We start from the raw sequence: 253410 nt of genomic DNA, 5'->3' as shown, positions 1-253410 counted from the left end.
GGGCCATCCTCCACTGCACTCCCAGGCCATAGCAGAGAGGCTGGCCTGGAAGAGGGGCAACCGGGGACAGAATCCGGCACCCCGACTGGGACTAGAACCCAGTGTGCCGGCGCCGCTAGGTGGAAGATTAGCCTATTGAGCCACGGCGCCGGCTAATTTTTTTTAAAAAAGATTTATTTAGTTATTTGAAAGGCAGAGTTACAGAGAGGAAGAGGCGGGGGGGGGGAGGGAGAGAGAGGGAGAGAGAGGTCCTCCATTTGCTGATTCATTCCACAAAGGGCCAGGAACTTCTTCCAGGTCTCCCACGTGGGTGGCAGAGGCCAAGGACTTGAACCATCTTCTGCTGCTTTCCCAGGTGCATTAGCAGGGAGCTGGATCAAAAGTGGAGCAAACCAAGGCCGGCGCCGCGGCCTCACTAGGCTAATCCTCTGCCTTGCGGCGCCAGCACGCACCGGGTTCTAGTCCCGGTCGGGGGCCGGATTCTGTCCCGGTTGCCCCTCTTCCAGGCCAGCTCTCTGCTGTGGCCAGGGAGTGCAGTGGAGGATGGCCCAAGTGCTTGGGCCCTGCACCCCATGGGAGACCAGGGATAAGTACCTGGCTCCTGCCATCTGGATCAGCGGAGGATGAACCAACGGCAAAAGGAAGACCTTTCTCTCTGTCTCTCTCTCTCACTGTCCACTCTGCCTGTCAAAAAGAAAAAAAGAAAAAAGAAGTGGAGCAACCAGAACTCAAACCGACACCCATATGGGATGCCAGTGTCACAGGCAGTGGCCTACACTTAACTCACTATACCAAAGGGCCACTCTTAATGTTCTTTGTCTCAGTCCAGGCACCAGCGTGTTGAGTTCCTAAAACGTCATTGGCCTGTACACCTGTGATGGGTACTCCCTTCTGTATGTAAATTCAGAATGATCTCAATGAAAGGCTGGTTAAGACACATCCAGGGGCCGGCGCTGTGGTGTAGCAGGTAAAGCTGCTGCCTGCAGTGCTGGCATTCCGTATGGGTGCTGGTTCAAGTCCTGGCTGCTCCGCTTCCAATCCAGCTCTCTGCTATGGCCTGGGAAAGCAGTAGAAGATGGCCCAAGTCCTTGGACCCCTGTACCCACATGGGAGACCTGGAAGAAGCTCCTGGCTCCTGGCTTTGGATCAGCACAGCTCCGGCCGTTGAGGTCAATTGGGGCGTGAACCAGCGGATGGAGAGCCTCTCTCTCTGCCTTTCCTTCTCTCTCTGTGTAACTTTCAAATAAATAAATTAATTAATCTTTAAAAAAAAGACAAGACACATCCAGCGGAGCGATACCCGAATTGCAGAAGGACTGGCCTTTGCATGTGACTGCCTCAGCTCGGGAGCTCCTCAGGTTGTGTTTGTTTTTACAGGGCTCAGCAGGTAGCAGAAACAATTCCGCATGGAGCTTGGTAGATAACGTTTGAGATTTTCATTCCAGAGGAAGGCTCTGTGGTTCCCAGTGTGGTTTACACGGACTCCAAAGGCCATTGCCAAAGAGAAAGGGGTTCCACGGAGGCTCTGAGAGAGGGAAAACGAAGGAGGGAGCTTAGAACGTCCCAGGCGCTGCTTTGCCGGTACTTCCCTGTAGCCTGGGATTTCCGGTGCAGGTGCAAACAGGTCAACCCAGGGCTGGAGAGGCAGCGCTGACGAAGAGCCCCCAGCCTGTGCTGCTGACTCCCGAGAAAGCAGCCGCCTCAGCTGGCCCGCCACTGCTGCTTCCGTGGGCAGCCCAGTGAACTCCACATGAGACCACTCCCACCTGCGTCTCTGAATGCAAGGGGGACGGGGACGACGTCCCCACAGGCGCTGCCCTGTGCAGCTGGGCTGCAGTTAGTGAGAACACGCTAAGGCAGCCAGGTCACAGGAAGCCAAAGCTCGCTTCCTGGACTAAGAAGAAAATGTGAACAAATAGTTCTGGCGTTTCTTGGCTGGGTGTTGGGATGAAACCGACTGGGGAGGTGGGGGATAGATGACCAGAACTAGCCCCCCACCCCGGTCCCACCCCGATTCCTGATCCCAGGGACCTGGGAAGCCGAGAGTGACAAGGGGCTCCCTCTGCAACAGTCCCTTCTCTCTCTTGCTTGCGTGGGAGACTGTGGCTGCCTGCGACAGAGCCCGGGGACATCCTGTGTAAATGGGGGGGTGGGGACGGGCATGGAAGCCAGGGCGCTGAGTGTCCTCCCTGGGGAGACAGACCCTGGCCCTGACCGTGCTGGGCCGGCAGGAACAAGGTGACCCAGCAGGCCTGGCTGGGGGCCCGAGCGACGAGGGAAGCTGCCAGTGGGGAAGAGTTCAGCTTCTTCCAGTGTTACTTCACTGTCTGAACTCCTCCGGAATTTCACTGAAAGCCCAAGTATTTCAGCAAATGTTCTGTCCTCGTCCCTGGCACAGTCCCCTCTTCTTCCACGGGGGAGTCCGTCCCAGCGAGCCCGACGGATGCCGAAAGCCGGCCCGGGAGCGGGCGTGGTGCTTTCACGCTTTTGCCGTCTCAGCTACGCACCTAGCGCACGCTGGGGCTGCAAGTTTGGCGCTTGCAGGTGTGACAGCAAAGCTAGCATGAATTTCTTCTCCATCTTTCACAATGTCCCAATTTGAAGATGCATTCTCCCTGTAGATCTTAGCAACCACTGAGTACAATTTTATTTTCTTTCTATATTAAGACCTTTACCTTTTCACTTAAAGGTGGCACCTGAGGGTTTCACTAGGGCCAATGCAAATTGCCAGCAGCATTACCCTTGTGCTTTGGGGCCAGGACTCAGCAAAATGAGGGCTGCTTAACACGGGCACTGTGATCCTGGGACAGTCAGTCTGACGACAGAGGTGGCTGCTCAGTGACTCCTGGGTGGGCAGAATGTGCCGTGTGGATATGCTGGGCAAGAAATGGCCCCATCCCAAGTGGGATGGAGAAGGGCTTCATCACAGTACTCAGCACAGCTCACAGTTTAAAACATGAACTGGGGCTGGCTGGTGCCATAGCGGGTAAAGACGCTGTCTGCGGTGCTGGCATCCCGTATGGGCGCCCGTTCTTGTCCCGGCTGCTCCACCTCCAATCCAGCTCCCTGGTATGGCCTAGGAAAAGCAGTAGAAGATGGTCCAATTGTCTAGGCCCCTGCACTCCTGGCTCCTGGTTTTAGCCTGTCTCAGCCCTGGCTGTTGCAGCTACTTGGAGAGTGAACCAGTAGATGAAAGATCTCTCTCTCTCTCTTTCTCTCTCTCGCATCTCTGTGTGTGTGTCTTTCTCTCTCTTTGTAACTCTTTCAAATAAATGAATAAATCTTTTAAAAAAAAAAAAAACTGGGAGGGATGTAGGTGGGAGGGACGTTATGGGGGGGAAGCCATTGTAATCCATAAGCCGTACTTTGGAAATTTATATTCATTAAATAAAAGTTAAAAAAAACACTTATGAAATTATTTTTAGAATTTTCCATTTAAGACTTTTGGATTGCAGCTGATGGTAGGTAACTGAAACCCAGAGGTGCAAACCCACAGGTGAGGGAGGACTACTGTCCATGCTTCCTCAAAGGTACGGCTTTTCATGTGGTTCCAGGAGTCACAGGGTGATCTGCTCAGCTGTCTGCCTATCTCTGGTATCTGGCAGTGTCCCAGTCCTCCAGAGCCTCCATCCTGGCCCACGCCCCCACTTCCTCTGCCCCAGGGTCTGGCCAGGGCCTCCTGGCTGTCCTCTCTACATCTTTCTCTGCCAGCAGCCAGGGCGTGGCATACGTGGAAGCTGGGCTGCAGCCCTCCGCTGCTCCTGGCTCTCTCTCCATGCATACATTTCTCTGGCTTTGACATTTGCTTTTTAAGATGTATATCTTGGGGCCAGTGCTGTGGCATAGTGGATAAAGCCACCGCCTACAGTGCTGGCATCCCATATGGGCACCCATTTGAGACCTGGCTGCTCCACTGCTCCACTTCCAACCCAGCTCTCTGCTATGGACTGGGAAAGCAATAGAAGATGACCCAAGTGTTTGGGCCCCTGAACCCATGGGGGAGACCCAGAAGAAGCTCCTGGCTCCTGGCTTCGGATTAGCCCAGCTCTGGCTGTTGCAGCCATTTGAGGAGTGAACCAGTGGATGGAAGACCTTGCTTTCGTTCTCTCTGCTGTGCCTCTCTGGAACTCTGACTTTCAAATAAATCTTTTAAAAAAGTTATTAAATTTAAAAAAGACATTTATTTCTTTACTTGATTGGCAGAGTAACAGAGAGGAGAAACAGAGAGAGAATTCTTCCATCTGCTGGCTCACTCACCAAATGGCTGCAATGTTGGAGGTTGGTCCAGGCCGAAGTCCAGGAGCCTGGAAGCCCATCTGACTCTCACATGTGAGAGACCAGGGCCCAAACACCTGGGCCACCATCTGCTGCCTTCCCTGGACCTTGCTGACCCAGGGGAAAGTGCCCCACCCAGGGTTAGCCATGGCCTAGAGACAGAACCACCTTCCAAATACTGGCTGACCAGGCCGGTGTTTGGTCTCCCTGCACCCCCAGCCACATTCCCTCTGCCCTCATCACCCCTGGGCCAGAGGCACTGAAATCATGCATGCTGGCCAGTCCTCAGCCTGTTTACTCTGCGTTGCGTGTTCTGTGCTACGGAAGCTGCAACCAAGACTCCTGTCACGCGTTCCCTTGGCTGCTCCTGCCTGCTGATGACCCTGGGGCTGCCCCACACAGCCCTGCTGGGGTCTGTGAGTCTGCCCAAGGAAGCTTTCAGAGGCAGCCTACTTGAATAAGAGCAAAACCTCCACTGGACAGTACCATCCGAGGGCCAGCTGAGGGGGTCGCGCGGTCCAGACTCTGCTGCCCGTGTGGCAGCCTCTCGTCCCAGCTGGCTGCTGAGTCCTGGCCACGTGGCCAGCACAAGTGAGACACGCTGTGAGTGCGGAATAGACACCGGATCTGAGACTCAACAGAACGCAACTGTCTCATCTGTTAATTTTTATACTGTCCACATGTGGAACTAGCGATGACCGAGATTTGGGGGTTTAATAAAATACACTAAAATTAATTCTGTTTGTTCCTTTGCATGTTTTTAGCACAGCTCCTAGAGAGGTTAAAATGACCATGGCATTTCCATGGACCCCCGCTGCTCCGTCCTTGCCGGCTTCTGGCTCCGTGATCCTCCCTTTCATGCCTCGCTCCCTCTGTCCCTTGCACCCTCACACTGGCCTCCTTAGGGCTCCTTGCATGCACCAGGGGGGTCGCTGCCTTCACGCTTTTGTGTCTGGCTTGCCGTCTAGTTGGAACAAGCAAGGCCGCTGCCTCTCCTCCCTCTCCCCACCTTCACCACCTCTGAAATGTCCAGAGTGCTCCAATTCCTCTCCCTTGCCTGCTTTATCTTGTATGCTCTCTGCGCGCCTCTCGCCAGTTCTTTATTCATTTGTTTCTGCTCTGCCATTCCACCAGCTGGGATTTTTGCTTCTTTTGTCCTCCACCGGCTCCTCTGTGCCTAGGAAGAGCAGAGTTTCCCACATGGTCACACTCAAGAAACACCTGTGGAATGAGAACATCCAGCGTGCAGGCTTTAGCCTCGGGATGCTCTTTTCAAATGAGAGCAGTCAGGCTCACCCCACAGACAGCGGGGGCGGGGGGGCACAGTGCTCAAACACGTAAACAGCCTGTGGGGGTGGACAGAAGGGTCAGCTGGGGAGGCCTGGCCATGACCGAGAGGCGCCCAGACCTGCTCAGGCTGCAAAGTCAGACAGTGGAGGTGGGAGGGAGGCTGAGAGGGGAAGAGGGTCTGCCGGTTATAGTTCTACTATGACCTATTTGGAAGGCTATTCAGTGCGTACAAGCTGGAAAAGAAAACCATTTCGAGATCCATGTGTATGATATGAATCAAGCACACAGACATCTGTTGTCTACACAGGGGAGAGTCTGGAATCCATGTTAGCAGTGTGTCTGAGTGGGAAGATTTGGAGTTATTATTTCTGGTTGTTGCTTGCCTGTATTTGCAAATGTCTTCTACAGTGACTGCTTACGACTAGAGGTTTTGCTTTGTTTTAATCTCCCAGGTTGAGTGCATGAACAGGAGTACGCAGAAGGCAGCACAGTGTAAAGACTGAAGGTGCTTTACCAGGTGGAGCTCTTGCATAAGGTGGGGTCACAGTAGGTCAATGGCAAAGGCTGCAGGGGTGGGTCAGACTATGTCATAGGGGTTGGGGAGCACTTAGGGGCCCAGCAGCCTCTTTGGAAGAAGGAAGCAGGGTCCCCCTGTCTACCAGGCATCCAGTGCCTCATTCCAAGGGGGACAGAGTGAACTTGCAAATGACGTACTATGGGCAGAAAGGGAGTCTCAGCTCCCACTTGCCAGCTCCCACTTGTTGGTTGCTAGCTGTGCAACAGGTGATGGGCCAGCACTTGGCCATGCCTTCTCACCTAATTCCAAAGGTAACCTGCGATATGGGGGTGGCACTGTGGGAGAGGGAGATGGTCAGGTGGTACAGGAGCCTGCATTTGGGTCGAGAGGTTTTTTTTTTTTTTTAGATTTATTGATTTTATTTGAAAGGCACAGATAGAGAGAGAGCAAGAGAGAGAGAGAGAGAGAGAGATCTCATCCACTCATTCACTTACCAAATGGTTATAAAGACCAGGGCTGGGCCAGGCGAAAGCCAGGAGCCAGGAGCTTCATCTGGATCTCCCACATGGGTGGCAGGGGCCCAAGCACTTGGGCCCAAGCACTTCCAATACAGCACAGGGAGCTGTATTGGAAGTGGAGCAGCCGGGACTCGAACCAGCATTGCAGGTGGTGGCTTAACCCACTGTACAACCCACCGCATTGTCATTAACCATTCGTCTGTCAGTGGGCACTCAGGTTGTTTCCAAATCTTGGCTGCTGTGCACGTTGCAATGGATATGTGCAGGTGTCTCCTCACCATGCTGAGTTCGTATCTCGGGATCTAGACCCCGCCTTGGGACTGCTGGACCTGGTACCTACACTTGAATCTGATCTTCCTGCTTCCAACCCCCTACGACCTCTTCCCACCTCCTGTGTGAGCAGAGCTTCCTTCAGAGGGGGGGAGGCATATTCTCCCGGCAACAGGCACACGGCTGGACGCCATCCTGGCCAGACCTTTTCCCTTAATCAGGCGAGTCGCTGAGACAGGCCCTTGTCCCTGGAGAGCTGGTTGGGTTTTTCAGCAGTCCTAGGGGGCTGGGTGTGACAGTAGAGGCCACTCACGTTCCCACAGCAACCTGGACACATCCCAGCCGTGAAGGATGGGAAGGTTGCAGTCACGCAGTGAACGACAGTGGGCGGGCAGCCGGCCAGGCACAGGTCTCCCGCAGGGCACTGGGGACCTGCGGAATCCACATTTGGCTCAGCTGCAGCTGTAGAGAGTAGCAGCAAGCCTGGCAGGGCCTGTGCCTGGAGGCCCCCTCCCAGTCCGCCTTGCCAGCGACACCTCCTTTAGCCAGGAACCGTGTGCCTGCCAAGAACTCGCTGGAAAGAACGCTGATGCACATTTCAGAACATCCTGGGCCTCCGCGCCTGGCTGCCCAGGTGCTACCACCCCAGAGCTGCTGGAGGACTGGGTGCACTGACTGCGATGTCCCCACGCCCCCGGCCGGACCCCCGCAACGGAGACCTGGGACACACCACGGCTCCTGTAGCCGCAACTCACTTGTTAGTAACCTCAACAAACCAGAATACAACAGACTACTAGACTGGAAAGGGGAAAATTGATTTCTTTTCTTTTTTTTTTTTAAGTCTTATTTTATTCATTTGATAGGCAGAAAGAGAGAGAGAGAGATCTTCCATCTGCTGGTTTACTCCAAGGCCACAACAGCCAGGACTGGGTCAGGCTGAAGCTAGGAGCCTGGAACTCCATCTGGGTCTCCCACAAGAGTGGCAGGGGCCCAAGCACCTCGGCCATCTTTCTGCTGCTTTCCCAGGTGCATTAGCAGGAAATGGGGTGGGAAGCAGAGCATCCATGACACAAACTGGTGCTCCCACAGGGAATTCTGGAGATGCAAGTGTGGCTTAACCTGCTGTGCCACAAGGCCAGCCCAAGAAAACAGACTTCTACAGCGGGAATTTTAACATCACTCATTGGCATCTGATCCCTTCCCCACACCCACACTGAGAGGCACCTGTGTAAGGTGATGACTGTGTCAGTTAACTTGGTTGCAGTCATCGTGTGGCAATGTACGCATAAATCATCACACTGGACAGCTCACAGTGTTTAATTTTTATTTGTCAATGGAGCTAGAAAAAAAAAAAAACAAGATCAACTTTTAAAATTAGAAGAGTCACTCCCTGCAAGCGAATCAGATTGTCATGGAGAGTGCACCCTTCGCCCTTCTGTGGCACAGCCACCAAGTCTGGCTGTCCTGTGTCGTCGTTAATTTGATGCCACAGCCTGCAGCAAGGGATGCCCAGACATATGTATTTCTGGGGTGTCTGTGAGAGAGGAAGTTTCTGGACAGGGCTGGTGATCGGCGTGGTGGACTCAGCAAAGCAGATCTCCCTCTCCAACCGAGTGGGCTCCTCCAGTCCTCTGAGGCCTGAGCAGAGGAGGAAGGAGGACTTCCCTCCCGCCTCCTGCCTCCCTGCTTGAGCCAGGCCATCGCTCTCAGGTTCCCTGCCCTCTGACTGGGATTCACACCGAGGGTTCTCCTGCCTCTCTGGCCCTCAGACTAGCACTGGGATCGCACCAGCAGATCCCTGCTTCTCCAATTTGGGGATGGCAGATCTTGGGACTTCTCAACCTCCATAATAGTATGATCCAAGTCCTCCTAATACCACACACACACACACACACACACACACACGGAAAACGCATAGTGTGAAAAAACCATGCATGGATTTCAAACACTTTTTGCACCCACATAAACATCTTTTTAAAGATATAGCTATATTTTTAAATTGTATTTATTTATTTCATTTGAAAGGCTGATAGAGATGCTCATCTGCTGGGTCACTCCCCAGGGCTGGGCCAAGCTAAAGCTGGGAATCGGGAACTCAGTGTTTGTCTCCCACATGGATGGCGGGGACCCAAGGGCTTGAGCCAGCACCTTCTGCCTCCCAGGGAGCACATTAGCAGGAAGCACGAACTGAGGAGTGGAATCAGGACTCCAACCAAGCAGTATCATCATAGCTACATCAAGCACACATCTTTAATTCCATTTTTCCATGAACTTTTAAAAAAAGATTTATTTATTTATTTATTTATTTATTTATTAGAAAGGCAGAGTTACAGAAAGGCTGAGGTTGAGAGAGAGAGCGAGCGAGCGAGAGGTCTTCCATATGCTGGTTCACTCCCCAAATGGCTGCAACAGCCAGGGCTGATCTGTTCCAAAGCCAGGAGCCAGCAGTTTCTTCCGGGTCTCCCATGAGGGTGCAGGGGCCCAAGCGCTTGGGCCATTCTCCACTGCTTTCCCAGGCCATAGCAGAGAGCTGGATCGGAAAAGGAGCAGCTGGGACTTGAACCGGTGCCACATGGGATGCAGGCGCTGCAGGCAGTGGCTTTACCAGCTATGCTACAGCGCTGCCCCCCTCACCATGAACGTTTAAAATCCCTGCTAATCTCCCATTTGTTCTATTTCTCAGGAGAACCCTCATTAATAGATCTGTTTTTCCAGACAATGATAGATGAGAGGGGCCTGTGACCAGAGGGGATGCCTCTCCGGGCCCCTTCATTTTGACCTGTGTACCTGTCCCCTGACACCTAGGAGCACTGGCTATTAAGGACTTCTCATAACTATCCTTGGCAGAATGAGATCCAACTCACCTGGGGGTTCAAAGCATCCCCATTCGTAGCATGGGCAGGACACAGTGGTGCAAAAGCTTGGCTGCCTTGACTCAAGGCACAGCAACTCTGGGTGCAATTCACACTCCAGTGCTCCCAGTGCCATCAGCCCCACCTAAGATCGCACCTGGACTTGATGTTCCCTTGTGCAGCCTTTCTGCTGAGAGCACGCCCTTGATAGATTGTGCACCTTGGAATCATGGTCTCCAGCTCTGTATCTAGGAAGCTGGAGCTCGGAACTGAGAGGAGGTGTTGACGCACCTCTAGCAGATGGCACCACCATCCATGTTTCCAAGTTTCACGTTGGTCTCTCTTCCTCAAATTCTCCCTCCCCTCACACCAGACAGCAAATCAACCCCAGGGCCACAAGTCCAGTGCCGCACCTTGATCCTGTGCCCTTGTTCATCTGCATAGACGTTACCAGATTTTGGCCACACTGGTTCCCCATGGTCTCGATGTCACCTGCTACGGGGCTGTCTAGTCTCTCTCCTTTTGTCACCAGAGAGAGCAAATCAAACATCACCCCTGCTCCAATTTCTCAGTGACTTCCACTCCATGTAGAATGGAGCCTTACGTGATGGACAACACAAATATGGCCACGTCCCTGTTGACTTCCCCAGTGCCAGCTCCCTGCACCCCCAACCCCGCTCCCAGCAGCCTCATACCTTCACCCAACCTTGAAACCATCTTGGGTATGCACAAGTGCCTCTGATTCCCGGCCGTGCTCAGTCTGGAAGTGAGTCCCCGCTCCTTCCTGGGCAGCCTTCAAGATGTGCCTGGACATAATTTCCCAGCAAAAACTCCCTGGGGTCTCTGCGGGTGCTGTTTTACATCTCACCTCTTTTATCAGAACAACTGCTCGTGTTCTTGGCATCCCTAAGCCCACGAGGTCAGGAGTCTGCTCATGTCTGCTCATGGTTATAGATTGTGTCATCAGGAATTATGTGTGTGAACCATGAGCAAGCTGACAGCTGATGGCCTGACGTCCAGAACTCAGAAGGCACGGCCAGCCAGAGCTGCCTCGTGTGGGACAAAGAGCCCTGGTCACTTACGTCCATGACCCTGGAAGCATTCCTGCCTCCGATCCCAAGCAGTCTACCCTGACTTGGCGGAGAACTGAGCAGGTTCTCTGGGGAATGCAGATTTTAACAGGACGCATTCCAAATCCCTGCTCTGCTTTCTCTGGCTTCCTCAAACACGTGGGTAGGGCGCACCTGAGGCTGCTGGCTCCCTCTGTCCAGCCCTGCTCACGGCCTGCCCCTCGCTTTCCTCGGATGCCTCCCAGACCACACTGTGTAAAATCTCAGCTCCCGCCTCCCTCACCTGCTAGCACCCAACCACCATCTCGGCTTTGTCTACCTCCGACAGACTTCACGACACTCATGGGAATGCGGAGTTAAACATTAGGTTTACTTTGGTGGGGAAAATCTTGGAAATGCATGCACGGGCTTTTTCATAACACATATTTTCCGTGAACTTTCTCTTCAGATTCCTCATCCGCATGGATTTCAACATTTTGCACCAGAATAAACTTATTTTTCATTCCCTTTTTTTCCAAGAACTGTACAACAACCTGCACAAACTTGTCACATGCTGTCTCTTTCCTGTGGGATGGAAGCTCCAGCCTGACCCAGCGCTGCACCCCCGTTAGCCTCATAACTGGAACCCAGCAGACACACGCGATACCTCTTTGCTGAATGAGTTTATACAGTGGAAGCGGAGACATTTAGCTGAGGACATACAGGGCAGGGTCACGTAAATTTTCAGACTAGATTCAGCAAGCACACAGCCCAGAGCTCTGAAGCTGAGCTTGGCAAGCTGCCTTGGGGTCAGAGAGGGCTTGCTGAGAACAGAGCTACTTAATCCCGGTTTGCGCCCTTCGGCCTCTCTCAGTGAAACTATCTCCAAACTGGAAGAGGCGCCCGAGGTAAGTGATGGGATGAAGCAGCTCTGAATGCCCAAGAGGAAGGACAGACCACAGTCTTCCATTTCTCTCCCTCACGGTCCCTCCCCCCTCTCCTCCCAGGTCAGCCGAGAACCTAACCTCTGTGGCTTTGTGGTGGTCTCTTCCTGCAGGATCATTCAAGAGTCTTTGGATATGGTACCAACAAGAGCCCTGGATGCCACATGCAGTGCAGCGAGCTCCCGGAACACCAGGGAGAGGCTTACTGGGTTGTAGAGCACATGCGGGAATCTTTGAGAAATCACAGGGAAATAGGCAGATGGAAAAAAGTACTGCGGATATCAGAAGGCAGGCGAGCAAGGGAGAAGGTGGCAAAAACTCCAGCCTAGTGAATGTAGCCTTGCTCACTTGGGCCTGGGTTAGGACCACAGAGGGGGCTGGGTGTCCGACACAGCGGTTCAGATGCCACTTGTTATCCCTGTTTCTCATAGCACAGCGCCCACTCCGTTAGCATGCACCCTGAGAGAAAGCAGGTGAGAGCCAAGTACTTGGATCTCTGCCACCCATGTGGGACACCTAGACTAGGCTCCTGGCTCCTGGTTTTGGCTCAACCCTCACTGTTGTGAGCATTTGGGGAGTGAACCAGCAGATGGGAGATCTCTCTATGTCTTTCTCTGTCACTCTGCCTTTTAAAACGTATAAAATTGAATAAAATTTAAAAAAAAATAACACAAGAAGTTGATGGCACTATTGCTTTAAAAAATAACAAACCAATGTCATGTTATTATAGTGATCTTTTATGCATAAGAAAAGAGTGAGCAGTTCTGAGAAGTTAACTTGCATCTAATTAACCTCCAATCTCATTGCATTTCTTGATTGATTGAAATGCAGCATTTAAGTGCATACCTTGGGGCCAGTGCTGTGGCTTAGCAGATAAAGCTGGCCCTGCCTACAACATTGACATCCCATATGGGTGCCAGTTCCTGTCCCAGCTGATCCACTTCTGATCTAGCTCCTTGCTAATGGCTTGGGGGAAACAGCGGAAGACGGGCCACGTGAGAGACCTGGATGAAGCACCTGGCTCCTGGCTTTGGCCTGGCTCAGCCCTGGCGGTTGCAGCCATCTGGGGAGTGAACCGGAGGATGGACAATCTCTCTCTCTCTGTGTGTGTGTGTGTGTGTGTGTGTGTGTCTGTAACTCTTCCAAATAAATTTAAAACAATTTTTTAAAAAAAGAACATATCTTAACTGTGGCAAATGACTTCAAAGTCTCCTTGATACCCCTGTGGACAATCCATGGTGATGTTGGACAGAGTCAGCCACGCCTACTTCCTGTGCTGTGCTGGGCACTGGAACCACAAAGAGTGAGTAAAACATGGTCCTTGTCTTTGAGAAGCCCCACGTAGTGAAGAGACCGGCCAGGTCGAGAGGTAGTTATGATCCACGTTGCTCAATGCTGTCCTTGAGTTGTTCCAAAGGGGATGTGACAGTACAGCTAGGTGACTGGCTGGCTGATGACACCAGTGATTCACATCCTGGTGGAAGGCTGTCTCTGCTACAGTGCTACAGAGGTTGAGGACACTTCTACGTCCTACAAAGTCTTCTTCAGGACTTAGAAGAAGACATCAGAGCCAAGTTGATCAAATTTGCCAATGACCTCAACCTGTAGGGGAGTAGCTGAGACACTGGCCATGGCCAGGAATCAGAAAACCCTCCTTGACCAAGAAAAGCCTTGTCCTATGGCAAAGACCAAATTTGCTAAGGTGAAACGTAAAGCCACGGCTTGCATTCGGAAGCCACTCACAGAGAAGTCCCATGACAGTGTTCCAGAGGCTTTAGCCATGCACGGTTCAATATAAGCCACTCTTATGACAGGACTAGGAGGTGCTGGCACTGTCACGTAGTGGGTAAAGCCACTGCCTGCAGTGCCAGATCCCACATGGCCACTGGTTCGAGTCCCGGCTCCTCCACTTCTGATCCAGCTCTCTGCTATGGTCTGGGAAAGCAGTGGAAGATGGCCCAAGTCCTTGAGCTCCTGCACCCATATGAGAGACCCAGAAGAAGCTCCTGGCTCCTGGCTTCAGATCAACACAGCTCTGGCCGCTGCAGCTAATTGGGGAGTGAACCAGTGGATGGAAGACTTCTCTCTCTCTCTCTCTCTCTCTCTCTCTCTCTCTCTCTCTTTCTCTGCCTCTCCTTCTCTCTCTGTGTAACTCTGGACTTTCAAATAAATAAATAAATCTTTTAAAAAAAAAAGAAAGAAAGGACTGGGACAAGTCATGTGAGCCGATGGGGGACCGCCATAGTAATGTCGTGTCCAGGACCCGGAAGACTGGTGAAGCTGCTTCTGGGATCTCGTCCTGTAACTGAAGGTGCTCAGCCGGAGCAGGGAGAGTGCAGAGTCCTTGGAGTCCCCAGAGCCAGGACCTACTGCATCCTGGCAGCACAGGAGAACAGCCAAAGGAGATCTGGTCCTTGCCAGCCCTGCGCCCTTCCTCAGAACTGGGGACCATGCCGGCGACTGCCCCAGCCCCTAGAGCTCTGGACTGGGGCTCCAGGCTGCGCCCTGGCCAGCACCTCCCTCTCCCCTCACCCGAGGAGGAAAGTGTGGTTTCCTTTTGTTCCAGTCTTAGGTATCGCAAGGTCGCCCTAAAGTCATTTGGGACCTAATGCTGTGTCCTTTCTCCCTTCCAATCCCTCACTTTTTTATATTGAAATTTTTTAGTTGTTGTTTATTCAAGAGGTAGAGCAAGAAGAAAGAGAGCCCCTATCTTTTTTTTTCATTCCCCAAAATCCCAAGATGAAGCCAGGAGCCGGAACTCAAAGCAGGTCTCCCACATGGGTGAGAAGGACCCAGTTGCTTGAGGCCCCTGCTGCCTGCGGGGTCTGCATTGGTAGCAAGTTGTCCCAGGGTGTGCATGAGCAGGAACCTGGTGTCAAGAGGCAGGGCCGGAGATGGAAACCAGACCTTCAGTCTTGGTGCTGGGGTCCTAACCAGTACCTTAACCAAATGCTGACCCCATTTCTTATTTTTTTCTTGTTTGTTTTTTTTAAAGGCAGAATTACACACACACACACACACACACACACACAGATCTTCCACTCACTAGTTCACTCCCCCAAATGGCTGCAATGGCTGGAGCTGGGCAGGGCCTAAGCCAGAGTCTGGAACTCTGTCCAGGTCTCCCACATGACTGGCAGACTTGAGCCATCTTCCGTTGCTTGTCCAGGCACATTAGCAGGGAGCTGGATCAGAAGTGGAGCGGCTGGGACTTGAGCCCATGCTCATACAGGATGCCTGCGTTGCTGGTGGTGGCTTAACCTGCTGCACTACGACACCGGCCCATACAAGGTCCCCACTTCTGATGGGAAAGTTCAGTGCCACCTCTGTCAGGCACACTGCTGGACAAGCATGTGTTTTTGTACGCCTGTCCTTTTTGTCCTGTCTTAATTTCTGCTTCCCTTAGTTCTTGATGGCTACTGGACTCGATGTCCCAAGTCCTCATTTGATCTCAGAGTATTATTCTCCCTTCTGCCTCATCTCTGCTCCAACCAGTACCCTCAACATGTGCAAACTCATATGCATGCACACACACACATGCACGCACACACATGTACACACATTCATGCACACACATGCACACACACGCATGCACACACATGCAAGCATACACACACATGCGTGTACACGCTAGCATGTACACATGCATGCAAACACATGCATACACACAAGCATGCACACAGACACATGCATGCACACACACACACACACATTCTCTTGCCCTGGGTCGTTCTCGCAACCCCTCAAATCCAGAGTCCTTTGATCTCCTACGCCAAGGCTGAACCAGGGTAGGGGATAATAAACATTTTCCTGTGGCAGTTTTCAGCTCAGTAAGAGAAACAGTTGCTGTCAAAACTCTTCAGATGGGGGTCGGCATTTGTGGCGTGTAAAAATTCAGGACAGAGGCTAGGGATCTATTGGCAGCAAGCTGGCCAGATCTATCTGATTATTTATGGTTGGTCCTGGCATCGGATATCCACTGAACTAGATGATCTTTTCTCTGAAGTGAAAAAATCACATTGATGCTTTTCATAAAGGTGACGCCGAGAGGTCAAGCAGCTGCTTGAATGTAAGAGAGATGGAGAGGGCGTCTCAGAGCTCTTCTTGCTTCAACCCAAAGTCAGGATCGCACTCTCCCGTGGAACCAAGGCTGCTGCCTTGCTGTGGATCTTTCTGCTCAGGCTCAGCCACAAGGGGCAGTCCTCCCACCAGGCCTTTCCAAGGCTGCATTGCTGAGTGTTTCAGGGTGAAATCCCGGGGGCAGGGCCATGGCCTTGCCTTGTGAGCACACCCTTGGCCATGGCCTGCCTCTGCAGACATCTGGGGACAGCTGTGAACATCTGCTCCCCTCTGTGACCCAAGAGGCCCCGTGCTGTATCCATGGTGTTGGGCCAGGAGCCAGCACATGACCAGATGCCTGTGCGGCTGCTTGTGGGGGAGGCGAGGTCGTGCCTCCTCTGGGAGATCAAGCTGTCTTCCTCTGTCTCTGGCTTTATTTTCCTTCGCCTTAAAGAAAAATATTCATTCTGTCTTTATTTGAGAGAAACACACAGACTGACAGAGCGCCCATCTGCTGGTTCAGTCCCCAAATGCCCGCAATGGCCAGGGTCAGACCAGGCTAAAACAAGGATCTGGGGACTCAATCCAAGTCTCTCACATGGGTGGCAGGGAGACTATGAGGGCCATCACCTGCTGCCTCCCAGGTGGTGGGAACAGGAAGCAATAACAGGAAGTGGAATCGGGAGGGGAACTAGGACTTGAACCCAGTTCCTCCAATGTGGAATGAGGCGTCCCACCCTGCAGCTTAAATACGGGGCCAAATACTTGCCCCAAGAAAAAGCTTGAATTCCTATCACGGAGTACTTCAGATTAGCATCTCCCTGTATTTATATATGCAACACACAAATATATGCCAGCGCTTCAAAAGTTTGTGCAAAAATAGAATTTAAAAATAAGTTTATTTTTTCGAAAACTGTTTAGAAATCCATTCATAGCTTTTTCTATTTTTTTTAAAGATTTATTTTATTTATTTGAAAGAGTTACAGAGAGAGAGAGAGAGAGAGAGAGATGTCAGTCTTCCATCCATTGGTTCACTCCCCAAATGGCCACAACAGCCAGAGATGAGCTGATCTGAAGCCAGGAGCCAGGAGCTTCTTCCAAGTCTCCCACGTAGGTGCAGGGCCCAAGCACTTGGCCATCCTCCACTGCATTCCCAGGCACATTAGCAGGGAGCCGGATCGGAAGTGCAGCAGCCTTGGACTAGTACTTGAAGCAGTCCCTCGAAGCAGGGACTTGAACTGACACCCATATGGGATGCTGGCACTGCTGGCTGGGGCTTCACCCACTGCACCATAGCGCTGGCACCATAGCGTTTTCATAATAAGTATATTTCATGAACATTTTGAAGACCCCCCTCCTGTGTATGGATTTAAATTGTTTTGCACCAAAACAAGAATATCTTTCAATTCTATTTTCTATGATCTTTTTGAAGTGCCCTTTTTAAATTACACATACAAAATTATACATAACATATACGTATATCATCTGCCTGTCTACGCGTCCACCTGTAGCGCCTGACAGTGCTGTGGCAATTCTTAACCCTCCCGTCGGAGGCCTGTGCTTGCTTTTCCAGTATGTCACCTTGACAAAAATAACGTTTCCCCATCCAAAAAGAGGCCACAACAATCATCATTATCCAGGCAACTGGAGCCATTTTTCCTCCCAGTGTTACCTTTCATCTCATCACGCCTTGATGAGGTACAGATAAATACATGCAAATAGACTAGAACGCATTTCATTTTTTTTTTTTTTTTTTTTTTTTTTTTTTTGACAGGCAGAGTGGACAGTGAGAGAGAGAGACAGAGAGAAAGGTCTTCCTTTTGCCGTTGGTTCACCCTCCAATGGCCGCCGCTGCAGCCGGCGCACCGCGCTGATCCTGGCAGGAGCCAGGAGCCAGGTGCTTTTCCTGGTCTCCCATGGGGTGCAGGGCCCAAGCACCTGGGCCATCCTCCACTGCACTCCCTGGCCATAGCAGAGAGCTGGCCTGGAAGAGGGGCGACCGGGACAGAATCCGGCGCCCCAACCGGGACTAGAACCCGGTGTGCCGGCGCCGCAAGGTGGAGGATTAGCCTATTGAGCCACGGCGCCGGCCTAGAACGCATTTCATTAATGCTGGATTAACAGGGACAGCCTTCTGCTGAACAAGCCCAGGGCAGTTGTGGCAATAGCTGCAATAACCTACATGCTGGAACAGAAAGAGATCAGGCAGAGGCGGAAGCTTCCAAGAGCTTAGATGTCCCTGGAGCACGACATGGGAATGAACGTGCATTTAGGACTCCAAAATCCCACAACAGCTGCTCAGAAACACTGGTGCCCGTGAAAATCCACCCAGTGCAATCCAGGGTCTTGGTGGAATTCACGCATGAATTATGCAGGCCAAACAAGGACTTGCTGATATCAAAGCGGCACACCCAGGGAGGCAGGGGCTCTGCTGTGCTCTTGGAAAAGCGAAAACAGGTGCAGGGGCTTGCAGCCCGCCATCATGCCATCATGCCGTCCACAGGACACTGAGAGTGTGCCTCCCTTATGCACCGAGGAGCCCTGTGGGCCCAAGGGGCTCCCCTTGCCCACACAGTGCTGTGTCCTCTTCCCTCCCCTGCTTCCACCATAGGAGCAGCAGTGTCATGCGGACCTCTCAGTAGGACATCTGTCAAAGGCATCGCTGATAAACAGGGAGCGGGAAGAAGAGAAACCCTGTCCCAACCTGTCTTTGAGGCTCCCTGGCTGGTCTTCACAACCACTCCCTCAGCTCCCAGGAGCACCCAGCCCCCAGGGGGGCATCTCACCTCTTCAGGGGGAGTCGCCTTGCTGTTTGTCACTGCTTTCACAAGCCTCGCCTGTCAGTTGTACTGTGTGTCAGATAGTTAAGGAGAGCTTGGCACTTCCTGTCTGCAAATTAAGTGGGGAGACTTGGAGGAGGTTGGTGCGGGGACTGGGTCAGCCACGTGGTCCAATGGCAGGAGTCTCAGAAAAGCCTTTTCCTGAGATATTTTTCTCCACAGTCTGAGTTCCCACCATTGTGGTTATTTTTCCAACCAAATTTCTCCAGAAAGCTACTGCTGGACTGGAAAGAGTAAGTAATTAGCCCATTAACTCCATGAAGAGCTGTGTTGTTCCAGTTCTCCTGTAAGATTGGGGGCCAGCGCTGTGGTGAAGTGGGTAAAGCCAATGCTGCAGTGCCGGCATCTCATTATGGACGCTGGTTCAAGTCCCGGGTGCTCCACTTCCAATCCAGCTCTCTGCTACAGCCTGGGAAAGCAGTGGAGGATGGCCCAAGTCCTTGGGCCCCTGCACCCCTGTGGGAATACCCAGAGGAAGCTCTTGGCTCCTGGCTTCAGATCAGTGCAGCTCCGGCCATTGCAGCCATCTGGGAAGTGAACCAGTGGATGGAAGACCTCTCTCTCTCCCTGCCTCTCCTTCTCTATGTAACTCTGACTTTCAAATAAATAAAATAAATCTTAAAAAAAAAAGATTTCATCAGTAGATCCAACAGAGACCTAAGACAGGTAATTTTTGATGAGCGGGGTGGGGTTGGGGGGTAGCCCTGCACCTGTGCAGAACAAGGAGCCTGAGCAGGTAGCTGTGGGGAGCGGGGGGGGGGGGGGCATAGTAGAATCCATTAAAGTGGGCTGAGGGTTTCTGGAAGAAGCAATGCTTGCAGCAAGTGATGTCACAGAGGAAATGCTTGCAGAATCAGGCGAAAAAGCAGCACAAATCCTCTTTGAAAACCAAGTTGTTTGCATCACCAGAAATCATCTGTCAGTTGCCTGCTCAGGATCCACCCACAAGAGTACAGCACAGCGGATCCAACCTCTGGCTCCCCTGAAGCCGGCCATCTCAGAAAGACACAGGAGCAGGAGTGGAGAGCAGGGAAAACGTGGAAACACAAACAAGGGATAAACACACAGCATGGGCAGTTGTGAAACGTTCAGTAGGGAAATGACCCGCAGGCGAACCCCTCTGTCAATCCATCCTTCATTCAGGGGCTGGGAGAGCTGTCATCAGACAGACAGGAGGAGGGGAGCCTGCAGCACCGGGAAGCCAAAGAACGAGGCGCTCCTGGCACCAAGGGGAGGTAACCGGTGACCAACGGTGTCGGTGTACACTCGTTCAGTTTTGTCAGCGGGAGTTGATTTTTTTTTTATTTTACTTTTGGATTTTGCATGGATTCCTTTTGTAACAACAAGAGTACTAATGATCTTACAGAGGCAAAAAACTTTAAGACGCAAGCCTCTAAGAGGAGGGTACAAGGTTAGGAAGTCTAAGCAATGGCTGTAGAGCGCTGCTAGACTAGACGTTCCAACACGGAGAGTGGCAGCTCAACTGAGTGTGCAGCCAGGGAAGGCTTTGGGCAGTGATGGCTCAAGTAGTTGAGCCATCCACCTGAGAAACCCAGTTTCAGTTCCTGGCTCCTGGCTCCAGCTGTTGCAGGCATTTGGGAAGTAAACCAGCAGATGGGAGATTCTCTCTCTCCGCCCCCCCCCCCCTTGCAAATAGATAATTTTTTTAAGATTTATTTATTTGAAAGTCAGAGTTACACAGAGAGAGAAGGAGAGGCAGAGAGAGAGAGAGAGAGAGAGAGAGAGAGGTGTCTTCCATCTACTGGTTCACTCCCCAATTGGCTGCAACGGCTGGAGCTGGGCTGATCCGAAGCCAGGAGCCAGGAGCTTCTTCCAGGTCTCCCACATGGGTGCAGGGGCCCAAGGACTTGGGCCATCTTCTACTGCTTTCCCAGGCTGTAGCAGAGAGCTGGATTGGAAGTGGAGCAGCCGGGACCCGAACCGGCGCCCATATGTGATGTCAGCGCTTCAGGCCAGGACATTAACCTGCTGTGCCACAGCGCAGGCCCTGCAAATAGATAATATAAAGATAACAAAAGGTTAGCTTCGTGAATGTACAGTGGTGGAGGCCAGGGTGTCTAATCTGATAAAACACCCAACAATAAAAAGGGCTGGGGCAGACAGTTGTTACACGAAATACGTCTTAATAGAAAAGTGTTAAGAAATAAGGACTCTTCCCCTACAGACACAAAACACCACTAAATTGCAAGTTGTGCCAAGTAATGCAGCCTCAATTTACACGGCAGGGGTGGGGGTGGTGTGTGGCAGGTGCTGAGCATACCGGAACCTCCTCCTAAGCCTTCCCTCCCACTGTCCATCCTGGTCCAGAAATCAAGGAATTGGTGGGGGAGAGAGTGCGTGCTGCGGAAAGGGTTCAAATTAGAAGCATCTTAGAGAGGTGCCGCTGTGTGAATTCTCAGCAGTAAGGCTGCGGTAGTGCCTTATTGCACACAAACTCCTCTTCTCACAGCTGGGGAGGCAGGAGGTCCTAAAGCAGCAAGGTGTTCCTTCAGCAGGCCTCGCGGGAGGGTCACGGACGCACCTGCTCTGGGATCTCCAGGCTGCCTGCAACCACGTGCTCTGCCCCGTCCTCCACCTTCAAGCCAGCAGTGCAGCATCGCCAAGTCGCTCCTCATCCGGCCTCTATCCACCCTCGCATCTCCTTGCCTGGTTTCCCCGCCTCCTTCTCGCCTCAGTAAGGACCTCTTGAGATGACCCTGGGCCCGCCTGGTTCCTCTAGGATGAACTTCCCCGTCTCAAGGTCTTTCATCCTTTCTGTCACGGTTCAAGGGGAACCAGCAGTTTGGAGTGAACCAGTGATGGGAGAGATCTCTGCCTTGCTCTGCCTTTTGAATAAATATGTAAATAAATTTTCTTTTTTTTTTAACTTTTATTGAATGAATATAAATTTCCAAAGTACGGCTTATGGATTACAATGGCTTCCCCCCCATACCGTCCCTCCCAACTGCAACCCTCCCCTCTCCCACTCCCTCTCCCCTTCCATTCACATCAAGATTCATTTTCGATTCTCTTAATATACAGAAGATCAGTTTAGTATACATTAAGTAAAGATTTCAACAGTTTGCTCCCACACAGAAACATAAAGTGAAAAATAATGGATGATTTTTTAAATGATGATGAAATCAGATCAGACCTATTGTCATGTTTAATCCCAGTGAGAGTCAAGTTGGGAATTGATAATTTCTTTCTTTCTTTTTTTTTTTTTTCACAGAAGATCAGTTTAGTATACATTAAGTAAAGATTTCAACAGTTTGCACCCCCATAGAAACACAAAGTGAAATATACTGTTTGAGTACTCGTCATAGCATTAAATCTCAATGTACAGCACATTAAGGACAGAGATCCTACATGAGGAGTAAGTGCACAGTGACTGCCTTGCTCTGCCTTTTGAATAAATATGTAAATAAATTTTCAAAAAAAAAGATAAAGAAAGAGGTGACAAACTTCTCAAATCAGTTAAATGCCAATTCCATATGCCAGCATCAGAAAGAAATTAAATCAAAACTAAAAAAATATACTTGGGGAAAAAATCTTAGCCACTGTAGTGAGGTGTAATGAACACATAAAAAGCCACAGATACTTAGTGTCTACAACTTGCTGTGTCAGGAGACAAGCATAAACCTGTGAAGCCATCAAACCAGCATCACTGTTAACGCCACAAATGTAACTGTCACCTCCAAAACGTTCCTCCTGTCCCCTCCTCTCCCCCTTTTCTCTCCACTTGTGAATATAAGACCTATCCTTTCAGAAAATGCTAAAGGTAAAGCATAATCCAGTGTTGCCAGTCATAAAGCTAGGCTTGCTTATGGTTGAAACTTTGTACCCTTTGATCAATACCTCTCTGCTTCTCCCTTCCCCCAGGCCCCGGCAGCCCCCACTCCTTCCATGTCCACTTCCACTTCCCTGTGTTTAACTGTGCTACAGTCCACCTGCAAGTGAGGTCATACGGCATTCGTCTCTCGGTGCCTGCAGTATTTCCCTCTAGGTCTCTCCATGTTTTCCCAGTTGGCAGGATTTCCTTCTTTTTAAAGGCTGAATACTATTCCACTGTACGCAGATAGCATCTGTTCATCCGTTCATCTCTAAGTGGACATCTAGGTGGAGTCTGCTCTTGGCTACTGTGAAAAGTGCTGTGATAAACATGGGAGTACAGACAGCTCTTCAACATACTGACTTAAATTCCTCTGGATACGTGCCCAGAAGTGGGACTGCCGGATCAAAGGGTAATTCTGTTTTGGATTTTCTTGAGGATCTTCCATGTCGATTTCCATAGTGGCATCCATTTACCAACAGTGTACAAGAGCTCCCTGTTCTCCACACCCTCATCAACACTTGCTGTCCTCTTCTTTTTTTCTTTCTTTAAAAATAGGTACCCTGACATATGGGAGGTGTTATTTCGTTGTGGCTTTGATTTGCATTTTCCTGATGACTTGTAATATTGAGCACTTCTTTTCCTTGTAAAACCATGGACAGCAAAAGATCTCTCTCCCTTTGCTTAAAGGCAAAGCTTCCTAGGGGTGGGGTTGGGCTGCTTAGCACACTAACAGCCTGTAGTAGTTCTCTGCTTCTTTGCATACCTGTTGCACAATTAACTTGTAACCTCCTAATAGCTACTTTTGAAAAAAAAAAATCTCCTAAGCATTTCCAGGGTCCCTGATAAAACTGGACAGAACTGGCACACAGACTAACTCAGACCCACCAGAGAGCACCTTCTGATTGGCCATCAGGTTCAAGGCCACACCTCCACTCTACGCGCTGCCTGTAGAGAAGTGAGCTGTCAGGGTGCATGCTCAAAGGATTTTCCCCTCCCTTTCCTCTGCACCTCTTCCATTCTGTTGCTTTGCTTCACCCAGTTCCTCCCCAATTACCCTAACTCCATAAATTCCCAAACCTCTCTCTGTACACAGAGACTGACTGGGGCCTTGACCTGGCTTGTGCCTTTCTCCTACAGGTCTGTGGCACAAACAGATGTTCCCTTTCTGAGAAGGTGAATCCAGTGTCTTTATAACTAGTAGGGTACATGCGAGCAGGGAGCCCTATCCCATAACAGCTGTTGGCCGTTTGTATGTCTTCTTTGGAGAAATGCCTATTCAGGTCCCTTGTTCATTTTTAAATTAGGTCACTTGTTTACTTGCTATTGAGTTGCAGGAGTTCCTTATATTGTACATGTTGGATATGCATCCCTTGTCAGATCTATGGTGTGTAAATATTTTCTCCCATTCCAAGGTTGCCTTTTCACTTTGTTGATTGTTAGCTTTGCTGGGAAAAAGCTTTCTGGTTAGATATAGTCTGACTAGTCTCGCTTTGCTTTTGGTTGTCTTTGCTCTTGATGTCATTCCCCAGAAATCACTGCTCAGTTCAATGTCTATAAGCTTTCCCCTGTGTTTTCTCATTTTTATATACAAATATAGCATGTTTATAAATATGTAAATTTTATGCTGATAAATATATTTATATGATATTTAGAAGTATGATCTATTTATACATCAAATAAGAGGAAGACAATATAATTTATATGCAGCTAGAAAGTCACACCTTCATTAAGACATGGCATTTCTTTGGGTTGTAGGTCATGCCTTAGGACTTTTATCACTGCCTGTGTTAAGGCTTAGGGGGTTAGCCCATGAGTTTTACAAATCCTCCCAAACCTAATTCCCGAAAGAGCAGCTCAGCCATCTACAGTGAAAAGAATGGGACAGAAGGGTGCATCTGAGTGACTTCCCGCTATTGCAGACCCCGGAAGATAGCAGAGATGGCTCAAGTAATCGGGTCCGTGCTACTGCTGTGGGAGACAGGGATTGAGTTCTCAGTTCCCAGCCCTAGCCATCACAGACATTGGTGGTGATGGGGGGGGGGGGGGTGGAAGGAAGAGGATCCAGAAGTGGAACTTTAATCCCCGCCCCCCCAACCTCTACCTCTTACATTAAAAAAAAGAGTTTGAGCAAACACAGCCCCAAAATATAACATCCTCTTTGTTTTCCCACACTGGAGAAAATGAACCATCCACCAATCACAGGGAATCACTGGAGTGGGAAGCTATGATTTGAAACTTGGGGCTGGGGAGACTATAACCCTAAAATCATATTTGAAGATTACTTTCTCCAGTGAGATGTTTGCAATTTGCTCTTCCCTGATCCTCCTAGGATACATCCCTGGGCCTTTCAGAATATTTCTTGAATGGCAGAGAGAGTTCCAATAGAAGCACCTGCTATCCCCAGTGCATGTTACCTTCATCACAGGTTTTATTAGAGAGTTCTGGTCAGGTTCACACCCACAGGAGAAAAGAAAGTACAGGAAATGGTGGGAGGGAAAGAAAAAAGAGAAACGGCCAGAGAGGGCGGCTGTCTGGCCGCTCTGGGGCCAGGAAGCAGGCTGGGTGTGAAAAGCCTCTCTCTGTGATCCCTACTCTCACATCTCTGACAGGGTCGCTGGAAACAAAGGAATTTCACAGCCTTTCCGGGCTGACTGCAGGAGAGAGCTACCAGCTGGTTGCTACGCTTCAGGCAGAAGTCCCACAGGCTCCTTTGCAAATGTCAGGAATGTAGGACCTACTCCCAGACAAACATCCCAGGAGAGACATTCAAAGGGCAGCTGAGGACACTTGGTTCTATTCCCTTTGCATCAATAGCGTCTTTGACTAACACGCTTAGCCCTCTGCTGCTGAGATTGCCAGCGGGGGATTCTTTGCAACTCTATATGATACAGCCTTGGTCCCCAAAGAAAAACCTGCTTTTCTTTCCTTTGAGAATAAACAGCGTGGTCAGTGGACAAGGGAGGGATCCCAGTTCCCAAAGCTCTTGGACTCAAAGGTCGAGGCAGGGTGATCGTTTTTTTGATTGACGGCTTCAGTTAAGATTTTCCCTGCCTAGCTCAAGATCAACCTGGAAATAGGACATGCTATGAAAATCAGCTAGAATGACATGGCAAAGACAGGAATAATAGTCATACCAGAATCTAAAAGGTGAGGTGGGCAATGAGACTTTCTGAGCGTGCCCCTGGCACTGTCCCCAGGAAGGAGGTGGGGTAACACGGTGTCTGATCTGCTTGGCAGTCTTATTGAGAGTTAGTAACTTGGCATTCTGGTGAAGTGGTATGAACTAGTGGACCAGGATTTGAATAGATCTGGGTGGTAAGAAAATTCCTGAATCTACTTTTTAAAGCCAACCCAGCATTAAAAGTAATGGTCAGAAACACTGAGCTGTCACACGGTGCCAGGGACTGTACGAAGAGCTTCATGCGTGATCTCATTATTTGTACAGCACTAATATTTACACCACCACCATCATCCCCATTCTGTAGATAATGAACTTGAGGTATATGGAAGTTAAGCAACATGCCCAGGGACATTCATTGTCTCTCAAAGTTCTGTGTGTTAGCAGCCTGGCACTCAAAGTCTTATGCTAATGGTTAATGGATTACTGTTGATGGATTAAGGGTGGAGGCTTAATCCAATTGTGGTGTCTGAAGGTGGGGCCTTCAGGAAGTGATTGGGATGGATTATGGGATTAAGTTGCTGCTGAATCACAGTGGCCTTGTTAGGAGGGACACACGCACATTGTGGACAAGCATGCTCCCTCTCTTTCTGCTTCCTGGCACAACAGGTGCTCCTGCCCCTGTGCTCATTCCACCACGCTGTGCCTTCATCAGACGCCACACCGTGGGCAGCCCGGTCTTGAGCTACTAACTCTGGGCCAGAATAAACCTTGTTCTTTCTGATATTGGTTATAAGGATGAAAATCTGACTAATGCAGATGGCAGACATTAAGCAGTAGAGTAGGAATTCAAGCTTATTGTTTCCTTGGCTGCAAATCCCACTTATTCCATCACTGATGGAGACAGTTCAAGTGACGTGACCCTGGGGCTCAAAAGAGCAGGGTCTGAAAAAGAGCTCCATGGACCAGAGTTCAAAGCTCCATTCTGCCAATGAGTGATGAGCTCTTGCTTTTTCTGAGGATGGTTCCCTTGCCTGGCAAGTGAGGGTAGCTAATAGTATTTGCCCCATAGGTTATGGCAAGGATTGAGCAGAGCCCCCGGGAGCGCCTCTTCATGCAGTGTCACATCTGCAGAGCTCCTTGGAGCCTTGCAGCGGTGCTGAGATGGGAGGTGGAGACTCTACATCACCTAGGGTGGATCTGAGCACAGGAGGCTCTCCTAAACTCTTTCAAGAGAGTCTACAATTTCCCTCTAAGCTTGCACTCTTCTGTGGGTAACTCACCCATGTCACTATTTATCTGATTTAATCTTTTATTAAGATGGATATGATGATTCCCTTAATTTCCTGTGGCTGATACAGCAGACTTGGTGACCTTGAATAATACAAACTTATTTTCTGCTGGGTCTAGGGCCCAGAAGTAGGTCAAAATCAGTTCCCCTGGGCCACAGTAAAGGTGTTGGCGAGGCCAAGCTCCCTCTGCAGGCACCAGTGGATAGCTGTGCCTCAGGCAGAATGCTGCCGGCAAGGCTTGGCTTGGGGCCCCATCCCTCCAGCTTCTGCCTGTGTGGTCATGCTGTTTTCCTCTTGTATGTGCATCAAAACTCCCTGCACTCTTCTCTTACAGAGATACTTGTAATGCCATTTAGGGGCCACACAGATAATCCAAGATAATCTCCCCATCTCAAGAACCTTAACTTTATCATAGCTGAGATGACCCTCTTTCTAATAAGGTAGCATTTACAGGTCCCAGAGGGTAGGATCTGAGATCAAGGGCCATTATTCAGCCTGCTATGTTGAGGTCACCTACGTGCTGCTTTTGCTGGGATGGGATAAGAAGAAGGAAGGCCTGAAATACGAGGATATTTCAAAAAGTCCATGGCAAAATGGAATTAAAAGATTAGTTTATTTTGGTGCAACAACAACAAAAAAAAACCACCTTGAAATCCATGCATAGTTTTTTTCATAATAAATTGAAGCAACACCTTGACAATAGGGACTCCATTTTGGAGCACCTGAGACTCCGCCTTGAGAAAGCACCTTCCCCACCCTACTCCCCCAACCCCGCCATGAGACTCTGGTCTAAAACTAAGATCTAAAGCACTCAGACAATAGCAGTCCACTACATCACACTTGGCAACCTGCATCACACTTGGCAAAGCATAGAAACCCCCTAGCATAATTGCTTAAGCTTGGAAGTGGATAGGCTGCACCTGGGTCAAAGATAAAAATGTTATTTGTCTATGTCCTACATATTATTTAAGTCAATACCTGTATTAATGTCAAGATTATAATTGAAATTGTTAAGATTGCAACTAGTATTGTTAAGATTATAATTGATACTAGTTTCGCATAGGTTTTAGGTCAGCTTGACCCCGGTAATCATGCATTCCCCCTGATCCTAGCAACCATGTATTCCCCTCCCGATTTTGTGGTTTCTGCTTTTATAAACCCTGTTGCTTTGGGCTTCAGGGTCAAGAGTTCTTTAGGGCATGAGCCCCGCTCTCCACCGTTGGCAATAAAGGACTGTCAAATTTGATCAATGTGTGGTGTTTCTCTGTTTGCACTTGCTCAGGCACAACAACCTGGTTTTCATGAACCTTTTGAAGACCCCACATATATATGGGTTTCAAAATTTTTGCATCCAAATAAACTTACTTTGTAATTCCACTTTGCCACAGATGTTTTGAAGTGCCCCTGTAGGCAGCTAACAATATACCAGATGTTTGGGGTTACACAACCAAAACAGGGGATCCCACTTTTAAATCTGAGAAGTTTGAAGACAAATTAAAGAGAAAAGATAGCTCCAGGAGGATTCTGCCATAATCTGCAAACAAGGTGGGAGGAACTGAAGGCCACACTGAATTCACAAATACTGAGGGAAATCGCGCAAGAAGGAAAAGAACAATGAGTCTCAACGAGAACAAGGAAGGTGCAAGGGAAAGCAGGAAGCTAAACTTGGAGAGGTCAGATGTCAACTGTTCTGCAGGAGTGGAAATTAGAATAATTTTCGAGGATACACGTTGGGCACGAACTAGAAATAAAGGTTCCGCAGCAGGACAGTGAGCAGTGTGAGGGCAGATCCACTAGCGGACGTGGATCTCCGCGGTAGAAAGCCTTGATCATGAGATCAGATCATTCAGATTTGACTCAAAAAGCAACAGGGATCCCTGCAAGTTCTTGAGAGAGGAGGACTGGCATAACCCCGTGCAGGGTGGTCTGAGAGAGTCATCAGGGGGCTTCAGACACAATTCGAAGTCAGGTAGTGGGGTGAAGATGGAAACCATGGGAAGTAGAGAGGCTCAGAGACGATGTCAGAATAAAGGATAATCAGGCCTGGAAAGGTGACTGTGCATGCAGGGAGAGGAGGCAAGACACAAAGCCACGTTCTCCAGGAAGGGCGTATTCCCCCTCCAGATGCCCCCTTCGCCTTCCTAGCCTCTGGGAACTGCAGAAGCAATCTGTACCCTGTAACAACCCCAGGGCAGGCCAGCTTGCTGACACTTTTTTTTCCCCAATAAAGGAATATATTATGGTAGTCTTTTTACAGACTTTGTTTAATGTGCTAACTCTTAAAACAATAAAGAGTAGAAACAGATAGGAGTCCCAAGCTGTTTGACTCTAGAGTGCCTTTTTAAATTATTATTTTCTATAAGATTTTATTTAGTTATTTGAGAGGTTGAGTTACAGAGAGAGAGGCAGAGACAGAGAGAGAGGTCTTCCATCTGCTGGTTCACTCCCCAGATGTCCGCAATGGCCAGAGCTGTGACGATTCGAAGCCAGGAGCCAGGAGCTAGGAGCTTCCTCCAGGGCTCCCATGTGGGTACAGGGGTCCAAGGACTTGGGCCATCTTCTACTGCTTTCCCAGGCTGTAGCAGAGAGATGGATCGGAAGAGGAGCAGCTGGGACATGAACCAGTGCCCATACGGGATGCTAGCACTGCAGGTGGAGGCTCAGCCTACTATGCCACAGTGCTGGCCCCTAGAGTGTCTTTTTTTTCTTTTTTTAAAATTTGTTTGAAAGGTAGAGTTACAGGGGAAAGGAGGAGAGAGAGAGAGAGAGAGAGAGATCTTCTATCTGCTGGTACATTCCCTAGATGACAGTAATGGTGAGGGCTGGGCCAGGCTAAGCTGAAGCCAGGAGCCAGGAGCTTCTTCCTCGTCTTTCGTGTGGGTGCAGGGGCCCAAGCACTTGGGCCATCTTCCACTGCTTTCCCAGGCACATTAGCAAGGAGCTGGATCAGCAGTGAAGCAGTTGAGACTCAAACTGGCGCCCACAGGGGATGCCCGCACTGCAGACAGAGGCTTAACCCGCTCCGCCACAGCGTTGGTCCCTCTAGAGTGTCTTTGCACTACTTTATTCTCTTATTCAATTATCCATCCATCCATCCATTCATCCATTCAACTAGTAATTGAGAACTGCAGTGTTCTGTCACTGTTTAAGGGCTAGGGATATCATGGGAAAAGATAGTCTTTAACCTCAAGGAGTCTGCAGTTTGGTTAACAGACAGGCAAGCAACTCTTATTGAAGCTCACTGCTTTCTGCAAAGTGGGAGAGAGCATCACAGGAATGTAGCAAAAGGACCCCCAATGTGTGCTGCTAGAGCCAGTAAGAGCTCACAAGAAGGAAGGGCGTGGTGGTGCCTGAGACTGGAGGGACCAGGAGGAGTTGGCCAGGCACAAGTAGGGTGGAGTCCATCCAGGAAGACAGCCCGAGTGGCAGGTGGGAAGAGCTGGGTGAGTTCAGGAGAAGGGAGATCACTGAAAGCCAACCCCCAGGGGGCCAGGCATGGGGGGAGGGCAAGGGCCAGAGCCTGGGGTCCCTGAGACAGGAGCCAGGAGCCGGCCAGCTCCGTCCCTCAGGTCACCCCACTATGGAGGTCCTATTCGGACAGCAACGGATGTGCTCAGCTCTTGATGTCAATCCGGTTAAACATTTCTATTGGGAGACTTTTGGGGGACATCTATGTCCTTGGAAGAAAGCCTGCAAGTAAGCTCTTTGTCTTCCAAGGAACCACAAACAAGTGCTAATTCTACCAAGTGCTAAATGTCCTAGGAAACTGCTCTCCAGCCTCCCGGGCAGGACTTATTCCCAGGCTTGTCCCTCAATGGAGGTTCCTGTTCTTTCTCTAGGCATCAGCGAGACTACACTCCATGTGTGGCAAAGATCCCGAGCTCCCACGCTGAGTCGCCTCAAACCCCAAGATGGGCCCACACCACCAGAGCCTCTCATCTCTGTCGTCCTAAGCCACCAGCTGCGCTGTGGGCTTTGGGGTATCCTGGCACTCCCACGCCACACACCATGCTGTGCTTCCTTCTCCCCAATTTCTTGGTACTGCTCCTCTCCCTCATGCCCTGTCGTCATTCAGATCAATTATGCCATCATCTTCCACCTCTCCACCTCCTACCCTTACCAGAAATCTGGCCAATACCACAAACATCCCCTATCCTCTTGATCAAGTGAAGATCCCATTTCCCTCTTTTTTTAAAAAAAAAATTATTTATTTATTTAAAGAGATACACAGAGAGAGGAGAGGCAGAGAGAGGAGAGGCAGAGAGAGAGAGAGAGAGAGAGAGAGAGAGAGAGAGAGAGGGAGAGAAAGAGAGGTCTTCCATCCGATGGTTCATTCCCCAATTGGCCGCAATGGCCGGAGCTGCGCCAATCCGAAGCCAGGAGCCAGGAGCTTCTTCCGGGTCTCCCAGGTGGGTGCAGGGGCCCAAGACTTGGGCCATCTTCTACTGCTTTCCCAGGCCATAGCAGAGAGCTGGATTGGAAGAGGAGCAGCCCGGGTCTCGAACCGGTGCCCAAATGGAATGCCGGCGCTTCAGGCCAGGGCGTCAACCCACTGCACCACAGCACCGCCTCCCCACCCCCCCCCATTTCCCTGGATACCCAGGCATCTTTGAACCTGCAGCAGGCAGCGGCACCCTTGCTCCCTCGTCCTTGTTTTGGAGCCCAGTGTGTACAGGCTCCTCCGCGTTAGTCTAATCTAGCTTTGCTGAACATGTGGCTGACTCCTCAGACCTTCTGTTCCTGCTCTCCTCCACTCCCTGAAGACTTCGAGGCCTCCCTGGCAGTTCTCCTCTCTACCCACACCAGCCTCATGGAAACACCCACGGCAACATGGGCACCGCGACCGTCTCTCTCCTTCACTTAGGTTTCCATCCCCATGGCCATAGTCTGGATCTTGGCAGCACTGGAAACTCCCTTCCCTCTGAATTCCTACTGAAGCATCCTACTCTCGACCCTAACCTCCAGTCATCCTGCTCCTGTATCAAGGTGTCTGCTCCGCATGCCCATGGGGGCTACCTACACCTCTGATCTCTGTTTTCCCACATTCATTTTACCACCGCAGCTTAACTTTTTTTTTCATCCAGCCTAGTGCCTGAATCCCGTACTCCCTCCACCCTGTTGATAAATCTCTCAGTATCTCCATCACCTTGCCTCTCCACGACATCCTTCTATTAAGTTCACATCTTGGATCGATCCAACAACCTGTTCTCCTGTTGCCACACACAGACAGCTCAACTGTGGTGTAGATTTTAGACAGACAACACGAGAGACATATGCCATTCAACCTCTGGTGCCCTTGTCAATTCCCTATTAGTTCTGTTCTGGATACCTGGCAATGGCCATTTCAACTTCTAGGTCTTTCCTCAAACCAACAGAGAACTTAGTCTTCAGCTATGAGCCTCTCAGCTTCTTGGCCCCCTCCCAAACATCAAAATTATTTGTATCTGAATTGGCCTCTCTCTGCTTCCCACATTCCCAGGACACACAAGGTGTCCTTTTCCTATTTCCACTCTTCCTTTCTTCTTTGGGAATAAGACTTCCATTCACTGGGACATTCTGTAGTTTCAGCCTTTTGTACTCTACAAGCTTTCCCTCAACAGCCTATAAAATTCACTCTCTCTCCAATGTTAAAGAACAAAGCATGTTTTGATCCTGCATTTCTCCCTGCCTTCCTATCTCTCCCTTCTGCTTTGCAGCCAAACTGCCTGTCCACTGTCTCCACTTCCTTTCACCTCACTCATCTGTTTGTTCTCTGACTTCAAGTTCTGCTGTCACAACCTCACAGCACCCACCCTGTTACATAACATCAACAATTTCCCATCTGATGATTTCAATAGACTCTGGTCTTCACTCTGACCTTGATGTGGCATTGAACAACACCGACCACCTCTTTGTCCAAAAGCTCCCTGTTCCCTGGCTGCTCTGATCACACTACTCTCTCCCGGTTCACTTCCTCCTCGTTGGCCCTCGATTCTCAGCTTCTGTTGGAGCGTCTCATCATCTGCTCACCCCTTTCACGATGGCACGCCCTCCTTGCCCGTCTGGTGGGTGCCCTGGGAAATCCCATCCATTCCCCGCCTTCACTGCCACCTCAGCAGGGATCCCTTTGAACTGAGCATCCAGTCTAGATCTCTCTTCCGAATTTTATCTCGGGTACTGAATTTTCTTTTAGACGCTCCACTAGAATGAGTCATACACAACTCAGTATGTCCCAAACAGAACTCACCTCTCCTTCCCAAACTTGCTCTTTCTTCGTTTGACAACTGTCACCACCATCCACCCGGTCACCCAGGCAGAATCCGAGGAGCCTCCGTGGACTCTTTCAACTTCCTACACAGCAGCCTCACCCACGTTCTGTTGACTCTACTCCTTTCCTAGTGCTCACAAACCTCCCACTATAGCACTCAGTTCCACTGAGCAAGATCAGATTTTTTATCTGAATGTCCAATGTAGCTTTATAATTGGTCTCTCAGCCTTCGATCAAGCTGTCACAGCCTTTGAATGTGCCTTCCTCCCTGCTTGCAGATACTTATAAGACATGAAAATGAGTCCTGAGCATTTTAGTATGTGGTATGGAACCTTCAAGCTTTGCCATCATCTGCTTTTGCATCCTCCCGAACTACATTTCAACCAACCACTTGGGTTTGCTGGAGTAAGTCTACTTTCAGCTCCTGCGGTTTTGTGCTTCTCTTGCTGCCCAGAATTGTTTTTCTCGCTTTTACCACTTGGCAAATAACTACCTCTCTTTCAGGACTTGGCCCGCATCCCATGTAACCTGTTCTCCTGCCTGGCTAGAAGCACCCTCCTTGGCCTGGGTACAGATCTCCGTCAGAGCACTTGCAATGCTTCCTTGCACTTGTTTTTTTATCACAAGCACTCATGGGCAGGAACTATGGCTGATTTCTCTTGATATTCCCAAAATATTGCCAGGCATGCAGAAGCTTTCAATAATGTTTTGTGGGGTCAGTGTTATGGTACAGCAGATTAAGCTGCAGTCTGCAACGCTGGCATCCCATATGGGTGCTGGTTTGAGTCCCGACTGCTCCACTTCAGATCCAGCTTACTACTAATGCACCTAGGAAAGCCATGGAAGATGGATCAAGTAGCTGGGCCCCTGCCACCCATGTGGGAGACCTGGAAAAAGTTCCTGGCTCCAGCTTTTGCCTGGCCCAGCCCTGAAAGTTGGGGCCATTTGGTGAGTGAACCAGTGGATGGAAGATCTCTTTTTCTCTCTGTCTCTCCCTCTCTCTGTAACTTTGCCTTTCAAATAAATAATAAAACTTTGTGGGGCTGGTGCTGTGGCATACTGGGTAAAGCTACCGTCTGCAATGTCAGCATCCCATATGGGCGCCGATTCGAGTCTCAGCTGCTCTACTTCAAATCCAGCTCTCTGCCATGGACTGGGAAAGCAGTGGAAGATGGCCCAACTCCTAGGGCCCCTGCACTAGCGTGGGAGACCCAGAGGAAGCTCCTGGCTCCTTGATTTGGATCCGTGCAGTTCTGGCTGTTGTGGCCAACTGGGAAGTGAACCAGTGGATGGAAGAACTCTCTCTCTCTCTCTGCCTCTTTGTAACTCTGCCTTTCAAATAAATAAATCTTTATTCAAAATTTTAAAAAAAAATTTAGCTTTTTTGAAATACATTTTTTTCATTTTTGACTAAATAATGCAGTGTTTATTTTCATTTTTTTTTTGACAGGCAGAGTTAGACAGTGAGAGAGAGAGAGACAGAGAAAGGTCTTCCTTTCATTGGTTCACCCCCCAAATGGCCACTACGGCTGGCGCGCTGCGCTGATCCGAAGCCAGGAGCCAGGTGCTTCCCCCTGGTCTCCCATGCGGGTGCAGGGCCCAGGCACCTGGGCCATCCTCCACTGCCTTCCTGAGCCACAGCAGAGAGCTGGACTGGAAGAGGGGCAACCGGGACAGAACTGGCACCCCAACCGGGACTAGAACCTAGGGTGCCAGCACCGCAGGCGGAGGATTAGCCTAGTGAGCCGCGGTGCTGGCAGCAGTGTGTTTTGATAAATACATACAATTATGTACCTTCACCTCAGTCCTGCCTTTTGTCGCATTTCGTATAAATGATCCAATAGTGTACGGCCTTTGTGTCTGCTTCTTTCACTCAGTGTAATATTTTAGCAATTCATCTGTATTGAAGCATGAATCTCTAGCTCATTTCTTTTATTCCTGAGTAGTATTCCACTGTGTAGATGTACCATACTTTGTTTATCCATTCACTGGTTGAGTAACAATGATTCTAGCTTTTGGCTGTTAGGAACAAAATGTGTAAGCATGTTGGCAAGTAAGCCACTGCAGATGTATTCTGGGAGTAGACTTCCTGGGGCATATGGTGAGTGCATGCTGAACTTTATGAGAAACTTGCCAAATCTTTTCATTCTGACCGTCAATGCATAGGAGTTCCAGTAAGTCCATAACCTTGCCACAGTCTTTTTAATTTTAACTATTCTAGTACATGTGTGGTGGTTTCTCATTAATTCATGATGATGAGCAACTGTGTTTTTTTTAAAGATTTGTTTATTTATTTGAAGGTCAGAGTTACACAGAGAGAGGAGAGGCAGAGAAAGAAAGAGAGAGAGAGAGGTCTTCCATCTGCTAGTTCACTCCCCAATTGGCCGCAATGGCTGGAGCTGAGCCAATCCAAAGCCAGGAGCCAGGAGCTTCTTCTGGGTCTCCCACGTGGGTGCAGGGGCCTAAGGACTTGGGCCATCTTCTACTGCTTTCCTAGGCCATAGCAGAGAGCTGGATCGGAAGTGGAGCAGCTGGGACTTGAACCAGCACCCATATGGGATGCCGGCACTGCAGGCAGTGGCTTTATTTGCTACGCCACAGTGCTGGTCCCGAGCAACTGTTTTTTAAAAAAGATTTATTTGGGGCCAGCACTGTGGTATAGCAGGTAGAGCTGCTGAATGCAGTGCTGGCATCCCATATGGGCACTGGTTCGAGTCCCGGTTGCTCCACTTCCGATCCAGCTCCCTGCTATGGGAGCCAGGTCCTTAGGCTCTTGCACCCATGTGGGAGACCCAGAAGAAGCTCCTGGCTCCTGGCTTCGGATCAGTTCAGCTCTGGATGTTGTAGCCAACTGGGGAGTGAACCAATGGATGGAAGACCTTTCTCTCTCTCTCTGCCTCTCCTTCTGTGTAACTCCGACTTTCAAATAAATAAGTTTTAAAATAGATTTGTTTTATTTATTTAAAAGGCACAGTAACAAAAGACAGGGAGAGACAGAGAGAAAAAGAGATCTTCCATCCACTGGTTCACCCCCCTAAATGCCTGCAGCAGTCAAGGTTGGACCAGACTGAAGCTGGGAACCTGGAACTCCATTCAGATCTCCTACATGGGTGGCAGCGTCCCAAACCTTGCCTTCCTAGGATAGAAGCTGGGTGGGAAACGGAGTAGCCAGGACTGGAATCAGTACTCCAAAGTGGGATGCTGGGGTTCGAATTGGTGGCTTGACCTGCTGCACCACAATGCCTGCCTCTTCATCCTTCATGCTGTAGACACAAGCTGTTTGTCAAATGCATGTTTTGGAAATATTTTCTTCCAGTCTGTGGCTTGCTTTTCAATATTTTAGCATTGCCTTTGGAGGAACAAATGCTTTAAATTTTGATGAAATCTTATTGATCAATTTTTGTTTTTTGTGTCCTATTTAATAAATAACTGCCTACTCCAAGATCATTAAGATTTTTCTCCTATGTATTCTTCTGGTAGTTTTATAGCTTCCACTTTTTATTTACCTCTTTGTTCTGTTTGTTGAAAAGATTAACCTTTCTCTATGAAATTACCTTGGCAACTCTGTCAAAAATCAATGGCTATAAAACTACGAGTCTGTTTGTGAGCTTACCTCTCTACGTCCTGGAACAATAGATGTCTTTACACTGATGCCACATTATCTTGAGCACCGTTGCTTCAGAATCAGGTAATGTGAGTCTTCCAAGTTTGCACGGATCTTCTAGTTTGTTTTTTTTTTTTGTTTTTTTTTTTTTTTTTTTGCCAGGCAGAGTTAGACAGTGAGAGAGAGAGACAGAGAGAGTTATAGACAGTGAGAGAGAAATGGAGAGAAAGGTCTTCCTTCCGTTGGTTCACTCCCTAATGGCCGCCAATCCGAAGCCAGGAGCCAGGTACTTCCTCCAGTCTCCCATGCAGGTGCAGGGACCCAAGCTCTAGTACTGTTTTTATTACTCAAAGTTAGTTGCATTCCCATGCACATGTCAGAATCCCCTTTTTGATTGCTATAAAAAACAGCTTGCTGATATTTTGATTGATATTTGTGTTGCATTGCATCTGTGCAGAACTTGGGAAGAGCTGATGATATTTTTGTCAACTATGTGAACTCCTATACACAATGTATTTAAATCCACTCATTCGAAAGCACTTTATAGTTTACAACGCAAATTCATATGCTCTAACCCATTTGATCTACCTAGTTACCCTGTTGGGTTGAAGGGAAATGCCAGCCTCACTTTGTGAATGAGAAAATAGACTCTCCGGAGACTTGACTTTGGTCAACTAGTGGGGTTGTGGTGGCGCCACTTGGACTGGCTTTTTCTCTTCCTTTCCACAGTGTCTCTGACACTGAATCCTGCAATTATTGATCTGCTGCAGCTAAAATGCTGGCAGGAAGGCCGAGACAGAGAACACTTGGCAAGGCAGCAAATTCAACCCTACCTTCTTCCTCCTTTTACTTCGGTGAGGAGGCATTGAGAGCTACAGGTTCCTCTGCTCTAAGAAATCCCAACTCAGAGGCTCTAATCTTCTTGCAGGTCATCATCTGGCCAAGATGCAGATGCTTCAGTCTCACGCCCTCTGTCCCCTCAAGGTTTTGACCCAATGGTTCGGGGCATCAGTATTTTATAAAAGCTTCCCAGGCGAGCTTGACATCTAGTTTGGTTTGCAATCGTGACTCTGGGGTCTCCAGGGACAGGAAGAGCAGGCAGTCAGAGCTGTGAGGTGGGCAAGGAGGGAGCAGCCCTGGGCCCTGCATCCCTGGCAGGAAGCGGGGAAGGAAGATGAGAGAATTGGGTGCAGGGTCTTGCCAGCGCCTCGGCAGAATCAGAAGGAGATGCTAAAAATATCACAACCCCTCTCCCCGGGCTGATCCCACTTCCTTTATACATGTCCTTACCCTTGTGAATTGTAAGAAATCCAACTGTCATGGAAGCCAGATGCATTCCTAACTGGAAGGGATGAGAGATTATGTCCAATTTTCTTATTTCAGATGCAAAACTTAGGCTATGGGACTGAAGACAATGCTTTCCACCCAGTTACCTGGGTCAGGACTGGAACCTGGTGCTCCCGGATCCCTGGGGCTCTGCCTCGGGGCCTCAGCCGTCACTCACTGTCTTTCTTTAACCAGCACTCCCTGGGCCACAGAGGCTGACTCTGCACTGTGGGCCGTGAGGCCCGGGCTCCCAGACCTTGCTGCAGCTGAGAAAAACCCAGAATCTAAAGAGATTCCTGGGGTTTCCAAGAATCCCTGTCTTTGGAGTGGAGATAGGACTGATACCCGCCCATGCATTTATTTCTCTTCCTTACTCCCTCTGCTCCCTTCTCGAGCCTGTTTAGTTTTTTCTTTTGTGTTTGTGAACTGCAGGCTCTGGACAGGCTTGCCACTGGGGTCTTTGGGAATTCCCAGGCTAGTGATCACCATCTGCGAATTGTGCTTCTGGAGAGATCCAGAATTCCTCATGCAGAATTGGGAGTAAACAATACAAAGTTTTAGAATTATGCAGCCAAGGTTTGTTTCTCCTTACCACGAGAGAAGATACGAACTTCAAACACCAGTCATTTGAAGGTCACGGAGAAGCAGATAGCAAGACAGGTATCGTGGGCCGCACGAACACGAAAAGGGCAGAAGCGGCCCCAGCTCCAGTGGAGCCATCCCCGCAGGCAGCCAGGCGCTGGGTGGGCACCGCCCAGACCGGCCCAAGTTCAGGGTGGCCCCCAGCAGACTCCGTGAGCCCCTGGGAGCCTGCTGCTAGAGGTCCTCTGCTCGAAGCACCCTCGACCCCTCACTCCACACTTTCTTTTAGCGCTTGCGCTAGGTTTCTGGGGTTTCTCCAGTCCCATGGCCCAGGAACGTTCTCATGGCCCACTCTCTGTGTCCAGCTCCCCTAGTGCCAGTTGCCCTGGTTTCCACCCCTCTCAGTACCTCCTCTCCTCTCACTGCCTGGGCCAGGGGTCCTGAGCTCTGGAATAATGAGGGGTGTGTGTTGCAGACATGAGGGCACTGGACTTTAAATTCTCTCCTGCCTGGTGCTGATGTGTTGCTGGAATGAGAAGCCCTGGAGGCAGAACCATTGGCTTCTGGGAATTCCTGAGGGCTGGAAGCCCTCCGGTCTCTGGACTCTGGCCTTTTGCATCCATGCACAGAAATGAAACTTCTCCACCTTCCCACACAGTGCACACACATGAACACACACACACCAGAAACCAGAAACCAGATTACATGAGTACAGCTACAACATTCAGGCTTATATATAGACCAATACTCAGCCATAAGAAGAATGAAATTCTGACATTTGCAACAAAATGGGTGCCACCGGAGATCATTATAGAGAGCATAAAAGTTGTGTGATGAGGGCCGGTGCTGGTGCTGTGGTATAGTGGGATAAGCCTCTGCCTGAGGCGCCGGCATCCTATGTGGGGGACAGTCAGCATCCTGGCTGCTCCTCTTCTGATCCAGCTCTCTTCTATGGTCTGGGAAAGCAGTGGAAGATGGCCCAAGTGTTTGGACTCCGGCATTCAAGTAGGAGACCTGAAAGAAGCTCCTCCTGGCTCCTGGCTTTGGATTGGCCCAGCTCTAGCTGTTGTGGCCATTTGGGGAGTGAACCAAAGATGGAAGATCTCTCTCTCTCTTTGTCTGTAACTCTACCTCTCAAATAAATAAATAAAATCTTTAAAAATGTGTGTGATGTCACATCATTTGATATTTAGTTATAAATATTGCTTCACCAAATCATACCATGTAAATGGCCATATACTCTTCATTCCTCATGTTAAGACAAAACATACAAAAAAAATAAAACTGAAGTTCAGGTTGAGGTCTGCACTGCCCCTTGCCTCCTCCCTACACCCTCACTCAGCTCCCTCCCAGCCTGCTGACACCTGTCTTCCTAGTCTGCCCCACCGGGATCCCTGCAGTCATGAAAGAGTGAGCGGGAGCACAGCCCTCTGCTCTGTGCCAGGGAGGATACAGACTCCTCCCCACCACATCCTCCCCTTCCACCCAAGTGCCTTCTTGGCACCACCTTCCCAAAGGCAGCCCCCATGGCCTGTATGCCATGGTAAACACCCACCCACATTCCCTTCTTCCAAGTCCAAGGTCCCTTTTGCGTGCCCAGCCTGGAGCCCCCGGTTCCCTCTGCTGCTCTGAGTGACCCTTGCAGCTCTGGCTGGCTGGCTGGGCTGAGCTGAGCTGTGAGGCTCTGGGCAGACAGGTGGGCCAGCCCCAGTCTCGTGTGTTCAGGGTTTGCCCTTGGAAATTCTCGGCTAGGGGCCTCAGGGTTTGCATGTCATAGAAGGAAGAAATGTAGGAGCCCTGCACAGTGGCCTCAGGTGGTGGGCCCCCTGGGTCACACTGACCACCAGCGCCCCGCTCAGGCTGGTGGGGACAGGCAGGTGCACACATGATGATATCCTGGTGTTGGTGATGTAGCTCACAGGCTGCCAGCCTGCAGGGCTGGGGTGGGGCAGGGGGACTGCTCTAGGAAGAGGAGCAGCTGAAAGCTTGAGCGGAAGTTTTCAAGGCGGACGGATTGTGGGCGTGGCATGGCAGGCAGAAGGGCTGGGTGCATGAAAGGCCCGTTCTGAGAGAGCCTGGTGTGCTGTGCTGTGCTGGGAAGACCACGGTCGTAGCTTTGGCTGGACCTGATGTGCAGGGGCCGTTGTCCTGCCCCGCCCGGAGGCAGCCCCGTGGGCCTGCCAGGCTCCAGGCCATCACAAGGGCCGCCCACCAGCGTGGTGCACTCAGGAACATGGGGACCTCCGGCTTCGCAGATAAGCAAGCACACACATTGTTTATAACCAAGGGCTCATACAGGTAAGGAAAGCTGACATCTCTGGGGACAGCGGAGGCTGCGGAGCTGAGACAGGGCTCCGTGTGTCCCTTCCTTAATCTTGTCCGTAGGGCCCTAAGAGTTACAAGGATAGCTCCAGGCAACTTAGTGTATGGAAAAGAAGACCAGGCCCTGCTTGCTCCTTGCTGACAATGTTGGCACAGAACTCAGGCTCAGAAGGATAAGGACTGGGGTCATGGAAGTGGCCCAGCTGGCCACGAGGCCTCCTGGTAGCTTCTCCCTGGTCTGCTTGCTGCCTCAGTGCCAAGCATGTGCTCAGTGAGGGGAGATGAGGAGTGGGGGTATCCTGCAGCCCGAGGCCCCATGACCTTCACCTTTTTGGGGTGGGGCAGCTCGGTGCACGGTCACGGAGGGTGCTCATGCCTTACCCCAAACACAGCAAGTGGGCTGAGCGTGCAAGAGCTCACAGCACTCAGCATGGCTGCAGAATAGGCACTGCCCTTAGCTTCTCTTGCAGCCAACTCAGCTCCTCCTATTTTTTTTAAGAGTTATTTATTTATTTGAAAGCCAGAGTTATAGAGAAAGAGGGAGAGAGAGCACACTTCCATCTGTTGATTCATGCCACAAATGACTGCAATGTCCAGGGCTGGGCCAGGTGGAAGTCAGGAGCTTGGAACTCCATCCAAGTCTCCCACGTGGGTAGGGGCTCAAGCACTTGGCCATCTTCCGCTGCCTTCCCAGGCACATTAGCAGGGAGCTGGATTGGAAGTGGAGCATCTGGGAGATGTGGGTATTACAGGCACAGCTTAACGCACTGAGCCACAACACCGGCCCCCTCCTCTCTTCCTTGTGTCCCTGATCCACAGTGCTCAGAAATCACCGGAAGAACTTGTTGGAAAGCAGATTGCAAGGTGGGCTGCAGAGTCTCTGCTTTGAACAAGCTTCAGGAGATTGGATGCCCTGACCCAGAAGCAACGCCCTGTCCACCGGGACACCCCAACAGCCAGGCCAGGCAGGACCTCTCGGAGACTGCAAAAGACTAGGGCCACACTTTTACACTTTCATCATCCAATATATTTAAAAATGAAGAAATGAAAAAAAAAGCAGTTCAAAAACCATTGGCAAATTTTAAATGTTAAGTTTAACAAATTAACGTATTTGTCATGCCTGCACAGATATAATGGAAAATAATTGTGCCTGTCAAAAAATAATTACTGCACTGAGAAAAAGCATTAATTCCTAGAGCACTGTGAGAAGGTGGTCTGGGAACAGGATACAGTTTTCAGGCTGAATGGTGAACATGGCTCTCTCTCGTCAGAGACTGAATGCATAACTTCATTTATTTTTTTAAAAAGATTTATTCCATTTATTTGAAGGGCAGGATTATGGAGAGGGAGAGATGGAGAAAGAGGTCTTTCATCTGCTAGTCCACGCCCCAAATGGTCACAAGGGCCAGGGCTGGGCCAGGCCAAAGCCAGGAGCCAAGCCAGGAGCTTCTTCTGGGTCTCCAACATGGTTGGCGGGGCCCTTTCCCTGGAGCATTAGGAAGGAGCTGGATTGGAAGTGGAGCAGCTGGGACTTGAACTGGCGCTCACATGGGATGCTGGCATTGCAGGCGGCAGCTTAACCCGTTCTAACACAATGTCAGCCCCGCATCACTTTATTTCTTTTTATTTATTTATTTATTTATTTATTTTGACAGGCAGAGTGGACAGTGAGAGAGAGAGACAGAGAGAAAGGTCTTCCTTTGCCGTTGGTTCACCCTCCAATGGCCACCGCGGCCGGCGCACCGCGCTGATCCGATGGCAGGAGCCAGGAGCCAGGAGCCAGGTGCTTTTCCTGGTCTCCCATGGGGTGCAGGGCCCAAGCACTTGGGCCATCCTCCACTGCACTCCCGGGCCACAGCAGAGAGCTGGCCTGGAAGAGGGGCAACCGGGACAGAATCCGGTGCCCCGACCGGGACTAGAACCCGGTGTGCCGGCGCCGCTAGGCGGAGGATTAGCCTAGTGAGCCGCGGCGCCGGCCTGCATCACTTTATTTCTTAAGTAATGCAGAAAAGACTTAAATGGGGGCTCCTCCGGCACGGGACAGCTGGGCGGCTGACACTCAAGGGTCTGGTGCTCAGAGACAGGGAGCCCAGCCTTGCCACCAGGGCCTGCCATCTTCATTCTGGTTTAGAGACAGCTTCTTTCCTGATGGCTGTCACGAAGCATGTCTAATTGCTGCAGGAATCCCCATCGTGTTTCATGCACAGGGGTGTGGGTAGACCCCGTGGCCTCACCTGGGTGTCACAAGACACATCACAGTGAATGGCAGAGATTCCTGCGGAGCAAACTGGGATGTGGGTCTGGAGCTGAGGGGAGTGGAGGCTGCCTCTGGGTGCCCGGCCACCCTTGGGGACAGAGTTGGCCTTGATCCCACATGTGGAGGACTCTTTTCAAGGAATCCCAGAAGTATTACAGAAAGGAATGGCTTTGAATTGTGAAAGTTTTCCTTTTAGGAAAGGAATTATGATGACATGTCTCTGAGTATGAAGCTAGTTCGGCACGTGCTATGGTTTGTCCCCCCATGCACGCGTGCTGAAGCTCCGTCCCCTTGTAGTGGAGTTGAGGTGGTGGAACCTTCTAGAGGTGGGGTTTGGTACCACACACTAGATCGGGGGGTGCCAGCATCACAAGTAGATTAACACTGTCTCTGCCAGGAGTGGGGCGACTCTGCTAGGAGCGGACTGGTTCCTGGGACAGTGGGTTATAAAAGGAACAGGCCTTTCCCCTCCCAGGCCTCCCGCTTCCTTGCTCACACACAAGTGCCCCTTGTGTGCACGGCGGGTTCCCTTTCTGCTTCTCTGCCATGTCGTGATGCAGCCACGGGGCCTCGCCAGGATGCTGGCCTCGTGCTCTCAGGACTCCAGAATCATGAGCCAAAGAAACCTCTTTTCTCTATAAAGGGCCCCCCATCCGAGGTATTTTGTTATAGCAACCAGAATGGACCAAGACAGCATACTTGCATATTAGACTTGCAACCCAATCCACCCTACTCTCTCTCTCTCTCTCTCTCTCTCTCTCTCTCTCTCTCTCTCTCTCTCTCTCTCGTTGAATCCCTGGAAGCTAACATGATGTGTGGCTCACAGCAGGTATCAATGAATGAGTGGAGTTTTAAGAGCAGTCCTATTAGACTTTAATCTCGCAGCTGTGCCCGGAATTTCCTTTTGAGAGCTCCAGCTGCCGCGTTGGGACAAAGCCACCTTAATCAGCTCAGCTCCGTGTCCCTACTGGCAGGGCAGGCAGCTCGGGCCCTGATGGGCTGGGGCCATCTTTTCTGATGCACACTCCATCAAGACATCTATCCCCCCGATACATGCAGGGCTGCCACTCTGTCCACTGACTGCTTGTTCCTGAAGCAAATCGTCTAAGCTTCTACTTAGGCAGACCATACTCTGCACAAGTCCGGGCCCCAGGCTCTCCACCCCTAAGGGCCAGGGTTGCCATGAACACCTGCTCTCTCCTGGGTCTTTCTGCCCCAGGTTGCACGTGCCATGAGTATTGTCCCCCTGTGACTGTCTCTGATGGCCAAGACAACAACATCTGCCTCAGGTGTCACCTTCTGGAAGTTTCTGAACCCTTCTGTGCCTTGCCCGTCCCATTTCCCAGGCAGGGCTGAGCAGGTTCTTCAGTGCATAGGCTGTCATGACACCAAGCCCTTGCAGCATCTAAAAACCATTCTCCCTCAAGCCGCAGCTTGCTGGCAGCTCCTACCCTCCTGTGACTGCTCTCCCTGCTGCTTCCTCCCGGCCCCGGGGGCTGGTAAATAAATCAAGTGCTTCCTGGTGGCCTGAGAAAGCAGGTTCTGTGTAAGGATAAGAGCATCATTTAGCCATAATCTAAGATGCAGGAGAGGCTTTGGCTTGGCCTGAGACAAACCGTTTCTAAACCAGGCACTGCTATCTGAATGTCGTCGAATCTCTTTCCACCACAGGGACAAGGCTGGGATTGTGCAGCTCTTAAGTAAATACATGAGCTCAGAAATGAGTGTGAGAGGGCTCGGCCAGCACAGAGCATGCTTGGAATGCACCACCAGGAAATAAATGTTACCTCTGTCTCGGGGTAGAGTGGGAGGCTTTCATAAACTCTCAGGGGCATGAAATAAACACAGAAGTTAAAAGATGGGAAAAAATGAAAACAAAGGCGTGTGCGTGCATTCGCAATCATCAGAAGGCCAAGCTACCCAGGGAGTTTTCATCTCCTACTGCAATATGATAGATATCAGTTAACATTTCATTAAATATTTTTCTGCAGGAAAGAAGCACATTTGTAAGTCATCAGTACGCAGACACAGCAGCAGTGGGTGAAGGATCCCAGACCTGGCTTGCCCAGTGCTTTCTGTTGCAAACAGCCGAAGGTCGATCAGAACGGCTTAAACAGGAAGGACGCTGATTTGCTTGTGCAGCTTGAAAATCCAGAGGAGGACAGGCTTCCAGGTCCACATCTAACCCTTGGCTTCCAGTCGTCCCTTCGCTGCTCTCCCCTTGACATCAGCTCCGTCCCAAGACTGCTGCTCCTGTTCCCTCCTTCCGCCACTGCCGTGACGGACCGTGCAGCTTCAGTAGCTCACTGCAGAGGTGAGGATGCCTGCTCCAGGGGCTCATGGGCCTAATGTGAGTCCTGCTTCTGCAAAGGGCTCTCAAGACCATGTGAGCTTCTTTAGATACCATGTCCCTTACCCAGAAAACGTTAAGAATCCCAGTTGTCTCATGTCCCAGGACTGTCATGAACATGAAATGAGATGGGGAGATTGGCTGGCATAGGACAGGCACTTACTGAATGCAAGAGCTCATGCTTTAAAAAAAGTTTATTTAGGAGAAAGAGAGAGGGGGAAGAGAAGGAGCGGGGTCGGGGAGAGACACCCCTCCTCCATCCACTGATTCACTCCCCAAATGTCCCCAGCCCTGGTGGGGAGCTGAAGTGGGAACTTCAATTCAGGTCTCACATGTGGGTGGCAGGGACCCATTCACTGAGCTCCCAGGGTCCACATTAGCAGAAAGGGCGAGTCAGAAGCCAGAGCCAGGTGTCAAACCCGGGTACTCCAATGTAGGACATGGGCATCTTAGCTGCTGGGCTCAACATGCACCTCCAAGAGCCCATTCTTGGTCTTGGGACTTGGTGAATGTGCACACAGTGTCATGCACTGTACTGGCTTAAGGTCCCAGGGTTACTGGAATACAGACAAGTAGGCTTATCCTCACCCCTACAGTGGGGCAGAACCAGGGCATTGTCAGACTGGTACCTGGTAGATGTGTGTGTATGTGTGTGTGTGAGAGAGAGAGAGAGAGAGAGGAGAGAGAAGCAGGAGAAATCAGCGGAAAGGTGACACCGGCCTCAGGTACAACGAAGGGCTCTTAGGTTCCTTTCTGTAAAGTACAGATGTGGTATCACGTTTAAGTTTTGTTTTTTGGACAGGCAGAGTTAGACAGTGAGAGAGAGAGAGACAGAGAGAAAGGTCTTCCTTCCATTGGTTCACCCCCGAAATGGCTGCTATGGCTGGCACACCACGCTGATCCGAAGCCAGGAGCCAGGTGCTTCTCCTGGTCTCCCATGCAGGTGCAGGGCCCAAGCACTTGGGCCATCCTCCACTGCCTTCCTGGGCCACAGCAGAGAGGTGGACTGGAAGAGGAGCAACCGGGACAGAACCGGCACCCCAACTGGGACTAGAACCCCGGGGTGCCGGCGCCGCAGGCGGAGGATTAGTCAAGTGAGCTGCGGTGCTGGCCAACGTCACATTTAATTTCAAGTCACCCCAAGTTCTCTAAGATCACGGTGGGGGGCAGACAAAGGGTGCTGCTGCCTCCCTTCGAGAACCTGTCTGGTGCAGAGCCATGCAAAGGACAGGAATAGGGGAGATTATTTTCCTGGTTACTTATTTCTTGGCAGTCTGGGGGCAGGTCTTTCACTCACTGTGCTTAGACATGGTCAAAACTTCGAGTAGATCTCAAAAACTGGAATGGCTAGGTAATTTCTCCTAGGAGGAGAAAGAGAAGTGCAGAGATCTAAGCTTCCCCCCTTCTCCCTCCTTCCTGTCAGTACTCTCCCTGAGTCCTTCCTAGGGGCAGGGTGTGTGTGTGTGGTGGGGGAGCCAATGAGAAACTAGCCTTAAACATCATCTTCTCAGGTTAATTTGCTTAACCAACATTTAACCATCAATGCCCCCCTCTGGCAGTCCCAGTGCCAACAGTGCCATTGGGTACCTCCCTTGTAGGACTGAGTCCCTGCCCCTGAGAAGCTGAGTGGTGGGCAGGTCATGGCAGCAGACAAAGGGGTGTTGTGGGCTCCTGTGGGTCCCCCACGGGCTGTCTCGGGGGCTTAGCTCATCCACACCAAAGGGCAGAGGGACTGTGTCAAGGCAGCAGCCTCAGCTCTGGGAGTGCCCGCAGCGTCTACTCTGCGCGTTTCTGTCTGCTCTCCTCCCGACTCCATGGGCTTCACAGGGAAAGCCAGAGACATGGGGAGCAGGACTGGTTTGCCCCAGCTCTGCCGCAAGAGATCCAGCTCAGGTTCACTGCTCCCTTCTAGATCCTGTTGTTCTCCCAGACAGGGAGCTAACGCCTGCTTGCAGTCTGGGAATCACATGTCATTGTCATCGCTGAGTATAAAACACCCAGGAAGAAGCCCCATTCTACAGGAAGACCACTAGGCAGCCCTTCAAGTCACGCTGGCTGAGACAGACCACGGCGGTGCCAGCACACCTGCCCTGAGGAAAGCGGCGAGGAGCCCTAAGGCAATGCCGTGGGTTCCACTAATCTTATAAAAATCCTGTCTTTCAAAGTGCTCAACTTGACACACAGGCGATCTTCTTTCCTTACAGAGGAACCCAGAGGTGGGAGGGGGACTGGGCGCAGCGCTGCCGCGGCGCTGGGCCATGTCGAGGCCGGGCTCCTTGGGAAAGGCCTGCACTAGGAAAGGATGCGGGGCTGTTCTCGGGGACAGGAATGTGTTGGGAGAAATGCCTTTTCCACCAGGGCATACAGGACGGCTGGGCCTCCCCAGGGCAGCGCCTCAAAGGCAGCAAGCTCTGTAATCTTCCCCAGAACCAGTGGTGTCAGCTGCCAACAGCAGCTGCTTCTCCGTCAAAGAAGAAGAAGAAGAAGAAATCACTGGATTTAAAAAGGCGGTGAATATTTTTACTGCGTGGAAAGGGCATTTCCAGCACATCTGGGCAAGATCTTAAGCTCACCAACTGCTTAATCTCAGATTCTCATGCTTGCGAGGGATGTTTTATTACGTTACCTCCAAGTTTTATCACTTTATTTCCAATTTGTATCCTTAGGGACAGAACAAAAATGATTTTCTGAATCATGGGAAATGATTCAAGCTGGGTACAATTTGATATTAACTGAGGATATGCAGGAGCCACAATGGAACAGGATGCTTTTTCATAGATTCGAAAATAGGATCCAAAGTGGCAAATGGTTATTTTTTCCCCTAATTTAATAAAATGACAGGATAAGTTAAGTTATTAAAGATCTGACACCCCACCAGGATTCTGAGGTATTGGCTAAATTGAATTACTCGTCCTCAATAATACAGAAGGGGAAAAAGAAAGCATTCAGGTTATGATGACTAAGAATAAATGAAGAAAACATGTTTAGTTTTATGAAGAAATTCAGTCCTTCGGGTTTCTTCTTCTTTTTTTTAAACAGTCAACTGGATTCCAGGGAAAGGAACATTTCTCCCAAGATACTACAGTTTGCCATGGTCATGATAAGGATTTCATTTGCCTTTGAAAAATGCTGCTATGTTGGATCAGAGACATACACCTAAAACCAGGAAGGGAAAAGTGAAAACTCACCAGTCCAAAGCTGTGTTAATGAAGACCACAACTTAATTAGTTACATGCCTTCCAGCCTAAGAATGGAACTGGCAAATCCAGGCATCTAGTAAGGTCACCCCTCTGTATCCAGGGGGCCTTGGTTCCAGGGCCCACTCAACGGTACCAAAACTTGCAAGTGTTCGTGTCCCTTAGATAAAGAACAGTGTAGTACTTGCACAGAACCTATGCATCCACTCAGAGACTTTAATCGTTTCTAGATGATTTCACACCTATTACAATGTAAATGCTGCGGAAGTAGTTGCTATGCTCTAGTACCATGTCCAGTACAGATGCCATTTTTTCCCCCAGAGATGTTAGGTCCATAGTTGGTTGAAGGTGCTGATGCAGAACGCAGGGCTACATAGGGACTGCTGAGCTTTGTTCTGAATTAATTTTTACCTCCAACCAAGAAAAAATACTTGGAAATATATTCAGGACTGCTTATGGTTTTACATTCTTGGGAAGAAAGTAAAGGTGGAGATGACTACTAATGTCTATGTACTCATTTAAATGAGATTCTCTCAATATCATTCATTACTCAAAATGCTGCTGATAATGCTGATGATTGAGGAAGACACAGTGGTTCAAAATAGAAACACAGGATACCCAGGTGAATTTAAGATAAACAATATTTTTTTTAGTGTAATGTGTTCTGTGAAATATTTAGGGGGAATTATTATGCTAAATTTTTTCCTTTTACCTAAATTTAGGCCTAGATACCCTGTATTTTATCTTGCAATCCTAGTCTAAAATGACCTTGAAATGTTAGTTTTGGATGATTAATGGGAACGGATGTTTTTAAAAATAGACAAAGCAAAAGAACAGGCTTAGTGTCTAGCCAGTATTCTTGGCAGTGTACTGTACTCAATTGTTGGGTACATTGTAAACAAGCCTTATATATGGCAATTGCCAAGCAAAAAAACAAAAACAAACAAACAAACGAAACAAGACACAATGACCAGACAATGACTGGTTTCCTATAATGTGAAGGAATACTTGTGACCTGGGTAGAATTTCCAGGATAGCAACATACACAAGAAGCCAAACAGTGCTGCATCTTGGACAACCTTGATGCCACAAACTCAGAAAGAGAATTGACAATTTGCTAAAAACAAAGATGCATGTAAACGCTGGAAAAGAACCATTCTATCTCCACTCCTTCCCCCCTCCCTCCCTCCTTCTTTCTTTTTTTTCTTTCTTCTCTCTCTCTCTTTTATATTCTGAATCTTCTTACTGAGAAACTAGAAGATCACACTATATATCAGATTGTCTTATGTTTGGAGGGGAAAAAAATCAGACAATTATGGACTTATGTCTATACATTTCAGGAAAATGTATTTTCTTATCAGAATCACACTTAGGTATACTTCAGTGCTAACAAATCTGTGAGTCAACTTACAATTTTATCCATCTAACAAATTGGGACAAGATCTACTCCTTTCTCTTAGACAATTAGAAAATTGGAAAAAATACATTTAAACACAATTTTTCAGACATCAGACAAGAGGTAGCACAGCACTGTCATCCTTGAGAAACAAACAAGGTGAAGTTTCTATTGCATGAACTTATTGCTCGAATTGTAGGCTCCAGGGCCTTGGCGGGGGGGGGGGGGGGGAGTGGGGTGGTGCAGTCTCCAACCCCCTGCTACCACACCGACAGTGAAATCAACTGCAATTCACCAACCACATTGTTCCCTAGAAGCTGCAAGTGTTCAAATAAACTCTAGGGTTCCAAAATAGTCACTTTAGACTGCTGTCAGTACAGCTGTTGTCCAGGTGGAGAGATGGATTCTGGGCAACTTCTAATTCCGTCATCTCTCCCGAGATCACTAACCTGGAGACTACTTCATAACAAGGAGGAGAAGAGTTAATGTAGCCTTGGGGCAAGAGAGACTGTAACACTGTTCTTCTATAAACATTACGTGGTTTTGATCATCCTTATTGATGGAGCTTGAAAATAATGCATTTGCCACAAATCCACAAAGTGCTAGAGGCTTTGTTGATCTGATTTAGTAAGGGCAACACATCTGGCACAGTAGCTGCAAGTGGAGCTACTACTTGGTTCTGTTCACCTCAAATTTGCATTAATCCACTGCATACTCTAACCCTCTGACTTTTACATCATGCCTTGGGTTAATAATTGGCTGACTTCAGAATGTCCTTTCATTTTTTCAAGCCTTCCAAAGCAATTAACAAAAACAAGCCAATTCTATAATCTTTTTAATACCATCATTCCCACACTGTGCAAGGGCTCCAGCGGCTGCACAATGCAACATGTCACCTTTCACTTCTGTTTCATCCCAAACCAACCGGGAAAACATTAGTACTGTGATGAGTTCTTTATTGCTGACTACTTTTTTTTTTCTTTTAAAGATTTATTTCTTCATTTGAAAGGCTCAGTGGTAGGAGAAACAGAGAGAGAAAGAGATCTTCCAGGGGCTGTCGCTGTGGCACGGTGGGTTAACGCCCTGCCTGAAGCGCCGGCATCCCATATGGGCTCTGGTTCGAGATCTGCCTGCTCCACTTCCAATCCAGCTCTCTGCTATGGCCTGGGAAAGCAGTGGAAGATGGCCCAAGTCCTTGGGCCCCTGTACCCTTGTGGGAGACCCGGAAGAAGCTCCTGGCTCCTGGCTTTAGTTCAGCGCAGCTCCAGCTGTTGTGGCCAATTGGGGAGTGAACCAATTGGGGAGTGAACCCCGCCTCTCCTCTTTCTGTGTAACTCTTTCAAATAAATAAATAAATAAATAAATAATTTTTAAAAAGAGAGAGAGAGATCTTCCATCCACTGGCTCACTCCCCAAATGGCTGCAACAGCAGGGGCTGGTCAGGACTGAAGCTAGGAGCTGGAACTCTATATGGCTCTCCCACAGGATGGCAGGGGCCCAAGTACTTGGGTCATCTTCCCCAGCTTTCCCAGGCACATTAGCAGGGAGCTGACTCAGAAGAAGAGTAGCTGAGACTTGAACTGGTGCTCTGATATGGGACGCCGGCATCACAGGCAGCGACGTAACCTGCTGTACCACAACTAACCCACTGCGTCATAACACCAGTCTCTATTGCTGACTGCTTTTAAGGATCCACTGGAATACAAACTTTCTCAACCTGGATTCTACCCTTCCCTAAAGCAGGACCCAAGACAAAGGATGTGTGCAGGTGATTCACTTGCAACTGTGATCTCAGGGAGCAGTAGTGTGAGATAATGAGAACAAGGAAGAAAGGCAACGGAACACAAAGATACCTTACTCATCTGGCTGGCACTAGGCGCAACAGCTGCTGTTCTCTCTGGACCTTCTGCAAAGCCTTAGGAAGTGCATCGCCAAGATGTTCTGCTCTGGGAGTCAAAGGGGGAAGGATTTTGCCACTGACTCCTTTAACTGATTGGTCAAGAGTAACTCCATGGGCATTTGCTCTCCACTCTATCCTGATTGTTTATTTCAGAGTTCAGAGTATACACTACACACTGAAATATCAGAGAAGTAGGAGAGGACACATACTTGACATAGGCCCCAGGCAAAGCACCTGTCTTAACTTGGTCTAAGGACAGGTAGAACAAATCACCTAACAGTGGCTACAGCAAGAAGGGAGCAGGTTTGAAGAGACACACAAGAGAAGTCCAGTATAACTCAGCATAGTGCTACGGTTTGAATACAGTTTATCCCTCAAATGCATGTACTGGCGATCTGGTCCCCAATAAAATGTTTTTGAGAGACTCTGGGACCTCTGATAGACACTTAGGTGATGGACACCAAGGTCAGTTATCCTGAAAGTGGGCTGTTAAAAGCAAGCCTGGTTTCTCCCCTCACTCTCTTGCACACGGGCTCCTTTTGCACATGTCAGTTTGTCCTTCCACTTTCTGCCATGACTTGACGCTGCACTAAGCTCTCATAGACGCGGCCACCCAGATCTTGAACTTCCCAGCCTCCAAAACTGTGAACCCAGATGAAGATGCCTTTTCTTTATAGGTTACCCAGTCTCAGATATTCTGCCACAGAAAGCAGACTAAGTGAGAAAACTGGTGCCAAGAAAGAGGGGTGCTGCTGTAACGATACTCGAAAATTTGGGAGTGGCTTTGGAACAGCGTAATACATAGGGGAAGAGTTAGGAGGAGCGGACTAGGAAAAAGCTGGTCATGCCAGAAGCAGAGCACTAAGGAGATTCTGGTGAGGGCTCAGAAGACAAGAAGGAGGAAGCAAAGCCTGGCCTTCTTAGAGATTATTTATGTGATCAGGAACAGAATGCCGTTAGAAATGCGGCCCCTCGAGGCCATCCTTCTGAAGTCTCAGATGGACACGAGGACTGTGTCACTGCGAGCTGGAGTACAAGCCATCCTGGATCTGCGGCTGTACTGCCTGTCTACCCCTTAGGGGTGTATGGGAGGCAGAACTTAAGAGCGGTGAACTAGGATATGCGGCAGAAGAAATTTCTAAGCAACAGATGGAAGGAGCTGCATAAGTACTGTAAACCATCTATCTGGAGTTTGGGGAGCAAATGAATGATTAAAGACAGAATTTTTAAGTAAAAAGGAAAGCAAAGCAGAAGCATTTGGGAAATTTATAGAACAAAAAAATGGCAAATGTGTGGCCAAGCGACCATTTATTAAAGAGGTCAGAAAGAATACATAGGGAGCCAGGTGCTGTCAAGACAATGGGAAAATGGCTCTTAAGGCCTCTGCAGGTCCCGAGCTCTGGGAGGGAGGAATGGTTTTGGAGGACTGGCTTGGCCCAGGGTTCTCTCCATGAGCTCACTGCCTAGGGCCACCTCATGCCTCTGCTCCCCACGCTGGGCACAGTACAAAGCTGCTCCAGCTAGGGCTCAAGCAGCCCCAGAGCAGTAAGTCCTGGAGGCATTCATGAGTATGTGGTGTTAACTATCCTGGTGTGAGCCCCCAGCTAGAGTTCAAAGGATGTTTATCATGGGAATGGAGCCTCTGTCAGGAGCCCAGAATGTCAGTGAGCAATGGAAGCCTAAGAAACCCACAGGCACCTGTGGGGAGCAACTCGGACTAGACTAAGTTACTGGAATTAAGACTTATTCTATGCATCTGCTCTCCCACAATATGGCGCTGGGAGAGGAGCAAACAGCTTCTACCCAGCTGCCTCCAGTTCAACCAATAAGCAGCAGGACCTGCTCCTGATTGCAGGAGAGCAGCGTACTCGGCGTGTGGGTAGCAGAGTTGGGATTGGCGGAAGAGGACTATAAAGGAGGAGAGAGACAACATGCACCAGGAACATCTAAGGGGAACATCTATCTGAAGGAACACCTGAGCAGCCCCCGAGAGAGCCGGCCGGCGGTGTGCCGCTCCCCCGCGGAAGCGGGGAAAGTGGCCAGGGGGAACCGCCCTTCCACGGAGGTGGAAGGGACGGTAGCCAACCCCGGAAGAACCAGCAGCAAACCCAGACAAAAGAATAGCGCAGGGTCCTGTGTCGTTCCTCCACGAAGAGGGTGAGCGACAGGCACCAGCATGCCAACTTCAACCTGAGGGAGCAGTAACATGGGCTGAACCCAGAAATGCCATGGGCAAGGGGCTCCCGAAAGCCACCCCAGCGGACCAAGGAGGCAGCACCAGGAATGAACAAGGGCTCCGAAGCTTTAAGGCCTGAGGGCTGCACGCCTGGGTTCTGGACTTCCTTTGGCCTGGTTACTCCTTTCCTTCCACCTAGCTCTTGCACACTTGCTCCTCGTGCACCTGCTTGCTTGTCCACTGGTTTCCACCATGCAGGGAAGACACCTAGGCCTTCAGTGGAAGCTGAGCAGTGTGGCCACCCAATCTTGAACTTCCCAGCGTCTGGAACCACGGGCCAAAATAAGTCTCTTCCCTTTAGAAGTTACCCAGTCTCAAAAATTCAGTCATAGCACAGAAGATACACTAAGACACACAGGGAAAACCTTTGATTAACACGAAATCAGAGAAAATTGCTAGCTGACTATTTTAGCATATGTTCTGCTAATGAAGAAAGCTGACTGCAAAAATAAAAAACCTACTGCATATTAATCAAGCTGATTTTAGGGTCTATTAAACCAGCATCAGCTTTTAAATCCATTACAACGGTTGCATGTGCTTTTAAGAAATTATAGATAACAAATAAAACACAAATTCTTCTGTGCTTTGCAATCTAAATAGGAAAGCATGGTTTAAAAAAATTTACTTCTAGCGGCGCCGGCACACGGGGTTCTAGTCCCGGTCGGGGCGCTGGATTCTGTCCCGGTTGCCCCTCTTCCAGGCCAGCTCTCTGCTGTGGCCAGGGAGTGCAGTGGAGGATGGCCCAAGTGCTTGGGCCCTGCACCCCATGGGAGACCAGGAGAAGCACCTGGCTCCTGCCTTCGGATCAGCGCAGCACGCCGGCTGCGGCAGCCATTGGAGGGTGAACCAACGGCAAAAGGAAGACCTTTCTCTCTGTCTCTCTTTCTCTCTCACTGTCCACTCTGCCTGTCAAAAAAATTACTTTATTATTTTAAAAATTTTTTAAATATTTGTTTGAAAAGCAGAGTTGCAGAGAGGGAGAGAGACAAAGCCACACAGAAAGATTTTTCATTTGCTTGGCCATGGCTCACTAGGCTAATCCGCCTGCAGTGCCGGCACCCCAGGGTTCTAGTCCCGGTTGGGGCGCCGGATTCTGTCCTGGTTGCTCCTCTTCCAGTCCACCTCTCTACTGTGGCCTGGGAGGGCAGTGGAGGATGGCCCAAGTGCTTGGGCCCTGCGAGATCAGGAGAAGCACCTGGCTCCTGGCTTTGGATCGGCGTGGCGCGCCGGCCGCAGAGCGCCAACCGTGGCGGCCACTTGGGAGGTGAACCAACGGAAAAAGGAAGACCTTTCTCTCTGTCTCTCTCTCTCTCTAACTCTGCCTGTCAAAAATAAAAATAAAAAATCAAATCAAATAAAAAGATTTTCCATTTGCTGGTTCAGTCCTCAAATGGCCACAACAGCTGGGGCTGGGCCAGGCTGAAACCAGGAGCCTGGAACTCCATCTGGGTCTCCTACATGGGTGGCAGGAGCCCAAGGACTTGGCCACCTTCCGCTGCCTTCCCAGGCACATTAGCAGGGAGCTAGATCAGAAGTGAAACAGTGGCAGTCCCCATGCTTACCAATGTCATCTCTGGCTCTTCTGCCCAGGACACGTTTTTTGTTTGGTTTTGCTTTCTTCTGCCTTGCTTTGCTTTTTTTTTTCCCCTCCACAAAAATAACTCTTTTAAAAAATACTTATGTATTTGAAAGGCAGAGTTACAAAGACACAGGGGAAGGAGAGAAAGAGAGAGAGAGAGGGAGAGAGAGAGAGAGGGAGAGAGAGAGAGAGGGAGAGGGAGAGAGAGAGAGAGAGAGAGAGAGAGAAATATCTTTCCATCCACTGGTTCACTCCCCAGATGGTTGCAACGGGGCTGGGCCAGGCTGAAGCTTTTCCAGGAGCATAGTAGGGAGCTGGATAGGAAGTGGAGCTGGGACTTGAATTGGCACTGATTTAGGATGTTGAAGATGCAGCAGGCGGCTCAACCTGATATACCACAACACTGGTCTCCTTGCTGCTTTTTAAATTTTTATTTATTTGAAAGGCAAAGAGACAGAGGGAGAGAGTGGACCTTCCTATCTGTTAATTCACTCTGCAAATGCCTGCAACAGGTAGGACTGGGCCAGACTGAAGCCAGGAACTAGGAGCTCAATCCAGGACTCCCACATGAGTAGGAGAGATCCAACTACTTTGTGTAGCACCTGCTGCCTCCCAAGGGATGCATTACCAGGAAATTGGAATGGAGGGAGGGACTGGAACTAGAACCGTGACACTTGGATATGGGATGTGAGTCTCAAGCAGTGGCTTAACTGCTGTGTCGAATGCCCACTCTCGTGTTTTGTTTTATTTCAGGGGGATGAGGAGAGGAGAGAGAGATGGAGAGACGTGGTGCAAGTTACCATCCCAAACACACTTGGTTCACTTCCCAAACACACAATGGCCGGGGCTGAGCCAGGCTCAAGCTCAGAGTTGAAAACTCAATCCAGGTCTTATAGCAGGAATGGAATTACTTGAGCCATCATTGCTTCCTCCAGAGATTGCGTTAGCAGGAAGCCAGAATCAGGAGCTGAGCAGGAATTCAGGCACACTGATATGGGATGTGGGCATCCCAGTGGCATCTTAACCACCAGGCCAAATATGTGCCTCTATCCAGGGAACTTTTTTGCACTCAGGATACAGTGGCCACTTTCCTGAGTATAACCATCTATGCTTACTGCTTTCTCTGAGGTCTGGAAGCTGAGGGCCTTGGTTGCCGATTGAATCTGATCAGGGCCCAACCTCTCCAAACATCATTTTCCTCATCTATAAAAAGGGGAAAGTTGGGGGTTGTGCTGTGGCTCAATGGGTAAAGCCACCACCTGTAGCACCGGCATCCCATATGGGTGCCAGTTCAAGTCCTGGCTGCTCCACTTCTGATCCAGCTCCCTGCTATGGCCTGGGAAAGCAGTAGAAGATGGCCCAAGTCTTTGGGCCCCTGCACCCATGTGGGAGACCTGGAAGAAGCAAGCTCCTGGCTCCGGGGCTTCAGCCTGGCCCAGCCTCATCCTTTGTGGTCATTTGGGGGGGGGGGGGCATGAACCAATAGATGGAAGATCTCTCTGTCTCCCTCCCTCTCTCTGCAGAGAAACCAGTTAATAGTTCTTAGTCTTCCTGTAAATGTTTGATCCATTAATGGCCTCTAATGTTATGTGTTAACTATGTGTGTATCCTGACTGTGCAAATAACTGACATTCCTGGAGTGCTGGAGTTGAGGGGCTGTAGTGGGCTTCAGTTTTCTTTGGTCTTAAGTCCCAACAGGCTAACAGAACACCAAGCGCTAGGTAAATAGCTAACTGATTTAATTCTATTGCTTGCTCTGTGAACACTCATGTTAGAATATTCAGAGCTGCCCCTGGGTGGATGGCTACTGTGAGTTTAATAATATCTTGGAAAGGCAGGAGCCCCTAACCTTTGTAGAACTTAAAACACAAATGAACAGACTGCCGTATTCAGAGGTACTTTTAAGAATTTTAGCCCTGGGGTTATCTCAGCTCTAGCACCCACTTCTGCCCATACAAGATGCGCTGTTTGTTCATGAAAGGCTGGCAATCACCTGGTCGGGAAATACCTAGAGTTTCACTTACGAGCCGGAACTCAGTCTTTCTGTAGCTCTTAATGATGTGTGGGCCCAGTGTGGTGGTGTAGCGGGTAAAGCAGCCATCTGTGATGCCGGCATGCCATATTTATTTATCCCATATAAACATATAAAGCATATGGTTTGGTGCATTTAAAAAAATGTATATGTTGGCCGGCGCCACGGTTCACTTGGCTAATCCTCCGCCTGCGGCGCCGGCACCCCGGGTTCTAGTCCCGGTTGCCCCTCTTCAGGTCCAGCTCTCTGCTGTGGCCCAGGAAGGCAGTGGAAGATGGCCCAAGTGCTTGGGCCCTGCACCCGCATGGGAGACCAGGAGGATGTGCCTGGCTCCTGGCTTCGGATCAGCGCAGTACGCCAGCCGTAGTGGCCATTTGTGGGGTGAACCAACAGAAGGAAGACCTTTCTCTCTGTCTCTCTCTCACTGTCTAACTCTGCCTGTCCAAAAAAAAAAAAAAAAAAAAAAAGTATATACCATGTGACTACCATATGATCAAGATTCTACTGAAAAGCCATTTTTATTGCTGAGTAGTACATTCCAGCATCACTGTTGAAAAGACTAATCTCTCTCCATTAAAGTGCTTTTATGCTTTTGGTGAAAATGTGTTGCTCTCTTTCTGGACTTTAATTTTGTTCCACTAACAAACACCCATTTTTTCCTCCAATACAACACTGTCTTTTGATTACTACAGACTAAGTCTTAACATCAAGTTATCCTCTCATTCCTTACTCTAGTTCCTTTGATTCGCAACATAATTTTTTTTTAACAGTTTAAATGATTTCTACCACGGGCTGGTGCTGTGGCGTAGTAGGCTAATCCTCTGCCTGAAGTACCGGCATCCCATATGGGCGCCAGTTCGAGTCCTGGTTGCTTTTCTTCTGATCCAGCTCTCTGCTTATGGCCTGGGAAAGCAGTGAAACACAGCCCAAGTGCTTGGGCCCTTGCACCCACATGGGAGACCTAGAAGATGCTCTTGGCTCCTGGCTTCAGATCAGACCAGCGCTGGCCCTGCAGCCATTTAGGGGGGTGAACCAGCAGATGGAAGACTTCTCTCTCTGTCTGTAACTCTGCCTGTCAAATAAATAAATAAAATCTTAAAAAAAAATTTCTACCAGATATCTTCTGGGATTTTGAATGGCATGTGTTGAATTTATACATAATTTTGAGAAGAAATGACAATTTAACAATATTAAAATCAAATTAAATTTAAAAATACACAATCTTTCCTTTATTTAGATATGCTTTTATTTCTTTCATCAGTGTTTTGTGGTTTTCAGGTATGTATCTTATCCACATTTCAGAAGATTTGTGCTTAAGTATTTCTTGGCTTTTTTGGCTACTGTACATGGTATTTTAAGAAATTTTCAACTTCTAATTATTCATAGCTAATACATACCAATGTGATGATTCTTGCATCTCTACTGTGTATCCTGCAACCTTGCTAAAGTTGCTGGTTCTTACAGCTTCCTTATAAATTCTTTGTGATTTTTTTACAAGGACAAAATATTCCTTCCTAAGTCTGAATGCCTTTTGCTTTATTCAATTCACTGTGAATTGATGGAAAAAATCTCACGTATCTCAAGAAGCTGAAGACTGAACAAAGTCTGCAGCACGATTTTCAGAAATGACTATAACAGATAGAACTAGAAAAATATAGACAGAGATGACTTCTGTTCAGTTTTCCCCTAAGTTCAGATATAGCAACAGGTGATGAATGCACAGTGTGTGCCAAGAGTAGGCGACTGGGAATTACTCACAGGAACACAAAGTCAAGTCCCTGTCCCTGGGGAGATAAACAATGAAAAGATACACAAACAACAAAGCACGCATGTATGCTAGGTAGTGACCACGGCTCCAAAGAAAAATACAGTAATAGCAGCAGAGCCACTGTGGTTGAGAGGAAAGGCCTCTCCAAAGGGCTGGTATTTGTGCAGAACGCAATTAATTGAGAGTCAGACAAAATCCAGGGAAAGGGAATTCCAGGCAGAAGGTTCCATGAGCCACAGCCCAGAGGCAGGAACAAGCTTGATGGTTTCAAGACACAGCAGGGAGGGTAAGTAACAGGAGGCTAGTCATCCCAGGGGAAAGTGGTAGACAATGAGAAGGGGGACACAGCCGACACACTGGGACATTTTAGGCAGTGTTGAGACATGTGCCTCACACTGAGGGATGATTTAATCTTTAAGAGATCAGTAACACAGTTTGGAAGACTCCAGAATGGCGTGAGTAGAAGGCAGCAGGGAGGCCAATTAGGAAGCTGCATGATGTTGAGATGATGATGGCCAGGGAGGGAAGATGGAAGATTCTTTTGCTTGGCAGTCACTTGGAGCAGCTGGTGAGGACAGTTTCACAGCCGATGAAGATGTGTTGGCTCTCGTTTCATCTGTCAAGCAGTCTTCTACAACAGCTGAGTTTCAGAGGCATTTCCCATGTTCTCTGCCACTGGGGAGTATGGCCACAGACCCAATGTGCATCAGTACACTCAACTATGATTTCTTCCCAGGGTGTCAGGTTATCTACAACATATAATGCTCTTTCTGCCTATTTCTCTAAACTTACCTCTCAACTCTGCCCTTGATTTATTCTCTTCCAGCACAAGAGTTTAATTAACTTCCAACAATACGCTAAGCTCACTTGGGCAGCAAGATCTTTATAACTTGGCTCTTCCTTGGGGCTCTTCCTTCTGATCACATTTCACATATTTCAATTTTCTGTCCTTATTTCTCAAGTCTAAACTTAAATGTCACTTACTTGTAATTTTTCAACTATCCTACTTAAAAGTGGTCCTCAAAGACATTCTCATTCATTTCACCTCATTTCATAGATTTTATCATAATGTAATATTGTATTCTTTTCTTTACTATAGTGAAATGCCTGAGGCAAGCTACTGATGAAGAGGCTGACTTAGCTTATGGTTTGGCAGCTCAAAGTACAAGATTGGATGATCCCACTGGTTTGCCTCAGGTGAGGCCTATCAGTGAATGGCATCATGGCTAAGCCTGTGTGAGAGTGAGAGAGATAACACTGCCAGCCAGGAGGCCAGAGCAGAAGGTGGCTTGGGTCAGGCTTGATTTTATAAGAACTCAGTCCTGCGTATGCCCTAATAGCACTCTGGCCCCACAACCAGCCCTTAAGGCATTCAGATCTGACTAAAAAGCTCATGAGAGCATTTCAGGCATGGAAAGCCAAGACATTGTGGCAAAAAAAATGACCTACATGAAAGATCTCTGTGAGTGAGATCCCAGTGGAAAGAAGGAGCCATCAAAGAAGGAGGTATCTTTCTCTGAAGGGAGAACTTCCACTTTGATTATGGCCTTGTCTAAATACTGATGGAGTTTGTGGACTCAAAAGGCTTCCATAGCCTTGGCAGCCCATGATAAGAGCCTTGGGTGATCACTGATGTCATAAATAAGAGTGTCAATTGTTAAATCAACAACAGGAGTCACTGTGCACTTGCTCCCCATGTCCTTAATGTGTTGTACTGTGTGAATTAACGGTATAACTAGTACTCAAACAGTACTTTATACTTTATGTATCTGTGTGGTTGCAAACTGTTGAAATAAAGATTTTATTTAGTATAGAGTTGATCTTCTGTATATAAAGACAACTAAAAATGAATCAATGAAGAATGGGATGGGAGAGGGAGTAGGGGGGAGACGGCGGGTTTGGGGGGGGAAGATCCACTATATTCCAAAAGCTATGAAATTTATATTTATTAAATAAAAGCTTTCTAAAAAAGAAACAAAAAAAGAACTCAGTCCTGTGAGAATTAACTCAGGATACAAAGGAACTACTTGACACCTTTCTGCAGACATCCCCCACTAGGCCCTACTTCCCAACCTCACTCACCACACTGAGACCCAAGCCTCCAATACATGAAATCTTGGGGACCAACTCAACCACAGCTGATATCATTGTCACTTTCTGTGGCTTAACTATTTCTCATTGATCATTAAAATATATTCTACTGGAGGATAGGAAGCCAGCATTTATAGTTCTTTGCTGCAACCACAACACACAAGGTGGCGCCTGACAAATTGTACGTATGCAACAAATGGAATGAAGGAATAACTCACATTCTTTCTAAGATTTGGGAGCTTCCCTAAAACCTATCTTGAATGGTGTTTGCTCCCTGGAACCTCAACTTCTGGGGAATATTATGGCCCAAAGAATAAAAACAGAGATCTCTCACCTTCACTTGATTTCCAGGGACCACTTGCATTCTCATGGCATGACTGCCAATTAGAACGACCCTTTCTTAATTGATGATGGCATAAAAATTAATTCACAAATGGAATTCAATACAGTGATAAAGTCTGAGCATATTCTATCTTTTAGGAATTAATTAGGCCCTGAGGCATCACATGGTCCTTACTTTGTTCAGTCTTAAATGTTTGTTGCCCCGCTCTTTTGACAATTAGGTTTTGACATGACCATAGCACTTACTTATCCTTTCATACCGCCAAGCTGTTGGTATGCCTTGTGTTTGTTTCCAGTTTTACCAATGAGAGCCCCATTTTTTCATGCAATGTTTAAAGTAATTTTTTTATGATCTTTCAAAAAACCAAGTATATATTACATTGCATGGCATGTATTGATGTCTTTTTAGCAAGCTAAAAAAAATTCTATTTTTAAGAGCAGTACCTAGGTTTGGTAAAGAAAAGAAGAATTCAGTTATCTCATTTAATGCCACAAAGATCAAGTAACATTTGAGGTTCATTACTCAGGTAACTAAATGAAGAGTAATTTTGTGTTTTTCAAGGCTACCAAGAAAGAGAAATTTGTTTTTTTTAAGTAACATACTTGGATTATGGTTAGCATGATTTTTAATATCCCTGGAATTTTAGGAAAGAACAATGAATATGGGTTGGGTTCTATACTGGGGGATTTTTTCAAAACTGAAAGACAAGAAAAGAAGAAAGTATAAAAGATGTACATAGAGAAACAGTAGCACTGATAAATGTGAATAAAGTAGGGGCTATTGCTAGATTGTGTGTATTTTAGAAAATGTGGACATCACTCATTTCCGTATTTTAAAAAATATTCTATCATCAATTATCATCTGAGAACTTACATGTAGTGTGAGATACTTGGGAGCTTCACAATGTTTCTAGAATATGCAATTAAAGGATAAATTTATTTTAGTCTAAGTTTTTGAAATCCATGCATATTTTTCATAACACACATTTACTAAGAACTTTTTGCAGATACCTCATAAAACTTATTTTCCAGAAAAATAAAGGGTTTTTTTTGGTTATGCTTAGTTTGAGGTCCTATTGCCACCCAAACATAAAGTTGCATATTCACTTGTTCTTTCATTCAGCAGATTTTTCCAAGGATTACAGTAAGCTGCTCCTCTAGTTGCTGGGGCTACTGTGATAAAGAAAGAACGCCCTCCTAGAAGGAGGAAAAACAATTAACAAGTACACAGGTTACTGACAGTGAGTGCTGAGTAGGCAAAGAGCAGGGCAAGCACAAGAGAGAAGGCTGGTGTGCAGACACTGTGGACTGGCTGCAACTTGGTAAGAACGGAAAGAGAGAGTCTAGAACGAGACGATGTGAGCAGACCTGGAGTGAGGGATTTAGGCAAGAGCATTACTGGAGAGAGGATGTGAGGCCGACAGAACAGTGGCTGTACAGGTGTTGAGACAACAGCATGCTTGGCAAGATAGTGGAACAGCAAGGAGCATAGGACGAGGAGTGAGGCAGATGGAGGAGATGGCAGCAAAAACGAAGAGGGAGGCCAGAACACCCCGGGACTGTGGGGCACAGCAAGGATCTGGCTTTTCCTGAGACAAGATGCCCTGCAGTGATACAGGCAGTGCTGTCACTGTGCTGTTAAAAGGCTCACTTAGGCTGCTCTGCCGTGTAGTTGCAGTGGAGGGGAAGAGGAGGGTACAAGTGGGAGCAGGAGATTACTGGATTAGTAGGAAAAGAGGTGACTGTGGCTTGGCACAGGGTGGCACGGTAAAAGTGGTGTGGACAGATCCATTTGAGGTAAAGTTGCTCTTCGACTTATGAGGTTACATCCCACCCCCTTAAATCTATCATAAACTAAAAAAACAAACAAACAAAAAATAACTATAACTACAAGATATACTGACCCCCCTAACATCCTGCCATTCTAGCTTAACCACACTGCATGCTATACAGTGCTGGTTGTGTCCCCTTGTGACCATGGGATCAAGGGGGGCCCAGCACCCAAGAGAGGATTTGATTGCACCCCACTCACTGGGAAAAACCCAAATTCCAAACTCAAAGCATCGTTTCTACTGAATGTATATGACTCTTGTAGCATTTTAAGTTAAAAAAATTTTAAGTGGAGCCATCGTGAGTCAGAGACCAGTTGTATATTGTAGAGGGAGAGCTGGTAGGATTTGCAACTGAAATAGATGTAAAGTACATGTGAGATGACAGCCCCAAGGCTGCTGCCTGGCCTGGGCCACTGGGGAGGGTGGACATCCACTCAAGATGGTACAGAATGGAAGAGGAGGCTGGAAGGTGGAGGCGCTGGCCTGAGTGAGTGTGGACACATTTAGTCTAGACAATGAGCAGCAATGAATCGGATAGGACAGGTAGGTCTGGAATGAAAATCTGGAAATCATCAGGCTTTCAAATTCACAAGCCAATTATGATATTATCTAGAGAATAAGTATGATTGCAGAGGTGAGGTCTGAGACAGCCCTGCTTTCAGGGAGCTTCCATTTTACTGGGAAGAAACAAAGTCTTAGGAAACAGATAGGGCCAGCGTTGTGGCATAGTAGGTAAAGCCCCAGCCTGTAGCACCGGCATTCCATATGGGAACCAGTTCAAGTCCTGGCTGCTCCACTGCCCATCCAGCTCTCTGCTATGGCCTGGGAAAGCAATGGAAGATGGCCCAAGACCTTGGGCCCCTGTACCCACATGGGAGACCCAGAAGAAGCTCCTGGCTCCTGGCTTAGGATCGGCACGGCTCTGGCTGTTGTGGCCATCTGGGGAGTGAGCTAGTGGATGGAAGACCTCTCCCTCTCTCTCTCTCTGCCTGTGCCTCTCAAATAAAATAAATATATCTTAAAAAAAAAAAAAAGGAAGGAAAACAGATGTCACTGATAACAGATGCCTGATAATGAGTACAATGTAGAAAATAAAGCCAGGGAATGGGATTGAGCAGGCTAGCGAGAACGTGGAAGTAATTTTCATTTGTCACATATATAATTAAATACAAGAACCTGGAGGTTAGGGAGAAAGCAGGCTAGAGAATTCAATCTGGTGGTCACCAATGTCTAAAACCATGAAACTGCATGGGATCATTCACTAGGGAATAAAGCGAGAACCGAGACCTTGGGTACTCTTTGTTAAAAATCATTTTTGCCTTTGGAAATTCATCTAGGAAGAGAAGGTGGTATATCCATATGGAGGTCCTCTTTTAAAGCCTCTTAACTGCACTTTTGCCACAATCTTTAGGCCAGCTTGGAAGGGAGTGACCCAAGAGCTGTTTTTCTTAACATATATTCTTCACTGGCTGCAGCGCGCTGGCCGCAGCAGCCATTGGAGGGTGAACCAACGGCAAAGGAAGACCTTTCTCTCTCTCTCTCTCTCTCTCTCTCTCTCACTGTCCACTCTGCCTGTCAAAAAAGAAAAAGAAAAAAAAACCATATTCTTCAGACTGCTGCATCAGTGAAGACTCCATGTTCCATCCTAACTCTATGGCATCAACTTCTGGGACTCAATTCTGAGTGGGAGATACTCCAGATACTTATCACACTCACTAAAGCTTGAAAACCTTTGCAGTGAAGGCAGGGAGGAATCTCAGAAGACAACTAGAGTGGAAGGTAAGTAAAAGGTCATGGTGAGGGGGTAAGAGTGACAGAAGCCAAACTGTGGAAGGTTCTGGCTCAATGTGGCGGTCACGGGAGAGCTCCTGCGTTCTCAGTAAGGGAGCTCCAGGATACATCTGTGTATCCAGTGAATGAACTGGGCCAGAGAGAGAGAGATCCTCTATTCACTGGCCACAACAGCTAAATCCAGGAGCCAGGGGCTCTCTTGGGGTCTCCCAGGTGAGTGCAGGGGCCCAAGCACGTGGGCCATCTTCTGCTGCTCCCCCAGGTGCATTAGCAGGGAGCTGGATGGGAAGTGGAGCAGCCAGGATTTGAACTGGTGCCCATGAGGTGCTGGTGCTGCAGGTGGCAGCTTTACCCACTCTGCCACAGTGCCAGCCTCATGAATTAAGTTTGTAAGAGTTGTTTTTTTTTTTTTTTTTTTTTTTTTTTTTTTTGGTGGTGTTGTATCTTTTGTATTTTGTGCTAAAGGAGGAGAAAAAGAATTACTTGAGAGAATACTTTGGGTCCAAGACTTCTGAGAGTAACCAAGACTAGGTCAGGCATGACTCCAGAGGTTGAAGGCTCATCTTCGTATCTTTCAAATCAAAGGCATCTCTTTGTCTTATCTTACATTACAGTACCAAGTATGCCAGAGAAGCAACCCATGCCCAAGACCCCAGAAACTACTCTGCTGGGGATGCAGAACACAGATACTGCTGTGAAAGCCACAGACCAGACTGATTCAAAGGCTACTTTTCATGGGACATTTTAAAATTAAAACAAAAACCTCTGTTCACATAAAAAATACAGCTGACTCCATATTTTGATTTATGAAAAATAAATTTATTACATAACACCTTGTTTTTTAACAATGTTCAATTTTTTTATTCAGAATACTTGTGTCATTCATGTAAAATAGTTTGATACAGTACATTGTATGTTATAGGTTTTTTTTTTCCTCAAAAATTCTAAGGCTCGCCTACTCCTTCTCCTTTGCTGAAGTAAGGGCACCCTAAACAACGTGCGGACAAGTTTTAAAAAAGAAAATTAACTGAACAAAATTTTAACAGCACTACACCAACCAGCTTTAAAATCAGGACAAAATATCTGAATTGGATGCCGCACCTTTTTAAGGGAGTTATCATTCATGCTTTTTTCATCTTAAAGCATGCTCACAAATCAGCAACACCAACAGGAAAAATAAAACACTGTCTATGACAATCATTTTAGTTTGTTTGCTGAACCAAACAGGTTTATATCAATGACAACATATTTAATTACTATCAAATAGCAGCTTTAATACCAGTCAAGTCATAGATTGAAAATAAAAACAAACTTATAAATTGGAAATTAATCTTTGGGAGTCTTGAAACCTTTCTGGAAAACTGTGGCTTTTTGTACTTTCAAAAAAATCCAAGCAATATTCTTGGTCAAAAACACTGATTACAATGTAGAAAATGAATCAACTTGCTGATAAGACACTAAAAAGAAAGGTGTACCAAAATAATCTCACTTTGAGCTTGGTTATTTCGTTGAGTTAACATATACTGCATGTTTCAAGTACCAGTTAAACTTTGTGTCTGCGTGTGTACTATTGGTCAGATAATGTTGTTACACTGAAAGAATTCACCACATACAACAACAAATGCTTGCCCCTAGCACATTTCACAGCTTCAACTGCTACAGACTGTCACTGAAAAAAATGCATTGGTCAGTCTGAACCATGTCAAGTAAACTATGGAAGTAGCAAATCCACAACACAAACTGTGCTAGCACTTTCTCTTCAAGTCTAACTCCAAAATAGGTACAACTTGGAAGCCACTACTCCAATCTGTGAAAAGTGGTGGAACTTGGCTACTGGACATTTTGAAGATGTGGTTGTACAGTACATTCTCACGGCCCATACCAGGTTCCCGCGGAGAGCTGCACAGTCAGCCCTGCAGCATTAGCAACAGTGCATTGACAAGATTCCGACGCAGCTCAGTACCGATGTGTCTGATGTGAGTACTGTGGAGGCTGCTGGGAGGTAGCTGAGTACCCCATGCTGCTTTGGGGCTGTGATGTGCTTGGTCCAGGGTTGGGATAGGCAGCATGTGGATTGGAACGCTGCAAAGGAGATGAGGGAGAAATGTGACTCATGTAATTCTAGGAGTAGCTGGACCCCCAAGCCAGCAGCAAAGCTGAGGTGGGGATGAAGGGCTGTCATGTTTTAAGGAAGTCAGGATTTAAAAGTCATGTGCTAAGGACTAGCTTCAGAATTCACATGACAAAAATCTCATATCTTTTCACAACAGCTTTTCTTTAGGAAGGCCAGAAACACTGCATAAATAATACCAAGCAGACCCTTATCACTACGCTGAAGAAATATAATTATTTTGTACAGCAGGAACCCCTTTTAGGCTGCTTTGTATCTACTGGATAAATAATAACCAATTTTTTTGAGATGTTCACACAAGAACTTAACAATGTACACATTAGGAAATCCAAAAGCACTTTATGTGCTCCTTTCTTCAACAGAAAACCCTGCCCCAACACCCATGTGGGACTAAAGAATCACAATGAATATGACAAGGAAAGGTACCAGAGGATCAACTCCTTTAGTACTGACACATTTTTAAGCCTGTTAAAAGCTACCTTACCTTCTTACCTGAATCTTACCTTCTGCTACATTTTTATAAACAGAAGTAAAAACACAATCAATGAAATGTAAGAGCAGTGGTATTCCCAATTCTCAAAAAGGCACAAAGGAAGAGTGATAGAGTCTCTAGTTCCCTCATTTTTATCTATCAGATTATCATTTCCACACCCACACCTCTCATATTATTATCTTCTAAGACAAACACCATAAAAGAGTAACCATAATGTATTACTTCTTTCAAAGCACATTTAATAAATCATAATTTTAGCAAAGATAGCATTTTGCACATGAAATGCTATTTTTAAAAGCACTCAGAAAACCAACCCCAACAGTAACAACCAACAAATCAGCACGACATGGTCCTCTCAGTTTCAGAAATCAAGGTCAGGGCATTGCTTTGCTTCATTCTAAGGAAGTCATCAACTTAGAGCACAAAAAAAGATGCAGTCTTCCCTCCCAGATTGGGGGAAAATAAATCAGTGCTGGAGCCAACACCAACCCCCTCAGCTGCCCTGGTTCCCTGGGCAGCTAACTGGGAGAGAATCACTACTCAGACAGAGAAGGACCTCCATGCTGTGGCTGTGATCCTCTCCCTTAAGCTACTCAGACAAACACCTTATTCTTGAAGTGCAGTGGGAAGCACAGGGAAACTTATCAGATCTCCTTGGCCCTTTCTATAGATAACTAACTGGTGACATTTTCAGTGTTCTTCCCACACTGAAACCCAGTGTAGTTGGAAAATGGGGAGAAAAAGCAGAAGAGAGAGGGAGGAAGCATACACTTTTCAAACAGGTCTTTCCACAAAGGAAGTGACACTTGATGGTTAGGTCTAAGTCTGAATCCTGGGCCGACCACTGCTGGCTGGGTGACTCTGTGCAAGTTATTTGACCCCTAGGAGCCTCTGTTTCCTGATGTGGCAATGATAACACTTAACTCCCAGAGTGCTAACCATGGAAGGAACCAACGTATAAGAACTGGCACACAGGAAGCACTCAGTCGTTACAGAGCATTGCCTGCACCACCAGAACCCCTTAAGAAGTGTTTTTGTATACTATGAATACTACTCAGAATGTTAATGATAAAACTAGTAAGTATCATTACTAAGTGCTTATGTAAGGCCACTGTGCCTTAGCCTACATTATTTCATTTAACCCTTAATATAACCTCACGTTTATCATTACCCATATTTTCACATATGAGGTCACTGCATATCTGAATCATTCACTCAAGGTTACAGACATGACTGACAGGGCTGGGATCTGAAAGCCTGTGCATTTAAACACTATGCTGTATTGTTTCAAAACAACAGATAGCATTTATCAAGCTTCTACTATAAGCTAGGGGTTAGATAACAGCAAGTCCAGATCCATAACACCTGCAACTTGGGTTTTACCAGCCTCATTTTACACACGAAAATACAGAAGCCAGGAGATACTCTATTACTTATCCAAGGTCATACAGTTAATAAATGGCTTAATTTGAATTTGATCATTCCAAGTCCATCTGGTTCAGAGGTCTAGTCCCTCCCTGCTATATCACTGTTGGTACTTTTCCATACCAGTAATATTCCTTACCAATGTGTTTCCCCAACAATACAAACGTCAGGATTTCTCAATTACATCCCATTTTTCAAAGGTCATAAACCCAAAGGCAAACACCAATAAGGGAGGTCAATAATAAATCTGAAGTACCTGATAGTCTGAGGTCATGATTAGTCCACCTGAGGTAGTGGTAGGAGGAACAACTCTCACTTTTTTCAAAGGGGGTCCCTGTGTGTGGCTGCTGTCTTGGTTCCCTGGGTGGCCAGTTCCATTGGTGTGGTTATTGCCCTGCTGCTGCTGCTGGTTCTTCTCAATTGGTTCAACAGAAAAACAAAGTTCAACTCAGAAAGAGAACAAAATACATCCATGCCAGAAAATATTATGGAAGCATCCATGAAACAAGAAGCTGCTAACTGTACTTTAATACTTACTTTGTCTCCTTTGTCATCAGGTTCCTCTTCTGTTAAAAATTCACGTTTTGGGTAAGGGATTTGACAACCGGCAAAAACACTAATCACAAGAAAAAAAAGAAAAATGATTTATGGTACACTAACCAATACGTCAAATGGTTCATTAAACTTCAGTTTAATCTTCTAAGATGGTCTTTGTCTCCATATTTGCAAAAATAGCACTTTTCATGCAACTGTGACCAAAAAATGCATCTTTTCTACTAACCAACTGACATTACAGCAGGCCATCTGAGGACTTTTCATTGTATTAAAAATAATCAATAATCATCCAATATAACTCAACTTCCTTCTTTTATCCCAGCATTACTCTCAGCATAACCAAGACACAGATTTCAGCTGAGATGTGTGTTTTACACATTTCAATTTTTGTTTTTCCTGTCCCAACTAGTGAAAACAAAAGATGGTACAGGAAACACAAATGTATCTGTACATGATACTTGAAATTTTGGAAAGCAACACTAACTGCAAACAGTCAACAATCCAGTGACTTTGAAGAAACTATAACATGCATGATTAATCTGTCAATGAATAACTGTATTACTGCTGAAACTAATGTGATCAACAATTCATAAAGCAAGAGGTGAGCAGGAATTCCTCTTAATGATTGTCTTTAAATGACACCTCCATAGGCAGAGTTCAATTTTTGCTTATTCTAAGAATTTCCTTGGGTCATCATCTAAAAGGAGTGACTACAGTTGATAACTAAAAGAAAATATGCTCGGCCAGTGCTGTGGTGTAGTAGGCTAGGTCACTGCTTGTGGCGCTGGCATCCCAAGTGGGTGTTGGTTTGTGTCTGGCTTCTCTTCTGATCCGGCTCTCGGCTTATGGCCCAGGAAAGCAGTGGAAAGTGGTCCAGGTGCTTGGGCCCCTGCATCCGCAAAGGGAGACTTGGAGGAAGCTTCTGGCTCCTGGCTTTGGATCAGCCCACTCTGGCCATTGCAGCCGGCAGATGGAAGATCTTTTTCTCTGTCTCTCCCTCTCTTTGTGACTCTGCCTCTCAAATAAATAAATAAAATCTTTAAAAAAAAAAAAAAAAAAGAAAGAAAGAGCGTGCTCCAACAGTTCTATCATACTGGTAAGTTAATACATGGATCACGGGACAGCCACTTGGCCTAGAGTTAAGATATCAGTTAATATTCCTGCTTCACATATTAGAGTGCTTGGGTTTGAGTCCTAGTTCTGCCTCAGATTCCAGTTCTGCTAATCCCATCCTTGTATGCAGCAGTGATGGCTTAAGTGGTTGAACTCCTGCCACTCATACAGGAGACCTGGACAGAGATACTGGCTCCCAGCTCTGGCCTGGCCCAAGCACAGCTGTTGCAGGCATTTGGGAAATGAATTAGCAGATGTGGCTTCTAATTTGTTGTTGACAAATAATTTTCAAAATTTTTAAAACATAAAAAAAATATAGATCACTTACTCTGATGTAGGCAGTGGGTCTTCCAGAAAATAGGGATCCTGCATAGCCTGTTCTGAGGTAATTCGCTTTATTGGGTCCATGGTAAGCAACTTTTGAAGCTGAAATCACAAATCATAGAAGCATTACTGCATTCTTTCTCATGATTACCTTTCAGTACCCATGTGTGGGAATGTGTTTTTTTGATGAGTATCACTATAATTTACACGCCCAAATTAAGAACAAAAATCTTAATGATTAAATGTAATGAATTAATTCACATTATAGTCATTCCTATTATCTCACTTGGTTCTCACATAAATGGTAACTAAATTTATGTCTTCTGACTTTTAATCAGTGATATTTTTCACCCATGTTATCTAAACTGCTTTAAGCAATTTAGAACAAGACAAAAGTTCTTGTATTTTCTATTAAGGGGGAACTATCATAATACAAATAATATACTAGCTATAAGCAACTATTTAGATAAAAATTAATTAAAACCAAATTAAATTTTAAAAATCCATTTCCTAGTCATACCAGTTATATTTCAAGAGTTCCAGAGCTGCACCTGATTAGTGGCTATGGAATAAGATTCTGCAGACCATCACAGAAGGTTCTATTGCACAGCACTATACTAAACTAATAAGTATGGTGATATACAACTTGGGAAGTACAGAGTGGTGGTTTTTGTTTTTTGTTTGTTTGTTTGTTTGTTTTTTTGACAGGCAGAGTGGACAGTGAGAGAGAGAGACAGAGAGAAAGGTCTTCCTTTTCTGTTGGTTCACCCCCTAATGGCTGCTGTGGCCAGCACACTGTGCTGATCCGAAGCCAGGAGCCAGGTGCCTCTCCCAGTCTCCCATGTAGGTGCAGGGCCCAAGGACTTGGGACATCCTCCACTGCATCCCCAGCCACAGCAGAGAGCTGGACTGGAAGAGGAGTAACCGGGACTAGAACCAGGTGCGCCGGCCCCAGAGTGGTGGTTTTAAGTAGAGACTCTGGAAGGAGACTGTGTAGTTCAAATCCTGAATCAACATTTGCAAGCCAAGAGATGTTGGACAAGTTATTTAACATCTCTGTAACCCCCTTCAGGATTAAATGAATTAATATACGGAAAGCAATTCCAGTGTTGCATTGCACAAAGAAAGCACTATGTAAATATCAACTATTACTATTATTGCTACAATAGAAATGTCACTCTAATATGAACATTCAGTACTTTTAAACAAAACATAGTCCACAGAAGACTCTATGACCTAGAATATTTAATTCTAATGTATGACAGAAGAGATTAAATTGTAGTCTCTTAGTTTACCCTCTTTGATCTAATGCAGTAGTTTTCAGATTTGAACATCCATCAGAATCTCCTGGAGAGCTTTCCTAAAACAAACTGGAGTTTCTGATTTAAGTCTGGGCAGTTGCTCAAGACCTACACTTCCAAGTTCCCAGGTGATGTTAATGCTACTGGAGAGGGTCCACACTTCGAAAGCCAATAAACTAGCAGATACATTTGGACTTAAAAATGCAGATAAGGGGCTGTAGTGGGTAAAGCAGCCACCTGTGATGTTGGCATCCCCATGGGTGCGGGTTCATTTCCCAGCCGCTCCACTTCCAATCCAGCTTCCCACTAAAGGCTTAGGAAAGGCAGAGGAAGATGGCCCAATTGTTTGGACCACTGCAACCCATATGGGAGACCTGGATGAAGCTCCTAGCTCCTGGCTTCAGCCTGGTCCAGCCCCACCTGCTGTGGCTTTTTGAGGAGTGAACGAGCGATGGAAGATCTCTGTCTCCCTGCCTCTAACTCTACCTTTCAAATAAATACATCTTTTTTAAAAAAATACAGATAAAATGCTGAGATGGTGAGATTCAAATTTAAATGATCTTTCAATGGAAGCACAATTTTATTTTTAGGATTGAAAGGGAAAAAAAAAATCTGGACTTCTATTTAAAGTACCCAATAATTTTAATGGATTGCAATAGAGTTTCAGATGGGACCATTCAAGATTATCAACAGTTAAGATAGGTCATGCCAGGATTAATAAGCAAAACAGTTAAAGCAATAAGGTATACCTCTAGATTTTCAGTGGTGATGGTTTTGAGTCATTTCAGACTTTAATGAGTAGTAGGGAATTAGGGAAAAGTCAGAGAAATTCCTCTATGTCATGACTTTTAGTCTACCACCACTATCATCATTTTGTTAGAATTAAAAAGTCTGATTTTGAAGGATCTAACTTAGCCTTCCAATTGTCTTGTCTTAAGTACATCAGAATAAATGATTTGAATAGTACAATGTGTGGTAATATGACAGTTTAAGCATTGCTTTTCAAATTACTAATAAGGTATGAAATATATGATATAAAATATGACATGATAAAATAAGTTCTAAAATCAGAAGTAGAGGAAGACAATAAAACAGAAGCAGAAATACAAGAAATGCTTGCCAAGCGACCTGGTTGCAATAAAGGAAACATTTCATGTTTTCAAGATAAAGGAATTTCCATTTAAAAATACTTGAGGGGCAGGCATTTTGCCTAGCATTCAGATTCCCACACCCCATATCAGAACACCTAGGTTCAATGCCTGCCTCCAGACCCTGACCTTAGTTGCCAGCTAATGCAGGCCCTAGGAAGCAGCAGCAAGGGTTCCAGTAACTGGGTCTCTGCCACCCACATGGGAGACTACGTTGAGTTTCCAGCTCCTGGCTCCAGCCCAGCCCAGTCCCCGGCTGTTGCAGGCATTTGGGGGAGTGAATTAATGGATAGGAGTTCTCTCTTGAAATCTCTACACTGTCTGCCCCCTCCCACATGCCCCTACAAAAAACAAAACAAAACAAAACAAAACAAAAAAAAAACAGGAAAAAGGATTAAAAAAATTTCAAGCCAAGCAAAATATAACTTGCTTCTACAAATTCCCCTCATTATGTTATAAAAGTTTAAAAACATAAAAGTGAAAAACATCTTGGTGACAAAATTTTACTGCAAACAAACTGAATTTGTCAATCACTGAATATGATCTCATCACAAATTACTTTGCTAGTGTTCAGATTCATACACATTCTAGGTCAAACTACCTTTCCATTACACATAGAGAAATACTGCATCTCTCACACTCTTCCAGAAAAAGCATGTAATACATATCATCCCTGAGGCATATCTAATGCACAGGTTTATAAAAGTATCACGGAGTTAAAAATTCTGTAAACATTCTTTCAAGAGTTGAAATACCAAATAGTTTGCAGAAATTATTTCAGAAGGTGGAACTGTTTTTTTTTATACATCCCTGAGATTTTTGAAATTTAAAAATAACAGATGAAAAACACTAAATACAACTTTTAGTGCTCTTCACAGAATTGTCATAATTACTACCTTTAGAAAATCTAATATGACAAAACATTAGTCTGTCAGGTCATAATACAGGTTTGGAAAAGCAAATTTTTTTTGATGTCTTTACTAACACAAGATCTTTGCATTTATGATTAAAGTACTCCAGGAGTACTAATCAACCATATAAACTGACCCAAAAAAGTCTCAGGTGGTGGTAGTCAATTGGGGAAAAAATGAATTTCATTAGCATTGTTATTTAAAGCTTACCAAGTGGAATGCTTTACTATCTGGTTTAACTTTATGCTTTTCCATATACTTGATAAGGCTGCAGTTGGTATACCTGAAAGAGAAATACTATGAAATATCTGTATTAGATGTGAGGTTAATTTTACATTGGCTCAAGTCCTTCCAAAGAGAATTACTTTGATCATAACTGATCAGCATAAAAAAAGCATTAAATCAATTTTATAACTCATTCAATACCCATACTAGTCACTTTTTGAATGGATGCCAATGATTAAATGCAAGATAATTCCATGAATAATATATACTGAGTAGCTGTTTTCACATGAATCACATCTTAATTATTTTAGACAACATCTGGGTCAAAAGTTTAACTCAGCCTTACCAGTAACTTTAAAATACCTTTGCTGTAGGTTTACAAACCAAGCTGTCCCAACCATTGGCCTTGCTTTGTAAATAACTGAAATAATAATTCTTCTGTATTAAAACTTGCTTAAAATGACTATACAACCTAGGTGAGTAACTGCTAAGGTTTATTTTAGTTCCTTACTTCTTTAGCTGTGATATTTTTCACTAATATCTAGCTTCCAGAAAGTAGTAAATATCGGAAAGAAAAGAACTGACTTCTCCCTCTGTATCTAAATTGGCTCTATTAGTCATTTTTTCATATAATTTTTAATCATCTTATGAAGACTGCTATGAAAAATATTTACTAGAGTAAATAAATTAAGTTACTTATTGAAGTAATGTTATGTTGAGTATGTTGAGTGTTCTATCTTAAACTGAGTATTCTGGAGAAGCAAAAACCAACAAATGTCTATTTTCTTTCCAACTTACGTATTTCTTCTGAAATCTTTCATTAATGTTGAATGTTCGGGCATCTTTTTTATATCTTCCCAATCTTTATCTGTGAAACACATTGATAAATTTTTATGTTGCCTAGGTTCCTATTCTTTAGAATTTCAATATAGATTACCTCCATTTTCACTATATTTCCAGTTCTTTTAGCCTCTCTGGAAGCTCAGAGTTCAAATAAATGTTCAGCTACAATAAACATCTTGAACTGTAAATACAATTCCTCATCCGCTCAAATAGCTTTTATATCTGTTCATCTTTTAAATTTTTAAATTGTTTGCTTTCCATATGATTTATTGTTAAGTTGCCTCAATTACTATAACTAGGAAGGAATATTATAAGTATTTCTATTTATTATTAAAAAGTTCTATTTCTATTAGTATAATAATTTATTTTTTCCTTTTCCACCACACTTCTTGGCAAATCAGCAATTTCCTTATTTACATCAGCAATCAATATAGCCAGTAATAACTGTTTGCAGTAGAACTGGGTGTAGGATGGAAATAGTAATATTAATAATCGGCTGGTATCTTGGTTTTTTTTATTAACATTACCCGACACTAAATAAAAACTCCTAGCTACTAAATAATTTTTGGGGTGTTAAGTAAAACAAAAGTTGTTAAATAAATTTTAAGAACAAAATGTTTCAGCCAGGTTTGCTGGCCTTAAGAGTTGCTCCAACAACTCATGTCAGATCACCTGCTTTCTCCATCAATACCAAAGACTTTTAATGAAAGCCCACTAGGCAAGCAGCACTGTGACAAGCACCTTTCACTTTTAATTGGCCTTTCATGGTTTGCTTTTCTTTGAAGTCACTGGTAAAAATATTTGCTAACTGTCCTCCATAGACATCACATAATGTAAACTAAATGTCTACTTAAATTCCTAAATGGAATTTCCTCCTTACTTTTTCCTTGCCCCGATTTCTCTATTTTGTCAATTCCTCAAAGTAGAAATCTTGAGATTATCCTTCCCAGTGACACAAAGCTGTGTCCTCCATTCTCCTTCCGTGCTCTTTCTGCCTGTAGTATTGCTACAGCAAGAGGCCTGTTTCCCTGACTGCAGTCACCTCTCTGATTTTTACACACCACTGCCATACTGATCTTTCTAAAATATAAATCACATTCCTTGTACTCAAAAACTCATTGTAGACTCTCAAATTTCAGCTTATCAAGTCTAAACTGGGCCACCTTCTTCAAGGACCCTTACATAAACAGCCCACCCTAACTGTCGAGCCACACATTAAGGATCCTCTCCACTATGGGCCATCACCACTCCCACCCTCTCCCCTAAGCTACATTCCTGTGGGCCTCAGAAATAGTGGACAAATTCAGAAGCAGGAAGTAAAGGCCACTCTTCTCTATCTGCTCAGAACATAGCTATTCTTTAAACATTCTACTTATAGCAGTACAATGTAAACCACACCAGGGCAAGAATCATGTCTGTTATATCAATGTTTTACTTAAGACAGTGTTGACACATGGCAGTTACTCATAAATATTTAGTGAATAAAAGAAATTCCATCACGACAAAGTCATCTTTCCAAAACTGTTGACAAATTGTGGAGAGAGGTAACCCTCAGATATTTTGGAGAAACCCTCAGGTATTTCTGTATTTGTCTTGGGTTACAGTGACTTGAGAAATATTTCTAATGAGAAACAATTTCTATTAAGTACTAAATGATTCAAAATTATTGGTGTCTTTTAAACAATTTGCCATTTTACTGAACCTCTGGGGAGTTTTTGGTGAATGAAGAATCACCATTCTGTGGTATACCTAGAGCCTGGGCTGTAGCTGGAGAGATGTAATGCCAAGAACTGGACACCTGAGGACTGTTTCCCTGCTGTGAAACTCAGGGCTAGCAGCTGGTGGAGTGCAATGCTTAGCCCACATTCTGACTGTTCCAACACAACACTTTTAGTGATGAGGGTCAGAGAGCAAAAATGTCCAATATACTGTTCATAGTGCCCTAAATAATGTTCAAAATTTGTATTCAAATGTCAAGAACTAGCAGTATTAAATGTGCTGCAATAAAAAAAAAATTCTACTACTGAATTTGATTTATAGTTTCTACTGGTAAGAACCAAAAACACCCTTCTAATATAGATATTGCAAATATTGTATCATATTAAATATCAAACAACAAAACAAAAGCAAAACAAAACAAAAAATACTCAAATTCAGGAAATCCACAAATATTTTGCATGTTAATACTCTTGTGAATTCTACAAATTTTGCTATTTCTGTCAATCTTTGATAAATACAAGTAATAAAAACAAAGCATCAAGTACAAATAGCTTTCATCAACTAAAAATATACATCTTTCCAATGAAGATATCTAAGTTCAAACAACAGTGATTTAAAAACAAAAACAAAAACATAATGTGTACCTGCAGGAAATCCCATTACATTGAATATTCTGTCCAGCTGGTCATGGTGATAAGGATTACTAGTTTTGATGTCCTCTTGTCGACAGTGAAATATTGGTTCTGACGTTAGTAGTTCTGCAAATATACACCCTATAGCCCAAATATCTTTAAAATAAAAAGAAAAAAAAAAAGAAAAGAAAAAAAAGGAAAGGAAAAAAGAAAAAGAAAGGAGGAAAATAAAGTGGTTCTTTCCAAAAGAAAATGCATTTTTATTTTGGTGGGAGTCTTTTTCTTTTCTTCCCTAATAGTCATATTAGTTCCTAAGCAATTATAATTACTAAATATCAGGGAACATTGTTTGTAAATAGCCCCCACACTCCCATTCCCAATTCTTCATTCCCTATTATACCTCCACCCCACCCAGTGTTTCCATTATAAAACTAATAAAACTGATTAGCTGGATTTTGATGAGTTTTAAATGCCCCAAACATTACCTTATCTACAAAATAAATACAAAGCTGCACACAAAGCATGGGAACCACAAACAAACAAAACTAAACAAAAACTAAACAGAAAATCCAAACAGCCTTTCAAATTGTGCCCTTGCCAAAAATAAGCACAATTTTTTGTGATAAAATACTTGTCTTTATCTTGTTTATTTAGTTACTAATTTGTAAAGTCTAATAATTACCCTCCTGTTAGCACTCTTAGCAAGGTGCAATTCCAACAAGAAAAAGACAATGCCTGACCTAAAATATTCTAATGAAATACATTTCCCTGTGAACAGTTTATCTTTCAAAGTATTTTTTATGCCACAGCAGTGTCAGATTTTTTAAGTATTTACAAAGAAACATAAGCAAATGGGGAGCAAAATACTACTTTAAGTATGAGACTAAAAATTCATAGGAATTATTTACATAGGCCAAATGTATTTCTTTGTATACAAAAAAGGCAAATTTCTTTCATTCACAAGATACAGGTTTACTATCATTCACATTAAATTTGAAATCAACATAACTATTAAATTGGTATACTGACAAAATCAATATACCAATTTAGAATTTAAAGTTGAAAATATTCCACTTCTACTCTTAGCAAAATCCTAAACTGAATATGTTAACTTCTCTACGCTAATAAGTCCAATGTGCAAACAGTCATCCTATTCAGAAGTGGTTTTGGAATGATCTACTCAATACCGATCATCAGTATAAATAAGCATTGGGACAAATTAAAATTTTTTCCATGAAATTTTTGAAGGCCCCTCATATATATGGATTTCAAAATTTTTGCCATCAAAATAGCTTGTCTTTGAATGCTATTTTCCAAACTTTTTCAATCCCCTTTATAGGCCAAGCTCTTGTTTTTAGTAAAAGAAAGTAAATGGAGGGGAGAAGCAGTGCTGGGATGTAGTGGGTTTAGCAAAGCAAGCATCCCATATACAAGTGTCAGTTCTAGTCCCAGCTGCTCTGATTCCAATCCAGCTTCCTGCTAATACACATAGGAGGGCAGCAGAAGATGGCCCAAGTACTTGGGCTCCTGCCACCATGTGGGAGACTAGGATGGAGTTCCTGGCTCCTGGCTTTAGCCTGGCCCACACATGGTCATTTGGGGGAGTGAACCAGCTGATGGAAGATCCATTTCTCTCTCTCAAATAAATAAATGGGAAAATTAGTCCCCCCACCCCACCCCCGCCCAGGCAGAGTGGACAGTGAGAGAGAGAGACAGAGAGAAAGGTCTTCCTTTTCCATTGGTTCACCCCTCAATGGCTGCCACGGCCGGCGCTGATCCAAAGCCAGGAGCCAGGTGCTTCTCCTGCTCTTCCATGTGGGTGCAGGGCCCAAGGACTTGGGCCATCCTCCACTGCACTCCCGGGGCACAGCAGAGAGCTGGACTGGAAGAGGAGCAACCGGGACAGAATCCGGTGCTCCGACAGGGACTAGAACCAAGTGCCGGCGCCACAGGCGGAGGATTAGCCTAGTGAGCCATGGTACCAGCCAATTTTTAAATTATTATTCTTATATGAGTAACCCATATAAATTTGATCTTTGATAATCACAGTGGCCAGGTAGACAAGCTAAGCAGGATCACCAAAGGGATGACGGATCATTTTGTATGTTTAAAGCTCTACTCATCCTATATCCTAAAGACATTATAAGCATTTATCAGGTTAGCTATCAAAAATTCCAATGACAAAAATAAAATATGAAGGAAGATGAGAGGTAAACAGTTTAGCTATCATTAATACTATCCTGTTTTTCTAATAAAAAGTCAGGTAAGTAGGAAAACAGTTTACTGAATCTTGCTTGATCTCACAGTAGCAACCTCTTTCTTAGTATTTCCTATTTTCTCTCACCTCTATCAGGTTTACCACCCTTTCTTTCTTCAAAATCCTGACCCAGACATTAATCATGAACTTTGAGTCAGCTAATCAGTATGTTACTTCAAATTTTTCATTCTTTGTAAATAAGTCTCCCTTTCCTAATTTGCCCCCCACCCTGAGTCTGTGCCAGATTCACAGAAGAGTCTCTCTTCTGCTCACTTACCTGCCTAACTCCTGACAAAAAGACCTTCCAGATTAAAAACAAATAAATATCTATTTCTCAAAATCTGTGCTGCTTATGTGTAGCCACTGAGCTAAGCAGACAAAGGAGGTAGGCACTGGCATGCTTCATGTACTCAAACTGGGGGAGGGGAGGGTCAAAATTATTGTAAACAACAGGTGTACTAACACCAAGTTTCTATCCTAATAAAAGAGAGTAAGTTTTCATTTCATTTTCCCTGTTTTACTGTATATTTCCCACACTGCAGAATGCCATATGTTCTGTGGACATTCAGCTATTTGAGGACAAACACCTGAGTTTCTCCAAATTACCATGTGATTAGTAAAGTTTTTTAGACTGCTTTAGTGACAATGACTTAGAGAGTGATGCTCTTTCAGTCTCTGTCCAAAGTCCACCAAGCAAACATAAAAATAAAATACTGAAAATGGAATTTAAAGTCTGTCCCTGAAATTACAATACTTACTAGACTATTAGTTCTATCTTTGGTATAATGATTCAGGTTGTAGTGTGTACACTGAATAAATGACCACAGCACTGTAATCTTTCTGTACTAGAGGGTAAGCAGATGTAAGTTTGAAGTGTTCAGACCAGATTATTTTCCCCAAGTTTTGTTTCTTGTAGCCTTCAGCTTAATGTTATCCACTGAAGCCCAGTAACAGATTTAACTTTTCTCTATGATGTTGTTAAAGTGAATATATGGATTGTATTCAGCAAATTATACGTATGTTCAACCATAAAGGTTCTTCCACTGACTGTCCTACTACAACTATGAGATAGTTAAGTTCCTGCCAAGTGCCTTTAATGGTGGTGTGGGGGATTTGTTAAGCACTTTTTTGGGCCTTTAGGATATCTGTGTGGGTAGCAGTGGGGAATGGGACTGTGTGGTGAAGATTGGACTAGAGAAAGAAGTTCATTTTATACTTCCCGATTCTTACTTTTAAAAACTTGTATTAAAAATGGTGTATGAATTCTCTCTTACTTTCAAACAAAGAAATAAAAAAAAAACCAATTATAGTAAGATACCTACATTATAACTTTCTGAATCAATGTTTTGATAGAAGGAAAGTGTTTTCCAAGACTGGTATTGGCCAAGTAAGGTGTACACTGGCTGGTGGGGATGAGTGGAGATCAGCACTACTGAGGAAATGGCCCTGACTATGGTTTCAATCAGTTGCAGCCAAGTCTGTTGCCCCTGTGACCATCCTGGCTCCAAAGGCAGTTGTTTTTCTATAAAGCCATGGACCTTTCAGGGTTGAAGGACACCTAAGACAGGACTCAGGCTATACTCTCATTTTCAGAAAATGAGGCAAAAGGACAAAATGTCTTGCCAAACAACAGCACCCCACTGCCCCATCCTCCATGACAGATAATACTTCAATTCAGACTGGCAGCCCTTTTGACTTTCATAGTTCAAATATAAAAATGATTTTATGCATTTATTCATACCGTTTTCTCAACGGAATTGTAAACCTTTTAGGAATGAGGACTATAATTTGCATTCAAATAGGTTTCTCCTAAGTTTTAAAGGACTTGCTCCCAAATTAAGCAGCCATTGGAATGCGCGAATCTACCTTTCTAACTACTAGTGGTTTGGCTTTGTGACACACATCCTGTATTAAAAGTGCTGGACAGTAGGACATCTGAGTGAATAACAGGTTATACAAATCTTCATAATGTTCTCAGTATCAGTTTCTTCAGAGAAACAAAAAAATAATTAAACAATAAGCCATGGTCACAAGCTTCTGTGATTATATTTTTTATTCAATTTACTCAATTTAAACAAATTCATAGTTTTAGGTGTTTTGTAAATGGAAGCAAAGACTTTATTTGCATGGTCTGCTACTATATCTTACCAAAAGTAACACAGCTTTTAAATATTTATTTCATAGGTCAGAAAAATAGTGGTGTACCATGTTAGTTTACACTGGCATCTTAAATGCATTTAGAGCACACTTGCAAAAAAAGACATCCAAATGTATGTTGAGGTACTAACATGTATTCAAAAATAAAATTAGCTTAAATGATTTGTATATTTCCTTCTGATACTTAAAAAAGTAAAAATTGCATTTTGGAATAAGTTTATAAAAAGTTGAAAAGATAGTACAGAGAATTTCCACATCTTAATGACATATCTATAAAGTAAAATGTGAACATCAAGATTTTTGGAAAAGATGCTGGATAAAACAGGAGGGAATGATCACAACTATTTCTCCTTTTCTGTTCTTGAGTATACATTAAATAACAGCAAAGCAGTAAGAATGCAAATCCACACAGTAAGAAAAGGAAGATTCTCAGGGACAAGATTCATTCATTCATTCAACAAAGACAACTACATACAAGGCACTGGTTGATAATGGTGAACAGCTAAGAGAGGGCTCTCTGTTTTAGTGGCTTAGAGATAGCATTTGGGTGATGAAAACAAAAATGTGGTAATAAGTAGAGGAAGAGGGAAGGCAAGGAACTATTTCAGACTGTGATCAGGAAGTTCTGTCTGAAGAGGTAGTTATTTTGATCAAAGCCTGAATGAAAAGAGAAAAACTGGATATGTGAAGACCTGTTTTAGGCAGAAATGTGTAACAACTTTCCTGAAGATGAAAGGCAGACAAAACAGCACAAAGGCAGCCTTAGTCCACAGGATTCATGCTGAGTGAAGACCAGATTTGTTTTCTATAACTCTGGAATGATTTTGTACTTGGAAATACCAACTACAAGGTATGCATTTTGTTTGTTTATTTGCTTTGTTTGTTTGTAAAGATTTATTTATTTATTTGAAAGGCAGAGTTACAGAGAGGCAGAGAGAAAGGGGGAGTGGGGGGGGGGGGAGGAGAGGTCTTCCATCTGCCGTTTCACTCCCGAGATGGCCACAATGGCTAGAGGTGCACTGAATTGAAGGCAGGAGCCAGGAGCTTCTTCTGGGTCTCCCACATGGGCGCAGGGGCCCAGGGACTTTCCAAGGGGCCACTGTTTTCCCAGGCCACAGCAGAGAGCTAGATTGGAAGAGGAGCAGCCGGGACTCCAACCAGCACCCATATGGGAGGCCAGCACTGCAGACAGCAACTTTACCTGCTATGCTGCGGTGCCAGCTCCAAGGTACACATTTTGAAAAGGTGATCTTACTGTCCCACTATCATCAATCTCGGATGGTCAAAGTTGGAGGATTCTTGAAGATTTTGGACATCCTCAGAGGAAGGATCTGTAGTCCTGGCATTTAGGGTTTCCCCAGGTAATGGTGGCTCTCTGTTGGATTCCCAGTCTACAAGCCTCATGATCTATGTACACAACGTCCTCAAGTGGGTTTTTATAACCTGACCCTTAAATACAAAGAGACAGTCAAAGGATCTGAAACAGTAGAAGTGAGAAAGCAAGATACACAAATGAAAAGAGGACCTATAAAGAAAACACAGATAATAATTCTGACAATACTACACATTGCAAAAAGCACCATTAGTCGCTGTCCTAACAGATATTTGAGAAGCTTTCCATAAAACAATACCACATACTATGTAAAAGTCATCATCAGAGAACAAGAAGGGGTTTATAGAAATAGAAAAGACAGAAAAATATGAGAAGAAAAATGGTACAAAAGGTCAATCCAAGAAGACCAATACCTGGTTACCCCAAGTTTATGAAAGAGAAATAGAAAGCCCTGGGGAGGAAACCAAAGAACTACACAGAGAATGCTGCACAGATATGTGACATGAACTTCAGACTAAATGTGCCCACCTAGTAGCCAAATATACATCCAAATATAGGATGAGAAGTCCTATCTGTTTTTCAAAAAGAAAAGAACCCCTAGGTAATCTACCAATAGTTGAGAATAAGACTGGCATGAGCTTCAACAGCAGCTTTGATGCCAAAAGACAATGGAGGAGTACTTGATCAAACTGGAGAACACACAGCAAGCTAAGGAGGCAATAAAGACACACAACAAAGGAAAAAAAGAAAGGTGAAGCACAGAAGAAAAAATAATTTGATAAAACTTGACCAAACACAATGAAACAGAGTAAAGATGTCAGTAATGGAGAGGTGGTGAAAGGACTGTGGCAGCTGAGCATTTCATTATAGTATATAACTTACAGAATACACACCAGGGACCACTATTAGAAAACAGAGAAGAAAATATAAACACTGACAAACTGAAGATGATGATATTATTAATGGAGCTCAAAAATGGAAATGGTAGAGAAAGTATAAGAGCACCAATTTCCTAATTCTTTGTAATGGAGAAGTACTATAAAATATGTAGAAGTAGATTAAAGTATCCTAAATGTCTAAATTTGTTTTACACAATCCTTTTCCTTTAATTTAAGGAGATCTTTTAGAAGCTGGTATTTTCTGGTGAAAGAAGCATTTGTCTGAAGTTCAAAGATTTGAAAATTTTACTGTTTTATTTCTTTCCAAGTAAAATTAAATATAAGACTTTTACATAAAATAAACATTTAATGAAACAGAATGCATGGTATGATCCCATTTATTAAAAAAAGCCTAAGTATCTATATTTTAATACAGAAAGAGATGTGTACAAAGATATAAGCCTAAAGCTAACTATAGTATTTCTAAGTAGTAGAATTCTGGGATAGTTTTTGCTCTTACTTTTATAATTTGCTACATTACTTTATTTTAAAATATAGAGCAATATATAACTTTCACAGAAGCTTTCAGAAAGTCATGAATTTTAATAGTTTTACTCACCAATAGCTTTGGTATAATGTCTTGCTCCAAGAAGTAGTTCTGGGGCTCGATACCAGAATGTTACAACCACTGGATCCAAATCTGCTAAAGGCTTCAAAGGTGAATTAAATAATCGGGCAAAGCCCATATCAGCTGTAAAATAAAAAACAACAGTGCTGGTAAGTAAATAGATTTTTACAAGTCTAATTTTAGCACTGTTATTTAGTAAGATACATAAGATGTGATAAATTCTGGAGAACAAAAGGCTACAAAAACATTTTACCTTTTTTAGAAGTCTAAATATAAAATGAGTTTGAGGTTTTCATTCTTTTCAAACTATTGTCACCCGGCTCTTTAACTAGGTTATAGACACGCCCTGCTGCCAGAGGTCTAGGGTTACCCTACTTCTTGGGGCAGGTTTCTTGCCCTCTGTCACAGCACCACTGGGGACAGGGTTGTTGAGCTACACTGCCATTCTTTGTACTGGTCATGTGCACAGTGAGAGTAAGGCTTCCCATTATTTGCATCAACAAGCTTGTTCACTGGTGTAGCTCATCAGAAACTGATAAACTACAGCTAAACAGTATTTAACACTACTATTTCCCCCATTTATTCGGGCTGAATTGCACTTTCAAAGAATCATAGTATTTTGTTTTAAGTTGGCAGACTTTAAAGGTCACCTAAGTTCAATCACATCTTTTTTCTGATGAGGAAACTCAGGTTAAAGAAGCTAAGTAATCTGACAACAGTACAAACTCATACCTCAGAGGTGGACCACAGCTTACATATAACTGATGGCATTTAATAGAGCTTAACATATAAGGTAGTTACTTGGGCATGGCTGCTCATCCTGCTAACGTATAATCTTCTTAAAGGCAAAAACTGTGTCTTTTTCATATCTCTATTCCTAACAGTATCATCTGTACTGTTCACTACACACAGCTTTAGCCTTACATAGGATGAATGGTCATTATTCATACATACCACCTATGCAAAAATTTCAGACTTCATCCACCACTTGATAAGTTTAGTTTTTACTCTCGTAATAATATATTTTCTAATGAAATTAATCATGTGTTAATCAACTTAATCATGAAACTAGAATAAAAAATCTAAAATGTGGCAAAGAATTAAAACCATGAGTCAGAATACGAAATACTGGTTTACAGAAGAATTTTCTTCTTTAATGTGAATGCTTTAAGAAGTAGCATCACCCAAACCTGCCCACATCATATATATTATACAGAAGTGTAATTCCAAGTAAGACTATTTTAAGTGTTAGGTAAATTTCCCCCAAATCATAAAGAACACACATGAAGCTACTGTTTGGCTGGTACTTTTCTATTTTGTATCTTTGAATGTGTGTTTGAATTTGATGCCACCAAGCTGAACTGGACCAATTCCTTTAGAAGCATGTGTAAGGATTTACTAGGCATTTGCTAGCACTAATGTAAGGACTGGACAGGGCCTGGTTCTCAAAGAAAGCCACTGGCATGGAATATGTTGAGGTTCATCAAGTGTTCTCACAACTACAAAATTGAAAAGTTTGTATCATAAAAATATTCCAAGAGTCTAATTAGAAGCAGAGGGTGAAACTGGGGGAATTTACAAGGGAGGGTAGGGAAGAGGGGTTAAGAATATTAAATATTTTTTTGTTGGTGAAGTGGCACACATAGTTGACACTTCTAATTCACATTAAAACTTGCAATCCAAAATTACTATTAATTTTGTTATATACTCCTACGATCCTACTGCCTTTAAATTGCTATAATGTAGTTATAACCTTTCCTCTATACACACACAAAACTAAAAATATGGGACAAACATAATTTGGAAATGACAATGGAAAGAAAATAGTTGTATAAATAAATTTAGTTCTATCCTAACAGAATATCAGACCAGAAATGGGTAAAATTTTATTTGACATGTAAGAAAACAGAGCTCTCAGAACACCTGTCAAGGTACAGAATGCCAGTCCATTTCTTCCCTGTCAGGAAAGGATACTAGAAGACAGTCTTGTGAGCACGAAACTTCTACTCCTACTAGGCCTTGTGATCTCTAGAGTGGGTCAGTACTAATCTAGCTGAGGTCAACAAGGCCTGTGTTCTCATCTAGTCTGGCTCGGGTGACTAGGACTGATGGCAGAATTATTAACATGCTGTATGCCCTTGTGACTAAGGTGAGGCTGGCTTCTAACAGAAATAGAAACCACTCACCTACAGGCTCTGTTTAATCAAGGCAGAGGTTTCTAGGAAACTTGCACAGCTTCTGTCATAACTAGAACACTTCAGTCTCTAAAGATTGTCTGATACCTTAACATTTTTCACTTTTATGTATATTCTTTAGAAAAGCCTTTGAATATATGGAACTACATGAATATATGCATATTATTACAGCAAGAATTAGAAGTGATATATAGCTGCCTGCAAAAATTTTACAAGAGTGCTACACTGTGACTTATCAAAGATATAACATACCAATTTTTACTCTTCCTCGCTCAGGACCTTCACCCATAACTAAAATATTAGCAGGTTTCTGTGGAAACAAAATAGTGTTTTTTTTCAGTAGACAGTAGTGTTTTTTTTTTTTTTAAATAGACAATATGCCAATATAACATAAATCCACCTTTAAAAAAAACCCTTATTTATTCAAAAATTAAAATCAAATACAGGAATTCACCAAAGAAAGTGTATAGGTATATATGCAAAGTGGTGTACAAGTTTCATGGTGGCCCAAATGTGGCAGTGCTTTCTCCAGGGAGAGTTAAGGTGCTTCTTGGCACTTTTGTCAGTCTGTTTTCACTATTGTAGATCATCTGACAGAAGTTCTATGTTGTGGTTCCTTCTCTTTCATTGATAAAATATTTTAGGACATTAAGGAAAAACAAATCTGCAAAGATAATTTAATACATAGTATCAAATTAATTATAGGCAAGGAGTAACTTGATAGCTTTTTTTGGAATTGGAAAGGTATGTATCTAAGTTCAAATAATTATAGAGAAATTTAAAAGTCTTTCCTAAACAAGTTAGTATAGTAATAGGAACTTTTCATGACAGGAACAGGGTTTTCTTTTCTTTTTGATTTCTACTTTCAATTAAAAAAGGAAGCTAAAATTTAAGGTCAGATTATATAAAAGTACTATTTCAAATCGTTTTAAAATCTCTAAAAGTATACTGGATTAACTGTCGTCTACACTCAGTTACTATGAATCTACTACTCTAACATAAAGGTTGCCCTCTTTTCAAGGAGGAAGAGAAGAGAAGAGGGGAGGTTAGAGAGGAAGAGGGGAAGAAAGAAGCAACCAGTTTGCTCCCCAAACCTTATTCATCCTGCCGTTTACTGCATATGACTTTAATTCTGCATCTGTTGAATAACAGTGGAACTACCTCAGAATGCCTCTTCAAATACTGATCAAAGTAACCTTAAAATCAAATTAAGCATTTTAATAAAGACTGTTTACAGCGATAACCATTTCACAGGCTTCCCTAACCTTGTTTAGTGACAGCTCCCTGACAACATGCAATCTGTAGAGTATTATTCCATCAACTAACAGATCAAAATTATTTTTTATTCCCAGTAAAAATAATTAAAAAGCTATTGTTGGAATAGTAGCTTATGCACTTTAGATGTTCAAAATCCCTATAACTTTTAAACTGAGGAAACTGGGCACCAGACAGATTAAACCACTTGCCATAAGTATAAATTAGCAAAACTGGGGCAGAGGAGAATCTATCCTTTCTTTGAATAGTCTGGTACACCCTTCATAATATCATTCTGAAAGTAATTTTATGTGGAAACTTAAAATTAATGCATATTGCTAAAATAATAAAAATGCTTTATTCAAGAAAAAATGTCAGAATCATACACACACACACACACACACACACACTCCGGCCACTGGGGTAATAGGCTAAGGATCAAATGATAAGTACAGCACTAACAACAGTCCCTGTGAGCTACATGCAGGTACTGCCCAGGACATAGAAAATTGCTTTTGTGTACCGTGTTAATCCATCAATACTGGGTTACTCCCTGAGGTCTGTTACAGCTCAGCCAACACAAAGGCAGATTTCTGAGCCAGTGTGAAGGTGGAGGAAAGCTTTCCAAGCAGAATCAGGCAGCAGTTCTGTTTGGCTAATTGGGAGAGGGCTTGTTCTCAATTCACAATATGGCTTCAGGAAGGAACATCCATGTTTACCCCAGAACTCTCTCATGGTTCTTCAGACAGGATTCCCTAAACACCACCTGATACATTTCTTACTCTTCAAACCTTTTTGAATCTCTTCCCATCAAATACATTATTCTGTGCTGCTGCCAGAGTTATCTTTCTAAGACAAACATGATTAGGATACTCCCTTGCTTAGAATTTTCCATAGAAATATGGAAAATTATAATGAGATAATTAGGTAAAAAAGAAGAGCACAAAATGATATAGGCTGTGATTAGTTGTGTTAAAAAAATAGCTCCCATGAACAAGGGTTAGAAAAGTGTTAGAATTTTAAAGGTATGAATGAACTTCCTCAAAAATTTATTTAAATGCTTTTACTATGTTTTATTTTTATTACCATTCAAACATCATTTCCTTCTTGACTGGCCCCACACTATCCCTGAATAAGAGTCAGTCCTTGCAGTGGGAAGCAAAGCCCCTGCAAGCTGGTTCCTAACATCTCCAACTCTGTCCTCCTCTGCTCCAGTGACTCCTGCCACAGGTAGCTTTTATGTGTTATTGCATGGGACCATAACCCTTCACAACAACGTCCATGCTATTATTTCTACTCCAAAAGACCTTTGCGCCATGCTCCATGGCAAACTTAACACGACCCCCCAGCCATGACAGAGGTAACACATGAAAGAATTCTGAATATAAAATTAGAATCCCTTCTACCATTCTTCCCTCTTCCACCCCAACCCAGATCCCTCTACCTTCTCCCGCGGCACAAGATGATGAAGTGATTTACTGTGATTTTCCCAGCACTGGAATAGCCCATCCTAAAAGATTATCTCTAATAATCTGGCAAACACTCATTGTACACATGAACATCTCTCTCCTTTTTTGGATGAGGAACAGAACGCACTCTCTCCTTTTTGAAAACATAGGTTCCCACTCATTCAAGCAGCTGGGCCAGATCTCAGAAGCCCTGGGATGGGTGGTACTGGCCTATGTGGCACTAGCAAAGGGAGAAAACTCTCTCCTGCTTTTTATTCCACATTTCTTTATTCTATACCCACTGGTCTGGTCAAGTTCCAAACCTGGATTTGAGTACTGGTGGGAAATAGATTTCTCTGTCAAAGTCTGCTCTAGTATTGAGACTTGAGGCCAAGGCACTGGTTAATAATTAAAAATTACTTTGCTAGGCAATTCACTCCCTAATGCATGAATTGAAGCAGGTCTTGGGGCTGAATGCTACTTTACCGACATCACTTTGATCCCACATTACTTTTTCTTCTTCTTCTTTTTTTTTTTTTTTAACAGGCAGAATGGACAGTGAGAGAGAGAGACAGAGAAAGGTCTTCCTTTGCCGTTGGTTCACTCTCCAATGGCCGCCGTGGCCGGTGCGCTGCAGCCGGCGCACCGCGCTGATCCGAAGGCAGGAGCCAGGTACTTATCCTGGTCTCCCATGGGGTGCAGGGCCCAAGCACTTGGGCCATCCTCCACCGCACTCCCGGGCCACAGCAGAGAGCTGGCCTGGAAGAGGGGCAACCCGGACAGAATCTGGCGCACCGACCGGGACTAGAACCTGGTGTGCCGGCGCTGCTAGGCGGAGGATTAGCCTAGTGAGCCGCTGCGCCAGCCCCCACATTACTTCTACTTCTAGGTGAATTCAGATTGAGTTTGGGCATGCTAGATACTCATAATCAAAACAGAATGGTTTTAACACTGTATAAACAACGGTCCCTCCTCAGGTTATTTTCCTTGGCAACATCCATATGCCCAAGGACATGACAGGCTGATTCAGATCCAAGTTAAAATTTCTTCTCTTCTAAATCTGATCTAATGGAAATCTCAAAAGAAAAATGCAGGAAAGGCCCTTATGATCACTACTCTCATCACTGTTTCTGTTGCTTATTTTAAAAAAGATTTTATTTTACTTATTTGAAAGAGTTACAGAGAGAGGTAGAGACTGAGAGATAGAGGTCTTTTATCCATTGGTTTATTTCCCAAACAGCCAAAATAGCTGGAGCTGAGCCTATCCAAAGCCAGAAGCCAGGAGTTTCTTCCATTTCTCCCACTTGGGTTCAGGGGCCCAAGGGCTTGGGCCATCCTCCCTTGCTTTCCCAGGCACATTAGCAGGGAGCTGGATCGGAAGTGAGATGCCAGCACTGCAGGCTGTGGCTTTAACCCAATACGCCACAGCGCTGGCCCTTTTGTTGCTTATTATTAAGGAAGGCTTTAAAATATTTGATGAATAATATTTGTCTTACTGTATTAAGTACTTACTATATTAAGTACTAAAACATGTTGAAACAATACTCTCTCCAATAAAACTAACTTTTTAAAAGAGCTGCTTTAAAATTTATTTATTTATATTCATTTTATATGAAAGTCAGAAAAAGGGGAGGGGAGGCTATCTTTCATTCATTGGTTAATTCCCCAAATACTTGTAACAGCTGGGCCTCGATGAGGCTGAAATCAGAAGACCCATGTGGATAGCAGGGATTCTTGTTCTTGAGCTATCATCTCCTGCATCCCAGGGTGAGCACTAAATAAGAAGCTGAAATACAAAGTGGGGTTGGAACTAGAACCCAGGTACTCTGATATGAGACATGGCTGTGCCAAGTGGTGTCCTAACAGCTGTGCCAAATGCAAGCCCAGAAAACTATCTTCCTGATATAGATTTCCTTTTCTTTGTGAATAACAGAATTTGGTAGATGCTTTCAAATATATGACCAAAACCTCCAAGCAGTTGGTGGTAATACATGAAGCTAATGGTCATAGCCATAACCTTGGTAACTAATCTTATTTTTATAAGCAACTAACATAATCACCATGAAGGAACATGGGGAAATTTGCTGGTGACATTCTGATGAGTTACATACTCCATTAAACTCTATTTGTGGCCATTTAGAGCAGAAATCCAACATGACTAAGAAGTATCATAACATCATGGCAGTATCTTTAAGCATAATGATGCTATGCACAGAAATGATTATAAAAAACATGCTGTACTACTAATGAACAATGATATAATTCAATGAGACAGTATTGTTGGAAGCAATGGGATCTTTTTATTGTTTTATTTTTCCCAGGAAATAAGCTATGGTTGTAATAATAATAATAAAAAAAAGAGCATGCCCTTATTTCACAGTCTTAATGTTTTGCTTCTATGCCCCCCAAACTCACTGAAGTTTCCTAAAGCAGTTGTCCTGTATTAGAGATAACCATTCTTATCATTCTCTTTTGTGCAAAATTTGTCAAGCTGGAGAGGATTCATTGATGATTTTAGTCTGCAGTAGGGATGGCAAATTGGTTCCATTATAGGTGCCAACACCGATGAAAAATGACCACAGGAGTTCTATCTTGAGAAAGATGAGGGCTTGGCTGATCAAACCTAACACCTGTATGGAAGCATGTCTGTCAAGGGAACAGCAAGACCTTTATTCCAGGGATGAAATCAGGTCTTCCTATGCTCACTAGTGTACCAAAACAAAATGGAGATTTTGACTCAATAGAAAAAGTTGATTCTTGATGCATCCATGAAAAAAACAGTGATACATAAAGAACTACTGTCAGTGCTTTTCTCTGAGATTTAAGATTTGTCCAGAATTAAGCTTTCATGACCACTGTAAAGAACAGCCTAGTGGTAAAATTTCTAGATATTCAATGATGATTTTTTCAGATTTTGTGCAAAGGGAAAAAAAAAATGGAAAGAACTGACTAGCTCTGACACATGAAGACTGGTCAGAAACTAGAACTTCTCTGAGATTCAAAAGCAGGTAGTAAAGTCTTAGGAGGACACATATTTGATAATTAAAAAAAAACTGTTTTCATGAAATCTTTTAAGGAACCAAGTTACAGATAGAAATCTGGAAATCTAGTAAATGTGGTCTAGAAGATACTTTAACAAAAGATTATTTATTTGTAAGGCAGAGTTACAGACAGAGACAGAGAGACAGAGATCTTCCATCCACTGGTTCACTCCCCAAATGACCTCAATGGCCAGGGCTGGGCTAGGCCAAAGTCAGGAGCCTGGAACTCCACAGGGACCCACCTATTGGGGCCATCTTCTGCTGCTTTGTCAGACACATTGGCACAGAGCTGGATTGAAAGTGGAGTAGCCAGGACTCCAAGTGGCACTCACATGGTATTGTAGGCAGCAGCTTAACCCACTGTGCCAGAATACCAACCCCTAGAAGACATTTTTATAATACAGTTTTTCATTTTTTCTTTAAGATTGTGAATGTTTCAAAGTTTACTCCAGTATTACTGCTAATACCTTTAGGCTAAAGGATTAATCATTACCTTCTCGTGCAGTTTTTCTTGCCCACCTTTTCTTTAAATTTGGAAAAAATATAAAAGAATTCTTAACAAATTCTACTTCCTGATAAAAAAAACATGAGTATTAACTTCATATGCTACAGAAAACTGCTCAAATACTTCGCATGCGTTCACATATTTACTGCATTAAGAGGCACTAAGGAATTAAGAGATCAACAAAGAAATAAACTGAACACTAACAGTTCCTGCCTTGAAAGAGGTCACAGCCTAGACTGACTAGGAGGGGCAAATCAAGGCAAGTTTGAGAGTTCCACAGACCTGACTGTCTGAATGTGAGTGATGGGAACACGTGCTTCCAGGACTCCTGGAGGTCCTGGAAGGAAACAGTCAGAGAGTTGGGGATGCACATCCCATGGGGAAATAGAGGGAGCACTTAGTATAGCATGCCACAGACTGTCAGGACTCAAAACAATATAGGGATGCTGACTAGTTTTTGACTTACCTAATTAGTTCTCTTTGTGGAAGAATGCAAGTCAAGGTATTTTATGTAGTATTAACTTCATGAGAGAAATAGTACAATAGATGTTATTTCCTCCTCACGCTCTCTTATATTTTCTTCCAATCCATTCTAATAACTCTTTTTGTCATCATCTATTTCCTATTACTACTAAGTAATTCAAAGTTAACTAAAATGGCCTATCGCCAAATTGTAAATAACATAATTAAATATATTTAAAATAAACATGGGGGTCGGCAATGTGGCATAGTAGGCTAAGGCTCTGCCCCCGGCCCCGGCATCCCATATGGGCACAGGTTCAAGTCCTGGCTGCTCCTCTTCCAATCCAGCTCTCTGCTGTGGCCTGGGAAAGCAGCGGAAGATGGCCCAAATGCTTGGGCCACTGCATCCACATGGGAGATCCAGGCTCCTGGTTTCAGATTGGCCCAGCTCTGGCTATTGCAGCCATTTGGGGAGTGAACCAGTGGACAGAAGACCTTTCTCTCTGTTTGTAACTCACCTCTCAAATAAATAAAATCTTTTAAAAAATAAAATAAACATGGTGCAGATTACCCGTTTAAAATTAGTATCTTAAAATTCATGGGTTTTGAGTTTTTAAATTACAAAACTCTTAAATTTCCCTTTTTAGGCAATTAAGGCAGAACACATTAGTTGAAGTGCTAAAAAAAAAATGTGACATGGGGCCGGCGTTGTGGCGTAGCAGGTAAAGCCGCCACCTTCAGTGCTGGCATCCCATATGGAAGTTCTAGTTTCCTATCCAGCTCTCTGCTATGGCCTGGAAAAGCAGTAGAAGATGGCCCAAGTCCTTGGGCTCCTGCACCTGCATGGGAGACCTGGAAGAAGCTCCTGGCTTCAGATCGGCGCAGCTCTGGCCGTTGTGGCCAATTGGGGAGTGAACTAGTGGATGGAAGACCTCTCTCTCTCTCTCTCTCTCTCTCTCTCTCTGTCTCTGTCTCTTCTTCTCTCTCTGTGTAACTCTTTCAAGTAAAATAAATAAATCTTCAAAAAAAATGTGAAATTTAACCTCCTTTTCTCACTGTCACCAAGATTATTTACATACTGTTGTAGAGAATAGCAGAGGTAGTATTTATTTCAATAACAACATAACATGGGCATACAGAATAGGAACTGCCTGGCAATAAAAATATACTTTTAAATTTCCAGGCACAGATAAAACTTACTTTTTCCCAGTAAAGAATGTAGGTGTAAGCATTTATTAATACACATATGCATATTTACTAGAGAATTAAAATGTACTTTTAAAAAATCTGATTACTTAATTGCATTTTTGTAAAGCTATAAAATTTTATAGCAAAGTCTAACAAGTGTCAAATAAGAAAGAAGAAATAATCATTGTTGAAGAAAAGAAAATTTAATAAGAAGAATAAAAACAACCTAAAGGAAAGTATGAAGGGGCAGGAACAGAACATAAAAAACTTTTAGTTTTCAAAATAGTTTTTGCTTTTTAAATAATGAATTTAACACAATTTTGAAAAAGTGATCAGTTTATATATTCGAATTTGAAAATCACTCTAACTCCAAACATTATTCTAACCAATGTTAATACATATATTCGGTAGTAAACAGTTGTGTAATACTGTTTTATGTTGTCTTCCTAATTGTCACTTTCTTAACCAATCTAGATGTTCATGTTTACTTCTGCAATTATACTATATTCTTTATATGCTTTGGGTAAAACCTTAATGATGCTCTGCCAACACTGTATGAATTACATACTCTCCCATTTCAGAAATCCCTGCCATACACAGCAGGTAATTTCCCTATGACAAAATCTCAAATGTAGATTTATTAGATCAAAATATATCAATAGCTTTCCTGTTCTTAAACTAGATCTTTGGGGCCAGTGCTGTGGCATAGTGGGCTACGCCTCTGCCTGTGGTGCCAGAATCCCATATGGGCACCGGTTTGTATCCCAGCTGCTCCTCTTCCAATCCAGCTCTTGACTGTGGCCTATGAAAGCAGCAGAGGATGGCCCAAGTCCTTGGGCTCCTGCACCTGTGTGGGAGACCCAGAAGAAACTCCTGGCTCCTGACTTCGGATCAGCTTAGCTCCAGCCATTGAGGCCATCTGGAGAGTGAACCAGTGGATGGAAGACCTCTCTCTCTCTCTGCCTCTCTCTACCTCTCAAATAAATAAATATAATCATTAAAACAAAAACAAAAACAAAAACTAGGGGGCCGGCGCTGTGGCACAGCAGGTAAACGCCCTGGCCTGAAGCGCCAGCATCCCATATGGGTGCCGGTTCGAAACCCGGCTGCTCCACTTCCGGTCCAGCTCTCTGCTATGGCCTGGGATAGCAGTAGAAGATGGCCCAAGTCCTTAGGCCCTTGCACCCACGTGGGAGACCCGGAAGAAGCTCTTGGCTCCTGGCTTCAGATTGGAACAGCTCCAACTGTTGCGGTCATCTAGGGAGTGAACCAGCGGATGGAAGTCCTCTCTCTCTGTCTCTACCTCTCTCTGTAACTCTTTCAAGTAAATAAAATATATAAAAAAACTAGATCTTTTTTTTGTGTTTTGCTTTCTAAGCTTCAAATGTTACACATGTTCAATAAATAAAACTTATGAAACAAAGAAGCAAAATGAAAAAATTATGTAACCTCTAAGTTAATTTTTCAAATAAAATTAAGAAAATGAAACTAGCTACTTAGCTTTAATATTTTCAGAGTACCTTTTCTTTCTTTTATGAATATATCTTATTATACATAATTTATTTCTATTAAAATATTTTGTGGCCTGCTTTTTCCCTTAACATTTTAACAGTATTATTTAAACTTACACTAAAAATAATTTTAAATGGCTATATAATAGTTCATCTTTTCTATGTGTCGTAATTTGCGCAACTGTTCCCTGGTTGTTACACATATTATTTGCTATTATTACCATTAATTCTGTAATGATCTTCACATCATTTTTTAAAAAAATAATCTTAAGACAGTTTGCTAAAGTGAACAGTACCAGATCAAAAGAATGAATTTTTTTAAAGTTCTTAATTTTTACTTTCTAGAAAGTTTATAATTAATATCACTGTAGTTAGTGTTCATTCATTCAACATACTGAGGGCATATTATGTCTCTAGTATGTAACAGTTAGTAACAAAATAGACATGGTTTCTCTCACAGAGGGAAGCCAGGCATTAGAAAGAGTAAACAAACAATGGAAAAACTACAAATTGTGATAAATGCTATGAAAGGAAAGAAGAACTGCAGTAGAGAGGATTATATTTAAGACAGGGTGCAGAAGGGAACTCAGCAAAGGAAAGGATTACCTAGATATGTGGTATATGGGCAGGAGAATTTTTCAGGCAGAAGGGAAAAGATAACTCTGAAGTGGGAAATAGCTTGGTTTACTCAAAAAGGCATTTGTGGATACAGCATAATCCACAGGAGTACACTGGCAGGACATGTGACTGCAAAGACAGATGAAGGTCAGATAACACAGGGATAGTCTGCAGGTAAAATAGCCTTTTTTCTCTATAAAATGAAATTGCACTGAAGAGATTTAAGTAGGCAAATGATGTTTATCAACAACAGATAGTTTATATACCAAGTCCTCTACAAAGATTACTATAATCCTCACAACTCTCTAAGAAATTATTTAAACTTACAAATGAGATAACCAAAGCCAGCAAGGTCTCAGCTGAACTGAGTTAGTATGTCAGCCATTTCTTCCCAGGTCACCTGCAGTAGAGCTGGAATCTAAAAGTAGGCAGTTCCAGAATCCATCCTCTTAACTAATGGATTATACTGGCAGAGTACTATTAACAACTGAGTACCATCATGTGACAGGAGAAAATGGCTTCTTCTAAATATCACTCCACTACTTTGGTAGTGAAATTGGTGTCTAAAAATTTATGTTTACATAGAAACTATGCATGCATAATTAATTCATTGCTTTCATCACTGTGGTTTAACTTTGGTCAGTCTTCACATTTTTCCTAACAACTATATGATGATTTTCTTTTTCTAGTATGTTCTGAAAGCTTAATGTTCTTTTCAAACAATTGGTTTAAAACTACGTATTCCTGCCCACTTGTAGCATTTAAAAGAATTCTAATATTGGTATGTATGTCTACTTGCAACAGATATACACATTTAATTAAGACTGCCTTTTGTATTTTCAAACTCTGCATTCAATGGCACATTGAAAATTTTTATTTACTTATTTGAAAGGCAGAAGTAGAGAGAGAGATAGACAGATCTTTCATCTGCTGGTTCACTCCCCAAAATGGCTTCAACAGCTGGGACTGCATTAAGTCCAAAACCAGTACTAAGAACTCCATGCCAGTCTCTCATGTGAGTGGTGGGGTTTTAACTACTTAAGCCATCACCTTCTGTCTCTCAGGGTGTGCATAAGCAGAAAACTAGAATCAGGAGTGGAGCTGGGATTAGAACTTGGGCATTCCCATATGGGATGCAGGCATTTCAAACGATAGGCCAAAGGCCACTCCAATGACACACTTTTCAATTGATGACATTTAACAGTTAAGAAAATATAACTCTGCTTCTATTTTTAGTTTTATTTTGTGTTCTGAGATTAAAATGTGGAATGTATGCCTCTGCCAATATTTACTATGTACATTTCTATATTCTAGTCAAAATGAACTTCTCTAGACATGTATATTTTTAGAATGTTTACTTGAAAAATATATTCTTCTGTGCCCCTAAATGCCAGCTGTGTTACATCACACTGCCTTACTCTATACTTTCAGTTACAAAATTTTTTTTGTCAAAATCTGATAGAAAATTGTCAAGGCATATAATTACATATTTTACTTCTTTTTGTACAGTTTACAAACTGAACAGATAATAAGTTATTTGCTATATTTCCACTATTTTTATCCTCCCACTGTATAATGTGCTTCAATATTTTGAAATGAAATATTACTTTATCTGATGTAACAATATGTGGGGAACAACTGAGACTAAATTACTGGAACTAGGACTAATTCTATGCATCTGCTCTCCCACAATATGGCGCTGGGGAGGAGCAAACAACTACGCAGCTGCCTCATCAGTTTGACTGACAAGCTGCAGGAGCTGATCCTGCTCCTGATTGGTGGGTAGCAGAGCATGGATTGGTGGAAGAGGACTATAAAGGAGGAGAGAGACAACATGCACCAGGAATATCTGAAGGAACACCTGAGGAACATCTGAGCAGCCCCCAAGAGAGCCGGCCGGCCGCTCCTCCGCGGAAGGGGGGAAAGCAGCGGGGGTGGGGGGGTGCCGCCCCTCCAAGGAGGTGGAGGGGCTGGCAGCTAACCCAGGACGGCGTCGTTCCTCTGTGAGTGAGGCCGGCAGCTAACCCGGGAAGAGTCGGGCAGAAAGAACAGCGCAGGGTCTAGTGTCGTTCCTCCGTGAATGGGGGAGCGACAACAATAACTTCTTTTTCTATATTCCAACAGACAGGAGGCTTTAGACAAATAATCCTCCAACTTTCTTATTATCGCTTTGAAGAATATGATGGACTTGAGTGGTTAAGAATAAGGCTATGGGGCTGGTATTGTGGTATAGAAGATAAAGCCGCTGCCTGCAGCATCACATATCGACATCAGTTTGTGTCACAGCTGCTTCACTTCCAATCCAGCTCCCTGCTAATGGCCTGAAAAAAGCAGTGGAAGATGGAAGATGGAAGACGCTTGGGCCCTGCACCCATGTGGCAGATCCAGACGAAACTCCTGGCTTCTGCCTGGCCCAGCTCTGACCACTGTAGCCATCCACTGAACCAGTGGATGGAAGATTCTCTCTCTCTCTCTCTCTCTCTCTCTCTCTCTAACTCTTCCAAATGAATAAATAAATCTTAAAAAAAAAAAAAAAAAAGGTAAGGGCTATCATCAGCTATTAACTGTGTAACCTTGGTCTTCATTTCTTCATCTAGAAAATAATAATAACCTGGTGTTATTGCACAGATCATATATAATGCACACAAAAAGCAGTGATTCACTACTGCATTGACTCTTAAGTAGAAACTTCCAGGGGCAGTGAGTAAGGGTGGTGGAACATATGCATGACTGAATAATGTTCCCAAGATGAATTTTCTTAAGATCTATTTATTTATTTGAAAGGCAGAATTATTGAGAGAGAGGTCTTCCATTTGATAGTTCACTCCCCAAATGGCTGCAACAGCAGGGGCTTGGGCCAAGCCAAAGCCAGGAGTCAGGAGCCTGGAACTCCATCCGTGTCTCCCCTGGATGGCAGGGCCACAAGTACTTGGTCCATGATCCACTGTCTTTCTAAGTACATTAGCAGGAAGCTGGATCAGAAGTCGAACAGCTATGACTTGAACCAGAACTTTGATATGGAATATGGGCATCATATCACAACAAGGACAACACAAGCGACCCAGTTATTGTAATTCATATTTTATTTTAAAATGCTTACCTAATCCATGATTTTGTAGAATACTTAAACATTTTAAAAACCACTAAGAACTGAAAATCAAAATCTACCCATCCCCCATTTAACTGCACCAGAGTAAGTCTTACAAGTGACTTTCACCAACCTTTTATGGAACAATTAATGCATATATTACACAAACTATTTCAGAAATTAAAACCATTTTTCCTGAGGCTAATAAAATCATAACAAAACAAGGTAAGGCAACATAAACACAGATTACTAACCAATATTTGTGAATATAGATGAAAGATCACCTAACAGTGACTGAAAAAATTAAGTAGTTTTTCCTCATACTAATGCAAAGATAGTTCAACATCAAAAACAAAACAAAACAAAACCTTTTAAATGTAATTTAACACATTAACAGATTAAAGGAGAATAACCATGTGATCATCTCAAGATGCAAAAAAAATTCAATAAAATCCATTCTTAATTTAGAAATAAACTAGGCATAAGTATTTTAACTTGCTCTTTAACACAATTCCCAGTGTACACATCCTATGCAACAGTGAAACTTAGAAATTTTTATTAAAGACATTAGAACAGTAATCTTTATCATTTGCTACTGTATCAGTAAATAGGCCCCAGCCAATATTCTATGATAAGTAAAAAATACATTCCATGGATTCCAATTTTCAGCTTCCTTTGTAAATTTTAGTATTCTGAAAATAGGATATGTCTTACACCTCTGTATTATGAGAGGGAAACTGGTAGCATGTTTTGTTTCTTATTGGTACATAACATAATGGTTTGGCTTTCCAGTTTTTGCAGTAAAAAGATATAATATGATGAAGGCACTGATCTCCCAAGTGGGAAAACACTGAAGAATTTTAGGCAAGAGAATGACATAACATGATTTATTTTTAAGAGGGATCGTTCTGATTAGAGAGATTAACCCAAACAAACAAAACAAGTGGGAAGATCAGTGGGAGTTTTTGCAGTATTCCAGGTGGCCTGCACTAGGGTGATGAGGCTGATGACAGAAATAGGAAGTGATGCCACAAGGCAATCAGTGGAGTCCAAGAAATTGGATTGTGTAAAATGTGAAGTCAGGCTATTTTAAGGTAAATAAACAGATATTAATGAATTGAATTGTGACACTATACCACTGTAAATCTTGATGCCCTTGTGGAAAATCACAATCCATGTCCTGGGAACAGAATTCCAGAATCTTCCTGTTAGCTGGCACCTGATCTACTGGATTGATTCATGGATACTAGGCTAGGGGAATTCCAGAATCCCTGCCAAACTTATTCTTTCATTCATAGTTTCCTCTCCCTGAAGCCTCTTCATGAAAATAAGCATTTCAGTTTATTATTCTTTGTGAAAGACACTGGGTAGTTGGTGGAACCAATTGCCAACTGTGCTACATTCAAATCTGAGCTACAAGGAAGTCTTCCTGCAGCTAGATTTGACATGTGATTTTAATGTTTGTTTTCCTCTGAGAGAGAGACAGAGAGAGAGAGAGATGGATCTCCAGACACTGGTTCATTCCCCCAAATGTCCACAAAAGATGGGGCTGTGCCAGAATGAAGCCAGGAACCCAGAGAACTCAACCTGGGCCTCCCACATTGGGGGCAGGGGCCCAAGCACTTGATCCATCTTCTGCTGCCTCCCAGGTTGTATTATCAGGAAAGTGGATCAGAAGCAGAGTAGCTAGGACTCACATTGGCACTCCAATACTTGTGTTGCAAGTGGCAGCTTAACCTGCTGTATGGCAGTTGCCCCTGAAATGTTTTAAAGATAAAGCGGTCAAGAATCTGTTTATTTATCCAATAAGTTATTTATCATGCATCCAATATGCACTATGTGGTATTGCAGACAGTGATAGTGCAAAAAGCAAAACTGAAGAAAGTTCCCTGTCCCTAAGGCATTTATATTCTCAGGGCAACTTGACAGAATGGAAATGTATTTAGTGAATATTTATTATGTGCCACAGTTCCAACACTTCATATGAATTTCTAACCAAAAAGAAAAAAAAAAATACAGATCTGGCCCAGTTTTAAAGATCAGGCTACATCAAAGAAGTTAGCCCTTTGCCAGTTTGATCCCTGGTTGCTCCACTTCTGATCCAGTTCTCTACTATGGCCTGGGAAAGCAGTACAAGATGGCCCAAGTCCTTGAGCCCCTGCACCTACGTGGGAGATCCAGAAGCAGCTCCTGGCTCCTGGCTCCTGGCTCCTGGCTCCTGGCTTCAGCTCAGCTTCGGCTGTTGCGGCCATTTGAGGAGTGAACCAGCAGATGGAAGACTTCTTTCTCTGTCTCTACCTCTCTCTGTAACTCTTTCAAATAAATAAAAATAAATCTTTAAAAAAAAAAAAAGAAAGAAGTTAGCCCTTCCCAAGGTTACATAATCAAGTGGTAGAATCAAAATTCAACAAATCTCAGGCACATTTTAACAAAGGCTTAATTTCTCTTCACCAGCCTATGATGACAAAAAACTATTCAAGGAGAGAGAACCTAAGATTCCCTATGGCTCCTTATTTTTCCTCATAGCTTCTCCTTTTGTTATCCTTTACTTCTCTATTTTTCACCTACTTTTTATTTTTAGATTACCTGCCCGCCTCACTTTAGCCTGAGGGCTCAGACCAACATTAACAACAGCTGGTTTTAATCAGAGGGAAAAAATACCAGAGAAGATCAAAGAAAGGGTCCAAAGGCTGAGTGTTATGGATTCTAAGAACTGAGTCCACCTTCTAAGGGTTACAGCTGTGTAACAATAAGTCTACCCCAATAAGACAGAAAATTAGCCACACTGAAAATGTTCAAGCTGGTTATATACTGCGGATGTTACACTAACAAAGCATGGGAATGGTAACTTCTAAGATACACTCCAACTTTAAGCCCTATTAGTCTATGAAATTAGGGAAAATAAAACATGGTCTTTATTTCAAATGTGCAAATGTGTTCACATAAACAAATTTTTGGCTAATGAGTTAAGAGCAGTCTAATCACCTTCAATAATTTTGTGAAACAGTCCCCTTAAACTGCACTGACCTGAATTACAAGCCTATTTGTGATTTGGAAAGACTGGAAATTCAAAATTGAAACTAACCCTAGAAATTCAGATAACCCAGGTTGGAAAAGAGTTTGCATTCCTCATGCACGCTTGGAGTTTTACTCCTATGGTAAGGTAAAAATATGGATGCAAATTACATATGAATTAATAATAAAAAATGGACATAGGGAATTATAACAAATGTATAAAGGGCAAAAAATTCAGTTTTACTGGTTGAGGGTAGAAGTTAAACTTTTTTCAATAGTGAATTCAAAAACTATCACTGATTTCACATGTAATTATATATGAGGAAAGTTTGAGTTTTATTATCTCAAAATTCCTATGTGTTGATACATTTATACAAATTTATACAAGATCTTGAACTTTTGGGTTGAAATTATTTTGACACATGGTCAGCTGCTTATGCTTGCTTTTGTAGGAGGATTTACTCTTGCCGTCCTACTTGATCATTTCTCATTTGCTTATAACCAGTAAAGAGATAAGGCTGTCAAATCAAAGATTCATGTGGCCATGGGCACCAATGACTTAAAATAGGTTTAGATAATAATTTTAGTAGAGATAAGAGAAAACCTAATCTAATATATTCTGTCTTTAAAGACGAAATAGCTTGCCAATCTTCAGAAATCTGGAAAATAATATAATACTATTAGAGCCTAATTCTATTACTAGAAAGTTAGACTGCAATATTAATTTTTATATACTTTCTCACAGTGTGATTCAGAGACTTCTGCAACCCTTCCTGGAAAACCATCTCTTGGTATCCTGACTACAGACAGTGTATTTTTCTTATGCTACAGTGAAAGTCTAAAGGACAAAAGGGAAAAAATTCAGGTGTTTACCATTATATCATAAGAAATACAGCAAAAGCTTCTACAGATGCAGGTGAATTCTTGTCTCCAATAACATGATTCAAAAGTCTGCTAAGCAAAGCCCTTCCAAATCTGTTTATTGGAAAGACACAATTATTAATCAGAGTAAATCCTGGGGGCCCCCCACTGTGGCATAGCAGGTAAAGTCGCCGCCTGTAGTGCCAGTAACCAATATGAGCAACAGTTTGAGTCCCAGCTGCTCCACTTCCAATCCAGCTCTCTGCTATGGCCTGAGAAAGCAGTAGAAGATGGCCCAAGTCCTTGGGTCCCTGCACCCGTGTGGGAGACTCAGAAGAAGCTCTTGGCTCCTGGCTTCAGATAAGCACAGCTCTGGCCTTTGCAGCCATTTGGGGAGTGAACCAGCAAATGAAAGACCTCTGTCTCTCTCTGCCTCTGCCTCTGCCTCTCTGTAAATCTGCCTTTCAAATAAATAAATGAATCTTTTTAAAAAAAGTAAATTCTGTATATAAAAATAGAAGTTATGGACATTACACATATTACATACATACATAAAATATATTAAAAACGGAGAAAAGATATCTGACTCAAAACTTAGCAAATCATCTACCTCTAGGTAATTTCCAGGATCATTCAAAAATATCATCTTAAAGAAACTTTTTTTTTTTTTTTGACAGGCAGAGTGGACAGTGAGAGAGAGAGACAGAGAGAAAGGTCTTCCTTTGCCGTTGGTTCACCCTCCAATGGCTGCCGCGGCCAGCGCACCGTGCTGATTCGATGGCAGGAGCCAGGAGCCAGGTGCTTTTCCTGGTCTCCCATGGGGTGCAGGGCCCAAGCACTTGGGCCATCCTCCACTGCACTCCCTGGCCACAGCAGAGAGCTGGCCTGGAAGAGGGGCAACCGGGACAGAACCCGGTGTGCCGGCGCCGCAAGGCGGAGGATTAGCCTAGTGAGCCGAGGCGCTGGCAGAAACTATTTTAAAATAAATCACTTTTAAAAATATTTTTACTTATTTATTTGAAAGGCAGAGTTATAGAGAGAGGAAGAAGAGGAGGGGGAGAGAAAGAGAGGGAGAGGGAGAGGGTGAGGCAGAGAGAGAGAAAGATGGATCTTCCATTCCCTGGTGCACTCCCCAGATGGCCACAATGGCCAGGACTGGGCCACGCTGAAGCCAGGAGCCTGGAGCTTGAGCCAGCGCCCACATGGATGCCAGCAGCTGGAGTTCTAGCATGGTAAGCCACAAGGCCAGTGCTCTAAAAGAAATCTTGATGAGATCATTAGAAGAATCATTCTTTTTTTTTTTTTTTTTTTTTAAGATTTATTCATCCATTTGAAAGGCAGAGTTATAGAGAGAGGAAGAAGAGGAGGGGGGGAGAGTGAGAGACAGAGAGAAAGGTCTTCCATCTGCTGGCTCACTCCCCAGTTGGCCACAACGGCTGGAGCTGTGCTGATCCGAAGCCAGGAGCCAGGAGCTAACTAAAATTAATATAAACCTGTTAATATTTGCAAATTAACAAGTTAACAAATTCATGTTTTATTACAGATGAAATCTTTTTTTTTTAATTTATTTTTATTTATTTGAAAGACAGGGTTACAGAAAGAGGTGGAGACATAGAGAGAGAGAGAGAATGAGAGATCTTTCTTCTGTTGGTTCACTCCCCAGATGGCTGCAACGGCCAGAGCTGCGCCGATCCAAAGCCTGGAGCCAGGAGCTTCTTCGGGGTCACCTATGTGGATGCAGGGGCCTAAAGACTTGGGCTATCTTCTACTGCTTTCCCAGGCCATAACAGAGAGCTGGATTAAAAAGAGGAGCAGCTGGGCCTCTAACCAGCGCCCATATGAGATGCTGGTGCTTCAGGCTGGGGCTTTAACCCACGATGCCAATGGACGCAGTCTTATGAGTTCTGTTCCATATACTGTTAAATAAACTAATTTAAAGTTCCCAATTAATAAAGCAAATCTGAAAATTACAAAGTATTTTTCTTCTAGAAAACTATGTAAAGAATAAAATTTATGGGGCCAGCATTGTGGAAGATTAGTTTAAGCCACTGCCTGCAAGACTGGTATCCCTTATGGGTGCTGGTTCAAGTCCTAGTTAATCCACTTCCAATCTAGCTCCCTGGGAAAGAAGTGAAAGTGGGCAACCCAGCCAGTACAGCCATTTAGGGAGTAAACCAGTGGATGAAAGAGATCTCTCTCTCTCTGTAACTCTGCCTTTAAAGAAAAAAAAAAAAAAGAATCAAATTTCTCTGTTCCTAACACTCATTTCAAGGAAGCTACTGTACAGAGGGGCATGAAAGTGTAGGAACAGGGGTCTAGACAGACTGCAGTCTCTTTTCTTCCCACTGTTCCACCTTTCTTTGCTTTGCCTCTTTCAGCAAATGGGTAAGCTCAGGCTTCTTTCCTTTTCTGATCCAGCTCTCTGCTGTGGCCTGGGAAAGCAGTAGAAGATGGCCCAAGTCCTTGGGCCCCTAAGCTCATGTGGGAGACCCGGAAGAAGCTCCCGGCTCTTGGCTTCGGATCTGCTCAGCTCTGGCCGTTGTGGCCAACTGGGGAGTGAACCAGCAGATGGAAGACCTCTCTCTCTCTCTCTCTGCCTTTCTGTAACTCTGACTTTCAGATAAATAAATAAATCTTAAAAAAAAAAAAAAGGATTTACTGGCACCTTTTTTTTTTTTTAAATAACAGTCATCTTTTAACCAACTTGCACTTAAACCACACTGAATATTATGGGTGAACTTAATAACAGACTAAATAAACACTTTCCTCAGTTTGCAAGTCCAGATGAAAACACTTTTTTCCTTGAGTATAACAATAAATCACATTAACTACAAACTATTCAGATAATTGGAAAGATATTAAAGGAAGAAAGCAAAAACTTCTGAAATTCTACCATCCAAATGGAATCCTTATTTTGAAAATACATTCTCTAAGAGCTACTGCTATTCAAAACAATTTTATTATCAGTTTCAAGTCTGTATAAAATATTAAAGTATTTACATAAATGTGGAATTAAATCTTTTCTAAGGACTTGACAGTTTCTTCCTTGATTTTCTTTTTTCCCTAACTATATCAAATATCATCTAGGAAAAACTAAGTGTAGTGCACTGGCTTTCAAATCTTTTTGAAACACAACCTGTCAGGGGGAAACATTTAATATTACATGAAAATATCCACATATAAACATGTATAACTGAACAAAAGTGCCATAAAACAATAATTGCCCTCAATACATTTGATACACTCTCATATTTCTTGTATTCTGCAAGTATTTCATTAATAAACAAAAACCAACATTGGTTGTTTTATGTGACTTCCTGACTCCCTTACGGCTTACCACCTGCAATTTAAGAATCACTGGCCTAGAGGAAAATTCAGTAGTCCACTTTTGCTACAGATCTCTGAGTAACTACAATCAACTTATTTAATTTCTTTGCTTCTGTTTTCTACTTACTAGTGAAACAGTTAAGTATACAGTAACAAAATGCCCAACAAAAATAAAACCATATAACCATAAGCAAACATCAGTATCTATAAACAAAAGTAATAAACCAGATGATTTTTCACTTTCCCAAACACTCAAGACAAAAGGACAGCAGGTTCAGAGGCAGGCATTTGGCTCAGTGCTTAAGAGGTCACTCGGGACAACTATATTCCATTTAGGAGTGCCTGGGGTCAAGTCCCTGCTCCCTTTCTGATTCCAGCTTCCTGCTAACACATCCTGGGAGGCAGGAGATTATGATTCAAGTAGTTGGGTTCCTCCTGTCCATGTGGGAGACCTGGATTAAATTCCTGGCTCCTAGCTTTGGCCTGGCCCAACTCTGGCTGTTGCAGGAACTTGGAGAGTGAATCAGTGGATGAAAGATCTCTGTCTTTGTCTCTCTCTGCCTTTGCCAAACAGTCAAACAAACAAACAAAAACTTTAAAAAAATATAAAGGAATCGGGGTTAGTCACTATGGTACAGCGGGTTAAGTAGCCACTGCTTAAGATGCCAGCATCCCATACTGGAGTGCTGGTTTGAGTCCTGGTTGCTTTGCTTCTGATTCAGTTTCCTGGTAATATGCCTGGGAAAGCAATGGAAGGTGGCTCTAGCACCTGTACCCAATACCCATGTGGGACACCTGGATGGAGTTCCTGATTCCTGGCTTCAGCCTGGCCCAAACCTAGCTCTTGCAGCTAACTGAGGAGTAGACGGAAAATCTATCTTACCCTTCTCTCTGATTCTCTTTCAGAAAAATACTTATTTTTTTTTAAAAAAAAAAGGAATAGGATTAAAAATGACCCAATAACTCATCATGCCACCCTTAATACATCATTAGAGTTCTTCATAAAGTCGGTTCTATGAAATTCACTCTAAAAATCTGATCTTATTTAGCAGCTGTTAGGAAATTAACACATTCTTCACCATTGGCAAATAAAGCCCCACCAAGTGGTTCCAAGTTACCCAGTACAATTAAAATAAACTGCGATGCAAAAGCAATATCATATGTTTTCAAAAATTTAAGATTAAACTTTGAAATAGCTCTAGCTAGCATCTTTTAGATAAGCTTATGCAGTGGCCTACAAGTGGTTCCAAGTTACCCAGTACAATTAAAATAAACTGCGATGCAAAAGCAATATCATATGTTTTCAAAAATTTAAGATTAAACTTTGAAATAGCTCTAGCTAGCATCTTTTAGATAAGCTTATGCAGTGGCCTACTGAGCTATTTCATGTCATATACTACTAACAATAATACATCCCCACTGGAATACCCCCAAAGGAAATCTCTTTAAAGACTAATTTTTTCATAAATTTTTACTATGACATAAAAATCTATTTGCAATTGGCTTTGGTCATGATGACCGGTAGATAGTTGCAATAGTTGCCAAAGCTCTCCGATTTTCATATAAAACCCTGTAGTCCAGCTTAAAGAAAAAAACGATGAAATATAGTATAACATATTATTTAGTACAACACAACTAAAAGATACAACATTATTTGCCTTCCAGTCTCAAAGTAACTACCACTGTAATAAACCGATTAAGATAACCATTAAGATGAAATTTGATAGCAAATTTTTTTCTTTTTTTTTTTTTTACAGGCAGAGTTAGTGAGAGAGAGAGAGAGGAATAGCAAATATTTTAAAAAGTAGAACATATTAATGACCATGCAAGAACTTGATATGATACTAATTTTAAATGTCAACTTGATTAGATTAAGGAATGCCCAGAGAGTGGGTAGAGTGTTATTTCAGAACACATCTGTGAGGCTGTTTTCCAGAAGTGATGGCATGTCACTTGATTCAGTGGACTGAATAAGGAAGATATGGCCTCAGCTAATGCAGGTGGGTGCATTATTATTAATAAGGGCCCAAACAGAACAAAAAGATAAAGAAAAGGTAATTTTTTTTCCCTCTCTTCTGTCTTCAGACATCAGAACTCCAAGTTCTCTGGCCATTGGACTTAAGGATTTAGACCAGTACCCATTCAGGTTATCAGGCCCACGGCCTTAGAATGAGAGTTACACCATCAGTTCCCCTTTCTCAGGCTTTTAGACCTGAACTGAGCCATGATACTGGTTTCTCTGATTCTCCAGCTTACAAAAGGCATAGTGTAGAACTTCCCAGCCAATTCCTCTAAATTCAGTGTGTGTGTGTGTGTGTGTGTGTGTGTCTATCATCTTATAGGTTGTCTCTGGGGAACTCTAATAATCTAGTCAACAAAAATTAATGTCTAACACACCAGTCATATAACAACTACTCTACTTTCAATTAGTTTTCTCAGAAAATATATCAAAATCCCAATCCTTTAATAATTAACACTCTGATTTAAACATAATCCATTCCTATGGCCTGATGCATCTACATTAGTATTTTCAACAAAAAGTATAAAATACAGCCAGTGATAAATGTATCAAAAATTAAAAATCAAAAGCACCCAGAAAAATGAGCAGCTATAAGAGATTAAAAGATTCATATTGTGCCCAGCAAAGGACTGGATAGTTAAATGTAGTGTAAAAGTTAAAAAGAGCAAGCTCAAAACAGCATACATTTAGGTACTGCCACCTTACCTGCAATCACATAATAATTTATAGAGAAGGAACATAAAGATGTTTTTGGACAAAATGAAGAATGTACATGAAGTACAGTGGTGATGTCTCAATCCTAACATTAAGGGGAAAAACTGAGAAAATAAGTGACATAAAAATATCAGAAGAGGAAAAATTAACCAAACAGAGTTAGTTGAGTAGAAATACTGGGTGGGAAGGGACGATGGAAGAGATCACTAGATCAGTACCGTTGTCGGGCAGTCTCTCAACTGACAGGCAGGAACTGAAATCTGTCAGGAGCAAGATGAAGGCAACTGAAAGATTTAAAGTGTAATGTGAATGGACAAGAAGTTTTTATATACCATGTCTCTGCAGTAAATCATAGCAGAGATAAGAAGATAATAAAGGAGAAATGCAACAGGGTGTGTATGTGTCTACAGACAATGGAAAAGCATGAGGAAAGAACAGAAATAACCTATGAAAAATAACTTTGGGAACCACTTCTGTTCTAAGTGAGCTAGCTCATTCAGCAAACCTAAGCAAATATTATATATACACACTGGCTATTTTGTTAGGTATTCTGCTAGGCATTGGGAGGGATACAAACGCATATTAAATCACAGTCCTTGCCCTCAACAGCTTATAATCAAATAAAGAACATATTATCAAAACTAGTAAGTGCCCATGAGTAGTTCAGTGTGACCACCATAGGATTTTAGATGTAAACATTCTCACTTCAAGATAGCCTGACTAGGGAGGCCTTCGTGGATGAAACAGCATGAGGAAAACTTATTTAAAAGACAAACAGAATTGAAGGGAGGCTGCCTCCGGTTGACAGGAAAGTAAGTTTATGAAGTGAGACAGGGAAAGAAAAGGAGCTTAGAGCCAGATTTTACAGCTTCATGCTTCACTTGGATGTACAAATACTAGCATATCTGACAGCGTGTTTCAAATTTTAATTGACCACAGAATTATTTCTAGCGAAAGAAAAATTAACTGACTTTGAAATTTACTTAAAAAACAATTTTATGAGAAAAATAATTCCCAGAATTTTAAAGTTGTATAAAAAATCATCAGTTCTTCTGAAAGGTCAGATAGCCAGTAGCAAGGAGTGAACTGGTATGTTTGGGCATACACAGGCACTGGTAGTGAAAGCCCTCACATGCCCTGGCCAGTGTGTTTTAACTTAATCTCAGTGGACTAACTTTTCACATGAAGAGTTCAGGTATCATTTACAAATCAAACCAGGCCTTCTACACAAAAAAATAATCAAATAGGGCCTTATTGCTTCATGTACCTTATTTGACGGGGCTCTGGAAAACCACTTAACTAAATCCAGTCAGGCAAATGGACTTAAACTTCTTCCTTATTAATGAATCACTTATTTTCCCCTAGGGTTTTTTTTATTATTATTGTGATAAAACTCACATTCCAGTGCCTAACAGAAAAATTTATTATCTTAACCATTTTAAGCATACAGCTCAGTGGTATTAAGTACATTCAGAATGTCACACAACCATTACCACCATCCATCTCCACAACTCTTTTCATATTGTAAAACCAAAATTCTGAACACATTAAACCAGGGATGAGGAATGTCCAGCCCGTGGGCCCATAAGGCCTGGCCTGCAAAATCATTTGGTTTAGCCCTGCCAAGGCAACTGCAGGTGAGACTTGAAATCCAATAAATCTATAGAGGCTTTTTTTTTTTTTTTTTTTTTGACAGGCAGAGTGGACAGTGAGAGAGAGAGACGGAGAGAAAGGTCTTCCTTTGCCGTTGGTTCACCCTCCAATGGTAGCTGTGGCCGGCGTGCTGCAGCCAGCACACCATGCTGATCCGAAGCCAGGAGCCAGGTGCTTCCTCCTGGTCTCCCATGCGGGTGCAGGGCCCAAGGACTTGGGCCATCCTCCACTGCACTCCCGGGCCACAGCAGAGAGCTGGACTGGAAGAGGGGCAGCTGGGACAGGATCTGACGCCCTGACTGGAACTAGAACCCGGTGTGCCAGCGCCGCAAGAAGAGGATTAGCCTATTGAGCCGAGGCGCCGGCCGAGGCTAATTTTTAAGTTGATAATTTTGTATGGCCCATGAATGGTGTTATAAATATCCAAATGGCCCTTGGTAGAAAAAAGGCTCCCCACCCCTGCAATAAACCATAACAATCCACACCTCTCCCTTGCCTCAGCTCTAGCACCATTCTAGTTCCTTCATGATTTTGACTACTCCAAACATCTCACATAAATGCGATTATATAGCATAATGTCCTCAAGGTTCATCCATGTTGTAGCATGTTGTCAGGATTTTCTTACTTTTTAATGGCTTAATATTTCATTGTGTTTGTGTATGCAAATACACATACATACACCACTGCTTTGCTTATCTATTCATTCATCAATAGACATTTGGGTTGTTTCCATTTCTTTGCTATGGTAAACAATGCTTCTATGAACAAGGGTATACAAATATCTCATTGAGACCCTGCTTTGACTTCTTCGGGGAGTATAGCCAGAAGTGGAATTGCTGAATTATGCAGTAATTATATCTTTAATTTTCAGATAAAAGTGCCATATTGTTTTCCATAACAGCTATACTGTTTTACATTCTCATCAACAGCACACAAGAGTTGAAATATCTTTATTTGATACTTTCATGAATATTTCCCATGTAGTTTCTCTGCATAGTAGGTAAAAAATTCTTAGTAGGCCTTAACCTAATATTCCTACTTTATATAAGCAGGTAACTGAGGGGAAAAAAAAAAACAAAAACAACTGATATAGGCTATCCCACATTATTTCAGCTTGTGCCTCTGCTTATTCAATTGTATAGGATGATTAATTTTATGTGTCAGCTTGGCTGGGCCACAGTGCTCAGATGTTTGGGTAAACATTCTGAATGTTTCCATGAAAGTATTTTTGGATGAGATAAACATAAACTGATGGCCTGAGTAAAATATATTGTGTTCTTTAATGTGGGTGGGCCCTACCCACTCAGTTGAAGACTCTAATAGAACAAAGACTGATTTCCCATGACCAAGAAGGAATCCTGCCAGAAAGCTCTCTTTGAACTTGAACTGCAACTCTTTCCTAAGTCTACAACCTGTGGCCTACCCTACAGATTTTATCAAGCTTCCACAACAGCATGAGCCAATTCTTTAAAATAAATCACTCTCCATATATACTATAAATACACAAACTATTGATTCTGTTTTTCTGGAGTACTTTGACTAATATGGATAGGCAATGCCAAAATCAGGATGGGCAATGCCAGAACCAGGACCATACACTGTTAGTCAAACTATTTTCACTTCTCGAAGAAGAGTAAATGAAAAAAGTAGAAGAGAATAGATAAGGGAAAAAGTTAAGCTAACTTCACATATACTTTTTGTTTTTACCTCTACTTAATAGCAAATAGATTAACATATAAGAAACAAGTTTTATATATACATATTTAATGTTCTAAAACCTACTGTTTAGATTCATAAATTACTTCACAAAAATAATTATGGGATCTATTCCTTCTTGGTTCTTTTTTTTTTTTTTTGACAGGCAGAGTGGACAGTGAGAGAGAGAGACAGAGAGAAAGGTCTTCCTTTGCCGTTGGTTCACCCTCCAATGGCCGCCGCGGCCTGCGCGCTGCGGCCGGCGTACCGCGCTGATCCGATGGCAGGAGCCAGGTACTTATCCTGGTCTCCCATGGGGTGCAGGGTCCAAGGACTTGGGCCATCCTCCACTGCACTCCCTGGCCACAGCAGAGAGCTGGCCTGGAAGAGGGGCAACCGGGACAGAATCCGGCGCCCCGACCGGAACTATAGTGAGCCGCGGCGCCGGCCCAGTTCACTTTTCTTAAAACACCCCTATTGAGTGAATAGTCCAAAAAAGGATTTCAAAACTAATAAATCTCTATTTCCCACCAGGGATATCAGACTTCACTTATTGGTCTGCTTACACATCTGATCTGATCTGATGTGATGATTAATAGGAACAAAATAAACCTTTACTTATTATATAATATTACTAATTGTAAAATAATAACAAATACTTGATAAAATGGGATTGAAAAAGTTATGTTACATAGCTTCTAAGAATGTTCTTGAGAGTAAATATTACTACATGTATTGGTATCACATGTAAAATTAGAATTGAAAAAGTAAAAATATAATGCTCCAAAGTTTAATGATCAGTTGGCAGGAAGGTGTTCCTATTAAAAATACATATTTTCCTTCAGAAACCAAAGAATATGGGAAGTAGAAACCTGAACCAGAACCTAGATTAGAGGCAGAGGGTCTAATTTTAACAAACAATGGTTCAATGAACCTCTGTGTATCTGAGATACACAGAAGGGTTAAATGCTTAAATGAAGTCATGCACTGAAAACACCAGAAATTTTACTTCAAATAGGAAAATCAAAGAGGTGGCAGTAGACATTATATTGCCATTTGGAAAACCTTTTAGATAAACTAACAAATAGCAGCAGCACATCAAGATCCAGAGGAGGGGGAGTGGTCTGCCACATTAACAGAGTATTTTATTAATGACACTCTTCAGGACTGCCAACACATGGTGACAATAGGAAGCAACAACTTCTAATACGTTTTATTATTTTTAAATTTTTTTTTAATTTTTTAAAAAATTTTTAAAATGCTGATACTGCATTCCTTTGCCTAAGCTTAGGGTACATTGATTCCCAAGTACTCTTTTCTTAATACATATACAACAGAGATTTCTAAATTGATATCTTCCATATTGTCTTTCCCTGTGTGAAAGACAATCTGTTTAATCTATATCGATACAAAGACCTTTACCAAAAGAGATAAAAGAAATCAACTTCATAATTATTTTCACTACCGTAGTTAATACTAATGTAAGTGGTTCAAATTACATAAAATTAACTGGTCTAAAAAATCAGTCTATATGTACCTTAAGAACATATACAATTGTTTTTAATTTTGAAAGAAAAAGAAAATGTAGAGCTATCTGGCATAAGTGACTCTATGAGGACAAATAATCTTTAGCAAAGTTTTATTCTTTTAGAAATCAAAAAAAAAAAAAAAAAATCAGTAGCTCAAAAGTGTTTTTCCATAATGTAACTCTACCCCTAAAGGCCAAAATTTTTTTCAGCTTCATTAAAAGCCAAAGGATTTGTCTTATTTGTGTTCTGTAAATCCATTGTTGGTGCAGTCTAATTCTACTAAAAACAGAGTGTGGGGAAGGAAAATATTTCAACCATTTTCCTGCTGTGTTATTAGTCCCAGTATAAACACTCTGTAGGTATGAGGATTGGACACAGAATAACTACTATTAAATGTACATTAAAGCAAATTCTTGAAGCAAGATCAAAGGAGCAGGGGCCAGTCTTGTGGCTCAGTGGATTAAGCTGCTGCCTGTGATGTTGGCATCCCATAAGGGTGCCAGTTTTGAGTCCAGGCTGCTCCACTTCTGATCCAGCTCCCTATAATGCACCTGAGAAAGCAGCAGACATGGCCCAAGTAATTGGGCCTCTGCTACCCACTTGGGAGATTCAGATGAAGCTCCTGGCTTCAGCCTGGCTCAGCCCCACCTGTTGTGGCCATTGGGGGAATGAACCCGTGGATGAAAGATATGTCTTTCTCTCTCTGTAATTCTTTCAGATGAACAAATAAATCTTAAAAGAAAAAAAAGAAAGAAAGAAGTAGAAACTGCCACTGAAATAGCTTCTTTAAAGGCCAGAGACTGAATGCATCAAATACACAGCAGCTTGGAAAAGACACCTTGTGTAAGGGCCTAGATCAGCTCTACCTCAGAGTCTACAGGGTTTTTCCAAGGTACACACATGATTACAGATAGAAATCATCATTTCTGGCACTGTGTTTATAATTGTTAAATGAACATGCTATTAAAAGCCTTACTATAGTTACTACACTTATTAGGAACAGAACTACAAAAGCATAATGTAATTATGCAAAAGAAAGAATAATTTCATGTTTAAGTAATTTAAATTTATTAAGATTTAATAAATAATAACATGCTAGATGGATGAAAAAAGCGTATTTTGTAAGATAAAATGAGAGCCAATTTCTGGCATTTTTAAATTCCTAAAAATTTAATGCACTTGAATACAGCGAGGCTTCTAATAATATACTTCATTATGATTATAAAGGCTTATGGGCCAAAAGACTGCTGTTAATGTAGTGGATAACTACAGAATTAACATTTTCCACTTATTGTATGTAACTAGTATGTAGTAGGCTCTAAAAGTTTTATTTCAAGTTATTATAAACATACTCATTTCCAGAGTTTGCCTACCACCTAAGAATCAATGTAAAACAAGCCAATGCTTACTTATGGACTAAAAAGGGAAACCAAAGCTTAGGAAAACAAATGTGTCTTCTATCTCCCTGAAAGCCACACCAGCTAGTACATGTCAGAAAATCAGGCTGTGTTATCCAAGCTCACAAAGTTAGGACATGTTTTGAGACTACTGCACTTTTATTCCCTCTTTAAGGTCAACAGGTCTACAAGAAGCACTGAAATCTAACACAACTAAGAAAGCATCCAATCATAAATGCATCTTTCTGGTTTAAACTCAACTACAGAGTGACTTACCAAATCCCTGTGCAACACCCAGTTAGCATGCAGGTAATGAATCCCATCTAGGATCTGATATAATAGTGACTTCACCATTCCCCGAGGTAATTGAACTGGCTTCTTGTTTGCTTTTGAAGCTCTGTGAAACTTGATTATATGCTGAAAAAAAGAAAGAAAGAATCACCCAAAGCTTAAAAAAGGAAAGAGGAAAGAAGATCTGAATATTTTCCTTACAGAAAAAGAAACACTCGGGGATTTCTACAGATACTGAAAACATAATTTTTCACATTCTGCTGAATAACATAAATAACTTTAAAACTTCCTAATAACTGAAGCTGAAATTCCATTTCCAAAGTACTTGATAGCATCTCAGAAAATAAATGTTCAAAATAGAAACATTGTATTTTTATTTTTTAAAGCATAATTAGAATTTACTGACTTTAGAAGTATATTTGACCTCCATTCATTTGGTTAAAATTTTCAAGAACAGAATCTTTGGGGCCAGCATGTGTGACACTGGGTTAAATAAGCCACTGCCTGTGATGCCATCATTCCACATAGACACCAGTTCAAGTCCTGACTACTCCACTTTTGATCCAGCTCCCTGCTAATGCACCTGGGAAGCAGCAGCAGATGGCCCAAGTACTCGGGCCCCTGCTACCCATATGGGTGACCCAGATGAAGCTCCTGGCTTCGGCCTGTCCAAGCTCTAGTTGCTGTGGCCATCTGGGGGATGAACCAGAGATGGAAGATCTCTCTTTCTGTGTGTGCATCTCTCTCTCTCTCTGTAACTTTGAATTTCAAATGAACAAATAAATCTTTAGGAAAAAAAGATTCAAGTGAGGGGGGAAAGACCCATTAAAATGTTCCACATATAGTTCTATAGGAAATCCAGTAAAACAAAGTACAGTTTTATAAATGAATGTACCTTACCCTCTCAAGAGGCTTCTTCATTTTAATTAAAACACAAAAATTGCAGGGACATTTCTAAGTCAGTTGCAGTCAACTCTGCCTTACATACCACCATGCATAATTGCTGGCACTAAGTATTGAAAAAAGCAGACTCTAGACCAATATTTCTAAGTGTATTTTAAGCAGATTCTTGAAATCAGCAGATATAATGAAAACATAAGTGAATTTTTTTTAATGTTTTAGGTTAGTCCTTTTACTTTCTATTTTCTTTTGATACACAGAACACAACATGGATAGAAGGGATAATTAATGATTAACAAGTAAGGAGTTTTACTTTCCATGGAAAAAGTGTATAGCAAAGAATACCTAGTGGCTGTCACTGTGGCACTGAGGGTAAAGCTGCTGCCTACAGTGCTGGCATCCCATATGGGCGCTGGTTCGAGTCCTGGCTGCTCCTCTTCCCATCCAATTCTCTGCTATGGCCTGGGAAAGCAGTGGAAGATGGCCCAAGTCCTTGAGCCTCTATACCCGCATGGGACTCCCAGAAGCAGCTTCAGGCTCCTGGCCTCGGATCGGCCCAGCTCTGGCTGTTGAGACCATTTGAAGAGTGAACCAGGGGATGGAAGACCTCTCTCTCTCTCTCTTTCTCTCTCTCTCTCTCTGCCTCTCTCTAACTACCTTTCAAATAAATAAATAAATCTTTTAAAAATAAAAGAATACATAGTAAGAAGGTAAGTATATCAGTCAGCATATTTGTAGTATGATCATCTATATTGTAATAGCAGCATTATGCTATTTTACTTTCTTCTCAGTTATCAAACAAAAAAATATAGCTGCAATAATCTAAATGTTCTGTCACTTGTCTTAAGATATAATATGACAATCAAGTCTGTTGTTCTAAAGAAGATGGATTGGCTCTCCAAGTTTAGTAAAAATGAGTTAAAATAGCATACTTTTCTTTACATTTTATTTATCTATTTGAGAGGTAGAGTTACAGAGAGAGAGACAGAGAGAAAGGTCTTTCATCCACTGATTCACTCCCCAAATGGCCACAATGGCAGGAGCTGAGCTGATCAAAAGCTGAGCAAAGTCAGGAGCCAGGAGCTTCTTCCAGGTCTCCCTGGAAGGTGCAGGGCCCAAGCATTTGAACTATCTTCCACTTTTTTCCCAGGCCATAAGCAGAGAGCTGGATGGTAAGAGGAGCAGTTGGGACACGAACAAGTGCCCATAAGCAATGCCGGCGCCACAGGAGGAGGCTTATTCTACAACAACACAGCATCAGACCCCTTAAAAAATTAAAAGTCTGCCACAATAACAATGAAAAGAACAAAAATATGTAGAGGAAGATAACTGATTCCACATACAGTTCTGCAGTTAATACTTTCATCAGAAAATTACAAGTGACTTTATCAACATTTTTAAAACTATAAAAACTATGGTGAGTGAATTTCTTATCTTCATTTTCTTTATATTCCAAGATTATAAAACAAATACATAGTATACATACCATGAAATCTCACCAACACCTAGGTGATTTTTTTTTTTTAAGATTTCTTTATTTACTTGAAAGTCAGAGTAATGCAGAGAGAGAGAGGTCTTCAATCTGCTGGCTCAATCCCTAGATGGCCACAATGGCTGGAGCTGCACCAATCCAAAGCCAGGAGCCAGGAGCTTCCTCTGGGTCTTCCACATGGGTACAGGGTCCCAAGCACTTGGGCCATCTTCCACTGCTTTCCCAGGCCATAGCACAGAGCTGGATCAGAAGTAGAGCAGCCAGGACTTGAACTGGCGCCCATATGGGATGCTGGCACCTGAGGCGGCTTTACTCACTAAACCACAGCATCAGCCCCCACCTAAGGTCTTCCTTTCGCCGTTGGTTCACCCTCCAATGGCCGCCGTGGCCGGTGCGCTGCGGCTGGCGCACCGCGCTGATCCGAAGGCAGGAGCCAGGTGCTTCTCCTGGTCTCCTCTTTTCATTGCCAAATGCTTTTGTTAGCCTTTGCTGCCTATTCCAGCCAATCAACTTCAACATTCCCATTTAATAAGAAGATAAAATGGATAAGGGGATGTGTTTTAATAAACTGGATTATCATATTTTAATGAAATTGAACACTAAAACTACTTTTTGGCTTAAATGAATATTGATATAATAAGAAAGTTAATGATGAACTATCTATACACACTGCAGAATATTATATGTAATATAGTTTGTTAAAGTACAATCATTATACCTAATGTAAAATTAAATATTATACACCATTTGCTAGAAATCATATTGAATGCAATTCTATCTCCTGTGCTTTACCATAGCTAATAACAGATTATTCTTAAAAATCAGCCTGTAAAATTTATTCATCAAGTTAAAGTATATTATTTGATTGTAATGTTAGGCTTCAGAGTATTTAAGTATTTACTTTAATTCAATATTGGTCACCCTGATTTAACAAAATTAATTATAGAATCCCAATTTGATTTGATTATGCTTCTTTATAAATAGCAGAAGGTAATACTCAAAGAATAAGTTATAGTTACTATTAGATTTGGATAACAGTTTCATAAAACAGAAAATTTAATGTGTCTACTTTCTTTTCTGAAATAATGCTTTCTAGATAAATTATTTCACTGTGTTAAAATAAATTCTTTCAAAAGTTTCAATCAAATCATTCTGAGTCATGAAAACAGTAATCTATAAATATTTACTCTATAAATACAAAAGTATATGAAATCCAGGTAAGTTCGAATATTTCTGGAATATGGTAAAGTTAAAATTATGCAGATGAGGCTAATTTTGGATATTAGTAAAATAGTTTGAATCTATTTTTACTATTTTCAGAAGTGAATTTACATTTCAAAATAGTTTTACTAGTATTTGCATCAGTTTTACTTCAGCATTTTGTGTTTGCATTTACAAACTACAGCTGAACAAAAACAGAAATTATTTTGAAGATTTCTGACAATGAGCCATAACAGACCTTACTAACTATCAGAAAAAAATAGATATCATAAGAGTAAAGCAGTTGTTAAAGAATTGAGATAACACTGGGGATTTTGTTTACTTGTTTTAAACTGTATTCTGTATTAAAAGATGTTCTTGTGAACAGCTTTTTGTCACAATGGGTGAAGCTGCCATCTGTGACACAGATTTCCCATATCAGATATCAGGTTCAAGTCCCAGCTGCTCTACTTCTGATCCAGCTCATGTGCCTGGGAAAGCAGTGGAAAACAGCCCAGAAACTTGAGTCCCTGTCCTACAATGTGCATGTATAATCATTACACCTACTGCAAAATTAAATATTATACACCAAAATTAAATAGTATCCATACACAACGTAGATGGAGTTCTAGGTTCCTGGCTTTGGCCTGGCCCAGGATGGACCATGGTAGCCATAAACCATAGTGGAAGATCTTGCTCTGTCTCTCACTCTCTGTTGTTCTGCCTTTCAAAGAAATAAATCTTTAAAAAAAAACAAAAAAAAAGATGCTCTTTATATATGATTGATGAGGACATAAGTTTTGACAATATGTTTCAAAATTACTTTGGCTATCTTGTCACACATTTTCATTGTATCTATCAGAAAATCTTATCCCCAAGGTGGCATTTCAGATGTTTTAAGAAATAAAATTACTGAATAAAGCAATGAATTTTATAGTTACTTAACATTTTTTCAAATACCAAGTTTAAAAATAATCTGCTTAGTAAAGTTCAAAATACTGAGGCAGATGTTTGTATTTCAGCTATTTAGACATAATTCTTATAATAATTTTGTCAAATATTATCAAATTTCAGCTAAACTAATAAATTGTAATCGCTTAATTTTGAAATGTCTTCTAGTAGTCAATTGCATCCAAGTTTCTAAAAATATTCTTATCATAGGCCAAATAAAAATAACTAAAAATCACAGGAGAGGCCAGGTTCTAGTCCTGGTTGCTCCTCTTCCAGTCCAGCTCTCTGCTGTGGCCCGGGAAGGCAGTGGAGGATGGCCCAAGTGCTTGGGCCCCTGCACCCACAAGGGAGACCAGGAGGAAGCTCCAGGCTCCTGGCTCCTGGCTCCGGGTCGGCGAAGCGCCGGCCATAGCGGCCATTTGGGGAGTGAACCAGCGGAGGGAAGACCTTTCTCTCTATCTTCTCTCTCTCTCTCACTGTCTATAACTCTACCTGTCAAATAAATTTAAAAAAACAAAACAAAACAAAACAAAAAAAACACACACACACAAGATAATGGAATCTATTTTTACAGCAAACTTATTTTTCAGCAAACCTCGTGTTCACAAAGTATTGTTCCTATGCAAAAGTATGCCCCAATTTAATTAAGTACAATATTGAATTGCTACAGAAGAAAATAAGAAATGCACTAAAATACTGAATATTAGTTGTGAATTACATCTAATAAATGATTAATAATACTTTCCTACATTTATAGAGTACATTTAGTTTGTAAAACTTCAAATCCAAAAATTGCTCTTCAGGAAATTCTTATAAAAAGGCAAGAAAAGTATTTACATGTTACACAAGCCTTGACTTGCCTTATGTGATCTGACAAATAACAGATAAGACCAATATATCTCAGTCCAGTCTCAAATATAACAGATTCATCCTCCTACAGGAGTATACCATGTTCACATTTTAAATTACTTTAGAACAAAAAGAAATATCTTGCTCTTAAATTTCACAGCAAAATTTCATACTTTTAACAAAAGTATGGCTAAAACACTATGGAATAGTTGTTTACACTCTTTATTTGCTAGTTTTTTTTTAGTATCTGTTAAAAAATGAACCTTACAAGATCAAAAAGTAGTAACAGTGAAAAACTCTAGCCTTGGTAATATAACCACATTCTATAATGTTGTTTTTATTTTTAAAATGTATATGCTATAATAGGATAAGTTCTCAACTGTTGTTAGTTACTCTAAACAATACCTGACTGAAACCAATAGCTCATGTCCACAGCAATCTACCTTACCCAGAGATCATGTTCAGCGTAGTCAAACAGAAGCCATACTTTCCTATCAGCATGAGACAGAAACACCTTTTGAAGAGAGATGACATTCGGGTGTTTAAGCTCACGAAGTAACTGTAAAACAATGGAGAAAATTAAAAATTTTTTCCACAAAGGTAATGTTTAAAAACCACATTCTTTGTGATTCAAAGCAACAGAAACTCAGTGGTAAGCAATCTTAAAATCTACTCAGCACCTACACAATTTTGAGGTATCTATACAGATGCTTTAGTTAACATATGAGGGGGAAAAATCTGTGCAGAAAAGATAGTGAAAATGCATAACTGAATGAATCTATTTTGTTATTGTTTGGTTGGTGATTGTTTATTTTCTTACTGCAATAAAATATACAAAAGAATGACCATTTTAACCATTCTTAAGTACATAATTCAATGACACTGAATATATTCCCAATGTTGGGCAACCTTCACCAATATCCATTTTAGAAACTCGTCATCATCCCAAACAGAAACTCTATACTTAACAATAAGCATACTCTCCTCTTCCCCAAACCATTAGTAACCTCTAGTCTATTCTGTGTCTCAAAGAATTTGCCTATTCTAAATACCTCATGCAAGTGGAATCATACAACACTTATTCTTTTGTATCTGGCTATTTTCACTTATTCTACTGTCTTCAAGGTCCATCCATGTTGTAGCATGTGTAAAGAATTTTATCCCTTTTTATGGATGTCTGGTATACATACAGATGCCCTGCAGCATACCATGGGGTCACATTCTGATAACCCCACGGTAAGTTAAAAATCTGCTAACACCTTCCAGTTTAATCACAGAACACAATGCAAAGCACCAGCTGTGTGCCTGGTGATCATGGGGCTGACTGGGAGTCGCAGCTACTGCTGCTGCCCAACATTTGAAAGAGGATCAGACCACACAGTGCTAGCCAGGAACAGAACCAAATTCAGAATTCACTGAGTACTGCTTCTGCTGAATGTGTACACATTCCTATATACTTTAAAACATCCTCCAGACTACTTATAATACTTAATACAATATAAATGCTATATAGACAGCTGTATTTTTTTTTTTTTTTTTTGACAGGCAGAGTGGACAGTGAGAGAGAGAGACAGAGAGAAAGGTCTTCCTTTGCCGTTGGTTCACCCTCCAATGGCCGCCACGGCCGGCGCGCTGCGACCGGCGCACCGCGCTGATCCAATGGCAGGAGCCAGGAGCCAGGTGCTTTTCCTGGTCTCCCATGGGGTGCAGGGCCCAAGCAGCTGGGCCATCCTCCACTGCACTCCCTGGCCACAGCAGAGGGCTGGCCTGGAAGAGGGGCAACCGGGACAGAATCCGGCGCCCCGACCGGGACTAGAACCTGGTGTGCCGGCGCCGCTAGGCGGAGGATTAGCCTAGTGAGCCGCGGCGCCGGCCTAGACAGCTGTATTATTCAGAGAATTATGATAAGGAAAAATGTCTATATTTGGTACATAATTTTTTCCTCAAATATTTTCAATCCATGTTTGGCTGAACCAGATGCAGAAACCATGAATGCAGAGGGTTGAATGCATACAGGAAGATGTGCATATGTTATAAGCAAATACTACACAGTTTTATATGAGACTTGCGCATCCACGAATTTTGGGATCCATGGAGGGTCCTGAACAAATTCACTTATAATTACCAAGAGATGACTATGTCATTTTCTAAAATGAGACTTCAGAGACTACCTAACAATCCTCAAAAATCTAAGAGCCACTATCTAAAATCACCTATCTCCTAATTAATAAGTAAGGCTAAAAATCTGATTGGGAAAATCTATACTCTGGAGTGTATACTGGAAAGTCTTCGGGTGCACTAACACAGAAGAAACAATCTTCTCTTATGGTAGCAATGCTTTCATCTGGATACCTCCTGAAGGAGCTGCCTTGGGCTCTCATCAAGGAGGTCATTTTTTTGCAGAAACAGTCTGTGGTTTCTTTTTTTTTTTTTTTTTATCACAGATTTGTTTGTAAGCAGATAACACACCATGAGAAATTTTTCAATGCTGGGGTCTATGTTTGCAAGTTTTTTAAGGAGCTTTTTGAGGCCTGCAAAAGCCAAAGCCTTTGCTAAATGCTTCACTGTGAATTTTCTTTGGTGGTCCTTTTTCTTTCCCTGTTGTTTCCTTTTCTCTTGCCTCTTCTTCAGCTATGAGTTCTGTTGCAGTTCTAATGACTCCAGTTTCTGAGGACCACCTCCAGGAGTTTCTCAATGACATCCGATCCATACTAAGGTTCAGTTTGTTTGCCATCTCAACCAGAGTCTTGCTGATTTTTTCAACCTCCTCATCCTTGGCAAATTCTATGGTAGCATGGATGAGCTCTTGAGTATCTTTTTCCAGGAGCTACTCATACACTCCCTGGTGATCTTTGCTTTTGCAATGGTCTGACACAGTCATAGCTGTTATAACCCTTCAAGAATCACATCACTGTCATCTGGGTGTTGTCCTCAGTTGCAGCAATTGCATGTGCAAAGGTAGAGGGTAGAGGGCCTTAAAAGCAGCTATAAGACCTTGATCCACTGGTTGGATCAAAGAGTGATGCTTGGAAGGAGAACTCCTCTTTGATACTGGCATGAAGATCACCAAATAAAGAGGAGGATTTGGGCCGACACTGTGGTGTAGCGGGTAAAGCCGCTGCCTGCAGTGGCAGCATCCCATATGGGCACCGGTTTGAGTACCAGCTGCTGCACTTCTGATCCAGCTCTCTGCTATGGCCTGGGAAAGCAGAGGAAGATGGCCCAAGTCCTTGGGCCACTGCACCTGCATGGGAAACCCAGAGAATGCTCCTGGCTCCTGGCTTCAGATCAGTGCAGCTCTGGCTGTTGCAGTCACCTGGGGAGTGAATCAGCAGATGGAAGACTTTCTCTGCCTCTGCCTTTGCCTCTCTGTAACTGCCATTTCAAATAAGCAAATAAATCTTAAAAAAAAAAAAAAAAAAAAAAAAGAGGAGGATGTGTGGGAACATTATCAGCAACAGGCAAAATCTTGACAGGGATACTCTCCAAATGGTACTTCTCCACTTTTCAGGGACAGCAATTCAGGAGGGCATACTGAAAGAGGAGCTGGGTCATCCATAACTTCTTACTGCTCCCATAACACACTGGCCACCCTTGCTTACGGATATGCTTGAAGGTCCTGGGGTTCTCACTGTGCCTGATCACAGTGTTTCAATTCGTAGCCTGCAACACTGCCCCAAGGCAAGATTGTTATCCTGTCCTTAAAAGCCCTGAAACCTGGCACTGACTTGATCTCCTTAAGGATGAAAGTTCTTTCAGTAGCCATTTCCAAAAGAGGAAGTTTTCATATATATTGCAGATTTCCTCTGGCAAGTAATGTTCCTCCACAGTTTATCTAGAGTTTACAAACTGTTTTTTTTTTTTTTAAAGATTTGTTTATTTTATTTGAAAGTCAGAGACAGGAATAGGGATAGGGATAGGGATAGGGATAGGGATAGGGATAGGGATAGGGATAGAGAGAGAGAGAGAGAGAGAGAGAGAGAGAGAGAGAAAGAGAATCTTCAATCCACTAGTTCACTCCCAAGATGGCCACCTCAGCCAGGGCCAGCCAGGCCAAAGCCAGGAGCTACTTACTACTAGGTCTCCTACATGGGTGCAGGGGCCCAAATGCTTGGGCTTTTTCTTCCACTGCTTTTCCCAGGCCATCAGTAGGGAACTAGATCAGAAGTGAAGCGGTGAACCCAACATTCATAAGGGATGCTGGCATCACAGGTGGTGGCTTTACCCACTATGCTACAACGCCAACCCCTCAAACATTCTTTGCTGCCTTCACAGGAGCATTCTCAAGCTCAGCACTCACTTTCACATTATGCAATGCACAATGACTCTTGTATTGTTTAAACAACCCAGAGCTAGCAGAAATTCTCATTACTGCAGTCCACTTGTGCCTTTCTTTCAACACTGCAAACAAACTCTCTGCTTTGGCCATCACTGTCACGTTGCTGAGAGGGACGTGCTTATGTCTGGTCTTCATTCCAGATCATCACACATTTCTCCACGTCTGATATAGCCCATTCTCAATTTTGTGTTACTTTTTTTTTTTTTGACAGGCAGAGTGGACAGTGAGAGAGAGAGACAGAGAGAAAGGTCTTCCTTTGACATTGGTTCACCCTCCAATGGCAGCTGCAGCCGGCGCGCTGCGGCCGGCGCACCGCGCTGATCCGATTGCAGGAGCCAGGTACTTCTCCCAGTCTCCCATGGGGTGCAGGGCCCAAGCACTTGGGCCATCCTCCACTGCACTCCCTGGCCACAGCAGAGAGCTGGCCTGGAAGGGGGGCAACTGGGACAGAATCCGGTGCCCCGACTGGGACTAGAACCCAGTGTGCCAGCACCACTAGGTGGAGGATTAGCCTACTGAGCTGCGGCACCGGCCTTTGTGTTACATTTTATCACCTTCAAAGAAGCAGATCCTTTAATAATTCCTGTCACTTGCTCTTCAAGATTGTAGTTATGATGGAATGAGATATTCCTGGCTGGAAAGCAATAATCATCAGTAATTTTTCACCTTAGATGTCTTAAGTCTCTTTCAATATCGTTTCCAGGTTAATCATTTCACGTGGTCTCTTACCAGCAATATTAGCAGTGGATTTTGCTCACTTAGGGGCCACAATGAGCAAAAACATGAAATTACATCATGCTTAAGAGGAAATGATACAATTAAGAAATCTGATAAATATGAAATGTAAGAGGCTGCTGTCAGAATAACAGCAGTATCACTATTTTATAGTAAACTTATCTTTTATAAGTAGGAATAACACTAGGATAATGAGAAAAATACATAAATAGAAACATATTCATTATCAAGTATTATGTAGTGTACATAATTGTATGGGCTATGCTTTTACATGACTAGCAGTAAAGCAGATGTGTTTACACCAGTATCACCACAAATATATGAGTAATGAGTGGTGATGTTACGTCCTGATGGCTATATCACTAGGTGAGAATTTTTCAGGGGCTGGCACTGTGGAGCAGTGGTTAAACTCTGACTTACAATGCTGCTATCCTAAATCTGGCATTCCAAATGGAGTGCCAGTTCAAGTCCTTGCTGCTTCACTTCTGATCCAGCTTACCTGGGAAGGAAGCAGATGACGGCCCAAGGCTCTGCCCCCGATATGGGAGGCCCAGATTGTTGTGGCCATGAAGGAAGTGAAACAGCAGATGGAAGACCTCTCTGGCACTCTGCCTTTCAAATAAATAATTTTTAAAAAATTAATTTTCTGTTCCATTGCAATCTTGTGGGACCACTGTTGTGTATATGTGATCTGTTGCTGACTGAAATGTTGTTATGCTGTGTGTGACTGTATTTATAACTACCATGGTCTGAAACCAGTACTTGCTGAGAGCTAATACTTTGGAAGAATTAAAATCTGGCCCCTCTTCGAGGCCAGAGGTTTTAAATATATACTGGGCAGTGTACTTGACAATGACAGGTACTGAGTACTCATTCTCACCCTTACACAGCTAGGTCTCAGCATGCCACCTGGCACCTTAAGAGTTCCTCATAAGTATTGGGTGACTATATGAATAAATGAATGACTATATGAATAAATGAATGTATACATTTTGTAGATGAACAACTAAACTGAATGTCATGCAACATACTCTTTGGATTCTGGTTCTATGGTCAGTGTTTTAGGTCTATGTTTAGTCTATAGACTAAGAGCACGAAACCATTTGACTTTTTAAAGATTTCTTTAAAAATCCATTAATTAGCCAAATAACAAATCTCTGTAGGTAATGATCTTACTATTGAATTAGTGACTATTACCACAATAGTAAATAACAGTGTTATGGACTAACACTACTTGTGTGTTCCCACAAAACTGACATACTGAAGCCCTACACCCTAGTACCTTAGAATGTGACTGTATTTGGGGACAAGAACTAAGTGAAAATGAATATATTGTAAGGAGCTGTGATGCAAAACAACTGGTATTTGTCTAAGAAAAAGAGATTAAGACACACAGACACCGATGGTGTCCTGGAGTGACCAACTGATGAAACAGCAAGGGAGAGGCCAACTGCAAGCCAAGAAGAGAGGCTTCAGAGGAAACGAACCCTACTTGTACCTTGATTGTGGACTTCTAGCCTCTACAACTGTGAGAAAATAAATTTCTGTTGTTAAAGTTACTCATTCTGTAGTATTTTGTGATGGTAGTCCTAGTAAGCTAATATAGTAAGTAATTATTACCACCAAGTATGTGAAACATCCTCAGTCAGGGGTTTTCTTTAGAGAGTAATATTAGGAGAAAGGTCATTTTGGCCTTAAGACAGAGTGTCCACTGTGAGATTGCAGATGGAACTGACTGTCTCAGTGGAAAACTGCCTCTAAATAAATAATACTTATATTAAAGAATTTCCAAATAAAGAGGGAGTTGTGCTGCACTTCGGAGGGTAACATTTACAAAATGCCTACATGTCAGGCACTGTGGAGATGCTTTGCTAGGTCTAGGCTATCAAATGTCCTAAGATCTTCCACTTTAGTTCTCCAGTAGGAAGTAAATGTGTGGAAGAGGACGACTCTAAAACTGTGACTGGCCGGCGCCGTGGCTCAATAGGCTAATCCTCCACCTAGCGGCGCCGGCACACTGGGTTCTTGTCCTGGTCGGGGCGCCGGAGTCTGTCCCGGTTGCCCCTCTTCCAGGGCAGCTCTCTGCTGTGGCCCGGGAGTGCAGTGGAGGATGGCCCAAGTGCTTGGGCCCTGTACCCCATAGGAGACCGGGAGAAGCACCTGGCTCCTGCCTTCGGATCAGTGCAGTCGGCCACTGGAGGGTGAACCAACGGCAAAGGAAGACCTTTCTCTCTGTCTCTCTCTCACTATCCACTCTGCCTGTCAAAAATAAATAAATAAATAAATTAAAACTGTGGCTGCAATAGCTAACACTGAGTAAGTAACGTTTGCTGAGACAAGCTAACATTTACTGAGTTATTATACATCTTCAGAGGGGTTCTAAACTCCACACAATAACCTCTGTAAAACAGTGATATTCCAATTTTACAAATGAGAAAACTGAAACACATTTTTGAGTGTGACAAGCTGGTGAAATGGTAGAGCCAGGACAAAACCTGGGAGTTGAGCAAAGGTCTTACTGACTTCAAGCATCACCAAGTGGCTGACGCTCCAAAACTGTGGGAGTGTTCCAGATGTCTGTTCTGATGAACCACAAATTCCACACTATACAGAGCACACAGCATATGATAACAAGTTCTAACATTTTAGAAGATATTTTTTGCCTTTTAAGATTTTACGTAAAAATATTTTGAAAACAGGCCGGTGCCGCAGCTCCATAGGCTGATCCTCTGTCTGCGGCGCCGGCACACCGGGTTCTAGTCCCAGTCGGGGCACCGGATTCTGTCCCAGTTGCCCCCCTTCCAGGCCAGCTCTCTGCTGTGGCCAGGGAGTGCAGTGGAGGATGGCCCAAGTGCTTGGGCCCTGCACCCCATGGGAGACCAGGAGAAGTACCTGGCTCCTGCCTTCGGATCAGTGCGGTGCACTGGCCACAGCGCGCCGGCTGCAGCTGCCATTGGAGGGTGAACCAATGTCAAAGGAAGACCTTTCTCTCTGTCTCTCTCTCTCACTGTCCACTATGCCTGTCAAAAAAAGAAAATATTTTGAAAACAAAAGGTTTAGATATTCATACCATGTTTTCTATCACGGAAACCACATTTGTTTATTCAATACTACAAAAGGGGAAAAATCTTTTTATGTGAATACTGAGATCACTACTTTTAATTATTCATTCATTCATTCATTCATTCATTTTTCAAGGTTTATTTATTTATTTGAAAGGCAGAGTTACAGAGAGGCAGAGGCAGAAAGAGAGAGAGGGAGAATCTTCCAACCACTGAGTCACTCCCGAGCTGCACTAATCTGATACCAGGAGCCAGGAGCTTCTTCCGGGTCTCCTACACAGTTGCAGGGGCCCAAGGACTTAGTATCTTCTATTGCCCACCCAGACCATAGCAGAGAGCTGGATCAGAAGTGCAGCAGCCAGGATTCAAACTGGCACCCATATGGGATGCTAGCACTATAGCACTGGCCCTAGATAACTACCTTTAATACATAATTCATCATAAACTTGATTTAGTCCAATTGTCACATATAACATCACACTTAATTTAGATAGATGTGATACAAATAAATAAAACATAATATTTAAAACTATATTCTGTCAATAAATACTACTCACATACTAAAGAAAACCTCTAATATTTCCAAAACTACACTGCTTTCTAATATTAAAATTTCAGAAAACATAAAAAAATACTAAAATAAATTTTAAATATATGTCTTAAATGTGTTGATAGTTGGGGCTGAAACCACTGTAAAAGTAAAGAAACATTATTCTAACAATCTGGTAAAGCCACTATGGAAGACAGTTTGGAGATTCCTCAGAAACCTGAATAAAGCCCTGCCACATGACCCAGCCATCCCACTCCTTGGAGTTTACCCAAAGGAAATTAAATTGGCAAATAAAAGAGCTATCTGCACTTCAATGCTTATTGCAGCTCCATTCACAATAGCTAAGACATGGAATCAACCTAAATGCCCATCAACAGCAGACTGGATAAAGAAGTTATGGGATATATACTCTATAGAATACTACACAGCGGTTAAAAAAAATGAAATCTGGTCATTTGCAACAAAATGGAGCAATCTGGAAACCTCATGCTTAGTGAAATAAGCCAGTCCCAAAGGGACAAATATCATATGTTCTCCCTGATCAGTGATAACTAACTGAGCACCTAAAAGGAAACCTGTAGAAATGAAACTGACACTATGAGAAACAATGACTTGATCAGCTCTTGTCCTGACTGTTGAGGAACAGCTTACTATTTTATTCTTTTTAGTATTTTCTTCTTCTACTTAACACCATTGGTTGAACTTTTTTTTTTTAAAGATTTTATTTTTATTTATTTGAAAGCTAGAGTTATACAAAGGAGGAGAGACAGAGAGAAAGATCTTTCTTCCATTGGTTCACTCCCCAAATGGCTACCGCGGCTGGCGCTGCACAGATCCGAAGCCAGGAGCCAGATGCTTCCTCCTGATCTCCCATGCGGATGCAGGGGCCCAAGCACTTGTGCCATCCTCCAATGCCATCCCGGGCAACAACAGAGAGCTGAACTGGAAGAGGAGCAACTGGGACTAGAACCCGGCGCCCATATGGGATGCAGGCGCCACAGGTGGAGGATTAACCAAGTGAGCCACAGCGCTGGCCCAGTTGAACTCTTCAATTAACACACAATTATTCTTAGGCGTTTAAACTGAACTGAAAAAATGATCCCTGTTAAAAATAAGAGTGGGAATAAGAGAAACATGCCACGGAACTCCAAATCCCATTGAGTTGGCATGTACCAATGCCATCTTACTAGTTAAAGTGATCAGTTTCAGTTCATAATTGATCATAATGATAGGATTAAGTGTCAAAGGGATCGCATAAACAAGACTAGTGTCTGCTAATACTAACTGATAGAATTAAAAAGGAGAAACAATGCAACATGGGAAGATACACAGCAGACTCATAGTATGGCAAATGCCGTAAACAGCACTCTGGCCTCAGAATCAGCCCTTAAGGCATTCGGATCCAGCTAAAAAGCCCATGAGAGTTTCTCAGGCATGGAAAGCCAAGACACTTTGGCAAAAAAATGACCTAAATGAAAGACCTCTGTGAGTGAGATCCCAGCAGAAAGAACAGGCCAGCAAAGAAGGAGGTATCTTTCTCTGAAGGGAAGAGAGACCTTCCACTTTGACTATGGCCTTGTCTAAATAAGGTCGGAGTTGGTGAACACAAGAGGCTTCCATAGCCTTCCATTCTCCAAGGCAGCTCATGATAAGAGCCTCGGGTGATTACTGACGTCATAAATAAGAGTGTCAATTGTTAAATCAAGAACAGGAGTCACTGTGCACTTACTCCCCATGTAGGATCTCTGTTCTTAATGTGCTGTGCTATGTGAATTAAAGGTAAAACTAATATTCAAATAGAAGTTTACACTCTGTGTGTCTGTGTGGGTGCAAACTGTTGAAATCTTTACTTAGTATACACTAAGTTGATCTTCTGTATATAAAGATAATTAAAAATGAATCTTGATGAAGAATAGGATGGGAGAGGGAGTGAAAAATGTGATGGTTGCAGGTGGGAGGGAGATTATGTGGGCAAAAGCCACTTTAATCCAAAAGTTGTACTTTGGAAATTTATATTTATTAAATTAAAAAAAAGTAGAGCCTGAAGCTTTGTCTCTGCCCTCCCTTCCCACCTCAAATAGACCTCTTAGAACTGATGGTCCACTCTTGTACATTTGGAATAAACTATGCCAAAGAGATTCCAGTTCACAGGAAATTCTTGAAATGTGCAAGACAAACCACTTTCAATAAAACAAGGTTGAGGATGCAGAATATTCTGCTTTTACAAGAAATTCTCAATGAGTTCTCTCTTCTCTCCCCTCTTCCATTTTACAATGACTTACTGAGCAAGGGCTGTATGCTGGATCTAGGACACACTGTTAAAGAAATGGGTGACAGTCTAGGAGGAGTGGGGCAACATGTAGAAACAGAACAACCTTCTTATAACTACAACTTGTTGCAAGTGCTATTAAAGAAACAAACAGGCTATGAATCATAGAGAATAATGGAGATGAGCAGTGGAACACAGGAATTCTCTGAGGAAGATTTAACAAATGGAAGGACGGTCTCAAAACTTGCCATAAAAGATCAAAGTCTGTTTTTCCCCTTTACTTTTTTACTATATGAAATTTAGAAGTAAATAAAATAGCAAATCTCTATGTACTATTATTCAGCCACAGCCAATCTTATTTTATCTATATTCATATCCACTCCTTCCACCTCCCCTAAAATAAAGTCTCTTTTCTCTGATCACAATGTAAATAAATTAGCAATCAGTAACAAAAGGTTATCTAGAAAAGGCTCACATATTTAATATTACATATTTCTAATTAACTCATAAATGGAAAAATATCAAAAAATTTGAAAATACTCTATACTATATGATAGTGAAAGTTGAATGTAACAACATTTATGGAATGTAGGTAAAACACCTTGAAAGTAAATTTGTATTTTTAAATGTTTACATTTGAATAGTTTAAAATCAATGACCTAGAGTTCCCACTTTAAGATAAAGAAACATAAGGTTAAAGTAATTAGAAAAGAAGAAATAAAAAAGAGTAGAAATGAATAAAATAGATAAACATAGCATCATCAATGAAAGAAGGAAGTCACTAAAGAACCTACAGATAAAAAAGTATACTAAGGGAATACAATGAACAATTTTGTGGCAATAAATTCAACAACTTCAATGAGAAGAACAAATAATATACAAACTATAACTTATCAAACATAAGATAAAATATTAAACTGAAGATTTCTATACTTAGGAAATAATACTGGATCATGAATTTGGTCAAATATTTAACAGAATAATTACTTATACTAAATTTTCAAACTGTTAGAAAACAGAAGATGAAAATATATCACTTGTTTCGTGAATACACTGTAACTCTAATAAAAAAAATCTAAAAAAATTACAAAAAAATTACAGACCAACATCTATCAAGGTCACAGATGTAAAATCCTTAATGTGCTAGCATATCAAATATAGCAATATATAATAAAGTAGGGATTATTTTAGAACTCTAGAGAATGCATAAACATTAGAAAATCAAAGTAATTCAGCAATAGAATAGAATAAAAGAGGCAAACTATATGATCACTTCAATATATATATAGAAAAAAATCACTTGATAAAATTCAATACCATTTATGAAAAACATTCTCCAGATGGGGCTGGTGCTGTAGCACAGCAGGATAATGCCCTGGCCTGAAGCGCAGGCATCCCATATGGATGCCGGTTCAAGACCCAGCTGCTCCAATTCCAATCCAGCTCTCTGCTATGGCCTGGGAGAGCAGTGGAGGATGGCCCAAGTCCTTGGACCCCTGCGCCAGTGTGGGAGACCAAGAGGAAGCTCCTGGTTCCTGGCTTCGGACTGGTGCAGCTCTGGCCACTGCGGCCAATTGGGGAGTGAACCATCAGATGGAAGACCTCTTTCTCTCACTGCCTCGCCTCTCTCTGTGTAACTCTGACTTTCGAATGAATAAATAAATCTTTAAAAAAAATTCTCTAGAAACTAGGAAGAACATAAACCAGATTGATGGAATCCATTAAAAATCTGTAACTAATATTACTGAAGAGTGATACTGAAAACACTTCTCCAAGATTGGGAACTAGTCAAAGATGTCTGCTCTTGGGGCCAACGTGTGGCACAGCAGATTAAGCGTGGCCTGCAATGTCTCCAGCATTCCATATGAACACTAGTTCAAGTACTGGGCATGCCACTTCCAGTCAAGCCCCCTGCTAATGTGCCTGGGGCCCCTGCCACCTACATGCGAGACCTGGATGGAATTCTAGGCTCCTGGTTTCAGCCAGGCCTGGCCCCAGCCATTGTGGCAATTCAGGGAGCGAACCAGAGGATAGAAGATCTCTGTATCTTTCCCTTTTAACTCTGCCTTTCAAATAAACGAATATATCTTTAAAACAAATAAACAAACAAAAGTAATCTCTTAAAAATATTCAACATTATGTGACAAACCAATGTAGTAAGGGAAGGAAAACTAACAAAAAGCACAAAGATGGAAAGAAGTAAAACTATTCATAAACACAAACATATAACTATTTCTGTAGAAACTCCAAAGAATCACCAAAAACTTGCGAATGAATTTAGAAATGCCTCAGGATAAACAATACATCGTTTTTTAAAAGGTATACTTTTGAGTACAGAAACAAATTTTAAAATTTACTTCATTTATAACAGTGTCAGAAAAGATGAATGAATTTAACAAAAGGCATGCAAAACCTTCATGCTAAAAACCATAAAATATTATTGACAGAAGTTAAAGAGAATCTTTTTTTTTTTTAAAGATTTATTTATTTATTTGAAAGACAGAGTTACCGAGAGAAGTAGAGACAGACAGAGAGGTCTTCCATCCACTGGTTCACTACCCAGATGGCCCAACAGCCAGAGCTGAGATGATACAAAGCCAGGAGCCAGGAGCTTCTGCTGGGTCTCCCAAGTGGGTGCAGCAGCCCAAGGACTTGGGCCATCCTCCACTGCTTTCCCAGGCCATAGCAGAGAGCTGGATTGGAAGCGGAGCAGCTGGGTCTCGAACCAGCGCCATAAGGGATGCCGGTGCTTCAGGCCAGGGCTTTAACCCACTGCACCACAGCGCCGGCCCCAGCGAATCTTAAAACATAGAAATATCTTTCCATTGGCTTGACAGTCTCAATGTTACTAAGATGGTAATTCTTGGGGTTAGCATTTTGGTACAGGGGTTAAACTATCACTTGCAATGCCCATATCTCAGTGCCAGTTTTAGTTCTAGCTATACTGCTTCCAATCCAGCTTCCTAATAATGTAACTGGGAAGGCAACAGAAGATGATCCAAGTATCTGAGCTCCTGCCACCAACGAAGGAGACCTGGATGAAGTTCCTGGCTCCTGGATTCAGCCTGGCCCAGTCCTGACTATTGTAGCCATTGGGGAATGAACCAGTATATGGGGGTGGAAGATTTCTCTCTGTCACTTTGCCTTTCTAACAAAGAAAGAAATCCTAAAAAAAAAAAAAAAAAAAAAAAAGCAGCAGCAGCAGCAGCAGAAGACACCATTTGCAACAGTAGAATCCCATATTGGAGTGTCTGAGATCAAGTTCCAACTCTGCTCTCAATTCCAGCTTTCTGCTAATGCTACCCTAGGAGGGAGCAGGCAATGACTCAAAGTACTTAGATCTCTGCTACCCAGGTAGGAGAACTACACTGAGTTCCAGTATCCTGGCTTCAGCTTGGCCCAGCCTCAGCTATTGCAAACATTTAGGGAGTAAACCAGGAGATATAAGATCTCTGTCCTTATCTCACTACCTTTCAAGTAAAAATAAGATAATTTTTAAAAATAAGTAAATAAAATGCTACCTCCTGCAAAGCCATCTTACTAAAAACAAAAAAGAAAGATTTCTTCAGCCAAACACAATAGCAAAAGCAAAAATTAGTAAATTAGACTTCATCAAAATTAAAAACTTTCTGCTCATCTTAGATTGAAAACTCATGATCAAGTATATTAAAAGTAGACATTCCAATTTCTTTCTGTTTAACTGCATTTAAAGTTATCAATATATATGATAAGAATGGCTCTTCTTGAACTAGATGCAACTGTTTAATAAAAAACTATTTTGTTAAATAACAAATACAAAGAAAAGCACATGAACCACAATGAATTTTCACATATTAAACTCCTATTCACTGGCCCAGAGAAAGATTAATACACAGAATGTTCCAGGCTCCTTGAAAGTCCCCTATCTCCCTGATAGTCACACTCTGTTCCTTCCAAAGGTAATCACATTCTGACTTCTAATACCACCGACCATACTTCAGTGGATTTTAACTCTTTAAAACTGACTAGTAGGAGCAGACATTTAGCCTAGTGGTTAATATGCCTGTTTCCCACATTGGACTACCCAGGTTCGACTGACAATTTTGGTGACTCCGGCTTCCCGCCAAAGCATTCTAGAAGGCAGCAGTGATAGCTCACATAATTGGATTCCAGCTACCCACATGGGAGACTCGGATTAAGTCTTCTCCCCTGGCTTTGGCCCTGGCCAACCATTGTGGGCATTTGGAGAGTGAACCAGCAAAACAAAACTCTCTGTCTCTCAGCTTCTCAAATAAATAACATATTTATCACCAGCAATAAGCAAAATACAAATCAAAACCAAAATGCAACATATCATTTTACCCCTATTAGAATGGCTATATCCAAAAGGCAGAGAACAACAAATGCTGGCAAGGATGTGGAGAACATGAATTCCTACATATGGTTGGTGGGAATGTAAATTAGAGTAGCCACTATGGAAAACAGTATGAAGATTTTTTAAAAATGAGAAATAAACTTGCCATATGATCCAGTAATCCTACTACTGGGTATAACTCAAAAGACATGAACACACTGTATCAGAGATATCTGCACCACCACACTGTTCACAATAGCCAAAATATAGAATCAAGCAAGATGTCCATCATCAAATGAATGGATAAAGGAAATGTGGTATCTATATGCAATGGAATATTTTTCAGCTATAAAAAAGAATGAAATTATATTATTTGCATTAATAGAAAGGCATCATGTTGAATGAAGTAAGTCAGACTCAGAAAGCCAAATATCATATGTTCCCTGTGTGTGGGAACTAAAATTAAAAAAAAGAAGAAAATGTCTGTATGCATTAGTTTTGCTACAAATACAGTAGTTAATAAAACTTTGTTTTAAATATTTGTCAAATAAATTGTTAAGAATTATATGTTACTATAGTTCTTTTTAAAGGTTTATTTATTTATTTGAAAGGTGGAATTACAGAGGTAGAAGCAGAGAGGTCTTCCATCTGCTGGTTCACTCCCCAGTTGGCCACAATGGCTGGAGCTGGGCTGATCCAAAGCCAGGAGACAGGAGCTTCTTCCAGGTCTCCCACACAGGTGCAGAGGCCCAAGAACCTGGGCCATCTTCCACTGCTTTCCCAGAGAGCTAGATCAGAAGTGGAGCAGCCAGGACTCAAACCTCCACCCATATGGGATGTGGGCAAGTTTACCCACTTTGCCACAGCGCCTGTCTCTACTATAGTTCTACTGAACTGTGACTATTTTAAACTTTACTCTATATAAATGAAGTTGAATATCTTTTCCTCTGATTATTGTTTATGTGCCTGGCCTATATTCCTGATGAACTGTTGTCCTTTTTATTTGTTGAACTCTTTATTTAGTGGAACATTAAGCCTTTGACTATAACATAAATGTAAATTAAAAATATTATATCAAGAAAAAAAGCTGCAAATCTTATTACTAAAATGTAAAGGATACTCTGGTTTCTCTTCAAATCATTTAACTCTTTCGCCTTTTTAAAATGTAAAGGGGAACCAGCACTGTGGCGTACTGAGTGAAGGCACCGCCTGTATTCCTGGCATCCCATGTGGGCACCGTTTCATTCCTGGCTACTCCACTTCTGATCTAGCTCTCTGCTATAGCCTGGGAAAGCAATAGAAGATGGCCCAAGTCCCTGGGCCCCTGTTTCCATACTGGAGACCTGGAGGAAGCTCCTGGCTCCTGATTGGTACAGATGTTGAAGAACTGAAGAATAATGTAGAAGTATTCTTGTCTCAGCTTCAAAATGTTTGGGGAATAATGGAACTGAAAGATGTTTACTTTGGTGTAGAAAAAATTTTGGTACCCATGCCTAGCATTTTCTACAGTATGTATTTTTTTAGAACTTTATGAAAAATGCTTGCATTTCTGATTAGGAATGTCCTCCATCTCACCTCAACCTCACCTACTCTTCCCTACATCTAACTCTTATACATCTTCCCAAACCTGGAACTTCCTTTGATTTTCCACTCTAGGTGTACATCCTTTCCCCACTGCCATACACTGCTATCACGGTACTGACACACAGTTTGTACTATAAAATTTCTAAGTTTCTTTCCTCAGCTGAGTTTAAATATACTTGAGTCAGGGACCCTGAATTGGTCTATATTTCTCTTTTAGAGAAACTCTAGTCACTGTTAATATGATACACAATAAATGACTGCTGGTTGACTCGTTGATACAGGATCTGATAAATAAGATAATTATTTAAATTAGAATTTCCAGGTTACAGTAGACTATATATCCATGAATAAAACAGAAGAACTGAGGATAACAAAAGCAAAGAGTATAATACATATCTTAGAATATTCTGGTTAAAGTCAGAAAAGACCTATACTTTCATAACAGTAAAAACTGAAATAAATCTCAAAGAAGTAGAGTTCAGTTTAAATGTATGCCTAATAAGTAATGCATTAACATAAAGAACACTTCCCTTTGGATTCAAAATGAGACTCTAATTGCCACATGGAAAGTTATGCTTCCAAAAGAAAAAGGTTTAAATTTTTACATACTAAAATGAGAAGATACAATAAAAATTATATTCAATCTCATTTTAATGACATAAATACTAACGTTAATCCCATCCTATTAAAATAGAAATGCTAATTTTACATGGACTAACAACCTTTATTGCATGCAAATGAAATTAAAAATTGGACCTTTAGCTATTAGCAACATTGTTAGTAGAAACATCTGCTAATATAAAAACATTAACTTTACCATAAATTAATTTATACAGAAATTTTTGCTAGAACTGTCACCTTTACTACATCTTAAAAAACAAATATATTTTTCCAGATGACTGATATGAAAATATTCACCAACTTTCAATTAATGTGATAAATATAATACAAAGACCTACACAGTTAACATTTATAACTTAGTTATGATAAAAAGAACTTCACTTACTGCTATTTCTCTACATGCGGACATAGAGATCCCAGTTCCTTCTATTTGTTTTAAAGCATAGTCTTTATCATCTTTCCTGTGAAAACAAAGTTGTATCAATACAGAGATAAATCTAAATTTATGTGCATTTTTAATAAAAATAAATCACCTTCAATACACATTTGACATCTTTCACATATAATCAGAACTTTTTGGAACTATGCAAATTTTATTATTTGGCAATGGAAGACTGCTTCACAGGAATCAAAAGACTTGCCCACGGCTCCACAGTTATTCGTGAAGACATAGATTCAGATATAGCGTTCTTGATTCTCAATAATAGGTTCTTTCTGTTCTAACATACATAGACTTCCTGTGTGTGTATGTATGTATGTATGTACGTGAGGGACTGTGTGTTTGTAGGTACCCAACATATACACATAAAACTTGTTTATAAAACCTATTCAGGCCGGTGCCATGGCTCACAAGGCTAATCCTCCGCCTTGCGGCGCTGGCACGCCGGGTTCTAGTCCCGGTCGGGGCGCCAGACTCTGTCCCGGTTGTCCCTCTTCCAGGCCAGCTCTCTGCTGTGGCCCGGGAGTGCAGTGGAGGATGGCCCAAGTACTTGGGCCCTGCACCCCATGGGAGACCAGGATAAGTACCTGGCTCCTGCCATCGGATCAGCGCGGTGCGCCGGCCACAGCGTGCTGGCCGCGGCGGCCATTGGAGGGTGAACCAACGGCAAAGGAAGACCTTTCTCTCTGTCTCTCTCTCTCACTGTCCACTCTGCCTGTCAAAAAATTAAAAAAATAAAAATAAAAAAAAAACCTATTCAGGTACCATTGTGTTAAAAAAGTTAAATGAATGCATCACAAAAGCACAAAATGGTTATAATTTAAAACATGTAGTCATTATAATCCGATAATTAATAAGTCACCCCCAAACATATACAACAGGTATTTATCAGGCACTTCCTATGTATCCTGAACACTATTAAGTACTAGGGATACACAAGGGTTCTTTCTTTTACAGAACTTCCTGAATCCACTGGCCTACACAGATAAATAACTAATACAAGTGTGATGATAACATAAGTACAGGCCACAGAGGTTATCTAAAAGCTACTTTGATGTTGGGACCCAAGCAAAGACTTCTTAAAAGAAATATCATCTAACTAAGGTCTAAATAACTGTTTATAATTTTTTTAGACACAGGACACCTATATTCTCTTAGAAATTAATGAAGTCCCTGAAAAGCTTTTATAATTTAAAAATCAAAACAATTAAAAATACAAGAATGTTGAATGGACATTATAAAATGTACACATGTAAAAAAAATCACATACTACCTCAATAAATATATACAATTTTTATGTCTGTTAAAGCATTTTCTTACTCTAAAATCCAAGAATTCAAAAGCACATATCCATCAGCCACCATCACAATGGTATCATCACATCTATGTCATCTCTGAAAAAAATCCATTGTACACTCATAAGAAAATGAAAAAAGAAAATAATATCATAGCATTATTATAAACATGTTAATCTTGCAAACTCTTTGGAAGGATTTCAGGGACACCCAGACAAGGCTGCAGGTATACGACGTGAAAGAAAATGAAGAATTTGGAGGAGAACAGACATAACACACAGGTAGAAATGAGGCTGAGGATAAAATTAGGAGCCAGAACATGGAAGTCTGCTCACATAAAAAACAACAGGAAGAATTCTTTAAAGTCTTTTAAATAAGAGAATGTCAACTATATTTTACTTTGGAAATCCATCTTTGGAGGCAAAGATATAAATTTATATACATAAGATATATATATATATATATATATATATATATATATATACACATACATACACACACTCACACCCATACACACACACACAAACTAACTTGCACTAAAATTATTGAGTGAGAGAAGATGATGGCTACAGCAGAATGGTGGTTAGTAAAGAGAATAGACAGAGTGCAGAGATATGAAGCAGACCCAACAGCACTTGGTGATTCATTACTGGCAGAAGAAAGAGAAGTCAAAGATAATGATTTCTACCTTGGCCAACAGGTTAATGACATCACTATTCATTGAAATAAGAAACATAACAAGAGGAAATGACTGGGGGAACAGGAAGATAATAGCTGCTTTGTATAGACTGAGTTTTTAGGGCCTGTGAGACATCTAAGTGGGCATGCTTGACGGCATACTGAATAAACATGCCTGAAGCTCAAGAGAACTGAAGGCAAATTTGCTGAAATCAGCATATACATAGTAATCAAAGCCATCAGAGTAGATGCACTGAAATCAAAGAGAAAGACTGTCACAAGAAAAAACATGTCAAGAAGAGCAGAACAGTAAATTGTGTCAAAAACTGTAGAGAAGTCTAATAATGTAAGAACTGAGAAGTATTTAGTGAATTTAGCAATGATGAAGTCACCACTGGATAGTGTACTAGGTAAAAATACAGCATTTGTAGTGATATAATAGCAGGATCTACATTGCAAAAAGCTGAATGAACAGAACATACATAAACTGGCACACGGTGTACAGGTAACTGTTTGGAGGGAAGAAAACAAGGTAATAGCTAGAATAATTGTAGGCTGAAGTGTTTTGAAGGACAGAAAAGACTTGAATATTTTAGGTGCTATTAGGAAGAACTTGAAGCTTAAAAAGACAAATACCTCTTCCATTAAAAAAAAAAAGATTTTATTTGTTTGAGAGGTAGAGTCACAGTGAGAGAGAGAGAAAGACAGTAAGAAAGGTCTTCCATTTACTGGTTCACTCCACAAATGGCTTCAATGGCCAGGGCTGAGCTGATCAGCAGCCAAGAGCTTCTTCTGGGTCTCCTAATCAGGTGCAGGGCCCAAGCATTTGGGCCATCTTCCCAAACTGCTTTCCCAGGCCATTACTAGAGAACTGGATCAGAAGAGGAGTAGCCAAGACATGAACCAGTGCCTATATGGGATGGCAGCGCCTCAGGCAGAGACTTGGCCTACTATGCCACAGCACTGGACCCACACCTCTTCCATTTTAATAGGAGGAAAGACAGAGATGAGGCCATACTCTATTTTTTTTTTTTTTGTCTTTTTTTTTTTTTTTTAACTTTTATTTAATGAATATAAATTTCCAAAGTACGGCTTATGGATTACAATGGCTTCCCCCCCATAACGTCCTTCCCACCCGCAACCCTCCCCTTTCCCATTCCCTTTCCCCTTCCATTCACATGAGGATTCATTTTCGATTCTCTTTATATACAGAAGATCAGTTTAGCATACATTAAGTAAAGATTTCAACAGTTTGCTCCCACACAGAAACATAAAGTGAAAAATAATAGATGATTTTTTTTCTTTCTTTCTTTTTTTTTTTTTTTTTTTTTTACAGAAGATCAGTTTAGTGTACATTAAGTAAAGATTTCAGTCGTTTGCACCCCCATAGAAACACAAAGTGAAATATACTGTTTGAGTACTCGTTATAGCATTAAGCCTCAGTGTACAGCACGTTAAGGACCGAGATCCTACATGAGGAGTAAGTGCACAGTGACTCCTGTTGTTGACTTTACCAATTGACACTCCTGTTTATGGCATCAGTAATCTCCCTATGCACCAGTTATGAGTTTCCAAGGCTATGGAAGCCCCTTGAGTTCTCCGACTCTTATCTTGTTTAGACACGGTCATAGTCAAAGTGGAGGTTCTCTCCTCCCTTCAGAGAAAGGCACCTCCCTCTTTGAAGACCTGTTCTTTCCACTGGGATCTCTGAGGCCATACTCTAAAAGGAAAGTTGGGTTGGACATGATTGGAGATTTGAGTAGAGTGAAGATTTTACTCAATTAATAACCTCTTGTAAAATCAAATAATTTAAGTTCTTTTTATACTCTATCATTTCTAAAAAGATTTTTAAAAATTTGAGAGATGGACAGAACTGGTTCACTCCCGAAATGTCTAAAGATAGGAGCCAGGAACACAAATCAGTTCTCCCACATAGGTGGCAGGAATCCAATTACTACAGCCATCACTGCTGCCTTCCAGACTCTGCATCAGCAGGAAGTTGGAAGTAGGAGCTGAAGCCGGAAAACTGAACCCAGGTACTCTGACATGGGCCACAGGAGTCTGAATTGCTAGGCTAAATAGATGCCTGCTCTCAGCATTTCTTTATCCTTTTAAAAATTTTTATTTATTACTGTCATCCACTTGAAAGGCAGAATGATAGAGACAGAAACAGACTGAACTTCCACACACTGGTTCATCTCCAAATGCCCACAACAGCCAGGGTGGCACCAGGAGGAAGATAGGAGCCCAGAACTCCATCTGGCTCTCCCACGTGGGTGACAGGAGCCCAAGCACATGAGCTATCATCTGATGCCTCCAAGATGCATCAGCAGGAAGCTGGATTGGAAATGCAGCGTCGCAGACTTAAATGGGTAGTCTGACTTGGATCACACACATCCCAGGCAGCAACTTAAGTCACTGCACCACAATGCCTACCTCAATATTACTTCTAGTTATTAAACTTATATAGCTTTAACTTTGTTCTTGCACCATATTTTATACCAAATCCTTAGCCAAGAAAATGAATCCCAATTACAACATTATTTCTCTGGAAAAACATTTGTTTTATGACAATCAGCTTTACAAACGTAACTTTCTATAAAGTACCATGGGCACTCATACAAAAAAGGCTTTAAGAATGTCTGCACTTAGCGCTAAGTCTGAACAACTTCTCAAAGACTTAAAGACATTAAGAACACAAAACCAAAATGAAATAGGGATCAGAGCAAGTCTACTGTACTTTTATGTTCAGAACATAGATTTAACCATATGGTAACTGGGGAGTATGATACATTCTATTACACACAGTATTGGAGATAACATCTTAGATTTGATCTTATAAAAAGGTTGTGGAAAAAGAAATAATACATTAAACCGAAGGCTTACCCACTCATGTCATCAACACCCACCATCATCTCTTATTTTAACATGGTCAAGTTGCCATATGACAATTTCTGAATGAACTAAAAAAATTCTAGTCTGTAATCAGTTCTCTCTCCCACCCTAAGTAATTTCATGTCTCTTCATAAAAGTAAATTATTGAAAATGAGTGGGCAACAGAGAGAAGTAATATCAAATTACTTGAAGATATTTGACTACAAAAAGACAACTTCCTCTTGAGAATCACCTAACATAATTACCACCTTTATACAACAGTGCTTCGTGGCTGATACAGCACATGTATATTTTATAATCCATCCATACACTTTTTACTAAAAGACACACAGGAAATAAAAATGTTTTCCTCCCTAGATTCACTAATGACCTAGTTGGAGCAGATTATATAACTGAATAATTGCTATGTAGTGTTCCAAATACTAGAAATAGAGGAGACCTACCTATATCTTGAAGTGTTAAATGAAGCCAGATGAGAGAAAGCTTCAGAAATTCTACTTAAACCTGGACTATCAAGGCTTAAGAAGTTTTTCAGGAAGAGAGGGAGGTGCTGGGGAGAGAAATCAAGTTATGGGAGACACAGCAGGAAGTAGAAACAACATAAAGAAAACTACAGAAGCATGGAAACCGGCTGGCACGCTGAGGGAATAGCAGAGTAGCAGCAAGCAGTTAAATACCATGGAAATATGCCACAAAGAAAGGGCTACTGAGGACAGATGATATTTTAGAAATAAGCAGAGGTTAGCTTGGAGGATGCCTTTTATATACTACTTGTCTTAAGAGGAGTGTAAACTGTATGTACTTCACTTCACAAGGATATACAAAGCAAACCAGTACAAGAGGTAAATACTACTTCACAAAAAGCTCAGGGAAACTGTTGTATGAGAAGATTAAAAAGAAGAGGATGGAACTGTGATGAACACTTCCCTCTAAGAGAAGGGACAAGTGGAGAAAAATGTAAAATGGATGCAAGAGTGGTTAAAAAACTGAGTAGTGTTTTTTTAAACTAGAGTACTAAGCACATGTCACAAACTTCACTTCCCCATAAAACTCTCCCACAGCCACAGTAAAGCAAAGTTTTTAACACAGACACCCACAAGGATAAAAATTAGGAGAGAAGACAACACACAAAATTGGAAACTAGCAAATGGACAAGCAGTAGCTGATTAAGAGGATTTAAGAACAGGAAATCAGAAAGCTGGCAGTGAAAACCACAAAGCAGTTAAGATTTACACAGTGGAATCTTCCAAAGGGAAGGATTTGAGCATGACACACCTCTGCAAGTAGAATTGGCTGAATGTAAGACAAAGTGTTAGAGATAGTCTAGAAAACAGGACTGTAAAACAAAGTGAGAGAAATGTAGAAGAAAAATAGAGTAGTAGTGAGATGCAATACATGAATAAGTAGGAGTTCCTGAAAGAGAAAAAAAAGGAGCAAATCAATAGAATAATTTAAGGAAACTTTCCAACTGAAGAACATGATTTGCAAAACTAAGTCTGCTGAATTCTCACTACAAATGGAAGAAAATAGGCCTACACAAAGAGAATATCTGGACATGTCAGTAAGTGAAGATACACAGTACACTTCCAGTGGGAGTCGATGAGGAAGTACTTAGAAAGGATCAGGAATCAGGAGACTTGGTCTTCTCAGTACCAATTTTGGAAGCTGAAAGTTCTGGACTAGCTCAACATTGTATAAAAGCATTAAATATTGAGTATAATGTCAAGACATGTGGATTGAAATTTAAGTCCTGTGTGGAAATCTGATCTGGAGATTCACACTGCCAGCTGCAATAATAGGAAAACATTCTGCAGTAGTCAGCCAGATCATGGAGTTTATACTAGAAGGTCTATGAGCACAGTTCTTTCTTCATGGAAAAATCATGCTTTGGGAAAAACAAAACAAAAACAGTTGCACTGTGCTGTCATAAAAACTGAATTACATGAAGCTATTATGTTAAATTTAAAATTTATTATCTTTTTAAAACAATTTTAATTTTAATTAGTTTTTAACAGATTCAATCTGCTTACAATTCTAAGAATATGATATTCCCTTCCTCCCACCCACCCTCTTCCTTCTCCCTTTATGTTTTAGCTTTTTATAATATATTTTAAATTTACATTACAGTAAAAAGACTTAATACATCACTGAATAAGAAGTTTAACAGAGCCGGCGCCGTGGCTCAATAGGCTAATCCTCCACCTTGCGGCGCCGGCACACCGGGTTCTAGTCCCGGTTGGGGCGCCGGATTCTGTCCCGGTTGCCCCTCTTCCAGGCCAGCTCTCTGCTATGGCCAGGGAGTGCAGTGGAGGATGGCCCAGGTGCTTGGGCCCTGCACCCCATGGGAGACCAGGAAAAGCACCTGGCTCCTGGCTCCTGCCAGGATCAGCGCGGTGCGCCGGCTGCAGCGGCGGCCATTGGAGGGTGAACCAGCGGCAAAGGAAGACCTTTCTCTCTGTCTCTCTCTCACTGTCCACTCTGCCTGTCAAAAAAAAAAAAAAAAAAAAAAAAAAAAAAAAAAAAGAAGTTTAACAAATAAAAAGCAAAAATACCCTAGTTTAGTGGGAATATAGACGAAAACTATAAACAGTAATTGAGGGGCCGCTGCCTGCAGTGCCAGCATCCCCTGTGGATGCCGGTTTGAGTACCAACAGCTCCACTTCTGATCCAGCTCTCTGCTGTGGCCTGGGAAAGCAGCAGAGGATGGCCTGAGTCCTTGGGCCCCTGAACCCACGTGGGAGATCAGAAGAAGTTCCTGGGTCCTGGCTTCGGATCGGCACAACTCTGGCCTTTGCAGCCATTTGGGGAGTGAACCAGTGGATGGAAGGCCTCTCTCTCTCTCTCTCTCTCTCTGTATCTCTGTCTCTCCTTCTCTCCTTCTCTCTCTCTGTGTAAACTCTATCAAATAAATAAATTTTAAAAAAACAACAATTAAATGGAAAAATGACCATTTTACCCATATATAATAAATTTTAAAGTAGTCACAGATCATTAAAACTACAGTAGTATTACATTCTTAAGCACTGGTTTCACAAAGGTATAAAAAAAGTTTTACAAAACTATATTTGCAACAATACTGATACATATATTTTTTCTTTCCTCTTTTTTTTTTTTTTTAAGTTTTAGCTCCCACATATAAAGGAGAATATGCAATGCTTGTCTTTCAGGGGCCAGCTTATTTCACTCAACACAGTGTCCTCCAGTTGCATCCATTTTGCTGCAAATGGTAGAACATTATAACTATGTGATCATAAAGAACTGTCAGCACATACTGAGGTATGAAGATTAAAGGGGGAAAGTCTATCAGGATGCTGGATCATAGAACAAAATCTAAGCAGTTGGGTAAGATTATAAACCAGTTTAGTTCTAATGCTTCCGCCATGTAAACTGAACAGTCTGACTTGCTTTAATGTAATATCTTTAGCACATTTAATGGTTGCAATGTTTCTAACTTGGGAAAGAATGCAAAAATTCATAAAACAGTGGCTATTAGATACATCCTCTTGGGCTGTAGCCATATTTTAAATGGTTTTTTTAATAATAGTCCTTAATCTAAAACAATTAAAGGTCCTAACAATTAATATTATTATTGCTATATTTTCATATGCTATTTAATTCTAAACATTGTGAAAACCCTTTTGTTTCCAAATTGACTTATTCAACAAATCAAAAGGAAAGTCTGGGTTCTATAAAATAATTATATGCAAATAAAATATATTAATAAATGTATGAACAATTATTTTATAGTTTTGAGAGCAGGTATACTCATGCTCATATATCAACTGTTTCAAACTGATTTTAGTTTCTAGCTTTTATTATTTTTTTTTAAAGATTTATTTATTTATTTGAGAGGTAGAGTTACAGACAGTGAGAGGGACAGAGAGAAAGATCTTCCCTCCGTTGGTTCACTCCACAGCTGGTCGCAAAAATAGCTGGAGCTGCGCCAATCTGAAGCCAAGAGTCAAGTGCTTCTTCCTGGTTTCCCATGCGGGCACAGGGGCTCAAGGACCTGGGCCATCTTCCACTGCTTTCTCAGGCCACAGCAGAGAGCTGGATTGTAAGAGGAGAAGGCAGGACTAGAACCAGCACCGCAGGTGGAGGACTAACATACCGCGCCACGGCGCCGGCCCCAACTTTCATTATCCTTGACATCAGCATACTTGATGGCCGAACTCTAAATAAAAGTTGTGCAGGTTTGTCAAAGTTCTCACTGCTCGTAATACTTTGAAATTCCCTGAGTAATCAATGACTAAATATTTCTAATTGTGTATTTTATGTCAACAGATGGCCCCTTCTCTTCCATTCTAATAATAATAATAATAATTGGCTAATATCATAATTTTCCAGAGCTGTTTAATCTTATCCCTGATGGAAACAACTTTCTTCCCTTACTAGATACATATCAGCTCCATATGCTCTCATTAGGTGACTGGCTATTTGTGAAGCAGCGTTATAGAGACTGCACTTGAATACTCCATGGAAATGACTTTCCGATACTATGTTAACAATTGATTCAACAGTAAGACTCCTTGACTCCATGGCTCTCAAATTACAGCAGCACAACACATCCCTGAATTACTGAAAGACTACCCCAGCCAGAGCCCTCAATCTGAGGATTCTTAAGAATCTTCAGGTAGATGATCTTAGCAAAAGATATAGTCTTTGTACAAGACCCGTGACCAAGAAGCATTGGAGAGCTTCTACCCAGGACTCAGGGAACATTTAAGTAGACAGAAACCAAAGATTAATCATGCTTTAATCGGCACACTCTACCAAATAACTTGAACTATAAAAACTCTGCTAGTTTAAATTTCTAAATTGAGGGCATTAGTTACTTCTAACAATGAGACCCATAAGACTCCTACTTGTAATAATGCTCTGGAAGTCCCTAGTCATTCTGTATGATTTTAATGCCAGGACAGTTTGCTTATAATAATAAGCACTATAATAAACAGTCAAACCAATGGTTGACAGTATAGCCACTTTTGGGGAGATGCAAAATTTACAATTACATTCAACTACACTAAGAAAATCAAAGAATAAACTAAAAATGGTAAACAGGACAGCTTCCATGATGTCATATTTAGGAAAGTTTCTGTCTATACCAAAACCACTCTTTGGGACCTTGGCTCTTGGCTTAGAAGTAGATGAGGCCGGCGCCGCAGCTCACTAGGCTAATCCTCCACCTGCGGCGCCGGCACACCAGGTTCTAGTCCCAGTCGGGGCACCAGATTCTGTCCCAGTTGCCCCTCTTCCAGGCCAGCTCTCTGCTGTGGCCCAGGAGTGCAGTGGAGCATGGCCCAAGTCCTTGGGCCCTGCACCCGCGTGGGAGACCAGGAGAAGCACCTGGCTCCTGGCTTTGGATCAGTGCTGTGCGCCGGCAGCAGCGCACTGGCCACAGCGGCCACTGGCGGGTGAACCAGTGGCAAAAGGAAGACCTTTCTCTCTGTCTCTCTCTTTCACTGTCCACTCTGCCTGTCAAAAAGAAAAGAAAAAAAAAAAAGAAGTAGATGAAAAACTCTGTCAATAATATCTTAGAATTTGTCAGTGTCAATTCAGATGTAATCTCCAGAGTCTTTAATAGTCATTTCTGTTTTCATATGAAGAGGAAACGGTTAACCTTACAACAGCAACAAAAGTATACATAAAGAACTGGCTTTAGTACAATAATCGAAAATCCTCTCTAAATAATCTCCCAAGCAATGAAATTCTAGCAATGGTAACATGGATTTCACAGAATAGATAGCTACCTGAATGGCTCTTCTGACCAAAAGAAAGGCCTAAAAAAAGAAAAATAAGCCCTGCTAATAATCAGATTGTGACAGTCCTAACAAATCACTGGCAAAGCCAACAGCATGGCCAACAGGAACAAAATTTTGCTCAAGGCTACACTACAGCTCTGCTTCCTTCCTCCTCCCTCTAAACAGAAGGCTGAGATCCCGATTACCAGACTGACCTCAGTTCATGACAATATCCAATCCAGAGGAGTGTACTTCCTCCAGTCATTCCTTAGAATCACCTAACCCAAACCCTATAAAGAACTTGCTTTCTTCTTCCTGATTTATCTCATAGTTCATCTTCTCCCTTACTACACAGCAGGCTAACAAGATTTGACTATAGATACATTCCTTGTGGCCTTTATTATTTATCATGCCAAATAATCTTACAATATGTTAGCATGCATTATTAGAATAGTTGAAACAATAGCTCCTTTCATTTAACCTGGAATAAAATCTGAAACAGCACATTCTAGGAAGCCACATGTAGCTTTTTAAGCCCTTGCCATAACAACATGTTCTGCTCTTTGGATGATGCTGATAAATGACATCCACACATTAATTTTCGGCTCAATGATATACACGTATTCAAAAGATGATCAGAACTATGAATTCTAGATTTAAGGGAATTTCCTGGCAATTTGGGTGGAGTTTCTGTGCTTGGCACTGGGTGAAGAAAACAGTTTCAAGAGGAATTTAAATCTTTCAAGTTTCTTGGCAATTTCAGAAGTTAAGCTCCAAGAAGTTACAAAGATTCTTCTAAACCTAGCAATGAGTATCTGATCTGCATTATTTCACAAATAAATTTATTACATCTCATACATCAAACTCATTTTTACCTTGCTTACAGAAACAGCCAGGCAGAGCTGTTTGTTATTTTTATTTTTCTCTTGGAAGACTGAAAGAAAACTCTTGGTCTTTTCCCATCTGTTCATTTATAAAATTACAGTGCATTTTCAGAGATGACCATAATAAAGAGACTTCCCATCAAACTTACCAGTCTTTCTTAAATCCTCTTCCCAAACTGTCATTTTTCTTAACAATTCTACTAAGAATAAAATTATACTCACTGACATCTTCGCTTCAAGAACTAGATTTTGACGTTCGTCATCTATAATCATTCCTTTAACATTCATGCTAGAGGATACAGCTAACCCTAAAAAGAGAAATTACTGTTGAATATTTTTCTCTCAAATAGTTGATCTCTCCTGATATTTCACTTCTCTAATTTACTTTTACTTGGTCTGAAACATGTTTTTCTTAAGAGTAGTACTACAGAAGACACCAAGATGGCGGAATAGGGAGGGAGCTTACTACTCTAGTCTAAGGGAAAATAGGTTTTTTTGTTGTTGTTGTTTTTGGACAGGCAGAGTTAGACAGTGAGAGAGAGAGACAGAGACAGAGACAGAGACAGAGAGAAAAGTCTTCCTTTTCCGTTGGCTTACCCCCCAAATGGCTGCCACGGCCGGCACGCTGTGCTGATCTGAAGCCCGGAGCCAGGTGCTTCCTCCTGGTCTCCCATGCAGGTGCAGGGCTCAAGCACTTGGGCCACTGCCTTCCGGGCCACAGCAGAGAGCTGGACTGGAACAGGAGCAACCGGGACAGAATCCGGTGCCCCGACTGGGACTAGAACCCAGAGTGCTGGCACTGGAGGCGGAGGATTAGCCTAGTGAGCTGCGGCACCAGCCAGGGAGATAGTTTTTTAAAACATGGACAGAGTCCAATCTCAGGGAAGAGTGAGGCAGAAAACAACAGAGAAAATTCCACGCAAATTTGAGGGCACTGTGGATCTATGTGGAAGGTGTGGAGGAGAGGAGGTGAGGGAGAGACTTCACCAAAAGAGCTCTACAAACCTCCCCTCTGATTGAAAAAAAAAAAAAAAAAAGACATTTACCAGGACCAATTTGGGTGTCACCTTGAATATTCTCCTCACCCTGGAGCACTAAACACAGCTCCCTGGACATACCCAGCACATGCCTCAGGATATTCACTGCAAGAGCAGACACTCCACTAATCCACAGAGCCATAGTCTAAAGATAAAAACCATGGGGGGGGGGGGGGCAGCAAAACAACAAGTATCCCCACAAATGCCTAGAAATAAATGCAGAATTCAAGAAACAAGAAAAAGGAAGACAACATTGTGCCCCCCAAAGGAAGACAACAACATTTCAATATTAGAATGTGAAAATGAAGACTGAAGAAATGCCAGAAACAGAATTCAGAAAATTGATGGCATTACTTAGAAGTAATCAGAAGCAGATCCACAAATTAAAGAAATCCATACATGACACGAATGTACATTTTTCCCATGAAATTGAGATTTTAAAGAGAAATCAAAATGAAATATTGGAAATGAAGAATTCAATAGATTAAATAAGAAATGTGATAGAAAGCCTTAACAACAGGATCAGTGAGGCAGAAGAAAGAATATATGAGTTAGAAGACAAATCTCTGGAAATTTTACAGTCAGACCAAAAAAAAAGAAAAAATTAGAAGAACTAAAAAACTGTGATGGAGATTTATGGGATACTATCAAACAACCCAACATATGAGTCTTAGGAGCTCCAGGAGGCGTGAAAACAGAGAATAGATTAGAAGTCCTCTTTAGTGAAACAATTAGAGAAAACTTTCGTAATCTGAAGAAACAGAGAGATGTCCAAGTACAGGAAGCACATAGCACATAAAACTAATAGAAATGAACAGAAATGATCCTCACCATGACACATTGTAGACAAACTCTCCACAGTAAAATGTAGAGAAAAGATTCTAAAATGTGCAGGAGAGAAACTTTCAGACGATTACTTTCAGGAGTTCCCCAATTAGACTCACAGCTGACTTCTCATCAGAAACCCTACAGGCTAGGAGAGAATGGCAAGATATACTCTAAGGCTTAAAAAAAAAAAAAAAAAAAAAAAAAAAAAAAAAAAACTGTCAATCCATAATACTGTACCCTGCAAAGCTCTCATTTATGAATGAAGGTAAAATAAAGACTTTCCATAACAAACAGAAATTTAAAGAATTTGCAGCCTTACAAAAAATGCTTAAGGATGTGCTACATACAGAAACATGGTCATCACTAAAAAAGAAAATGAAGGCAGAAAATCTCCCAGTAAAAGTACAAAGGAAATCAAAAGTAAAGAATAGGAACATTTATGGAAAAACAGCAGGGAAACTTAACTTACTCTGTTTTTCTTCTGTAGTTTCTTAATTTTAGAATATCCTGTTACTAGGAACCTAGCCACATATTAAGGCAATCTGTTACTGAATTTTTTTAAAAAGACATTGATAATATTGGACCATCTTTTTTTCTCCCTTCTCTTACTACATACCAATGGTATGATTACAGTGTTAAGTCTTAGTTCTTATGTCTTTGAGTAGAAGAGTGTATCAGGTTTTTTTTTTTTTTGGACAGGCAGAGTGGACAGTGAGAGAGACAGACAGAGAGAAAGGTCTTCCTTTGCCGTTGGTTCACCCTCCAATGGCCGCTGTGGCCAGCGCGCTGCAGCCTGCGCACCGCGCTGATCTGATGGCAGGAGCCAGGTACTGGTCTCCCATGGGGTGCAGGGCCCAAGCACATAGGCCATCCTCCACTGCACTCCCGGGCCACAGCAGAGAGCTAGCCTGGAAGAGGGGCAACCGGGACAGAATCTGGCGCCCCAACCGGGACTAGAACCCCGTGTGCCGGCGCCACTAGGCGGAGAATTAGCCTATTGAGCCGCGGCGCCAGCCTGTATCAGTTATTTTAAATGAATTTTTCCCTGTCTTTAGGGCTCAGTCCATAAGTGTATTGTTACCACATTAGAAAATACTTGGGAGGCCGGCGCTGTGGCACACTGGGCTAAGCCCACTGAGTTATCCATTAAACTAGCTCCTGTGATGTTGAAAGGAACCCTGGAAGCAGTGGAAGACATGTGAGGGCATTTATTTGCCATGGTTGTGGCTGTGGTGTGCTCATAGTTAAATATACAGGTAGTGACATTTTTGTTACCCAATAATTCTGAGTAGTATCCTGCATTTATCTGTACTAAAATAACTATAAATTAGTGGACTCTACAAAGAAGAAACTTTCTGACTGTAGTGTATTTAGGAGCCTTTGTACAGCTAAGTAAACTTTCCACAATACAAAGTATTTGGATTTTAAAATTTACTATTATAAGGAAGGAGACATGGCATTATTCCATGTGCTTAAATGATAACTTGCTTATTGAATTTCAGAAGAAAAAAATATGAAATGAGTGATTATAACTGCATTAGCTGTAATATTGAATTGGCAAGTTGTAAGATAAAGCTTAAATCTATATTTCTCAATTGTGAACCACAGTAGTCCAATATTGCTTTGTATATACTATAAGTGCTACAAATAGTCTCAGCACTGAACATGTATTTCAAATGAATGCAATCTTTAGGGTAGGTGTTTTGATATCCGATATCTGACTGTGAAGTTTTTAATCTGTTTGGTAATGAAGATACTTCCTGTTCTTTTGTTGTTGTTGTTCCATATTTGCATGCTTAAATCTGAATTTTTTTACAACTGTTATTTTAAGCACAATTTGTTCAATGGTTAAAATGGGGTTGTCAGTGAAGAAACTTAAAAGCAGCCTCATTCATGTAACTGCTTAAGTGAAACCTACATTTTGTGTTTTATGTTCATACACTTTTAATGATCTGTACCTGTTTAAATATAAGTGATGATGTTCAGGCTTTGTTTCTGTTTAACAAAGTTTTTTATCATTGATTAAATAAAAGAATGTATCTTTTTGAAGAGATTTATATTCTATAAATAAAAATTGGTTAAAACAATAAAAAAATTAAATAAAAAAGTACTACTACACTCAGGTGTGTGAATGAGCCTGAAATATTTCTTAAATGTTCACACATTATACTCCAACTGTTACTATGATTAACTACTCAGAAGGGATGAGCTATTAAGATACATTCAAAATGTGTTTTTCACCATAACTCACTTTGAAAACTCCATCTTTCTAGCAATACTGCCACCTAAGTAAAGTTACTTTCTACCCTGTTAACAACACCCAGTAATTGTAGAGAATGTATAAATGCTCACTGTTGAAAAATAAATAGGAAAGCAGAAATCACTGCATGACAACTTGGCCTCTCACATAGAGAGGCTTTACTGTATCTTTAGTAACACAATGTTAACCCTAAATTCCTAAGCAGAAATCTGGTCATAAAAGTTTTTCTATTTTAAAAATAAAATTCAATACACCTTTTCACTCTTGAATTCTACAGTAATTTCTATCATCTTTAAGACTAACATTTAACATCATTAAAACATTCTCATTTAAACTGATGGACTGGTTAAAAATGGTAACCCTCAACACCAGCTATTAAAAATATAAACTAGAGGGAGGAATGTGGCATAGTGATACATGTATCTCCTATGCCTGCAATGCCTTAATTAGTTATATACTGTAAAAAAAGGTTTCATTAAATTGTAAGCACTGAAATATTTGTAGAAGCAAAAAAGAGGTATACTAGGTATGAATAATGGGCAAAAAGTAATGTAGTACATACATATTAGGAGAATAAGTAGTCAAAACAATGAACAGGATTCATATGTATTTAAGAAGGCTATGATTTGAATACAATCTTGAACTCATATAGTGAGCCCCAAAATCTTAAATCGATGGGACTAATACAGTGTAAACTTAATAAAATAATGATGATTACAGGTGGACTGTTAAGTAATTAGATTGAATTAGGTCTTTAGGATAGAGCTGTTAAATTCTGTTGACTTTGTTAAGGAGAGGGAAAAAGACCCCCACCCACCCCCACACACACACTCCCTATTTCCTGTGAAGTGATGTGATGCCTTATGTCACTGTGGGACTGTCAACAAGAGTGCATTCATCAGAGATTGAATTGACGAGGCTTGCCCAATCTAGAATTGAAAACTTAACAAAACTATGAGCCAAAACAAATGTCTTTATAAAGTGAGACAGCTTTGGGTTTTTTTGTTTTTGTTTTTGTTTTTGTTTTACAGTAACAAAAACCTAACTAATAAAATAGAAAAAGATTTAAAAAGGTAAGATTTGCACCACAGAGTTCTCTACACAAAAATTTTAAGCCACATGCAAAAACTTATTTCACAGATACTAGTATGTAAATAAAGACATCTAGACTGGAAAATGGGATGCAGACATATACACTGAATAAATGAGAATAGGACCTATTACAATGGAAGAGAATAGCAAGCCAGTGTTATGGAGTGAATTCTGTGTCCCAAAAACCCTAATCCACAACGTGATGGTAAGGTGTTTGGTGACAGGGCTTCTTGGAAGATAATTAGATTTTATATATTTATGTAAGAGCATAAAGTTGTGGCCCTCAGGTGGTATTAGTGCAATTATAAGAAGAGAACTCATTTGTTCTCTCTCTACCACATGACAATACAGTGAGAAGGTAGGCACCTGCAGGCCAGGAAAATAACACTTAATCATGAACTGAACTGGTCAACACCTTGATCTTAGACTTTCTAGTCTCCAGAGCCATGAGAAATAAATGTCTGTTGTTTAAGCCATGTAGTTGGAAAAGACTAAGACACCTAGAAATGAAGGAATGAAAAATAAAGAATAGGAGGGTACTTAAAAATGTTCATGGAAAATGGAATTAAAACGTAAGTTTGTCTTACTGCGAAAAGTTTTATTATCAATTTATAGTTTTTTTCCATAATATGTATTTTTCCAAGAATTTTCTGAAGATCCCACATAATATAGGGCCTTGTAAAAACCGACAATGATAATATGCCATGTATTGAGCAGTATTTTCAACTCGATTCTATTTACCAATCCAAAAAACAACCAAGAAGCAACCAAGCAGTTTAATGGAACTACCATTACCCATATAAAAGTAGACTTCAAATTTCTGGAAAAAAAATTATAGGAGGAGAAGAGCTAAATTTTGCAAATGCAAATAATGTAGAATTTATCAAAGATTCCACTTCAATTGAATAGATATTTGATGATGGCTAAATAATAAAGCTCATTATACAACAGCAGCACACAGTGGACAGCAGCACACTGTGGAAAGGGACAAGACTAGAGCCAAGACTACCTAGGAAGCTACTGCTGATGACTAAAGAACCAAGTAAAAAGTCCCAAAACTAAAAATTTACCTATTTTTATATATAAACAAACAGGCAGAAACAGGGAATGACAAACTCATGCCTGCTGCCTAAGAATAGTTTCAGACACAGGTGCAGTGCTTCATCTTTCTTAAAACCTGACCAGAAGAAACCTGCCTTGCTTTCCCCTCTCTCCACCCATCATCACTCCCAAAATAATTACACATAAGGTAAAACTGGATTAATGTCTCTCTGTAATCAGATCTGTACATAACATCGTAACAGAAGAGAAGTGGTCACACAGAGGAAGAAAAGTCACAGAATATCTCACAGTGGATGGGGGCTGAGTGGGTGCATCAACAGCCAGTGAGTTTCTCCTCATAAGACAGGGTCATCCAGACTGAAAATGCTTAACTTTTACAGAAATGTTAATATTAACCATTTTATTAAAAATTTATTTATTTGCAAGTCAGATTACAAAAACAAAGAGAGAGACACACACAGAGAGAAAGAGAGAGAATCTTCCATCCATTGGTTCACTCCCCAGATGGCTACAACAGCTGGGGCGGGCCAGGACAAAGCCAGGAGCTTCATTGAGGTCTCCCACTTGGGTAGCAGATATCCAAACATTTGGGCCATCTTCTAATGCCTTTCCCAGGCCATTCGCAGAGAGCTGGATCAGAAGTGGAGCAGTTGGGACACAAATTGGCAACCATATAGGATGCCAGTGTCAAGGAAGCAGCTCTACCCACTATGCAACAATGCCACCCCAACCTTTTATATTTGAGAATTCCATGTCTTTCTATGAAAACAAAAAAGTAAAAACAAACAAACAAAACCCTACTCAAATAGATTTATTAAAGAAGGGGAAGAGTCCTAAGTTTTTACCAATTCAGTGTCACCTGAGGTGAGAAAAATGAATCTTTTCAAAAAGCTGGAAGTACCCACTTGACTCCAATTTTCTAGATTACCAAAAGGCTCATTTCTTCACAAATGAAGATTCAGTCAGTGGGATTTCACAGCAGAAAGACTAAAAACGGTTAAAAAAAATGTATCCGGGACTTTCAAGACACAGAGCGCTTCAGATACATGTTAAAGTCACACAGTGGGGCTGGTGCTGCGGCGTAGCAGGAAAAGCAGCTGCCTGCAGTGCCGGCATCCCATATGGGCACTGGTTCGAGTCCCGGCTGCTCCACTTCCTATCCAGCTCTCCGCTATGGCCTGGGAAAGCAGTAGAAGATGGCCCAAGTGCTTGGGCCCCTACAGCCACGTGGGAGACCCGGAAGAAGCTCCTGGCTTCGGATCGGCGCAGTTCCGGCCATTGCAGCCAATTGGGGAGTGAACCAATGGATGCAAGACCTCTCTCTCTACCTCTCCTCTCTGTGTAACTCTGACTTTCAAATAAATAATAAACATAAATCTTTTTTTTTTTAAAAAGTCAGTGTGCTGTGAAAATATTCATGTAGAACTATGTATCTTACTTGTCTGCAGTTATGCATATGGAGCAAGCATATACACTTTTTCTACACATATATTGACAGAAATATACACATAAATGTATAGACTGACATATTTAGATTTGGAAAAGATATGAGACATACACAGATAATCTTACATACAGATATTTATGCATGTATCGAAGAGGAAGGAGGAAGAAGAGGTGATAATTTCTGAATATATCAGGTAAATGAACATAGCAGAGTTCTCAAGTGTCATTAGGACAGTTTCTTTTTTTTTTTTTTTTTAAGATTTATTTATTTATTTGAAAGTCAGACTTACAGAGAGAAAAGGCAGAGAGAGAGAGAGAGAGGTCGGTCTTCCATTTCATGGTTCACTCCCCAACTGGCCACAACAATGGGAGCTGCACAGATCCAAAGCCAGGAGCCAGGAGCTTCTTCCGGGTCTCCCAGGTGGGTACAGAGGCCTAAGGACTTGGACCATCCTCTACTGCTTTCCCAGGCCATAGCAGAGAGCTGGATCAGACAAAGAGGAGCCAGGACTAGAACTGGCACCCATATGGGATGCCGGTGCTTCAAGCCAGGGCGTTAACCTGCTGCACCACAGTGCCGGTCCCCGGACAGTTTCACAAATGTTTTATAAAGAAAAAAAGGTGAGCCGGCGCCGTGGCTCAATAGGCTAATCCTCCACCTTGCGGCGCCGGCACACCGGGTTCTAGTCCCGGTTGGGGCGCCGGATTCTGTCCCGGTTGCCCCTCTTCCAGGCCAGCTCTCTGCTATGGCCAGGGAGTGCAGTGGAGGATGGCCCAGGTGCTTGGGCCCTGCACCCCATGGGAGACCAGGAAAAGCACCTGGATCCTGGCTCCTGCCATCGGATCAGCGCGGTGCGCCGGCTGCAGCGGCGGCCATTGGAGGGTGATCCAACGGCAAAGGAAGACCTTTCTCTCTCTGTCTCTCTCTCTCACTGTCCACTCTGCCTGTCAAAAATAAAAAAAAAAAAAAAAAAAAAAAAAAAAAAGGTGTATTAGTTACATAGTTTATGTAACTGATGATATACAATTTTTCATTTTTATTGTGGTAAAATATAAAATATACTAAGCATAAAATTTAGCATCATGATCATTTTTAAGTGCACATTACAGTGGCATATAAGTACATTCACCTTTGCTATAAAATCAGTACCATCCATCTCCACAACTCTTTTCAACTTTGAAATGGAAACTGTATTCACTAAACAGTAACTCCCCATTCTTCTATATCTCCAAGTCCCTAGGAAACACCATTCTACTTCCTGTTTCTACTAGTTTGACTACCTTACCTCCTGTAAGTGGAATTATACAGCATGTGTCTTTTTGTGATTGGCTTATTTCACATCAAAAAAAATGTCCTCAAGAGTCATCCATGTTGTATCATACAAGAACTTTTTAAAGACTTAATATTCCATTGTGTGTATATACCACATGTTGCTTACCCATTAATCCTCTGATGGAAAATTGACTTGCTTCCATGTTTCAGCTATTGTCATTATTAATAACTAAGCATGACCCTGGGTGTACAATTATCATTTCAAGACCCTGCTTTGGGACTGGTGTTGTGATACAACACAAAATACTGCTACCTGCAAAGTTGGCATCCCAAATGAGCCAGAGTCCCAGCTGCTTCACTTCTGAACCACCTCCTTGCTAATGACCTGAGAAAAGCAGTGGAGGATGGCCCAGATGAAGCTCAAGGTTCCTGGGTTTGGCCTGGCTCAGCACTAGCCCTTGAGGCTATCTGGGGAGTGAACCAGCAGATGGAAGATCTCTTTCTTTCAAAATAATTAAACAAATGTTAAAAAAAAAAAGACCCTGATTTCATATCTTTTGTGTATAGACACACATGTAGAATCACTAAATCATATGGTAACTCTGCTTTAAATTTTTAAAGGAGTCACCATACTGTTTTCCACAGCAGCTTTATCATTTAACCAACAGTACACATGGGTTCCAATTTTACCATATCCTTGATAACATGTCAAATTTCAGAAATTTTTTCTTTTTTCATGTGTTTATTATTACTTTAATTGTACATATTTAGGGTAATACAGGATGATGTTTCAATAAATGGACAGAGTGTATACTTATCAAATGTGAATTAATGTTTTAATCTCCTTATTACTTTATGTTGGGAGACTTCAAGCTCCTCTTTGACTTATTCATAAAATTTAAGATAGGTTATAATGAACTATAATGACCCTACTATGCTGTAGAACACCAGAACTTATTCCTTTTATCTGAGTACTCTTCTATTCCCCTTTCCCCCACCCGTAATAGCCTCTAGTACTCACTGATCTACAGATTAAGATTTTTTTTTTAATGTAGGTGCTTATTACTATGAAGTTCACTATTTTATTATACCCCATAAGTCTGGGTATATTCTGTTGTGATTTAACTTGTTTCAAAAAATATTTCCCTGTTTTTTCCTTAATGACCCAATTTTCAGTCTCCATGTATTTATATAACTCCCAAGGTTGCTATTGTTGTTGATTTCTAGTTTTGTTCGACTGTGTTAAAAAAAAATACATGATCATAATTGTTTTTAATATTTCGGAGTCAGAAAGAGAAACAGAGCTCTCATCTTCTGGTTCACTCCCCAAATGTCTTCACCAGCTGGGACTAGGTCTGGCCAAAGCTGCCAGCTTGGAATCCAATTGAAGTCTCTGAAATCCAATTACTTGAGCCATCATCTTGGTGGCCCCCAGGGTGTGCGTTCGTAGGAAACTAGAATTTGAACTGTGGCCAGGACTTGAACCCAGGCATTCCAATATGACATCCCAATCTGAAATCTTAACCTCTAAGCCTGTTTCTGGTATTTTTGTTGTTGTTGTTGTTAACCCACACCCTGCTTTTGGTATTTTTTTTTATTTGTTGAAACTTGTTTTGTACAATGATATATTCCTACAGAATGCTGAGTGATGACAAAAAGAATATTTGTTGTGCAGCGGTTGTATGAAGCTTGCTATTAATGTCTGCTAGTTCCATTTGGTCTACAGTATAATTTAACTTTGATGTTTATTTTTTGATTGATCTGTCAATTCATGGAAGTGGGGTATTCAGCTCCCAACACTATTATTGCATTGCAGCTTATGCTACTATTTAAACATGATCATGTTTGTTTTATAAAATTGAGTTATCCAGCCTTAGGTGCATATACATTCACATTTGCTGTATTTCATGTGAATGTATCCCTTGATCAGTATATAGTGACCTTGCCTTTTTAAACTTTTTGTCCTAAAGCCTTTTTTTATTTTTATTTTTTTGCTGATACAAGTATAGCTATTCCTGCTTGTTGTTGGTTTCCATTTGTATAGGATACTTTTTTCTATCTGTTCCCTTTCTGTGTGTTTCCACTGGAAATTATAGGCAGCATATCGTAGGGCCTCACTTTTTTTTTTTAGATTTATTTATTTATTTGAAAGTCAAACTTACACAGAGAGAGGAGAGGCAGAGAGAGAGAGAGAGAGAGAGAGAGAGAGAGAGAAAGGCTTCCATCTGATGGTTCACTCCCCAGATGGTTCACTCCGCAACAGCTGGAGCTGCACCAATCCGAAGCCAGGAGCCAGGAGCTTCTTCCAAATCTGCCACGTGGGTGCAGAGTCCCAAGGAGTTGGGCCATCCTCTACTGCTTTCCCAGGCCATAGCAGAGAGCTGGACTGGAAGCGGAGCAGCCAGGACTAGAACCGGCGCCCATATGGGGTGCCAGCACTTCAGGCCAGGGCATTAACCTGCTGTGCCACAGCGCTGGCCCCTAGGGCCTCACTTTTTTATTTATTCAGTTATTCTGTATTTTTAATTGAGAAATGTAGCCCACTTATATCCAAGGTTATTACTGATAAGTAAAGACCTTGCCCTGTTAATGTAAAAAAATCTGTGTATTTTAAATATACTTTGTTCTTCCTCTCTTGTTCATCTTTGTGGTTTGGTGGTTTACTGCACTGGTAAGATTTGAGTCTTTCTCATCTCTCATTTTTCTACTCTTCTAGTATGCTTTCATATTTTCATTTTTGTGGTTATCTTTCATTTGCTTCTAAATGTGGAACTTGAAAAACATCTTTTTTTAAGGCCCATTTGATAGTAATGAATTCCCTCAGTTTTTGCTTGAGTAGGCAAGTTTTTATTTTTCCTTCATTTATGAAGGACAGCTTTGCTGGGTATTGTGTTCTTGGTTCATAGGTTTTCCCCTCAGAACTTGGAATACATTATTCCATTGCTTCCTGGCTTTTATAGTTTCTGCTAAGAAATCGGCTATTAATCAAATCAAAGATCTAATGATTTTGATATGATACTTTTACAGTTTTTAGAATTCTCTCTTTTGGGGCCGGTGCTGTGGCACAGTGGCTTAATGCCCCAGCCTGAAGCACCAGCATCCCATATGGGCACCAGTTCTAGTCCCAGCTGCTCTACTTCCGGTCCAGCTCTCTGCCATGGCCTGGAAAAGCAGTAGAGGATGGCCCAAGTACTTGGGCCCCTGCACCCGTGTGGGAAACTCTGAAGAAGCTCCTGGCTTCGGATCGGTGCAGCTCCGGTCGTTGTGGCCATTTGGAGAGTGAACCAGCGGATAGAAGAAGTCACTTTCTCTCTCTCTCTTCCTCTCTTTCTCTTTCTGTGTCTTTCAAATAAATAAAAAAATAAAGAATTCTCTCTTTATGCTGGAGTTCTTACAGTTTGACCATAATATGTCATACTTATAAGGCTCTTCTCTGGATATTTCTATTTGGGGTCTTATGGGCCTCGCCTCCAGTACCTATAGGTCTATATTATTCCTAAGATGTGGGAAATTTTTGGCTATTATTTCAATGAATAGGTTTTTCCATGACTTTCCCCTTCTGGCATCTTGCAAAGTCAAGTATTTGTTTATTTAATGGCATCCCAGAGATCTAACAGGTTATCTTCATTCTGCCTTCTTCCTTTTGTTTGCCTGAAATATTTCATAAGATCATTCTTTCTTCTGCTTGATCTAGGCTGTCACTGAGCTTTCTCTTTGTGATTAATTGAGTTCTTCCTTTCCAGGATTTCTGTTTGGCTCTTTTCAAGACTTCTATCTCTGCTAAATTTCTCATTCATATCATGCGTTATTTTCCTAAGTTCACTAAACTGTCTGTATTCTCCTGTACCTCATTGATTTGATCAATATATTTTTTATTGGAGTCTGATACTTAAATGTGGTTGTGTTCCTTAGGAACAGTCACAACATCTTGCTTTTTCATACTTTTTGTGTCCCTACGTTGGCATTCCTGAATATGGCAGATCTGTTGTTTCTATCACTTCTAAAGGGTAGTTTTCATGGCAAAAGGCTTTTTTTTCCTGAATATGTGTCTTCAAGTATCAGCTTCCTAGGCTGCTTTGGAGTTAGCTTCACTTGGACACTGTACTGTGGTCTTTCTACATCTTCTTCCACATATTTGATGGCAGTGGTGGTGGAGACCTAGGGTGTTCATTCCTGGTCCAGCAGGGTTGCATGAGTCCCAGTGGCGGCCCATGGTGGCAGTTGGGGGGCTGGGATAACATGAGGAAATGCCTGCTTTCCTGCGAAGGAACACAATTCTGGCAGTAGTCTGCAGTGACAAGGGTGAGGTCAGTGTCACAGAAGTGCCTGTCCTCATTGCTGATGAGTCTCAGGGGCAGCCTGAGGTGGAGTTCTAGAAGCATTGGTCCTGCAAGCCCTGGGTAGCAGGGGCAGGGGAAGATGTGAAAAAAGAAAAGGAGGACAGGTACAAAGTCAGAGGTGGCAAGTGTCTTTATAATTCTAGGGTCCTGAGGGCAGGATCACCCCTGTTGTGCTGAACCACCTGGGAGACTAGGATATTGGGTCTAGTTGGGTTTGTGAGGCCGTGGTCCTTTTAGCTAGTGTGGCAGAACCAAAATTTGGGATATGCTGGTACTTCTGGCTGGTAGGGCATATGAATTCTGACACTGACTGCTTACCCTTTCTCAGGATGGTACCACACAGTCACACACTGAACTCTGAGGAGTAGAGAAAACATTTCTCCAGATAGCGCACCTTAACAGGCTACAAGTTTTTGACAACTATGGATTCCTCATGTAGCTAGGACTGTGAAGTGCATGGAAATGAATTCTAGTGGGGCACTCCTGTTCACTCTTTGACCTGCAATGGGCACTCCCCCAGCCCCACATACAAGCTGGAGGCAGCTGGTTCACTTTGCTCTTCTATTTATACTGCCATTCCAGATCTCTGTGTCCTAAAGTGTTCTTATTTAATTTGCTGACTTCCTACGTTCTTCCTCAGGCAATCACCTTGAAATGCAGTTATTTATTGGTTGTTTTGGTTCTTCTCTGTGAAGGAAAAGGCAAATGCAGGGCTATTCTATTTGGTAATCTTTCTGTTGTTTTTATTTTTTAAATCAGTTATAATGCGTGAGGTGCTACCTCATTGTAGTTCTGACATATTTTCCTAGTGATTAGTGATGTTAACCATCTTTTTATGTGCTCATTTGGCCATTTATACACCTTTTTTGGAAAAATGACTATTCACATCCTTTGCCCACATTTGAATAGGATTTTTATTACTTAAAACTATTATTTATTTGAGGAGAGAGAGTATATGTGCACTCTAAATCAAGAGTAAAGCCAAGATCCTGCTACATGGGTGGCAGGAACCCAATTACTTGAGCCATCACCACTGCCTCCCAGAGTCTGCATTAGCAGGAAGCTAGAATCAGAAACTAGAGCTGGGAATCCAATCCAGGCACTTCAGTGTGGAATGTGGGCCTCTTAATTGGTGTCTTAATCTCTAGGCTAAACTGTGCTAGCTGGAAATACCCAATATGGCTGCAGGTTGTGTCCCTGGGATAACCTTTAGGTCATTATAAAAAAATTACTATGGTCAACATTCCCACTCCCATCATGCACCAGACAACATGACACTTCTGAGATTTACAAAAAGAGGCACAGAAATGAGCTGTACTCAAGCCCCTTCCTAAACTGACATCCTTTGAATACTCAATTGAGTCTCATCCCAGATACTTCCCAAGAGTATAAAAGGACAACCTGAACCTTGTTGGGGGTGTGTTTTGGGTTTTTCTTGACCACACTTATTTCACTATATACTTTTCCTTTCTTTTAAATAAAATCCTGCTTTCCTATACATATTTACAACTCCTCCTTGAATTCTTTCACAAGTAGAAACAAGCACCTGGGCCAATTCCATCCAGGATCACCCTGACAACAGAATCACCCTTACATTGCAGGAAAAAATGATAAAAAACTTGACTGATAAATCGCAAAATAACTTTGTCATATAATCCTATTAATATGCTGCTGAATTTTATTTGCTAGTGGAGGGCTTTGCACAGTAATCTGTAGTTTTCTTAGAATAAATGTATAGCTTTCATATCAAAGGTACGCTAGCCTCAAAGAATGAGTTTGGAAGTATTTCCTGTTTCAGTTTTTTGGCAAAGTTTTAATAGGGCTGATATTAGCTTCTAAGTTGTCTGGCTGAATTTTCATCAACAAAGGCATCAGCATCAGGTCCAGGGTTTTTCTTTCAAGATATTTTTGATTAATGATTTTACTCTTTTTACTATAAGCTTATTTGTATTTTCTATTTCTCTATGATTTAGTCACTATAGGTTTTATTTCTAAAAATTTATCCATTTCATCTAGGTTATTCAACTTATATAATTTTGTTCATAGTATTCTCTTATAATTCTTTTTACTTCTTAGAAAAATCAGTAGTAATGCCTTTCACTTTCTAACAATTTGAGTCTTCTCTCTTCTTAACCCACATAGCTACTGGTTTGTCATTTTTTTTTTTAAGATTTTATTTATTTATTTGAAAGTTAGAGTTACAGACAGTGAGAGGGAGAGAGAGAGAGAAAGGTCTTCCCTCCGTTGGTTCACTCCCCAAATGGCCGCAACGGCCAGAGCTGCACTGAACTGAAGTCAGGAGCCAGAAACTTCCTTCGGGCTTTCCCATGCAGGTGCAGTGGCCCAAGCCCTTGGGACATCTTCCACTGCTTTCCCAGGCCATAGCAGAGAGCTGGATTAGAAGAGGAGCAGCCATATGGATGCTGGCACCGCAGGGGGAGGATTAACCTACTGCCCCATGGCGCAGGTCCTGCCGGCCCCTGTCAATTTTGTTAATCTTTTCAAAGAACCAACTTTTGACTGATTGCTTTTATTCTCCATTGTGTTTATCTCTGTTCTAATCTCTTCCTTCTTCCCTTCCTTCCTTCTGCTGGTTTTGTTGTTTTTTCAAAAATTTTTTTCTAGTTCCTTAAAGTTTTGACTTAAGATATTTGTTGTTTTTAAGGTAAGCATTTATAGCTATAAAAGTTTCCCCCTTATTACTTCATTTGCTGTGCCCGTGAGTTTTAACATGTTGTTTTCATTTTCATTTGTCTCTACATATTTTCTAGTTTCCTTTGTGATTTCTTCTTTGATCAACTGGAAGTTTAAAGAATGTATTGTTTAATTTCAAGTTTTCTGAGTATTTCAACTGTAATTCTGTTACTGACTTCCAACTTCATCCCATTGTAGTTGGAAAGTATAATCTGTGTATTTATCCTTTACAATCTATTGAGATTTCATTTATGAACTTCCATAGGGTCTATCCTAGAAAGTGTTTCATGTGTACTTGAGAAGAATGAGTGTGCTGTTATTAGGCAGAACATTTCTGAATGTCTGTTACATCTAAGTTGGTTTATTGTGCTAAGTTTATTGTTGCCTCAATTTTCAGTATGTATCTTTTGTGTGGCTGTTTTATTATTTAGAGGGAGTATTAAAGTCTCCAACTATTATAGACCTGTTTATCTCTCCTTGTCAGTTCTTTCCCTTTATATACAAGGGTTTGGATGGTCTGTCATTAGGTGTATAAAGATTTACAATTGTTTTATTTCCTGGTTGCAATGAACCTTTTACTGATACATAATGTCCTTTACCTCATTAACTTTTTTGATTTGAAGTCTATTTTGTCTCATATTATAAAGCCACACCTGCTCTTTTGGTTACTATTTGCATAGAGTATCTTTTCCCATCCTTTGACTTTCAATCTGTGTGTCTTTGAATGTAAAGTGAGCCTCCAAAGCAAAGAAAGGGAGAGGGAGGGAGGGTGAGAAGGAGAAAGGGACAAGGAGGGAGAAAGGAAGGGAATATCCTTATATTCTTAGAATTTTATTCATAAACTAGCAGTTTTTAACCCATTCTTGCAATCTTTGTTTTAACTGTGCAACCACGGTAGGATTCAGGCAAGGGCTGGGAGTGGGGGTGGAGCATGGAACACAGGCAGAAAATCTGAAACAGTGCAATTTCTTCAGCATTGTTTTTTCAGATGTGCCAGGTAAGTTTATCTTTTCACACTGTACAGAGGGGGCCAGACCACCACAAACAAGGAAAGGTTAAAGCTGTAAGCAAACAGTTTGAGGCAGATTTTAAACATGCAGTGTATAAAGATGCATATTAGAAGCAAGAAGGGCCCTCCCACTCGCCCTTTATTCATATTCTGAACATTCCCCTACCATGTGCTATAAGAGCTCGAGAAAACTGCTTTTCAGGGAAGCAGTTTCTTGAGGAAACTGTACCTTCGCACTGTCTGCTTTACTTGTCAAAAGTATAGAAAGCTTTCCTGCGAGCAACTCCCACTTGAAGCTAATTATGTGCCCAACCCCAAATGAACAGACCTCTTGTGTCTTCCAATAACTGCATAGCTTAATCTATTAACATTCAAAGTAACTACTGATAAGGACTTAATCCTACTGTTTTGTAATGTGTTTTCTATATACCTCATAGGTTTTTGACCATGATTTCCTACATTAGTGCTTTCTTTTGTGGTTAGCCAAATATTTGCAGTGAAATGCTTATATTTCTCATTTCCTTTTCTGTATATTCTACAATATTCTACAGCTATTTTCTTTGTGGTTACTATGGGGATTATATTTAACATCTTAAAGTTATAATACTCTAATTTAAGCTTATATTATCTTAACTAAACATACAAAAACCCTGCTTCTTTACAACTTTTCAAAAGTGGCTGCTACATAATTACCTCTTTACATATTGTGCCCCAAACCATAAACTAATAATTCCTTTAATCTCTTGATTTATGTACAGAACAAAATATAGAGTTACAAATCAAAGTTACAGTAACACTAGCTCTTAGATCAATATATCTTTTAAATGTATTGGTCTTTTAAGTCATGTAGAGAACAAAAAGTCAGTTATAAATTATTAGAGGCTGAAGCACCGGCATTCCATAAGGGCACTGATTCTAGTCCTGGCTGCTCCGCTATCGATCCAACTCTCTGCTAAAGCCTAGGAGAGCAGTTCTTGGGCCCCTGTACCCACATGGGAGACCAGGAGGAAGCTCCTGGCTCCTGACTTCAGATCGGCTCAGCTCGGCTCAGCTCTGGCCGTTGCAGCCATTTGGGGAGTGAACCAGCAGATGGAAGACCTCTCTTTCTATCTCTACCCCTCTGTAATTCTGTCTTTCAAATACATAAAGATAAATCTTTAAATAAATAAATAAAATTGTTGTTATAATAATACCTGCTTATATAGTTGCCCATATCTTTACCTTTATGGAGATTCTATTTCTTCATTTGGCGTAGAGTTAGCTTCATTTGACCTTTAGGACCATTTTTTTTTTTTGGAGGGCAAATCTAGTGGTAATATCTTTCCTCACCTTTTGTTGATCTGGGAATGTACTGATTTCCCCTCCTCACTTCTGAAGGACGGTTTCACAGATAAAGGAGTCTTGGGAGATTTTTTCTTTTGCTGCTCTAAATATTTTGGCCTCCAATAGTTCTGATGAAAAAATTGGCTAATGGTGCCAGCGCCATGGCTCCCCTGGTTAATCCTCCGCCTGTGTCACTGGCATCCCATGTGGGCAACGGGTTCTGGTCCCGGTTGCTCCTCTTCCAGTCCAGCTCTCTGCTGTGGCCTGGGAGGGCAGTAGAGGATGGCCCCAGTGCTTGGGCTCCTGCACAAGCATGGGAGATCAGGAAGAAGCACCTGGCTCCTGGCTTCAGATCAACGCAGCACCAGCCATGGCAGCCATTTGGGGAGTGAACCAGCAGAATGAAGACCTTTCTCTCTGTCTCTCTCTCTCTCTGTCTATAACTCTACCTGTCAAATAAAAAAAATTAAAAAAAAAAGAAAAAATTGGCTAATGATCTTATTTTTAAAAACAGAATTGTTTATTTACTTTGAAAGTTAAAAGTTACAGAGAGGGAGAGGGGAGACAGATCTTCCATCCACTAGTTCACTCCCCAGATGGCCATGACAGTGAGGTCTGGGCCAGGCAGAAGCCAGGAGCTTCATCTGGGTCTCCCACGTGGGTGGCAGAGGCCCAAACACTTGGGCCATCTTTAGCTGCTTTCCCAGACCATAAGCAGGGAGCTGGGTCAGAAGCAGATCAGCCAGGACAAGAAAGGCACCCATATGGGATGTCAGCATCATAGGCAGTGGCTTTACCCGCTACACCAAGTTGCTTTTCTTCTACCGATTTAAATATTCTCTGGGAGCATGTACTGTGGCATAGTGGATTAAGTCGCCATTTGGGACACCCACATCCCACATTGGAGTGCTGGTTCGAGTCTCAACTACTTTGCTTTCAGTCCAACTTTCTGCTAATGTATCCTGGGAGCCAGAGATGATGGTTCAAGTATTTGGGTTCCTGCCACTCAAATGGGAAAGCTGGATGGAGTTCTGGGCTCCTAGCTTCAGCCTGGCCCAGTTGTGGCTGTTGTGGGCATTTGGGGAGTAAACTAGTGGATGGAAGATCAATTCTTGTGTGTGTGCAAGCACTTGCCTTTCAAGAGAAAAAACAAAAACACAACAGACTATACCATGAAAAGGGGAGAAACACCCTTGATTACCAGAACTAGACATCCCAGAATGAAAACTAGTGGAGAAAAAAATTTTTAAATGGTGCAAATTTATTTTCTCTGCCAAAAACATTTTTCCCCTTCATATTTGATGGGGTTTGCTAGTAAATTGGTCCTTATGCCTTTAAAAAGCTAAATATTCCTAAAGAACAGTTGTTCTATAAAAGCTCATATCACTTTATGACATAATTTATACCATGTAACATATCTGCTGATAAATCTGGGTAACAAAACATCTATAAAATTGTTCTTGGGACAAGTCCTTGACACAGGGGTTAAGATGCTACTTGGGGCCAGTGCCGCGGCTCACTTGGCTAATCCTCCCCCTGTGGCACCAGCACCCCGGGTTCTAGTCCCAGTTGGGGCACCGGATTCTGTCCTGGTTGTTCCTCTTCCAGTCCAGCTCTCTGCTGTGGTCCGGGAAGGCAGTGGAGGATGGCCCAAGTGCTTGGGCCCTGCACCCACATGGGAGACCTGGAGGAGGCACCTGGCTCCTGGCTTCGGATCAGCACAGTGTGCCAGCTGTAGCAGTCATTTAGGGGGTGAACCAACGGAAGGAAGACCTTTCTCTCTGTCTCTCTCTCTCACTGTCTAACTCTGCCTGTCAAAAAAAAAAAAAAAAAAAAAAGATGCTACTTGGGATGCCCACATCCTATATCAGAGTGCCCAAGTTCAAGTCTCAGCTCCACTTCAGATCCAACTTTCTGCTGATGTGCACACTGGTTAAGTAACAGACAATGGCTCAAGTAATTGGGTCCGTGTCACCCAAATGGGAAATCCAAACTTATGCCTGGCCCAGCCCCAGCTGTTGCAGGCATTTGGGAAGTGAATCAACAGGTTGGAGATCTGCCTTCCTACCTTTCAAATAAATAATTTTTAAAAACTTACTGAAAATCGACATATGGACAAAAGCTCAGTTTTAAGAAGATCTGATTATAATAAAAATTGAGTATATCTTTATGACTACAAAGTAGGTACAGTATCAGTACTACAATGCCAAATTTTCCCATTTTATACATCACTGCACACACAAAACTAGCCTAGGAACTCTACAGATAACTTTGTCTTCAATTCTACTATAAATCATCTCACAACAAAAACACACATATACTCATACATCTGATTCTAAGAATGCTTACATAAATGCCAAATACTCATATATCTGCTTATAACAATGCTTACATGAATGCCAACTCTGCAATTATATACTGATTTTGAATTTTTGCAGTGATCGAGAGATCAAGCAGAGCTATACAAAACTACAAACATCTAAGCTATTTCAAACTACTAATCCAACTCTCCAAAATGTATTAGTCATAGCTATAGCTAGCTTGTATTCTGATGTTTGACTTCCTGTATTATTTAACTGTATTACTTGGTTATACTGCTTAATCGTACTTCCTAGAACAGACTTAGTTTCAAATGAAGTAAGTTCTAGCACTGGTTCCATTTTTTCCAACTCAGATATAAACATAAGATTTCCAAAGAGAAATTATGTTATTAAAGTATATTACACAGCACATGGTTTATCTAAGAAGGCAAATCCCTTACTTTGGAAAGATTACAAACTGTTCAAATCTTTCTAAGGCATGTCACTAAAGAAAGATTCTAGATCTCATTGACTACTACAGGCAGTAAGCTGTTATTTTTCTGTTATTGTGTGATTACTAAAAGAATTAATCAAATTTTCAATAAGCAAACCTTTTCCCTGGGAACCTAAACATGAACAGACCTTTTGTAATTTAAAGTGAACACTCCGACCTACCTAATTATCATGAAGATTTCTAGTTATTCATACATAAGAGATCTGAATAAGCCCAACAAGTCCATGGTGTTCTGACTTAAATTCACAGAGACCTGAGATCAAGAGATTACTCCAGCTTCTCCTGATGCAGTGGCAAAAAACTACCCCTCTTTTCTAAAAAGAGCCACTGTAGCCAAACTAATGGAGCCTTCTGTTTACTTGGTTTAAAGGCCTTCTTTTAACCCAAAGTCACTCAGGATGTAAGTCATTGTTGCTCATTGAAAACACAAAACAAGTCTCATCAAAGAGACTTAATTCATATAAATTCTACTACTTTATCCCTTACACATCTCCAAGCATTGTTGTAACATTTCCACAGGTCAGCTAACTATGGCCTATAGGCAAAATTCAGCCTCTGATCATTTTTGCACTGCCTATAAGAATTTTTTTTTTTTGATATTTTAAAGGATTGTCTAAAAAACACACAACATGGGCTACACATGGCCCACTGAGCCTAAACTACTTATTATCTGGCATCCTTGCTACTCCTCTATTCTCTGAAAGGGGGAAATTTGTATTGGTAAGCTATGCTCTAAAACAAGACTCCTCTATAACATTCATATTCAATCTTGGTTGTTGATAGGTCACATTTTTAAAGATGGAACAAGAAAATATGAGGCAGGATATGCTAGAACAGACCTCAATTCACCCTTAGAGTGAGGCCCTGCCAGAGGCAAGATATGCCCAAATAACTCAAGTCAATGTATTCATCAGAACCAAGTTAGCTGGAGATTAACGGGTTAATAAATTTAAACTGAAAATGGATCTATATTTAGGTAGCCTGTGATTTGGGGATGCTTTAAAAACAATGATAATTTTTGACATAAGTATTAATGCTTCTTACGGAGATAACTATTCTAAACAGATACAGCAATAAAAAAAGAGAAATAACATAAATAAAGAAAACATCTTGGCTCATTATTATGGCACACAGGCATCTTCTAGGAAGATTCTAACCTTCATGATAGTCAAAGAATCAAACCTTTAAAGGGGTTCTAAGAGGTCTCCAGAGAAGGTCAGTGATTAGCACTACAGTTAGAAAAGAGGTATTGGGAGAAACCTGGGTGTAATTTGGCCCAGTTAAACTCTCTTGTTCTCAGAACAGCTTCTCTGCAGCACCAGAAGTTCTCAAATGGAACTTGAAAAATTTTTTTGCATAAAATTACATACTCTGGCAAGAACCTTGGTGGGTAAAGTCTATGGGAAATTTACCAAAATTACGAAGGGACGCTGGTTTGTGTGTCAACACTCACCTCCACAAATCTGTGATTACGACAGTAAAGGTACAGTGCAGACAAAACCCCAACCTCAAGGTCTCTCTGAACATCACTAAACAGTTTTCATACAACTACTCCCCTGCTGTGGACTTTGAATATGTATTGGTCATCTTTTGCTTATTCTTAAGTTAGACTTAAGCTTTTGGAAATCTACAGCTCTAACAGTAATAAAAAATTTTACTTGATTTTCTGTTTATAACCTGAGGAATTCCAACACCTCTCTGAAGAGCAAACATTTTGCTAGAGCTATTATTAAAGAATTTGGCAAAGTCTTTTTACTTATTCAGAAATGTCACTGTCATTATGAACTATAATCTTCAAGAAACATAACAAAGAGAATTCTGAAACCAGGTATCAAGACTGTCTTGAACTTCTATGCCCTAAGTTATAGCCACCAGCTTTCATGACAATGACATCAACCCTGGAGTTCAACCATTCCCCAATTATGAGTCAGTACAAACCAGCACACACACCTAGGAACATTATCTTCAATTTTAGGCTCTCCAGTACTGGAAAAAACATATATCCAAATCCTGTCTGCCTGGGATGAATACTATTAAATACTGAATATTTGTATCCTTCCACAATCCATGTTGAAATCCTAATTTCCAAACTGATGGAATGAGATTGTGGGACTTTGGAGGAAATAATTTAGGTCATGAAGCAGAGCCCTCATGAATGGGATTAATGCCTCCATGAAAGAAGTCCCAGAGCTCTCTCTGGCCCTCTTCCCACCATGTAAGGAAGCAGGGAAAAGTCAGCAGTCAGCAGTCCCAAGGAGGACTATGACTAGAGAGCTCAGCTATGGTGGAACCCTGTCCTTGACTTCTAGCAACCAAAACTATAAGTAAATCTATGTTGTTTATAAGCCACCCAGTCTATATTTTGTTATAGTGACCCAAACTAAGACACATGTAGTACACTCAGTCTTATCAAAAGGTCTAAGTAGAGGCCGGCGATGTGGTGTAGCAGGTAAAGCCGCTGCCTGCAGTGTCAGCATCACATATGGGAGCCGATTCATATCCCGGTTGCTCCACTTCTGATTCAGCTCTCTATGGCCTGGGAAAGCAGTCCAAGATAGCCCAAGTCTTTGGGCTCCTGTACCCACGTGGGAGACCCAGAAGAAGCTCCTGGCTCCTGGCTCTGGATCAGCGCAGCTCCAGCTGTTGCAGCCACCTGGGGAGTGAACCAGTGGATGGAAGACTTCCCTCACCCTCTCTCTCTCTGCCTCTCCTTCTCCTCTCTGTGTAACTCTTTCAAATAAATAAATAAGTCTTATAAAAATAAAAAGGTGTAAGAAATGTTTCCTCAACATCCTCTTATAAACAACCCTTATATATGACCTAAAACCTAGAGATACGGTCTTTTGGAAAGCGTATGGAAAGTCCTTGAACCTAACAGAAGGAACTTATGAGTTTCTGTTAACAACTGATGTGGCAATCAAAAACACCTTAAACTCATATGTCTCTCAACAAAGAAAGTTTAAGTCAGACTTCAAACACTGGAATACTATCCCAAAGACTTCAAGCTGAGAATTTTTAGGAAATCTTTGAAGAAGACAGCCTTTGGAAAAAGACAGTTAAGCAACAAAAGACCTCCAAAACAAGATGTGTGAAATAAGATTAGTCATGTTTAATCTATTATCTGTTCTCTATTTTCCTAGCCATCTTCATTCCTCTTTTGCTATTAAGGTTATCTCTTTAGCTATGCTACCTATAAGGCCCCTATTATTTTTTTTAAAGATTTATTTTTATTTATTTGAAAGACAGAGTTACAGAGAGAGGTAGAGACAGAAATAGAGGTCTTCAATCCACTCGTTCACTCTTTGGCCTTTGCACTCATGTGAGAGACCCAAAAGCAGCTCTTGGCTCCTGGCTTTAGATCAGCACAGCTCCAGCTGTTGCAGCCATCTGGGGAGTAAACCAGCGGACGGATGCCCTCTCTCTTTCGCTCTGCCTCTGCCTCTCTATAATTCTGCTTTTCAAGTAAATTAAAAAAAAAAAAAAAAAAAAAAAAGCTAACACTGAGTCACAAGCATGAACACTTGTGTATTAAAAAAAAAAAAAAAAGAAGTGGAGCGTCCAGGACTCAAACATGCACGCACTCATATGGGATATGCCGGTGTCATGGGCTTAACTCGTTGCACCACAACGCTGGCCCCATCGGCCCCTATTCTTAATATTGGAATTTCTATTTTTATTTACTTCCTGGTATGATCCCAATACTTAAATTACCCATGACTTGACTAGCGTGTACACTCAAAACAACTGTTATGTTTATATACACTTTTATTTAAGAGTCACCCAGCTTTCCTTCATACCGTTTTATAGTTTCATGTAATAAATCAATTTGTTTCCTGGGTAACTGTACTCAATTGTTGATTAACTTTTTTAAACGGCAAAACTCACATATGGTAAGCTATCATGTCATTCATAGATAGAGTTTCTTATCTCTCCCAAAACAGTACTATGGATCTTTCCTGTGTGATAGCTTTTGTAACCAAATACTAATAGAAACAGACCCTAGAAAAGGACTTCCAAATAGACAAGAGTGTATTTGGAGGCTGTTTCTAACTTTTACAGACCTCACAATGAAAAAAAGACTAAACATCCTCTTTTGCTTTACCTGGCACTGGATCACTCTTGAAAAGTGATGCCAAGTTACAAAACTCCAGGAGGATATTTTGCCTTAATAGATTATCAAGTGGCTCCTAAAGGGTAATGTTAAATTCGTAGCATAAAAATCTAGTACGCACTACTAGTATGTACCACTTGCAAATTAATCAGGGACTTGTTCTCTTGGTAAACTGATGCCTCCTTTCAGGACAGTTCTGATACCACTTAGAACCCATTTTGATCCATCAGTTTCCCACCATGGGAACAGTTTGAAAATTGAATTTCCTGACCACTCAAGGGCACTATGAATTTCTCCGTTCTTGCATCTTTTCACTTCAAGAAAGTACCAAGAATTTTACATACTAAGGTTTAGAAAATACAAAAGTACTAGACAATGTAAACAAAAACAACTTTTCATCCAAGAGGTTCAGATGGTAGTTCAGAAACAGTCACTTTACACAGCAGTTAAGATACCACTTTGGATGCCTGCATCCCATACTGAGTGCCTAGGTTTGAGTCCCAGCCCTGCTTCAGATTCCAGTTTCCTGCTAATGAGCGCTCTGGGGGCAGCAGGTGATGGCTCAAGTACGTAGGTCCCTGCCACCCATGGGGGAGGTCTGGATTGAGTTCCCAGTTCCCGGGCATTTAGGTTGCACAAGCAGACAGGATACCCCATCCTGCACTCCCTGTGTCCCTCAAATTAAAAAGAAGGTAGGGGTGCACTTTAGATATTAGATAGAACGGGGGGCGGGGGAATGTTGTACTTACAACCTTTAGTTCCTATCTGGTATCTTTACTATTACTAAAAAGATTGGTGAAGTAAGCAAAATAATCATAGAATCAAGCAATCTGGCCAATAACCCTAACATCTAGTTTTTATGGGCTCTTCAAATGAAGTGGTATCTAATTTCTTGGACTGATTTTGGCATTCTTGGCTCCTGGAGTGAAGACTCTAATCATACTCCTTTTCTTGCTGTCTGTATTGTAGTGTTCAGGTGTGTATTCTGAATACTCAATGTTTCTGCGCAGTCACTATTCAGTAAGATGCAGATGGTCCAACAAAGGACTGTGCCACAAAAGGAGAGGAAACACTGATACAAAGGTTGAAATGATAATCTCCCTATTGTCTCCACAGCTTTTTATCAGATTACAGAACTTCATGCAGTAATAAACAACTGACTGGACTGATCATATTCTTAGATATTAATGCTTAGGGGGTGAGGTGGGTGGAGGCTGAGAACCCAAACCATTTATACTAATATATACTAATATACTATCTATATTTAACAAAATCCTGCTGTTCCACTTACCATGACTTCACTATTCCAAGAACTCTTCCACAAGAGGATGAAGTTGCAAATAATCTTGTCTGATTCAGGAATATCTCCAAAAAACATCTGTCTGAAAAACATTACTCATTACCCACACCCCAAGATAGTAAGTCATTTCACTAAGTTCATCAGACCCTTTACTCTTGTAAGATTCATGAAATCCTTGCCTACTGTCATGATTCCACCTTATCCTAACTAGGTCTCAGCAGTGGAAAGATCTATGTTAAACCAGACCCCTAAAAGCCTCACAAGTATTCCTCATTTGCTTCCCCATGTCTGATACACTACAAAGATTTTGTGAAGGCAGAAAACTCTTCCTGCAGTAAGCAATACACCAAGCTTTGCTTTATTACTAAGATACTTGGGTCATCTTTCTGTGAAGTCCAAAAGAAAAGAGCCACAGGTATCAATGTCTATGAGATCCCTAAGAAAGGATGTTTCCCTACCTTACCTGGCTAAAAGCAAAGATCCACTAAGGTAGCTCATTCAGTGAATGTATTGTCATGTTTTATTCCTATGCATTAATAGATTGCCTTGTTTGCTTATTATTCTCTAAGCTATACTATAACAACTGTTTTCATAGCATTTACACTGCATTAGATATTATAAGTAATCTAGAAATGACTTAAAGTATATGACAGGATGTGCATTAGATTACACAAAGGAACTTCAAAAAGCTTGTAGGAAATGGAATTAGAGGCAAATCTACTTTGGTGTAAAAAACGTTTGAAATCCATGCCTTTTTATATAATACTCATTTTTTTCCATAATAAATTGTTTGAAGACTCCGTCTATGCAAATCCTAGGCCACTCAGTAAAGAAAATTTGATCATTTGCAGATGTTGGTATCTGTGGGGAATTCTGGAATCAGCCCCCACTAGGGACTAGAAGAACTATATTTAGTTACATGCTCTGCTTTATTTGGATATTTGGATTGACTGTTGCTAAAATGAAGAAGGGGAGTATAGATGCAGAGGGTGGGGGTGGGGAATAACAGTGATACTTTGGTTGGATGTGGAACTCTAGGTTGGAAATCCTTTTTTTTTGACAGGCAGAGTGGATAGTGAGAGACAGACAGAAAGGTCTTCCTTTTGCCGTTGGTTCACCCTCCAATGGCCGCCACGGCTAGCGCGCTGCGGCCAGAGCACCACGCTGATCCGAAGGCAGGAGCCAGGTGCTTCTCCTGGTCTCCCATGGGGTGCAGGGCCCAAGCACTTGGGCCATCCTCCACTGCACTCCCTGGCCACAGCAGAGAGCTGGCCTGGAAGAGGGGCAACCGGGACAGAATCCGGCACCTTGACCGGGACTAGAACCCGGTATGCCGGCGCCGCTAGGTGGAGGATTAGCCTATTGAGCCGCAGCGCCAGCCGGAAATCCTTTTTAAAACTCCAGAATTTTGTATATATTATTATTTTTAAAGATTTATTTATTTATTTGAAAGGCAGGGTGGGGTGGAGCAGAGAGGCAGAGAGAATAATTATCCATCCTCTACTTGACTCCTCACCTGGCTACAGGTCTAGGACAGATGGAAGCCAGGAACCAGGAACTTCATCCTGGTCTCCCACATGGGTCTAAGGTTAGGGGCCTAAGTACGTGAACCATCTTCCACTGCCTTCCCAGGGCACATTAGAGGAAGCTGGATCAGAGAGACTCAAACCTGCACTTTGACATGGGATGCTAGTGCCACAAGCACATGGCTTAACCTGCTACACCACATGCTGGCTCTTGCATATTCTACTATGCTGTCTTCTAACTTCAGTGTTGTTGAAAACATTGCCATTAAATCTCCTAAATGCTGTATATAACTTTTCTTACTGAAAGCTTTTAAGATGCTTCAATTTTCAAGTTTTATTTTTCTGAACTTTTGTAATTGTAGACATTTGTAATCTTACTTCACTTATTGTTCTGAGTCCTGAGAAGTAGGAAAAGATATTTCCAGTAGAAAACACTGACTTTCAGTTCTAGGAAATATTCTTATTATTTGATAATTTATTTTTTGCATGTTCTTTGCCATCTGTCTCTAGACTTTTCTTTTTCAACTTTCTCTTTAAACTCTTTTTTTATTTGTTTGTTTGTTTCCAGGTATATTTATTTGCCACCTGAATTTTCTTTTATTTCCACATCGTAATACACGCTAAGGTCTGCTAGGCTTGGGCCAATGTCACCATAGGTATAGAACTGAGTAAAGGGCCGGTGCTGCGGCTCAATAGGCTGATCCTCCGCCTGCCGTGCCGGCACACAGGGTTCTAGTCCCGGTCGGGGTGCCGGATTCTTTCCTGGTTGCCCCTCTTCCAGGCCAGCTCTCTGCTGTGGCCCGGGAGTGCAGTGGAGGATGGCCCAAGTGCTTGGGCCCTGCACTCGCATGGGAGACCAGGAGGAAGCACCTGGCTCCTGGCTTCAGATCGCCGGCCGCAGCAGCCATTGAGGGGTGAACCAACGGCAAAGGAAGACCTTTTTCTCTGTCTCTCTCACTGTCCACTCTGCCTGTCAAAAAAAAAGAACTTAGTAAAAGTCTCTGAGAAGTCTGGTTTGCCTTGATGTGCAAAGGGAGATAGGCAGGATGGACATTATCATCAGAGATGTGCTCAGTCCTGTGCTGCTTCTGGCCTGGACTGTAGGAAGATAAGGCAGCTCTCACTGAGTTCACTTCCAGGCAGAGGATGCCTGCCCGGTTTGGAGGGCTTTCTGTAACACATCTTCCCACTGGGCATCTGACATCTCCTGAGCCCATTCAGAAACCTGGGGTGCACGTGGGCTTACTCCAGCCATCATCCTTTTCACCAGCTCTACATGTCCTGGGTCCATGGAATACAGTTACGGTTGCCCAATGCTGTGGCTCCCTCCTCATCTTCACCCTCACTATCTAACAGGGGGTCTGGCAAATGAACCTCAGAGCCTGGATCCTATTCTGGATGTCAGCAACTCTATCTTCTCTGTCTCCCACTGGTGCCAGCTCCACCTCTTCTTGTTCAGGATCTTGGTTCAGGGGGATGGTAGGAGTAGGCAGCTGGGCCTTTCCCCACTTACTCCTGCTCTTGCCCAGGTTCCTCACTGCTCCAATCCCCAGTGCCTTCTATAGGACTCTAATGAGACCCATGGTGTCTACCCCATTCAGGCAGGGGCACTTGGTAAAGGCTTTTTGGGACCCCAGCACTTCCTTCGAATCGCCCCAGCCATGGCATCCCCCACTAACTTTCACATGCCTCATCCTCTCCATATATAATTTTTTGAAACCACTCAAACTAATTTGTAGATATCATGCCACTTCACTCCTATTTTAGTATGCATCTTCTGAGAATAAGGACAGTCTCAGACTCAGTCAAAATATCATCTACCTATCCCTCAAATAACAGTTTCATAAGCTCATCTAATATATAACCCATACTCAAGTTTATCCAATTGTTCCAAAAATGTCTTTTATACAGACTTTTATTAAATCCAGGATCCACTGACTAAATTTGTTTATGTATCTCTTTAGTCTTCTTTTTGAAATTGGACTCAAGCACCACCAAGTTTTTCATGAGGGTTGCTTTCTTCAAGAGCCTAGGCCAGTGGCCTTGCAAAAAAACACGTATTCTAGATTTGTCTGATTGAGCTAAAAATTTGTCAAAAATATTATGACAGTGATTTTGCTTTCTTCTTGTATCACATCATAAGGCATACATGATGAACTGTTCTATTAATGATGATAAGATTGGTCATTTTGGTAAGCTGGTGACTATCAGATCTCTCTTTTATAAAAACATAATAACTCCTTTGCAATTAATAATTTTTATTTATGCTGTGAGACCATATGAATATTTTCCAAAAAGCTTTTTACCAATGGTTTTAGTATCTAGATCATTCTTGCCTAAATCAAATATTATCAACTACTATAAAATGGTTTTCTTGATTACATCATTTCTTCTACATTTTATCAGCAGGCATTCTACTATAAAAAAGAAATCCTCTTTCCCTCAGCTTTTTTGTTTTGTTTTGTTTTACAGTATCAGTATGGACTCATAGATTCTCTTTTTGACATAACATAACTTTTCTGACATAATATAATTACTGATGCTCTAATGGTTCCAAACCTAGTCAATATAACTCTCTTTAAGGCAGCTCTTAACTCCTTTTGAAATAATGTAACATCTTTGAACATATACTAGAGGACAAACAGAAGTCAAGCCCTAAGTAATTCAATTAGACAAGTAATACAGGACAATTCAGTGAGACCGTTCCACACAGCTTCCTATTCTTCCAAATCTTATACCTTCTCTTAGGCAGGGACACTACCAATATGAACTTAATTATTCAAGCCTCAGAATAATTCTTAACAGCCTTCTTTCACTCACTTCCACTTGGAGAGGGAAACAGGGTGGAAAGAGGACTGGACCTCTATTACTTTCTAGTTCATGTTCTGTGCTTTCCAAACTTCTATGACCATTTCACTTTTCTTTTTTTTTTTTTTTTTTTTTTTTTTGGACAGAGTTAGACAGTGAGAGAAAAGTCTTCCTTATCCATTGGTTCACCCCCAAAATGGCTGCTACCGCCGGCACACTGCGGACAGCGCACTGCGCCGATCTGAAGCCAGGAGCCAGGTGCTTCTTCCTGGTCTCCCACGTGGGTGCAGGGCGCAAGTACTTGGGCCATCCTCCACTGCCTTCCCAGGCCACAGCAGAGAGCTGGACTGGAAGAGGAGTAACCAGGACAGAATCCAGTGCCCCAACTGGGACTAGAACCTGCAGTGCCGGTGCCACTGGTGGAGGATTAGCCAAGTGAGCCGCAGCACCGGCCAGACCATTTCACTTTTGAAAATTTTAAGTATATTTAAAAATGTAAACTAAGTTTGTAGTTCATAAACTTTTAAAAGCAAAACAACCATCTCTAGATTTGGGCATAACTTCTTGTATTTTTTCCAATTACAAAGCCATTCAGGCTGATATTCTCTAGCTACTAATGGTTCCTATTATTTTACTATAAAAACTCAGAGCTGGTAGGCCCATAAAAGTCATCAGTCCACCCATCCATCTAATTCTTCAATTTCTTCTACAATAACTCGACCAATCTGTCGGTTAGGGAATGCTGAAATCAGATATAGAAAGAGTCAATTCTCTGCTTCCTGCCCCATGTTCACACAGCTTTGTTTCCAAGATCCTCTTCACATTCTAGTGTTACTGTGTATCCTCTTTTGCTTTCAGTCATTGGTCACAGATCTACATTGGTCAGAGTTCTACCCTGGGTCACAAAAGAGGTTTGTCTCCCTCCACATAACAGCAAAGCAAATATCTGAAATGATATCCACATGGCAAAATATGCTTATGCCCCTTGACTTAAACTCCAAGAGATTGTGGATACAAATTTAAGATAGCTTAATTCTCTTTACTCACTAACTATAAATCTATCACTCATGAGTATATCCAAACTTTCATGGAAGCTAACTACATTTTCATCTGCTAAAAAAATTATTATAGGGCTTCTACCCAACTATCCTATTTCAAGATTAGAAAAAGAAGAGTTAGTTCATGGGGCCAACGCCATGGTGCACTAGGTTAATCCTCCGCCTGCAGCACCAGCATCCCATATGGGTGCCAGTTCTAGTCCCAGTTGCTCCTCTTCCAGTCCAGCTCTCTGCTGTGGCCTAGAAAAGCAGTGGAGGATGGCCCAAGTGCTTAGGCCCCAGCACTCACATGGGAGACTGGGAGGAAGTACCTGGCTCCTGGCTTCAGATTGGCGCAGCTCCGGCCGTTGCGGCCACTTGGGGAGTAAACCAACGGAAGGAAGATCTTTCTCTCTGTCTCTCTCTCTCACTGTCTGTAACTCTGCCTGTCAAATAAATAAAGTAAAATCTTAAAAAAAAAAAAAAAGAAGAAGAGCTAGTTCATTAGACTGAGATTTAAAATCAAGTTCAACTTAATCTATATGATCACAATTTTCTATACTTCAAATCCATCCCTTTAATTTCCGCGCTGAAAAACACAGATCTTTTTAGTTTATATGCTAAGGTATCTTTCCCCTAATCATTTTGTTTGCCTTTTCCAAGTTTGTTATAGTTCTTATCACCATATCATATAACCACTCTTGTCCAAAGCAAAAAGGTAATATGACTTTGTGCAATAGCAGGATTACACTTTCTACTTTCTTACCAAAATCCAACAAGCTCTGTTTATTTTTTTAATTAATTAATTTATTTATTTTAAAGTCAGAGTTCCACAGATAGAGAGGCAGAGAGAGAGAGAGAGAGAGAGATGCCTTCCATCCACTGGTTCACTCCCCAATTGGCCACAACAGCTGGAGCTGTGCCGACCCAGAGCCCGGAGCTTCTTCTGGGTCTCCTACATGCGTGGAGGGGCCCAAGGACTTGGGCTTTCCTCCACTGCTTTCCCAAGCACATTATCAGGAAACTGGATCAGAAGTGGAGCAGCCGACTTGAACCAGCACCCATATGGGATGCCAGTGCTGCAGGCTGGGGCTTTAACCCACTGTGCCACAGCACTAGCCCCAAACCAAGTATTTCCTCTCATACATTAAGCCACACGCTCAGAAAGTTCTTGGTTTTCCCTATCATCTTTTTCCTTAATCATGCAATTTTACTTTAACATGTACACAACTACCAATGGTAAACAAAATAAAAGAATGCTTAAGGAAACAAAATAGTTCTATTTCAGAGGAACACCAAGACGTTTTAGACAATGCAGCTAAGTTTGCTTGTTCTTTGCATGCAACTATTATTTTTCCAGTTTATGCTGTGCTGATAAGAGTTGGCACTGTAATAATAATGCTTCCACGTGTTGGTTTTTTCTCCCTAATTAACAAATGATGTTGTAGGAGATTTGCCTATATTTGCTACAATACAGGATAAGCAGTACTGTAGTATATACTGTAAATGCTTGCTGATTGCAAATGGCCAGGTGGCCTGTGAGACTCATATTGCTGCCGCAGCTTCACATGGGTATTCAGGCTTGGCTCAATAAACAGAAAGTGGGGCTGGTGCTGTGGTGTAGCAGGTAAAGCCACTGCCTACAGTGCTGGCATCCCGTATGGCCACCAGTTCAAGTCCTGGCTGCTCCACTTCCAATCCAGCTCTCTGCTATGACCTGGGAAAGTAGTAGAAGATGGCTAGTATGGGGGACAATTCGTGTCAGGCTGCTCCACTTCTGACCCATCTCCCTGCTAATGAGCCTGGGAAAGCAGTGGAAGATATGCTTGGGTCTCTGCCAATCACACGTGAGCCCAGATGAAGCTCCTGGCTCCCCCTGGCCCAGTCCTAGCCACTGTGGTCACGGGGAGTGACTAGAAAATCCATCTCTCCCTTCTCTTCTCTCTGTAACTCTGCCTTTCAAATACATAAATTTTTTAAAAACAGAAGTTTTTAATAATAAGAGATTTCTGGCCGGCACCGCAGGTCAATAGGCTAATACGTCACCTGCTGCACCGGCACACCGAGTTCTAGTCCCTGTCAGGGCGCTGGATTCTGTCCTGGTTGCTCCTCTTCCAGTCCAGCTCTCTGCTGTGGCCCGGGAGTGCAGTGGAGGATGGCCCAAGTCCTTGGGCCCTGCACCCGCATGGGAGACCAGGAGAAGCACCTGGCTCCTGGCTTCAGATCAGTGCGGTGCGCTGGACGCAGCAGCCATTGGGGGGGGGGGGGTGAACCAGTGGCAAAAGGAAGACCTTTCTCTCTGTCTCTCTCTCTCACTGTCCACTCTACCTGTCAAAAAAAAATACATAAATAATAAGAGATTTCTTATAGCCATGACATTGTAGCAAAAACAACTACTGATTGCTACAGACATATTAAAGATAATTATCTACTAATAAGCATCTTAAATTTTTCTTAAAAATATGAATTAGGCCAGTTGGACACTGGAGAAATAGATCAACAGAAATGACTAAACAAAGTTAACATAACGAATACAGTAAAGTATATGTAGCTTATGTGGCCTTATGAGAGTTTAAAAACTTGTTTTTTTTTTTTTTTTTTTGACAGGCAGAGTGGACAGTGAGAGAGAGAGACAGAGAGAAAGGTCTTCCTTTGCCGTTGGTTCACCCTCCAATGGCCGCCGCGGCCGGCGCGCTGCGGCCGGCGCACTGCGCTGATCCGATGGCAGGAGCCAGGAGCCAGGTGCTTTTCCTGGTCTCCCATGGGGTGCAGGGCCCAAGCACCTGGGCCATCCTCCACTGCACTCCCTGGCCACAGCAGAGAGCTGGCCTGGAAGAGAGGCAACCGGGACAGAATCCGGCACCCCGACCGGGACTAGAACCCGGTGTGCCGGCGCCGCAAGGTGGAGGATTAGCCTAGTGAGCCGCAGCGCTGGCCTAAAAACTTGTTTTACAAGCATTTTCTCATGATGTTGTATGAAAAAATGCTGTAGGATGAATTCATTTTACAGATGAGAAATCTGAAACACTCAGATAAAATGGATAACTAGAGGTCATAAAGCTTGCACATCAACTATGTCAATCCCAAATGAAATAATATTAGGAGAATACAAATTTAGAAACACCAGAAACACTCCCATTTAAAAATCAAAATGAAGGCAAAAATATTCCCTATACTTCCTATAAAAAGTTATTATGAAGAATTTATTAAAGTTACAGTCAAGGGAATCACAACATATTTTAAGGTTTAAGTAACAGAAAGCAATTATTAACAAAACCATTAGTATTTGCAGATGATATAAATTTCTACCTAGAAAAATCCAAGACAGCAAACTAAAAATAAAAAAAAAGTTAAAAAATTTAAATTACTTAGGAACTGCAGAAAGTTTATAACTATTTGAGACAAACAGTAGGTTATCAAGGGTTGATTGAATCGTCTATTTTTGGGCATGCTTTTTAAAGTAAGTAACAAATTCTTTTAGAAATGCAAAGAGGTTTGCCAGATTTAGCAAATGAAATACAAATACAGGTCAGGTATTTGAAACAACCACAAAGGTATAGATGTATCCGTGGAGTAGCAGAGAAAGTCCAGAAATAAATACCAAGTATATGTGTGAACTAAGGGTAATGATAAAAAGATGACAATTCAAATCAATTTTGAAAGTAATATCATTAAAAAAGATGAGGAAAAATTAAGCTACAAACCTACTTAAGAAGTTATACCAAATTAAGATTAAATAAATATTTAAGTATGAATATTTTTAGAACCCATAAAAAGTCACAAGAAAATGTTAAGTACAAAATATATAAAGGAGAAACATCAGAAGCAAAAAAGTTTTCTGATTACACATTTAAAAAGCCATTAAATATATATAGACAAATGAAAAACTGGAAAAGGTTTTAACAAGAATAAAAGGAATATACCAACAAAGAAAGCACTTCACAAAAAATCTTTAAGAGGAATATTACAGAATGGGAAAAATGATTGGACAAGTCATTAAAGATATTAAATGATGAATAAACACAAAAATATAAATATAAAATTAGTGAAACATAAATAAAACCATAATTTCATAGCTTTCTTGTTTTTACAAAAAGATTTATTTATTTATTTGAAAGACAGACATAAAGCGAGAAAGAGAGAGAGAGATCTTCCATCCACTGGCTCACTACCCAAATGGCTGCAACAGCCGGAGCTGGGCCAGGATGAAGCTAGGAGCTTGGTACTTCTCCCATGCCTGGGGCCCAAGTACTTGGGCTATCTTCCACTGCTTTCCCTGGTGCATTAGCAGGGAGCTGGATCAGAAGCTATAGCAGCTGGAACTCAAACTGGCACCCATGTGGGATGCCAGCATTACAGGCAGATGCTTAACTTTCTACACCACAGCACCAGCCCCGTAGCTTTCCTATTAAATTTGCAATGATTAAAGAAAACAGTAACAAAAATACTGATTCATGATGAAGGTAAATATTACTCCTGTTCATTATGAATGAAAACACAGATCAGTTCAAAATTTCCAGAGATAATCTAATCTTACCTATCAAACAATAGATGCAATACATTCTGAAATAAAAATACGCCTAAAAAAAGGTTGTTGACCAGATTAAAGTAAATCTGCACTTATTTAAATGCACACCCTGAGAAGCAGCAAATGATTACTTAGAGGTGAGGTTCCTGCCAACATGGGAGAGCTGGACTGAGTTTAGATTCCTGGCTTTGGCCTGGTACAACCCCAGTTGTTGTGGTTTTTTGGACAGTGAACCAGTGGGTGGAGGATCTCTGTTGCTGTGTCTCTCTTTCTGCCTTTCAAATAAATATAAACAGTAATTAATTTTAAAATGTAAAAAATTTAAAGCCATAGTTTAGCTATGTGGTACAGATGTATAGTCACTTAGTATAGAAACCAATAGCCCAAAATACAAAAAGCATATCAAAGTGGCACTACATGATGGATAACTTCTTATAATAATGATTTTGAACTGCACAGAAAAGACTAAATTATGTCATAAGTACAATAAAAATGTGCATGAGTGTAATATTAGATTGATTTTTATCCACAATGATTAAAAGTTTGGTGAATAAAATGTCAGTTACCCAGAAAAATGTGGTTATCTAGAATCATATCCACATCTATAATTCTAAGACATTCTAAGTTATAGTTTATTATAAAAATAAGAGATAATACAGATATAGTTAAAGTCTAAACTTTATTAACTACAGAAAAGTTAAAACTATGAAAAGAACAAAGTTGAAAGATTCACACTTTCTGATTTCAAGACTAACTGCAAAGCTTCAATAATCAAGACAATGCTGTGCTAGCTTAGGGAAAAGCATACTCTCAGAATTAAGAGAAAAAAACCCTACATTTACAGCTATCTGATTTTTAACAAGGGTGACCAGAAAATTCAAAGGTGCTAGGACAACTGCATATCCATCAGTAAAAGAATGAAACTGGATATTCTAACTCAGAGAATAACATGGATCACAGACTGAAATCTAACAATTATAAAACTCGGGGGAAAAAAACTAAAAGTATGGTTTTCTTAACCAGGGTTTAAGTGATATTTTTTAAGACTTGACAACAAAAACAATAACAACAAAAAAATAGTGATACACTGGATGACATCAAAATCAAAAACTATTACAGAATATGTAAAGAATCCTACAACACAATAAAAAAAAAGGACACAATTTAAAATTAGTAGGTGACTTGAATATTTTCCTAAGAAGATACACATATGGGCATAAGCACATAAAAAGATGCTTGACATCATTAGTTTTTAGAGAAATGCCATTTAATATTCAAGGATGTCCATTAGCAAAAATTCCCCAGAAAACAGATGTTGACAAGGAGGTAGAGAAATTGCAACCCTTGTGCTCTGCTAGAAGGAAATGGTACAGCAGCAATGGAAAACAGTTAGGTGGTTACTCAAAAAGCTAAACATAGAGTTACCATGACCCAGCAATTCTAACTCCTAAGTATAATGAATATGTGGGAACTAAAAGCAGAGATTCAAATATCTGTATAGCAATGAATGAATAAACAATATGATACATGCTACAACATGGTGTGACTCAAGTACATTACATTAAGTGAAAGACAAGTCTCATACTGTAGGATTTCATTTATATTAAATGTCCAGAACAGGCAAATCCAGAAACAGAAAGTAGTTAGTGATTGACTACGGAGGAATTAGAGATTAGAGGAAACGGGGAGTGATTGTTAATGGGTAGAGGCTTTCTTTTGGGGGAAACAAAAATATTCTAAAATTAAGTTGTGATAATAGCTGCACAATCCTGCAACTATGCTAAAAGGTACTAAAGTGTATACTTTAGGTAAACTGTATGGTATATATCCAAATAAAGCAATGAAACAAACTTTATGAATTATAAAATTTAAAACTTCTGGGAAAGCATCACTAAAATATTCTCCATGAAGACAACTGGGACTTAATTTTTCCACCTTTTACACTGCAACTAAATTGAAACTACTTTTTAAACACTTAAAAATATACAACTAGTAGCAAATGTTATCTGACATCCCAAAATGTTTCAAGGATAATTATAGCACAGAATGTCACTAAGGGAAAATGTAACTGTACTGCATTCTGATTTGAAAACCAGCGATCATACTTAAATTCAGAAGGGTCTAGTTACACAAAGTGCAATGGAAATACAACAAAGACATTTATGATCAAAGTAGAAAGAAAAGTGGAACACTTTGTGTTTTAATAGATGAACTACAAGAAACATGTGCAACCTTGATAGGTTTCTGTACATTTTCACTTAGCACTTCTGAGTCCAGTTCATGTCATAAGCTTAGAGATCTGCAGAGGTCAACCAGTCTTGGCCAAAACTAGACAATAGTGACTTTCAGCTCCAGGATATCTGGTTTAAATTCTCAAACAAAGTTGGTATCATTTATACTAACATAGGTAAAATATTTGTGTACTCCCTCAGCTTTCTGAGCATTTTCCAATTCTATTGAGGAGGAATTGTCTAAGAAGACAAAATTATGCTCTGTACACTTAAAAACCTTTTTTAAAGTTTCTTTAAAATTAACAGAATACATCAGAGCTGTCTTATAGACAAACACCTGCCTCCTTACCTAAGAATGACAACTTCTGCCGAGCATGCAAGGCAACTGCATCAGCAGTACAAAGGGCTGCAGCTGCCTGCTCTATGGAGGCAAGCCCACAGGTGAACGCAATTGAGAAAGGTAACAAGGAACATGACCAAACCAAAGTCAGTATGAAAAGAAAAGGCAAGCCAAAAAGGGAGAGAAAGGAAAAAATCAGGACGAAGAAGCCAGCGTTAGGCAAAGAATGAAAGGATGACCAAAGCCAGCATCAGGAAATGTGGGGAAGACATGATCCATAAGCAAAAGTAGGGTGCTAAGAGTCAGTGTGTCATAAAAGTGTATGAAGGCAGAACCATCAAGAACATCAATCATTTATGATAAAAGCAAACTGTAGGAATAGTATTTGGTTGGAATAGAAATATCTGATAAAAATAAACACAGAATAAGATCTAAAAATCAAGAAATGTCTAATTTTAAACACTCATATGTATCTTAAATTTGTTTTATCTCAATCAGTAATCTAAAATACAAAGGACCATGTGAAGGGAAAAGTCAATGTAAAACTTCATACAGAATAATCTAAACAATTTTGACTTTACAATGCATTTAACCTCAGGACTCGAACAATGTCATTACTACATCTATTCCCATTTCTTCTTTCCAAAAATGTCGCTTTTGGAGTTCGGATATGAGTGTCAACTTGGTACAACCTTGTTACAGACACAGATGGGACCTCAAGGAACCGGAAGCCCTGGCCTATTAAGAGTATTCCCAGGAAATTAACCTTCAGTTTACCAGTTTTACAGTGCTGTGATGGGATTGTTACCAGAACTTATAATTGGGTGTGGTAATCAGTTTTCAGAACTGTTGAGAAACCAGGCAGTATAAAACTCCCTGCGGAAAAAGCAAAGGGCACTTCTCTTGATTAATGGAAACTTCACTCCCTGTCAGAGGTACCATCTATGCTACATGTCTTCATAGGGAACTTTAGAGACTTGGAAAGTTCCGCCTCCATTTTGGAGGATGTTGTGTAAAAAGACAGATGTAAAAGACTGAAGAACTGTTTCAATAGTATAAAAAAGTGAAAACAATCTAAATATCCTTTGATTAGACCAGTATATATTATAATCCATAAAAAAGGATGATGAGATGAGGTGAATTACATGTGTTGATAGAGCTCCAAAATGTATCAACTGAAAAAAGCAAGGAACAGAATTATATTTAAAATGTCTTCCATACATATGTATTATCTGATCAAAAAAAAGAAAGCATTAAAGTAAATTTTTCAAAGATTTATTTATGTATTTGAAAGTCAGAGTTACAGAGAGGTAGAGGTAGAGAGAGAGGTCTTCTATCCAATGGTTCACTCCCCAAATGTCCACGATGGCTGAAGCTGGGCCAATTCGAAGCCAGGAGCCAGGAGCTTCTTCCAGGTCTCCCATGTGGGTGCAGGGGCCCAAGGACTTGGGCCATCTTCTACTACTTTCCCAGGCCATAGCAGAGGGCTGTACCAGAAGTGGAGAAGCTGGGACTCAAAATGGCGTCTATATGGGATGCCAGCACTGTAGACGGCAGCTTTACCCACTATGCCACAGTGCCAGCCCCTAAAGTATATTTTAAAGTCTGTTCATCCATATATATTATTCTATATTCAAATATACAAGGAGCCACTGATTATTCCGTAAGAGAATTAAGTCTGAAGTAGAAGCAGACTAAACATTTTCCTGGGTATCCTTATATGCTATTTGAATATTTTAATCATGAGAAAACATTACTTGTATGATCCAACATTACTTTATAAAAAATTCATTAAATCTTATTTTATAATAAAAATATAATTGTCCCTAAAACTCTACATAAAGAGCTTGATACTACTGGGACCTCAAAAATTTGAAGTCTACTTAATGCTTAAAATTTGGAGTCTACTTAATGACTATCATTAGATAATTGATTAAATGAGTATTTGTATGCATACATGTCATGTGATTATTTGCAGTAACTAGAAAGGTGAGAATTAGGCATAATGGTTAAGATGCCACTTGGGATTGGGACACCCAAAATCCCATACTGGAATGCCTGTGTTCAAGTCCCATCTGTTTCCAATTCCATCCTTCTGCTAATATGCACCTTGGAAAGTAGCAGTGATGCTGAAGTACCTGAATCCCTGCTGCCATGGGGGAGATCCAGATGTGAGTTCCAGGTTCCAGGTTCTGCACCCTGCCCAGCCCTGGCCATTGCAGGCACTGGGATGATGAACCAAAAGATGAAGATCTCTCTGTGTCCTTGCTTCTGTCTCTGTCTTTGTCTTTCAAATAAATAAATTATTTTTTGAAAAAATATAATACTAACATGGAAAGATCTGTATTTTTGAATGAAAAAATATAAAACCATGGATTTCACTCATTTAGGTCTATATTCAAAGATTTATCTGGAAAGATGATAAAATATTAATTGCATCATAACAGAATTATGGGTTTTAGTTTATATATATATTTCTGATCTACTTACCATGTTTTACAATGCACATGTATCCTTTTTTATAAGTAGGAAGAATTATTTTTAATAAGAACTATCTTGAAGAGCATGTAAAAATAAATAAATAATGCCATCCCCTGATTTAGCTTCAGTAATATATGCCCATGCAAAACCAAAGATGAAAGTGAAGCTATTCACTGCCTGCATCTGAATGATAAGGCTAACTATGCAAGTATCAAAACATTTTAGATATAATCTACAAAGAGGGTTATAAATCAAGGTTTGGCATCCAAAAATCTTCAGATGAATTGTTATATTTTATTTAAAATATTTCACTTAATGCAGACACTTCATCATCTCCCTTGCCCTATGAGCAGCACATGGCACTGTCACTCCTGGAAACACTCTCCCTGGCTGTTACACTTCTACCAATAAGGTCCTGTCTCACAATGGGACAACCCTTGCTTACCTCCTCCTCTTCAAGACTCAACTTTTCAGCCTCTGAATAGATACTTCTTACTCTACATTCCATCCTAGGCCCCCTTCTCACTTAATAAAGTCTTCACAGGCAATTTCACTGCCACTCAAAGCCACTACAAGCACATGGTAACTCCAAAGACCCTCTCTATCCAGATCCCTTTAATAAGCACAAGATTCATATATCAGCCTCATGGAGATTTCTTCTCTGACATTTAACAAGTACCTAAAATTAAATATATCAAAACTCAATTCATCATTTTACCCCTCAAACTTAACTCCTCTGCCTGTTTTGGCTATCTGTGAATGCAACATCCAGCAGCCCATGCCAGAAACCTGTGCGTTATCCTTGGCTCGTCTCAATCTTTCATCTTTCACATCCAATAAAATAATAAGTCCCAACGATTCTCCCTGCTCATCCCCTTCTTATTTCCCTAATTCAACCCACCTGCCACCTCCTACCTAGAAAACTATTACAACTGCATATGTGTTTCTGTCAATCTTTTAAAATTAGAAATCTGAACCTAATACTACCTGCTTAACATCCTAGGAATGGTACCCACTGCCTTCAGGAAAAAGTACAAAGTCCACGGGCATGATTTATAATAGGCCACTTAGTATACTCAACTTTGTTTTTAATGCCTCTCACCTGGGGCCGGCGCTGTGGCATAGAAGCTTAAGCCTCTGCCTGCAGTGCCAGCCTCCCATGTGGGTACCAGTTTGAGTCCCGGCTGCTCCACTTACAAACCAGCTCCCTACTAATGCACCTGAGAAAAGCAGCAAAAGATGGCCCTGCAACCACCTGGCACATCCAGAAAAAGCTCCTGGTTCCTGGCTTCAGCCTGGCCCAGCCCCAAACGTTGCAGCTACTCTCTCTTTCTCTTTCTTTGTACCTCTGCCTTTAAAATAACTTTTTTAAGATTTATTTTATTTACTTAAAAGAGTTAGAGAGAGAGGTAAAGCCAGAGAGAGAGAGAAGTCATTCATCCACTGGTTCACACCCCAAATGACTGAAAAGGCCAGAGCTGAGCTCATCAGAAGCCAAGAGCCAGGAGCTCTTCTTCCAGGTCTCCCATACAGGTGCAGGGTCTAAAGGACTTGGGTCATATTCTACTGCTTTCCCAGGCCATAGCAGAGAGCTGGATTAGAAGTGGAGCGGCCGGGACTCGAACTGGCACCCATATGGGATGTTGGCACTGCAGACTGGGGCTTTAACTTGCTGCGCAAGTGCCGGCCCCAAATAAATAAATCTTTTTAAAAAAATTCCTCTCACTCTACTCCTTACTCCTCTCTAAGACCTGAAATTCTATCAGTTTCTCACCACACCTAATCTTTTCTTTAAATCTCTGTATCAGCTGTTTGTTTAGCACTGCAAAGGGTAGCTAAAGAAGCGTTTATAGCCTTTCTCCCATAACACTTCCCAAAATTACCTCAAATAAACAACTTAAGTTACAACTTGCTTACTACAAATTACTGCACTCTCTTTTCAACTACATTGCAACTCTCTCCTATATAAAGAAATTATGGGGCCACTATTGATGCTACTTCTCTAATCTGGAACTCCCCAACTCCCACTCACACATATTTACTGCCCATTCACTTGTGTAACTTCTAATTACCTTTCAAGTCACAAGTGAAATATTATCCTTGAGCCCCCAAGAACAGATTAGACACCCCCACAGTACCTTATAATTTCCCCTATTTCAGCCCTTATATAATTGCCTGTTTACCAATCTGTGCTCCTCAAAAGTCTCTTAAGTTCCCTAAAAACTAGACCATTAGCTTTTCACCACTGAATCACCTTTCCTGATACAGAGACTAGCATATAATAGACATTCAGTAAATAGCTACTAAATAAATCATAAGCACACAAATTTACAAAAAGAACTACAGCTAAAAAGAAACTACAATGAAATTTCAAATAATTTAATTTTACATTGAAAAGAATCTTCAAAGTTAGCATTGAAAAACAAGTCTGACATTTTCTTGTAAATTGTGTATAAACAACTTTTTGCAAATTGAGTCAATGATAAAGCACACAAGTACTTGTATATTTAAAGGAACTCTTACACAAAACAAACTAAAACAAAAAAATCCAAAATTTATGTATTCTGAATAAGGCTAAATTTTCACCCAATGTATTGGTATTCCTTAATACAGAAGCCTTATAAAAGTAAGTTTTCAATACCTTCTCCTTTCCCAAAAAATGACTTATTTCATATATTATTTCATAAAACTACATCTTCATTAAATTCCTTTAGTTCTCTAGTCAATCTATAAATTTAGATGTATAAAAATAACTAGCCATTCTGTCCCGGTTCCTCCTCTTCCAGTCCAGCTCTCTGCTGTGGCCCGGGAGTGCAGTGGAGGATGGCCCAAGTGCTTGAGCCCTGCACCCGTATGGGAGAACAGGAGAAGCACCTGGCTCCTGGCTTCGGATCAGTGCGGTGCATCGGCCGCAGCGCACTGGACGCAGCAGCCACTGTGGGGTGAACCAACTGAAAAGGAAGACCCTTCTCTCTCTGTCTCTCTCACTGTCCACTCTGCCTGTCAAAATAAATAAATAAATAAATAAATAAATAACTAGCTAAGCTCTGCATCATAATATACTGAATTTTGTTAGAATTCATGGGCTATAATATTTTTTTAAAAGATTTATTTATTTATTTGCAAGTCAGAGTTACACAGAGAAGGAGAGGCAGAAAGAAAGGTCTTTCATCCACTGGTTCACTCCCCAATTGGCCGCAACGGCCAGAGCTGCACCGATCTGAAGCCAGGAGCTTCTTCCAAGTCTGCCACGCAGGTGCAGGGGCCCAAGGACTTGAGCCATCCTCCACTGCTTTCCCAGGCCATAGCAGAGAGTTGGATCAGAAGTAGAGCAGCTGGGTCTTGAACCAGTACCCATATGGGATGCCAGCACTGCAGGCAGCGGCTTACCAGCTATGAAACAGCGCCATCTCCAAAGTTACAGATTTTAAAGATTACTTGGCTAAAGAGATGAGTAACTGAATTCACATAGTAAAAAAGTAAACTTTATTTTGTTGTTGTTGTTGTTGTTGTTGTTTTTGACAGGCAGAGTGGACAGTGAGAGAGAGACAGAGAGAAAGGTCTTCCTTTTGCCGTTGGTTCACCCTCCAATGGCCGCCGCAGCCAGCGCGCTGCTGCCGGCGCACCGCACTGATCCGATGGCAGGAGCCAGGTGCTTCTCCTGGTCTCCCATGCGGGTGCAGGGCCCAAGTACTTGGGCCATCCTCCACTGCCTTCCCGGGCCACAGCAGAGAGCTGGCCTGGAAGAGGGGCAACCGGGACAGAATCCGGCACCCCGACCGGGACTAGAATCTGGTGTGCTGGCGCCACTAGGTGGAGGGTTAGCCTATTGAGCCGCGGCCAAAAGTAAACTGTAAATATGAAAAAATACTGCAGTCTATACCAAGGAATTTAAACAAAATTAAACACCAAATAATTCAAAGGCTAATTATACTTTCTTTAACTTTAGAAATAACAGGTTTGGGGGCTGGTGCTGTGGTGCAGCGGGTTAAAGCTCTGGCCTGAATTTTCGGCATCCCATATGGGCGCCGGTTCTATTCCCAGCTGCTCCTCTTCCAATCCAGCTCTCTGGTATGGCCTAGGAAAGCAGTACAAGATGGCGCAAGTGCTTGGGCCCCTGCACCCACATGGGAGACCTGGAAGAAGCTCCTGGCTCCTGGCTTCAGATCAGCACAGCTCCGGCAGTTGAAGCCAATTGGGGAGTGAACAAGCGCATGGAAGACCTCTTTCTCTGTCTCTAGCTCTCTCTATAACTCTGTCTTTCAAATAAATAAATCTTAAAAAAAAAAAAAAAAGAAAAGAAAAGAAAGAAATAACAGGTTTGAGGAACCAGCATTGCAGCGTAGCAGGTAAAGGCGCCTGCAGTAATGCTAGAAATGGTGTGCTGGAAATTTATATTTGAAAATTTTTCATTTAAACTTGTTAAAATTAAGAACTTGAAGAATATTATAAGACAGCAGAAAAGCAATACCTTGTAAAGATTAAATAGCAAGAAAAGGCAAGTTTGATGGGAGTCCCAGTTTCCCCACTTCAGATCCAGTCCCCTGCAAATAGCCTGAAAAAAGTCATAGAAGATGGCCCATGTATTTGTACCCCTGCCACCCACATGGGAGACCAGGATAAAACTGCTGGCTCCTGGCTTAGGCCTAGCCCAGCCCCAGCCTTTGCTGCCATCTGGGAAGTGAACCAGTGGATAGAAGATCTCTCTTTTGTTTCTCCCTCTCTCTCTGTAACTCTTTCAAATTTATAAACAAATCTTTAAAAAAGTAGTACAGGCTTGAGCCCCTTAACCCTCATTTAAACAGATTCATTTCATTTCAAGGTTTATTTCTAAAAAAACTTTATGATTCTTAGTGTCTATATTTTCAAACACCTGGACATTCCACTTGGATTCAGCCAGTTAATAAAGTTTTCCTTGGCCTTGGCTTTGGGTGTTGTTCAAGTCTATTCAGGGTATCAACACAGCCAGCCCATCAAACTTGCCTTCTCTTGTTATTTAATCTTTACAAGGTATTGCTTTTCTGCTGTCTTATAATATTCTTCAAGTTCTTAATTTTAACAAGTTTAAATGAAAAATTTTCAAATATAAATTTCCAGCACACCAAAAAAAAAAAAGTATTAAATACCTGTTACCATTTGGCAATGTGCCAAGAGCACACACTCACTGCCTGGAAGAAATCTATAATCTCTAACTCATAAACATTCACCAGAAAGACCCAAAGGACATATAAACATTAGCCACATATACACTGAGGTAGTTACATAATATATCAATGAAGGACAAACAACTTTGGTGGGGCGATGAGGGAAGAGAGAATTACTGGAGCTGGATGTTGAGACAGGATTTCTGAGGCTGAATGTTATACCTTTTTCAACTGACGGAAAGAAATTCCAGTACAAAGCTCTGCCTCAGAAAAAGGTCACAGTGGTCTGATTTAATGCAGAAGAACGGTTGTGTGACTCTGTATTTCAGAATCACCTGAAGAGATTATAATATGATCACTGTCCTGGAATAAGGTAGGTTAGTCAGATCTGACAAGACAAAGGACAAAGAGTGTGGTCCTAAACCACAGTCCATGGAAAGCCTCTCAAAATCATGTTTTTGCTGCTTTGGGGGTGATCCAGAAAATCGATTACCAGATATATATCTAACAGAACTGAAAGCTGGGGCCAGCACTGTGCCATAGCAGGTAAAGCTGCCACCTGCAGTGCTGGCATCCAATATGGGTGCTGGTTCGAGTCCTGCCTGATCCACTTGCGATCCAGCTCTCTGCTATGGCCTAGGAAAGCAGTGGAGGATGGCCCAAGTTCTTAGGTCCCCGCACCCATGTGGGAGACTTGGAAGAAGCTCCTGGCTGCTGGCTTCGGATCGGCACAGCTCCAGCAATCACGGTCAATTGGGGAGTGAACCAGTGGATGGAAGGCCTCTTTCTCTCTCTCTGCCTATACCTCTCTGTAAATCTGCCTTTCAAATAAATAAATGTAAAAAAAAAAAGAAAAAAAAGAAAGAAAGAACTGGTAGCAAAGTTTCACATAATAGCTCACACAGAAATGTTCGTAGCAGCATTGTTCAATAATACCCCAAAAAGTGGAAACCCAAATGCCTGATGAATGGATATAATGTGGTACATGCATACGATGCAACATTACTCAGCCAGTAAAAGGTGTAAAGTACTGATACACATACTACATGTATAAACCTTCACAGCATTACACCAAGTGAAAGACAGACACAAAAGGCCATTTATATGAAACGTCCAGAAAAGGCAAAACCATAGAGGCACAAAGTAGATTCACCAGTGGCTGAGAAGTACAAATATAGACTGTAATTGTTACAGGGTTTCTCTTTGGGATAATAAAAATGCTCTGAAATTACATAGTGGTGATGGTACAATATACTAAAACACACTTGTGAACATATTAACAGCCAGTGAATCAACCATACACTTCAAGAGGGTGAATTTGATGGTATGTTTTGAAAGGGGATCTTCAGCATTTTTTCTGCTGCAACACATCTGAAGGACATGATGTGGTTCCACAGTAAGGCCAGCTGACTACAACAAGGACTTGCTTGGGGACTTTGACAACAACTGTACTAAAGAATAAAGAGAGGCCGGTGCCGCAGCTCAATAGGCTAATCCTCCACCTGCCGCGCCGGCACCCGGGGTTCTAGTCCCGGTCGGGGCACCAGATTCTGTCCTGGTTGCCCCTCTTCCAGGCCAGCTCTCTGCTGTGGCCCGGGAGTGCAGTGGAGGATGGCCCAAGTACTTGGGCCCTGCACCCGCATGGGAGACCAGGAGAAGCATCTGGCTCCTGGCTTCGGATCAGCGTGGTGCACAGGCCACAGCGGCCATTGGAGGGTGAACCAACGGGAAAAGGAAGACCTTTCTCTCTCTCTCACTGTCCACTCTGCCTGTCAAAAAAAAAAAAAAAAAAAAAGAATAAAGAGAATCATGATACCAAAGAGTCTTCAAGTATTAAGACCAAAACAACAGGTGAAGGCTCCTTTTAGTGATAACATCAAGAATTGCCTTGAGGTAACAAAAGAAATCATTCAGTAACTTCTAACAAGGTGAAGACTGAGGCCTACTACCTAAACTACTAAAAAGGAAAAGATTTACAAATTGTTCTGAAGGAGGAAAGGAGAGTAGGATTTTTATTCTTTAACAACAGCTAAGAACAGGAAAACAGTAAAGACATAATGAGGATTGGAGTCAATAACAAAAGGCATTGTAAGAAAGACAATAGCCAAAGGGAATGATATATATTTATCAACATCGATTTGGCATATACAAGTTTCCAACTAACAAATGTATCACATCTTAAATGTTTGTAAATCAGAATACTGAATACAATTGTAGGAAAATGTTTTGAAAGAGTTAAGTTCACAAATGGCCTACAATAATTTGTTAAAATTTTTCATTATTTCTATTTCCTAGATGAAATCCAAGATGCCATAAGCCCTATCCCTACCTCCCATTTCACCACACTCCAGTGCCCCATCAAGAGAAATGTCATTACTTCCTAACTCTAACTGGAAGAAAAATCTCTCCACCACCACCCGCAACTCCTGCCCCATCTGTTGCCACCACCACCTCAGCAACACAGAAAATTCTGGCTCCCTTCCCCTCACAGAGGTGAGGCCAAAACAGAATCACTTGCCTTCCAGCACCACAAGCAAAATGGAAGTCTGCCATGGCAGTTTTACAAATGAGAAAGATTCTTAAGTCACACACTTGGCTTGCAAAAGGCTGCTTGTATTGAATGGCCAACATTCTTAGGACATAAAACTGCCACACACACAATTAAGGCATTCCACACATACTGATAAATGTATCCCCACTGCTGTCCTGTGGGCGCATTGGGAAATTTGTAGTGTCTGTACATACTTCTACTCATACAGCAAGAGACCCAAAAAATGCCAGCAGGGGAAAATGAGTGGGGAGGAAAGGCAAGAGAAGAAATATTCAAACCTATAACAATTCACTGGGTCCTGCAAGAAACACAATAAAGAGCATCCCTTTCCATTCTAGTCCCCTGCAAACCCTTTTAATGAGACTTCTGTCTTCAGAGATTCCAATCAATATTATATAATGTGCACAGGTATCAAAACATCACATGGCTGGCCAGCGCAGCGGCTCACTAGGCTAACCCTCCGCCTAAGACGCTGGTACTCCGGGTTCTAGTACTGGTCGGAGCACCAGATTCTGTTCCGGTTGCTCCTCTTCCAGGCCAGCTCTCTGCTGTGGCCCGGGAGTACAGTGGAGGATGGCCCAAGTACTTGGGCCCTGCACCCGCATGGGAGACCAGGAGAAGCACCTGGCTCCTGGCTTCAGATCAGCGTGGTGCACAGGCCACAGCGGCCATTGTGGGGTGAACCAATGGTAAAGGAAGACCTTTCTCTCTCACTGTCCACTCTGCCTGTCAAAAAAAAAAAAAAAAAATCACATGGCAGAATTTTTATGTATCTGTTAAAACATATTATATTTTTAAAAGTCCAAACCAAATGTTGCCATCTATGAAGGGTTTTTATTAAAAATTGTAAGCAACTGGGGCCTTACTTTCCTGAGTTCCAGTAATACCTTGTATTATTATTATTATTATAGTACTTCTTAAATTGCTACAGTTTGCTTACATGTTTCTTTCTCCAGTAGTTATCTCCTTAAATAATGAAACATTTTATTCATTTTTGCATTCTCAATACCTTGGCAGTGCTTGGCACGTTGAAAGGTCCAGTAAGTGTTTCTTTAATGAGTGAGTCAATGAATTTTTTCAAAATTTTACTGTTGGAAAATGGTAAAAATGATAACTCACATGAACAAATGCCAAATGAATTAATTTAACTTGCCAGTTTAATAAAAAAAAATCCAGCAAGCGCCGTGGCTCACTTGGCTAATCTTCTGCCTGCGGTGCCAGCACCCCGGGTTCTAGTCCCGGTTGGGGCGTCGGATTCTGTCCCGGTTGCTCCTCTTCCAGTCCAGCTCTCTGCTGTGGCCCAGGAAGGCAGTGGAGGATGGCCCAAGAGCTTGGGCCCTGCACCCACATGGGAGACCAGGACAAGCACCTGGCTCCTGGCTTTGGATCAGCACAGCACGCCAGCCATGGCGGCCATTTGGGGGGTGAACCAATGGAAAACAGAAGACCTTTCTCTCTTTCTCTCTCTCTAACTCTCCCTGTTCAAAAAAAAAAAAAAAAAAATCAAAATCCAAGTCTTAAATAGTGGATCTGAATGCACTGAATATCTATGGAAGGTAAATTCAATTACAGAGGCCAGCGCTATGGCGCAGCAAGTTAATGAATGCCCTGGGCTGAGGTGCTGGCATACCATATGGGTCCCCGTTCGAGACGCGGCTGCTCCACCTCTGATCCAGCTCTCTGCTATGGCCTGGGAAAGCAGCAGATGATGGCCCAACTCCCTGGGTCCCTGCACTCACATGGGAGACCCAGAAGAAGTTCTTGGCTCCTGGCTTTGGATCAGCGCAGCTCCAGCCATTGTGGACAGTTGGGGAGTGAACCATCAGATGGAAGACCTCTCTCTCTCTCCCCCTCTCCTCTCTCTCTGTGTTACTCTGACTTTCAAATAAATAAATAAATCTAAAAAAAAAAAAAATTCAACTACAAGTAGGTAAGAGCACAGAGTAAATATTCTGCTTGTCCCTTCCACCACATTTTTAGAAAGCTATAAGAATACTTCATATTGCACATACACAATCTCCACAGGTAGAGATTAATTTATAACACAGTGTATTTGGCATTTTTTACAGCTACAGGAAGATTTAAATAAAAATGTACTTCAATATAGGATCCAACACTATTTCAAGGGGCAAAGAGTAAGAGGACACTGACTTGTTCCTAATAGATTCCTTTGGAAATAAGGATTCTAACCAAGTTCTGATCGTAGTTAAAATATTAACACTGAATTAAAGCTCCACAGCAGATTCAATCAGAAAAGTTTCTTGTGCTGCACACCAGAAAAATCCTTCACAGCAATGGGAGCAGGCACTAGCTCATAAATCCTCAAGATCCTAAGAAATCCATATGGAGGAATGCAAAGGTCATATAAAACAAATTAGCTTAAGCAGCTGAGAGGTCTTTGGAAGTTACCTACCTTCCTATCAGCCACTGCTGGGAACTAATGTTAAAAAGCATGAGACGGGGCCGGCACTGTGGTGTAGAGGATAAAGCTGCTGCCTGCAGTGCCGGCATCCCATATGGGTGTCCGTTAGAGTCCCAGCTGCTCTGCTTCCAATCCAGCTCTCTGTATGGCCTGAGAAAGCAGTACAAGATGGCCCAAGTGCTTGGGCCTCTACACCTGTGTGGAAAACCCAGAAGAAGCTCCTGGCTTCAGACACAGCTCCAGCCATTGCAGCCAGCTGGGGAGTGAACCAGCAGATGGAAGACCTCTCTCTCTCTTTGCCTCTCCTTCTGTCTCTGTGTAATTCTGTCAAATAAATTAATAAATTAAAAAAAAAAAAGCATGAGATTTAAATATACTGAAGGGTACCACTATATAAAGTAAAGTCTGTATTTTAGTGGTGGCTGGTTGTCTCACCTTTAAAAAGTGTAATATTTTATGTTCATAATTATTAATTCCTCAAAAATTATCTACTGAAGCCTCCTACCCTTACGAATAAGGAAGCCGAGGTCTGAAAGGACAAATGACTGCCCAAGGTCATACTGTTGATAACAGGCAAAGTCTGAATTCAAACTCAGGTCTCCAAGAGACCCTAATACAGAGGTATTTTCCTTGGATACAAAGTTTTCTTATCTTAACATGTCTTTTTTTAGAGCTTGGTCCTACATACACAAAACACAAACACACACACACACATATGTACAAAGCATATGTATATAATCTTCAGATACACAAATACATGTATATTCATATATACCCATTTATATACATATTCTCATAGCACTTGGAAAGCTAGGGCCATTCAGAAAATATACCCCCAAAATACAGTTTATTGAAAAGAACAGCTCTATGATAAAGCATTCATGTTTTCTAAGCAACTTACTGGAAACCAATATTTACACTTACTAGAAACCAATATTTATACTTATAATGTATATTATTTATAATGAAGCATAATTGTTAAGAGCATGGACTCTGGAGTAAGAGGTCTGTATCTATTCCTTGCTAACACTTAATTAGCCACGTACCCATTTTCTAAGTCTCAGTTTCTTCACCTGTAATAGGGAAAAATAACAACTGGACATAGTTACAAGGATTAAACAGATGATTAACACTCAGGACTTAGTAATTAATTACTCAATAATTTAGCTATTCTTATCATTATCACTGTGCACTAATGTCTTAGTTTTCTACAAATATGCCTCAAAGAACGTTTTCTGTGTACCTAAAACACACAACAATCCTAATTATATACTACCCATTCTTTTGAAGACAGATTGAGAACACTATTTAAGAAATTCTTTTTTTCTTTCTTTTCTGGGGATAAAACTCTTACTCCAAATTGACTGTTTTAAAGATTTATTGGTTTATTTGAAGGGCAGAATGACATGGCGGGGGTGGGGGGTGGAATACATACAGAAAGATCTTCCATCATCTCCTGGTTCATTTCCAAAATGACTGCAAGAGCTGCTGAGTCAGACCAAACCCAGGAGCCAGGATTCCAGTTGGGTCTCCCCCATGAATGCCAGTGGCCAAAGAACGTGGGTCATCCTCCACGACCTTCCCAGGTACAGCAGCAGGGAGCTGAGTCAGAAGCAGAGCAGTCAGAACCCAAACTGGTACTCTGGTGTAGGATGCTGCCACAAGTGGCAGCTTCACCCCCTGTGCGACAATGCTGGCCCCCAACTTGAGTTTTTAACTCTACATATGTTCAGTGACTAAATTGAGAGTCTAGAATTTTAAAAGACAAATTGTTTTCTGTCTTCTTATACTTTTCCATTCTTTCAAAGAAAATGAGTTTGGTTGCCTGAAGTCTGCAAAGAAGAGATAAAATGGACTCAGAAGAATGAACCCCCTGCCTCCCACTGAGTATCCTTCTAGTGATCAGACACAAAGGACACACTCTCATTTATGATACTGAGAACAAGTGAATTTTAATTCTACTATCTTTATATATTTTAACTATTATAATCTGAAATTAACACAATTATGAAAGGCCCATTTTCCTCTTGTACTGTAATCATGATTCAAATAAAATATTCCCCCTTCCCTACATTCCTTAAAAGATTGACTTTATCATAAGTGTATACTAGCATAGAGTTGTAAAAAATTCATTCATTAAATCAAAGAAATGAAGATTCAAGCAATTTTATTTCCTAAAATTTAATAATTGTAGAAGCTAACTCCTGTGGTCTAAATTTTTTTTTTTTTTTTTTTTTTTTTTTTTTTTTGACAGGCAGAGTGGACAGTGAGAGAGAGAGAGAGAAAGGTCTTGGTCTTCCTTTACCATTGGTTCACCCCTCAATGGCCGCTGTGACCGGCGCACTGCGCTGATACAAAACCAGGAGCCAGGTGCTTCTCCTGGTCTCCCATGTGGGTGCAGTGGCCATCCTCCACTGCCTTCCCAGGCCACAGCAGAGAGCTGGACTGGAAGAGGGGCAACAGGGACAGAATCCGATGCCCCGACCGGGACTAGAACCCGGGGTGCCGGCACCGCAGGCAGAGGATTAGCCTATTGAGTTGTGGCATCGGCGGTCTAAATTCTTTTACCACTCATTCATGTTCTATGCCCACTGGACAACTGAAAAAAAGTAACATTTACATACACTCATTTTAATAGGCAAATAAGTCTAAATAAAAGTTTATTTACATTATTTTATTTTATGATAATCTCAGGATTCTCCTTGAATGAGCTACCATTTGATTTCCTGGAGGTCTCTGAAATTTCGGTTGGAGAATACATAATTTAATTTGAAAGTAAATCAATACTAGAAACAAATTATTTGATCAACTTATTATAAAAGATTAAACTGCCAGAAACTTTATTTTACCAGGACTAAAATGTATTAAATTACATTTTACTGACATAAGATCAAAAGAACCTCATAACTACAATCTGGTATTTTACCAGAGTCAGGTTATAAAAAGAAGCCAAACCAAGAACTATTCCCTCTGGAAAACAAACTGCTTTAAGCAATTTTTTTATATATATTTTTTTTTATTTGACAGGCAGAGTTAGACAGTGAGAAAGAGAGAGACAGAGAAAGGTCTTCCTTCTGTTGGTTCACCCTCCAAATGGCTGCCACGGCCGGAGCTAGGCCGATCTGAAGCCAGGAGGCAGGTGCTTCCTCCTGGTCTCCCATGCAGGTGCAGGGCCCAAGCACATGGGCCATCCTCCACTGTCTTCCCGGGCCACAGCAGAGAGCTGGACTGGAAGAGGAGCAACCGGGACTAGAACCCAGCACCCATATGGGATGCCGGCGCTGCAGGCAGAGGATTAACCAAGTCAGCCATGGCGCCGGCCCCTGTTTTAAGCAATTTTAAAACTCTCTTGACATTTGATCCATTAAAAAAAAGTTCATCATATAAACAGAATCATTAAAGGATGCTGAAAAACAAACCCAAAGGATTACAAATAAAAACTTTTCCCAAATGCAATGTTACTGGTTCAACCATCACAAATAACTAATAAATGTTTCTACACAATACACCAGCTTTTTAAAAAATAATTTACTATTTTTAAATTCTTTTCAAATTATTCTTAACAGGCTAAAATAAAATGACCATTAAGATATAAAATAACAAAATAACAGTACTTCCTACCAACACACAATATTAGTTTTTAAATAAAATCTGAATTACAACAAATTTGCATATTTTATTAGCTTAAAGTGGGAATTTATGAAAATAGAGCTGGCTTCTCAAAGGTATTAAAACTAATTTAAAGTCACTAGAATTTTATAAAACAGACAACAAATTGGCCAAATGTACTACCATGTCTAATCTTCTGGGATTGGAGATTGTATGAATATGCCCAAAGTTACATAATATTGGGGGGTGGGGAGATGGTTGATGGCCTTTCAAAAATGTATGGTAAATTAATAAGGATAATTTCTAAAATATATGTCATAACAGAGTAAAACTTCAATGAGAAATCTAATTAGACAACACCAGAGTCAGCAGTATCTCCAGACACTGATTTCTCAAATGTCACCAGACTATCCATTACGCTAAAAAGTACCTTTAAATGCACGTAGACCCAGAGCAGCAAGTTTTCAAATCCTTACCTTTTGTGGACATCTGTACTACTTTACTACTGCATCAAAGCACTGAAATACATGCTCCAACTTAATTAGAACTACTATCTTTCTCCTGGGCTCCATTTTAATATTTTTTCAAAAGACACTTCATTCAATAAACCGAAGAAATAGAATGAGTACATATACATTTCCTTTTCCAACATCCAGAATATTAAAGTATTTCTAAATACGGCCTCCCCCTACTCTCCCAGAGAACTTGCTTCAGCTTTATGAATGGTTTCACGTTTTTTAGTGCTAATGTATTTCTGAACATCTGAACATCCCCTCCTACCTAATTTGAAAAAATAAAATTACTTTCAACATCCAACAGCAGCCATGCAAGTAAAGCTATTTTGTTTCCAATAAAACCCAAAGATTATATAATAAGCTATGACATTACCTTCCCAACAATGTTTCCCAATATCTCCTACAGAGACAACATCCATTTTCACAAGAGGAAAACAAGTAGTGAATAAAATATATTTCCTCCCCAACTAAGAACTGCCTTCTCTTTTGTCAATATTACAACACATTCACCTACTGACAAAGGAAAAAGGAACACTTCACTAGCCTATTAGGAAACTAAACTGGGAGCATTACCAGTCAGAGATTTAATTGAGTTATTTCTAGGGAAGAATATTTAAAGCAGAGATTATTTAAAGCACACAGTCAGGTGCTAAATGTTGGGGAAACAGCCGGCACAAGGCAGCCCCTATTTGTCACTTGTCTTTTTCCCCACTACCCACCCTGCACCAAACCCCCATTGTTCTAGGTAAAAACTCACAGCTAATGATACCCAAATAGCAACTGCTACATCTGTGTGGCCGATGGTCACGAGGAACGCTCCAGAACCATACTGACTTGCTGCCTTCTTCCCCACAAATAAAACCCCAATTTGATCATAAATTGGTCACAAACTGGTGGGGGAAAGGCTCGCAGCTTCCCTTGCAGACTCACGGATGTCATTCCAGAGTCGGCTGAGCCAAGCCCCAGAACAGTACCATCATCAACCGACCGACCGGAGGAAAAGAAAGCACTGCAAGTGCGCTTTACAAGCGCATTTACAAGAGGGAGGAAAAAATCCAGGACCGAAACCCTCGGAAAGTATCCAGTCCACTGGGCAGAGGCTCCTGTCCCCACCGAGCACCCCAGCACAACGCAGATGCAGCACGCAGGCTTTCCGGTGGGCTCGCAGCCCTCGTCCACCACTGCCTCCCCAACACCGGCTGGCGGGGACACCTGCGGGCGTCGAGGGAGTCAGCGCCCCGCACCCCGGCGGCCGACTCTCCCTCGGGGCTACCTGCCTCGGCCTGCGGGAGCGCCGCCCGGCACGCGCGCGCGCGCGCACACACACACACGCACACACTCACACTCACCCATCTTTCCTCTTGGCTTTGTAGACGTGACCATAAGTGCCTCGGCCAACTTTGCAGCCCTCGTATTCAAACAGGTCCTCGACCCGCTCCCGCTCGCTGCTCAGCTTCACTTTAAAGTCATAGTCCATTGTCACAGCCTCCGAGGCCGGAGAGCTGGGTCGGGGGGCCGGGGGCCGGGGTGGGGACCGGGGAAGCACGGGCAGCCGCAAGCCCCCGGGAACCCGCCCGCTCTACGCCCGCCGGCCGCAGCACCAGCGCGACGGATGCGGCAGCAGCAGGAGGAGGCCGCGCGAGAGCGCCGGGGACATCCAGGAGGGCAGCGGGGCAGAGGCCGGCCGGGGTGGGGAGGTTCCCCCCGGGCGAAGGAGAGCCGAGGGACGACGGCGGGGGGTGGGGAGCGGGTGTCTCTGCCCTTGTCCCCGCGGGCTCCGCGGGCGCCGGCTCCGCTGCTCTCTCCGGCCGCGCGTGTCCTGCTCCCGCTGCGGTGGGAGCGGCGGGGCGGCCGCGGTGGGCTCTGCTTCTCTCACACGCGCACTCACGCCTCACCCTCTCTCTCTCACACACACACGCTCACACTCACTCACTCACTCACTCTCCCATACACTCCAACAGAAAGGCAGCGCCGCACAACAGCCGGTACCTCCTCAGAGAGAGGAGGAGGGAGGGCACCCGCGGAACACGGCCGCGGCTGTCGCAAAAGCGTCGCGAAGCCTGGGGCAGCCTCGGGCCCCGACTCCAGCCGGCTCCCGCGGCGGCTGGCAGTACCTGCTGGCGCCCGCACCCCGAGGGCACTGAGGAAGGGAGCCGGGGAGCCACTGCCCAAAGCTGCCGCCAAACGTACCACGTGGATGGGCGCCCGCGGTGGCCCGGCCCCAGACTACAACGCCCAGAATGCTTGGGCCGCCGCTGTGCCGCCCCTTTACGGCTCCACCCCGCACGGTGGGAATATGGAGTGTTGCGTGATGGGATTAGTAGTCCGAGACGAGATTAGTTTCATTCACTTAAAGGGATAAAAAAAAAAAAAATGTTTTCTTCTTTTTCTTTTTCTTTTTCTTTTTCTTACAGTGGTATTACTGGAGTCCGAGTTGAACCAAAACTGGACTCAAGAGGCTCACGTACGAGGGAAGCTAAAGAATATTACACTTATATTCTGTGTCTCTTCTGAACTCCGGAGATTAAAGAACATCATCTTTATCGGACGAATGCTATTTGTAAACAGCGCCCTGGCAGCCACTGGAGACACTCGTGGCGGTACCAGTCCGATAAGGGGCCGCGCAGTGGTATCAACGTACCGGCATTCACTGGAAACCTAGAATGCGCTGATGGGAAAGCGAACCAATAACGAGCGTCCACACTGCTCCTGGACGCTGTTGCCCTAGTCCCGGACGGCTCTCACGGTCCTTCCCGTCCATTCAGAGGCGACGCTATTTTGAGTATGGCCTTTTGTACTGCTGCCCTTAAAGCACCAGTTTGGGGGTATAATTACTAGGTCTAAATCCACAGACGTTCGTTTGCTGATCATTTTAAGGTAGGCAAGTTGTCTGCTGGAGGAGTCCTGACACCTTGGTAATAATCCCTCCTTTTCTCTTGTCCCTCGTCTTTGCGCCTCTGTTTTTAATTTTTGGCGTTCAGTTTTTGTCATTTCCACTAAAATTTCCCACTCCCCAGAGGGAAGAAGATCTTTCCCATTTTTAAAATATCCCCCCCCCCCAATTCCTGTGATACTAATCAAATTCTGTTTTTTATTTTCTCTCCCTTGCTAGTTTATGAATTCCTATTGGGAGTCATGTTTGCATCTTCCACAAACTCCTAGTACGATGCCTTGATGTTGCTATACAGCAAATATTTGTTAGTGAATCAATGAATGAATGGACATGTTTATGTCAGAAATAACCATGTACAGCTGATGATGACGATGATGCTGATGACGAAACCATTTTGTGAAAAACCCACAAAAAGACTTTCTCTTGCATAAGTTTCCATGGAGAAAATTAGGGACTTCACTGCTGGTTTAGATTAAGTTGTTTTTATCTAGTATATTAAATATTTAGCATTTAAGTATACTGGATCAGATTAAATGGAACCCTGGATTTTTGCTTTGCAAAATGAAGCTATAAAAGTCCCTAGCAAAGAGCAAGTATGCAAAAAATGAGAGCCTTTATTAAAGGGATATGGAGATTTTTATTTCTATTCAATGCAGTGAAATGGGTGTTTCTCCAGCAGGACTGTCCCTTTGCTTCATTAACGAATGACATTAATAAATATGGACTTTAATAGACTCTTCCTGGAAAAGTGTATTTAGTGTTTTGTTTTGTTTTGTTTTGTTTTGTTTTTGAGCAACGTGTCTCTCTATCCACATATTTACTCATAGATCTTAAGAAATCCAACCACTACACTGCGCTGAGGGTAGCCCCACTTCCACCACCTCCTGTACCACCTGAGCAGGACGTTCCAGAAGGTCTCAGACTTAGAAATATACTTTGACTACTGTTTTGGCTTGCTCTGCATCGTGAGAAATAGCCTCACCAGTCCACCCCAAAGAACAGACTCAGACTCAGAAGTGCAGTTAAAGCAAAATTTATTAATGAGCTTGCAAGATCCAGTACCTGGTGAGCCCGCACACCCAGGTGGTCTACAGCGGGCTGTTTAGTAAGCAGGTCCCTCCCCCTCATTGGCTGAGTACTATGGGCATTACAACCTTCCCAGCATTTGCTTCATCTGTTTTGGCCACCAACATCCTGTTTGCTTAAGAACTTTCTAGAGGAACCGGTGCTGTGGCATAGTGGGTAAAGCCACCACCTATAGTGCCAGCATCCCATAAGGGCACTGGTTTGAGTCCCGGCTGCTCCACTTCCAATCCAGCTCTCTGCTGTGGCCTGGGAAAGCAGTAAAAGATGGCCCAGGTCCTTAGGCCCCTACACCCATGTGGGAGACCCAGAAGAAGCTCCTGGCTCCTGGCTTCAGATCGGCACAGCTCCAGCTGTTGTGGCCAATTGGGGAGTGAACCAGCAGATGGAAGACCTCTTTCTCTCTCTCTCTCTTTTAAAGATTTTTAAATTTTTTTTAAAAAGATTTTATTTATTTATTTGAGAGATAGATTTACAGACAGTGAGAGAGAGAGAGAGAGAGAGAGAAAGGTCTTCCTTCCGTTGGCTCACTCCCCAAATGGCCGCCACGGCCGGAGCTACACCAATCTGAAACCAGGAGCCAGGAGCTTCTTCTGGGTCTCCCACATGGGTGCAGGGGCCCAAGCACTTGGGCCATCCTCCACTTCTATCCCAGGCCACAGCAGAGAGTGAGATCGGAAGAGGAACAGCTGGAACTTGAACCAGCATCCATATGAGATGCTGGCACCAAAGGCAGAGGATTAACCTACTGCGCCTCAGCACTGGCCCCACTCTCTCTCTCTCTCTGCCTCTCCTTCTCTCTCTGTATAACTCTGAATTTCAAGTAAAATAAATAAATCTTTAAAAAAAGAACTTTCTGGTGCATGTAACCTAGCTGTTAATACTAGCTAGCTACTTGTCTTCAAGCTGTTAAGCTAGTTAGATGTCTAGTTAGAGCTAAACACCTTTGAACATGAACCCAGGAGCCAGCGCTGTGACCTAGCTGGGGAAGCTGCCACCTGCAATGCTGATTCAAATCCTGGCTGCTCCACTTCTGATCCAGCTCCCTACTAATAACCTGGAAAACAGTGGAATATGGCCCATATACTTGAGCCCCTGTCACCTATGTGGGAAACCTGGAAGAAGCTCCTGGCTCCAGGCTTTGGATCAGTCCAGATCTGGCCGTTGCAGCCATATGGTGAACCAGCATATAGAAGAGCTCTAACTCTGCCTTTCAAATAAATAAATAAATCTTTTTTTTAAAAAAAAAGAAAGAAAATGAACCCAATGTTTACTTCTCACAGGCACTGTGGATGAAGATATGAATTCTCCCTGAAGTAACTGAGGTAAGCTGGCCTGTAAACATGGTATCAGGGTGGAAATCAGAGAAACAGACAGTCACTAGGAACCTTTTACAAAGGAGCATGGCTAATGTGTCAGGAGAAGTTACATCCCATACCAGTTTTACATGTTATTTTTCATGTGATAATGCCCTGCTATTATCCCTGGGACACCAGCCTGGTCTTAGCTGGGGGCCTGTGTCTGCGCTTGTAGGAAAGAGAAAAGCAGTAGCTGTAAACTCAGTTGTGCAAGGTAAGAAATGGCCTGCGGATCCAAAGCAATGAACCAAGAAGGGCTTATGGCACATAGAACTATTCCAAAAACTTGAGAAACCTGTGTTAGAATGTACTCCCTGTAGATCAAAGATGAAAGAACAAACTTAATTGTTACTTTAATTAATTGAGCATATCAGAGACATTGTGCTATCCTTTCAGTTTGATCTCGCCCCCGATCATATTGATGTCCCGTATCTCCTTGCTCCATAAGAACTTCCAATGATATTGCAAAGTCTGTGACCCTCACTGGTCCATATTTCAAGCAATGCCCCCAACTTCTTTGCTTAAAGTGTAGTTATATCTACATCCTAAATTTGACATCAGCAGATGCCTCCCCCAAGCCAGTCCTACATTTCAACTTTCTCCTGAACCATCAAAGGGAACATTCTGCTATCATCTCTAACAAAATCTCTAAAACTGAACCTCCCAATGCCGTGATTAGCAATGCCATAGGCACTCATTCGCTTGTTTCACTGCCAGTGACATTCACACAATCCTTTATACTTGTGCCAAATACTCTGTTCTCTGTCCTGTTCTTGAAGGCTGAGATGCTTCCTCACGCCATCTCTGACCTTTGCAGTCCTACCCATCTCTCAACATACAGCTCAAATGCCTACTTTGGCCCTGAAGTCTTTCCTGATTCTTGCAACTGGATATGACCCTTCTTGACCCCAGCCTTGCCAGTACCAAGCTCTCAGCTTGCATAATTATATTTAATTAGAATATGTTTCATTGGATCAGTTTCTATAAAGTAGAAATTGACGGTAGGTGACTGTCATTTTAAAGTATTTAGCATCTTGCCTCAGCTCTGCCTTTGAACACATACTTTTTTGCTCTACCATTTTGGATTTGGTTTTCTCAGGGTCAAAGCATGTTTTCAATGTATGTAACCTCCCATTCCACAAGTGGCATGTTCATCAACTTCATCACCAAAAGGTATATATGAGGTATCTAAAGGTGATTATAGTGTAAGAAAGAGCAGTTGCTGAATTTTACTCACTGTCTGCCATTACCAATGATTTAACCGTGTTTCTCAATTCCAGCTCTGAAAACCCCTGAAAGTGCTCTGCTCCAGCTGAGATGGGCCTTTCTCATGCCAATTAAGTGTAGTCATAAGAAGCAGGATCATGCAAGAAAATGAGAGCTCCTTAAACAGGAGGGGCAAGGGAAATGGAGGCAGGGAGCTCACAGGAAATGGGAGACAGTACAAGTATCAGAAAGGAAATAAAGCAGGGCAATGTGGTAGAATGTGGGACTTGGAGGGAATTCCTTTAGACTGGTGAGTGGTCATGGGCTCTCTGAGCTGAGACCTGAAGGTTGAGAAGCAAAACCTGCTACGATGGGGGAGAACGGTGGTCCAAGCAGATCAGACAGGCAGCAAGTGCAAAGGCCTTTAGCTAGGAATGAGGAACAGAAGTAGACTTTGTATGACAAGATTGCAGCAACAGGGGGAACCCCTGGAGGTGAGGACAGAGAGGCACATGGGGACCAAGTGATGTTAAGATCTTCTAGTCTACAGTGGGAAGGCCAGATTTTATATCTATGGAAACAGCAAGGCGTTGCAAGGTTGAGAGGCAGGGAGTGACCAGATGTGATTTATCTTGGCTGCCATGTGAAGAATGGATTGTAGGGAGCAATACTGAGAGACAGAGAGAGAGAGAGAGAGAGAGAGAGAGAGAGAGACAGAGAGAGAGAGACAGAGAGAGAGATGGAGATGGAGAGATACATGGGTCTTGCTGATTAGTTGGATGGGAAGTAAAGAACTGGAAGGAATTAAGATGACTCCTGCGATGTTGTTGCTTACTGAATGAGGAAGATTTTAAGAGGAACAAGTATAGGAAAAAATGTAAGTGTTCCATATTAGACATGTCAAAAATGAGATGAGGGGCCAACGTCATGGCTTACTTGGTTAATCCTCCGCCTGCAGCACAGGCATCCCATATGGGCGCTGGTTCTAGTCCCGGTTGCTCCTCTTCCAGTCCAGCTCTCTGCTGTGGCCCAGGAGTGCAGTGGAGGATGGCCCGAGTGTTTGGGCTCCTGCACCTGCATGGGAGACCAGGAGGAAGCACCTGGCTCCTGGCTTTGGATCGGTGTAGCTCCGGCCGTAGCGGCCATATAAGGAGTGAATCAATGGAAGGAAGACCTTTCTCTCTCTCTCTCTCTCTCTCTCTCTCTCTCTCTCTCACTGTCTATAATTCTACATGTCAAATAAAAAAAAGAAAGAAAAGAAAAAAGAAAAAAATGAGATTAATACATCTAGTGGGAAGGTGGATATATGAGTCTCCAGCTCAAAGGAAAGGCTGGAGATAAAAATATGGAAATCATGGCCAGTGTTGTGGTGAAGCAGGTAAAGACACCTACATGCTGGCATCCCACATGGGCTCAGGTTCGAGTCCTGGCTGCTCCATTCCAACCCAGCTCCCTGCTAGTCCACCTGGGGAAGCAGTGGAAGATGGCCCACGTGCTTGAGACCCTGCACCCACGTGGGAGACCCAGAAGAAGCTCCTGGCTCCTGGCTTCAGTCTGGTCCAGCCCCGGCCGATGTGGCCATTTGAGGAGTAAACCAGTGAATGGAAGATTCTCATTCTCTCTCTCCCTCTCGCTCTCTCTCCCTCTTCCCCTCCCTCCCCCACCTCTCTCCTATCTTTTTCTCTCTCTGTAACTCTACCTTTCAAATAAATTAAATAAATCTTAAAAAAAAAAAAGAATGTGGAAATTAGCAGCCAAGAGTTAATTGGATCACCTGTGAAATGTGTTACAGTGAGAAAAGAACAGGTCCTGGGGACCTTCAGCATTCAAGGGCTGAGTAAAGGAGAAGCAAAAAAGGAAGAGTGAGGAGGAGGTCAAATCTCCCTGGGACTCAGGGATATTATCTCACAAAAGCCAAGGTGCTGTGGCTTTACGGGTAAAGCCGCTGCTTGCAGTGCTGGCATCCCATATGGGTGCCAGTTTGAGTCCCAGCTGCTCTACTTCCAATCCAGCTTCCTGCTAATGTGCCTGGGATAGCAGCAGAAGATGACCCACAGGCATCAGTGTGGGTAGACCCAGAAGACGCACCAGGTTCGTAACTTCGGATTGGCCAGATTGGCTATTTGGGAAGTGAACTAGCAGATGGAGGACCCTCCTTTCTCTCTCTCTCTCTCTCTCTCTCTCTCTCTGCCTCTGCCTCTCACATAAATAAATAAATAAATCTTTTTAAAAAATAGAAAGGCAAGAGGGGAAGGGTTGAAAAGAAGATATGGTTGGGCCAGCGCCGTGGCTCACTAGGCTAATCCTCCATCTGTGGCGCCAGCACACCGGGTTCTAGTCCTGGTCGGGGTGCTGGTTCTGTCCTGGTTGCTTCTCTTCCAGTCCAGCTCTCTGCTGTGGCCCGGGAGGGCAGTGGAGGATGGCCCAGGTCCTTGGGCCCTGCACCCACATGGGAGACCAGGAGGAAGCACCTGGCTCCTGGTTTCGGATTGGCGCAGTGCGCTGGCCGTATCGGCCATTAGGGGAGTGAACCAATGGAAGGAAGACCTTTCCCTCTGTCTCTCTCTCTCTCACTGTCGGACTCTGCCTTTAAAAAAAAAAAGAAGAAGAAGAAGAAGAAAGAAAGAAAAGAAAAAAAAGAAGATATGGTTGATAATGTTGAATTTGGCCAAGAAGTCAAATGAGATAAAGCCACTGTAGGTTGAGCATCCCTAATCTGAAAATTTGAAATCTGAAATGGCTTGAGATCCAAAACTTTTTAAGTACTGACATGATGCCCAAAAAAGTATCCAATGGGATTTTAGATTTTTGGATTAGGGATACTCCATAGGTAAATCTATGCAAATATTCTAGAATCCCCAAATCTCCAAAATCTGAAACATTCTGGCTCCAAGCAGTTCTGAAAAGGAGAACACTAAATTTGTGGTGTTAAATATATCCCAGTGTTTCTTAACTTCTTTTACAACTGTTTCCCACTGCGGGGCATTTTTAGGTTCCTCCTACCCCCTACTTGTCTATCCCTATGAAATGTTAATACCACACATATACCGTGTATCTGTTTATGATAGAACTGTGGAGGGATACAAACCACTGTAAAATCTTAAGGTTTTTTTGACGCCTTGAAAGCCAAATTTTACTTCCTTGTGAGTGATGTTGCCTGACTAATACTGCATGTCTTACCAATAATACAGATAATTTTTAACACTAACAAGAGTAGTTGTGGGGCCGGTGCTGTGACGTGGCAGGTAAAGCTACCACCTGCATCCCTTATGGGCACCGGTTTGAGTCTGGCTGCTCCACTTCCAGTCCGGCTCTCTGTTACAGCCTGGGAAAGCAGTAGACGATTGCCCAAGTCCTTGGGCCCTTGCACCCACTTGGGAGACCCAGAAGAAGCTCCTGGCTCCTGGCTTCGGATCGGCACAGCTCCAGCCGTTGTGGCCAACTGGGGAGTGAGTCAGTGGATGGAAGACCTTTCTCTCTCTCTCTCTCTCTCTCTCTCTGCCTCTCCTTCTTGCTCTGTATAACTCTGACTTTCAAATATATAAATAATTTTAAAAAAAGAGTAGTTGTGGTAATGAAGCAGGGATTGAAGTCTGTGGCAGGTATTGTGGCACAGTGAGTTAAGCTGCTACCTATGACAATGGCATCCCACTAGTTCAAGTCCCTGCTGCTCTGCTTCTGATCCAGCTTCCTGCTAATGCCCCTGGGAAAGCAGCAGACGATGGCCAAGTATTTGTGCCTCTGCTACCCATGTGGGAGAAATGGATGAAGTTCCTGGCTCTTGACTGCCTTTCAAATAAATAATTAAAAAAATAATTTTTAAAAAGCCAGTCTCTATTCACCTGAAGAATGCATTCAAAGTGAGGAATTGGAACAAAAAGTATAGATAAGTTATAGTATGTTGGTTAACAGAATTGCCTCTATAGCTGTGCAAGCTGCCTTTGTTCTTGAACCTTCCCCTAATTAACAAGGTAAACTACATTATTTCCTCAGCTCTAAAAGTGGAATAATAGTGACAACTACCTCATGAGGCTGTTGTGAGAGTTAAGGAAGTTAATGACATATGTAAAGTTTTTATAATTGTGCCTAGCACAAGTGTTCTGTACATACATGCTATTCTCATTCATAATATTAGCTGTGAAGGGGATGTGAAACTCAGGGCCTATAGCATATAGTTCAATATCCCAGGAGGTGAACTCGGAGTTAAGGGAGCATTAGTCAAGAAAGGCTAGAGATGTTTTATTGCTGATTAAATGGGACCGGTTGTAAGGGAGATACTGAGGGTAGCAGTTCTCTGTCTCTAAAGCAGCAAGAGGTCACGCCCAGAGCATGGAGGAAGGACGGCACTTGAGCAGAAGGGGACACTTCTCTTGGGGTAGGCAGAAAAGGATAGCAATTATCATGTATCTGTTGCTGCCCTATAAGCACCCCCTGAGTGTAGCGGTGTAAAACAACAATCTTTCATGATTGTACAGGTTGGTTGGGCACAGTCAAGTGGCTCTGCTGGTCTCACACAGCATTCCTGACCTGACTGAAGGAGGTTGCTACACTGGGGCCGGAGGGTCTAACAAGACCTCATTTGTGTGCCTGTGGCCTCCATGCTGGCTCTCAACTAGGTCTGTCTTTCTGCATGGTCTTTCCTCATTCAGCTGTCAAGCTCAGACCACCTTACACCATGTGTATGGCCTCAAAAACATTTTAGGTGAAAGCTGTAAGCTCTGAGGAGCCCTGTTCCGGCACAACCTGTGGTTAAAGCAAATCACAAAATCAGGTTCAAGGAATGGGAAGATAGACTCCACTTGTTGATAACAGCAAGTGCAAAATGCTGCGGCCATGTTTTCCAGTCTCCCCTTCAGTTTCTCTGGGGTCACATAGACAGTTATAGGTCTGATGAAAGCTGAAGCAGTTCCTTTACGGATAGCTTCGGTTTCCTCTATAAAGAAGAAACGTTCACCTGCTGTGAATGAGAGAAAGGAGTGGAAAGAGGGAAAGCAATGACTGTGTGTCTGAAAAGATTGCAGGTTTCAAATAATCCTGGGGCAGGATTAGAGAGATTGCTGGCAGGATAGAATCGCAAGACTTCTTGCCAATAGGTAGGGCTCACTCGCAGGTGCAGCCGTGTATTTCTATCAGTGCCCATCTGCCCTGTTGTGTGATTTTCATCACCAGCACTCAACAGCCCAGGTGGATGCTGGGCAAAGACAGATGTTGGATTCATTCAGGGTTGGGGCCTTGCCAGCTAGGTATGATGAAAAGAAAATGGAGCGAGAAAGTCGAGATTATTGGCTGGAGAGTGGTTAAAAATGCCAGGCACTGATATTAAGCTAGGTAGGTAGAAATAAGGCCAATATTTATCCTTTGATAGTATAACACTAACCTAAATTTTAATGCACATTTTTGGAAGATAATTAAACAACTCTCAGTCCTTTCTTCCTTAGTATTCATAGCAAGACACTTTCATGAAATACGCATTAAAGAAAAGACAGCTGAAAGGATAAAATAAACAATAGGTTTTAAGCGATTTCTCCTTTTCTTAGTAAGAGGTTCCCTTTTCGTGATTATTAGGGCATTCTGAAAATCTTTGATTTACTGTTGATTAGTTCTGCTCCCACAATCTGTAATAGTAAGGAGATATTGCCTTTTTTAAAAGTTTTATTTATTTATTTATTTATTTATTTTTACAGGCAGAGTGGACAGTGAGAGAGAGAGAGACAGAGAGAAAGGTCTTCCTTTTGCCATTGGTTCACCCTCCAATGGCTGCCGCGGCTGGTGCACCGCGCTGATTTGAAGGCAGGAGCCAGGTACTTCTCCTGGTCTCCCATGGGGTGCAGGGCCCAAGGACTTGGGCCATCCTCCACTGCACTCCCGGGCCACAGCAGAGAGCTGGCCTGGAAGAGGGGCAACTGGGACAGAATCCGGCGTCCCGACCGATCGGGACTAGAACCTGGTGTGCCGGCGCCGCTAGGCGGAGGATTAGCCTATTGAGCTGCAGTGCCTGCTATTTATTTATTTATTTGCAAGGCAGAACATCAGAGAGGAAGAAACATAGACAAAGGGGCCAGAGCTGTGGTGTAGCAGGTAAAGCATGCTGCCTGTAGTGTCAGCATCCCATATGGGAGCCAGTCCAAGTCCTTGCTGCTCCACTTCCCACAAAGTTTCCTGATAATGTGCCTGGGAAAGCAGCAGAGGATGGGCCAAGTGCTTGAGTCCTTGCACCCATGTGGGAGACCCAGAAGAAGCTCCTGGCTCCTGGCTTGGGACCAATCCAGTTCCAGTCATTGCAGCCATTCGGAGAGTGAACCAGTGGATGGAAGATCTCTTTGTCTCTCCCTGTCTCTGTAATTCTGCCTTTCAAATACAATAAATTTAAAAGAAATTAAAGAAATGGAGAAAAAGAGATAGTTTGATCCATTGATCAATGGATCTTTCATCCACTGGTTCACTCCCCAAAAGGCTGTCACAGCCAGAGCTTGGCCAGGCTGAAACTAACAGCCAGGAATTCCATTTCAGGTCTCCCACATAGGTGAAGGAACCCAAGCACATGGGCCATCCTCTGCTGCTTTCCCAGGCACATTAGCAGAGAGCTGAATTGGAAGAGGAGTAGCCGGCTCTCAAACCAGTTCCCCTCCGTCACAACTGCAGATTTGACCTGCTGTATCACAGTGCCCACCCTGAGAATTTACCTTCTTATATTGATATTCGGTACTGTAATCTTGTTCTTTTTTCCATTCGGTGGACACCTTTTTGTATAGATGCATTGGCTTTCTATTTTTTAGTTCAAAACATATTTTCCTACATGAGAGTATAAAAGTCATTGATAGGAACACAGTTCAGGTTCAGGTTCAGTTTCTCATGGCTTCTCTGACCTCCTGTTCTAATAAGTTTCACCTCCTGTTTAGCTGGACTATATTACTCAGGCCCAAATACCAGGAAAGCCACGTCTTTTCTGGCTGGTTCCAGCACAAATGTGGATCGCTCCCGTGAGCCACGTAGCTCCCTTTCTATTGCACACAAACACTTCAGGTCACCCCTGCAACCACCTGATACTTGACACCTGGGGCTATTTCTTTCCATGTAATCCCATGCTCAGAACCTCTTGAACCCTTTCTTTCTTAGTAGCCCTCCCTCCACCCCCACACACCAAGGTCAAGTTCCATCAGATATTGTCCTTCTTGCTTTGACAGCCTACATCCTGTTTAATTATTAAAATGCTGTTTTGTTTCCATCATTCCTCTGCTCAGAAACATTCAACGACTCTACATGATCGTCTATTGCCTACAGCATAAAGCTCAAACTCCTGCATCTAATATTCTCCATCCTGGATTTACTTCAGTCTGAGGTATGAAAATACTTTGAGGGCAGCTTGCAATAGAAATGTTAGAATTAGATTAAAATAATTACTTCCACATGACTAAGTTTTCCACAATCAGAGCTCTTCTGTTATCTCCAATGTGGTGTCTAGCCAGTTTCGCATAAACTGCCTCCTGTTCAAGGAAACGCTTATCAACTTTGGCTGTCCGTTTGAATTATCTGAGGAATCAACCCAGCCATTCTTTTGCCTCCTACTTCTTAATTTTAAAAAGATTTTATTGACAAAGATTGTATACATTCAAGGTGTATAGTGTTGACTTGATGTATGTACACATTGTACTGTGATCACTACAATCAACTTAATAACACATTCCTCACCATCAGTACTGTACTGTAGAGCTTCAGGACTTGTTCTTCTTATAACTGAAAGTTTGTACCCTTTGATCAACATCTTCCTATTTTCCCTACCCTTACCCACAGCCCCTGGCAACCACTGATCTATTCTCTGTTTCTATGAACTGGATGTTTCTAGATTCCACATATATGTGAGCTCATATAGTATTTATCTGTGCCTGGTTTATTTCACTTAATATGAGGGTACTTTAAAAAGTTCACAGAACAAGGAATTAAAAAGTCACATTTATTTAGCGGCAAAAAAAATTTTGAAATCCATGCATAATTTTTCATAATACACATTTTCCATGAGATTTTTGGGAACCTTCAAATGCATGAATTTAATTTTTTCCTGATTTTTAAAAAGATTATATGTATTTATTTGAGAGGCAGAGTTACAGACAGAAAGAGGGAGAGACAGAGAGAAAAGTCTTCCACTCGCTGGTTCACTCCCCAAAATCGCCACTTCAGGTGAAGCTGAGCCAATCTAAAGCCAGGAGCCAGGAGTTTCCTCTGGGTCTCCCATGAAGGTTCTGGGCCCAAGCACTTGGGCCATCTTCCACTGCTTTCCCATGCCTTAAGCACAGAGCTGGATTGGAAGAGCTGGATTAGAAGTGAAGCAGCCTGGTCTTGAACCAGCACCCATATGGGATGCCAGTGTTGCAGTGGTGGCTTAACCTACTATGCCGCACTGCTGGCCCAATAAAATTGTCTTTTAATTCCACTTTCCACAAACTTTTTGAATGTCCTCCAGCTTCATCTGTGTTGTCACAAAGGGTGAAACTTCCTTTTAATGACTGAATAATATTCCAGTGTGTGTGTGTGTGTGTATACTTCAAAAAGTTTATGGAAATGTATATTCTGCAAAAACTATGCATGGATTTCAAAAATTTTTTGCACTGAAATGAACTTAGTCTTTTAATTTCATTTTTTCCACAAACTTTTTTTTAGTCTGTTCATCCATCAAGCTCTTTCCATATTGTGGCTTTTGAACATGAACATGGGAAGTAGATATTTTTTGAGACACTTATACATGCTGGCTCATATGGTAGTTCTATTTTTACTTTTTGAGGAATCTCTATATTATTTTTCCATTATAGATGTACCAATTTACATTCATACCAACAGTGTTCAAGTGTTCCTTTTTCTTTTTTTTTTTTTTTTTTTTTTTTTTTTTGACAGGCAGAGTGGACAGTGAGAGAGAGACAGAGAGAGAAAGGTCTTCCTTTGCCGCTGGTTCACCCTCCAATGGCCGCCGCTGCAGCCGGCGCACCGCGCTGATCCTGGCAGGAGCCAGGAGCCAGGTGCTTTTCCTGGTCTCCCATGGGGTGCAGGGCCCAAGCACCTGGGCCATCCTCCACTGCACTCCCTGGCCATAGCAGAGAGCTGGCCTGGAAGAGGGGCAACCGGGACAGAATCCGGCGCCCCGACCGGGACTAGAACCCGGTGTGCCGGCGCCGCAAGGTGGAGGATTAGCCTATTGAGCCACGGCGCCGGCTAAGTGTTCCTTTTTCACCACACCTTCACCAACATTTGTTATCTTTTGTCTTTTTGATAATAGGTACCCTAACATGTGTGAGGTGATATCTCATTATGATTTTCATTTCCATTTCTCTGAGGATTGATGATATTGAGCATCTTTTTATATATCTTCTTTGGAAAAATGCCTGTTTGACTTGTCATTTCTCTATTTTTCCTTCATTGGCTATGTTTTTGGCTCACATCTGAAAAATCATTGCCAAGACCAATATCAAGGAGGTTTCTCCCTATTTTTTCTTCTGGGTAAAGTTTCAGACCTTACAAAATCAACATGTAAATATTAGCTGTGTTTTTATATGCTAGCAATGAACTATCCAAAAAAGAAGTTAGGAAAGTAATCCCTTTTACAGTTATATCTAAAAGAATAAAACAATTAGAAATAAATTTAATCAAGGAGGTAAAAGACTTGTACACTGAAAACTATAAAACACTAATGAAAGAAATTGAAGAAAATACACAGGATAGCTTTCTATGGATTAGAAGAATTAATATTGTTAAAATGTCCATACTACTCAAAGCAATATTCAGATTTGATGCAATCTCTACCAAAATTCCAATGATATTTTTCACAATTAATAAACAATCTTGGGCTGGCATTTGTGGCACAGTGGATTGAGCTGCCACTTGTGATGCCAGCATCCTATACCAGAGCACCAGTTCAAATCCTAGCTACTCTGCTTCTGATCCAGCTTCCTCATAATGTGCCTAGGAAGGCAGTAGATGATGGCCCAAGTACATGGGTGCCTGCCACCCATGTTTCTAGCTCCTGGCTTCAACCTGGCCTAGCCTGGGGCCATTTGGAGAGTGAACCGTAGATGGAAGACCTCTGTCTCTGTCAATGTCTCACTCTCTCTCTCTCTGTCACCTCTGCCTTTTAAATAAATAAATAATTCTTTTATGAAAGCCCAAAATTCATATGGAATCACAAAAGATCCCAAATAGCCACAGAAATCTTAATAAAAAACCCAAAAATGATAGTGTCAAACTCCCCAATTTCCATCAATTTTACAAAGCTATGATAATCAAAACAGTATGGTGCTTGTCGCTCCCCCATTCGCGGAGGAATGACACTAGACCCTGCGCTGTTCTTTTGTCTGCTTGGCCCTTCCCGGGTTTGCTGCTGGTCCTTCCCAAGTTGGCTGCCGACCCCTCCACCTCCGTGGAGGGGTGGTACCCCCTGCTACTTTCCCCACTTCTGCAGAGGAGCGGCACACCGCTGGCCGGCTCTCTCAGGGGCTGCTCAGATGTTATCCGGATGTTCCCCTTAGATATTCCTGGTGCATGTTGTCTCTCTCCTCCTTTATAGTCCTCTTCCACCAATCCCAACTCTGCTACCCACACGCCGAGCATGCTGCTCTCCTCCATTCAGGAGCAGGATCAGCTCCTGCAGCTTATCAGTCAAATTGGCGAGAGGCAGCTGCGTAGAAGTTTTATTCCTCCCCAGCGCCATATTGTGGGAGAGCAGATGCATAGAATAAGTCTTAATTCCAGTAACTTAGTCTAGTCTCAGTTGCTCCCCACAGTGCTAGCATAAAAACAGACAGATAAACTAATGCAACAGAATAGAGAGCTGAGAAATAAAGCCACACATATTTGGTCAAATAATCTTTGACAGAGCACAAAGAATAGAGTTAGGAAAAGGAAGTCTTCAATAAGTAGTGTTGAGGAAACTGCATAATCACATGCAAAAGAATGAAATTGGATTCTTTCATCATGCACAGAAATTGACTAGAAGTGGATTAAAGACTTAACAGTAAGGTCTGAAACCAGCAATCCCTATTTAATTGAACTGGTTCAGTTACAACCGATTCAATTCCAACTGACATTGGGATTTCTAAAGTCCTCAAGTGATTCTAATGTGCATATTTAAAGAGCTTTATTTTTTAAACCATTTCATCCTGAAAACAAACATTCAGCAATGCAGCAGCTTTTCCCCTTGAAATTTGTGGGATTCTGTGCAAGCTACAAAAACTTACTTGGCTTTATTTTCTTGTTAAGTAGGCATAGTGCCCAGATGGCAGGGTTGCTGGGAAGGCTAGAGAAACCCTATTTACAGAGTTCAGTGGAGGTTTTGGTATACACTAGATGTTCAGCAAGTTGTACATAATAGTAATAATAATAATAATAATAGTACTTCCCTGGAAGAGTTTTAACTAGTCCAGCTTAGTGCCTTTAAAGCTTATGATGTCTCTTGATATAAGCAATAAGCATTCATAAAAAATGATGCCAATGAAAGCCACGTATTTACAGACCTGGTTTTCTAAATTGCATGATAATTTCATGCCTTGAGTGTTTTTTTCCTCTTGAGTCTCCCAGGCCTGTATTTCTAGCATTATGTTCTTATCTCCAGTTTTCCCATTCTCATCCCAGTTCATTGTGATCTCTTTCAGATATGAAGTCTTTCATATTTAAAGAGGTCATTTCAACAAGGCACATGTAAGTTTCTTACCCAGAAGTCATCTGCCCTCCCACTCACCCTCTGCTCTATGCCCATTCCATTCATCCTCTTGTGTTGCATTCTATGCCCCACTGGCTGCTCTGAAACAGCCCACATAGTGTCTGGAACACAGTGGAACCTCATAAATGTTTACTCCCTTTTCCATTGACATTGAGTTTCACATGAAGTTGTTCATCCCTGTCGATTCTCTTAGTAGAATGAATATGCTTTCATTGTAAACTCTTAAGATAGTTGGTACCTAGATATCTACAGATATGTAGATCTCCAGATATGTGGGGTGGGTCAACCACTAGACAACTGGCCATAAGGACTCAGTGGAATATGGAAGCAGCCCTTCATCTGTGGTGAGTTGGTGACTGGTGTTCGAGAGACATTGGGGAGTTATCATTGAGGGGACTGAAGACTTGGATAGGTGCTGGATATTACTGATATACTGAAGAAAGATAATGACAGGTTCAGGTCAGTTAATAAAAAATGGAAAGTGGATTGTGAGAGTCTGTGGGCACATTTGTCAGCACTTCACCTGCAGCTGGAGGACAGACCAAGCTGAAGAGCAGGCACATGTGAAACTTGAACTACAACAAAGAACCACAGTAATGGCTTTTATGCTCAGTCAAGGCAGATCTCCCAGGCTAATGGCCAAGCCCTGTAGGGAAATAGAGGGACCCTGAACATATACCATTGCTGGGTAAATACAGCATTTGGATCCAATATTGCTCTGACCAATACACCTGCAGAAGTGATCCACTCTTTTTTTTTTTTTAAGATTTGTTTCATTTATTTGAAAGACAGAGTTACAGAGAGAGGTAGAGACAGAGAGAGAGAGAGGTCTTCCATCTGCTAGTTCACTCCCCAGATGGCTGCAATGGCTGGAGCTGTGCTGATCCGAAGTCAGGAACCAGGAGCTTCTTCCGGGTCCCCCATGTGGGTGCAGGGGCCCAAGGACTTGGGCCATTTTCCACTGCTATCCCAGGCCACAGCAGAAAGCTGGATTGGAATAGGAGCAGCCGGGACTAGGACCGGTGCCCATATGGGGTGCCGGTGGCTCGTGCCAGGGCTTTAACCTGCTGCACCACAGCGCCGGCCACTCCCCCTTCTTGTTAGAAGATAATGCCCTCCTTTCTGTCCCAAGCAGGAATCACCAATAAAGAAGACCTTTATAAGACTGTTTTCTCTCCTCCCTTCTCCTTCTTTTGGACAGTAGACCAAAACTGGGGTTCCATTTCCCCTTGTTTCAGTTGAGATAGTGCTTGCTTTGTTAAGACTGAAAAGGGATTACAAGCCAAAATGTTACTGTACCTGGATAATTTGTACCAGAAAAGCCAAATAGAATGTCTGGGAGGCAATCAAGAAGGTGATAGACTAAAGCTAGTAGAATATAAAGCTGAGTAAGGGAGAACTCATTGGTATGAGACTCTGCTCCCATGGTGTAGTATTTAATTCCACAGAGATTATCTCGGGGATATTTCTAATATGCTGCCAGCCAGCTTTCAGAATCTTGGAAAAATCAATGACATGCATTAAATGAAGTAGAGAGGCCAGAATTGCCATCGCAGGATGTGGAGGAAGGGATCAAAAGACTCATGCAAATAGACATGTGAGAATGGCTCTGCCATGTTAGACCAGACAGTCCACCAAGGGTTACTTTCCTCAAGAGGTTCCAAGGAAACTGAGGAAGTGAGAAAAGCACAGGTGAAAGGGGTATCAGCATCAATGAGAAGTTGTTTTCTGTAATGGAGGCTGATAATAAGAGATGCTGTTAGAGAACTAGGCTTCCTGGTAGCAAAAGGGATTGGAGTACACGAGAATAGCAGAGGCCAGGTGACAGCACCTAGTCCATCAGAAGGATTTAACACTTAATTATTGTAATGGCCAATCAAATCAGAATATCAGCCAAGGGGACCAAACTTTGGAGACCTATGGGGAGAAGTAACAAAATAGGGTGCTCTTAGGAACAAGACAGATGAGCAGCCAAAAGAATGGTTCTAAATGTATATAAATAGAAGAGAATTCATAATGAATCATGAATTAGCAGAAGGCTGAGGTCAGGCACCCAAATGGAAAGACATAATCTCCTTCCAGTTTTCAGATCTGAGTCATTTCCCAGACTCAAAACCAACTTACTGATAGAGAAATTGCATTCTTATGATGAATAACCAAATGAGAGTCAGGTAATAACTGATTTTCTGGCCCAGCAGGTGCACCTAAAGCAAAGCAGATTCACTGAGTCCATGAACCCAACCAGTGGTTACCTTTATGGAGAATAGAAATATTGAGTAGTTGAAAGGATCCTCGTGTTGGTTCCTTGAACTATGGAGCAAGAGCTTTGTAGGAAACTCCAAATAGAAGTCTTTGTGGCCGGCGCTGCGGCTCACTAGGCTAATCCTCCGCCTTGCAGCGCCGGCACACCGGGTTCTAGTCCCGGTTGGGGCGCTGGATTCTTTCCCGGTTGCCCCTCTTCCAGGCCAGCTCTCTGCTGTGGCCAGGGAGTGCAGTGGAGGATGGCCCAAGTCCTTGGGCCCTGCACCCGCATGGGAGACCAGGAGAAGCACCTGGCTCCTGCCATCGGATCAGTGCGGTGCGGCGGCCTATGGCGGGTGAACCAACAGCAAAAGGAAGACCTTTCTCTCTGTCTCCCTCTCTCACTGTCCATTCTGCCTGTCAAAAAAAAAAAAAAGAGAAGTCTTCACCACTTCCCTTCTTGGGGCCAGCATTGTAGCACCACTGCCTGCAATGCTAGCAACACATGTAAACGCCAGACTCACCTGGAAGGAATTTTTGGCCCCTGGCTTTGGCCTTGTTTAGCCCTGTTGTGGCTATTTGAGGAGTGAACCAGCAGATGGAAGATCTAAATCAATATTTTCCTCTCTCTCCTTTCTCTTTCCCTCACCCTGTAACTGCCTTTCAAATGAATAAACAAATCTTAAAAAAAAGAAATTGCACCTCTCCCACCAAGATAGACAATAAAAACATTATAATAGTCCAGGAGAATGGCAGAGATTAGCACCATAATCAAAGACACAGAATGCAGGTCTGGAATTCCTACATAACCCTACTTAATTCACCAATCTGACTTCTGCAAAAACTGGGTGGATCATGCTGATGTCAGAAGATTACCATGAACTTAACCAAATATTGGCCTCATTAAAGCTGCTGCGTTACATTTGGTGTCTTTACTAGAACATAACAGAACAGTCATGGTACATGTATGATGCTATTGGTTTTCTATATTCACCAGGAAGGAATATCAGAGCTATTTGCATTCACAAGGCATGGACATGGTATACCCTAACCCCAGGGCAATTTTAACTATTCTGCTCTGCATCACAACATAGTCCAAAGGATCTTGTGTAACCTGGACATCCAGCTGAACAGTGTGCTGGTCTGCCATGTTAATTAGATCTTACAATCAAGAAGTGGTAAGTACTCTGCATGCCTTGGTAAGATAAATCTCCAGGAGGTGGGAGATAAAGCTTATGAAGGTTCAAGGGTCTGACATATATCAGTGAATTTCTTAGGAGTTTGGTGGCCTGGTGTGTGTTGAAACATCCCCTCCGAAGTATAAGACAAGTTCTTGCACCACACATCCCTACCACTAAGAAAAAAATCAGACCGCTGGGTATGCCTCTTGGGTTTTAGGGGAAGCATATTCAGTGTCCTTGGCAATAAATTTATCAGGTGACTTGGAAAGCTGCAGGCTTTAAATGAGGGCCAGGGAAAAAAGGACTCTATAGTAATTAGATCCTGTGGTACAAGCAGCCCTGCCACTTAAGCCATGTGAGTCTGCAGATCTCATGGTACTAGAGAAAGATGCCACATCATGCTTCTGGCAAGCTCCAATAGGCAGGGTTCTGAAGTAAGGCCATTCCACCTGCTGAAGAAAACTATACACCATTTGAAAAAGAGTTCCTGTCATGATACTCAGCCCTGGTAGAAACTGAGTATCAAGCCATGTGTCATAGAAACCAGGTGATCATAAGTTGGGTTCTGCTGCCTTATTGTGTCATAAGATCAGGCAGGTGCAACAACAGTCCACTGTGAGGAACAATATGCCAAAAATTAGGTTCCAGCAGGCCCAGAGAGCATAGGAGGGCTGAAGGAACAGGTGGCTTTGACCCTCATGTCACCTATCACTGTTGTACCAATGCATCTCCCTCAACTGCCAAGTATGGCCGCAGGGACGTTCCTCATTACCTATTGAAAAAGAAGAAAAAATGGGGCTGGTGCTGTGTCTCAGCAGATTAACGCCCTGGCCTGAAGCACCAGCATTCCATAAGGGTGCCAGTTCTAGTCCTGGATGCTTCTCTTCAATCCAACTCTCTGCTATGGCCTGGTATAGCAGTGGAAGATGGCCCAAGTCCTTGGGCCCCTGCACCCATGTGGGAGACCCAGAAGAAGATCCTGGCTCCTGGCTCCTGGCTTCAGATCGTCGCAGCTCCAGCTGTTGCAGCCATCTGGGGAGTGAACCAGCAGATGGAAGACATCTCTCTATCTCTACTTCTCTCTGTAACTCTGAATTTCAAATAAATAAAATAAATCTTTAAAAAAAAAAGAAAAAGAAGAAAAAATAATCCAAGTTTAGTTAATAGATGGGTCACTTTGTTATGGCTGTGAACTGAAAATGTCTATAGCCGCACTTTTGAACCCAATCCCAGGGGTGATGGCAGTGATGAGATTGGAGAAGGGAAATTTTCCCAGTAGGCAGAGCTTCAGGAAGTCCTTTAGTCATTGATTTTGAAGACAGAAATGGCTAGGGTGAGGGTATACTCATGGGAAGTGACAAATGCTAGCCTTCTTTGTTGGTCAGGTATCTAGATCAAGAAATATAGGAGGGCTGGCACTGTGACATAGTAGGTTAAGCCTCCACCTGTGGGGTTGGCATCCCATATGGGCGCCTGCTTGAGCCCCGGCTGATCTGCTTCTGATCTAGCTCCATGCTAATCATCTGGGAAAGCAGCAGAAGATGGCCCAAATCCTTGGGCCCTTGTACCCATGTAGGAGACCAGGAAGAAGCTCTTGGCTCCTGGCTTTGGATCAACCCAGTTTTGGCCATGAAGCCATTCATGGAGTGAAACAGCAGATAGAAGACATCTCTCTCTCTCTCTCTCTTTCTCTCTCTCTCTCTCTCCTTTCCTCTGTCTGTAACTCTCAAATAAGTAAATAAATCTTAAAAAAAAAAAAGAAATGTAGGAAAAGGCTGTAAAATGGGCAGATGGATAGACCTCTAGGGGAAGTGCACATATTGGAATGACTTTTCATAACACATATTGCTCATCAGAGAGTTTCCACAGCAGAAGAGTCATTAACCAACCAAGTATATAGGATGACTAGGCCAGCAAACATCAGGCTGCTTATGTCTATGGCACCAAAGTTCTTTCACAATGGACTCATGGTGGGATAGCTGTGGTGGCAGAAATGGAGACTATGAATGGGCCTAACTTTTTGGACTCTCTCCAAAGCTGATCTAGCTACAGCTGCTATTGAATGTCTGACCTGTCAGCAGCAGAGACAACACTGAGCTCTCAGGGAGGTCAAACAGTCACTGGATTGCACTGGGCCCTTTCCAATTTGAAAAGAATAACATTTTATCATGACCTTTCTTTTGTTTGATTTATTTATTTGAAAGGAGAGAGACAGACAGACAGACAGAGAGAAATCTTATACCTGTTAGTTCATACCCCAAAAGCCTACAACAGCCAAGGCTGAAGCCAGAAGCCAGGAACTCAATCCAGGTCTTCCATGTGGGTGGTAGAGACTGAAGTTCTTGGGCCATTATCTACTGCCTCTCAGGCACATTAGCAGGAAGCTGGATTGGAAGCTCAGGGTCTTGGTGACTGGTTTTGGTGTGTATATGTTCTGAGTATTAGCTTGCCTTCCTGCCTCATGTGCTTCAGCCATCACCAACATGCAACGACTCAGAGAACAACTAATATTCTGACACCACTTTCACATAACACTGCTTCAGACCAAGGAACTCACTTTACAGCAAGAAGATGTGGGGGTGGCACTTGTCCAGAGGACCCATTGGTCACACTAGGTACCACACCATTTGGAAGTTATCAACTTGATGGAGCGGAGCAATGGCTTGTTGAAAGCACAGCTGAGACTCCACATTGGAATAATGTGTTTGGAACATTATCCTTTAGGATAGCCTTTAGGATGCAATATACTCTTTAAACCAGTGGCTGTTAGATAAGGATGTATGAAGTTATATGAGGAAAATGAGATTAAAAGATGAATTTATTTTGGTGCACTAACATTGAATCCATGCATAGCTTTCCCATAATAAACATTTTCCATAAACTTATTAAAGTACCTTTTTATGGTACTGTGTCTCCAGTAGATAGACAACATGAATCCACAGATGAGGCAAAAGTGAGTGGCCCACTCAGCATTACTCCCAGAGACCCATTTGAAGAATTTGTGTTTCTTGTCCCTGTAACTGGAGACTCTACTAGGATAGAGGTTCTGCTACTCAGAGGTGGGATCTTTCCATCAGAGGACACAGTAAGAGCTCCCTAAACTTAACACAAGGGCTGCTTTAAGGTCACTGGGTCTCCTAATGCAAGCAATCATCAGGAGGTGGACACGGCTGATACAGAAGAGAACAGACAAGACTATAGTGGTTACTCAGGAGATCCACTAGGGACATTTCTTGGTATTTCCAAGCCTAGTCATAATTGCAAATGGTCAAGTACTGCAACCACAGCCTGATAAGAGCATGATAACTGGGGTCTTAAACCTCTTACAGATGAGTTTCTGGTTCAATCCATCAATCAGGCTACCTACACCAGCAGGAGTGCTCGCTGAGGTGGTAGGGAATATAAAAAGGGGGGGGGGTGGATGATGGAGACAGTGAGCATCAGTTATGGCCTTGGAGTCAGCTATAGAAGCAGAGATTGTAGTTGGTTCCATTGTCCTCTTGCAAAAATGTATACAAAATTGTGACTAATAAGAATTCTGGGGCCCAGCACTGTGGCATAGATTAAACCTTTGCCTAAAGTACCAGCATCCTTTATGGGTACCAGTTCAGGTCCTGGCTGCTCCACTTTCTATCCAGCTCCCCAGAAAAGCAGTGGAAGATGGTCCAAGTGCTTGGGCCCCTGAACCCACATGGGAGACCCAGAAGAAGTTCCTGGCTCTTGGCTTAGATCTGGCCCAGCCTTGGCTGTTGCAGCCATTTGGGGAGTGAACCAACGGATAGAAGATCTCTCTCTCTCTCTCTCTCCTCTCTCTCTCTCTCTCTCTCTCTCTCTCTCTCTGTCTTTCAAATGAATAAGTAAAAAATAAATCTTTTATAAAGAATTCTGGGCCGGCGCCGTGGCTCACTAGGCTAATCTTCCGCCTGTGGCGCTGGTACCCTGGGTTCTAGTCCCGGTTAGGGCGCCAGTTCTGTCCCGGTTGCTCCTCTTCCAGTCCAGCTCTCTGCTGTGGCCCGGGAGTGCAGTGGAGGATAGCCCAGGTCCTTGGGCCCTGCACCCACATGGGAGACCAGGAGGAAGCACCTGGTTCCTGGCTTCAGAATGGTGAAGCGCACCGGCTGCAACGTGCCGGCCATAGCGGCCACTTGGAGGGTGAACCAAGAGAAAAGGAAGACCTTTCTCTCTGTCTCTCTCACTAACTCTGTCTGTCCAAAAAAAAAAAAAAAAAATTCTGGACACAATTAATGTATTATATGCCATATGAAGAACTACAGAGAGAAATTCATAGGCTTCAAACCTAAAAAAAAAGAGGAAATAGAAATGCTAATTACCCAATTTGATCTGTTTAAACTGTAGACATCTGTTGAAATATTGCAATGTATTCCATAAAAAGATACGGAGCCGGCACTGTGGCGCAGCGGGTTAATGCTCTGGCCTGAAGCACCAGCATCCCATATGGGCGCCGGTTCTAGTCCTGGCTGCTCCTCTTCCAATCCAGCTCTCTGCTATGGGATGGGAAAGCAGTAGAAGATGGCCCAATTGCTTGGGCCCTGCACCCACGTGGGAGACCTGGAAGAAGCTCCTGGCTTCAGATCGGCGCAGCTCCAGCTGTTGCAGCCATCTGGGGAGTGAACCAGCGGATGGAAGACCTCTCTCTGTGTCTCTACCTCTCTCTGTAACTCTGTCTTTCAAATAAATAAAATAAATCTTTAAAAAAAAAGATACAAGTATTACATGTCGATCAAACTTTTTTTAAAAAAAGATTTATTTATTAGAAAGGCAATATTAGAAAGAGGGATCCGGCGCCACGGCTCACTAGGCTAATCCTCTGCCTGCGGTGCTGGCTCCCCCAGTTCTAGTCCCGGTTGGGGCGCCGGTTCTGTCCAGGTTGCTCCTCTTCCAGTCCAGCTCTCTGCTGTGGCCTGGGAGTACAGTGGAGAATGGCCCAGGTCCTTGGGCCCTGCACCCACAGGGGAGACCAGGAGAAGCACCTGGCTCCTGGCTTCGGATCAACGCGGTGCGCCGGCCGCAGCACGCCGGCCACAGCGGCCACTGTGGGGTGAACCAATGGAAAAAGGAAGACCTTTTTCTCTCTCTCTCTCTCTCACTGTCCACTCTGTCTGACAAAAAAAAAAAAAAAAAAGAAAAAGAAAAAGAAAAAAAAAAAAAAAGAGGGAGAGACATGGAGAGAAGAGAGAGGGAATCTTCCACATGCTCTTTCACTCCCTAAATGGCCACAATGGCTGAAGCCAGGAATCTGGAACTCCACCCAGGTCTTCTACATGGGTGGTAGAGGCCCAGGCACCTGGATCATCTTCTACTGCTTTCCTAGATGCATTAGAAGGGAGCTATATTGGAAGTGGAATGGCCAGTACTGGAACCAGCACTGAAATGGGGTGCCAGTATTTCAGGGGCAGCTTAATCCACTATGCCCCAATTCTGGCCCCTATCAAACATTTTTTAAAAGAAGGGGGAAAAAAAGAATTCTGGAGAAATTGTTCAGAGCAAACAATGTGAGAAGCAAGTGATCTAAGCAATATGAAGAGTATTCTCTGATGTGTGCTTTTGTGCCTGTCTCAATCCACTTTTTAAGCTTGTGCATCTATACTCCAGCTACTGTGAGTGTTGGACAACAGTTCCAGATGCCTCCCCTTCTAGAGAATTTCCCTTGGCTAAAATAGGAGCCATCTCACCCATAAGGATCAACTGCCCTCCTGCCCTGCAGATTTCACTTGATGATGGAGGGATACGATGTACACAAAGCTGGTCTTCTTGGCCAACAGTTGATGGTGAATTGTGTGGGATCAGCAGAAGCCCACTCTTACTTTCCTCTCTTCCTGGCCAATCCTGCTCCCTCACGCACCTTCTCCAGAGAGCACTTTCCTAATAAAACACTGGAACAAGAATCCTTGTCTTATTCTTGTTTGGACAATTTGACCCCATTCAGTCTATGGCCTAATTAAGACCCTGGCTATCAGGAATGTTCTTGAGGGTGTTTTTTTTTTTTTTTTTTAATATGGAAAAGGAATATTTCTCTTGAGGAATGTACCGAGACATGCTACAGCATAATGAGCCTTGTGCTAAGTCGAAGGAGCAGACAGAAAAGACCACATAGTGTATAATTTCATAGCCAGAGAAAGGAAATCAGCAATTATCAGAGGCTGGGGGTGAGGTGGAGTGGGAAGGAATGGGAACTACTGCTAATGGATGGAGGTTTCTTTTTGGGGTGATGAAAATGTTCAAAAATCAGATTGTGGTGAAGGCAGTACAACTCTGTGAATACACTAAAATCCATTGGATTATATATTTTAAAAAGTGAATTTAATGGCATTTGAATTATGCCTCAGTACAGTTTTCTAAAAAAAAATTGGAGGAAATAAATATATTTTTAAAAAATCCTCGCATTCAACAGTTAATATTCTAATTGTTACTTCCTTATTTTATCTCAGCCTTTTAAATTTAACTTACAGGTCTTATTAAACTCATACTAATTGTAGTAAACTTTAACAGTCTTTTGGAATTAGCCTTTTACCAATTTTAAATTTTATTCCACACTTATTTGATTCATCAACTAAAAACAAGCATTTTAATGGTATTTATAAATTCAATATTTTATCTCATTTGTAAGATGTTGAATTTAGTTTCTTCTTAAATCCTTAAATAGTAATTTTAAGATTAGAGAACTTAATCTGACAAGCCTAAATTTTTCTTAGATGTTTTGATACTATCCACAAATTTAGTAAGATTCCAATTCAATCTTAGAAGTCTAAATCTGGGGCCGGCACTGTGGTGCAGCAGGTTAACACTCAGGCCTGAAGAGCCATCATCCCATATGGGCGCCGGTTTGAGACCCAGCTACTCGACTTTCAATCCAGCTCTCTGCTATGGCCTGGGAAAGCAGTAGAAGATGGACCAAGTCCTTGGGCCCCTGCACCCATGTGGGAGACCTGGAAGAAGCTCCTGGCTTCTGGCTTTGGATCGGCGCAGCTCTGGCTGTTGCAGGCAATTGGGGAGTGAACCATCAGATGGAAGACCTCTCTTTCTCTCTCTCTCTGCCTCTCCTCTCTCTGTGTAACTCTGATTTTCAAATAAATAAATCTTTTTTAAAAAGCCTAAATCAACTGCATGATTTTGCATTTTAAATTGTAATTAAGGCTGTCATTCTATGAAAACAGTATCTCTTAAACATGACAAATACTATCACCAACTATACAGAGCAACTTTTTAAAAAATATATTTATTTATTTATTTATTTATTTGAGAGGTAGAGTTACAGACAGTGAGAGGGAGAGACATAGAGAAAGGTCTTCCTTCCACTGGTTCAGTCTCTTAAATGGCCACAGTGGGGACAGCTGTGCCAATCTGAAGCCAGGAGCCAGGAGCTTCTTCTGGGTCTCCCAGGTGGGTGCAGGGGCCCGAGGACATGGGCCATCTTCTACTGCTTTCCCAGGCCACAGCAGAGAGCTGGATTGGAAGAGGAGCAGCGAGGACTGGAACTGGCACCTGTGTGGGATGCCGGTGCTGCAGGCGGAGAGTTAACCTACTGCGCCACAGCGCCAGCCACAGAGCATCATTTTAATGTTGAGGTTTCAATTCTTTTACACTTTTTCCCCTACAGTTGTAAAAGTGTCCTGGAGTCCAAAGACGCATGCTAGTGCACACTAAAAAAGCCAGGTATCAATACAATCAATCAGGGTTCATTAGACCAGAAATTTCATCTGTTGCATAGAACCTGAAAGGCCTAAAATGATTAATTCATCTCTTGGTTCCAACTACCACATCTAGTTCCCATGAGTCATTTTGTCTTCAACTACAAGACTGAAACAAGGTGTAGAGTTACATACATTTTCTGTCTCCTTATTCACAAAAGCTTTCCCACTGCGTAAATTACTTGATTGGATTTTATGTGTTTTGAGTCTTAGGGTTTTTGTCTTTCCCAGTTAACGTTTACTTGCACTTGATGGGACTATTGCCTTCTCTAAAACTGTATAGATATGTAAAATAGTTTCTACCTGAATTTTTGGATAGCTCATGTGCAATTTTCTCGGATTTGTGCTTAGAATTCTGAGGTCGTTATAACAACATGCATCAACCCTGTTTGCAAAAAAGATTCCATTTTTCTTTGCTAATCCATGCATTTGGCTGAGAAGAACATTCTGCCAGGTACAGTGCTAAATTCTGGGATGGTAAGAAGGAATAAAACCATTTGTTTGCACTTAAGGAGTTCAGACTCCAGGTGGGGAGACCTATAACCGAACAGAAAATCATTGTTAAGCACTTGCTCAATGGCTGTCCTTTTCCATGGAAAAACAGGGCAATGCCTTTGTCTCATGAGGACATTACTGTTTGTGTGATTCAATGCCGTTACCACCAGCATCTAATACATAGTCACATACAGTTATGCGTTAAACTAACTTGCTACTGAGTGTAACTCAACCATCTTGATTTCTCTTTACTGTCCGGAAATAAGAGTACTAACCCTACTTTCTCACAGAGACCTGGAAATTACAAATGCTAATAAATTATAAAGTGCTTCTATTCGTGTGTGTTTTCCACCTTCTCAATAGGAAAGCAGCTTGAAAAGTCAACCTTCCTCACTGGGAGCCCTCAAAAGGCTATCTGCCTAGTTTTATGCGTGAGTATTGAGCTGGAAGGTGAGGTAACAGTGTCATTTCAGAGGGGTCAGGAAAGAGTCCTAAAAGCCGAGATCTGCGTCCTGGGAGATAGAGCAAACTAGGAAAAAGTGGGACCGGGGGTTGCTAGGAGTTGCCTTGTAGAGGAGCTTCAGTTAGCTAGCTCAGCAGTGCCAGGCCATCAGTCTGTACGGGTGTCCTGCGGACAGATCTGGGAGGCCCTTGTACAGGCTGCTTTATTTACACACTTACACAGTATGCTGATTTTTAAAAAGCTGTCCATATAACCCTGCTCCACTGGTGGCTCAAGCGCCAGCATAATGGTGAGGATGTACAGTAATTCCTCAAAAATTGGTGCAGTCGTGAAAGAACCCACGGAGGAATGACGAAGCCCAGCAGGGCGAGCACTGTCCAGGGATTAAGCCACCAGGATGGTGGTGATGGCAGGAAAAGGGGCGGATTTCAGATTGGCCAGCAACCTAGTCAAGATGCTAAAGAACGGTGAAGTGAAACACGGCTCAGAAACAAAAGCAGAGAGAGGGATGTTGGCGTTTTAGACTGCTTTTCCAGTGGGAAAGTGAAAAGGCACACACGCAACGCACTTCATGATTTGCTGTAGTTTATCATCTCCAGGTCTCGGCGAGAAAGACAGCGGGCCTGCTCGGTTAGCACCTTACCCCGCTCCCGACAGTGGAGAGATCGAGGCGGCGGGGTTGCCCTCGCTAGCCAGCCTCGGCAAAGAAGCGACCCCCAAGCGCAGAGCAGGCAGATGCGGTGCTTGACGACGCGGAGAGCTGGCTGACGGCTGGCAACCACGCATCTGTCAAGAGCGCCCAGCCGCCCGGTATTTGGACCGCGGGGAGCAGGCTCTGTGACGGCGGCGTCCAGAGGGCGGAACGCAGGAACGCAGCACGCCGGCCCCCGCCGGACGCACTTTGCAGTCGCACCCGCGAGTCCCCGGCCGGCAGCGGAGCCTCTCTCCGCCGCGGAGGCGGCCTGGCCGTGAGAGGTTGAAAAGGACCGTCCAGCAGGAAAGGCCGTTCCTCCTCCACAATCGCCCCACCAGCGGGACCACCCCAAACTGCAGCACACGAACATCCGGCTTCTGTGCTCAGAGGACGATTTCGGGGCGCAGTGGGCCCCGGAGCAACGGCTACAAGTACCCTTCCGCCTCCCAGTCCCGGCCTCTGGCACCCGAGACAGGAGAGCAGCCTGCCGCAGTTTGTTCTCCGGGTGGAAGGCGGGCTACCCAACTTCTAACGAGGTGGGTACGGGGGACAGCTCGGAGTCCTACCACTACTTCCTGGAGACGCGGAGGGAAGCAGGCCTTTTTTCGGCGCCACCCACCAACTCTCTGATTGGTTAACTGCTCTGTTAATGAGCTCGCCGAGCTGGTGATTGGTTCAGGTGCACCGTCTGTCACCTGCTGCCCTGTGGGAATTTAGGTCGCTAAGGGAAGCGTTACTTGAGGCTCGGTTGGAGAGAGGTTGGTTGGGCCGCCGAGCCTAGTTTGTTTATTGTGCCAAGGGCTGTTCCCCAGCGCCAGTTCCCGTCGCCACGGCCAGGGAGAGGGACCAGTTGCCAGATGGAGGGCGGGGGTGGCGAAGAAGTGCAGGTTTAGAAGAAGTGAACTCGAGACACCCCACCCTGGCGACATCCGAGTGGGGAACTGGCTGGGAAGGAGGCCCGAGCGAGGAGGCCTGATCCCGAGTGGCGACAGTTTGAGGGGAGGGCCTTGCGGGAGCTTTTCGGGGCTGAGTGTGTGCGGAGCTCTTTTGTCTAGGTGAGTGTTTAGCAGAGTCCGCTGGAGGCTGGGCTGTGGTTTCGCAGCGGACTTGGGAGACTAGCAGCCGTTTCTGGCCTACAGACTGAGTAATGGAACTCTCTCTTATTGCTTCAGATGGGCAGCCCTCAAAAAAGGCACACGCAATTGACGGATGGATGGCAGTGCAAATGTTAAAAGCATGTTGAGAGAAAACTAAGGTATTCACTGATTTAACTGTGGGTAATTGTACAAGAAAACTATTTTTGAGGTTGAAACTCAAATTTTGAGTAAAAACTAGGTAGCTTGAATCTATATTAAATTTCAGTTTTTTAAATTGCTCACTGCTTTACCTGCCACATATGTTCTTTGGCTAATTCCATTTCCAGAATAATCAGGACCAGAAAGGAATCTTGAGTTTTTAGTAGTGGCAATGAGAATTTGAGTGGATCTTTCAAAATGACATATCCACTGTTTTTTTTTTTTTTTTTAAAGCCTTGAATTTGTAATTTGTTAGAATCCAGGTGAAATTTGCTTACTCCTACAGCAGTTTAGACTACTTTACATTGAAAGCAGCTTGCTTATTACACACCTGGTATACTTTGAGAGGCAGACTTGCAACAGTTGCTTCACTGGTAGCATAGGCCATTTGAGCCTCCAGCCTTTATTGAGTCCGGTATCACACACTTACCCCTTGGTGACATACCCCAAATTGTCAAGGATAGTTCATGTCATCCATGGAATAACCAGATTTGTTCTTAACCATAGATCTTGGCCCTAGCGTGGTAAATTCTAACCAAGAATTAGGGTAAGATCTGGGCATCTGGGGTTTTAAAAGTTTGATAACTGTTGTGTCAATGACTTACTACACAGAAGTGTTTTGGAAATTCTAAAATATTTCTGAAGCCATTTTCTTCCTTGATTTCTTTACAGTTTAGAAGTAAGCCTCTTGGGAATGACATTTAAATATAATGCAAAAATACCGTTTGCTTAGGCAGCATCAGGAAGTCTCACTGGCCCTCAGAAGCCCCCGGTACTTACCTTTCCTGGCAAGGGCTGAGGCTTGGTACAAAGAAACACAAAGTATTCCCTGCACTTACACCATTGACAGAGCCACGTGTGCTGTATCGCTTCCTGTTGGTTTTCAGAGTCTTCCTGTTAGGCTTTCAGGAGAGATCAACTCCAAGTTTGTTCGGTAGTTATAGTTGGCTGAATCATTTTCACCTCACAAAGTGCAGTGAGGAGGGTGGGGTGGTAGTAGTTCATTAATGAGCCTCATCTGGGGTAGAATACCTTGCTGGAGATAAATGCAAGTCATGGCCTCTGATTTGTTTATTTAAAGAACATGCATCAGTCAAGCCTCAAATGTTAATGTTGAACATGAATGAGGACTTTTAGATCAGCCTTACCACTAAGTCAAAGAAGTGAAAAATGAATCCCTTTGGTATTCAGGCTTGAGAAATATGTGGTGAACCCAAATCCAGTTTAACTTAAATGATGGCTTTAGATAAAGAAGTAGGTCCAATTGTGTTTTTGTCTCCTAGAGGGTGTTTTTTTATCTTGCATGTCAGTTTCTCACTGCAAGATTTGGCAAGTGAAGTGTTTGAGTAAGGGACAAAATGTAAAAATAAAGTATAGGTTAAAAATATGAAGCTCTATGCATTGCATGACTAACACCATGATTTTGTATATGTTGTCTGAGCAGGCAGCTCAGTATGAATCAGTCTAGATCTAGATCGGATGGTGGTGGTGAAGAGGCTTCATCTCAAGACCAGGATCATCATGAGAATGAGAGAAGGTGGCAGCAAGAGCGTCTCCACAGAGAAGAAGCCTATTACCAGTTTATTAATGAACTCAATGATGAAGATTATCGGCTTATGAGAGATCATAATCTTTTAGGCACCCCTGGTAAGAGATGAGTGAGGTGACAGACACCTTTTTTCATCATTAGAAAGAGGGATTTCAAAATAAGGAGTTTTCGTTTCCCTTTTTTCCCTCTCCCAAATATAGTTTACGGTTATTGTGAGTTGATCAACTTTTTAGAGCTGGGGCTGGGCACAGCAGGTTAAGCTGCCACCTGGGGTGCCAGATCCCAGATTAGAGTGCTGGTTTGAGTCCCAGCAGCTTCACTTCTCTTCCAGCTCCCTGCTGATGTCTGGGAATAGAGCTGATGATAGCCCAAGTGCTTGGACTCCTGCTACCCATCTGAGAGAGCTAGATGGAGTTCTGGGTAACGTGGGCCAGGCCCAGCTGGTGCAGCCATTTAGGCAGTGAACCAGTGGTTGGATCTCTTTACTTCTCTGTTTCTCCCTCTCTCTGTGTCTCTCCAATGCTCTGCCTTTCAAAGAAGTATATGAATTTAAAAAACAAAAAATTTTTAATATAACAAAGAAAATCACTGACTTCTATATTTTAAAAATAGGTGAGAATATTGGATGTATTATACCAATGGCAAACTAACAAACAGGAATACATATATAATGTTAAATTTTCACATATATGGTTTATTTTTCTTAAATAATATTTGAACAAATATAGTTCAGCATTCAGTTCTAACTCAAGATATTATAATTTGTTTATTCAGAAGAATGAGTCCCCTAAAGCCCAATGTGTACTATAAATTTTTAGATTCATTTTACAAATGAACTAATTGAAATTTGTATGTTTATATATTGTGTATTGATGATCATCTAATGAAAATATTGAGGTAAAATTCATGTAAATATAGATTTGGAATTTTCCCTAGAAATTCTCATTTCTTATTTCTTTTTAAAGATTTATTTATTTGAAAGGCAGAGTTACAGAGAGAGGAGAGGGAGAGAGAGAGCAAGAGATTTTCCATCCTCTGGTTCACTCCCCAGTGGCCACAACAGTCAGATCTGGGCCAGGCCGAAGCCAGGAGCTTCATCCAGGTCTCCCACATGAGTGGCAAGGGCCCAAGCACTGGGCCGTCTGCTGCTGCTTTCCCAGGTGCATCAGCAGGAAGCTGGATTGGAAGTGAAGTAGCTGGAACTGGAACTGGTGCCCATATGGGATTCTGGTATGACAAATGGCAGCTTAACCTGCTGCACCACACTGTTAGCTCCCTTCTTTTTTAACTTTGACAAAAATCCACAGAATTACAGCTTAAAAGTTCCTAAGTACATTTGCTGAGAACACTGCCAGTTATTCAAATTAAATTTTAATAAATTCTAATAAACCAAACTGATGTATATTTCTATCAGTTGAATATTTTTAACTATCTTCAATTTACAGACTAAATGAAAATAAGAGATTCTGTAAGTTGTTAAAAATGAGTCTAATCCTTTGTGAGATTTCATAAAAGTTGATAATTTCAAATTCTTTGCACTTTTTCATTGTCTTAGGAGAAATAACATCAGAAGAGCTGCAGCAGCGGTTAGATGGAGTTAAGGAACAATTAGCATCTCAGCCTGACCTGAGAAATGGGACAAGCAACAGAGGTACTGTGGAACCTTCTCCATAAGGGACAGGCTTGAGTGGAGCAGTTGCAGAAATGAAAATGCTGCATCTTGTACACTGTGTTTAATTTAATTTAACTTTTCATGTTTAATATATTCAGATAATATTTATGTTTGAGTATTATATGCAAAGTGGTATGGTTAGGCAATATAGAATGGAATAACTAGTAAGATGTGTTAAATAGATTGCCTTCAGGAAGCTTATTTGTATGGAATAATATGTGATTAAGTTAGAGTTCTTTTTAATCTTAGAATGTACTCACTACTTTTTTAAAACAATGCAAATAAAGTTAGTTTCTGAATTTTTAAAATTTAATTTATTTGAAAGGCAGAGTTACAGAGAGGCAGAGCAGAGAGAGAGAGAGAGAGACAGTCTTCCATTCACTGGTTCACTCCCCAAATGGCCATAACGGCTGGAGCTGAGCTGGCCTGAGCTTCTTAATTTTTTTTATATACAGAATACAGAGTTAGGAGACCTCTTCCTATTTGTTTTGTTTGTTGGTTTGTTTGTCATTTTTTTGAGGAAACACTAAGCCATAACATAAAGACCTCTTAGGAAAAACGAAGCCTCTGTTAAAAAAATAAAAACAAAAAATCTTTAAACTAAATAGAAGTAGATAGAGTTAAAAGTAAAAGCCAAGTCTCATGTCCTTCCTAATCTTACTTCTCTCCTGAGAGGTATTCATTATTAAAAGTGTCATATCAGAATCATTATATTAGATACAATGAAGTCTGTATAAAAACCCCAAAATATCCTGGCTCAATAAGATAGACATTCATTTCTCTCTCATGTTAACAATCCAGGGAACAGATTGTTCCACAGATCCTCCTGGGACCGACCTAACTAGCAGAGAGGTTCTGCAGCTGTGCTGTCCCATGCAATAGCTGCCAGCCACATGTGGCTCTGTAAATTAATGGAAATTAAATAAAACTTCAGTTTCTCAGTCCTACCACACTCAGGTGCTCAGTAGTCACAGGTGACTAGTGGCTTCTGTATTGGACAGCACGAATTCAGAACATCTCTGGTATCATCCTAAATTTGACACTGATGCTGCTGTTCCATGGAATCATTTGCAAGATCGAGCTAAGTCAAAACCTGGAGTCTGGGTTCTAGCCCTCAGGAAGGAAGTCCAGGCACCAACCTGACAGTAGCTCATATCACTTCTGCTCTCATTCCATTGATGATGACTTAATCCAAGACCTTACCTAATTAGCAGGCTGTCCACTTGCCTGTTGACCATGCTTTTACAGTGGGAGAAGAATAGGACAGAGTTGAATAGACAGGAACAAAGCCTCACACATATCATACTATATTCTAGCTAATCAAAGAGGGAAGTAGCATTTAGAATGATTATATTTAACTGCCTTTTCACCATATGTTTTTCCAAACTAAAATGGAAACTGGATTGTAAGCCATTTTCTTTGTTAGATACGTGATTTGTACCATATCACTGTAACTGGTAATTCTGGGCTTTGCACACATTGTAATAGAAATTGTGTTCATCACATGTAAAGGAGGTCATCATCTTTAAAATATATTGTTTGTTTTATTGGCACCAGCAGCTGATTAATAATAGCTTTAACTTCAACACTTAAAAAAGTTGTTTTTTTTTTTTTTTTATGAGAGAGACTGCAGTAATGAAATAAAACCAAAACAGTCTCCTTTAATAGCTATTTTGGAATAGAACAAACTTCAAAGTCAAAGTCTAATGAGCATCAGAATGCTTTTCATTGAGCTTTGTGCTTTATGTATCCACTGTTTGCAAATGGAAAATTCAAGCTTGGTAGCAGTATCATAGTCAAAGTGGCAGTATCATAGTCAAAGATGTTTAGGAGACTTTTATTTCTAAATTGATTCATTCGACTACTAATTGATTTATGCTGGATATTGTTATAGTGACTGGAGATACAACAGTGATTGAAGCAAGTGTTCTAATGGATGTAAAATATATTTTACTGTTTCATGTATAATAGCTGACATTGGTGTAGTAGTGCTCCCTGTGTGCCAGATATTGAATTGATTATTTTATATATATGTCTTACTTTATGCTCATGGTAACCCTTCGAGATTGATACTGTTATTTCCAATTTACACACAAGAATACAGCCATAGAGAACTTAAATAACTTGCTTGTAGTCTCTCAGTTTCACACAAATATATGTAATGTGATTTTAGCATTAAGTTCAGAAAGCCAGATTTCTTGAGATGTATATTTTTGGCAGTTTCTGAGAAATATTATTAAATTCCTAAGGTGATACAAAACCTAATTGTGAAAATGTTGAATGAATTGGCTTTACCAGAAAGATTCCACAGATAAAAGATGAATTTTACATAAAAATTTGCCATTGTATTTTATTAATATTGCTGTATCAATGAAGCAATTTAAATGTACACTTTTGGTACTGGATTTATTTCTTTGTTTACTTTCATATTTTGTTAATATGTGAGCAAACAAAACAGGAATGAGTATTTCTTTTTCTTTTTTAAAGATTTTATTTATTTTATTTGAGAGGTAGATTTACAGACAGTGAGAGGGAGAGACAGAGAGGTCTCCCTTCCATTGGTTCACTCTCCAAATGGCCGCAATGGCTGGAATTGTGCCAATCTGAAGCCTGGAGCCAGGCGCTTCTTCCTGGTCTCCCACATGTGTGCAGGGGCCCAAGGACTTGGGCCATCTTCTGCTTTCCCAGGCCAGAGCAGAGAGCTGGATTGGAAGTGGAGCAACCTAGACTAGAACGGGCGCCCATATGGGATGTTGACGCCGCAGGTGGAGTATTTAGCCTACTGTGCCACAGCGCCAGCCCCAGGAATGAGGATTTCACTACAACTTTTTCAAATGTGGTGTTTAGATTTTTATAAATACATACATGATATTTTAGTTTTTACAATATTTTTTATAGTACATTACTTTTAGAAAGTTCCTGTTTTGGGGTCAGCATGTGGTACAGCAGATTAAGCCACAGTTTATGGTACTGGCATTTCATATTGGAGTGCTGGTTTGAGTCCTAGCTTCTCTGGTTTCTTTTTCTCTTGAGATTTATTTATGTGAAAGTGAGTTAGAGAGAGTGAGAGAGAGAGATCTTCCATCTGCTGAGAGAGAGAGAGAGAGCGTGCGTGCGTGCGCGTGCTTCTGTCTGTTGGTTCACTCCCTAAATGGTCGCAATGGCTGGTGCTGGACCAGGCTGAAGCCAGGGGCCAGGAGATTTTTCCAGGTCTCCCACGTGGGTGCAGGAAACCATGCTCTTGAGCCATCCACTACTGCTTTCCCAGGCGTTTTAGGAGGGAACTGGATCAGAAGTGGAGCAGCTGGGACGCAAACAGGCACCAATATAGGATGCTGGCATCACAGTTGGTGGCTTAACCTGCTACACCATAATGCAAGTCCCTCTAGTTTCTATCTAGCTACTTGCTGAAGTTCCAGGGAAAGCAGTGGAAGATGGCCCATGTATTTGGGCCCCTGCCACCTGTATAGGAGACCAAAATGGAGTTCCTGGCTCTTGGCTTCGACCTGGCTGTTGTGATATTTGGGGAATGAAACAGTAGATGGAAGATTTCTCTCTCTCTTTCTTTTTCTTTGTGTGTCTGTATTTCTGTATCTCCCTCCCTCTCTGTCACTCAGCCTTTCCAAAAAATAACTTTGTTTTTTAAAATCAGGGAAGTTCAGGGTGGTGGTTTTTTTGTTTTTTGTTTTTTTGTTTTTTTTTGTTTTTTGTTTTTTGTTTTTGGCATTTTTTTCATTTACTAAAATACACAGATGTTCTTTAATTTACTGCAGACTTTATTTTTCTTACAAGTGGTCAATAAAAATCTAAAGATAGCTTTTAGGAATTGATCTCAGACTGATTTGATTTGATTTGCTTTCCAGACCCAACAGTCCCGAGAGAAAGTTCAAATGAAGATTCCCTGCTTGAATGGCTGAACACCTTTCGTCGCACAGGAAATGCAACTCGAAGTGGACAAAATGGGAACCAAACTTGGAGAGCTGTGAGTCGAACAAACCCAAACAGTGGAGAGTTTCGGTTTAGTCTGGAAATCCACATCAATCATGAAAATAGAGGACTTGAAATTGATGGAGAAGATTATATGCACATTCCACTTTCAGATATTAACAGAGATCACACTAGAAGTAGGCAACAAAGATCAAGTAGTCCTGTGGCTAGTCGAACAAGAAGCCAAACCTCAATGAATTTTAATGGTGGTGGTTCCAACACTCCAAGGACTAGGCTTGGTTCAAGGGGGCGGAATTCAGTCGAAGGATCATCCTCACCATTGGGAAGGTTGAGAAATGGAATTAGGGGCACAGCTGGCATCCCTAGAACAAATGCTTCACACCCTAATTTGAGTAGTCATACAAATCAGTCAGGTGGCAGTGAACTCAGGCAAAGGGAGGGGCAACGATTTGGGGCAGCACATGTTTGGGAAAATGGGGCTAGAACTAATGTTACAGTGAGGAATACAAACCAAAGATTAGAGCCAATTAGATTACGATCTACCTTCAGTAGTCGAAGCCGGTCACCAATTCAGAGACAGAGCGGCACTGTTCATAATTCCCAAAGGGAAGGTAGACCTGTACAGCAAACCACTAGAAGGTCTGTTAGGAGAAGAAGAGGTCTAACTCATGTCTTTGTAGAGCAAGATAGAGGACGCAGAGGTACCGCATATACCCCATTCTCGAATTCAAGACTTGTGTCAAGAATCACAGTAGAAGAAGGTGAAGAATCCAGCAGATCCTCAACTGCTGTACGACGGCATCCAACAATCACCCTGGACCTTCAAGTGAGAAGGATTCGTCCTGGGGAAAATAGAGATCGGGATAGTATTGCAAACAGAACTCGATCGAGAGTAGGGCTAGCAGAAAATACAGTCACTATTGAAAGCAATAGTGGGGGCTTTCGCCGAACTATTTCTCGTTTAGAGAGGTCAGGGATTCGAACCTACGTGAGTACTATTACAGTTCCTCTTCGGAGGATTTCTGAGAATGAACTTGTTGAGCCATCATCAGTTGCTCTGAGGTCAATTTTAAGGCAGATCATGACTGGGTTTGGAGAATTGAGTTCTCTAATGGAGGCTGAATCTGAGTCAGAGATTCAAAGACATGATCAGCACTTGTCAGAGATGCACTCAGAACTCAGTAACTTAGCTACAGCTAACGACAGCAGCCAGCACAGTGAAGGTTCCTCTCAAGACATGAGGGCCCAAGATGACAGCATTGAAATGCATGGGGAAAATGAGAGCACCCAGCCTCATAGCCAAAACCATGACAGTAGAGGTGGCAGGCAGTTGCGAAATTCAAACAATTTAGTTGAGACTGGGACCCTACCTATTCTTCGCCTTGCTCATTTCTTTTTACTAAATGAAGGTGATGATGATGACCGAATCCGTGGTTTAACCAAAGAGCAGATTGACAATCTTTCCACTAGGAACTATGAGCATAACAGTCTTGATAGTGAGCTAAGTAAAATCTGTAGTGTTTGCATCAGTGACTACGTAACTGGAAACAAGCTCAGGCAGTTACCTTGCATGCATGAGTTTCACATTCATTGTATTGACCGGTGGCTCTCCGAGAATTGCACTTGTCCCATCTGTCGGCAGCCTGTTCTAGGGTCCAGTATAGTAAACAATGGGTAAAATAATGAGATCTAGACAGATATTGTATTTTAATAGGGTTGAGTATTCAGGAATTCTTTTGTTTAGTTATTTGCGATGAGCTAAATCCAGGATGAAAAATAATAGATTATAGTTTGGACTATTTTTTGTGTGCTTTTTTAACTTGTTAAAAAGAGAAAATTTATAAAAAATTTAAAATGCAAATGTTAAATTATCCAAAAGTACAGAATAGTTACTATTGCTAGAACCAAATAACCTTTAAAATGTTTTTATTTTGGTAATTTTGTCATGCTAAGCACTTTTGTATTGCACAGTTCAGTAGGTTAAAAGTCATTCTTCTTTTTCTTAATACTACAGCAGACTTTACTTGGATTTTCAAGTTTCATAGGCATAGTACTATGTCTAGACATCGATATCTAAATAAGCCTTTGAAAGAGTTTTGGCTGAATGTTTGCTAAATACATTTAAGTTACTTGAAATGATTTACTATGTAGCCTACCATATGTGTATATATAGTTATATAATTTTAAGGTTAAAATATTCAGTCTAAAAACTTAAAGTTTGATTCTTATTTAAGCTTTTGGAACAATACTGCATATGGCATAATGTTTAATGTTGATGAGATTATCTCTTGAAGTGGATTAAGATGTAATTTAAAAATAGAGATAATATACTAAAGCGTCTCTGACAATCTTAGTAGACAACAAGCAATATATAACACTGAACAAGTATTTCTTTATTCAGAAATGGAATGTGGAAAATTTAGAACACATAGGTTATTTAACTTGATTTCAGCCTTTTTTTTTTTTTTGAATGTGCAAATAATTCTTTGTACTATTAAGTGAGGTATATAATATGCATGGTTTCTCATACTTAGTTTTAAAACTTAAAAAATGTCAATGTAGAATTACATGCATAGATAAGTTAACTTCACTTGGAGGCCAGGAAACTCCAAATAAAACAAAAGATCATTAAGAGAATGTAAGGTTTATAAAACACAAAATATGCATTGATGACCTCTTTCTACCAATAAATATTAAACCAAAGACTGTATGTGAACTATTTTTTTTTTCTATTGCTTATTCTGGTTTAGTCATCTCCAAGTAGTTATGTCATACTAGGTGCCAGGTAGAGTTAAAGGTGTTGAGGTTCCCTAGGATGACAGACAAAAGTCTCTGTCTTCATGAAAAAGATGTGTTTATTTTTACAAATTAAAAATAAATTGATAAAATGAATTGCTTATGTTTGCTTATAAATATATAACATGATTTTCTTGTGGTGGCTGCTTGGGCAAAATTGTAAGAACAATACTTCAAGGACAGAATCTGAGATTTGAAAGTATCTCCACATTCTGTTTTTGTCCATGTTTAGTAATTATTCTTTAGGTTAGGTGCATGCCCACAAATATTAGGGGTACATTTAACACCTGGAGTGAGAAGTTTTCATAAAAAGTTGTGACTTTGGAGTAAATGTATTTAGGTCAATTATAGGATATAAGACTGGAAGGTTTTTTTTTTTTTTTTTTTTTTTGACAGGCAGAGTGGATAGTGAGAGAGAGAGACAGAGAGAAAGGTCTTCCTTTTGCCGTTGGTTCATCCTCCAATGGCCGCCATGGCTGGTGTGCTGCGGCCGGCGCACCGCGCTGATTTGAAGGCAGGAGCCAGGTGCTTCTCCTGGTCTCCCATGGGGTGCAGGGCCCAAGGACTTGGGCCATCCTCCACTGCACTCCCGGGCCTCAGCAGAGAGCTGGCCTGGAAGAGGGGCAACCAGGACACAATCTGGCGCCCCGACCGGGACTAGAACCTGGTGTGCTGGCGCTGCTAGGTGGAGGATTAGCCTATTGAGCCGCGGTGCCGGCCAAGACTGGAAGCTTAATTTGGGTCATATTTGAAGACTTTACATATCAGCCTAAGGAATTTTTATTTTACCTTACAAATGTAGATGATAATTGAAATCATCCTTTGATGATTTTAGTAGCAAATGATTAGGTCATTTTTCAAGTTTCAGGAAAATTGGTCTAGTACAGTATACAGAGCACAACAGGACAGGGAGAGATGGGAAGCAAAGAAACCAAAAAGCAACTGTTGTGACAAAACATCATGATGGTGTTTATTGTCAGTGGTCATCATAATCATTAATTGCTGTTATCTAACTTGGTGATGGCAGTGATACTGGAAGGAGAGAAGGGTAGAAAAACATTAAGAAGACATTGTTTGATCCCCAGTTCAGTATGAAGAGGTAAGAGTCAACTCAGTGGAGGAAAGTGAGCTACCAAATTGCAGTTACAATGTATGGCAGTTTAAACACTGTAAACCTGGCTTAACCATACACCTCACACACTCTTCAACATTACCATGTGATTAGCCAGGTTTTTGTAACTATAACTAGACAAGAGAAGCATCTTAATTTATTTTGACTTAACAGATTTTAGAGGTTCACAGGCTATGATCAGTTAGCCCCATCAGTCTGGTGTCTAATGAGGGCAGAACAGGTTTCAAGGGAGATGGCAAGGTGAGCCAGTAAGCAGAAAAATACAGGAGTACAACTTCATCTACCCTCTGTGTGGTCTCTCCTTGCAGTGTCATGATGATTTCTTCATGTGGCTCCACCTTTGCAACCATACCAATCCAATCACTTCCCAAAGGTCTCACCTTCAGACACTGTAACTGGATCAAGCCTCTATCCTATTCCATCAATAACTAACCACTTATGTTGACATAAGACTTTTGGGTTTAAACATGTATATGAGTTTGGGGAGATAATTCCTGTTCAGAGCATAACATCATGTTTCTTCAATGTGATGGGAAGGGAAATCCAACATTCTGTTTTTAAATTATTATTATTTTGGGGCCGGCGCTGTGGTGCAGTGGGTTAAATCTCCAACCTGCAGTGCCGACATCCCATATGGGCACCGGTTTGAATCCCAGCTGTTCCTCTTCCAATCCAGTTCTCTACTGTGGCCTGGGAAGGCAGTAGAGGATGGCCTGGGTCCTTGGGTCTCTGCACCCATGTGGGAGGCCTGGAGAAAGCTCCTGGCTCCTGGCTTTGGATCAACTCGGCTCTGGCCATTGCAGTCATTTGGGAGGTGAAGCAGCTGATGGAAGACCTCTCTCTCTGGCTTTACCTCTCTTTCAAAGAAATAAGGTAATTCTTTAAAAAAAATAAAAATAAATTATTGCTATTTTAAGATTATTTATTGGGAAGGTAGAGTTAGGGAGAGACAAAGAGATCGTCCATCCACTGGCTTGCTCCCCAGAGCCAGGAACCTAGAATTCCATCTGGGTCTCCCACAAGGGTGTCAGGAGCTCAGGGATGTGGGCCATCCTCTAGGGCTTTCCCATGTGCATTAGCGCAGGGAGCTGGATTAGAAGTAGAGCAGCTGGGACTCAAACCTGTGTTCATGGGATGCCAGTGTCACAGGTGGTGGCCTCTGTCACATGCTGTCTCCCAACATTATTATATGGAATATTCCTCAGAAAGTCTTAGCTCTACTGGCTTGATTAGTTAGGATTACAAAAAGGGAAATGAATAAAGGATTTTTTTTAAAAGTATACTGGTTCTTTGACTTAGTCATTTGCGAGACATGATGGTGTTAGCGACATGTGAAAATATCCCAAATATGTGTTGGAAACAGATGTAGACTGTATGGAAAATTTTCTGTAAACACCAGTACAGCTTAATATATTTTTTAAATTGGTATCCCAACTGAGAACAAAGAAGGGTGTTCTTTAGTATTTTCATTAATTTCTCAGTAAACAAAGCTGATAAACACAACAGTTCATTAATCTATTTTTAGTTTCCATTTGGCAATGAATTGTACTCTTGTGGTTCCATTAGAGAAAGTAATAAATAGTTTGAAATTCTTCATTTGAATATTATATTCTGTATGAGGTCCATACAAGTTGCTCCTTATAGTGTGACTATCTTACAAACATTTGTTTTCACATTGCTAGCTTCCCAGCTGCCCTCCCATGTATTTACATCTTTTTACCCTATTTTTTTCATTTTCCTGGTGTCAGCTAGCATTGTTATGATTCTTACTAGATTATCACTCTTACAGGGTTTTTTTTT

The 253410-nt window shown here is 42.3% G+C and overlaps 3 protein-coding genes and 1 long non-coding RNA gene across 13 annotated transcripts; 2 read left to right on the top strand and 2 right to left on the bottom strand.

Moving 5' to 3' along the window:
* Window positions 1-9155: 9155 nt before the first annotated feature.
* LOC138843708 (uncharacterized) lies at window positions 9156-10671 on the bottom strand. Its single transcript, XR_011378670.1, has 2 exons — window positions 10418-10671; window positions 9156-9400 (listed from the first exon to the last, which is right to left on the bottom strand). It is a non-coding gene; the product is annotated as an uncharacterized lncRNA (long non-coding RNA).
* A 55837-nt stretch (window positions 10672-66508) lies between these two features.
* CDK8 (cyclin dependent kinase 8) lies at window positions 66509-209681 on the bottom strand. Of its 8 annotated transcripts, XM_051850740.2 has the most exons (14): window positions 209544-209640; window positions 142241-142314; window positions 140867-140942; window positions 123437-123547; window positions 117582-117722; window positions 88232-88289; window positions 85776-85907; window positions 78544-78687; window positions 76136-76205; window positions 75323-75395; window positions 71757-71854; window positions 70298-70376; window positions 70017-70175; window positions 66509-67793 (listed from the first exon to the last, which is right to left on the bottom strand). In XM_051850740.2, exons 2-14 carry the CDS (start codon window positions 142282-142284, stop codon window positions 67668-67670), a joined length of 1311 nt encoding a protein of 436 aa, XP_051706700.1. In that variant the 5' UTR covers window positions 142285-142314; window positions 209544-209640; the 3' UTR covers window positions 66509-67667. The 8 variants fall into 8 exon arrangements, with proteins under 8 accessions (XP_051706700.1, XP_008258109.1, XP_002712838.1 ...); XM_008259887.4 differs by lacking the exon at window positions 142241-142314 and having other exon boundaries at window positions 209544-209675; XM_002712792.5 differs by lacking the exon at window positions 142241-142314 and having other exon boundaries at window positions 70017-70172; window positions 209544-209675.
* On the top strand, window positions 209330-226504 carry LOC108177011 (collagen alpha-1(I) chain-like). Its single transcript, XM_070048338.1, has 5 exons — window positions 209330-210482; window positions 210609-211071; window positions 213454-213495; window positions 221976-222073; window positions 226368-226504. Exons 1-2 carry the CDS (start codon window positions 209330-209332, stop codon window positions 210854-210856), a joined length of 1401 nt encoding a protein of 466 aa, XP_069904439.1. The 3' UTR covers window positions 210857-211071; window positions 213454-213495; window positions 221976-222073; window positions 226368-226504.
* A 12886-nt stretch (window positions 226505-239390) lies between these two features.
* On the top strand, window positions 239391-250385 carry RNF6 (ring finger protein 6). 3 transcript variants are annotated; one of them, XM_008259884.4, is made up of 5 exons: window positions 239391-239754; window positions 240391-240473; window positions 241958-242160; window positions 243618-243713; window positions 247598-250385. In XM_008259884.4, the coding sequence occupies exons 3-5, from the start codon at window positions 241968-241970 to the stop codon at window positions 249358-249360; spliced, it is 2052 nt and encodes a 683-aa protein (XP_008258106.2). In that variant the 5' UTR covers window positions 239391-239754; window positions 240391-240473; window positions 241958-241967; the 3' UTR covers window positions 249361-250385. The 3 variants fall into 3 exon arrangements, with proteins under 3 accessions (XP_008258106.2, XP_008258107.2, XP_002712839.2); XM_008259885.4 differs by lacking the exon at window positions 239391-239754 and adding an exon at window positions 239900-239976; XM_002712793.5 differs by lacking the exon at window positions 239391-239754 and adding an exon at window positions 239914-240273.
* The last annotated feature ends 3025 nt before the right edge of the window (window positions 250386-253410 follow it).

Source organism: Oryctolagus cuniculus, chromosome 9 (assembly GCF_964237555.1).
Source record: "Oryctolagus cuniculus chromosome 9, mOryCun1.1, whole genome shotgun sequence".
NCBI classification, from domain to species: Eukaryota; Metazoa; Chordata; class Mammalia; order Lagomorpha; family Leporidae; genus Oryctolagus; species Oryctolagus cuniculus.
Note: the sequence above shows the minus strand (reverse complement) of the source record. Positions and strands in the feature narration are given on the sequence as shown.

What these genes read in the sequence shown, in the direction of transcription:
- LOC108177011 (XM_070048338.1), top strand. Translation starts at nt 209,330, where the DNA reads ATGCAGCACGCAGGCTTTCCGGTGGGCTCGCAGCCCTCGTCCACCACT. An exon ending in TTACGGCTCCACCCCGCACG is followed by an intron (nt 210,483 to 210,608) that starts GTGGGAATATGG and finishes TTTTTCTTACAG; the next exon opens with TGGTATTACTGGAGTCCGAG.
- CDK8 (XM_008259887.4), bottom strand. Translation starts at nt 209,671, where the DNA reads ATGGACTATGACTTTAAAGTGAAGCTGAGCAGCGAGCGGGAGCGGGTC. An exon ending in CCGCATGTAGAGAAATAGCA is followed by an intron (nt 123,548 to 140,866) that starts GTAAGTGAAGTT and finishes ATTGTTTTACAG; the next exon opens with TTACTTCGTGAGCTTAAACA. An exon ending in GCGAGGAAGAGTAAAAATTG is followed by an intron (nt 85,908 to 88,231) that starts GTATGTTATATC and finishes TTTATTTTACAG; the next exon opens with CTGATATGGGCTTTGCCCGA.
- RNF6 (XM_008259884.4), top strand. Translation starts at nt 241,968, where the DNA reads ATGAATCAGTCTAGATCTAGATCGGATGGTGGTGGTGAAGAGGCTTCA. An exon ending in TAATCTTTTAGGCACCCCTG is followed by an intron (nt 242,161 to 243,617) that starts GTAAGAGATGAG and finishes TCATTGTCTTAG; the next exon opens with GAGAAATAACATCAGAAGAG. An exon ending in AAATGGGACAAGCAACAGAG is followed by an intron (nt 243,714 to 247,597) that starts GTACTGTGGAAC and finishes TTTGCTTTCCAG; the next exon opens with ACCCAACAGTCCCGAGAGAA.